We start from the raw sequence: 288,358 nt of genomic DNA on the forward strand, positions 1-288,358 counted from the left end.
AGAGGCTGGGGATTGAACCTACAACTTGGATACCTGCTCTTGATAAGGAATCAAACCTGGGACCCTTTGGTGTGCTGGCCAACACTCCAAGCACTGAGCACAATGGCCAGGGCAAAGCCAAATTCTTAATATTCTATTTATCATATTTACATTTGTTAAAATTCAACCCTGAGGAGCTGTGGATTAATAAGTTATAGCTATATATGTTTAATAACTATTAAGTTAATTAAATTTTTAAGTTAGAGTTTGCATTAAGTTAATTTAATTTTATAAACATTAGTAAACCTTAATAACTAGAGTTATTTTACAAAACTCAAGTTCCTGAGGGGTGTTTCTTTTGACTCTTTATCAAATAATTGATAAACACTGATCATTATAGACTGATAATATATTAGGTGAGCCCCGGGCTTATTTAAGTTCACTGTATTGGGAAATGACAGTCTTCATCTTCTCAACTGTTATTTAAAGAAAAATGTCAAAAATGTCATAAGTTGAATAAACTATTTACATAATGCTTGTTTTCTACTGTCTCCTCTCTTTGAAAGATGACAAAACTCGTGGGCTTGAAATTTAAAAAATCTGAACTCTAATCCCATAATCCCCTTTTAATAGATTACTGGGAAACAATAACTTGAGCTTTCTTTGCCTTCCTCTTTTTACCTATAAAATGGTGAGAGCCACATCTGAACTTCCTAACACAGAGACTCCTTTGTGATAAAACTATTATTTTAACTGTCAAATCAGTATTTGTAAGTGATTAAAGAAGGTATGGGCATGATTCATGAAGAATTTCCTGTTTCGCCCTGGCTGGTTTAGCTCAGTGGATAGAGCGTTGGCCTGCAGACTGAAAAGTCCCGGGTTTGATTCCAGTCAAGGGCCCATGCCTGGGTTGCGGGCTCGATCCCCAGTAGGGGGTGTCCAGGAGGCAGCCGATCAATGATTCTCTCTCATCATTGATGTTTCTATCTCTCTCCCCCTCTCCCTTTCTCTCTGAAACCAATAGAAATACATATTTTTTAAAAAAAGAATGTCCTATTTGTTTCTATGATAAAAAGGACAAGAAAATCTGGGATAGGGGTTCAATTTTTATCTACTACTATTAAGGATGAAGAGAATAATGGTATGTGTGTATGTCTTATTGGAAAAGAGTGGATAGATTCTATTTTTTATTCAATTACAGTTTACATTCAATATTATTTTGTATTAATTTCAGGTGTATAGCATAGTGGTTAGATAGTCATATACTTTATAATGTGTTTCCCCAATATTTCCAATACCCAACTCCCACCATACATAGTTATTACAATATTATTGACTATAATGCTGTACTTTATATCTCCATGACTACTTTGTAACTACCAATTTATATTTCTTAATTCCTTTACTTCTTTCACCCAGTCTCTAGTGCCCTCTTCCCCACAACCACAGTCTGCTCTCTGTATCTATGAGTCTGTTTCTGTTTTGTTTTTTTTAATTTATATTGTTCTTTAGATTTTACAAGTAAGTGAAAGCATATGGTATTTGTCTTTCTCTCACTGAATTATTTCACTTAGGATAATACGCTCTAGGTCAGTGAGAGCGAACCTTTTGAGCTCAGCATGTCAGCATTTTGAAAAACCCTGACTTAACTCTGGTGCCGTGTCACATATAGAAATTTTTTGATGTTTGCAACCACAGTAAAACAAAGACTTATATTTTTGATATTTATTTAATATATTTAAATGCCATTTAACAAAGAAAAATCAACCAAAAAATGTGTTTGCGTATCACCTCTGACACGCGTGTCATAGGTTCGCCATCACTGCCCTAGGTTCATCGTGCTGTTGCAATTGATGAGATTTCTTTTTCATTATTTTTTTATGGCTGAGTAATGCAGACTGTGCATTTTGGAACAAAATAGCCACATAGGACAATTTTAAAACAATGCAAAAATGTTCCAAAAACACTCTTTAGAACACGAAAGAGCTAACAATATAGTGAGCAATAACAATATAGTTAGCAATAACAATATAGTTAGCAATAACAATATAGTGAGCAATAACAATGTAGTGAGCTCTTTCATGTTCTGCTGATAAGTAGCAACAGACTGACAGCTGTCCCCTCAGTGGCAAAGGGAGTGAAAAGATTGTGGACTCTCTTATCCATGTGCTGAAACCAAACACTTTCTATCTGAAACAATTTCCTTTTAGAATATGACCCGACATACAGTCATTTTCAAACAAACCAAAAATGAAAGAATTCACTACTAGAAGACTGATACTAAAGAAAATACGACCTGGATACCAAAGGTAATACTAACAGATGACAAGTTAGTGATGCAAGAAAAAACAGAGATCACGGAAACTAATAAATATGTGAAAAAAGTAAGTTAAGATTGGCTTATCAACTAATAACAGATGTAACAATAACATTTCATGCCATTTAAAATATATAGTGTGGTACTGGCCCAGGGAAACAGATCAATAGGAGAGAGGACCCAGTAACAGAACCAGTGATGTATAAACGAACGCTTGGGATACAAAACATGGCTTTGTGTAGCAGTGCAACAATAAACACTCCTCCAACAATCGAGTATTCTTGTGGAAAAATTAAACTGAACCCTACTTCACACTATTGATATTCATAGAACTAAACGTAGAAGGGAAAACAATAAACAATAGAGCTTCTCAAAAGATAAAGGGAAATATCTTCATGATATTAGGGAAGAGAAATATTTCTCATACAGGACAAAAATTAAATAATAATAAGGAAAATATTTATAAGTTGGATTACATTAAAATTAAGAACTACTACTTACCAAAGGCATCATTTGGGGTGTGAAAAAGCAATGTTAACAGCATGTGTAATTGACAAACAGCTTGTATCTGTTAATTATATAGACTTAAAATAAATTGGAAAATCATTGGCATATATAGGCAATAAGTAAAGTTGTAGGCATTAACAAGATTATTAAAGAGCATAGGATGAAATATGAAAAGATGGCCTAGCATGAAGCCATAAGAAACTCCAACACCTAATTGTTTGTAGAAGAGGATGGTCTTCCAAGAAGATTGAAAATGACTGGGCAAAAGTTGGAGGGAAAACAGGAGAGTGTAGTGTAATGGAAGCCAGGATAGAGTTTTCAAGTATCACATACTAATGAGATAACAAATGAAACAACTGAACAGCATCCACTGGATTTAGAAAATGAAAGGCATCAAGGAGTTGTTTCAGCTAAGGGGAGGTTGGATAAGCATGGAGTTGAGGAATATCAGCGGTGAGGTGATGAAGGTAGTGAAGATGATAGTACAAATAACTACTTGAAAGAGTTGCATTGCTCCCTGGCCAGTGTGACTCAGCTGGAACAAAAGGTGGTGGGTTTGATTCCTGGTCAGGGAACATACTCAGGTTGAAGGTTTGATCCCTGGGTTTGGGCACAAATGGGAGGCAACCAATCAATATTTCTCTCTTTCTTTCTCCTTTCCTCTCTCTAAGGGTTGCATTGTAAAATGATTAAGAAGTATGTAGAGAAAACTGCAGAATTTAATCAGTGTTTACCTGTGATCAGTTCCTGTTTTAAATGGTAAGGATTCTATAATCAAACTAGAGGCCCGGTGCACAAAATTTGTTCACGGGGAGGGGGGTGGGGGGAGTGCATCCCTCAGCCCGGCCTGCGCCCATTTGCAGTCCAGGACCCCTTGGGGGATGTCCACCTGTTAACTTAGGACCACTCCCCAGGGGATCAGGCTTAAGCTTGCAGTCAGACATCCTTCTGGCAGCCAGGGAACCCTCGGGGGATTTCCGACTAAAGGCTTAGGCCCCCAAGGGATCAGGCCTAAACCGTTAGTTGGACATTCTTAGTGCTGCCACGGAGGTGGGAGAGGCTCCTGCCACCACCTCCGCACTGGCCAGTCATGAGCCAGCTTCTGGCTCAGTGGCACTACTCCTCGGTCTGACCTAAACCCTAGAGATTAGTACTTCATTTTACAACTTTTTCTCGGTTTATAGGCAGCAGCAAACGCCGACCACACAGTCGGGTGTGCAAGAAATGTTGCTTTCTTTATTGTTTAGTAACCAAACCTAACTTCAACTTCAGCCCCCATTCTGCCAAGTGAAAAAACAAAAAGAAAATATTATTTAACTTAGGTTTAACTCCCCTTTTCTGGAGTTGTACTTCCATGTCAGACAGTTTATATCTCAGGCAGAGGTGCCAAAGAACCGAGCAGGGTCAAGAACATCTGGACCTCAGTCTTCTGTCTGGGCTGGCCCTCACCTCAGAACTCAAGTCCGTGCTGATCCCTGGTATATTCTCCTCATCTGGGCCTTGAGGCCTCTTGAGTCCAATTTGCTTTCTCTCCCTCCCTCCCTGCCACCTTCTCTCTCTCACACGAAGAGCTATTGGGCTTTCTGGGGTGAGGTCCTCTGACACCTCCTCAGCCCCGTTTCACAGACACCATCTTGGTGCTTGGTCACGGCCACAAAGCTGTGTGGCTGCTCTCAGACTCCCCATCTCCTGCTGCCTTAGGGAGTGACTCAGTGGGAGGGGAGGGTCACAGTCCTTTTTACATGGCTGCCATCAAACACTCAGTGTTCCTTCCCTCTAGTTCTTCTCCTCACCCCAGTCCTGGCATGTCTATGTGCAGGGCAGGGGAGGGTGGGAGGCAGGCGTGTCTCTGACCCAGCACACAGGCTTCCAGACCCACTGCTCCCCCAGGAGGCCTTCCACGCTCTGGACCTCGACACCCAGAACCTGTCCCCTCTCAGCTGCAGGTCTTTGCCCACAGTGGTCAAGTCGGTTTAGAGCAGTGGTTCTCAACCTTGGCTGCACATTAGAATCACCTGGGAATCTTTTTAAAATCCTGATTTCTGGGCCGCATGCTCTGGAAATTCTGTTTCTTTGTTACTAATGTTGTGGCCCCACCCCATAACAAAGAAACAGAATTTCCAGAGGATGAGGCCCAGAAATCAGGATTTTAAAAAGATTCCCAGGTGATTCTAATGTGCAGCCAAGGTTGAGAACCACTGGTTTAGAGGCTTGAAGTCAAGAAGTGCCTCTTTGTTCTCTGCTTTCTGGAGGCGGTCAATGTGGAACATTCCTGCCTGGACTGGGGAGGGGTCTCTGGGTGTTAAGAATACCAGGAGGGGGAGCACAGACTCCTCCCAGAGCTCCGAGATGGGAAAGGCAGCACCCCCTCACCTCTAACCCCAGCCAGGATGTTTCTTCAGAAGCAGAAGCCTCATCTTGCGCAGGGGCCTGTGCTGGCTGCCTCAGTTTCTCAGAGACAACGAATTTAATGAATGTCTTTTCCCCACTGCAGTAGCTACTTCATTTGTTCATTCTCGCATTTTTCATTAGCTGCTAAATCGCCCCTGTGGCTGCAAACCTGTTGTGCCTGACTCAGCCAGTGGGGAGCTATGGGAGCTGTGCAGGGACGGGGTAGAGGCAGGGGGGCCTGGACTGCAGAGAGGGTCAGTGGTGACTGCCGGGCTGTCTCAGAGGATGTGGCTTAGGTTAGGTCCTGTCCTTTGGCGACTTTAGGAGGGGAGGCTGTGTCCTCCGCTCCCCACTTTGACTCAGGGGCGGAAGTTCTCCTTGCTCTCTGGCCTCATAACTCAGTGGATCATAGTGGGATGCAGCAGGCAGGCAGGCAGCTTCTGCGGCTGTACACAGGCTGAGCAGGCGGCTTCTGCAGATGTACACAGGCTGAGCAGGCGGCTTCTGCAGATGTACACAGGCTGAGCAGGCGGCTTCTGCAGATGTACACAGGCTGAGCAGGCGGCTTCTGCGGCTGTACACAGGCTGAGCAGGCGGCTTCTGCGGCTGTACACAGGCTGAGCAGGCGGCTTCTGCGGCTATACACGGGCACAGGCTTGCAACTCGGGACCAGATCGGGTCACGGGCGGCAGGCAGGCGGCTTCCGGGTCTGCACACAGGGCCTGCCTGCGGCCCTGGACCTGATAGGGTCACGGGGCAGCAGGCAGGTGGCTTCTGGGACTGATGCATGGGAGCCTGGATGGCGGCTGGAAATGTCGGCTCAGCTGTCCCGCCCTGCCTGCAGTATGCAAATTAGCCGCCATCTTGGATGGCAGTTAATTTGCATATGGCACTGATTAGCCAATGGGAAACGTGTCGGAGGTACGGTTAATTACCCTTTTTGTCTATTATTAGATAGGATGGTTTGTTAAGTGAGCAAAACTTGATGGGACAAACAATACATTGTTTTCTATTTTTTTTTATTCCTCTTGTAAAACACATTTTGAATCTACTTACCCTATTACTGACATCCCAGAAGGATTATACAACTCTGAAACCACTCTTAATTAAGAAATCTGATTCTACCTTACATTAAACTTCCATCTCATTCAAGTTGAAGTCTCCTCTCTTCCATCAATTTAGATCTGTTTTCCTGGGGACTTGCTCTGCTGAGGAAGTGATTGATCTGGTCTTCATTCATTTACTCCTCTCTCTGCTGAGGGTACTGCCAGGGGCAGAGCAGGGTTTGGGGGAAGGTAGGCAAAGCCTTACTTGATACGGCTATTTAATCGGCCCTAAGTGGACTTTCTCAGTGCCCTGATGTCGGCAAACACACAGGCTGACCTCTTGCTTCCTTTCTTCAGCTTCCATCTCCTGGAGGTACATCATAGAGCTTGTTAAGTAGGATCCCTTTGAGACAACTCAAACCTAGGTAACTACCTGGCATCTGAGTGCCTGTGGGGATCTTATGCATCTTGGCTTTACCAAATGGCCAATGTACAGGTTCAGAAATTAGCTCTCTTCGCTGCTGCCCAAGTTTCTTTACCAGCTCCACCCTTCAGGCTCCTGCAGGCAAGAAGCAGACCTGGATGTCGATGTTTCCAAGTTCACATACACTTCCAAATATTTGATAATCCATATCAAACCCTGCCCAGAATTTTCATAGCATTCAATTGAAAGATCAGGAGGGGTCCTTAAATGTCCTTTACTTTTACACTTCTTAAGAAACCTCCTTTTATGTTTCTAGTCTGTCATCTAAGTCAGTGGTTCTCAACCTTCCTAATGCCGCAACCCTTTAATACAGTTCCTCATGTTGTGGTGACCCCCAACCATAAAGTTATTTTCGTTGCTACTTCATAACTGTAATTTTGCTACTGTTATGAATCGTAATGTAAATATCTGATATGCAGGATGTATTCTCATTGTTACAAACTGAACATAATTAAAACATAGTGATTAATCACAAAAACAATATGTAATTATATATGTGTTTTCTGATGGTCTTAGGCAACCCCTGTGAAAGGGTCGTTCAACCCCCCAAAGGGGTCACGACCCACAGGTTGAGAAATGCTGATCTAAGTGGTTGTGGCTGTGTTCGTTTTATAATAGGTTCTTCATGGATGCAATGAGTCTTTTCCCCAGAATTCTGAGACTATTAGAAAAGTTGATTACATCATGTTATAAAACAGTCAAGAGAGGTTGAGTAGACAGCAGAGAGAACACAACAGATATCTGGAACTGCCAAGAATGTGCAGAGTGGAATGATTTGCCTGAGAGAGCCAGAGTCATTCTGTGCGGGATTAGACACAGATGTTTGGGTTTTTGCTTTATTTCTAATGTGGATTGCACTATGTTGGTATTGTGAGGCTTTTGAACATATAATCTGGGAAGTGATAGATTCAAATCTGTTCTTTCAAATGAAAATGAGTTTTGGGGTATGCAGAGAGAGAAGGAGAGAGAGAGAGGAGGAGGGAGCGGAAAAGAGAAAGAGAGAAGGTTATGGGAATAATTTAAAGGGAGTAGAGAGTGGAAGCGCTTAAGAAGGCAAAGCCAGTTGGGAATGAGAAAAGAAGGTGGATGCAAAAAAGATTATGGAGATACAAATAGCAGGTCCTAGTAACTGGTCAAATATGAAGAAAAAAATAGGCTCAGTTAAAGGCCATGGTAAATCTGAGTTAGTTCTGTGAATTGCTGAATGTTATGAATTAGAACTGGTTTGTCACATATGCTATGAATTTGGGTGCAAATATTACTTCTCTGCTTCACAGAATCTTTACTTTAAAATTTAAATCATTCCCTGGCAGGTTTGGCTCAGCTGATAGAGTGTCAGCCTGTGGACTGAAGGGTCCCAGGTTTGATTCCAGTCAAGGCACTCACCTCAGTTGCAGGCTAGATCCAGGCCCTGGTCAGGTGCATACAGGAGGCAACCAATCAATGTGTCTCTCTCACATAGATGTTTCTCTCTCTGTGTCTCTCCCCCTTCCTTCCACTCTCTCTAGAACTCAATGGAAAAATATCCTTGGGTGAGGATTAGCAATAACAAAAAAATTGAAATCATAATAACTTCCATATTAACTTGGAGAATCTAAGTCCACAAAAAAAAATGCTAATCTTTATCTCTTCTCATTTTTCTCCATGTGCAAAGGTAATTTTACTCCTGTCTTTTAGGTCCTGTTCAACATGTTTTTCAAACAAATAGACAAATAGTACTGAGCATGTGGTAGGCATGATTCCACCTGCTTTGAATATTGTATTGGCTCTTTCATTTTCACACTGACCCTATAAAACAATGATTACCTACTTTTTTTTTTTAAAAAATATATTTTATTGATTTTTTACAGAGAGGAAGGGAGAGAGATAGAGAGTCAGAAACATCGACGAGAGAGGAACATCGATCAGCTGCCTCCTGCACATCTCCCACTGGGGATATGCCCGCAACCCAGGTACATGCCCTTGACCGGAATTGAACCCGGGACCCCTCAGTCCGCAGGCCGACGCTCTATCCACTGAGCCAAACCGGTTTCGGCGATTACCTACTTTTTATAGGTGAAGAGATTGAGCCTCTAAGAGCCACCCAAGATCATGCAGCTAATGAGTAGCAGAGCGTGGATTTGAGTCTGAGTAGTTCATGCTGTTAATTACTCTACTATCTTTCTTCCCTACAGAAGCCACCTTGACTCCTTCAACTGCAGGAAGTTGCTCCATCCACTCTAGCTGGAATTGCTGTACTGCTTGATCTGGACTCCTAGGCTGATTATTTTTTGACCCCTTGAGTTAGAATTACCTATGTAAATATGATAACTAGATTCTATGAGGTAGTAAAGTCCTGTGAGGCAAGGACTACTTCTCATTCATCTTTGTGCCTCCAACCTAAAAGAGTAAAGCACTATAACATATTGAGAAATAGCACAAACCCTAGAATCAGCCAGACTTGAGCAGCCTGATTTGCTGTGTGACTTGAACCCAGTTCCTAAGATTCATATGCTTCAGTCTCCTTATCTACAAGATGGAGTAAAGATCTTTCTATTGTGTTTGTTATGTAGATTAAATAGGCAATGCATATAAAATTTTCAAAATAGTTCCTGATGTAGTCAGCACTCATGCAATATCTATTGTTTCTATTTTTGCTTCACATAAAAACCCTTAAAAGATCTTTGTTAAATTATTAATTCTCTTTTTGAGATTTTTGTGTGGATCTGGCTAGTAAAAAACACAGAAGAGATCTCACCTATTTAAAGTCACAGGAAAAATATCTTAAAATGTTATTTTAATCAAGTATTTCTACTTTCAGGTTTATTGACTAATCACCCACTCACGTTTTAACTTATAAGGAACAGCTGTCAATTATTACCCAATAGTTTATTTTTGTGCATATAAAAATGACATTCAGATAGAAAAGACATAGGGGCAGCTTTGTTTGAAAATTTACCCAGAATCTTACAATATTTCCATCTGTAAAATGAGTAATGAATCAAAACCCAAGATTAAGGCTAATCATATTTGTAATTTAGGAAATGAAAATACATAAATATAAAGCATAATTGTGCAAGCAAAATCAATTGGGACTGAGAACAAATGGGTTCATGAGCTGTTTATTATTCCAAATAGCAACAAGAAAAGCAGATGTTTTCTCAGAAATAGTAGCAGATAATTACTTTTCATTCAACCTTGATTTAAAGACATTATAGATTGTCCTCTTTAGGTTCTTATGTAAAAACAATTAATGGAGAATGTTATGACTCAATAAGGTATCAACGCAAGAAATCTCCAAACCTGTAGAGAGTTTTCATTAGTTTATTTGAGCCAAAACTCAGGACATATGTAGGGGGGCGAGATCTCAAATGCTCTGGAGAATAAGTTTTGCAGGGTTTTTTTATATATTTGAAATTAAGGAGGGAACATAAGGAGGATTACATGAAGGTGAGAGAAAGCAAGGCAGGAATCAGATTACAAAATAGTTAAGATTAAGTGCTCTCCTGAAGGTGGTCCACTTTAGAGGGAGCTGCCTGAAAGGGGGCATTTCCCAGTTGTGTTCACCTTGATGCACAGATACAATGAACGGGGCCTGTTTAAGGCAAAGAGACACCTTTTACTAAAGAAGTTACATGTCTGGGGAGTGACTGCTCACCATGATCTGCCCAGATAGGAATTTGTGATCAGATCAGCCTGGGAGGTTACTTCCCATAAAACCCCATTTTTGTCCATAAAGGCAAATCATATTTTATACTTGTATTTCTTTTCTCAGACTTTGGAAAGGTACAAAGAACATATGATTCCCATAAACTTCAAATCACACTCTCCTATTATATTTAATGTCTGGCTGGATGAGGCAATATTACATGAACTACAAATTGTTGCTATAATGGAAATGCAAACATTATATGTCTGTATTTCTTTAAGGGGCTTTCCAAAAGAAAAGCTATTATATTACACAGGATGGAAAACAGGGGCATTATTTTAAATGAATCTTCTTACCATTTTAAATGCCACCCATGCCATACATGCTTCTCTTTAGCCTTCACTTTCTACTAATCCTTCACTTTTATCGGAAGATTTTAAGAGGAAGATAGATAATACTGATATTCTTGCAAAGAATGAAATGCTGAAGGTGGAATAAAATTAGAAGTAGGAAATCATTCAGAAGGGTATTCTAATCACCCAGGTACAGCTTGATGAAGGCTTGAATTGGAATTCATTTCTGTTACCTAAAAGTAAACTTTTTATCCTTGTAATTTTTTAGTTCAAATTCTAGCAGTAAAGGTGTTTCCCATTAAACGGATTTACAATTTAATGAAGCTGTAAGCCATTTAAATCTAAAGCTTATAGGGAGAAAGTAGGTGATAGACTCTGAGTTACTAGAGTTGAAACATAAATTCATTTGATTTCACGAGTCCTGGAGCCTCTCTGTGATTACTCAGTTCAAGTGGAGAATCTTTGAGAACCTTAAAGCAATGAACGCTGAGAAAGAAGGAGCTAGCTTGACTGATTGGAAAAGGCAGACAGTAGAGCCCCAGAGCCAGGTGCTGCGGAAGCTGTATTAACACATCGTGTCACACAGCAGTGGGAACGCTCCTCAGGTGAACATCAGATGTTTCAGAAGAAGCAAGAGGGCCATTTCCTGAGGGATGAGGGCTGCCTGATGTCACAATTGGAGTCAGCCTAAAATAGCAGGCATGATTGTGAAGGAGGGTATAATGTCACAAGAAAGAAAAAAAAAAAAGCTGAATCACTGGCTGCCAAGGGCTGAGAGTAGGAGTGGTTTGTCGACTTGATTGTGGTGGGAGTGACAGGACCGTGTATGCATTTGTCAAAACTCATAGGACTTTTTACCTGAAAAGGATGAATTTTCCTGGAGGTAAATTATACCTTATTAAATGTGAATAAAAAATATTAAAAACAAACATGAATTAGATAGAAAGGTGAACATGCTAATAGAAGTTTTAAAATACCACATATGTCGCCCTAACCGGTTTGGCTCAGTGGATAGAGCGTCAGCCTGCAGACTGAAGGGTCCCAGGTTCGATTCTGGTCAAGGGCCTATACCTTGGTTGCGGGCACATCCCCAGTAGGGAGTGTGCAGGAGAGAGCTGATCGATGTTTCTCTCTCATCAATGTTTCTAACTCTCTATCCCTCTCCCTTCCTCTCTGTAAAAAATCAATAAAATATATTTTAAAAAATAAAATAAAATACCACATATATGAAAAATTTAATCCACAGCAATTTTAAATTACAGTATGTCATTAAAGAGACAACCAGAGTTTAAAAAGAGGAAGGAGATAGGAGCTTGCATACTAACCTGATTTATTTGATTGCAGGCTTAGTGATACTGTGTATTCTTTATAGGCGGAAATTTCACATAGTTCTGTGTCTTGAGTGTGGACCCTAAAGGTAGAGAGAGGCAGTGCCTGGTTTGCATTTCTAAGCTGGTATGTTACAGGTTGGGTTCTCCAGGAGCAAACAATGACACTGCATTCACTGGGCAATGTGTTATTTAGAGAAGAGAACAGGGAGTAAGCAAGATTGGGCAGGGAAACAAATGCAGCTGTGATGTGGACCCAACAAAGCCTTGGCCAGTTTGTCACACAGCTCCAAAAAGAAATCCGGTGATCCCATGGCGTCTATTGATTCTCCCCGAACCAGTCTTGACAGTAAACAGACAGGTACATCAACCCTAGGTCTGCCACAGTGTCCAGTGGTGGTGTAATGGCCAGGCCTTCCACCCTGCCCTGCTCAGTTACTAGGTGCAGGTGAAGCAGTGTGCTCTAGCAGAGGCCAACACCAAAGGAGGGGTACTAGAGGCTGTATGCTGACGACATTCTCTCCAGCAAGTTGTTCTTTGAAGGGTATCTGGGTGGTGCATCTTCAAAGCTTCACTCTTTGCTCTTCTGGCATCCACTTCTCCATATATGTCCAAGAAATAACTCCTGGTGCAGCAGAATTCTGGTGAGCCTTTCTTCCAGTGGAGACTCTTAGAAGTGGGAGGTTAGTGAGACGAATGACAGCTCCCGCCACAACAGTCATCCTTGGAGCCACCATTGATACTCATTTGTGATCTTCTCCTTCCCCCACTATACATTCTAGCTTTCCCTCACTCTCAGCTGTCTTCTACTGACATTAGTGACAAACCTGGTGGCATGAACCAGACTCTCATCACCAATGGGCCCAAGTCTCTTGGTTATCATGCCATTCTCAGCCTGAATTTGAGGTACCTCTTTATGTAACAGCTAGTGACCCAGTGCACGGATTCGTGCACATTGAAAGGAAATTAATTAGAAGGTGGCTGGCAGGGCAGAACTGGGCGAGATGGGTGAACACGCCCTGGAGCCAACCTCCTGAGGTCTCTCCTTGGCATCTGGGAAGTGAGAGGGGTCCCTTGGCAGGTGGGACCTGGTCTGTGGGGATTGGGCTGTAACTGGCTCTCCGACATCCTCCACGGGGTCCTGGAGTGCAAGAGGGCACTCTGCAAAGTTGCTGTCGTACAGGGTATGGAATGCAAATGCAATTGTGCAGTAAACCAGATTAGGGGCTGACAGTGCGCCAGCAACAACATAACCCACGGCCAAAGGTGGAATCACGTGGCCCCAGGAGGAATCCGGCTCCCTCCTCTCTGGTTTCAGAGTGCATCACCTGAGAACCCCCACTGCCAAGTCACTGCTGCTCAGCAGCTCCTCCATTGAGCATCTGCACCCTGGTGGTCAGTGCGCATCATAGCTACTGGTCATTCCACCATTCGGTCAATTTGCATTTTAGGGTTTTATTATATAGGATTGAGTAAGGGGGTATCAATAGCTGCTGATGTGAATTATCTGGAATTCCATATGTATTTTTTCCTGCTCTGACTGAGGTGGCAGCCCTATTTCCCTCTGATGACCAGTCAATTACTCCTGACAAGAAAGTGATTTCTCTTCTTTCCTGTTGGTTCCTGGGTATAAGGGACCCAAAAAGGCCAGGTAGCAGCCAGAGATTATGATTCAATGGGAACCTTGCTGTGCCCTGGAAAAAAGTGTGTCCTATGTGGGGGCTAGGACCTCTAATACTATACAGCTCAGTGTTGTGGGACAGAAGCACACATTCTACAGTTCTGCCTCATGACCACTCTGTTTATGGGCAGACGGCATGATCCTGCTCCAGAACCCCAGGGACCTTCCATGGGATTCCCTCACTGAAGATTGCCACAAACTCCATGTGTTATTTTTACTCCACCACTTTACCCCCAACACAGTGGAGAGTGTTGAATTGGGCTTCTCAAGAAGTCAAGGACCTTTCTTCAAAGATGTCAGCTTTTTAATCCTTCAGTCTGTGAGCCATCTTTATAGGTCAAACATAGGCTGCCTCCAAACCAGAAGAGGTAAACCAATGGCATGCTTCCTTTTTTATAGTAGGAGGTGCACAGTATCATAATTTACTTTAGACAGGATATCCTGGGGCATCATGGAAAATTAGATCATTATAAATTTTACAGAAGAGCAAGGCTTCTGAATATTGCTACGTTGATATCCCACCCCTTGGAGTGATGTATCTTGCCAAGAACTCTAGTCTGTTTTCCATCTCTTGCTTATTCTGCCTGCTAAATATAATGCTACCAACGTAATGGATCAATATGATGTTCTGTGGGATGTCCAGGTGGTCAAATCTCTTCCTAGTATATTATGAGAGAAAGCAGGAGAGTTAGTAGAGGAACAGAGAAAAACTCTAAATGTATATTGTCCATTCCGTGTGAATGTGAATTGTCTCATCATCTTTTCTGATTGGCATAGAAATATATGTTGTTGTTTTTTACCAAGGAAGTTTCTAAGGAGACCTCCATTAGGCCTTCTCCATTATAATAATTTTTACTTTAAAGACCAAAAATGAAATGTGGGAGTTGGTTCCAGTGTTTGAATCCTAGATGTTTGAATCCGCGATGGAAATGACCACAGAATGGGTCCACTGATACAGTGAACTCACTGTAAGCGGGGCCTTGGCTGTATTCCATTTAGTATCTGGAGCTCATTATGAAGAGGAGTAATGATACATACTTTGGGTCCTTAGGTGTCAATGTAGACTCATTCACTCTGCCCTTTAATCCTCATAATATCTGGATTTTTCCCTTTCCCAGTGAAATGGCTGTAGGTGCCTTTGGGGGAAAAAACCAGAGGTAATCATGTCATGGTGCTGTAGAATTGTTTCTCCTAGGAACTAGCCACCTCTAAAATAAAAGTGTTTGAGTTCTAAAAACTGGCAAACAGGCTCAGATCTAAAGCAAAGATTTGTGATATAAAAATTTATATTTTATAGTGTGACTGCTTCCCCTCCACTTCGTATGTCATGTGCTATTTTTTTTTTTTTTTTTTAGAGAGAGAGTGAGAGAGGGAGGAAAGGAGAGAGAGAAACATTAATTTGTTGTTCTACTTACTTATGCATTCATTGGTTGATTCTTGTATATGCCCTGACCAGGGATCAAACCCACAACCTTGATGTGTCAGGACAATGCTCCAACCAATCAAGTAACTGGCCAGGGCCTGCAGTATTCTATTAATCATCTTCATAACACTCTGTGGATGAGCCCCTCTAGGATGTCACACCAAGCTTATTAGTCATTTGCAATTATTACTATATCCTGATTTCTGGTAGTTAAGCACGCTTATCTAAATTATGTTGTTTTGAGGCCTGACCGGCCCCATTGTTATCAGTGAGCCTAGTTCTGTAACAGTCTTGCCTGAACTACAGAGGAGAGCAACTAAAGAAGATGCTAGTGATGTGAGTGCCCCTATGACCAGCACACTCCTTTGTCCTTGTCTAATGCTGTGCTATAAAGGCCTCCCTGTAGAAAATAATTGTCTGGGAAGTGTTTTGGTTGTACATAATATACACAGTACTGCATACCCACTTCCCTGAGCTTTTCAATGCTTTCCTTTACCATCTGCCATGGGAATTCTGGCATTCCAACTTTGCTCACTATAATGCTTAATTTTAAGTATCAATCTGGCTAGGCTGTAGGAGACAGTTGTTTGGCTGAACACCAGTCTAGATGTCTCTGTGAAGGTATTTTTTAAATCTCATAAACATTTAAGTCAGTAGATTCCTTAAAATAATAAATCCCAATTTCTCTACCCCAACGTGTATGTGTACATGTGTGCATGTGTGTGCATGTGCATACATGTGTACATGTGTATATATGTGTGTACTATTGAGCCACTTCTCGGGAGAACCTTGACTAACACACTCATTATGGGCTATTGCTTTATCTGTTTTTCTAGGAGCCATTCTCATAGTGAGTTCACACCATCTCTTGGGATAGTTGCCAGTGTATTAAATCCTGTATCATGAGCTTTTTTCCCAATCCACCATCTGTAGTGGAACTGCTGCCAAGGTGCAGATTTTTGTGAAAACCCTTGTGAGGAAGACCATCACTCTCGAGGCTGACCCCTTGGATGCAAGAGAAAATGTAAAGGCCAAGATCCAAGATAAGGAAGGAATTCCCCCTGATCAGCAAAGACTGATCTTTGCTGGCAAGCAACTGGAATATGGATGCTCTTTGTTTGACCATAACCTTCGAAAGGAGTCTACTCTTTATCTTGTGTTGAGACTACGTGGTAGTGCTAAGCAAGGGAAGGAGTCTTACACCACTCCCAAAAAGAGTGAGCATAAGGGAAAGAGGGTTAAGCTGGCTGCCCTAAAATACCATAAGGTGGATGAGATGGCACGGTCGCCTTTGCCGGGAGTGCCCTTAGATGAATGTGTGCTGGAGTTTTATGGGCAGCCACTCTGACAGACATTGTGGCAAATGTCTGACCTATTGCTTCAATAACAACAACAAATCCTGTATGATGAGAAAGCGCTGCTCTTTTAGGCATATGTTGTCCGTTTGGCTCAAACTCATAAAAATTCTCTGTATGTTTGGACTTTTCTTACATTGACACAGGTTATATCTGAGTTTATATATGCCTCTCTCGAGTTTGGCATTCCAGTCAAAGTCTTGGTAATATAACTAGTTTCCAATTGTGCCCTGTTATTATAAGGAGAACAGATTCTTATTGAAGTTATGCAAATAAGAATACTGCCATGAAAATGACAACACTCACTGTGAGTTTCTGAAGTCTGAAGAGATCAAGTAGGGAGAAACACAGAAGTCTCAATTTTGCTTACAAAGGTAAAATTTACCAAATAGCTAGCTTATATTTAAAAAAAAAAATCCTTATATCTGGAAAACAACTACAACAACAGCAAAAACCAACCAAATAAAAAAACCAAAAAGACCCACAACAGCAAAGAACCAGCAATATTTCAACCAAAAAGTCGTGAAAATTGTAACCATTCTTATCAGTTTAGCCCTGTGTAATTAAACCTGTTCTGCTTAAATCCGGTTTTTCTATTAGTTCACTTGACCTTGCCTGATAATTAAAGGCAATAGGGTCAGTGATCATTCCAAGAATTTTGCGAGGCTATCTGTCAAGGCTAATATAATCTGCTCAGTGAAGTGAGTGCTCCAGTCACTAGAGATTGTGAAGGGTAATACTCCAATTGGGAAACACATGTTCTATTTTTTTTTTGCCACTTTGAGGGCATCAGCCTTGTGGCAGGGGAAAGCTTAAACTCACCCAGAAAACATACATGCAACAAGAATATCGATAACCCAAAATAAGTGGCAATTGAATGAAGTCTAACTTAAATGTACTATAATGGATAAAAAAAATGCAAAAACTGAAAAAAGGTTTTTTTTCCAGAAAGTCTGAAAGCACTATGTGGCCATCTTAAGTTTCCCATAGCCGTTTGTTTAATGTATAGCCATTTTCTACCCATCTTAATTTCTTCGATTCAGGAGCAGACTGTAGCCATGTTACAGGAATATCAAGATGGCAAAGGTCTGGCAATGGAGGGTTTTGTTTGCAGAAACAGAATGGACTTTATCCTCTGAGATGACATGATATTGTATATAGTGAACCCTAAAGATTCCACCAAAAACTATTAGAACTGGTAAATAAATTCAGTAAAGTAGAAGGATAACATCCTAACCTGTAAAGAATTTTTGTGAGTTTATTTAAGCTAACCTATCGACAATTGGCAGGAAGCAGAATCTCAACCGACTGGGATAATGCTCCAGAGAATGGCGGGCTTTCATCTATTTTTATACATTGCAATCAAAGGAGGAGATATAGGTGGGTTACATGAAATCCACTGGTGATAGATTAGAGAGGCAGAGGCAGGAGAAAGCAAAGCAGGGAAACCTCCGGGATTGGATAAAGAGTAAAATGATAGACACATACTTCTTTTGCTCAGGTGGTTACAGGGTAGTTAACAGTCAACAATTGACATGATAACAATAACAATGATGGAATTTGTGGTATCTGTCCTGGTGCCCAGGGCATTTGATTGTGCCCTGAGGGGTCTGGAAAAGAGGCAAGAATGAAGGAGGCAGACATACTGGCTCTAATCCCCGTTACCTAGAAATAACATATGTCACTTCACCCTCAAGGTGAAACTGGACATCCAAGGGGTCCAGGTGGCCTATCCCTACTTGAGCCAATGAGGCAGAGACAGGGGTGAATTGTATGAGAGTTTATGTCAATAATGCTGGCAGTATAGGAAAGCAGGTCATCCAGGAAAATCTGCTCTGCAACCCCCCATAAACCAGCTGCTTATATTGGGTAGGACAAAGATTACATGGGGAAGTAAGGATTACTGGTATGGGGAAGTATGCTATGCAGGCCCGGGTGGGACTCCATTGTTTGGGCAAGGCGTTGTTAGTCTTTCCATGAATATAGGCAGTTCTTGAATGAGAATAGACCCCATTCCAAAGTTAACTCCCACATCCAAAGTTGACCTCCTGGCCCAAGATTGTCTCCCAGGTCTCCAGGGCATACAACTCCCAACCAGGTTAGAATGTCCTCTCTTTAACCAGAACAAGGCAATCATGGTTAACAGAGCATGATTAATGTTTCCCATAACCCTAGCTAGTCCCCAATATTCCACTTTGGCCCCTAATAAAGGTTCTTCTGGCTGGTTTAATAATCAAATAGACATGAGACAGATTAGCAAGAGAACATAACCAAATTTAATGCATACATATGTATGGGAACCCCAAACACATGAGAGTCAGAGACCCCCCACATGCATATGAGGTTCGGAGACACCAAGGGGGACTGAGGTATATAAGACATCCTGAGCTAGGGATGAGATAATGCACCTTCTGTACCTGGCCCATTGTCCTGGCTCTGTTCATGTCTGTCTAACTGCCTACAGCAGAAACTAAAATTCAAGTTTTGTCCTAGCTTACAGACTAGCTATGGCAAAAGTAAGGCAATGTGAATTTAGCCAAGTGACTTAACTTTGTCTTCAAATTTGTAAATGTGAGTAATCTACTGCAGTTATTGTATTAAATGAGGAAATCCATCTAAGTACTTAGGACAGTGCCTGACATTAAGCCCTTGTGTGGAGGAAGAAACAAGAAACGTTCCTCTAACCTCCAGGCTCTTCTGCCTGGTGTTATTATCAAACAGACTTGAGCCAGATTAGTGTAGATGAAGAGGGGTCACATGCTAACATTGTTACTGATTGGGGTTACCTGCTAGGACCTGAGTTCTCAGATTTTAAGAGAGAGAAATGGTCAGGCTGCTTTAGCTCACTGGGAAGTCAGAGAAAAGGGGGCCTTGGAGACAGGCTCTGGGGGTTAGCAAGGGATGAGCTGCAGCTGCCCATTTCTTCCCTGGGGTTCCTTAGAAGATGGGGGGGGGTACATGCTTGTGGGGGAAGGGTAGAAAGGGGGACCCAGGTATATAAGACATCCTGAAGTAGGGATGAGATAATACACCATGGGGGCTTCGAAGTGTCATGGCAGGCTGGTAAGAACAGAGGTTTAGTAAATAGAAATTTATTCTGCCCTCAAGGTAGGTTAAAAGAGGCTATCTCTAATAATCACTTTTGGGAAAGGCTCTAATTCATGTTCTTCCAGGTAGTTAATTTAGGGGCAGGAGTTACTCTTGAGCTTGTGGCTAAAATTGCCTTTAGCTCAAAACACTTTCTTTCTTTCTTTCTTTCTTTCTTTCTTTCTTTCTTTCTTTCTTTCTAAAAAATATATGTCTTTTTAAAAATTTTTATTTTAGAGAGGAAGGGAGAGAGAGAGAAACATCAGTAATGAGAATCATGGATCTGTTTCCTCCTGTATGTCCCCTAATGGGTATCAAGCCTGCAATCTAGGCATGTGCCCTAACGGGGAATCGAACTGTGACCTCCTGGTTCATAGGTTGATGCTCAACCAGTGAGTCACTACGGCTGGGCTCAAAACAGTTTCTATAGCAGAGGGACATGTTGGGGTGACTTGATCTGAACCTGCACACATTTAATAAATACGTGAAATTTTCTTTTTAACTATATTGCCATTTTGATTCTTTTTCTTTGGGGCTTCAAAGTTCTAATGATTTTAGCTAACTTATCTTGGCTTCTCATAAATGATGCCAAGTTCTAAAATCAACAAGAAAAGCTTCCGGGAAGTTATATTATTATTATCTAGGATTAACATAACATTTTATCTTTCATTTTTTAAAGGCCAGAATGGGAGGTGAGGTCAGTTAAATTGACAGAAAAACTGCAGTAGGAATCCTCAAATCTAAGCCTGCGTTTATCCTTCTGGACAGTTTCTTTTCCTCTTCAACCTTCAATATATTAAAGGAACTCAAGCTAAATGTTTATTTCCAGTCTGTCCTCTTTCCAATTTCCCCAAGAAACAGGGGAGGGGGGGGGGGGGGATGAAGGAAGAGGGCAGTGGGTATCATTATCCCTAGCACTGTTCACTGTTAAATAACTAAACCCTACTTCGAAGAATTAAATCATTTGAGAAGCTAAAAGGAATTATTTACAAGTGACTGTCTTTCATTTCTGATGTATTTTCAAGTTCTTGTGCTGTTTCTATACTCTTCCTCCCACGGTGTACATTTTATTTTTCCCCTTCGCGTGATTTGGTTGGGAAGCCTAATCTCCACCAAGGCCATCCCGGCCCTGTCCCTCCCCACCAACCCCCACACCTTCATTCTCAAATGACCCACCCGTCCCCCTCCCAGCTCACAAAGAGCATCTCCCAGTCGCCCTGCACTCTGCCAGGCTCTTCCGCTTTTGCAGGCTTTTCTGAGCTGTACGTTGCACAACCCCCGGGGTATCTACACAGAACCGCGGCACACCTGAGAGCGTGTCAGGGCCGATCTGCCAACAACTCTTTCCTCTCTCCGACTTTCGGCGTTCCCTCTCGGCCAAAACTAAAACCTGAAGTGGAGTGCCCCGAGCCCTGGAGAAAGTGCCTCCCGCGTTGACAATCGCTTGGAGCATGCTCAGTCCTCCCGGACTCACAGGGCGGCGGTTTGTCCCCTCCCGCGGCCGGGCGGGTTCCTGCCGAGAGGATGGCGCTGGCCCGGGTCCTCCACCCCTCCCTCCCCTGCCCGCCCCCTCCCGCCCCGCTCCCGCCCGGCCCGCTCCGGGGCACCCACGAGGGCGCTCCGCGGCCGCGCCTCCCCTCCCGCCTCCTCCTCCTCTTCCACCTCTGGCTGTGGCGGGCGAGGACACGTCAGGGGCCATAAATAAATAAATAATTGCAGTCCCCCGGGGACGGCGAGGCGAGCCGGCTGCGGCTCGGAGGGAGCGGAGAGCGGCGGTGCCCACCCGGTGCCAGCGCCAGGTAAAGTGCTCGCCTGCAGCCCGGGAGGAGGAGGAGGAGGAGGAGGAGGAGGAGAGGGGCGGGCGCCCGCGGGGAGGCGGGCGAGCGTGCGACTTCACCCGCCGCCCCGGGAGCCGCACGCGTGTGCAGAAACTTACGGCCCGCCGGTGACAAACACGCCAAACGCCGTTTGCCAGGGAGCCCTTCTAGAGGCAAAAACAAACAACCCCCAGAGCTGCCCCCCCTGCGCGGAGCTCGCGTCCCCCTGCGCGCGGACCGCGGCGCGGCAGCTGCGGGCTCGGGGCGCACGCGTGGAGGAGGGGCTCCGAGGGGTCCCGGGAAAGGGGCTCCCCGTGCGCCCGCGTGCTCACGGCCAGGAGTTGCCCACGTCTTGAGCTTTTGCACGGAGACTCTTCTGGAGCGGTGCTTCCCCCTCTTCTTGGCCCAGGAGTCTTCCGGGGCTGGTTCCCGTCCGGCGTGTCCCCAGCATCCCGCCCTTCTCATCAGCATCCCTCCCCGGGCACCGGGAGCCTCCGGGGGCGGCCTGATTGCTGCAGGGGGTCGGGGCGAGGATGGGGCTGGCTGTCACTGTGCGTAGGGACCGTCTTCTCTTTTAGCAGAAGGTCGGGGCTCGGAGAGGCTGGGAGGGGACGTAGTACCAGGGAGGCTGTCTTCCTTCTGTTTTAGGTCCCCAGGTCTCGGTGGGGTGGGAGGCGGATGGAAAGGTGTGAGCTGTGGAGGTATGAGCTCTGGCCGGGGGGGATTGTGACTTTCAGAGAGTCTGCTGCCCCGGCTCACCCTGGGTTTCCGAGTCTCCTGCGCCACGTTGGGGGCACCGGGCCAGGTGGCGCGGGAGGCTGGCGGCGGCTCAAGGGCGAACTGCAGACTTTCGGATGCTGCCCCGCAGCTGCTCTCCACACCCGCTTTTCTCCCTTACTTCCGCCAAAGGGATTGCAGACTGGTTTGGCAAGGGCGGTTGTGAGCTAGGGCCACTTTCCCGGTAGGACTAGCCAGGGCTTTTTGTGGTCTGCGCCAAGTGTATTAAAAAAAATCACACACACACACACACACACACACACACACACACACACACCTCGCACGCGAGAGGAATGAGGCGTGGTTTCCCTACAAGTGTCTGCCTACACTTTTGCAGAAGTAATACGGAGAGGGCTGGGTTGCGTGAGAGCGGGCTGGTGGAAGTAGGAAAGCTAATATTTCATCTCCTCGCTTCCTGGATCTAATGAGAGACGCACCAGAGGAATAAAATAGCGATCCATAATGAGAATGATATGAAAATGACTGGGCAAGAGGAAGCAGTGGGCGCTGGATGTCCACTCCTGGCATCCCGTGCTTTATGGCTCAACCCAAACAGCTCAAGAAGCCCTGCAGCTATGTGCTGTGCCACTGGAACCACAAGTACTCAAGTCTGCATTTGGGGGCGTGTGGCTGAAAAATCTGAGCTGGGTGGTGGCTGGCAGAGAGTAGATGAGGTCTGAGCAAGGTGACTCTTCTTTAACCTTGGTGCAGCAGCCCTAGCTCCACTTTCTGCTTCTGACATTGCATTTAAAGGCGTCTAAGGGAGCAGGTAATTGAATCCAATGATCTCAGTGAAAGGGAAACATTATTACCTGAAGCAACTTGGTGTTTTGTAAACTACTCATGAACTCAAAAACAGTTTTTTGCAAAATTCCAATCAACAGTTTGCAATTAGGTCCTGCTTCTTTTCCTCCAGGGAGTGTTTTAATAGTGGTAAGTAATCTGAAATTTTAACATTTCATTTCCCAATGTCCAAGTTAGCGCATCTTCCTGTAAATGCTGGATTTGTTTGTAGACATGCATTTCCTCTTTTATATTACCTGGCTTATGTTTTTTGGCCTTGAACCCTCCTGAAGGGAAGGACAGCAAAGTGATCTAAAGAAATATCCTTTATCCAGAGTTATATTTTTGGAGCATGGGTCTGAAATAAAAAGGAAGTAACCTACATTTGGTTTTAGTTCTATATTCCTTCATCCAACATTTTTTGATACATTCACATGGAAAAAGGTAACTAACTCTAGAGTTAGACCTAGATCTCAGGCTCAGTTCTGCATTTTGTAAGGTGGTAATTATGTAACAATCTCATCCTCAGGTTTTCTTATCCAGAAAATGGGACTGTGGGCACCAACCATGAAGTGCTATTGTGAGAAACAAAGTGTATGGAAAACACCTAACTAGAGACTGGCCATTTTAAAACCCCTAAAACCATTCCAGACACTAAACCAGTGATGGCGAACCTTTTGAGTTCGGTGTGTCAGCATTTTGAAAAACCCTAACTTAACTCTGGTGCCATGTCACATATAGAAATTTTTTGATATTTGCAACCATAGTAAAACAAAGATTTATATTTTTGATATTTATTTTTATATATTTAAATGCCATTTAACAAAGAAAAATCAACCAAAAAAATGAGTTCGCATGTCACCTCTGACATGTGTGTCATAGGTTCGCCATCACTGCACTAAACTGTAGTTACCAAGATGAATGAGATTGGAATTCTTCTCTCAAAAAAATTCACATCTAGTCATCCAGTGTATCTTCCCTCTACCCTCTTCGCTTTTAGCCAATTTCCTTCTCAGTGGAACAGACATTCATTCCAAATAACTTGAAAGGGACTTAGCAGTCTAAGGAATATTTGTAAGATCTTCTAATAGTCAAATTTGAGAAAGGTGTCTTGCCTTAGAAACCTGTATATTCAACCCCATTTTTTTGACAATTGAGAGTGACCTTGTATAAACAGATATGAAAGATTTTCTTCTTGCTACGTAGCTGGCAGGCTACATAGCCATCTCAGACAGTGGATAAAGAAAAATTGAATTTATTTAAGGAAAAGGGGGTAGGAGATGGGATATCCAAAGGAAGGGCTGCACAGCACCAAGCCAAGGGGACATTGGGTGGATGATGGCAGCACCCAGGAGCTGAAGTTTCGTCCTTATATGCAGTCACTGGTGGGAAGCTCTTATCATTAGTGGGTCTGGGGGTTGAGCTGGTCCTGAGGCAGCCACGGTGTCACTTGTCTGGCTTTGCTGCTTTTCTGGGCCTGGAGCTGAAAAACACCGGAGCCTTTAGGGAGGAAATGGTCAGGGGATCTAAACCACCTGACTAGCAATATGAAAGATCGGGGGTCCAAACCCCATGACCAGTGCTATGCTAGGGGAGGATAGGTTACCCTGGTAGTGAAGTTCTTGTTTTTCCAGTTTTGCCCCCTTTCTGCCCTGGTGAGTTTCTGTACCTGCCCCATTATCCTGCAGTACTTGTAGACTTGGATGAATTGTTCAAGTTTTTGAGGTCCCCAATGATGTCTTGAGGTTCCTTTGCCACCTCTCAGGAAAGCAACCTTTGTTTCTTACCTGGAAAAACTACCATGAACCACATGATTAAGCAAGGTGACAGGCTTTTTTCAAGAGACTCTTATTTGCTTCTTAAGGCTTTCTAGTGACATCCAGAGTCAGTATATCTCTTTTAGGCATGACATCCCAGTCAAAATCTTGGTTGATAAAACTACAATTGGAAACTGGTCTTGCTGAATTCATGCAAAGAAATGTATTGCCATGATTCACTCATTAAGAATTGCCAAATTCTGGAGGGATCAGGTAGGGAGAAAACTATAAAAGCTCTAGGGAAATAAAAACAAGCTTTCTTATATCTGGAAGACAGAATGATTTTCATATAATGAATCTTTTGTTTGTCCTGATTATTTGCCAGTATTTTATGTTTTCAGTCATTATATAGAGTCCTAAAAATTTTCACTTTGAAGAGAAGACCTGTTTAGAAAGCTATAATTTAGAGTAAATCAAAGTTCTTGTCATGAATATTTTCATACTTAACTAACATATTTGTAAATGCATCAGAACAATACAATGGTTTGTAAATGGCAAACGTAAATAACGTGATTATAGACTTGACCATAAAACAATTGACAAAGAATCTTGTTTTTCTGTAAGATATAACATTTCAAGATGACAAGTTTTTGGTAAATAATAATTATTAGGAAATGACATGAAAGAATAATAAAGTTTATATTTTGAAATTCAATGCAGAGTTTTAAAATATATATAAAGAACAAACAATATGCAAGATTTTAAAACGTTGCACATGGCTTATTGGAAGTGTGTATTGAGCACAGGAAACAATTCATAAACACCCAATGTGTGGATTACAAACATCTGGAATACTACTGCCAGATGCTTCCCACAGGGAACTATTATTCTAGGCTTATCACTGACAGGATACCTGTTACTCCTGAGAATTTCCTGTTTGAACTTGGCTCTGAATCTTTGCAAGTTCCTTCCTAGAGCAGATTGAAATTTCTAGAATATCCATTTTACTAAAAATATATGTATATTATTATTTGACAAAGCTTCCCATGTAATTTTTCAATCACATTAAATAGGCCTAATTAGTTTAAAAACTTAGGGGAGAGAATGAATTCTTGAGGTATGTCAGGGCCTGTTAGAAGAACTAAAAGTCATTTCTCTGTTAAAAAAATCTTTTGAGCCTTGCTGATGTGTCTCAGTGGTTGAGCGTTTGACCCAGGAACCAAGAGGTCACAGTTCTATTCCTGATCAGAGCACATGCCCAGGTTTCAGGCTTGATCCCCAGTAGGGGGCGTGCAGAAGGCAGCTGATAGATCAGTGGTTCTCAACCTTCCTAATGCCGCGACCCTTTAATACAGTTCCTCATGTTGTGGTGACCCCCAACCATAAAATTATTTTCGTTGCTACTTCATAACTGTAATTTTGCTACTGTTATGAATTGTAATGTAAATATCTGATATGCAGGATGTATTTAGGCGACCCCTGTGAAAGGGTCATTTGACCCCCAAAGGGTCACGACCCACAGGTTGAGAACCACTGTGATAGATGATGTGATAGATGATATTTCTCGTCAATGTTTCTAATTCTCTATCCCTCTTGCTTTAAAAATCAATCAACACACACACACACACACACACACACACACACGCCCCTTGCTAGGCACGTGTGTGTGTGTGTGTGTGTGTGTGTGTGTGTGTGTGTGTAATTTTTTCTTTTGGTTAATCCTCACCCAAGTATTGATTTTTAGGGAGAGTGGAAGAGAGAGGGAAAGACAGAGAAACATCAGTGTGAGAGAAACACATTTATTGGTTGCCTCGTGCACACGTCTGACCAGGGCCCAGGCTGGGGAGGAGCCTGCAACCAAGATCCATGCCCTTGACCAGAATCGAACCTGGGACTCTTTGGTCTGCAGGCCGATACTCTATCCATTGATCTAAACTGGCTAGGGCAATAAACATATTTTTTAAAAAAAAGGCTTTTGAAATTTTAAACTTTGAGAAGGTTGGCAAATATACTTAACCAAACGATTATATCATAAATCTTTTGTAAATCTAGGTAAAACAAATGTATATATGTTCTGGTCACTTGTCTGGCTCTGCTGCTTTTCTAGGCCTGGAGCTGAAATACACATGAGACCTAGATGTCATCTTTAGGGAGGAAAAGGTCAGGGGTCTAAACCACCTGACCAGACCTATGCTAGGGGAGGATCGTTGCCTTGGGGATGAGGTTCTTGTTTTCTCAGTTTTGCCCCTTCCTAGGAATCCACAGCTTTCTGATCTAGTGAGTGTCTGTACCTGGCCCCTTGTCCTTGCTCTGGGGGTCTAACAAGACTGAGCTTCAGTATCTTCCAGACTTTGGACAGACGAATCCATTCACTCTAAGAAACCAAGGAGAGTGTAGTAATTGCATGGTGTTGTACATTCTGTATATCATTAACTCCTTTTATCCCTTTAACCACCCAATGAAGTTGTTCTGTCAGTATCCATGTTCACAGAGGAGGAATTTAGCCACAGAGAGTTAAGTAGCTTGTTCAAATAGCACAGCTACTAAGTGGCTGAGCTGGGGCAAGCACTGGGCAGCCTGGTTTTAGTCACTAAGTATTACAGCTTCTGCCTTGGATGAAGCTGAATGAGGGTGCCTGGGTTCAAATTTCCATTGACCCACTGGTTGACTTAGTTTTATGCAACATGGAGTAATACTTGTATGGTTTTTTCTGAACAAAAAAGATAACAAATGTAAGTTGTCTTCTCCTTTACCTGACAAAGAGAATGGCATGCAATAATACTAGTTATGCTCCTGTATGGCCCTTTACCCGCCTCCTTCCCCTACAATCCACCTCACAGAAAACATTTGCTCCAGGTCTTGTTATTTTCAAGAAATCTGTGTTCCTCTGAACTGCCTTGAAACTTGATCTGGACTTCTCTGAGGCCAGTTAATATATTTTATCTGGAATCATAACATTCAGGTAGATGTTCTATCTCTCTTTCTGGGTGATGTGGTCCTTGAGAGTAGAGACCATGTGTGTTCCATCTGGGAGCCCCTGTGGGACAAAGGTCTCTGTGGCAGGACAGGACAGAGGGTTCTGAAGTCTGGCTCTGCCGCGTACTAGCTAGTGTAAGTTGCGGAATCCCTCTGGTTTCTTCAAGTGTAAGAAGGGGACCATAATTAATTTCATGTGTTGGTTGTATAGATTAAACATATGATGCCTGTGAAATGCTTAGCACCGTGCGGAGCATATACATAGGCATAACTCAATGCATGGTAGGTAGTTGGCCTTATGCCTGTTAGATTGTTACAGGGATCACTGGCTTATTCTTTTAAACAGATTTTTGGAAACCTTTTGGAATGCAAGTTTCCCATTAGATGGGGGTACAGTGTTGGATTGTATACTAAACCACTAAATGGACTTTCATTGTCTGAGAGGTCATCCTGGTTTGTACAGACTTTCTCAACAGTGTTTGGATCAAAGCTATTAGGAAATGTGTTAGGAAACAACCGCATACTAAGTCTTAGTAAGTAATAGAACTTTTTAAAAAACTTCTAGAGAAACATACATACAGAGAAAGCTTTATTTTCCCAATTGGTCCCTTAACTGGTGAACCACAGTGCCTAGTCTACTTGCTGCTTACAATCATAATATGAAAGAATAGCTTCCTATGGACCATTGTCTAGACTTTAGAGGAAGATGTAACCTTTACCACACATATTTAGCAGTTAGTAAATAAGAGAGGTTATGTGTGTTTAAGTATAAACTGTAATAATCAAGAACACTGGAAAAAATTAACCACAAGTTAAACAATTTGAACTTGACTATAATAAAACTAGTTCACCTTGAAGTGGACGAATGGGTGCTTGGTTGCTCCAGACATATTCATAAACATTCATAAATATCAGTGTCATTTATAAATATCAGTTTAATAAGTGATGCATATATTTTGGAAAATACTTTTCTTATCCTAATACCAAAACTGTCTTGCAAATGTTCTGATTAAAATTCACTGAATCCTAAATGAGTTAATAAAACTTTTACAGGGCACTTGAGTGACAGCTACAAGATGCTGTGTAAAGATATTTGTGTTAAAAGTTTTAAGCAGTTAGAATAGTCCCATAAAAGGTGTCTATGTGCTTCAGTTATCTGAACTGCTGATGTATTCTTGGTAATACTAGGCATTAAAACAGCAATTTTCAATTGAAAATATTTAGTGTGAGTGGTGAATGCAAGAAATTGTTTAAAGATCTGTATAAAATGTTGGTATTTTTAAGAAAACATTTTATTGCAAACATTGTCTGTTTCCTCACCTAATAACACAATGAAATGTATCTCAATCATCTATACCCCTACTCAGGTTCTGATTAGAGTTAGTATGTGGAATATTATTTATTTATTTATTTGCCCTACTAAGTAATTTTCTTGAAGACCTATTTCCTTTGGAACTAGATTAGATAGGAATAAACAGTAAAACTAAAAGACATACATTTTCTTGAAATGCTTCTAAGGGGTGAACTATATTAATGATATTTACCTTATTTTAAAATCACTGCTCCAAAATTTCAGCATCTGAAGTTCTATCAGTTCTTCTCAAATATGCCAAAAATACATCTAGTGATAAACAGCAGTGTGTGACAGTGTTCTCAACAGGTGACACTATTGGTGTTTGGAGCAGACATCTGTTCCTTGTGTGGGAATGCATGACTTTCATTGGACGACATTTAGTGTCTATGGCCTCTGTCCTCCTTATGCCCCCAGCTTCCCCTCAAGTCATTGTAATTACCTAAACTGCCTCCACATTTAAATATATCCCTTGGAAGACTAGTACTAACTATTGTCCAATAGGTTAAAAATTGAGAATGTTTAAGAAAATTATCCTTGAGATCAGAGTATCTTCAAATAAGAAATTGTTTTGCTTTTTCTTCAAAAGATAACAATAATAATAATAATAATAATAATAATCTCACCCGGCTGGTATGTCTCAATGGTTGTGCATCAACCTATGAACCAAGAGGTCATGGTTCGATCCTGATCAGGGCACATGCTAGGTTGCAGGCTCCATTCCCAGTGGGGGGCATGCAAGGGGCAGCAGATCAATGATTCTCTCTCCTTTTCCCTTCCTTTCTTAAATCAATAAAAATATATTAAAAGATAATAATCTCTTGTGAAACTACTTTGATTTGAAGTGATAAGATTTTTCTCATAAGATTTATGTAATTATTAACATTTAATAATCAGATTATCATGGATCTCCTAGGCTCCAAATCTTCATTTGCTTTAGTTTTTTAGTTTTTGTTAATTCTCACCTGAGGCCATGTTTTCCATTAATTTTTTCAGAGACAGTGGAAGGGAGGGTGGGAGGGATAAAGGTAAGGGGGTGAGGGCGAGAAAGTTATTAATGGGAGAGAGACACATCTATTGGTTGGTTGCCTCCTGCATGCACCCCTATGGGGGCCAGGGATTGAACCTGCAACCCAGGTATGTGCCCTTGACTGGGAATCGAATGCATGACCCTTCTGGTGCGTGGGCTGACACTTTAACCACTGAGCACACCAGCCAAGGCAATCTTTATTTGCTTTAAACTCTCCACAGCTTTTGGCAATATTGGCACCTGCTGCTCCTCAGCCTCCTATTGGCTTCCGTGCCCTCTGTGTTCTCCTCTTACTTCTCTGACTGCTCATTGGCAGCTGGTTTGGCTCTCCTTTTACCTCCTACTCACGGAAGTATGTGTTCCTCAGTTTATGTTTTGAGTTTTGCTTCTGTGTATAGTCTATCAATTGGCAAAACTCATCTTCTCTTCGCCTTGGCTTTCACCTCAGTAGGAGTAACTCCCATGTCATTATCTTCAGCCCTGACCTTCACGTAGTCTCCAGGCTGACCTTTCCAAATGTCTTGCTGGACCGCTCCCCTTACTGTGGCTAACACCACCGACACCTTGTGGGTTCTTCTGAACTTTCTGTGTCTTCCTTCTTTCTGCTGCTCCCTCTGCTTTTATTGGCCTTATTATTTTACAGTATTCTAGTCTGGGAGCTTTTGAGACCCTCTCTCCCCTGGCCTTGTGACTCAGTCGGTTGCTAAGACTTGACGTTTGCATATCCAAAGTGTCCTCTGTTCTGATGCTGCCACAGAGTCCGGCACCTTTGACATATTTCCCAGAGTCATGGGTAGTCTCGTAGCAGATCTTGTCATTTCTAGTCTCTCACTGCACAAGTTAATTCTTCCGTGCCACCAGATACTCCAACTGAAGTACTTCTCTCTTACCTACTTGTAAATAACACTTTGGCGACTCCCGTTACCTAGGTCTGAGGAGCAACATTTCAGTCCTTGTTACTCCAGAAAGCCTTTCAGGCTCATCTCCCACTGCCGTCGTAGTGAAGTCAAACTGAAGTGTCCCCTGTGCCTTTGGTCATGCTGTTCTTTCATCTTGAAATGCTCTAACTTCTTGCTATTCCCATATTTCACTTTAATCTCATCTTCAACCTGAGCTTAAACACCACCTTCAAATTTCATCTGAAGCCCCTGAATGGGATGAAGATTCTTTTCTAAAATTTCAGTAACGTTGCATTTGTAACCTCTTTTATTTGTTTCAGCCATTTTATCACAGTTGCAATTGTATAAGCCTTCAGTTTCTTCAAATACTACAAATTTCGGGATGTTAACAATAATAACGAATTCACCTTTACATATCATTTAGCATTTTGGTGGATTATGGCATTTCAAGGAACTTAGAGGATATCTGTTTTTACTTCTATATGTTGTTTCTTCAGTGTCTTCAATAAACAATAATCTGTTGTTTACTTTAAGTATGCACAATGAGGCAGCCTGTTTAACCCAGTTACAATTGTTACTCGATTCTATTGCTTCTATGTAGGGCCCTTACTCAGCTTTCTGGCCCTCACAAAATAAACCCCTTTTTGGGTTGATTGACAGCCTGTACATTTGTGGTGATAGGTCATATGTTTATGTTTTCTCTATTAATATAACATTCTATTTTTCTAAATGTTCTTTGCATGACCTGGTTAAGCTCTTTTTTTTTTTTTTTTTTTTTTTATTAAGGCAATTAAGTTTTTGGAGACGTTCAAGTTTAGGAAAGTCAAGAAGTGTACAGAATAGTTCAAGGATGAAAAGGATTATTTATTAATGTAAGTGTTTGAACTCTTGTTCGTAACTCAATTAGCCTTCAATACCACCTCTTTTCTGATGAAGTCAGAGGCGAGAAATAGAAGTGTATCAGGAGATCCATCTATGGAAGGACCCACTGTTATCTCATGGCTGAACATTTATCTCTGGTCCTCAGCATCATGAATGAATAAATGAATAGACTACTGAAAGGAAGGAAAGAAAGGAAACCCACTTTAAATTTTGGTTACAATTAAGAATTAGGTACTCACTAAAAGTATTTATCTTTGTAGATGAATGGCATAGGAGGTAAAACGACAAACATGCCGTGTGTATTTGTATGTGTATAATAAATGAGTTAAGCGACACTGGACCAAGAGATAACATTTGAGTGAAATTAGCTTGCCTTTATTGAACATTTCAATATGTGAAGCATCCTCTAACATGTTTATTTTACATGTTTTAACTAGTTTAATCTTCAAAACCTTTTGACCCTCATTTTACAGATAAGAGAATTAGGGCACAGCAGTTTAAGTATTTTACCCAAGGTTGCACATCTCATCAGTAGGGGGATCTGGATTAACCACAATGTATATTTTTAATATTAGTATTTTAAAATACTCACTGATGCTGTGGGTTTTAAGAGATTCCAGGGGGAAGAAGCTTGAGAAATGTTAAAAAAAAAAAAAAAAGACTAGTCAACTATAATGAGTTTCGATCTGTTAAAACGTAGAGTCAGCGGAATGATGAGGCTTCCTTATTGCTTAGACGCCGTGATCGGCAAACTGCGGCTCTCAAGCCACATGCGGCTCTTTGGCCCCTTGAGTGTGGCTCTTCCTAAGCCTTAGGAGTACCCTAATTAAGTTAATAACAATGTACCTACCTATATAGTTTAAGTTTAAAAAATCTGGCTCTCAAAAGAAATTTCAATCGTTATACTGTTGATATTTGGCTCTGTTGACTAATGAGTTTGCTGACTACCGGCTTAGAGGATGCATCTGGAACCAAACTGGGAAGCTCAGAGAAAGGAATGACCTTGTGACTCTTTGTAAACTCAGAGAAGCTGGAGAAACCAGTAGGGACTGAAGGAATGATAAATCCAGACTTGCAGCTACGGGGCTGACAATATCGGGACAGTTAGCTATTATCACCAGAAGCAGCTTCTCAGCTGGGCACTGTCTCAAGTGGCAGCTATTATCCTGATAGACAGCGACCCAGGCAGGCACTATCGCGAGAGACAGACACTGTTGACAGGCAGCTACTCTCCTGAGAGGCAGCCTCTATCGCGAGAGGATGACACTATTGCGAGAGGCACCCACTATCATGACAGGCAGCTAGCTGTGAAACGCAGCTACTATAGCGAGAGGCAGCTACAGGGGATGGATTATATCGCCACAGGCATCTGCATGGCCATATCCGTGGCAGGTAATAATAATAAGGGGGGAAAATACAATATGGTCTCAAATGGAAAAATAATTGGTTATATTCATTAAAGGGAGAATAAAGACTCAGCAAGTTGAGGCTGTCTGTTAGAGAAACCCGAGAATCAGTGTAGTAGATGCTTCAATGCAGGTAAGATGCGAATGGCAACTAGATCTTACTCTCATGTCTTAAATCAGTTTAAATCAGTAAATAATTAAGCATTGCTGTGATGAAGTACTCTGCATAGAGAGCTGAAAAAAATATATATATAAGACATCTTTCCTGACCCCTTGAGGAGACTGTAATTTCAGAGATGCACTGTTTAAAGGTACAACCCAGAATAGGATTAAATGTCAAAATAAATGGTAGAGAGCAGTGATCTTCTACAATAGAGGTTGACAAACTATAGCTCTTGGGCCATATTCAGTCAGCTGCCTGCTTTTCCAAATAAAGCTTTCCTGGAATACAGCCACCGGTTTGTTTCAATATATTCTGTGGCTGCTTTCTTGCTGCAGCGCAGAGTTGAGTAGTTGTAACTAAGCCTGCAAAGCCTAAAGTATTTACTGTCTGGCATTTAGGAGGATAATATTTGCTGACCCCAGCTCTAGGATTTCAGAAGAGGGAGACTGTAGTATGTGATGGAAGAATTGAACAAGGCTTTAATGAAAGAAGTAGATATGTTTTGGAGCTGAAAGATAGATAGTATTTAAAGTGAAAGGAGCAGATGGCCATTGTAAGTGCCACAAAACTCAAAAGCAAACACTAAGATAAATACTAAAGTCTGCTGAAGTATAAGAATCATATCACTGTGTATAATTCATATACTATTTTAACCGTTTGCCTATGAGTGTATTTTTTTTAAGTATGCATCTAGAGCAGTGATTCTTCACCTTGAGACATTTGAGTTCATTGGTGAACTGCTTCAAGAAAAGATTTTTGTTTTATCAATAATCTGTGATACTAAAATATTGTTCACATGGAAAATCACTATTCTGGAGTATTTATTCATTGGACAAAATTGATTATTTTCTGCTGAGGACAGAGAATATATTTTTTCCCCCCATGTTGTCTCTACCTTCATAAAGTGCATGCATACTGAACATACACTAATAATTTTTGCTAATAACCAGGAGGTGCAAAGTGATCCACTGCCTATGCCTTGCCTGGGGCCATCCGGCAGGAGCTACAGAGTGATCTACAGATGCCTGCTACTTTTGTTGGGCTTAGATGTGCCCAGGAGAGGCCAAGGTGTGAAGCAAGGCAGGCTGCTGCTAGTGCTGAGCTTGGGGCCTCTTACTGATAGGTATGGGGCATGCGGACACCAGCTGCTGCTTATTTGAGAGATTTTAGGAAAGTCTGAAGCCTGAGTCAGGACAGGCCATTCATATGGAAAAGCTGCTGCAAACAGCTTTGGTGGGGATGCAAATTGGATGAGGCTGGAATCTCAGGAAATCACCAGGATGGAGCGAACAGTGTGAGCCAAGCTGATGGAAACTCAGACATGGTGCCTGCGTCTGTGAAGTGGGGGGTCTCAGCCTAGGAACAATGACCTTTGCCAGCTCTTTTGTCTGGGAGGAAGCTATCCCCTGAGTTCTTGCCCAGTGCCAGGTAATCCAGGTCCTCCCAGTATGTCCCTGGATCACCCAAAGCCGCTGCTCCTGTGTTGAGGGGTCTGGTGTGGGGCTGGAACTCCTTGCTTCTAATGGGAGACCTCTGCAGCCTAGATATCCCTCCTAATTTCCTGGCTGGCATGTCTCCGTGGTTGAGCATTGACATATGAAGCAGGAAGTCATAGTTTGATTCCCATTCAGGGCACATACCCAGTTTCAGTCTTGATCCCCAGTGTGGGGGATGAAGAAGGCAGCCAATCAATGATTCTCATCATTGATGTTTCTCTCTCTTCCTCTCCCTCTCTGAAGTAAATAAAAATATATTAATTTATATAGTTGTAGGACTTCCAGTAAGCCAGCTTTCAGGCAGTTCTGAATTGTGGTTCTGTATTTTAGTTGTCATTTTAATGTGATTGTGAGAGGCGGTGAATACTAGCATTTACTTATGCTGCCATCTTGGTTTCCTCCTGTTTCTATTATTCATATAGTTCCCAGTTACTTATTGCATGGTATCTTCAATGTAGCAGTTAAGTGCTTGAATGCATTTACCTAAAGGCCTCTGTCAGAAGGAAAACAAAGAATCAATGCAAGTTAATATGAGTTTCTTTTTCTGAACTTAAAAAGCAGCAGGTACTGCAGAAATATTTGCATATCACTATTAGATATGACAGTATAGGAGATAAATGAGTAGATAGGAAAAGGTGAATGTTTCGAAGAAGCCTCAAGGAGTATAAGAAAATGTAAGTCCATCACTGTGGGCAATATTAGCATCTCTGTGGAGAGTAACCTGCTGCATGGAGAATATTAATTACACAAGGTAATGTCCTGCCACTGGAGGATTTACAGATCTAAAGCTCATCTAAAAATTTTTTTTTAATCTTTAATTTTTAAATAACGTGTTAATTTAAGGAAAAAAACGCTGCATGGAGGAGTCATGAAAATTTTAATTGTGTTTTAAATATTTTTATCAATAACATAGATTTGTGACTCTATCTCAATAAGGTACCTAAGTTCATTATCTATGGACCTATCATTAATTAAAAAAATATTTTAAATGCTTAGAAACCTAATTTTACTTTAGTATTTGTGATCAAAATTATTATGCATATTTGATCTAGAACTTCATTTAAGAGTGAGTATTCCATTCAACTTGTTTAGTCTATAAGCTATTTTAAATTATTTCATCTTTTATTGGGCCTCTTGCTTTACTAGCTTTGGCCTTGAAGCAATATTACTTGTTTTCTCTTTAGCTACGCACTCAGATATTGAGTTGCGGTCTATGAAATCTAAATTTGAACATGTAACTTTTTGGCATTCTCTTGGTGTCCTAAGGATTCTCACAAGGACTTACTCAGGTTTTTTGGAGTTCGAAAAGGGGAAAGAGAAATGGATATAGGGGTTTTATATGCATCACCTCCTGAAAGTCATTATCTGACAACCTCAACATCTCTGTAACATGAGGGAATATTATCAGTTATTATTACTACCTACTAATAGTATTTTATAGGAGAGAGTTGATGGGAAAAACAAGAAATTCTCCATTTAAAAATTATTAAAATTAAAATGATAGGGGGTAATATTAAAATTATGTTTTATTAAAATCATTGGGGGTTATAATAAAATTACGTAGGTTTTAAGTGTACAATTCTATAATACATCTTCTGTGTATTGCTGCATGTGTTTATTATCCAAGGTCAAGTCTACTTCCATTACTATGACCTTCTTTACCCTTTACTAAATGCTCCATTGTGAACTGAACACTTTTATAGACAGATTATTTGCACAGACCATCTATTTATTTATAAGGCGATGTATAATATATAAGTTGCAGTTTGCCAAAGCCAACGGTCTAAGGCCAATAATTCAAATAAAGCTAAGTTGTGCAAATTAGGTTTTCCTGTATTATTGGGCTTCTTTCACAAAAGTGGAAATAGAGAATCAAGTTGAAAACATACTAGGATTCTGACCAACAATCCTACTGAAGGTTATTAGTCCTGACCAACAATCCTACTGAAGGTTATTAGTCCTGAAATTAACAAACATAATATTGCCGGATTGTCTATTGGGGTGAGAAAAGTTTTTACGTGAATATTTTGGCTCCTGAAAAGGACCGTGTTTTGTAATGAAGTCATTAATGATTTAAAGGAAGTGGTTCTGATGTGCTCTTTATTTTATTAAAAGGCATCAGAATAATATAGGGTGGTTGAAGTGCCATGATTCTGTAACTTTATTTCATTAGAGAATTAAACTTTTTTTAAAAATCATACATTATTTTGCCTGTAGAGCCATCTCCTTTTTATATTCCTGAGAAGTTTCTGAAATTCCTAGAAATCTGAAAATAAAAACACACAACCACATCCTTTTTCAATTTTTCAGTATAATTTTGTTTCAAATATGCCGGTGATGACTAATAAAAACTTTTCTCTACTTTCGTTTGACACTGATTTTCACCTTTTTTCTTTTCTTTACAGTTGTTTGTAAGAGGAATTTCCTGATACGACTGAAAACAGGTATGTGGAGAGAAGCATGTGCCAAGATTGGCACACATTCAGGTGCTGAGGTGGCTGCCTCTGTGAAACAAGTACACGGTGTATCGCACAATTATGCCAATCATGGTGCCGCCAACGTTGCCAGGCATTCTTATCTTTGCTCTGTACTCCTGTTCTTGAGTGTCATGAATGGTGCTGCCATTGCTCCAGAAATCTGCCTTTGGTCTGTTTCTGAAACAGTATCCTAATCAACAGAAAGACTTGTTTTTTTCTGGACTTCGTCTTGGTCATCAGACTGGATTTATCCTGGGAACTCTACTAGTAAGTACCAGAGAGGCTAAAAAGATGGGTCTGTTGGAGCTGCTTGTTGCCTCATCTTGGGCCCTGGCCTGGTTCTTGCTCCATGACTTGACTCTGTTGAATCTTGGCATTGACTCTGGCCAGGACCTAGTGACTGTTCCCTGAAATGCCCTTCAGCTTTACTGGAAGGGGAAACTACAAATGATAGTCATGGGAACCTAACAGTTGCCAAAAGCCAGACTGACAAAGAAAAACATAAAGGGCAAGCAACAGCATGATGCCTGCAGTAACAGGCTGGTAGCTTTACCACCCTAGGCTTGTGACCTTTACACATAAATACATAGAGTAGGGATTTCATTGTACAGCATTTTGCTTGTTATTTAACAAAAGAATTGGAGGCACATATTAATGTATTTATTGAGGGTAGGGAGCACCCTATAGTGCCGAAATAACATCATTTTATAGAAATTCTCTTTTGCTCCATTTATCATTTACTTTGAACAGAACTAAAAAAGTAAACAACTACAGAAATCATTTGCCACGCAATTCAGATAGTCTAGTAGAACACTAAGAGTGTCTAAATTAGCATTTATCCTCTATAAGTAAGCTCTTAGTTTTTCCTATTTTAATATTTCTTTAAAACATATTTTTATTGATTTCAGAGGGGAAGGGAGCAGAAGAGAGAGAGAGAAACATCAATGATGAGAGAGAATCATTGATCAGCTGCCTCCTGCACACCCTTTCCTGGGAATCAAGCCCAACACCTGGGCATGTGCCGTGACCTGGTTCATAGGTGGACGCTCAACTGAGCCACACCAGCCGGGCTATTTTAGTTTTTTTTTTAATTAAAAAAATACTGAGTTAGATGTTTTTTACAATACCAAAAAAAAAAAATACCCAGTTTATTTTTAAGTTACATTATTTGTATTTTGTGTAAAAATAACCCTGTCATCTTCTTAAGACTGCTTGATTCTGCTCCTTAGTTATTCAATTAGTTCAAGTCAGCTGTTTGTAAGGGCAAAAATAATGTTCAATAGAATGAGAAAGGGGGACTAACTTTTATTATGGAGAAAAGTGTTGTCCATGGAAATTAGAAGAATTTTAGCATTTCCAGAATAAGCCCATTTTATGAGAAAAGCTAAAACACATGTATTTATTTCCACAGTTTTCCTAACATTAATTATTTAAAAGGTATCTCAAACTCATTTCTCCTGTTATACTTAATAACATATTTACTAGCATCATTACTCCATTAAAAGTCATATTCTGCTTAAGAACTTACTTCAAATGAGTGATATTTTATAGATTTTAATTGTTACATGTTGTGGCATAAATACAATCTTTGGAGAAGTGGCTGGCTAACTTTATTAAATAATTAATGAATATTTTTTTCTAATACATAATATTTTGAGTTAATATGTAGTGTGAGGATGAAATTGCTTCTCTCTTTTTAGCATTACTTTTAGGCCCATTTCTTCATAAAATATGTAATAAAAAAATTTAATCTGCATATATTATTGCTCTATTCTTCACATCTTTAGCCATGGGAATATATTACTTAAATTAGTGCACACTCTAAGATTTATAAAGGCAAAATGGTTTCTTCTAATTAAATATATGCACCCTCTCATTTATCATCATCTATAATAATAAAAACATAATATGCAAATTGACTGAACGGCTGAACAGCAGAACGACCTTCCGGACTACCTTCCAGACAAAGCCGCGGCTGCGAAGGCCTACTTTTGCACAAATTTCGTGCATTGGGCCTCTAGTTATTAATATACTCATAATATTCTACTTGGCTCTGGACAGGCACTAGTTTCCAATCTACAGTTATTCAGGCAATGCCTAAGTTCATAATTTTTCACACTTATTTGATTACACATGCCATTTTTGAACAGAATTTTATAACACTGGAATTTTATGAAGCACCATTTAGCAACCATAGTCTTTTTTTTTAATTTTTTTTATTTTATTGATTTTTTACAGAGAGGGAGAGAGATAGAGAGTTAGAAACATCGATGAGAGAGAAACATCAATCAGCTGCCTCATGCACACCTCCCACTGGGGATGTGCCCGCAACCCAGGTACATGCCCTTGACCAGAATCGAAGCTGGGACCCTTCAGTCCGCAGGCCGACGCTCTATCCACTGAGCCAAACCGGTTTTGGCAACAACCATAGTCTTGAGGAAAGAACTTTGTGTTTAAGACCAAATAGACTTTTGAAAGTATTATTTATAAAGCCCTCAATGTGCTTGAAGAGGAACTAAATTTGGATTTCATTTTCAGAGTTCTAAACATGTGACATATTCTCAGGTGTTTTATAATACACTAGAGGCCCGGTGCACAAAAATTTGTGCACTCGGGGGGGGAGGGGGGGTCCCTCAGCCTGGCCTGTGCCCTCTCGCAGTCTGGGACCCCTCGGGAGATAATGACCTGCTGGCTTAGGCCTGCTCCCGGGTGGCAGAGGGCAGGCCCAATCCCTAGGTGCAGCCCCTGGTCGGGCTCAGAGCAGGGCTGATTGGGGAGTTGGGGCGCTGCCCCCTGTCACACTCAAGGCAGGGTCGATGGGGAGGTTGTGGAGCAACCCCCTGTCACACACAGAGCAGGGCCCATCAGGGGGGTTGGGGCTCTGTACCCTGTCACGCACAGAGCAGGGCCATCAGGGGGTTGGGGTGCTGCCCTCTATCACCCACAGAGCAGGGCAGATCAGGGGGTTGGGGCGCCGCCACTCTCACACTCAGGGCAGGGCTGATGGGGAGGTTATGGCTCTACCCCGTCACACACAGAGCAGGGCCCGTGGGGGGGGGGAGCTCCCCCCTATCAGGCACAGAGCAGGGCGGATAGGGAGGTTGTGGCCCCACCCCCTGTCACACACAGAGCCGCAGGGCGATCAGGGGTTTGGGCGCTGCCCCCTGTCACGCTGATCCCGGTGCCGGGAGGCCTCACGGCTCCGCTGATCCTAGTGCTGGGAGGCATATTACCCTTTTACTATATAGGGTAGAGGCCTGGTGCACGGGTGGGGCCAGCTGGTTTGCCCTGAAGGGTGTCCTGGATCAGGGTGGGGTCCCCACTGGGGTGCCTGGCCAGCCTGGGTGAGGGGCTGAGGGCTGTTTTCAGGCTGGGGGTGACTGAACTCCCAAACGCTCCTTTTTTCCTTTTTTTTTTTTTTTTTTTTTTAATTCTGGGCCAGCTTTAGCTTGAGGCTTGGCTCCAGCTCTTAGGCCTCCGGCTGAAAGTAGGTTTCTGGCCTTTGCTTACAATGTTGCGAATCTGCTGGCTGAAGTTGGGCGTATTTGTTACAGAGTTTCTTAAACTGCCAGCTCAGAGGCAGCGGCAGGCGGGGAACGTTGGTTTCCTCCGTCACTGAGGCAACCAAGCCTCATGTTAGTTTCAAGCTGCCTGGCTGCCGGCCGCCATCTTGGCTGACAGTTAATTTGCATATCTCGCTGATTAGCCAATGAAAAGGGTATCGGTCGTACGCCAATTACCATGTTTCTCTTTTATTAGATAGGATATCAAAGTAGGTAGCCCTGTCCCCATTTTCATAATAAAATAACAAACATCAAGACCATATGGGGTAATAAAATTTTAATATTGATATCCTATCTAATAGAGGGAATATGCTAATTGACCCTCACACAGTCACAAAGATAATGGTGCCCAAAGCCAATAAGGAGGGAATATGCTAATTGACTGCCCAGCCCTCAAAGATGGCAGCCCCCACAGCCAATAAAGTGGGAATATACTAATTGAATGCCACACCCTCAAAGATGGCGGTGCCCACAGCCACAAGATGGCCGGCAGGGGAGGGCAGTTGTGGGCAATCAGGCCAGCAGGTCAGGGCAGTTAGGGGCAACCAGGCCTGCAGGGGAGGGCAGTTAGGGGCGACCAAGTTGGCAGGGGAGGGCAGTTAGGGGCAACCAGGCTGGGAGGGGAGGGCAGTTGGGGGCTATCTGGCTGGCAGGGGAGGGCAGTTGGGGGCAATCGGGCTGGCAGGGGAGCAGTTAGGTATCGATCAGGCTGGCAGGGGAGTGATTAGGGGGTGATCAGGCTGGCAGGCAGAAGTGGTTAGGGGAAATCTGGCAAGCAGGCAGGTGAGCTGTTGGGAGCCAGCAGTCCTGGATTGTGAGAGGGATGTCCGACTGCCTGTTTAGGGGATCAGGCCTAAATCAGCAGTCGGACATCTCCGAGGGGTCCCAGATTGGAGAGTGTGCAGGCTGGGCTGAGGGACATCCCCTCCCAGTGCACGAATTTCATGCATCGAGCTTCTAGTAATAATAATAAAAAACAAAATGATAAATGGGATTATTGAGGTGGGGACTTAATTGTTGAAACCTGGGGTCTGGCCTAAAAGACTCAAAACTATTTAAATCTGACTTCATTACTAGAGACTACATGAACACTTCCCAAGGGAGGTTACTATGGTTATTTTGTTAATTATCAATACTGTTTATGTGCTTCTCTGATAAGTGGATTACACAGATTTCCTTAAACACACAACTCAGCATCGCTCAATGACTTTTCTCACCACATTCTAAAGTTTTATTTTATATACCTCATGCTCAAGCATTTATTAAATTATATGGCTAACCAATATACATTTTAAAATATGGATGCTTAGTATTATTTTGCTAATTGTGTTTCCATAGAATCTCATTCCATTGTTCCTAGCATGACAGAGACCAATGAAATTAAAAATGTTGTATTCAATAATGGGGCTAAAAGATGAGTAAAAAGTCACCTGCATTCAAGAAGCACAGACAAGTTTCCTAAATTTTGACTGTTTGCCAGTCTACTGAAATAGTCACTGGACTTTTCCTTTCACACTTCCTACATCTTCCAAGGAAATGAAAATAAAGATATGCAAAGCTAATTCTTTTAAAGTAAAATATTCTCTTCCAATTCCAAAATGAATGACTATTAGCAGTCTTAATTGTTCAGTACGCACTCTTAAGATGGGTGTGTGGCCTTCATTCTTAATAGTGGCTTTGGTAATAATGTCCACATGGGTATTAAGGTCAAGCAATTCCCAAGAGAAATGCTTGTGACTTTTGATTGCTGATACCATCATCCCCAGAGTTCCTCACAACTCATTTTTTTCCCTTGATTTTGTCGGAATCACCTATCTACAGTGAATGTTTTACATAAGTGGTATCGTTGATAGGAGAATGGTGTTTTACTTGGGAGTTGGCTACACTTTCTATGTGAAATTTTATGCTAATATAATTTCCAGATTTTTCTATTCTTACATTTTCCCATTTACAACACTTGATTATAAAGAACTATTAACTTGGTCCATTTTATTTCTCATGTATCCTAAAAACTCTACATGTTAGATTTTTTTGAGTGACTTCTCACTTTGACATGAAGATTTTATCAAATACTTTTTGTTGAAATACACATTTAGCCTTTGCGAAATCTGATTTACGAGATATACCCTTTTTTATTTTCAGATTGGTAGGATTCAAACAAAGGAAAATTTAAGTTCTAGATTTGAAGGCTTAATATCATGGATTTTACACAATCTGTCCATACAAATTGAATCACACACTCAAAGGAACTTAGATGTTGTTTAGTCCAGTATTTCACCCAGTGTTAATCCTACTGAATCTATGAAAGTGATTATCCAGCTTAGTGAGAAGGTTTGCCTGCACACAGTGAACTCATCATCTACAGGCAGCTCATATTTTCTTAGTCAGCCTTATGAGTTAGTAAGGTTATTTTAGTACTAGTGGCCCGTTGCATGGAATTCTTGCACTGGGGGTGTTGACGGGTTCTTCGGCCTGGCCTGCACCCTTTTGCAGTCCGGAGATAGGGTCTCAGCCAGCAGTCGGACATCCCTCTCACAGTCCAGTACCCTTTACTCCTTACTGCTCGCCTGCTCGCTGCTCCTTACTGCTCGGCTCGCTCACGGAGGCAGGAGAGGCTCCCACCATCACTGCTGTGCTTGCCAGCCGTGAGCCCGGCTTCCTGTGGGAGTGCACTGACCACCAGGGGGAAGCTCTCTTGCGTTGAGCATCTGCCCCCTGGTGGTCAGTGCACATCATAGCGACCAGTCGTTCTGGTCATTGTACAGTAATGGTTGCTTAGGCTTTTATTATATAAACTAGGGGCCCGGTGCACGAAATTCGTGCACTGGGTGTGTGTGGGGAGGGGAGTGTCCCTCAGCCCAGCCTGCCCCCTCTCACATACTGGGAGCCCTCAGGCGTTGACCCCCATCACCCTCCAATCGCCTGATCGGCCCCTTGCCCAGGCCTGACGCCTCCACCAGAGGTGTCAGGCTTGGACAGGGGACCCCCATCTCCCCCTGATCACTGGCTCTGGCCCCTGCCCAGGCCTGAGGCCTCTGGCCCAGGAATCATGCCTGGGCAGGGACCCCCATCTCCCTCTGATCGCTTGCTCCACCCCCCACCCAAGCCTGATGCCTCTGACCCAGGCTTCAGGCCTGGGCAAGGGGACCATCATATCCCCCCAATCCCTGGCTCTGCCCCCCACCCAGGCCTGATGCCTCGGCCAGAGGAGTTGACCCTCATCACCCTCCGATCACCAATCACCAGATCGGCCCCTTGACCAGGCCTGAGGCCTCCGGCAGAGGTGTCAGGCCTGGGCAGGGGACCCCCAGCTCCCCGCGGTTGCAGGCTCCGCCCCTGCCCCTGCAGGATGCCTCTGGCCTAGGCGTCCGGCCCGGGCAGCGGGGACCCGCATCTGCAGCGGCCCCGCGATCGTGGGCTCCGCTTTAGGCCCAGGCAAGGGACCCCTAGCTCCCGGGACTGCCAGCTTCGACCGTGCCCAGCTCCCATCGCTGGCTCCACCCCTACTTCCTGCTATCACTGGCCAGGGCGGAAAAGGCACCTGATTCTCCGATCATGGCTGGGGGGCAGGGCAAAAGCGGCCCCAGGGCCGCCTTTGCCCTGCCCCCCAGCTCTTAGCTCCCCCCTGGGTTTCCAATCACTGTCAGTGGCAGGGGGCTTCTTCCTGCTTCCCCTTTCGCCTCCCTGCATTGTGCCTACATATGCAAATTAACCGCCATCTTGTTGGCAGTTAACTGCCAATCTTAGTTGGCAGTTAACTGCCAATCATAGTTGGCAGTTAATTTGCATATAGCCCTGATTAGCCAATGAAAAGGGTATCGTCGTACGCCAATTACCATTTTTCTCTTTTATTAGATAGGATTAGCCTGGGAAGGAAAGTGCCTATGAATTGTGTTCTTTACTTTTTTAAATGTGTGTTGTTGTTTTTTTAATTATTGGTTTTAGAAAGAGGAAGGGGCATGGAGAGGGAAAGGGAGAGAGAGAAAAACATTGATGAGAGAGAGAAACATTGATTGGTTGCCTTGATATACTCCTCTAAATGGGACCAAACCCACAAGCTGGGCATGTGCCCCTACTGGGAATCAAACTGAACCGGTGACCTTTAGGAGCATGCAACCACACTCAACGAACTTAGCCAAACTGGCCAGGGCTACATTTTTATTAAACTATGAATTAGCAACATTCATACCAGAAAGGCAGATCTTTGGCTCCCTGTGGACAGATTCTAAGGACTCTAGATCTCTAGTCACAGCTATAGTGAAGTAGCCTTGTACACATCACATGGTGGCTATTCAAGTTGTATGATATCATTAACTCTGAGCTGGTGGCTACGTTGGCATATGTGCAAGGGGAAGAAGCTACCATGCTGACAGAAGAATGGAACATATGCTCAAAACAAGCAATTATAATGATGTTATTATAAGGACTTGCATTTATTGAGTGCCTACTGTCTCAGACACTATCCTAAACACTTTACATGTGTTATCTTTTTTATTCCATACACATAAGATAGGTACCACTATTACTATTTACAGAAATAAGAACAAGGCTCTAAGACATTCAGTGACTCACCAAAGTTCACAAAGTTAGTAATTAATAGAGATAATGATTGAAACGAGACAACAGATGCCAAATTGTAACACTTAAATCATACTCTTAGCATCTGAACTGGTCAGGGCCCTACAGAACTGCCTGACAACACTTTAGCTCTGCAGCTGAGTTCTGTGTTGACAGGTTTGTACTGGTTTCTCCTCCCCAACTCCTTAAGGTATGCTGAGTGGATTTTGATTTCTTGCTACCTTAGATCTCTACCTATGAAAAAGCTTTGATTAATCGTGTTACATGTTGCCAACTTAGAGAACTCTGTGTTATAGATTAATTGTTGGGATTTTATGGGCAAAGCAAAACAGATAAACTTGGAAATTATCTACTGCCTCATATAAACCCTTTCCTCTGAAAAAGTACAATTGTTGAATTTATAATGAGTTGTGTTTATGAAATATTGCATATGAAGGCAGCACAATTTGGTTTGCATTAGAGTTAATATTAAGGATGCAGGTGTCAAACAAATGGCCCTGCCTATGGGTTTAGAACAGTTTTTGCCACATGATGTCACAAAATTATAACATTTCTCTTGGCATTTTTATTAGCCTGGCAAGTCGATGACTAAGGCCCTTCTAATAACCTCCTGTTCTTGGTTTGGTTTTGCAAAAAGAACGACATCTGTATTCTTAACCCTGCAACAGCACAATAGAATGAGAAAGGAATAGAAAATAGGAAATTGGAAGAAGAGGCACACATTTGTGAGGAAGAGAAAACAAGTGCACAATAAGGATATACCTCAGAAGGGAACCATATGGGATTGTTAATTAGGAACATAAAATTATGCATGAAAGTTCACCCCTCCACACTGGGAGAAATATTTATAGTTTTTATTATTTATAATATTACTTTTTAGAAAATTACCCTTCATACCAGAATCTGAGTTTATGACCTTTTGTCTGCTTTATTTAGCTGTGCAAAGTTGGCTCACTGATTGTACTTACAAATCCAGCCCAAATATAATGTGGTTTGGCAGGCCATTCTGAATAAAAGCAAAATATATACTTAAACAGTCTCTGCCTGGGATCCCAGGAAGTAGCAAGGCTAAGCTGGAATGGGGTTCCTCATACTGATAACTAGAAATATTAGCTTTTAGCAATGTTTCTCAACAACAAATCCGATTCAAGACTTGGTGCATGTTGACTGACCTATGGGTCTCCACTATTGTTCTAGCAAATCTAGACACCTTTTTTTCTTATAATGGGAGTTACATGCCTGCATTCATAAGCTTGAGTTTCCCAACCCCATTAGGGCTACCTTATGCTTGAGTCCACATGCTGGTTTTTTTTTTTTAAATTATTCATTTTAAAGAGAGAGGGAGAGGAGAGAGAGAGAGAGAGAGAGAGAGAGAGAGAGAGAGAGAGAGAAGAGAGACCATTTGTTGTTCTACACAATGCATTCATTGGTTGACTTTTATATGTGCCCTGACTGGGGTTTGAACCTGCAAACTTGGCATATCAGGGTAGTACTCTAACCAATTGAACTACCCATCCAGGGCCAAATGCTGATTATTGATTGTAGAAATTATATATATATATATATATATATATATATATATATATATATATATATATATTTCAGAGTGGAAGGAAGAGGCAGAGAGATAGAAAGATCCACGATGAGAGAGAATCATGGATTGGCTGCCTCCTGCAAGTTTCCCACTGGGGATCAAGCCCACAACCCTGGCATGTGCCCTTGACTGGAATCGAACCTGGGACCTTTCGGCTCGCAGGCTGATGCTCTATCCACTGAGCAAAACCGGCCAGGGCTGATTGTAGAAATCTGTGACTCTGCAATCCTCTGAGAACTGGGGCATTGCTATTTGCTTTACCATCACTTTTTGGGAGAGGAATTATTGAACCTCAGCCTAGGATCTGAATTTATGCTGCCCTAGAGTGGGTCATGTCTGTGGTGACTTCTAGCTTACCATGTACTCTCCATCCATTGGGCTAGGATCCTAATTTGTGGCATAGACTCTTCCTAATTATTGCTAGTGATTGTCATATGTTCTGTAATATTTGACCTGACACAGAGTAGTCCCTATTGTGTATTTCTTTCTGACAAATTGAGTCTACTTCTAGAACCATTGTCCTGTACTCACACTGCCCAAACTGTCACGTGCTTCTCTTTGGTATTTTATGATATTAATTTATAGTTTAAATTATTTTGAAGTTGTTTAATATCATTATTTTTTAAATAATGTGCCAAAGTAAAAGTCCTATCCTTCGGTTAAAACTAAGCGTAAGTTAGATCACTTGTTAATGTAGTGTGACTTTAGTCTTGTTTCAAATTGTAAGGTACATAAACAAGTTTGTTTTTTTTTAAATATAAAAACTTTTTTTTTTTTTTTTGTATGTGGAAACTTGGAAGGTGATTTGCTTTTATCCTGCCCATGCTTGTTTTGGGTAAAGAAGAGGGTGGTGTACAGAGTAATAACCACCATTTCAAGGGTGCAATTTGTCTGCTTTGAGGACACTATTCACTTCTGTCGTATTTTCACTATTTCTTATATGTTTATAACTTTATGTACTTTTCCCATTCCACCCTGCACTCACACACACCTCTGTGTTCTCTGATTCTTCATAAGTGAATATAAAATTAATGCCTTAGTCACCATTAGGTTCTACAAAAGTTTTCATAAATGCACTGTGTTTCCCAAGTACTCTATTTTGTGCTTGAAATAAGGTAAAGATAAATTGTTAGGCGAACTAGAAAACTATCTTTTAATGAAGGATAAGCTAACATTAGAAGTATCTATTTAATTACATGATCAAACATTATTATCAACCTACTTATATGTTGCTGGGTGGCTGTGTAAGCCCGTATAAATCTTCCTTTCAGGCTGAAAAATAGATTGTGTTTTCCCTCTTACTCTTAGTAATTTATAATAGAGCATAGATATTGATAAAAATCTATCAGACTATAATTATCTTTTTCTGTCATTAAATAGAATGAAATATCTGATACGTTTTTAGTCCATTTTTCTGTAAGATGGTTTATCTTTTTTTTAAAAAATATTTTATTGATTTTTTTACAGAGAGGAAGGGAGAGAGAGAGAGTTAGAAACATCGATGAGAGAGAAACATCGATCAGCTGCCTCCTGCACACCCCCCACTGGGGATATGCCCGCAACCCAGGTACATGCCCTTGACCGGAATCGAACCCGGGACCCTTCAGTCCGCAGGCCGACGCTCTATCCACTGAGCCAAACCGGTTTCGGCAAGATGGTTTATCTTTTTATTGGTTATATAGATTCTTTATATATCCGTATATTGTGAATACACATATTGTAAGTGCCATCCTTCAGATGAAGGCTTTTTTAAATTTTTTTTTCATTTTCTATATAGTATCTTTTGATAAATCGTTCTGAATTTTAATAGTTGAATTTATCAGTTATTTCCATTTTTTGTTTGTTTACTTTGTTATTTCTTGCTTAATACATCCTTCCCAACCCCTAGGTCATAAATATAGTATCAAATATCTCTTAGCACTGTCTAATATAGTAGGTATCAACACTGATGGAAATATTTCATATCGAGCACTGTCCAATATGATAGTCACTAGGCAGATGTTTCTATTGAGCACTTGAAATGTGAAGAGTGTGACCAAGGAGCTAAATTTTTAAATTTAATTTTAATTAACTTAAGTTTAAATTTAAATTGCCTCATGTGGTTATAGACTATTGGATTGAATAGCTCAGCGACAGCTTTGCTTCATTATGAACAGTGATACATTTGGTAATCATTTTCCTGCATGGTGTGAAGGGATAATCTGGTGTCATATTTTGCCTTATGGATGACCAGTTGGCTTAGAGCAACAGCTTTTCCCTACTGATTCATAGTGCCAGTTTTGAAATAAAAATAAGTTATGTGTGTGTCTGTGAGTGTCTATTGGCTTTCTCTGATCCTTGGCAAATTCATCTGTCCTGGCACCAGCACCTCTTACTGACAGTCACCCTAGCTTTATAAGCTCCTTGTCCCCACCCATTTTCCTCAGAGCTAATCACTTTTGGAATTTTTGTATTCGTTATTCATTTGCTTTATTGTTGGGGGGAGGGATTGTTTGGTTTCAATAATAAGTTTTATATGGGCAATGATATGTTATCATTTTTTTAATGTTTAGTTCTTGTAATCCTCATGGTCTCTCATTCTTTAATCACTTTTAATCCTTTCTATTTTAAGCATATTTAATCTATATTTTCTGGCTGATAATTTTGCTATCTGATGTCTTTATCGACCTGATTCTACTCTCTGTAGTTTCTGCTGGTTCCTGCTTCATATTGCCTTACAAATGAGCATTACTGTGTGGGAATTATGTGAAGCTTGGGCTAAACTGGATTAACTAGTTGAGAGAATTTGTATTTCCCTCTGCCAAGGCCTGGGACATTAGCCAACACTGTAAACTGTGTTCAGATGTTTGAACCATCTTGGTAGTATGAAATTTGGCTGCAAAACCATGTGAGAGATCAGTTGATCATGAGTCCTCAGGTGATGGTTTTTGTTTTCCTCCCTAGTGCCAAGTTTAGAGACAGACTGGATTCTTTACAATCACCAGCTGTGTGTGTATGTTTCTGGTACAGTGATGATACAGGTTTCTTGAGTCACAGGAGGGCATGTCACCTTTTAGACATTCCATCTCTGGCTGGCCTTGGGCTTTGTGATCTATTGCAAGCACCCTCTGGGCTCTGAGCCTTCAAGTCCAAGTCTACTGAGTTCACCAAATGTTCCAAGAGGACACCTGAATGAAGTACTCCTCTTAACCATGTGATTTCCCCTTTCAGTTAGTTTTATTATCTGGACATTCCTTTCTATCTACTTTTTTTTTTTTTTCTATCTGCTTTTTATATTTTATGTATAACTCTTAGTTGCTCCCAATGGAAGGGTTTTTATACTACCAAGGACAGACTTTCACAGATTAGCTAAAGTAATACATTCAGTAATTGGAAATACAGAGAATTTTCTTGGAGCCTCATTTCAGGAAGAATGGCAGATCTTTCTGGAGTGGTATTCCAGGGCTGGTTTTCCCCAGGGCCTACCAATGATCCATGTTGTTGCAGGGCTAAATGAATGACCTCACACTTCTAGTGTCCAATGCAGTCCAATGGACTCTGTCTCTGTATGCAGACTTCAAATTCTTGAGATAGAAAATAAACCCATCTTAACCTCAACTAAAGATGGTACTGAGGTGGTAGGCAATATTTAAGGTGTGCAGCTCAGGTTCTGCTGGACTGTCTGGAATTGAATTTGAGCTCCAAATCTTGTAATCTTGGGACACTTTCTCTAGAGTTCTGTGACTCGGCTTCTTCTACAAATGGGGATGATAATCATAGTACTACCTCATAGTTGTGATGAGCAATCAATAAATTATTATATGTGGAAAGTGAAAAGTAAGAGTAATGCTTTGGGTATAGCAACTACTCAATAAATAGTAGTTATTTTTTCCCCCTCACTTAATGTAACCCCAGATCTAATTGGCTGTGGCCAGGGTTTAGGATGATGTGATACAAGCATGTTTTCCTCAGTATGTTCAGTGAGATGCAAATTGAAAGAAAGGAAGGTAATAGCAAATATGACTAATATAAACTGGAGAAGTAGGAACAAAACAATACATCTGCATCAATTTGCTGAAACATTCAATATAATTTTCATATATATATATATATATATATATATATATATATATATATATATATATATATTATTGATTTTTCACAGAGAGGAAGGGAGAGAGATAGAGAGCCAGAAACATCGATGAGAGAGAAACATCGATCAGCTGCCTCCTGCACATCTCCCACTGGGGATGTGCCCGCAACCCAGGCACATGCCCCTGACCGGAATCGAACCTGGGACCCTTCAGTCCCCAGGCCAACGCTCTATCCACTGAGCCAAACCGGTCCCGGCCAATATAATTTTCTTTATATAAAAATATACTTGAATGATAGAATTTTTACCTAAAGACACAGATTTTAAAAAAATGTACATAGGCTGAGCTATATTATGTGTAACATTTCACAGCTGAAATATTTCCTATTTGAATTTATCATATACTTATTGACAGTCTATTGTGTGTGAAACATTGTATTATGTGGACATAGCATAAAGCAGGTAAAAGCAGAATATATTACTAGGTATAGTTACAAACTATAAAAGTAGAATCATGAGCATTTTACGGAAAAGAGTCTTATTTTAAACAATGCTAGAAAGACCTTAAACATTTCCAGGAATTATTTTCTCTGCATTCCTTTTAAGTGTCTGAAGTTTTATTTATTTACTTTTGGTTGTTTTTGTTTTGTATTTTTTTAAATATATTTTTTAATGATTTTAGAGAGAGAGAGGGAGAGAGAGATAGAAACATCAATGATAACAGAGAAACATTGATCGGCTGCCTCCAGCACACCCCCTACTGGGGATCGAGCCTGCAACCCAGGCATGTGCCCTTGACCAGAATAGAACCTGGGACCCTTCAGTCCATAGGCAGATGCTCTATCCACTGAGCCAAACCAGCTAGGGCTTTGTTTTGTATTTTTAAGGGAAGAACATGTGACTTTGAAGTGAGGTCAGTACTTAAGCCTAACCCCCACAAATCAGTACATCCAGTTCTGTACTGGCTTATTTCCAAGTCCTTTGTAACTTAAAAATGAGTAAATAAAAGTAACTGCGTAAATGTACCACTTTTTTATCCACTCATCCACTGATGGACATTTGGGCTGCTTCCAAATCTTGGCTATTGTAAACAACACTGCAATGAACACAGGAGTGCATATATTCTTTTCAAATTAGTGTTTTGGGTTTCTTCAGCTATATCCCAGAAATGGAATTGCTGGGTTCACCTCTTACACCATACACAAGAAAAAAAAAGTCAAAATGAATTAAAGACTTAGGTGTAAGACTCAAAATCATAAAAATCCTAGAAGAGAAAATAGGCAGTAGGATCTCAGACATTTCTCAAAGAAATATTTTTTTTCTGATATATCTCCTTAATGTAAGGGAAACAAAAGAAAAAAGAAACAAATGGGATTATATCAAACTAAAAGTTTTTGCACAGCAAAGGAAACCATCAACAAAATGCAAAGACAACCCACTGAATGGGAGAATATATACATCAAGGATATATCTGTCTGATAAGGGGTTAATATCTAAAAGTTATAAAGAACTTATAAAACTCAACACCAAAAAACAATACAATTAAACAATGGGCAAAGGACATGAATAGACACTTTTGCAAAGAGGACATACAGATGGCCAGTAGACACATGAAAAGATGCTCAACATCACTAATCATGAGAGAACTGCAAATTAAAACCACAATGAGCCCTGGTTAGGTAGCTCAGTTGGTTAGAGCATCATCCCGATATACCAAGTTTGCAGGTTCGATTCCCAGTCAGAGCACATATAAGAATCAACTAATGAATGCATAAATAAGAAAAATAACAAATTGATCTCTCCTTCCCCTGATCTCTCTTTGTCTCTCCCCCGCTTCCCTTCCCCTTCCTCCTTTCCTTCCTCTGTCTAAAATCAGTGGATTGATTAGAAAAACACACAAAAATAAAACCACAATGAGATATCACCTCACACCTGCTTGAATGGCTACCATCAATTAACAAACGAGTGTTGGTGAGGATGCGGAGAAAAGGGAACCCTTGTGCACTGTTGGTGGGGATGCAGGCTGGTGCAGTCACTGTGGAAAACAGTATGGAGTTACCTCAAGACATAAAAAAAGGAACTGCCTTTTGAACCAGTGATAAGAATTTTTTAAAAAATAATAAAGCTTTTCATTTGTATAGTCTTTTACAATGAACATAGTACTTGCATGGATTCATTTCATCAATTCAGTGAGGAAGACCATTGCAATGAACCTCTCCATTTTAACAGATGAACACAATGAGGCTCAGGGACTTTTGGTGACACTTACACTCACAAAAACACAGAGTAGAGTCAGACTCAAACAAGAGTCCCGAATTCAAGTTCTAGATTCTTCTCACTACTTGCCAGCAACCGATCCTATCACAGAAATGAATACACTTCTGTTAATCAATGCATTAGAATGCACTCTTGAATCAGAAGAACTCTAAAGTAAAAGCTTCTACTAATTTTTCCTTTGATTATGTTGCCTCTGCACTTTCAGGCTCACAGCGTGTGACATCTTGGTCAGATTGAGTAACCGGGAAATCAAGTTTTGTGTGCTGAAAACAATGAGGATACAGATTGTATAATCAGGACAGTTTTAATTTCTTTGCTACTGAGTAAAATCAATTGAAACTTTCCATCTGAATGTATATCGTGTAGGAGTTCATCGTGTACCAATATGACACTTTGTTCTTAAAACATTTACAAATATTACTTAATATAGCCTTTTTCCTGCTCTCAAGAACATGAAGAGAAGTTGTTAAAAGTACTCGACCTTTAGATTCAGAGTGTATAAATTAATTCATGTTATTACTTCAGTTTCACAGCTGAGTTGTCCAGTAAATAAAACTTCCCCTCATTAGAAATGAAGCCAGTCTTGCAGTTCCCTACAGGTCTCATATCACTTACACCAGGCTCTGTTTCGTACATTGACCTGGAACCCAGGAGAGTTTATGCACGATTGGTGAATTAAACCAGAAATAATTTCCTGTGGCATTATGTCACAACCTCAATGATGAAAAAAAAATCCATTAATTTCTGTTGCATTTAACTGGAAACATTTAAATGAATTCTTTCAGGAGTATATAAATTTGATGGACCACAGTTTTAAGATTTCTTGTGCTGTATAAAGTACATATCCATTTCTTATGTAAACTGTGTTAGCATGCAATTATCTGTATATGTATGTGTCTCTGCCAAACTGTTGATTTTTACTTATTTATCATTTTATGTCTGATGTTTGCCATTCATTTTGCTAGAGAGAAACCTTATCCTCCTGAGGAAGGATTTTTTTTTTTTTTTTTTTTTTACTTTTAAGTAATGACATATTTTGCCCAGGAAGTTTCAGAGGAAGTAAGATTAAATGTGAGGACTTTCTCTGAATAAATCCATCATCTTTAATCAGTTCCCATTCTTTTTCATGCACTTGATAATCTTCCTCCCTACTTTTGTCTGCTTCACAGACTTTCCTTTTTCTATCACCTAACACTATTTCTGAAACCTCTGTTGTTGTTTTCTTCCCTGACTCAATTTTTTCAGTGCCACATCTGTCTTAGAGTTTCAATTCAGTCCTTCCAAAGGAAAATGTTGGTTTTCCTGTCTACAACTCTTGCCCTAACTGATCTCTTTTGCTGCAGTCCTGCCTGGCAATGCCTACATGATATTCTTCCATTCACAGCCATGCCAATGTTAGAAACCATTAATGTCCACCCAGTCTTTCACACTGGAAACACCAGGGTCATTCCTGGCATATCTTACCTTCTAAATCCAAATTTTCATCAAACTCATAAGACTTAAGATATAACCTTGAATCCAACATCTTTTTTCCATTCCTGTTGCCATGCTTTAGTTAACATCTTTCATATCTCACACCTGAAGGGTCCCACAGCTTCTCTGTTCTTTTCGGTAATTCTCCATTTTGTTCTCACAGCAATTTTACTAAAAACCAAACTAGTTATATCCCTTCCATGCTTAAAAACCTACATTGACCTCCCTTTACTGTTGTAATCCTTAGCTTTGCTTTACTGTCAAGCACTATCTTACATATCCAGTCTTCATTTCTAATTATGCAGGGACTCAGGGCCATCATGTGCCAAGGTCCTGTCAAGAACTGTGTCTTTGAGTATTCTGTTCTTTATATTGAGATGACCTATCAAATCTTTCCCTCTAACTGCTTGTCTTTCATAACTCGGTTCATTGTCACTTTTGTATGAAATTATGTCAGAGTTCCATAACAAGCATTTACTGCTTTCGTAGCAACTGAATCTAAACCTGTTGCAGCTTTTAGTACATTTGACTATAATTATATGCTTATACATCTATCTCCCCTAGTATGTAGTGAAAGAAAAATATATCACACTCTTGGTGTATCTGTGCATGCGTGGGCCTCTGTGTGTGTGTATGTGTGTGCATGTTAGCTTAGGACCTACCATATGGTAGGTCCTCAATTATTGACTAAAAAATGAATCAATTAATTAATTAATGTCCCACCCAGCATTTAAATTAAATTTTCCCATGCTTAGATTAGAGATAGAAATAATCTCTTAACACTACATTGATTCTCATAACACTAGTCTCTATCTTCATATCTCTAAGTCTTCCTGGAGATTAATTTGTTTGTTAGTTGGTCTATCTATTTACCTACTGTATTTATCTATCTTAGTTCACCTGGGCTATTATAACAAAACTAGAGGCCCAGTGCATGAATTTGTGCACCAGTGGGTCCCTCGGTCTGGCCTGTGGGATCAGGCCAAAACCTACTCCCCGAAATCCACTGAGGGGTCCCGGATTGCAAGAGGGTGCAGGCCAGGCCGAGGGACTCACTGGTGCATGATCGAGGCCAGGGAAGGATGCAGGAGGTTGGCCAGCCAGGGAGGAACTGGAGGAGGGCTCCAGGGTGTGTCTGGTTCGTCTTGCTCAGTCCTCATTTATTGGCCAGACCCCAGCAGCAAGCTAACCTACTTGTCAGAGCTTCTGCCCCCTGGTGGTCAGTGCACGTCATAGCGAGTGGTTGAGTGGCCTTAGCATATCATCAACATATCATGCTTTGATTGGTTGAATGGCTGACCAGACGACTGGATGACTGGATACTTAGCATATTAAGCTTTTATATATAGGATACCACAAACTGGTGTCTCAAACAGCAGACATTTATTTCTCACAATTCTGGAGAGTGGGGATTTCAAGATCAAGGTGCTAACTAATTTGGTTTTGGGTTGAGAGCTTCTTCCTGGCTTGTACACAGCCACCTTCTTTCTGCATCCTCACAGGATGAGAAAGAGTGGACATGTGAGAGTGATAGAGCAAGAGACAAAGTTCTCTAGTCTCTTCTTAGAAGGGTGCTGATTCCTTCATGAGAACCCCATCTCCCTCATTTAAATCCAATTACCTCCACAGGCCCCGCCTCCTAAAATCACATTTCAGATTAGGGCTTCATGTGAATTTGGGGATAGACTAACCTGAGGTCCATAGCATTTTTCATCTAACTGTATCTATTTGTCTCCTTTTCTGCCAGAAACAATAGTAGAATAGTATTGATAGAACTAAGTTTTCTCAAATTATGTCAATTTTTTTATCCGAAAGCTATTTGCCTATTAAGATGATATGCTTTCTCATATTTGTTTAAAATAGTATATTATGGCCAGTATACATGTTATACATCAAAATACAAAAATGATCTACTCATCCTATTTAATAATAGACAAACATGGTAATTAACCATACCTCCGCTATGCTTCCCATTGGCTAATCAGGATGATATGCAAATTAACTGCCAACCAAGATGGTGGCCGGTAGCCACACAGCTGAAGCGAACATGAGACTTGCTTGCTCCAGTGATGGAGGAAGCCAAGGTTCCCCGCCTGACGTGGCTGGGCTCTGAGCTGCACTCTAAGCAACAATGTTGCAATTATAGAAGCTAAACAAACCCAGATACCTGCTTTAGCCAGCCGGCCTTGGAGCTGGAGCCACAACAAAGTTTCAATTACAGAAGGTAAATAAATCCCAGAATAAAAAAAAAAAAGAAAAAAAGGAGAGACTGGGAGCTTAAGTTGCAGGCTTGGCCCACCTGAAAATAGCCCTCAGCCCCTCATCCAGGCTGGCCAGGCACCCAAGTGGGGACCCCCACCCTGAAGGGGGTGCGGGCAGCCTGAAAACAGCCATCATCCCCTCATCCAGGCTGTCCAGGCACTCCAGTGGGGACCCCCACCGTGAAGGGGGTGCGGGCAGCTTGAAAACAACCATCAGCCCTTCATCCAGGCTGGCCAGGCACCCCAGTGGAGACCCTGACCCTGAGGGGGTGCGGGCAGTCTGAAAACAGCCATCAGCCCCTCATCCAGGCTGGCCAGGCACCCCAGTGGGGACCCCCACCCTAAAGGGGGTGTGACCAGCCTGCAAACACCCATCAGCCCCTCACCCAGGCTGGCCAGGCACCCAAGCGGGACTCCCACCCTGATTCGGGACACCCTTCAGGGCAAACCAACCAGCCCCCACCAGTGCACCAAGCCTCTATCCTATATAGTAAAAGGGTAATATGCAAACTGACCCTAACAGCAGAAAGACTGGGAATGACTGGTCACTAGGACACACACTGACCACCAGGGGGCAGACACTCAATGCAGGAGCTGCCACCTGGTGGTCAGTGCGCTTCCACATGGGGAAGCTCTCCTCAGCCACAAGCCAGGCTGATAGCTGCCAGTACAGCAGTGGTGGTGGGAGCCTCTCCTGCCTCCTCAGAGCGCTAAGAATGTCTGACTGCAGCTTAGGTCTGCTCCCCGCTGGCAAATGGACATCCCCCTATGGCTGCTGGGCTGCCAGAGGGATGTCTGATTGCCAGCTTAGACCCAATCCCCTGGGGAGCAGGCCTCAGCCAGCAGATGGTCATCCCCTGAGGGGTCCCAGACTGTGAGAAGGCACAGGCCGGGCTGAGGGACCTTCTCCCTCCCCCCCCCACCGCCCCGAGTGCACAAATTTTTGTGCACCGGGCCTCTAGTAAGTAATAAAATGAAAGGAAATAAAATTGTTTTTAGCAGCAACTTTTTAGTGGAATTGGGTGGCAATATTTATGTCATTGCTGTAAAAACCTTCTGCTATAGAGCCTTTACGAATGTGTGCCTGTGTGTCTTAAACTTCATATTTAGTTCATTCCCCAAATATGCTATGTGCCTTTCTGTATCCAAACTTTTGATCTCTCAATTTAGTATATTTTTTTGTAGTCTGTACCTATTGGTGTGTAGCTTGTCCTTCAAAGGCAGCTCAAATCCCATCCCTTTTAACAATGTCAGTCCTGATGACCTCAGCTAGCATAATATGTTGCTCCTTTGGAATTTTCATAGCACTCACTGATTGGATAATAATTTTGGAACTTATGTATTATTTTGCTTTCTAATTTTTTTATGTATTGCATGTAAACTTTTTTTGAAAAAGACAAACATGTTTACATCTTTTTATGCTATATAAGAGGCACTAAAGTGTCTTATACAAGTAGGCCAAAATCATCAGTTGGAACAAGGCACAGAGGAGTGAGAACTGGATTAGCATTGTGGGAACTGTGATACCTCCCAACTCTCCCTCCCTTCTCTTTGTGCACACTCTGTTTGTGTACACCACTGAAAATCCAGCACAGTGATGGCCTCCTATTTTGGTCCCTCTCTCTGGTGTGGTGCATTTCCTCTTTGGGAAGCTCGTAGTCCTTGATTGACCTTGAACATTATTATAGTTTAAAATCAAGTTGCATATATTAGTCCACTAGTGGGACATTCGAAAATATGAATATATTTTCTGCCTTTCATAGGTGACATATAATCTGGAACATTTTGTGGATAGTAGTAATTTGACAGCTGGATGATCATATTTGCAGAAGCACTGTATACCAGTGGGCTGAATATTGGCAACTTGCTAAACCTCATGAGGCCATTTCTTTTGCAAAAGGTGGGATTTTACAAGTGTTAAATGAAGCAGGGATTTTACAACTGTTGAATGAAGCAAACATGGAAATTACTTCCCTCATACTGGGTGCTTAGAATGAGTCAGCTCCTTTCTCCCAACTAATGGCTATGGGCCAAACAATTAAAACGATTCTTATTTGTCACAGAATCAAACAGCACCCCAAGAAAACCTAACACAGTAACTTTGTGACCTCAAGTTTTGAAAGTTATCATGGACTATATATGCATTTAATTTTCAGTAGAGTTATTTGTTGACAATAGCTGTTTCATAATAAACTTGTAAGATTATCAGTAGTATTTAATCTTTCCAGGTACTAGTTAAAGGTTAAGCAGGTTCTCTGATAAGAAGATTAAGTGATTAAAATCAGTAGTTTCATAGTGTCCGTAGGGGGAAAGACTTCAGTTTCCTTTTTCAAGTCACATATTAGAAACATAAGATATATTTGTTTCAAGGACAAATTAGCTGGAAAATTTGTATAAGGATTTTTTTTTCCTCTTTTAAAAGGAGTTGTATTATAGATGGATATTAATGACAGATTGTCTTAGTTTATTCTTGATTAAATTCAAAATTAGAAACGTTTCAGAATAGTTTTAAGGTCAAGGGTAAGATAGAGATTAATGGAAATGTGCTTTCAGGCTGTATCTATTTGGCTTCCTGAAACGTTTGACATACTACAAAGCTGTTTCTTCAACTGTTATTAGGAATTAGATTTATTTTTTTCTTTAGGCTCATAGCTTCTTGAATTTAGGCTCAAAGATATTTTGCTGTTAGAATAGGTCTTTTGGGGGAAAATACATTCAATTTTTTACTTTTATTTATAGCAAAATGTCAAGTTAGTTACCTGCGGAAGATAAACCACAAGAATTCTGGGATATCAGACTTGAAATAGATGAAACATCTGCCAGGAAAAAAAAAAAATTGGTACCAGGCCTAATAATGCAATGTTATATTTAGATTTAGATAGCCACCAGGAAATATTATGGTTCATGCTGTCTGTTATGTATTATTATGTACTAGAGGCCCAGTGCATGAAATTCATGCACTTGGGGGAGTCCCTCAGCTTGGCCTGTGCCCTCTCGCAGTCTGAGAGCCCTCAGGGGACATCCTTAGCGCTGCCGCAGAGGCAGGAGAGGCTCCCACTATCACCACTGTGCTTGCCAGCTGTGAGCACGGCTTCTGGCTGAATGGTGCTCCCCCTGTGGGAGTGCACTGACCACCAGGGGGTAGCTCCTGTGTTGAGCATCTGCCCCCTGGTGGTCAGTGCACATCATAGTGACTGGTTGTTCGCCGTTGGGCCAAAACTGGCTCTCTGACATCCCCCGAGGGGTCCCGGATTGTGAGAGGGCGCAAGCCAAGCCGAGGGCCCCCACCAGCGCATGATCGGGACTGAGGAGGGATGCGGGAAATTGACCAGCTGGGGAGGGACTGCAGGAGGTCTCCATGGCATGGCCGGACCCCAGCAGCAAGCTAACCTACTTACCAGAGCATCTGCCCCCTGGTGGTCAGTGAACGTCACAGCAACTGGTCGACTGCCAGTCCCCTGTTGGTCACTGCACATCATAGCGAGCAGTTGAGCATATCATTAACATATTACGCTTTGATTGGTTGAACGGACGACCAGATGACCAGACACTTAGCATATTGGGCTTTTATTATATAGGATACTTGCTTCACTGACCTATTGAAAACATATTGAATACTTTACATGTTCAAAGCACTGTTCTACATTCAGGTATTTGGGAAAGTAAGTATAAACAAAACCTGAGTCTTACTGGTGTGGCTCGCTTGAGCGTCCTCCCATGCACGGAGAGGTTGCCAGTTTCTTTTCTGGTCAGGGCACATACCCGGGTTGTGGGCTCGATCCCCAGTAGGGGACATGCAGGAGGTAGCCAATCAGTGTTTCTCTTCCTCTCCCTCTCCCTCTCTCTCTGAAATCAGTAAAGAAAACCTGGCCGATGGCCATGGGAAGCTAAATCAGTATTGTGTATTTGTGTGCATGTTTGTGTTGGCGAGTGGGGATGGGGTGAGTTAAATAAATAAATAAATAGATGGCGTGTGTAATAAGGACCATGAGAGAAAGAAAGAAGTCTGAGAAGGAAGGGGCCACATTTTGATGGTAAGATGTCAACTAGAAGATATCTTTGCATCTGGACCTTAAAGGGAGGTGAGATGCGTGAGTGACACCAGCAAAGGAAAAACTGGGGCCTGCGCACAGAGGCCAGGGAGGAGGGTCAGATTAATTTAACTCCACTGTCAGCTATGTATGTTCAATAGGAATAGAACAGGTTAAACCTAAATGCTAGAATGTGGTATTATTTCACCTTTAGGCACATTTAACATGCGTGTGATTTTAAATTTGTAACTTTAAGTGGAAAGGGTAGGAGTCAGAAGTTTCCAACCCAGCTTTTCTTTAGATTCTCTGAACTAGCCTGGGTTTCCCAACCTCAGCCTTATTGATATCTTGAACTGGATAATTACTTTTGTGGGCATGTTTAGCTGCATCCCTGGCCGCTAACCAGGATCAGGACTAGAGTGAGGCCAGGGAGGCAGCTAGGGCACAGTATTTTAAGGAGGCCCTCATTTTCAGGGTCATGGAAATTTTCATCTTGCATTGGCATTATCCCAAGGGTGAGTGAATGCCTTCTTAAATTATGAGCCCTAAGCCTTACCTTGATTAACCAGAGTCTAGGCACAGCCTATATTCACCAAAAGTTAGTAGCATCTTCCCAATTGTGACAACAAATGTATCTGTAAACAAATCCAAGTATCCCCTGAGGAACAACCTCCCCGCCCCCGCACCCCCAATGCCCCCGTAAGAACCACTACAGTGTAACTAGAATAACTCGGCATATTTATTTCTGAGGAGCAGCCCTCACTGTAACGTTTCTTTTTTACCCAGGTAGTCACTAAATATAGGTATACTTTGGGACCTATTTTGCGCTCACTCAAGGTAATAACTAAATACAACTATATTTTAGGCAACGTGTGAGCGGCTGAGACCTACTTGGGGAGTAAGAGTTTAAAGAGAGATCTGTGAAAAGAAACTGTTGTGATTAATGGGCTGATGGGCATTGGAAAGAGACAAGGGTTTGTATGAGAGTTCCCTAAAGGTGAGGAATCCATTCTGCTGTCAATAAGATACCTGACTTCTAGGTCTTGCTTGGTGGCATTGAAGAGTAATAATTCTGCTGTCAATCTTGGGGTGGAAATGACAAGATTTCAAAATGCATTTTCTTGGTCCTTGTATAAATGCTAAAAAAACTACAATGGTCTTGCACTTGATTTGCCTTTTACAAAATTAGACAGTCTTCTTGGTTAATACTTCATTGTACTATTCATATTTGCTGTTATCAATTCTACCCCTACCCTACTCTAGTCTATTTTCTTGGGCTTTGGGGAAGCCGTGGCACTTGGGGAACTACAGTTTGTACAGTGTGACTGCCACGAAGACTACGGTTACATCAGACCTTAGTGTACTACTGATGATATCAGCTAGTAGGAGATGAGAAAGCTACATTATCATATTGTAGATGTCCATTTTCATGGTAACAATTAAATAAGAATGATATGGTTACTTAATATTTAGCAATAGAGTTTAATCTCTAAAATTACAGGTGTCTCATATTCAACACTCCCCCCCACCCCCACCCCCGGCACTTAATACAAAGGCTGGTACATGGTGGTAATAATAACAAATTAAACAGTTAAGTTTCATAGCTCACTAACTTCTGGCAGGGAGTGTCTTATGTGTTTTATTTGCATTTATTGCTCAGTAACCCTTGCTGGTGGTTGATATTATTACCCTTATTTTATGCATATGCAAACTGTATTTAGTGAGGTTCATTAACTTGCTCACAGTCACATGGTTAGGGTCACTTGATTCCAGATCTGCCAACTCCAAAGTCTGTGTTCTTCAGGGCTGGCTGTAAATGGCCTTGTTGATTGTGCAGGGCACAACTGCAGCTGGTCTCATACACATGCGTGCTCTGAGCTTATACTGGTAGGTACACAATAAATATTAAGTAAATTCCAATGCTTTTAAGTGTTATTTACTTAAAAATTTTTTTGAATGTAATACAATGAGTAATGGAAATGTGGGCATCTCTCTCTCTCTCTCTCTCTCTCTCTCTCTCTCTCTTTCTCTCCCTCTCCTGCAAGGACATGTCTAGATGTAAATTCCATGGCAAAAAGGATGGCTTTCAACTAAAAGGTGTTCCTTGCCTATTGTGATTTTACATATTCTACTGCTGAGACACTTAGGAAATTGAAACTACCCTTTAGAACTACTCCTTCAGCTAGTGTTAATGAAAATTGTATAATGCCACCAGAGTTCTTTTTCTGAGGCCTGGGGCTAAAATATTCTCTCACCATTATTTATTATTGTCGTGGAGCCATTAGCTTTTGGCATTAGAAGCTATACTTATACTAAAGGTGTTGTAGCTGGATGTATGTGCTCCAAATTCTCATTACATGCTGCTGACCTCTCCTTATAAATCTCAGCTCAGAGTTATCAGCTTTCTACTTGTTGACCTTAATTGGAAAGTTCTCTGCTATATCCAGATACAAAATATACTATCAGAGCTTGAATTTCTGCCCCTTATTAACATTGCCTTTGTAACTTATTTCCTCAATTCTCTTTCCATTGGAGTCCGGCTGAAACAAATTCCTCAGTTTTATATACAAAGTGAGCTTATGGTAGAACACATTACAAACCATGCAATGCAATAAATAAGAGCCCAGTCTAACAGTACTTTTATCATTAGAAAATATTAAATGTCCTTTACTTCACAATTTAATTACTTGCACATCATTTTTTCACTTAATCATCTAGAAATAAATGCATGCATTTTTTGGCAGTTCGAACCTCATTTTACAGTTTGAAAATCCAAGTGTTAAGTATACACTAGTAAATTCCATGAAGGGCTTGCCAGGAGTGGTGTTCCAGTTTCCGGAAACCCACCTACGCTTCAGATGGATGCTAAAGACTCTTGCGGAGTCCAAAGGTGGCAGGGGGATGTTTGTGGACTGACTCATCTGTCCATCAGAAAAGTATTCGCCTGAGAAAATCCTTCAGATTTTCCATACGCTTACGCTTGTGGATTTCCCACTGCTTATCACCATACTCCCATTTAAGAGGTAGAAAGTCTCTATCCCAGGGGTGGGCAAACTTTTTGACTCGAGGGCCACAATGGGTTCTTAAACTGGACCGGAGGGCCGGAACAAAAGCATGGATGAGTGTTTGTGTGAACTAATATAAATTCAAAGTAAACATCATTACATAAAAGGGTACGGTCTTTTTTTTTTTTTTTTTTAGTTTTATTCATTTCAAACTGGCCGGAACTGGCCCGCGGGCCGTAGTTTGCCCACGGCTTCACTGTACTTTGAAACTCTTTACCACTCAAATATCCTTATTCTAGGTTATTTGCATATATTAATGATGACATACTAGAAATCAGCATTACTCAGTAAAATTCATCTTAAGTAAACACTTAGAAGTATTTTTATTTTCAGTACATATTAAATATAGTTACTTAACAAACGTCGATTAAATAGCTCTTTCTTTGAAATAATTGTGTAGGGTAAGCTGAATGTGAGTTTTGTTTCCCTTAGATTTATTTATTTGTTTATTTATTTATTTTAAAAATTGATTAAACGGTCTCCAAATAAATGAAGCTTAATAATTATAAGCTAAGGATGTAGGTTTAAATTAACATCTGTATAAGAATTATGATATTCACAAGAAATTAAACACAAACACTTCTTTTTCTCCTCAGATGAACTTACTTTTTGCCAGCATTAATAATGTCAAGAAACAATCGAAGAGAAAACATTTAATCTAGAAAATTTTCACCATTGAAATTTGAGATTAAATTATCCTCTTTTTTCTAGTATAGAACAAAAGTTTTTTCAGGCCTTTTCTGATTAAGTTACTCTACAGAATATTCAGGCTGTGTTTCTCTTTATTTGGTGACAAAAATATGTGTGCAAAAGAGTGATTTATTATTGGATATTGTTACTATATAAATCTAGGGGTGGTAAGCAAATTCAGCTGAGAGACATGTGAAAAGGTAAAATGAGGCATATTATGAATTTGAAGAGTTTATTTGAGCAAAAATCTATTTGAATTGGGCCATGCAAAACTAGAAGTGGGTAGGAGTGCTCCAGGATTGGTGCTTGGGTAAATCTTATAGAGAAAAGACAAGCCAAGTAAAGACATTATTGAATGGCTGTAGCTTAAAGCCTAGTTGACTGTTTGTGATCGGCTGTCCTTAGCTTGTTGATATAGTAACCTTGAGGCATTTACAGGTTTAGATTTTGTTTTGCTTAGGTAGGTCGCGGTGGCATTAGATCCTCGTTGGTCTAATGGCCTCCGTGTTTGGTGAATTTACCAGGTAGTATGTACATTGGATGATGATTATGCATTTGATTATATAAATTTAAGATCAGGGATTTCAGCTTTCACGCATCGCCAGACACGTTGTGTTAATCAATGTTACTCTCCCAGCATATAGACTTGACATGCTATTTTTCAGATAGTATGTAGACGAAGAGAAACTAATTCCTAATTCTGAATAACTTGGAAAATGTTGTTCCTATTTCCAATGTGGTTGTGTACCAGTAAGTACCATGGACTTTTTTTGCTCATTTCTTTATGGAAAATGGAGACCATATTGATTAAACACCGTCAGCTTCCACCTTTTGAGTATTGAAGTCACACCACTCAGTTGTAAATCTAGCCTTTTGTGGCATGGTAGAAGGTTGTTTTTATTTCAGCCTTAGATTGCCCTTAATAAAATGGCTCCTGCCTGGCTCTTTCTGTGTTGTACATTGGAAGACATAGAAAGAAATGTGTCACAAATAGTTACATTTTTTACTAAAAAGTACATAAATTTAGGATCCCACAAATTGTTAATCTCAATTCTGTAGTATCTTGAACACATGCCTAGGGCTCAAAGGACACTAACAGAATGCACCTTGGGACAATTGAATTCTCCCCCCATCCCCCGCAACTATTTTGAATATAATAATAATCTGATATTTTATGGTGACTAGCTATTTCATCTCTTTACCTCCTTGTGGCCTCTCTGCTCTTTTATAATTCTCTTTTTGTTTTCTCTTCCTCTTTTGTTCTTAACAGTTTCCTATAAATAAAAGCTGCTGTCATGGTCATTGCCTTTTTTTTTTTTTTTTTTTTTTACTGTGCCATTATTTTCTCATCTTGTGTTCCTTATTTTATATGAACTACATTCTAGACCAGGGGTCCTCAAACTACGGCCCGCGGGCCACATGCAAATACAAATATTGTATTTGTTCCCGTTTTGTTTTTTTTACTTCAAAATAAGATATGTGCAGTGTGCATAGGAATTTGTTCATAGTTTTTTTTTTAAACTATAGTCCGGCCCTCCAACGGTCTGAGGGACAGTGAACTGACCTGACCTCCTGTTTAAAAAGTTTGAGGACCCTTGTTCTAGACAGAGGAAGAATTTTAAAAATAAAGTTTTTAACAATACTGTCTTTTCTGTTGTATTCCAATGGCTTAGTCACATTGTTTCAGGAAAAAATATAATTAATAATGCTATGTGTCATGCAAATGTTAAGCTATCCAAAGGCAGTACAGTATATTATTTTATTCTTTTAGTAAAATAGGAGATATTCCTATTTTAGAAATTAAGGAACTTTGATTTCCAGAGGTTAACTTAATTTTCCAAGGTTCACAAAGCTTATTAGTGGTTGACCTAAGAAGAGACAGATCCTGACTCTTAGTTATTAAATATGCTACAAGTAATTATTAGATATCTTAGATTTAAACATTTCCTAAAGATATTCTCCAGCCCATTAAGTATAAAAACTAAGACCTCTTCCATGATAATCTTCCAGAAAAAAAATTTACATTTTTCTTAAAAAGTGTACTGGGATCTCTGATAGCTTTGTTTGGTTATAATTAACATAGGAAACATAATATGTAGTATTTAATGAATATCAAATTATAGGACCAGTATTGGTATTTTCATGTGCCCCGATGCGTTATTACGTATTCCTGTACCTTTTCTATTAATACCCGAGGCACATTATCCCTTGGTTGTTGGACATGACCTGAATTAGAATAGCTGATTCTTATTTCAGCATCAAATATGGATTTAATAGCTTGCAAGTCTATCCAGTTTTTATCATCAGGAACTATCAACTCCGTAATACATACATGAACAAACTTTATAACCCTGTGGGCTCTTGGGCTTTGACCTTGAAGCCTTACAAAAATACGTTGATTTTATTTTCTAAAGATTTTTAGCAATTCCAAGACTTGATTCAGGAGTTGAAAGCGAATTTTTCAAAATGCTCTCATAATTGCTACCATCCTTCTTTGGTTTTATTGTGCTCTATTCTGGGAATTAGTCTTTAGTTGCTCTGCCAATTTTTGTTTAGTACAGAACAGTGCATTGTTTTGCTCCTGTCTTATTCCTCCTCTTATTGTTGCTGGTGGAAGGGGGTTCTGGCGCTGTCACGAGGAAAGCATTTTGGAGGACCTACAAGAGAAGATGAGGTCTGGTGGCAAAATTCATTCAGGAAGCAAAATTAAAGAAGTTCCCCAATGCCCTATATCCGTCCCTCTCACCGTGGAAAAATCAGAGCCAGAAAGAGTCAATGTTCAGAGATTCGGTGCAGTGTTAAAACTTAGTTCAGTGGAGCATCTGGCTGACTTAGCTTGTGTTCCTGCTGCAATCCATTGCTTTGCCGCTGTTCCGAGGCTCCTGCTGGAGCCTGTGTGTAGGGTCTGCAGGGCCAGTGGTCATGCGGCTTCTAGGGCCATGCGGCGATGGAGAGAGAACATGAGTGGACAGGGCAAGTTCAGGTCTCAAGCCAGGGACAGAGAGCTTCTTTGTCCACCTGGAATTTTGTATTCTCTGGCTTGGGAGGAACCAGGAGCTCTTTCAAAATAGCCAATCAGCTTCCCAAACTGTTGCGGGCTTCTGATGGGGTCCATCCCTAGCCAATGATCTTTTTCCCCGGTTAGACTGACAGGCCTGTATGGTCCAGCACTTTTCCCTGCACCATTTTGACTTTATTGCTCATGTTCTTACCTCTCCCTGTGCTTTCCCTTCGCCCCCTACACAATCTGGTACCGGTTGTGGGGGAGGGGAAGGTGTTAATCCCCTTGGAGGGGCTATGCTGAGGTTTCTCGGGTTTGAAGTTGTAGCTTCCTGGTGAAGCAAACAGGCCTTTGCTTCCCTGCTGATTATGCTCAACAATGTCTGACTCTTCCTTTGCTTCCTTTCCCATCAATAATTAGCTAAGGAAGGGAACAGGTTAATGTTCTCACAGATATTACTGTGTATAAACAAGAAAGCAAACATAAAACTACAACACAAAACTCTTGTGATCGTGAGGGAATTGAAACCATTCTGTGTAACCACAATGATGTAGCGAAGAGCAATATCGCCAATAAAAAATGACAGTCATTTTCACTGCATCATCATGGGTTTACAATTACATTCCTACTTGAAGCAACTTTAACCGATGTTGACCTATTTCTCAGCCTTCTGCCTCCTTTAAATGTTTGTAAGGAAACCCGGGAATGTTGTTAGAAACAAAAAAGACGAGGAAATGTGTGATTTACCCTTTGTATTGCATCATTGATTTTTGAGGGGAGTTTCATGATTTCAACTTATATATTTTCTCTAAATTTTGGTGAATGTGCCTTTTGTCATTTGAAATGAAATCTTATGTTAACTTGAACTCCATACTCTGACAGAAAAAAAATATTTTATAATTTTACTTTTCCAAACATGTGATTGTTATTTTTGTTTTGTGAAATTAAGTGACTGAAATTCTGAAGGGAAAAAAAAAGTAGTGCTTTTCCTAAAATACCCTTGAATTCTATCTACCCAAATAACAGGCGGTTTCATACCACCCATGCCAACTGTTTGTAGTGTGTAGGATTTTTTTCAATGATTTTATTTTTCCTTTCTACCATTTGATTGACAGGCATAATGAAAGTCATTGGCAGCCCCTATCAGAAACAAGTGCTGCCATGTATTAAGAATTGAAAATACCTTTCATCTTGGTGGCCTAATAAAGAGACTGATGTTCTAAATGTCTTTTCCAAAAATGTAAAGAGAATATTTTGGTGCTTAAGCAAAGTTCCCTCAGGAACCTGTATATACAGGCATTTTGAGAGGAACTGCGTGTATGAAAAATGACTTATATGAGTAATTTGAGAAGGCTAAAAGGTTTCTAATTGAACAATATATGGAGTACAGCATTTTTATAGAATTTAGTGCTTCCATGGACATTTTAGAGAGAGTGGAAGGGAAAGGAAGAGAGAGAAAGAGAGTAACATTGATGAGAGAAAGAAACATCACTCAGTTGCCTCCTGCTCACCCCATATGGGGAGTCTGGGGCCGGGCCTGTAACCAGGGCATGTGTCCTGACCCGGAATTGAACCAGAAGCCTCTCAGTGCATGGAACTATGCTCAACCAACTGAGCCACACCAGCGAGGCAAAATGAATCTTGTATTAACGCTTTTAACCTGAACTTTTTTGTCTATAAATTGGAGATATGATAGCTGCCAGGATACCCTGTAGTGAGAACTATATGACATAGCACATACATAGTACTTACCTAGGTAAGTCTCTATCCTGCCCCCACAGAGGCCTTACTTAAAGACATTAGTTTAAGGAGCCATTTCCCCCTCCCTTTATTCCTATGCTCATTTTTCAAATATATTTTTATTGATTTCAGAGAAGAAGGGAGAGGGAGAGAGACAGAAGCATCAATGATGAGAGAGAATCATTCATCAGCTGCCTCCTGCACACCCCAAACTAGGGATCGAGCCCACAACCGGACATGTGTCCTTACCAGAAATCAAACTGAGAACTCCTGGTTCATAGATCGATGCTCAACCACTGAGCCATGTTGGCTGGGCTGCTTCTTTTCTAATTTACTTCATACAAATCAATTCTTTTAATTTGTATTTTAATTTAATTTGTATCTCCTGCCAGGGCAGAGATGTTGTGTATTAATTTGCTGCCAAATTCTCCTGAGTCTAGTCTTATACATAGTATTAATTAATTCATACATTCATTCAAAAGTAGTTCTTAGAACTTACTTTGCTTGAGATGTTGAAAGTGTGATGAACAAAAATGAAGTCCCTGTCCTCATGGAACACAAAACTAGTTTTTGCATTAATAAGTGAATATTTTTTGATGGGTCCAAATTTATTCTAAAATTGTGCAATAGTTTCTAGGGCTATTAATATATATGTGCCAGAATAGAAATAGAGTTAATCTTTGTTGTTGTTATGGTTTTTTTTTAAGTATGTTTTTATTGACTTTTTTTTAGAGAGAGAGAGAAAAAAAGAGGGTTAGAGAGATAGAAACATTGATGAAAGATAAATATCGATTGGCTGCCTCCTACATGTTCCCCACAAGAAATTGAGCCCACAATCCAGGCATGTGCCCTGATCGGGAATTGTTCCTGCAGCCTCTTGCTTCCTGGGTCGATGCTCAACTGCTGGACTGTTATGTTGTTTTTTCAAAATCTTGTCTTTATGACTTTTTTACTTTTAAACATTCAAGGGAGTCATTTTAGCATGGATATTTCTGATTTGGGGAGAGACACTGAAGTTACTAGGTATCACTTGATCTTACTTTTTCCATTTCTGAAAAGAGGGAGTCAATTCTCATGCTTTTCTACAACCTAGGGCTTAATGAACCATTATTGATTGTGTGTCAGCTGTGGTCTCTCCTTGATGTAATGAACAAGGCAGTTTTGAGCTTGTCTTTGGTGAGAAGATGCACAGTAAAGTTGATACTCCACCATTTTGGAATATCAATACTGGATCCATATGACCTGAAACACTGAATGAAATCTAGCAAAGCAGATGTTTCCTAATATTGTTTTTAATGGTGTTAAGAGAAAAGTATTTGAATTTACAGATTAAAAAAAATTGTATTGTCAATTCATTTTAATTTAAACAAAATCTTAAATAAAACCTTTCCTACACATTTGTATGCTGCAGACATACTTTGTGAATTGATGTAACAATAGTTTCAAAAATAAATTTTCACCAGTGGGAAATGGGGTAGAGGGAGGCAGAAGAGGGTGGGTGGGGGATAAATGGTGATGGAGGGAGACTTGACTTGGGATGGCAAGCACAGTACAATATACAGATGACATATTGTAGAATTGTACACCTGAAACCTATAATTTTATTAACAAATGTCACTCCAATAAATCCAATTAAAATAAATAAATAAGTAAATAGACTTGCTGTCTGTATGCATGCACGATCATTGGTTTCTGTGCTTCATATTGATCCTCGGACTTGGAATGACCTTCCTGTCCTTTTCATCCATTGATTCCTCCTGATCTTTAAGAAGCATCGCTTTTTCTAAAATTCTGTCACTGTCCTTTGCTTACCCCAGGCTGGTTAGATACTCTTTCTCTGTGTTTTCAAAAAGCCACACACTTAATTATTTTACTTACTTTACTACATTTTTCAAAATTATCTATTTCTAGGTTTGTATCCCCTAATTAGATTATGAGCTCTTTGATACTGGAGACCTCATTGTGATCATCGTTTTTAAAAAACATATTCTTTTGCACCTCCTTTATGAACTCACCTATTTTTTTTAAATGTTTTTATTGATTTTTACACAGAGAGAAACAGAGAGGGATATAGAGATAGAAACATCAATGAGAGAGGAACATCATCGATTGGCTGCCTCCTGCATGGCCCGTACTGGGGATCAAGTCCACAACCTGGGCATGTGCCTTGACTGGGAGTTGACCCAGCAACCTTTTGGTTCCTGGGTTGACTCTCAACTGCTGAGCCACATCAGCCAGGCTGTGATAATCTTTGTAACTCTATAACCTAACACAGTGTCTGGTCATAGATTGTCTTAGTTTGTTCAGGCGGCTGTAACAAAATACTAGAGCCTGGGAAGCTTATAAACAACAGAAATTTGTTTTTCACAGTTCTGGAGGCTGTGCCAGCAGAGTCAGATGAGGGTCTTCTTTTAAGTCACAGATTTCTCATGTGTCCTCATGTGGTGGAATAGGCAAGGTAGCTTTTTGGAACCTCTTTTATAAGCCACCAAGCCCATTCCTAAATACCACACCCTACTTCTTAATTCCATTATCTGAGACATTAGGTTTTCAACATCTGAATTTTTGGAACACAAACATTCAAACCAGAACATAAATGGTGCTCAGTGAATAAATGGATGAATGAATGATGTGGATTGAAATTGGACCTGATTCTTTGAAAGTACAATCGAGAGGGGAGACACATTTCAGAGACAACTACTCTTTCCATTTGATAGTGGTTGAAGTTATGGAATAGAAGGGTGAAAATGAAATGAAAGTTCATTGAGGAAGAGCATACAATGTAGGCCAGAGAATTGCACTAACCATGAATTAAGATTGTGGTTATGGAGACCAATTGAGACAGATTCAAGAATAGTTCTGAAGAATTTGAAAATCGTGTACAGAGTAAAGTGTTGAAAGTAATTAAAAGTAACGTGTTTAAACAGCTTATAATATTTGGGAAAACACGCACAAAGCTGTTAGAAAATTCATTTTAATGCCATAAATTATTGATGAGTTATTACTGTCCACGTATGCTCAAAATAGATGTTTTGTCAATTTTTAAAGACTGGGATAGTTTGAATTCGTATAATACACTTAAAAGCTATATAAAATATTGATACGTGAAGTTACCTACCACACTAAGGCCTTACTTCATGCTTTGGACTGAGCTGCATACTTTTGTATGCACTATCTTTAATACTTACCTCTGTTTACATTTTACAGACGAGAAAACAGTGTTAGAGAGTTTAATCCACCTTAAATACCAGATCTGGCATTCAATTTATTTCTTTTGATTTGCAAATCAATGCTTTGTTATTCTACACTATACTGTGTCTCAGTGAGTTTCTGAAATATGTTTACTTTTTCAGCATGAATGTAAAGTGACAAGCATAAATGTATATAAATTTAGTTGTAGCTCACATGGTCTTCCATTCATTCATGTGTCAAACATTTGTTGGCCTTCTAAGCTCTGTGCTAGGTATTGCATATACAACCATGCCCTTGTGAAATTTATAGACAGGCATTATAAATATAAGGAACTGTATAATAACAATTTTCATAAATGCTATGAAGGAAAATATAGTGCCTTTTATTAAGTACATTACAGAGCAGGGTCTACGTGTACTTTCTTTCCTGTGGGCAAGTGTAATTAGATTTGTAATATAGCTAACTGTAACCCAAGAAGATGCTTAAAATAGCTTTAGCTAAGTGGGACCACATCAGTGTAATTAAGCTGAACCTTTTGAAAACATTGGTCTTCCAGCAGCCTTTCCACAGAACAGAAGAAATTTTGGTGAACTGAGGAAAATTGTGGCCAAATTTTCAGCTTTTTGTTTTAGCTTTGGAAGCTGACTTTGAGACTATCTCAGCAATGATGTACATCCATTAAAAAAAATGCAATAAATATCCATAGAGATGATGATGACACTGCCCTTTAGAGAGCAGTCTCTCTCCTCTTGCAACTCTGAGCATGTGGGGTGGGTGATTTTGTACTGGAAATATTGAGTATTTGATAAGTTTGAATATTTGGGTGATATTTAGCATAAAATATAAATAGCAGCCAGACAGGAGAATGTATGTCATTAAGAACGTAATAAAGCTGGATGATCAAAATAAAACAACCAAAAAAATCTTAAGCCGAGGCCGGTTTGGCTCAGTGCATAGAGCGTCGGCCTGTGGACTGAAAGGTCCCAGGTTCGATTCCGGTCAAGGGCATGTACCAGGGTTGCGGGCGCATCCCCAGTGGGAGATGTGCAGGAGGCAGCTGATCGATGTTTCTCTCTCATCGATATTTCTAGCTCTCTATCTCTCTCTCCCTTCCTCTCTGTAAAAAATCAGTAAAATATATTTTAAAAAAAAATCTTAAAAAACAAACACGAAAAAACAAAGCAAAACGATGCAGAACTTTACTAGATGTTAATTACAATCTAGGTTCTGGCTTTATTGTAGTTCAAAGGTTATAAAATCCCAAATTTCAGTTTCAGAAGTTACCTCGGGCTTGTATTATAATGATATTATAAGTAACTGGTACAAAAGGAATTCATGAAAATTGCAGAAAAATAAATAATCTCTGTTTATTCTAGTTTGATTTTCCTGCCAGCAAATGTGTGTTAAAACTTGACTCATTTTCCCCCTCTCCCCTTTCAAAATTTCTTCATAAACAGATGGAAAACTGGTGATTTCCTGACAGTTGGGGATTTTTTTGTAATTATCTGAAAATCTGAAAGGCTTCAGATTCAATTTCTTTGCTTTCAGGGAGCAGTTGAAATGCTTTTCAATAAACATAAATGTATATGAAAGATAGAAGTTAATCAAGAAATCTGATATCATAATTGAGCCTCATCATCTATCAACTTGATATTGTGAGGCTTCCCTTTTATCTAACGCCTTTCCTGAACATCCTCACTGCATCAATACTTCTTTTTTTTAAAAAAAATATATATATTTTATTGATTTTTTACAGAGAGGAAGGGAGAGGAATAGAGAGTTATAATCATCAATGAGAGAGAAACACTGATCAGCTGCCTCCTGCACACACCCTACTGTGGATGTGCCCGCAACCAATTCCTTGACTGGAATCGAACCTGGGACCCTTTAGTACGCAGGCCGATGCTCTATCCACTGAGCCAAACTGGTCAGGGCTGCATCAATACTTCCTATCATCCTCGCCCTTATGTCTTCCTTGTGTATACTCTCACAAAGGAGGAACTCTTAAGATTAAGGAGGAACTCCTGAGGAATCAATAGGAGCTTGTCTAATAGAAAAATGAGAAGAGGATTTCTTGATAGGCATGGATACCTAGTAAAGCAGTAAAGACATGAAGGTATGAAATAACATGGAATGAGCTGGAAACAAATGAATTCAGTGTTGTTAGACTATATGTTGCAAGGGAAGAACTGACATTAGAGGAAAATGAAAGGGAAAGGGCCTGATGGCAACAGCACAAATGTCAAGGAGAAATTCTCACAAAGCGAGTGAGGGTCTATTTGGTGACTAGGAAGTTTATCTCCACTACTAGGGGAGGTGGAATTGAATGAAGGATTAATAGAGATATAGAAATGTGTACAGGTAACAACAAGACATTGGGAGACTTCATGTCTGTTCTGATGGCTTTTATTTTCTCTGTGAAGAAGATGTCAGGTTAACTACAGGTAATGAATGGAGGTTGTTAAGGAACTTGAGGAGAGGGGAACATGGTTATAATTGTAATGGAAAGGACAGGAAGATACCAGGAGATGTGAGAAAAGCTTCCTGGAGAGGCATTGAAGGTCATGCTGAAATTGGAATCTGTGAATGTGCAATGGCATCAATCTGTGCAGGTAATCCATTTTTTTCTGGTTCTACTCAGTACTATAATTGTAAGGTCCATTCTGAGTTTGGAAGTTTCAGACTTCTTGTTGAAGGAAGATAAAGGTATAACTTGAGAATGTTGGTTATTACAGGTGACATTAATGTTTACTAAGTACTTAGAATGTCTTAGGAACTTAGTATAGTAGGTACATTGTCACATTTATCCCCTTCTTTCTTATGAGGTATGTGTATTATTCTTAGTTTTAAAAATTGGGCCAGCAACCCTGACCAGTGTGGTTCAGTTGGTTGAGCATTGTCCAATGCACCAAAAAGTCCTTGGGCTCGATTTCCAGTCAGAACACATGCCTGGGTTGTAGGCTCAATCCCCACTAGGGGGGTTGCAGGAGGCAGCCGATCAAGGTTTCTCTCTCGCATTGATGTTTCTCCTTTCTCTCTCTCTCTCTCTCTCTCTCTCTCTCTCTCTCTCTCTCTCTCTCTCTCTCTCTCTCATCAATACAAACATTTAAAAAAATTGAGGATCCAGTTAAGTAATTTTTCAAGGTATTTTACCAAGAAGTACGTGGAAGAACTGGAATTTGAATAAAGATCCAATGTTGCAGCTGAGCAGGGAAAAACTGAGGTTAGAAAAGGGCTAAAAGTTTGGGAGAAGATGTGTCAAGGAAGTGAAAGGTTTCAAGGAAATTTCAGAATAGGATTGATAGAATAATAGTTTTAAGGTTGCAAAAAAGATAGAAAACTAATTGGGAATATCAATGTTTAAGAGTTCAATGATGGCACCTTTCAGAATAGTCATAAGGTTCAAGAAATGGGAGTTACTGAAACGAGAGTGGATTGGAGATCATGGATTCTCTGGCTAGCTTATTCATTGTAATGCATGGGTATTGATTATAAATGTTGATTATGGTTGGACTTTAGAGTGAAGAGAAATGTATTTTGAAGAAAAGACCTGAAAGCTGAGGAGTCTCAGTATTCAGGTGAGATAGCTTGGTGAAATGAACTTAAGAAAATATTCCCCCGCCCCCTGATGAGTTGAAGTAGTAATAAAACAAAAGCCACAGATCAGAAATGGACTATGCTGAGCCGCTGTTCTGGCCACGAAGGTATGGAATTTGCATTCATTCAAGAGGATTTTATTTAAGTCAGATCCTCAAAGAAGAAAGAATGCAGAGACAATAATTTTCAAGTTAGGAATAAGGAAGTTGTTTATTTAAAAAAAAAAAAAAAGTCAGGGAGGGGGTGGCTCCAAAGGATACAATGGAAAATGTTAGGAAGGACATCAGCAGTGATGTGGTAGGGTGGAAAATATGGTCTGAATGGAAAAAAACACATACTATGAGGATGATATTGAGAAAGACTGGTGATTAGAGGAAACAGTTTATTTAGGGCTTGACAGCAATAGAATCAAGAGGCATCAGTGGAATTAGTTGGCTTCAGATTTTAAATGGAGCTTTGATTTATAGGTGTTTTGCTGTTTTGATTCCAAATAATGACATGACCTGACTCAGCCACATTAATGTTTGAGCTAAGTGGGGCTGGCACTGTCCAAAGCTCTGTAGGTATTGGGTTGATACACATACTCGGTCATTCAATGTAAGATGTGCGTAAAATTAATGAGATTTATACCTCTGGTTTTGTGTCCTTGCTTGATAATATTTTCTTTAAAAATTCTAAACTTGATATTAGTACATATTGACAGACATCTTTTTCTAATGTTTCTCTTATTCAAAACATTGCACTGTAATGATTTAATATTTAGTATTCAGGATTTATATATCATCATCTTTTGATTACTAGGACAGATTCCTGCTAATGATATTTAAAAGCAACAAAATCTTACCTGAGTACTTTGATTACTACTGTAACACAAATTAAGAAATTTAAATTGGATCTGTAGATTTACCTGTCCCACAATATCTGAAAAGGAATGGTGGCTTATATGAAAAAAAAAAAATAAAGGGACTTATATGAAAATACAATATTTTGCAAGTGCTTTTTTAAAAAATATATTTTTATTGATTTTAGAGAGGAAGGGAAAGGGATAGAGATAGAAACATCAATGATAAGAGAGAATCATTGATCGGCTGCCTCCTGCAAGCCCCTTGCAGGAGGGGATCAAGCCCACAACCCAGGCATGTGCCCTTGACCAGAATGGAACTCAGGACCCTTCAGTCCACAGATGGACACTCTATCCACTCAGCCAAACCAGCTAGAGCTGCAAGTAAAAGTCCTTATAAAAGTCATCAAAGTTTAGCAATAGAAGTGTTTTAATACATCAGATAGTCCAACCACCCATTAGTTGCTAATGCAGGCATTCAGGGTCTTTTCATGAACAAGATGTCTTCTAACTGAATGGTCATTGTGGAAAGGGTCAGCAAAATCGAGGTTGAAATATTGTCTCCTGCCCTCAAAATTCTGTAACCCTGAGAACTTGGTTTCTCCAAGCTAAGAGTTTCCTGTTCTGTAAAATGGAGATGTTAGTATTATCAAAGGGTAACTAGGAGGATTGGAGCAGACTATTTAAGCTGTAGATATCTCTATCAGAGGTTCTATTTACATGGAACAAAAATCTCTCTCTGTGTAGTTTTCTAACCCATTTGCTGCATGAAACTACATTAGGACTGAAAATAATCTAAAAACTAACTTTCCCACTGAGTTCAATTTGTGATGTTTATACAACAACCTGGGCTTTGACAACTCGATAATAACAATAGTTTATTTTCCCAAAGATAACTAATGAATATCCAGGACATGCCAGGCAAGGCTATGCAGGAATTCCATCAAAATCAGTCATCAGAGGAGTTCCATCTATCTTAGGAATCTCCTGCTTTAGTGTCCCTGTTTGCTTAGATGTAGCCTGGGTGCACCCCCTGGGAAGCGTGGACTCTGTAAATCCAGCAATGGGCTTCCGAGCTCAGCAGTTTGGGCGCTTGGTCAATTACACTTCCTCCAGTCAGAGATCTTCAAGGCATATTCTTAAGAGCACCACATCCTATTTATCCACTCGAATCATATGTAAAAATAGTATTGCTAAAGGCTCCGGTGTACAATTTGCTTCATCGAATAAAACATAAATGTCAATTTGGCTGCAGGGGAGATGGTAGCTGACAGAAGCTGCTACCTTTTGGCTCCATTCTCATTTTCCCATATGAGTCCCCCTCACAGCTACCCCTATCCACATCATAGAGCTAGATAAACCATTTATGGTGACACATCACCAAGACAAGCTCACTAAGATATGCTTTCAAAATGTGTTTTGGTTTTGTCCCTCTTCATGGTTAATTTTCAATATGGTGCTAAGGAAATTGTATTTGTTTTTAACACCAGTTGATTTTCTCTCATTGAGACTCCCTCATTTAGAAGGGCAGACAATTTATATTTCCATAACAAAGATATGTAAGTAAAATTAGTGCATTCAATATTTTTGCTAAAGTTCTACAATCGAAACTATTTGACTTAGTGTTTTTTCAATTTATTTTCATTTTAAGATGGTGTAAGTCATTTCCTTATATTCCACTCATAATTTTATTGCACTTGTTTAGAAAGTTTAGGTTATAGTATTTATTAAGGAGTTCAGTAGAATTCCTTCAAGTTGGTCATGAAAATGGCTATATACGGTAGTTGTAAATAGCTTTAGAGACTGTGTCTCCTGTGACTTTCAAAGATCACCTTTGGTGGTTGTGTAAACTTAAAACAATGAATTTGTTTTTGGATATCTAAGAGTGGTGTGGTACTCTAGCCTGTCATTTAACAACAAAAGAAATTCTTCTGCTTGCCATATGCTCTCACATGCTTCAACCTTGGGTCGGTCAGCCACTGATCAGCTGATGTGATTTTACATGTTTGCCTTGATTATTTATAATTCACTTTAAGTTCTCTTGTAGTGTTTGCTATTTGTTTCCAAAACAAACATGTCTTCTGTGTTTGTGGGGAAAGAAAAGAAGGAGATTTAAAGGGAAATACCAGATGGGTTCTCAGTTATTTTTTTGACTTAATTGCTAATGCTAACTGCTATCATAAACTATGGAATTATGAATTAGGTGTTAATGAATATTTCATTCAAGAAACTTTTAAGCCCTAATGAACACTAAATATTTAAAAACATGGTTGGATGATGCTGTTAAGTTAAAGTGAATTTTTTTTTTCTCCTAAGAGAGTAGGATTATCTGCTGTTTTCTCCTGAAAATTTGAGTGTGGATTTACATAGTGTTAAATATTCCTTTTAACTTTACTTTGGTCTCTAAAAACAGTTCCTTAACTTAGGCAGATTTTTTTTCTACTTTGTCAAATATGTCATTAAAATGACCTACTTAGCTGTTATATAAATTTTTATTTTTATTCGTCTATAGGTAATAACCAACCATGTGTAAACATGAATAATAGAGGGGTGGGCAAAAGTAAGTTTACAGTCATTCATATGAAAAAAGACATGCAGGTTATGATTATTATAAAAGCTTTATTAACTCAAAAGAACGTTACAACTGTAACTTACCCTGTATATTTCTTCCTCTACATCATACATATTTAGCTCCTTTAATAAACACCTTTGTAAAAACATGTTTTATTTATTTCTTAATTTAAACTTGTTCATGTTAGAAAAGATCATGAACCCTGACTATTGCATTTTAGTTGCAACTAAAGTTCCCAAGTTAATAATTATGAGATGACTATGTACCAGACATAGAACTTTATATACCACAGAATATTAAAAAAGCAATATTGAAATAGCTGCTGGTTCTTTTTAAAAAGTATGGCCATTTAAATTACAAAATTAAAAATATCATATTTTTATACCTGGTAATTAGAGAAAATATTGGACATTAACTCAGCTTTCTGTAGGCTGGGAGATGCCTGTATTTTTGCTTCCTCTTTGTATTGATTTTCCATAATGGAATTTCTCTTAGCTTTTGGACTTTTCTAGAGATATAACCAAAGCTTTTAGTATTGGGTTTATATTAAGGGAATTATAAAGCAAGTTGTTGTTTTTTCAGTAATTAAAAGTCTTTGTAAAACATATATATGATTTAGAAATGTATTCAAAAGGGTCATATATACTAACTTTTGCAGAAGGTGAAGGTTGCTCAGAAGTTAAAAAGCCATGCCAAAATAAAAATAAAAAACATTTTATTTCTTTTTAATTACCTTTCATAAAAATATTTATTTAGTAGATATGATTATGTAACTGTAAAATTAGTCCTTATTTTTTACATATCAGTTCATAAATACATGCTTTTTTCCCAGCAAAATATATATCATTCTATATAATAAAAGAGAAACATGGTAATTAACCGTAACTTCGCTACCATTCCCATTGGCTAATCAGCAGGATATGCAAATTAACTGCCAACCAAGATGGAGCTCCCCAACCCCCTGATCGGCCCTGCTCTGTGTGTGACAGGGATGTGGCGCCGCAACCTCCCCATCGACCCTGCCTTGAGTGTGACAGGGGGCGGTGCCCCAACGCCCAATCGGCCCTACCCTGAGTGTGACTGGGGGTGGCATCGCAACCTCCCAATCCGCCCTGCTCTGTGCATGACAGGGGGTGGCGCCCCAACCTCCAATCAGCCCTGCTCTGAGCCTGACAAGGGGCTGCACCTAGGGATTGGGCCTGCCCTCTGCCACCCAGGAGCAGGCCTAAGTCAGCAGGTCATTATCTCCTGAGGGGTTCCAGACTGTGAGAGGGCACAAGTGGGGCTGAGGGACACCCCCATCCCCCATCAGTGCACAAATTTTTGTGCACCGGGCCTCTAGTGTATATATATATATCTCCTAGCTAATAAAAGAGAAACATGCAAATTGACCATACTCCCAAATGCTTCCCATTGGCTAATCAGCAGGATATGCAAATTAACTGCCAACCAAGATGGCGGCTGGCAGCCAGGCAGCTGAAGCGAACAGGAGGCTTGCTTGCTCCAGTGATGGAGGAAGCCAAGGTTCCCGGCCTGGGCAGCCCAGCCCTGAACTCCGGATGCAACAAAGATGCAATTATAGAAGCTAAACAAGCTCTAGGTACCTGCTTTCAGGCAGCGGGCTCAGAGCTTAGAGCGGCAGTGATGGTAACATAGTTTCAATTATAGAAGCTAAACAAAGCCAAGATATCTGCTTTCAGCAGCCGAGGCCTCAAGCTAGAGCTGGCCTCAGAGCTAAAGCTGGCTCTCAGCTCCAGTGACAGCCATAGAAAGTAAATAAATCCCAGAATAAAAAAAGAAAAAGAAAAAAAGGAGAGGCTGGGAGTTTCAGTCACCCGCCAGCCTGAAAATGGCCCTCAGCCCCTCATCCAGACTGGCCAGGCACCCCAGTGGGGACCCCCACCCTAAAGGGGGTGCGGGCAGCCTAAAAACATCCATCAGTCCATCATTCAGGCTGGCCAGGCACCCAAGCGGGACCCCCACCCTGATCCAGGACACCCTTCAGGGAAAACAAGCCGGCCCCAGGCCACTATCCTATACTACAGGCAGGGCGGGACAGCACGAGCTACCATCTGGGCCCCATGTGCAGCCCTGGGCCATAAGCCCCGCCCCGAGCCAGGACCCCTATGTGCCACCTGAGCCCCCAGCCAGGACCCCCGTGCTAAGCCCCGCCCCCAGTTGGGACCCTATAACTATTGGAGAGCAGGAAAGTGCCACTGGGCCCTGGGTTGCTGCGGTGATCCGGCCATCAGTAAGTAGAAAATTGCGGCCTGTAGGGAGCCCCAAGCTGCGCCTGATCCAGGAGCAGGAAAGCCCGGCCTGAGGGCAGCCCCCAGCTGGGCCTGCTCCTCGGTCGCCATGGGGATCCAGGAGCAGGAGAGCAAGCCTGGCCTGCGGGCAGCTCCAAGCTGGGCCCGCTCCCCGGTTGCCATGGATACCTAGAAGCGGGAAAGCCCAGCCTGTGGGCAGCCCCCTGCTGGGCCTGTTCCCCTGTCGCCATGGCGATCCTGGAGCAGGAAAGCCCGGCTTGCAAGCAGCACCCTCATCCTTGCTATGGCTCAAGAGAGAGTACAACATGCAGTGGAGGCCAGGGGCCTGAGAGATCAACACAGAGGGGCTCCTGCTCCAAGCCTCCATGGTGTGGCTGAGGGCAGGCCCCCAGCAGACACACACACACACACACACACACACACACACACACACACACTGCTTGTTCTGAGCATCCAGTGTGGCTGGGAGCAGACCCCCAGTGGGGACACAGACACACACACACACACACACACACACACACACACACACACACACGGGGTGCCTGCTCTGAGCCTCTGCTGCCAGACTGTGGCCATCAGTAGGACATCCACTGAGGGCTCCTGGACTGTGAGAGGGCCAGGCTGGGCTGAGAGAACCCCCACCCTCCAGTGCACGAATTTCATGCACCGGGCCTCTAGTGTGTGTGTGTGTGTGTGTGTGTGTGTGTGTGTGTGTGTGTGTATATATATATATATATATATATATATATATATATATATATATTAGGGGCCCGGTGCACAAAATTCGTGCACTGGGTGTGTGTGTGTGTGGGGGGGGGGGGAGTGTCCCTCAGCCCAGCCTGTCCCCTCTCACATACTGGGAGCCCTCAGGCGTTGACCCCCATCACCCTCCAATCGCAGGATCGGCCCTTCATTTCCCCCCATCACTGGTTCTGCCCCCAGCCCAGGCCTGATACCTCAGGCCCAGGCATAAGGCCTGGGCAGGGGACCCCCAGACCCCTCCGATTGATGGCTCTGCCCCTTGCCCAGGCCTGATGCCCCAGCCAGAAGCGTAGACCCCCATCACCCTCCGATTGCATGATCGGCCCCTTGCCCAGGCCTGACGCCTCCGCCAGAGGTGTCAAGCTTGGACAGGGGACTCCCTTCTCCCCCCGATCACTGGCTCTGACTCCCGCCCAGGCCTGAAGCCTCTGGCCCAGGAATCATGCCTGGGCAGGGGACCCCCATCTCCCTCTGATCGCTTGCTCCACCCCCCGCCCAAGCCTGATGCCTCTGACCCAGGCTTCAGGCCTGGGCAAGGGGACCATCATATACCCCCAATCCCCGGCTCCGCCCCCCAGCCCCCCACCCAGACCTGATGCCTCGGCCAGAGGAGTTGACCCTCATCACCCTCCGATCACCAATCACTGGATCGGCCCCTTGACCAGGCCTGAGGCCTCCAGCAGAGGTGTCAGGCCAGGGCAGAGGACCCCCAGCTCCCCGCGGTTGCAGGCTCCGCCCCTGCCCAGGCCTAACGCCTCTGGCCTAGGCGTCCGGCCCGGGCAGCGGGGACCCACAGCGGCAGCGGGGGGCACCGTGATCGCGCGGGCTCCGACCCTGCCCCTGCAGGACGCCTCTGGCTGAGGCGTCCGGCCCGGGCAGCGGGGACCCGCAGCTGCAGTGGCCCCGCGATCGTGGGCTTCGCTTTAGGCCCAGGCAAGGGACCCCTAGCTCCCGGGACTGCCAGCTTCGACGGTGCCCAGCTCCCATCGCTGGCTCCACCCCTACTTCCTGCTATCACTGGCCAGGGCAGAAAAGGCACCTGATTCTCCGATCATGGCTGGGGGGCAGGGAAAAGGCGGCCCCAGGGCCGCCTTTGCCCTGCCCCCCAGCTCTTAGCTCCCCCCTGGGTTTCTGATCACTGTCAGTGGCAGGGGGCTTCTTCCTGCTTTCCCTTTCGCCTCCCTGCATTGTGCCTACATATGCAAATTAACCGCCATCTTGTTGGCAGTTAACTGCCAATCTTAGTTGGCTGTTAATTTGCATATAGCCCTGATTAGCCAATAAAAAGGGTATCGCCGTACACCAATTACCATTTTTCTCTTTTATTAGTGTAGATATATATATATATATATATATATATATATATATATATATATATATATATATATACTAGTATAAGGAACATTTCCCCCACCTACCCCCAGTAACATGTTTCTTGGTGTTTGAATTTTTTTTATTTTTATTTTTTGTACACAGAGAATAGGGAATTTCAGAATTTTTACACACATTTTAGCAAACAAGTTTTGATCTATAGACTTCTTGGTGCAGTAATGCAATGGCAATCCCCTCTGGTGCCACAGGCCCATATTACTACAAGGAAGTGTAAACACTAATTTCTTAGGAGGTGAGGCCAGCCCCACAGGAACTTCTCTTACATCCCTCTGGTCTACCATAATTCATAAATATCTAGATTTCTTTCCCTTAAGTGAATCATTAGATGTTAAAAATGGAACAACAGAGTCACAAAGGGTCACATGCTTTTCAGCAGAAAGCATTCTCCCTCACTAGGCGACTACCACAGTGCAGACCTGACTGCCCGAAATTATGCTCAGGCGGTTAGTCAATATTGTCTGCATCTGGTTATGGAAAAGGCTCTCTTAAAAAAAAAAAAGAAATCCAAAGTGCACAGTGAGAATAAATCAAAGCTTTTTTGTTTGTTTGTTTCAGCATCAGTTTCATCTAAGCATCTTTCAAAGCGAGGACTGATGAGCTGCCTTGCCTTTGTCCTCCCTACCCTCCAAAACTAAAAAACATTAAATAAAATAAAAATAATAAAAATGTCAAGCAATTTAGACATTGATCAGCCTGGTAAACGAATTCTGCCAGCAAACAGAAGTCCTACTGTTGTAAAGAAAATTGGTAAGACAAAAAGTACATATTGTTAAAGTAAAAAAAAATTCAAACCTGCAAAGAATTTTTGTTAGTTTATTTGAGCCAAATTGTCGACAATTGCCAGGAAGCAATATCTCAACGGATTAGGTCAGTGCTCTGGAGAGTGGAGAGTTACATCTATATTTATGCATTGCAATCAAAGGAGGGACATAGATGGGCTACATGAAATCCATTGGTGATAGACTAGAGAGGCAGGAGAAAGCAAAGCAGGGAAACCTCTGGGATTGGATATAAAGTAAAATGATAGACACATACTTAGGTGGGTGCAGGAACAATTAACATGATAATGAAGGGATTTGTGGTATCTGTCCTGGCACCCAGGCACATTAGGTTGTGCCCCAAGGGGTCCGGAAAAAGGGTGGTTACAAGTTACCTAGACATTTCAAGGGTATGTTATCACAGATGCAAAAAGACAGGTAGGCTCAGTTAAGGTAAAGTTTGACCTTGTCGGTGGAGATACTAGCCTAGGATGTAACTACCCACCATAACTGCTTTTCGATAAAGTTTAATTTCAGACCATCCTTTGTAGTTACTTTGTAGGTCTCTGAGTTTGCAAGACCTCCATGCAGGCCTTCCCTGAGCTTGTCAGGTTAGCATGTGGCCCCTTTTGTCAACAATATGATGACCCAACTGCTGTGTTGTTGGGTAATTTATAAGGTTGATCTCTGACTTCATTGATGTAAAATTCTATTGGAAGTATTAGGGCAGCCATACAGAAAAGGATCATTCCAGTAAATGCTATCCATCGAGCATATTCTGTAGCTTCTCTTCGCCAGTTCGAAGCCACCAGCAAACAGTGTGGTGATAAAAAACAGTGCGGTGACCCACTTCTGGTGAAGCTGAGGTGGGATGCATATATGGTCTAGTTCAGTGATGGCGAACCTATGACACACGTGTCAGAGGTGACACATGAACTCATTTTTTTGGTTGATTTTTCTTTGTTAAATGGCACTTAAATATATAAAATAAATATCAAAAATGTAAGTCTTTGTTTTACTATGGTTGCAAATATCAAAAAATTTCTATATGTGACACGGCACCAGAGTTAAGTTAGGGTTTTTCAAAATGCTGACACGCCGAGCTCAAAAGGTTCACCATCACTGGTAGTTCATGGATTGTTTGACACTGTCGCACCAAGGCCCACAGTGAGTGCTCCCTCAGCCTCCCCGGTGTTGATCCAGTTGGGGTTGGTGATGCTGGTGATGGTGAAAATATCAGCAGCAAGAAAGAGACATCCTGATATGATGGTTGGTTTATCCATCTCCTTGCCTTACTCCCCGAAACACCCCATTCCCAGGCAGGCCATGGCCTCCCGCCCCATGAGCCCCCACAGGGGCCGAAGTCTCCACGCCACTCGCACCCTTCGCCCTCCCCTGAACCAGCCCAAACACAAGCTTTAAAAAAAATATATGTTTTTATCGATTTCAGAGAGAGAGGAAAGGAGAGGGAGAGAGAGATAGAGACATCAATGATGAGAGAGAATTGTGGGTTGGCTGCCTCCTGCACGCCCCCTACTGGGGATCAAGCTGGCAACCCAGGCATGTGCCCTAACGGAATTGAACCGTGACCTCCTAGTTCATAGGTTGATGCTCAACCACTGAGCAACACCTGCTGGGCAAGAAACAGATTCCTTTTAGGGTCTTTTTTTGTTTTTGTTTAAGAAAAGGTACACATGAAAGGAAATGAGAAAACTTTTGTTGCCCTATTTTTGCGCAGCAAAGTACTGTAAATTAAAATTGCATGAAAATGATTGTAAATGAAAATTAAGTCTGATATTCTAATATTCTAGAGTAAAATCAGGGAATTTCTAAACTCACATTTTTTAAAACATACAATTTTATTGATTTCAGAGAGGAAGGGAGAGAGAGAGAGACAAAAGCATCAATGATGAAAGAGAATCATCAATCGGCTGCCTTTTGCGCACCCCCCCACTGGAGATTGAACCCACAACCTGGGCATGTGCCCTGACTGGGAATCCAACCATGACCTCTTGGTTCATAGGGAAACACTCAACCACTGAGCCACGCCGGCCAGGAAAAACTCACATTTTTAAAATAAGTTTATAGTTAAGATAAAAAGGAAAGAAAAAAAAAAACCTTTTTATCTTATCATTCTCAAATATTAGTAACATTTTATCTCACATTAGATAAACTATGAAGGTTGTTTCTTAGGCATGGGTAAAGAATGTGATTACACAGGCAAATGTGGATTGTAGCAAATAATACCAATATATCGTCATCTCTGTAAATGAAATGAGCTCAGAATTGTATATTTCAGTGGTAGTCACTAAAGAAAGAAATAAAGTTAATTATAGTAAGATGTTATATCCTTAAAAATGTTAACTTAACTACTAGTATATAAAATTAGGCTGTATAAATAATACCAGTAATTTTTAAAAAATATTATTTTAAAATTGGTTCTAAATTCTAATTATTACTATAAGGAAGTTCTTGGCATGTGGATTAGCATGTTTTCATGTGCTATTTACTAAATGAGACAGTTCTGTGCACATCGTCTTCTTATTACAGTCTTGGAGCTTACACAGTAAGCAGATTGACTGCCAGTCCAAGTTCCATTCATTTGAGACTACAATGTTAAGGTTCTCTGGTCAAATCAGGTAACATTACAAGTGCCATTTAAATGACATTGCACCCTTAATAAATACTATCACCTAAAATTTCTAAACCAGTGCAATACAATTATGAGTGGAATCTAAGGAAATGACCTTGCAATTATCTTTGATTATATGTATGGGACCAGGGTAATCACCAGGGACTTGACAAATGAAGAAGTGAGAGCATGAAAAGGACTGAGCCTAATCTTGATGGTTTGAAAATGGAGGAACGCAGTCACAAGCCAAGGAATGCGGGTGACTTTCAGAACCTGGAAAAGTCAGGAAAAGCCAATTCTCCTCCAAAACTTTCGCTGATAGCTTGGCGTTAGCCCGGTGAGACTTTTGACCTCCAGAACTGTAAAATAGTAAATTTGTGTTGTTTTAAGCCACTCACTTTGTGGTAGTTGTTTATAGTAGCAATAGAAAACTAAAACAGCCTGGCAAGTTTGAGAGTAGAGTGGTTGATGCCAAGGTGATATTAGGTCAATCATGGAGCTATTTGCCTCTTTGATTTCTTAACTTTTGTCCGTTCTAAGTGTTTGATTGTTGAGGTTTCTCATAATACATCATATGGTTCCCTTGGATACATGGTTTAACTAAGGGAACTGATTTGTTCCTGCCTATTCCTTATGAGTTGAGGACGAAGACTATATATCCAGAATATCAACTTCAATCACAGACCTATTGATATGTGGTTAAAAAAGAGACACAAATAATCACATTCTGTGCTTTTAATTAAATGAAACTTGTTTTTCCGCAAATGCATATGGCATCTTAGCGTTGCTCTTTAGTCAATTCCTTCAACTGCTATTTTATAATCCCATTCCTCCCATACTTCACTAATTAGTATGTCATTTGCCTGGATACCAGTAAACATCACAGGAAGTTAAGAGGACTTTCTTCCAGGCAGACTTAAGTGTGTGGAGATCTTTGTAATTTATTTTACATGGATTGTGGATTTTATAGGTAGATGTCAATGCTGATTATCAAATGATTAGGCTTTTTTTAAAGTCTGAATGGGTCAGATATATACACTTTTGGCAGAGTATTAAACCTAGGACATTTTAAAATTATATTTCTTTTTCTCCATTCATATTATGGCCCAGAAAGAATGATTTGAGATTTCCTGTTATGAGCAAATCAGTCACATTTGCTAATGTGTCCATGGAAAATCTGGTTAATAAGTGTATTGGTTTCAGATACAGGGAAGCTTATCTATGATATTATCCTGATCATGGAATCCTAACAATCCTGAACAGCTTTATGATGTTATGGCAGATGCATTGAATAAGTGTCATGATTTTGTTTCTTACCTATAGAATATGTGAATGGTTGAGGTAGAGTTAAATTACATAATGTATTTCAGTATATGAGAACTCTAATAATACTTTATACCTCTTTTTTACTTTAATAATTCTGGCTTGTTAACTGTGCATGAATCTACCTTTCATCATGGAAGAGTGACTGTATGAGAAAAGAGAACCTGTCTTATTTATCCTGGCATCTCTCCTATTCAAAACATAATAACTTTTGTATGCTAGCTACTCACTAAATGTTGGTTAAATTGATTCATTAACATGGGGGGGGGATAGATTCAACTACTAATGGAGTTTCTAATTTGAACTTGTCTCCAAAACTTAAGTTTTCCTTTTGGATGAATAGAATCAGCCCTGGCAAAATTATCATGTAGTATAGACCCTCCTTTGTAGGAGGACACATTTGAAAAAGAAATGTCGGTACTAAGCTTGCTTAGTTTTTTTTCTTCCAAAGTCAACAATCAGATGTGGAACAGACTGAAGTGTCATTTTACAGAAGTGTCTCCATTAGGAAATATGAAGTCCGAAGGTGAGACGCCTGAAACTCAGAGGGGTTAGGGAATTTGTTCAAGGTAAGAAGAGTGCAGGTTTGCACACAAGCTTTCTCACACTAGATCAGATGCTTTCTTTTGAATCCTTCAGAATAGGGTGAAGAAGGATAGCAAGGAGTTACGTTACACCATAGGAGGCATAGCGTGTTCTCCATGGATCAAGGCTAGTAGGAGCCAGGGCCCTGATAAGAGGCCAGAGAAGCAAAACAGGTCCACGGGCTCTGTCTTTTGCTGAAGTGGACGCCAAGGAAGTCTGTTTACAGAGGAAAGCAGAGAGGGAAAAAAAAAATGGAACCATAGGAATTTTATCAAGTCCTAGGGCATGGCTCTGACTCCTATAAACTGCCTTTGCCATATGATCTTAGATTACTTTATTTTCCCCAGCTTTGTTGAGATACAGTTGACATATGGCATTGTGTAAGTTTAAGGTGTACACTGTGATGACTTGAAACAAGTGTATATTGTAAAATGTTTACCATGATACAGTCAATTAACATGTCCGTCACCTTACATAATTGCCATTTTATTGTTATGGTGAGAACATCAAAGCTCTACTCTCCTAGCAACTTTGAAGTAAACAGTTCAGTGTTAACTGTAGTCACCATGCTGTACACACACACACATACACACACACACACACAAATCCCTGGCACTTATTCATCGTATAATTGGAAGTTAGCACATCCCATTTCTTTCCCCACCCTTCAGCTTTTGGCCACCACCATTCTACTCTCTGTTTATAGATTTCATATATAAGTACAGTTTTTGCCTTTTTCTGCCTGATTCATTTCACTCAGCACAATATCCTCAAGGTCTATCCATGCTGTCTCAAAAGGTAGAATTCCTATTATTTTTATGTCTGAATTACTTACATATCATACATATGTCTTTATCTTCTGTTATAGATGTACATGTCTTTTTCCATTTATCCATCTATGGACACTTAGGTTGTTTCCATATCTTGCCCATTGTGAATAATGCTGTGATGAACACAGGAGTGCAGGTATCTCTTTAAGATAGTGATTTCATCTTTATCCGTATACCCAGAAGTGGGACTGCTGGATCACGCAGTAGTTCTGTTTTTAATTTTTTGAGGACTCTCCATACTGTATTCCACAGTGGCTGCACCAATTGGCATTCCCACGAATAGTGCACCAGGGTTCCCTTTTCGTCACATCCTCTCCACCATTTGTTATCTCTAGTCTTTTTGACAATAGCCATTCTACTTTTCTTATTTATAGTCCATGGTATCAGCATTTGAAAGTTTTATGCTTTCATTTAAAAGAAAATTTTATTTAAAATTTTTAAAGCTTTAATTTACTTTTACTAAAGATATAATGTTATTTTGAAGTGTGGGAGAATCTCATACCTGGTGAGTGACATGCGAATGGGCCAGTGGATGCAGTGTTGCCTTAAACTCCATATACTCAATTTTCTTAATGTCTAATGCCTTTGTAGTGTTTTTAAAACCAGGAGAGATAATGGCTTTTAGCTTACTAATGACAGTGAAAAGCCAAAGCACATCAAAACACCTATGTTAGTATTATTGCCTTTAACAATAGATAGAACTATACACTTGATCATATTATTTTATTTCATATCCCTTGGTGTGTGTTTGTGTGTGTGTGTGTGCATGTGTGTGCAATGCACACACCGATGTTTGTGGTGTTTGGGTGTTGGCAAGGGGAGGTGAAGAGTTATTGACCTGTTTTAACTAGAAGTGCGTAATGGTCTGAGCTTGTATTAACTGTACAATTTAGTCAAAGATATTGAGGCTTTATGCAAGTAGAGAGATTGGAGGTTGGGATAACAATTGGAAAGCTACCAAATTGATGGAAATTAAGTGGTGCCTGTAGGAAAAAGGAAAAGGAAATAGATGTGTTGCCTGAGGAGAGAGGGTTTTTCCACAGTATTGCAGGGAATGCATTCCCAGGCTACACATGCAGGAGGACTTGAGGTGTAGTGGCAAGATTTATTGGGGTTAAAACAAAAGACTGTTCCCAGGAACCCACGGTCTCATCCACAGGCAGGTGGCTCAGTGCCCTCTTGCTGCAGAAGAAGTCCAGCTTCTGGGCCTGTAGGCTTGCACTTGTCCACACCAAGCCCAGAAAGAGGCCCAGGGCCAAAACCTCAGCACCTGAGGCTCCGGGGGTCCAGCACAGTCTGTTCCTGTCCCGTGTGATCTGCCCTGTACTTTGGGCCCCCAGCAGCTGCTAAAGGGAGAGAGTGCCAAAGCCTCTGATCTTTGTTAACCTTTGTTTATAGTTACTTAGGCTTGGAGAGGAGTAAACTTTCTTTCAAACTATCCAGTCACTTTCCAGGATCTTCCAGGGTTTCGTGCCCTTATCCTATCTGATCTTTTCCCCAGAGTTTCCCAGGCTAGACTCCTCCTCTTTTGGCTTCTACTTTGCATGCCTCATCGTTTCGCCTCTTCATCTGGATTCTTCTGTGCGTGCACATGTTAGAACTTCTCCCTGACTCTTTATTCCTTCCCTTCAACCCCCCACCCTTGTAATCCTGGCTAATGGGCCAGTTGTTCTCCCCAGGAGATTGGAAAGCTGGTCTTCCCTGCCTGCTTGGGGATTAATGTCCCTTTGGTGGAGGATGTGGCTGTCCCTGGGGCGTCTCTGAAACTGTGGCTTCTAGACTTAATCAGGCTTAGTCCGTTTTGCTCCCCTCTCTTTTGTTAATAACTAACTAGTGACCTATGTGGAAGTAGAATCTACTAGAATTGACAACTTTGATTTAATGGTCGAGAGGGAGAGACAGTGTTGCTGACTCTGAGACTTTTGAGCTGAGTCACTGGCCAAATATTGGTGCATTTATTTAATAGAAAGCCGTGAGACCACAGTGCATGCTGAGGGCGACATCAGCGAGCTAAGTGAAATCACAGGTTCTGATCTAGAGAATATTTTTAAAGCCCTTTCTTTTTTTCTTTTTTTAAAAGCAAAGAGTCCTTTATTTCAAGCTAGCTCGAGCTCCCCATCCACCACACTCACTGACAAAGGCAAGCCAAGTGGCAGAGAGCGAGGCCTGATGGGACTGTGGGTTTTATAGGGGGGTGGAGTAAGGGCAGGAGAGGGGACTGTGGGCCCCGCCAATTGGCCAGGCGCGAGTCGGTGTCTCATTACACAGGATGTGGTCATAGTGATGGCGTGCACTTCCCTTGATTATCATTGGTTAGTCCAGAGAAATCCTGGGTGTGGCTAGCAGAAAGGCTTCCGGGAAGAAGCCTTGCCAAGCACATGGCTCTGCCCAAAAATGGAGGGCCCAGGGTAAGATGGAGGGCGTAGTCCTCGCCCTCTTAGGGCAAGCTGAGCCCGGGCTCCAGGGGCCAGTCCGGTTGCCAGGGGTCCAGCAGATCGGCCAGTTCCAGCCCAGATAGGAAGTCCATGTCCTCTGTCTCATCCCCGGGGGTGCCGGCGACCGTCTCCTCCATCTCGGGCGAGGGCAAGCGCCCCCCACCGCCGCCGCCACGCCCCCCCCCTCCCGTCCTCCAGCTCGGTCTCGTCGCCGCACGGCTGCTCGCAGCAGGGAGACCTGGAGGCCGCAGGCTCTTCCTCCACCACCGCTGCCGCGCGGGTCCGGTCCGGGGGCGGCGGGCGGGTGGCGGCCTGCGCCGGGCTCTCGTAAAGCCCTTTCTTTATGAACATGCTTCCTGTATTAGATGAACATGGCATGTTCTTGGTGGGGTGTTCTCCGTGTCCTCACCTATTGCTGGTTAAAGTGGGCCTCTTGCCATGAGCAAAGCTAGAGAACAAGAGGGAGAAAATTCCTTTGTCTGGAGATTATGTATTCCCCAATTTTTGCAGGCATTGGGTTCCACACTCTTAGCCAATGATCTTTGTTTCCAGGTTAGACTGATAGGCATGTATTTTTTCCTTCATTGCACTTTACTGCACATATGTGCCCACTTTTCTCTCCCTAGTGATTTGCAAAGAATGGACTAGTGGTTCCCTGGGGAGCATAAATTTGCAGCTTTCTGGTGAAGCTGCCCAGATGGCCACACTTATAATGTTTGGCCTTCCCTTTGTTCCTATTTTATTATTAATATTAATAACTAGCTAATTACCATGGTAACAGTAATATCTCCTATTGACTGGATAACAGTTAAAGAAAAGAAGGGTCTTAAATGTTCTATGTACTGAAATCACTTCTTTTTTTTTAAAATATATTTCTTTATTGATTTCAGAGAGGGAGAGGGAGAGAGAGATAGAAATATCAATGATGAGAGGGAATCATTGATCAGCTGCCTCCTGCACGCCCCCTACTGGGGACTGAGCCCGCAACCCAGGCATGTGCCCTTGGCCGGAATCGAACCTGGGACCCCTCAGTCCGCAGGCCGACGCTCTATCCACTGAACCAAACCGGCTAGGGCATGAAATCACTTCTAATAATTCTGTTCTATTAGTAGTGAGCCACTGTCAGCAGCAAAAAGGGGGGAACCTATTGAAATGATAGTAGACGTGTATATTCTGTGTTTAGGACCACCTTGCTCCTATTATATTTCCCTGTGGTCTTAAAGAAATTAATCCATGGAGACAAATTTAATTAAAGACTTTTTCCCCTTTTATGCTTATCAAGTTAAAAATTCCTTTTTGCATTATAATTCTGAAGGATAATTAAATCAGGGAATAAATTTGGACACTTTTCTCCTGTAGGTGCTGACCTTTAGCTCCATTATAACTCTAGAGTTCAGAACGTAATAGGATCACAGTCAGTTTTGCTAAATGAATGTTAAAATTATGGTACTTTTTCTCCAGAAAAAAGAATATGGGGATAATTTTTATCCAGATGAGTAAAGGAATCCATTAGAAGGTTCTCATGGTATTTGTGAGGAATCTAATTTTTGTGCCTTCTGACTAGTTTACTGCCTTTCCTCACCCAAAATATATGCCTCAGCTTTCTTCCTTGGGGAATTTCTTCCACTTTTAATTCAGATGAAGAATCTGGGCTTTCCATAGAACCTCACTTTTCACTCCTTAGTCATAATGCAAAAAAACATCAAAATCTCACAAGGGAAATGCGCAAATGCTGGATATAATTTGGGAATAATACTACAAACAAATTCATTGCCAAGAACATATTGTCTTGTTTGAAACTCAGAATTAAAAACCTGTTCCAAGAGCACACTTGCTCTTCATCACGGTCTCCCCCCGAGATTGTATTTCCTCTCTGTCCTGTACCTACATTATTGAAGAATTTTGGAAACTGGAATTAAAAAATCAAAGTTCACTCTAGCATACTTTTGGAATTACTCTTGAGAGTTTGTAACCTTGGCAAAGGTTAGCCACCTTCAGCTATTCTCTCCCCACGGCTCCTGGTGCAGTTGCCTTTTCCTTTTTCAAAGGTTTATGTAGCAAATAGCACAGTCTGCATTTACCTCTCACCCTGCAGAACTTGGTGATTTAACTCAGATAGCCTGATTTTCTTTAGTTGAACTCAGATGTACGTCTTGTAAACAAAATGAGTAAAATTGTTGAAGTTTTACTGTGATTACATAGGTGTTAAAAGTTGCATATTAAAGTCACTTAGTGATACTTGTTATCTTTTTCTACTTCAGCAAACACTAACTTTACATTAGGAAATTTTGAATTTTTGGTAGATTTGATAAAAACAAATACTTAAGATGTTAATAATTTAGTAGGAGAAATAACTTATGTGAAGAAAAATGAGTCCTACGTGTAAAAAAAACACACAAATATATAATTATAGCTCTTTAAACTTTTCTAACAGGCTCTATAAAGTTAACAGACCCCAGTTTCTATCACTTAGATAGTAATTTTTAAAGGATTTATTATTGTAAGTTATGCAAAATCATACAAAAGAAAAACAAAATACATATAAAAATTCTAATTTTTCTATATCTTATGTTGTCGTTACTTCCTTGATAGTATAATGTTATATATCAAACAGATATATCTTTGCAATTCTTTTTTAACTTTAGAAGTTTTTATAATAATACTAAGCAATAAATTTAATTATATATCAGGCCTTTTTAAATTTAGCATTCTTGTTATTAATAACATGTTTACTTCATAAAGTTAATCATTTGTTTGCATGAAATTGAGTCTTAGTGTTCATATTTGTGTTATATAAAAGTAGTTGATAAAGCAAACAACCTTATTGAAATTTTATTCCTTCACCTTTTAAAAAATATATATTTTTATTGATTTCAGAGGAAGGAAAAGGGCGAGGGAGACAGAAACATCAATTATGGGAGAGAATCATTGATCAGTTGGGTTACCTCCTGCATGCCCCTCACTGAGAATGGAGCCTGCAACCCAGGCATGTGCCCTAACCAGAATCGAACTGCTACTCCCTGGTTCATAGGTCAACGCTCAACCACTGAGCCATGTCAGCCAGGCATCCTTCACCTTTTTTGAAAAAGAAAGTCCTTTGAGGGGTCTGTAGAGTACAAAATGAAGTTATATTTAATAGATTAATCACCTATATTATTACTTCAAGTAACTTTACCCTAAATAAATGGATAGAATACTTACTAGCTATTAAGTACTTTGCTGTGTTAGGGACAAAGGTATTTGAAGAGTTCTCAGTAAAGATGTCTGTTTCTTATTGTCAGATGTACTACATAATTGTGCTATTCATAGTACAATTTGTTCAGTGTATTACAATCTTAGTGTGTGTTTAATTTTGAACTGCACAAAATTTCCTGATGCTTTTATTTTATTTTTTGAACTAATGTTTTTAATGGAAGAGGCAGAAAGATACCAGATCTTATTTTGTAAAAGTACTTGCTTTATTTGGTTAAATTATAGGAAATGTCCAGAGATTGTTTATTTTATTATTATAACCGTTATATACATTTAGAAATGCAGCCTATTAAAATCGCTGGGAAATACATTTTACAACAGGCTATTGTTAGTGCATAGGTCCAAGTAAAGGGATCTTTCACATGGAAAACAAAATCCCCAGCACCCACTGACCATGGAAAGCTTGGACTGCTGTTCAATGGAGAGGAAAATGGACGTTGGATCCAGACAAACTCGAAATGGAATCCAGAACCCAGTGCTTATTAGCTATATGACTCTATATAAGTAACCAAAACTCTGAACTTCACTATTTTCATACCGATTTATATATGTGCTTATCTTATATGGTTTAGACAATGATCATAGTTGTAAATTGTTTGGTAAAATACCTACCTAAAATATGAGACACACCCAATAAACAATTGCTCTTTCCTGGCCAGTGCGACTCAGTGTTTGAGCATCGACCTATGAACCGGGAGGTCCACAGTTGGATTCTGGTCAGGGCACATGCCCAGGTTGGGGGGCTCAATCCTCAGTGGGGGAGGTGCAGGAGGCAGCCAATCAATGAGTCTTTCTCATCATTGATGTTCCTCTCTCTCCCCCGCTCCCTTCCTCTCTGAAATCAATAGAAATATATTTAGAAACAAACAAACAAAACAATAGCTCTTTATTTCTCCAAAGGTTATTGTAATTTCTTCAAAAACAAAGAAGGCAACACTGACCCATCACTGTTAGGGAGGACTTTTGTGACAGAAGGCATGCATTCACAGAATGACTGGCAGAGTAATGAGTATAATGTAGGCAACAAAATGAAACTAACGGGCTCCCAAGGGATTCAGCACATGACATTGGCTTCTTTATTATTGTTCATAACTTTACTGAGTTATCTAGTCTCAGACTTGGTGAAGATTCCCTGGAACATTATGTATACAGTACTTTCACAATGTGTTTTGTGCATCATTTACATCAGTTGAAAATGTGGATGTATCAACATCAGAGAATCCAAATATTAAATTGAACAGTTCCAATGGCCAGACTTGGTCACCTTCTTTGACCTAGGATATAATTTAAGCCAAGTTAACTTTAACTGTGAAAAGTATGAACTAACTGTGAATGTCAAAATAAGTTCTTCAAGAAGAGAGAGAGTTACCTTTCCCCTATTTGAGAGAAGACAGAGGGAAGGGCACAGCAGAGTCTCTTGAGATTGTGTGCAAGGTTGCCTCTGGCTAAAAGTTAATGATCAGTTGCCTCTGAGCCCCGAGAAAAGTGTCAAACTCATGTTCTGTCTCTATTCAGGTAACTTTTAAATTATACAAATTGTGACATGTTAAACTATTCTGTAGATTATAGACATGTGTTGTTTTTTCCCCCGATCCATTTAATATAAAATGATTTCATGTTCTGAGCTTAATGAAAGAAGAGTGGAAAACTGTTTACTAGTATAATATTGGCTGATAGAAAAAGATTTTGCTCTTGAGTTGTATGAAACTGAAGCTAATGAAGGATCCTATACTTGTATCAGGAAAATAGAATTTTTAAATGTTTTTATGAAACCATTGTCATCCTTAAACTTCTTTGCTGACAGATGATTAATCATAATTACTTAAAAATAATACAGTACATTATATAGTCTTCCAAGTCTTCATTAGTGAGGAAATTTTTAAAGTTTGCCGAACATTGAAATTTTGAAAACAACACTGAATCTTTAATCACTAAAATTTCACTTTTATTGATATGTAAATATCAAAAGTAATCTTATTTTTCTTTTTCAAAGTCATAATGATTTATAAATATCTATGTGTACTTTGCTGAACAAATTGTAAAAATAAATTAGGCTTAATTATGGGGCTTAGGCAATAAGTTTCCAAAACATTTGTGATTGTATGATGGCAAAATATGAAGTTATTATTTAGTTGTAATTCAGGTGATGCATCTGTATAATTTAGATGTAATTAAAAGACATTGCTTACTAAATTTTACAGTTTTTAAGGCTAGTTTCTAACAATAAAAGTATCTGCTCTGTACCTTTACAGATTAATCATATTCTTAACTGAATTCTCGGCACAAAGAGGTACATTGCTTAAACCAATGAAGCAACAAATTAGGTGGATTTATATAGAGAGTTTCTTCTATTCTTTCTAAAGTGTTTGGACATTGTTATCTTTATTTAACAAGTATTCCAGGGCAAGAAAACTTATTTTGGTTGTATTCAGACTCAAGTGATAAAGACAAGCAAGCATCAAAAGCTAAACATTATTATGGTGCTACATATGCAATTTTCCATTTATATTTCTCTTGAACAGAAATGAAATGTCAGGCAATGATTGATGATTATACAATGGAAATGTGGAGTTAGTAGGCACATTGAAGAACAAATATTTAACAGTTGACAAAAATAGAGTTAGTGGTTTATTGGTCAATGATTCTGCTGTTTTTGAAAGGGGAATCATATTTTATTCCTGAATACATTTCTATTTGGAGGTATAGCTAAATAGCACTGGTATTTAAGGTATGGTTGTGGAATGATATTTTCCAGATTCACCCTTGGCATTGCTAAAATTTGTGTATCAATTTATTATAATTTATACAATCCAGTCCATGGGTCTGTTTATGTATTTCCTTATGTATATTTATGTTCGCAAGGTTAGAGAAAAGAGTACTGCCAGTTCTTTTATTTTAACTTTACTTTTATTGTTGACATTGTTACAATGTCCTCATCCCAACCCCTCTTTGCTCACATCCACCCAACCCCTGTCACCCCTTCCCTCTGGCCATCACCACACTGTTGTCTGTGTCTATGTATTATGCATATATGTTCTTTGACTAATCCCTTCACCTTCTTTCATCCAGCCTCCCCTTCTCTTTCCCCTCTGACCTCTGTCAGTCTGTTCCACATGTCTATGCCTCTGGTTCTATTTTGTAAGTCTTTCTCTGATTTGCTTATTTCACTTAACATAATAAGCCATTGCTGACGGGTTCGTAATATGGAAGTTAAATGTTCAGGTGGCTAAAGTTTCACTAATTTAGAAAATTTAAAATATGAGTGAAATAAAAATATATGGATAAATATGAAGCATCTTCATTTAAAGTGTGAAGCAATCTAAGTATAAAACAAGTATTTGACTTAAGATAATTAAAAACTAAGTTGGAAATTTTAACAATTAAGACTTTTTCTTTGAGTATGTATAGATTTCTTATCTTTTTTTAAGTAGACTCTTCAATTTGTCTTGATTATTAGATAGTTGTATTCAGAATCTGGCTTCTGCATATTTAATATATAGGAGCTATTGGCTGTGTCCAGTGGATATTCATCTACTTCTCACTTTTTTATTGAGAATATGCAAATCAGATTACCATCAAAAAGTTTGTCTTTGCTCATTTAGCCCATTATCCAATGTTTTCTATGAATTGTTTAAAAGTTCACCGAGACCCTTTGGCAGTTACCCACAGATATTAAAGACAGACAGGCACACACACACACACACACATACACACACACACTCCATCTAAAAATGAGAGAGATAGAGAGTGTCTATGTTTTCAATGTTGTAAAGGGAGTAGGTGTTGGGAAACTTACCTCAAAATGCCACCATTACAGTTAACGTGCTTTGCAAATCCTAGGTAAATCACACACCCTTGTAAGAGCCTCTGTCAGGTGGGCTATAAATGGGGTTATAACAGTAAGAGTACTGTTTCCTTCACTTGTTTAATATGAGAACCATGTGAATTCATATAAAACTACCTTGTAAACTATAAAAATTACAGAGCACTTCCTGGGGCTGCCATAACAAAGAACCACAAATGAGGTGGCTTAAAACAACAGAAATGTATTATCTCTTAGTTCTAGAGGCTAGAAGTTTGAAATCAAAGTGTCAGCTAGGCTGGCTTTCTTGGAAACTTCTAGGGAGAGGATCCTTCCTTTCCTTTTCTACCTTCTGGTAGCCCCAGGCTGTAGCAGCATCACGCCAATCTATGCCTTTGTCTCCATGTGGAATTCCCCCATGTTTCTGTCTTCACATAGCCATCTTCTTATAAAGACCTGTCATATCGGCTGAGGAGTCCACTCTACTCAGTATGACCTTACCTTGACTTATTATATTACCTATTTTCAAATAAGGTCACATCCAGAGGTATTGGGGTTAGGATTTAAACATATTTAACTTGAGGGACACAATTCAACCCATAACAGTCTTCCTTCTGACCCACCCCAAACTCAGGTCCTTCCCACGTAAAAATACGTTCACCCAATTCCAACATCTCCAAAATCTTAACCATTTCAGCATCAACTTCTAGCTAAATTAGTAGGGATGAGACTGGGGTTTGGCCCTTCCAGGGGAAAAATTCCTCTCCATCTGTGGACTTGTGAAGTCTAATAAACAAGTATCTGCTTTCATGATACAACAATGGGACAGATGAAATAGACATTCTCTACAAAAAGTAGAAATTGGAACTTCAGTCCCTTCTGTTAGGCAGAACATGAACTTCTGCCTCCTTGCCTGCTTCCTGTTCCAGATTCCAGCAGACTCATTGTTTCACCATATTTGGGTCAATGGAGATGTTTGTTGTTATTGCTTTTATTATTATTTTTTGGTTAGTTATTTAATTTGTTTTTTTGCTTTTCAGATTTTATTTTTTATCACTGTGTGCTTGCACCAGAGCAGTTATATCCAAATGCAAATTTACAGAATTATCTTGATCTGCTCACTGACTTTTGACTAAAGTTGGGTAGCAAATCATCAAAACTGAAGTGGCTGGCAGTTCTGTATTGTCTGTTGCAATAAGATAGATCTGCTTTGTATTCTAATTGGGTGGGTTGCAAAAGTGGCATTATTGAATGCTTACCTAGATGGAAGGCTGTGCCAGCTCTGTACCAATATTGTTCTGCAAGAGTACTTTATAGTATAAGGATTTTAATTCAGATTCAGTTTTAGATCTAGTCAATTATTTGAACCGAAGCTTTAACAAAGCCATGGAATTCTGCGCTATAAAGTATAAAAGATTTGCTTATGACTTGGGATATTTTGTTGGTGGAAAGTTTCCATTTCTATCACTTCTATTATAAAATAACTTACAAGGCACTTATAAAATTTAGACTTTTGAGCAGTATAATATGCATGTCAGGATGATTTTGCTACATAATATTTCACCTAGACTGAAGCTAATCTATTGGATAGAATTTTTAGCATTTTATATCTGGTGTAAAATATCTACTATAAATGATGAGTTAGTTTTGGCATAATTAACAGTGAGCTGTTCTTTCAGACAGTAATTGGCCAATAGATTCAGTTGTTACTTGAGGCTAGATATGAAATATACTAGAATGACCATGTTGTCAACATAGACAGAATAAGTTCTGATGATGAGAATCTTATGATGTTGAACAAAATTAAACCTAACTCGGCAAGGTGAGTTAATTAGAGACTAGACTAGTTGGCAGGGAAAATAGGCTTCTTTGTCCATTGGTAGTCCTTAGTATATTTACTTTTTTAGCAATAACATATTTTATATTAACATTTAATTAATATATTTTCTTTTTACTGTAGATTGAAATCACAAAAATAGTAAATAACTATTTCATGTAACCTAGGAGGGGATAGGCAACAATGAAAAAACATTGTATTTCTTACCCATAATACTGAATTTAATATTAGAAACATTTTATAAAGATGAAACTATGAGTTTCATTTTGTTTCTCAGTTTTTCCAAGTGACTTTAGTCTCTATAAGACTTTCCTGTGATATTTTCAGGGGCATCATTGGTTGTCTAACAGAAAGAGGGAATCAATTTTATTTGTTAGTTCTCCAAGTAGCTCAGCATCTCTTTACCAGGAACCTTCGCAAAATATATTGTCTCTCCCCGACTCCCCACTTGACTCAATCATGCTCATTATTCAAAACATAACCAAAATGTATTTATGATTTCTTCTGGCTGGTTTAATTATACTTATATATCCTAATACAATAGTTATCAACCAAGACCAGTTTTTCTCATCAAGAGTTTGGTGAGAAAATTATACCTTCAGGCCATAAGTCTTAGAATGGATTAGATTAACTTATCTCCTATACATTGAGTTGCCTAATATCTGTACAACACCATCGGGAGAACTGAGAATAATCATTCAAATCATTTTTTTGTGTTTGATGGTTCAAATAATTCCATGCATTCTCCTGTGTTTCTCTGTCTTCACATGGCCATATTCTTATAAAAACAGTATTATAATCTTTCTCTCCACCCCAGCCCTGGATTGGTTGTTGTTTCTCAAAGAATTTTATAGTCTGTGAAGTCATAGATTATATCTTGTTCCATAATTATACTCCTAATCTAGCACACTGAACTCCTTCCATGTAGTTGTGTGAGAAATATTTGTGAAATAACTGATACAATGAAGGAAGCTTCTTCTGGCAGAACTTTGATGGTAATTCATATCACAATATCCAATATGCGAGTCTAGGTAACATAAAAACTAGTGTTAATATTTGAAAGATCCAATCAGGTGGGGAGAGTGGGGCTAATCTATAGTTATAATTGTCTCAGAGAGTGATAGCACTGATCTTTGGGTCTCAGGTCATTCTCTTCATAACAGAGCTGGACTAGGTCAGCTAGGATGAAGATGGGACAAGGCATTTGCTGCTCATTATGCAGCAGGCTAGCTTGGATTCCAAGTTTATAAGGTAGTAATGACAAGGGTCCCAAGAATAGAAAGAGAGGAGGGGCTCAAATGTACAAATGGTTTTCAAGTATCTACTTGCTGTTGCATTGACCACAGTGTATGGACTGATTGTTTATGACCCACCCCAAATTGTGTGATGAAGTCCTAACCCTCAATGTAGTGGTATTTGGAGATGGAGCCTTTGAGAGGTAATTAGATTATGAGGGTAAGGGCTTGGTCTGATGGAATTATTGCCTTATAAGAAGAGACACTAGGGAGCTTGATTTCTCTCTGCATATATGCACCAAGGAAAGGCCTTGGGAATACTCAGTGAGATGGTGGCTTTCTGCAAGCCAAGAAGAAGATTCTTACTAGACCCCAACCATGCTGGTACCCTGATCTTGGACTTCCAACCTCTAAATGTACCTGAAAATATATTTTTCTGTTGTTTAAGTCACCCAGTCTATAGTATTTTGTTATAGTAGACCAACAGAGACTAAAGCACATAGCAAGTCACATGGCCAAACCCATAGTAAAAGTGAAAAGGAACTATTTAAAGAGGTGAATACAGGGAGGGGGATAATTTGTGGCCAATTTCCCAACCTACCATTATTGTGTTACTATATAGTCCTTGAATAAGTATGATGCATGATTTAATAAAAAATATGTAGGTTATAAATTAATGAATTAGTTTCTTTCAGTATAAAACATTAAAAAGGAAAGCTAACCCTTTAGAAAAAATGACCTGGAGTCAGATATTTTGATATTATTCATTGCTTACACATCATGCACTTAATTATTAAGTGTACTTCAGGACTATTATATGTTTTACTAGTTTTGCAGATGATCTCATATTTCCCAGTGAATATATTCATGAGACCAAATGACAATGCGGCAATGCAGGCTAAATATTAATTAAACCTACCTTCATGAAATCTGTTCAAAACTTAAAATCTCTATTATTTCATTGTCAATCGACCTTCAGGCAAATTTTCAAGAAATTTATGAGGGTGCCATCATGAATATGTGTTCCCAAGTGTCTCTTGGATAAAATATGACTCATGTCGTTCTTATTCTTAAAATGATTAAGCCTCAAACCTGAACTTGACAGCAGAGTCATTGTACAGATTGATGTTCTCAGTGACTCACATTTGACAGATTTTGCTTCTGATTTATTATGCTTCTAGGTATAAACAATTTACCTCACATTTTAGTATTTTTACTATGCTCTTTTACTAATTGGATGAAGAAAATTAATTTCTTTTATACTGATTTCATGTGCATTTAGAATAAACTAATTTTAAATTACTTTTACTTTATTAAAACATATCATTTTAATGTGTTTTTTAGTATGCTGACATAATTTTTCTCTTTTCTTTTTTATGTCAAGTAGCTTCTGATTTTTAAAAAATGTGTACTTAACAGAACACTAATACATACATATATATGTATATTTATTAATTATTGTTTTTTTATTACCATGTTCTAGTCAAGCACAGCAAATGTACTTGAAAAACAATAAAAGATAATTAGGTCCAGCCCCCACTAAATGAGCTTGTAATTTCTCAAAAATAAAAAATAAACTAAGAAATCCACTTTTCTCTTACTCCTCAGGAGTACTTGACTAATTATAATGTTTTAAAATATTTTTTAAAGAATTAAAGTACATCACATTAAAAAAGAAAACAAAATGCAATAAATGGAGTCAGGGACAATAATATAAAATTCCTTCCTACAGTATTTTCTTCTATTAAGTAGATAAGGGAAAATTACTATTTATTATATACTTTACCAAAATAGATTTGATAAATACAACCAATTTTAAGTAACATTTGAATAAGTTAGAAAGAAGATTCATATAATGCATATTCTGGAGCCTACCATTCAACTGAAGAATTCACTAGAAGCATCACTTAAAATGATTTCATTCCTCTTCTTTTTCATCCTCAACCTGCTCCTCAAAAAGGTGACCATTTTTTAAAACTTAGTATTAATTCATTGCTTTGTGTGGGTATGGGGGTATCTTTGTTTCCCAGTTTTATTGAGATATAACATTTTGTAAATTTATGACATAAAACATGATTTCATACATATATGAAATGATTGCCCCAATAAGAGTAGTTAACACCTTCATCACCTCATATAATTACAAATATTTTGGTGGTGAGAACAATTAAGATCTACTCTCTTAGAAACTTTAAGTATATAATAAAGTTTGGTTAACTATAGTAATCATGCTATATATTAGATCCCCAGAATGTATTTATCTTATTACTCAATGTGAGTACCCTTCATTCAACATCTCTCAAATCCCCCATCCCACAACCCCTGGCAAACACCACTCTACTCTTTGTTTCTATGAGTTTGATGTTTTTAAATTCCACATATAAGTGGGAGAGATAGGAAAAGACAGAGAGAAGCATCGATGTGAGAGAAACACATTGATTGGTTGCCTCCTCCAAGTGCCCCAACCAGGGCAGGGCCGGGGAGGAGCCTGCAACCAAGATATGTGCCCATGATTGGAATCAAACCTGGGACCCTTTGGTCCGCAGGCCGACACTCTATCTAATGAGACAAACTGGCTAGAGCATAATCATTATTTTTAATAATAAATCTTCCCTCCTACTCTGGGAGGGCTTATCTAGATTACTATAATGCATTTCACTATGTTGCTGATATATCCTCTAGCTCCCTTCAGTCATTTTCTTAACCCTATCTTTAGGAGTATTTTCTAAAATGCAGACTAACTAAATAATTCTCTTGCTCAAAAAGCAGAATAAAAATTAAAGAAAAAACAATAATTCTTTAATATGTCTCCAACTAAATATTTCTTGGAATCACATGAGATCAGAGAGAGAAAGAGATCAAATGGCTTTTTCCATTACTGTTTCTCACCATTGCTAATGCCATCAGTGGAAACAACAACAACAACATTGCCTATGGAAATAACAGTTCATGTCTCTTAACACCCCCAAAGTCACTGCTCCTCAGGGACCAAAGCTGAGGTGCAGGCAGTAATGGCAAAAATGTTCCCTGTCCAAATCTACACCAAATTTGATCTTCTGTCTCCTAAAACATCACTGCATACAGAGGCTCAAATTCTTTCAGGAAAAGTTTATTTAACTTCTGTATTTAAAATCTTTTTCCACTGGAATCCCCTTTCTGCTGTTGTTCCAGGATTTGAAACGTTGTCATTCTAGTAAGCAGGCCAGAAGGGATAGCAACTTGTTGCTATTTCAAATGTTTGTCACGCTGTCTGTCAGGCTAGGGTGATTGGTATGAGCAAACAAAAGCCAGAGAGCGCCATGCTCTCTTGTGGAGCATGAAGGATTGTAAAGGAAGCATTAGGACAAGGAAGTAAGTGAGAGCTTTTCATCCAGGGCTGAAGCAAAGACAGAACAAGCATGAGTGAATCGCGTGGAGCTGAACAGAACCCAGTCAGGCAGGAGAATCTCTGGTCTGAAATGCTCGGTAGATGCCAGGGTGTATGAGAAAAAGGCAAGTTGGAAACAAGGGAAACTAATGAAATGCTTAATTTGAAGATGATGCTTGGAATTATGGATGTCTTCTGCCCAGTTGGCAGCCAAAACTGAAAGAGAGCAGCCTTTAGGAGAAAGCTAAGGGGGAGGAAAAGGAATGCAATGTGCAATGGGGAAAGGTTTCTAGTAGTTGTGTTACTTCTAATTTGCTTTGGTACATGTATGGCATCAATTCCCAGAGGACTGTATTTGATTATTTATTCACGTATTTTTGTGGGAGCCACAGGCTTGACTAGTGCAGTGAGAAAAGGGGAAAGGGAACAGTAAGAGTTTCTTCTCTGTGTTTGTGATGAGAGTTCATTCTGGTGACCTTCCAGAGTGACAAGCAGGATCAGCCAATTGATTTATTTTCAACAGCTCATGTTGCTCCAATGTAGGTTGTATTTAAATTCGGGTTCATTTTTTTTTTTCCAGTCAGCATTAACTTCATGACCAGTGTTCAGTGAATATTACAGAACAATAACATCAAATTCTAAATACAGGGTTGGAAATTGTGAATTCTGTGGAACTTCACAGTGAGGCTTCCTTAGAGAGGATCTTCATAGTGAATCTTCAGAATGTCATAAACTGTCATGAAAGTGATCACTTTCAGCTCTACCTCCTATTTCAGCTAGGTTTCATTGATCTTTTATAAGAAATGACAGCACTTAACAGTCCCCACTGATATCAGTGTCATAAAATTTGTAAGTTTGACAAGAGGACTATCTTTTGGAATGTTTGTAAATGTTTATTCATTATTAATCATCTTATTTAAATTCTATTGAGCAATATATGATTGACATGATTCCTGTTTGGTAGTTTATAGTATAACTCGAGGCTCGGTGCATGAAAATTTGTAAACTGGGGCTGGGAGGGGGGCCCTCAGCCCAGCCTGCCCCCTCTCACAGTCCAGGAGCCCTCAGCCGCCCCCATCACCCCACCCTGCTGCTGCTGCCAGCCACCACAGCTGCTTGCCCTCGGCCCTTGCAGCCGCCATGGCTTTGTCCGGAAGGACATTTGGCTGTCTGGCCTAATTAGCATATTATGCTTTTATTATTATAATTTTTTTTTAATTTAAGGGTATATAAATGGGATAAATGGGAAACAAAGATGTACGGTGTGTGAATTGTACTATTAAATACTTCTTTAAAACATTTGAGTATATAATATGTGAAGTGCTGTTTTCATTCTATCTTTGAAAAATATCTTCATGGGATTTACTTGCAAAATCGAACCAATTATCCCACTTTTATGGGAATATATTTTATTTACTTTTTATTGAATTTATTGGGATGACATTGGTTTGCAAAATCATACAGGTGTCAAGTGTATAACTCAACAAAACATCATCTGCACACTGCATCAGGCACCCATTACCCCAAGCAAAGTCTCTTTCCGTTCCCATTTACCTCCCTTTGCCCACCTCCACCCACCCCCCTCTTTTCCTCTAGCTATCACCACGCTGTTGTCTGTGTCATATATATCTAATATAATAAAAGACAAACATGAAAATGGACTGTACTTTTGCTATGCCCTAAGCCACCCCCACAAGCCAGTCAGAGCAACTATATGCAAATTAACCCAACCAAGATGGTGGCCAGCAGCCACAGAGCTGGAGCGAGCAGGAAGCTTGGTTGCTCCAGTGATGAAGGAAGTCAAGCTTCCTGCCTTCCGAGGCTGGCTCTGAACTCCACTCAAGGCAACAAAGTTTCAATTATAGAAGATAAATAAACCCCAGATACCTGCTTTCAGCCAGCTATGGCCATGGAGCTGGAGTGAGCAGGAGGCTTGGGTTGTCCCTGGTGATGGAGGAAGCCAAGCTTCTCGCCCATCCTGGCCAGCTTTGAGCTACACTCAAGGCTACAAAAAGTTTCAATTATAGAAGGTAAATAAATCTCAGAATTAAAAAAAAAGAAAAAAAGGAGAAGCTGGGTGCTTCCATCACCGGGGGGCTTGGCCCAGACAGGCCAGGCAACCCAGTGGGGACCCCCAACCCTAAAGGGGGTGTGGACAGCCTGAAAACAGCCATCAGCCCCTCACCCAGGCTGGCCAAACCTCCATGGGGTGAGGGTCCCCACTGGGGGGGCTTGACCAGTCTGCAAACAACCATCAGCCCCTCACCCAGGCTGGCCAGGCACCCCAGCGGGACCCCCACCCTGATCCGGGACACCCTTCAGGGCAAACCAGCCGGACCCCACCCATGGACCAGGCCTCTATCCTATATAATAAAAGGGTAATATGCAAAGTGACCCTAACAGCAGAAAGACTGGGAATGACTGGTCACTAGGACACACACTGACTACCAGGGGGCAGATGCTCAATGCAGGAGCTGCCCCCTGGTGGTCAGTGTGCTCCCACAGGGGGAGCTCTGCTCAGCCACAAGCCAGGCTGATGGCTGCCAGTACAGTGGTGGTGGTGGGAGCTTCTCCCGCCTCCTGAGCAGCGCTAAGGGTGTCTGACTGCAGCTTAAGCCTGCTTCCCACTGGCAAGTGGACATCCCCCAAGGGCTCCCGGGCTGCCAGAGGGATGTCTGATTGCCATCTCAGGCCCAATCCCCCGGGGAGCGGGCCTAAGCCAGCAGGTGGTCATCCCCTGAGGGGTCCCAGACTGTGAGAGGGCACAGGCCAGGCTGAGGGACCCCCCGCCCCCGCCAAGTGCACAAATTTTTGTGCACTGGGCCTCTAGTATATATATAAAAGCCTAAGTGAGCGACCTGCCGACTGGCCAGTAGTTATGATGTGCAATGATCACCAGGGGTCAGACACTCAATGCACAGGCATGGAAACATGGAACAGACTGATGAATCTCAGAGAGAAGGAGGGAGGGGAGAGGATGGGAAGAGATTAATCAAAGATCTTAAATGCATACTAGAGGCCCGGTGCACGGATTTGTGCTCTGGTGGGGTCCCTTGGCCTGGCCTGCGGAGATCGGGCTGAAACCAGCTCTCTGACATCCCGCGAGGGGTCCTGGATTGTGAGAGGGTGCAGGCCAGGCTAAGGGTCCCCACCAGTGCACAAATCCGTGCACTGGACCTCTAGTATATACATTTTTTAGTTAATCCTTTCACCTTCTTTTACCTAGTCTCTCAACACCCCTTTCCTCTGACAACTGTCAGTCTATTCTATGTATCCATGCCTCTATTTCTAATTTGTTCTTCGATTTATTTTCTCATTAGATTCCACATATAAGTGAAATAATATGCTATTTTTCTTTGACTGATTTATTTCACTTAGCATAATAATCTCCAGGTCCAGCTAGTATTCCATTGTGTAAATGTGTATCACAGCATTTTTATCCACTCATCTACTGATAGGCACCTGAGCTGTTTCCAGATCTTGACTATTGTAAACACCCTGCAGTGAACATAGGGGTGCATATATTCTTTCAAATTGGTGTTTTGAGATTCTTAGGATATATTCCCAGAAGTGGAATCTCTGGGTCAAAAGGCAGTTTCAGTTTTAATTTTTTGTGGAAACTCCATACTGTTTTTCATAGTGGCTGCACCAGTCAGCATTCCCACCAACAGTGGGTGTAGGATTTTTTTTTTTTTCACATCCTTGCCAGCACTTGTTGTTAGTTGATTTATTGTTGGTAGCTATTAGGACAGGTGTGAGATGCTGTCTCATTGTGGTTTTAATTTGCACCTCTATGATAATTAATGATGTTGAGCATTTTTTTCATATGTCTATTGGCATCTGTAGTACCTCTTCAGAGACGTGTCTAGTCAGGTCCTTTGCCCATTTTTAACTGGGTTGTTTGTCTTTCTGGTGTTTATTTGTATAATTTCTTTATATATTTTGGAGATTAACCTCTCACCAGAAGTATCATTGGCAAATATGTTATCCTGGGAACATATTCTTTTACAGCACAAGACAATATACTTCAATATTTTAATCATGAGAAATGAAGAACTATTCAGATGTATACCATCTTCTGAGGATGTCATACAAGAACTTTTATGGAAACTAAATTGTGATTTGGGAATTGAATACAATTCTAAACACATTTAAGGAACTAATGCTTGACCTTTAGTAGCCTCTAGTATTTAATTAAGGACATGTCCCTGTCTGTTTACATACTGGAATTCCCTCACTTGTTTCTTTCAAATGAACTTTTCACATTCAGCCTATAGTTTTTAGAATCTTGAAAAACTTGCTCAGATACTGTCTATCTGTTCATTAGTTATTTTTGAATGGCAGTAGCATTTTCCCAGAGAAAGAGAGAAATATGTTTTTCACATGCTAAGTTTATAAATAGGACTATTTTGGTATCAGAGAATCAAATATGAGCTGAAAAGGAACATCAGGGAACACTTAATCTTACTCTATTTTTCTTTTTTCTTTCTTCTTCTTCTTTTTTTTTTTTTTTTTTACAAAAAAGCAAACTAAGAACCAGTGCGAAAGTCACTTGCTCAAAGGATTACAACACTTTATTATAATACTGTGACACTTATTGTGATATATGTATTTAAATTTTTCAGTGTTGTATCTCTGTACGTCACATAAAGCAACTTACAGGACATGAGTCATTCTAATCACTTGGCCATTGTACATTTCCAACAGTCACGATTCCTTTCTATTCAGGCTGGTAGCACGTTTTATAGTATGACCCTTTGAACAATATTTATTAAAGTATTTGGTCCTAGTTAGTGCAAATAGTAACTCCGTTCTGTGTGAGAAATGTCTCTCTCAATAGACTTAATTATAGAAAAGTTAAGTGCATTAGACCTTTGGGGACCACACCATTGATCATTTCTTCACCTACACTCCCACTATTGGGCAAACTGAAAGAATTTACTAGTGTCTGGCTTAAGCCTACAAAGAGGATACTACAGCTGAAGCCCATTAAAATGAACCACCCAGTGAATTTAGAGAAATGGTATTAGTCAGGATTCTAAAACTTGGAAGGAAAGGGCTGTGGAACTCTTAGGAACTTAATCAAGTTATTACTTGTGTCTTCTACTATACACAATGAGTGAAATTAATTTGGTGTTTTTATTTTTGTTCATAATCATTTGTCTCTACCCATGCTTCTCATGCTTCTATACCTGCTGACTTTGAGCTAAGCTATATGACAATAAAATGCAAGCCAATGACATACACGCCATGTCCAAGAGTAAGCTTTAAATGCGTTTGTATGTATTGACTCTATACCTGTAGTCCTTATGTTCCAATATGAGAACATGTCCCTTTAGTCTAGATCCCTAAAAATAAAAATCTGTTTGAAGGTCTGCTAAAACACCAGAGCCAACCAAAGATACAGCTGACCCATAGCCTCCAAATAGCATGAACATAAATAACTATCTATTGTTGTAAATCCTAAGATACTGGAGTTGTTTGAGAGAACAACAAAATATCAGATTGGACATGTAAAACAAAATCCTCCAATATATAGCATGGGCTTTAGTGATGGGCAGCTGGTGGTCAGGACCCTGCTAGAGGAGTTAAGAAGAATGATAACTTGTGTTAGGCAGCAGCAAAATATTTTAAAATACTTTAGCTATGTGCCGGGGTCCAACCCCAGCAGGTCCAGGGGTCCCCAAAGGTGTGGACGGAGTCGGCGAAGAAGGAATGACACAGAGACAGCGTTCAGTTGATCAACAGCCGAGCCAGGATCTCTAGCCTGGATCTCCAGCCAAGTTCTGGTCAGGATCTCCAGAGAGGTTCTGCTTAGGATCTCCAGCCAGGTTCTGTACAGGTTCTCCAGCTAGGTTCAGTCACCAGGTTCTAGTCAGGTTCTCTTGCCATATTTCTGTAGTCAGGTTCAGTCCAGGATCTTTTGCCATGTTCTCTCCAGCGAAGTTCTTCTGTCTGTAGGTTCTGTGTAGGTTCTGTCTTCTTGGCTCTCTTCTAAGTTCTGTGTTCTAAGTTCTGTGTTCTAAATTCTGTCTTGTTACATCTGTATTTATACCAGTTGATTCAATCCCATCAATCTCTATTCCAAAGGTTAGGGCATTTCTTATCTCCATTCCAGGGAGTAAAGATTATGTAGCTTAAGCATGATTGTTCGTAGTTAAAGTGATTAATTACCCGCCTGGCACTTAGTTGAGGGGTTTTATTCCCTCCCTAACTTCAGGGGAAAATCCCTACCTGAGGATTCAACCTTTCTCGGAGAGGTGACCTTGGTTAAAACACAGCGCCAAGAAGGTGAGCAAACATATTAAGAACCGTATGCCAGGTCCCTTGAAACAGCAAGGATGGACGGGCTGCCGGCAGCTATGATATCTTGAAAGCCAGAGAATGCACACCGTGCAGTTGGGGTTCTGGGACAAGAGATTTGGAGAAAAAAATGTTGGTAGCATGAGTTGGCTGTTATTAGCTACTAGAGGCCTGGTGCATGAATTCATGCACCAGTGGGGTCCCTCGGCCTGGCCTGCAGGATCGGGCTGAAACCGGCTCTCCGACATCCCCTGAGGGATCTAGGATTCTGAGAGGGTGCAGACCAGGCTGAGGGACCCCACCAGTGCACAATTGGTGCCAGGGAGGGATGCAGGAGGTTGGCCAGCCAGGGAGGGACCGTAGGAGGGCTCCAGGGCATCTCTGGTTCATCACGCTCAGTCACGATCAGCTAGACCCCAGCAGTAAGCTAACCTACCAGTCAGAGCATCTGCCCCCTGGTGGTCAGTGCACGTCATAGCTACTGGTTGACTGGTTGACTGTCTGCCCCCTGGTGGTCAGTGTATGTCATAGCGAGCAGTTGAGCAGCCTTAGCATATCATTAGTATATTATGCTTTGATTGGTTGAACCGATGACCAGATGACCAGACTCTTAGCATATAAGGCTTTTATTATATAGGATGTTTAATAGCTACTAGAAAATGGAATGAAACTTTTCATCTTTGCACACAGGGATGAAAAGAGAAAAGGGACAAGCCACATATTACAGAGCTTGCAGGGTTGAAGAATACATTTCCCCCCAATCTTTAGTCTGGTAAAACATCCTCAAGCATGGCCTTCTCTAAATTCACTGGCTGGTCCATTTTAATGGGCTTCAGCTGTAGTATCCTCTTTCTTTTTTAAAAAGAAATATTTTTATTGATTTTAGAGAGGAAAGGAGAGGGGGGGAGAGAGAAATAGAAACATCAGTGATTAGGGAATTGTTGACTGGTTGCCTCCTACACAATCCTTCCTAGGGATTGAGCCTGCAACTCAGCCATGTGCCCTGACCGGAAATCAAACAGATACCTCCTGGTTCATAGGTCTACACTCAACCACTGAGCCACATCTGCCTCTTTCTTATGAAAATACATGTGATTGCTTTTAGGGACCACCTGGATAATCCAGGATAAGCTCCTCTCTTCAATTCTTTAACCTAATCAGACCTTTTTGCCATTAGCCTTAGCCTGTGGGAGTTACTATAACAAAATTCTGTAGACTGGATGGCTTTCTGGAGGCTGGAAAGTCCAAGGTTAAATAGGTGCCAGCAGATTCAGTGCCTAGTGAGAACCAGCTTCGTGGTTCATACATGGCCATCTTCTTGTGTCTTCTCACAAGGCAGAAGGGACAAGGGAGCTCTCCTGGTGGCCTTCTTTTATAAGGGCACTAATCCTATCTAAGCCCATTCATGAGGGACCCACCTTCATCACCTAGGCGCCTTCCAAATTCCTCCTCACAGAGAAGATTAGGTTCTACCTCTGAATGGGGGTGGGGGGTGCACAAACATTTAGTCTATAGCATTCCACACCTGGTCTTCTATAGTTGAAATTCTTCTCTCATGAAAATACATTTATTCCATCCTAATAGCCCCAACAATAGTCTTGTTCCAGCATCAGCTTAAAATTCAAAAGTCCAAAATCTCATCTAAATGTCATGGAAATCCAGTATGGGTAAGACTTTAGGTATGAATCATCCTGAGGCAAATTCCTCTCCAGCTGTGAACTTGTAAATATTTCAAAGTATAATGGTGAGGCAGATATTGGCTATCTACTCTCATTCCAAAGGGAGAAATAGGAAAGAAGAAGGGGGTAACAGGTCCTAAGTAAGTCCCAAACCCAACATTAAACTTTAAGAGCAACCAACATTGTCATATGGTCAAATATAATCTTCTTTGACTGGATGTTCTGCCTTCTGGACTCACTGGGGCTATAGTCTCACCTCCACGACTCTAATGGGCTGGAGTCCACTGGTTCTTCAGGACTCCCCTGGGCCTGGCCTGGTTGGGGCTGTCTGCAGAGCCCCACCCCTGCAGCAGTCCTCTGCTTGGGCTCTGCCCCTGATGTCTACAGCTCTTCCTGGATGGGATCCTGAGCCTGCAGCTCTGCCTAGCATCTTTTGAAATCTAGGTGGAGACAGCCATGCCCCCAGGGCTCTTGCATTCTGCACACAGGCAGAGATGGTGGAAGAGTTTGTAAACCATGAAAGTTAGCAGCCTGTATCTTCCAGAGGGGTGACCACAATGACCCCATACTCGGGCCCACTGGAACTGCACCTGGGGCAGCCAGGGGGCTCAGTGCTGGAGTGCAGAGAGCAGAACCAATGAGTGAGGCAGCACATGCCAAAGTCCCACATGCTCAGACAGACCCTCCTTTGAAACCACTCTGCCCCTGGGGCCCTGGTACTCTGGGCCTGTGAGGGATGAACAGCTTTCAGGATTTCTGAATTGTCTTGGGGGTCATTTTTCCACTGTCTTATAGTAACTCTGGCTTCTGGAGAGATGTATGACTAATCTTGTGGAGTGGTGCTCCTTTAGTGTTTTTCTGTTTACCACACTTTCTCATCCTTTTCAGTATGGATGGTCTGAGAACTTTCCAAATATTTAAGTGCTGCTTCCTTTTTGATTAACAGCCTGCCTTCATTCATTTCTCTCTTCTGAACATTTTAAATAATGCACATTAAAAAATGTATCCTTAAAAATTGTTCTGCAATCCAAATATACAATAGATTGGAAAACATTAAAAAAAAAAAAAAGCCTTGGGCTGGGGGTAGGGGTAAGTTGGAGGGGATAAATTGGGGGGAGGGGAGAGGACATATGTAATACTTTTAACAGTAAAGATTAAAAAAGAAAAGCCAATGTAAAAAGACAGGTCAAACCAACTAATCAGTACAGGTTTTATATGGCTCGGACTTTACAGTTTTCTTGCTACATCATCAATGCCAGAAATCTGTTCCTTCAGCTGGCTCCATTGCTTGGGATTTAAGGAAATACCTTTTCTTCTGGTTTCATTTCACTTTCTGGATCCATTCAACATTCTTTAATATCAGTTAGGACTTTTCCTTTCAAGTCCTGAACGCTGACAGACCTCATTTTCCCAGCCTGAAACATTATCTCTACTGCTTAGAAGATGGCGGGCTCTTGAAGCTTCAGTAGTCTTTTGCTTCTTATTTTATTTTATTTATTTTTTTATTAAATTGATTGGGGCGACATTGGTCAACATGAACATATAGGTTTCAGATGTGGGTTCCGATGTTACAACAGCTGTCTATTGCACCATGTGCCCATCACCCAGAGTCAAATCTTCTCCTGTCACCTTATATTAGGACCGCCTTCTCCCCCCATCCCCTTCCTTCTGGCAACCACCACAATGCTGTTTGTGTTCATGAGTTTCAGTTTTATATCCCACATATGAGTGAAATCATAGCTTTTTAACTTTAGCTTTTTCTGACTGACTTATTTCACTTAGCATAATGTTCTCAAGGTGCATCCATGTTGTTGCAAACAGCACTGTTTCATCCTTTCTTATGGCTGAGTACTATTCCATTGTGTATGTGCCACATCTTCTCTATCCAGTTCTCTATTGTGGGTTGTGGGACACTTTGGTTGTTTCCATGCCTTGGCCACCGTGTGTAATGCTGAAACATAGGGATGTTCGCTCTCTCACTGCTCCATGCTCACCCTGCTGGGCTCCCCGCTCCCTCTGGCCCCACAGCCCTCTGTTCCTCCAGCCTGGCCAATAGAAGTGCCTGCTACTGCCATCTTTCTTCCTTCTCCCTGCAGGCCGAGCCCTGAGCTACAGGCTACAGAGCTGCATCTGCGGGCCAGCTGCACTTTTCTCTCTTCTCATTTTCCCGTTTAATTCCAGATCCTACCTTTACGTGTTTCATTGTGAGGGTCTCTCAGGTGTGGATCTGTGTTGAGCAGGGAAGGGATTTCTTTGTTGAATTATAGATGGTTAACTTGTTGAAATGTCCAGGAGAAAAGTTGAACCCTTATGCTGCCATTCCTCTGACATCACCAGCCTTTTGCTTCTTTATAGGTTTTTCTGAAGAAACGTGCTTTCTCCTCTTTAACTCTTTGTCAACTCCACTGTCAGAATCGCTTCCAGAAGAGCTTGAAGAAACAAGTTCCTTTGATTTGGGCAGTGCTCCACTCCTGCAGCCGACCATCCCTGTGCTCGCTCTCTCGCTCACTACGCTCTTCTGACTTTTTCCTCTAAGGAGCCAGGAGGAATCAAGGCCACTCTTTCAACATTTTGCTTAGAAATATCTTCAGCTAAATGTCCAATTTCATCACAGCTCCTACAGTAGAAGTTAGAAGATGATCCTAATTCAGCCAAGCTCTTTTCCACTTTATAACAAGGACATTCTATCCCCCATTGTCCAGTAACATTTTCCTCATTTCCATCTGAGACTTCATTAGAATGGCCTTTATGTTCTGTATTTCTACCATTTTCTATTTAAGATGACAGGTATTCTTTTAAGAAGATGTAGGCTCTCTCTATAGCTCTGTGCTTTTCTTTCTAGGCTCTCACCAGAATTGCTCTCAACAGTCATTTACAGGCAATAATCTTTTTCCAGTATGTACCTCAAAACTCCCTGTCACGCAGTTCCAAAGCCACTTTCACATTTGTAAGTATTTCAGGGAGCTCTCTGGGACCTCATTTATAAGGGTACTAATTCCGTTTACAAAGTCTTCACTCTAATGGCCTAATTGCCTTCCCAAAGCCCCATCTCCTAATGCCATTATATTGGAGATTAGATATTAACATGAGAATTTTGGGGGGACACAAATATTCAGTCTATAGGACCATGTAAAGCATATTATAGATCTGGGGGTTAGGACAGGATATGGACATCCTTTCGGCAGTCACTATTCAGCCCACTATAATTGTCTTTTCAAAATTCTAAAAGTATAGTATTAGGGGAACTGTTTAGTATGGGATATCAATGTCTAATTTTTCATAAATAATTCTGTGCTGGTTCATATTATTTTCCTATTATAAAAACAATTTTAGTTAGTTTGACCCTATTACAATGAACATTTTCAGAGTCCTTTTAACTGCAGCTATAATTTACATCTAAAAATAGGTTTTGTGTTACTGACATTTTGTGGGCCATGCACTATTGACACCTCTCTTGTCTAGTTGTCAAAGTGAATCAGTCAGTAGGGTTTAAAAGATGGACCACTTTAAAAAAACAACACCAAACAAACACAACTTTCCAGGACTAGATTCCAATTTTAATTCAGTTATGTGTTGGAAAAGAAAATATTTGGTTCAGCTTAATTCCTATTATAAAGTTGGGTGAGTTGTCACCTCAACTTAAACATTGTACATTAATTTGGCACTCCTATATCCTTTTATATAATAAAGAGGAAATAGAGAGCAAAGGAGCATATTAATTCCTTTGGATGAAAACAGGCCGTTTTAGAGGTAAGATGTAAAGAATAACTCGTGCTTTAGCTCTAAACCAGCGGTTCTCAACCTGTGGGTCGCAAACAATGAAAATGCATCCTGCATATCAGATATTTACATTACAATTCATAACAGTAGCAAAATTACAGTTATGAAGTAGCAATAAAAATAATTTTATGGTTGGTGTCACCACAACATGAGGAATTGTATTAAAGGGTCACGGCATTAGGAAGCTTGAGAACCACTGCAACTATCTAGAAAAATTTATTGTGAAGCCAATCGTCTCCTAACCACTACTGATTTAATTTGGGATTAGTTTGCTACGTACATTATTTCTGGACTGTATTTTGAAACATAAACTTCTGGATGCCACAGACCAGGGGTGGGGAATGTCCAACACGAGTGCATGCTCTATAAGGCCCACAAAATCATTTGGTCTGGCCCTGCCAAGTCGTTAGGGGGTGAGTTAATTAAATGTTTGACCAAGTTCAGCAGGCTAATTTTTAAGTTGATAATTTTGTATGGCCCACAACTGATGTTATAAATATCCAAGTGGCCCTTGGCAGAAAAAGGTTCCACACTCCTGGCATAGACTATTAAATTGATGTATCCTGATTTAGATTTGGTAAGTTGAAGAAATACTTATTCATAAAACATGTAAAGAAACATTCTGATATTCTGTACAACTGAATGAGAAAGACCCTTGAATATAATACTAGAGTATAACTATTGACCATTGCTGATATTTTCATTACTTTTTTCCCCCTTAATTCTCACCCAAGGATATGTTTTTATTAATTTTAGAGAGAAAAGAAGGAAAAGGGAGAGAAAGAAACATCAATGTGATAGAGAAACATTAAGTGGTTGCCTTCGGAATGCACTCTGACCAGGGATCAAACCCACAACCTGGGTATGTGCCCTGACTGAAAATCAACCTGCAACCTTTCAATGTATGGAATGCTGCTCCAAGCAACAAAACCACACCTGGCAGGGCTAGTTGCATTACTTCTTTATCCTAGATCTTCTTCATAAAGTAATCAACACAGATTGATTTCTAGAAGATAAGGCAAAGTTCTTGGGGGTTAGCATATCCTCCCACATAAGTTTTTGACAAACACTTTGTGGGGGTTCAGAACGAGCCACCCCAATATGTGCCTCTGTGGTGTGCAGATTACTTTGAGCTAAAGGCAAACCTAGTCACAGACTCAGGAGAAACTTCTGCCCCTCCTTTAACTACCTAGAAGGACTTGAATCAGGGGTCTCGCCCATAATACGACACTATCAGAGATAACTTTACGTATCTGTAGAGCAGGGCAGACTTCTATTTACTGAACATCTGCTCTTAGCATCCTGCAATGACCCTTTGAAGCCCCACGATGCATTCCCTCCCTAGCTCAGGGTGTCCCATATACCTCAATCGCCCTTTCTATCTTTGAACCTCTTGTGCATGTGGGGTCTCTGACTCTCTCATGTATGTGGATTCCCATACATATGTATGTATTAAATGGGCCAGAAGAATCTGGAGGGTAGGGGGAAGTATATTCCTCCCCCACAACTTGAAATAGTCAGATATTTTCAGTAGTCATCAAGTCACCTTCTTGTTAACAACAATGACATATTGTAGTCTGTATTTTCAAAAACATTATAAAAAGATAGGTATGAATAAGTTGGAACAATGATGAATTTCTAAAGATTTTGAAGGATAGTTGGGATTTTGTATTTGAATTCCAATGGACAAGGCAGGAGAGATTATGTGCAAGAATTGAACTTGGGACTTCATCATGGAGGCAAAACTGAAGGAGAACATTTATAAGCAGCCAGAACAGTCTCCAAGTTGGTGTGTTCAAGTGGAATCAGTAACAATGGGCCAGACAAAAAGACACTAGTCATGGTACCAATCTGATCACTTGCTGGACGTTACACTTTGGAAAAATCACTTCCCACCTCTGATTTTTTATATCTGCATCTATAAGTGTGATTAAAAAACACAAATTTCTCTTAGTTTTGGGGATTATGATAATTCAGTGAATCTTTAGAAAAATATGAAATTCTCTAAAGTAATTTTTTTCAATGCATTCTGTTATAACTAAAACCCATTATAAAACATGGGATATATGTAAATTGCAAATAAACCAAATTTGCTGATAACCACTGCCCAGATTCCAGCTATAGTATAATTTACACTCTTTTTTTAGAGGAGAATAAGCTTTATGCCTATTTGGACTGAAGGAAACTTTCCAGAATAGTTGCTTTCCCAAATTCAAGGACAGCCTCCTCACTTGCTTTAAGAATTGTTGGTCTTCTATTGTTTTTTTGTTCTTTGTGTTTTTCTTTGTGTGTGTGTGTTTTGTTTGTTTGTTTGTTTGTTGTTTTTTTGGTTTTTTGGTCAAACACACAAATTCTAAAATACTGTCTTTTATTTTTAAAACCAAAGGCCAATATATGCATTGTGTAACAATATCTGCATAAATGTGTATTAAAATATACTATATTAATCGATGTAGAGAAAGGAATGTAAAATCTTTTATTATTGCCATTCCTACCAGGGGGGAAAAGCTCTAGATATGGATTGGTCTAGACTAGGTAGGTTAAGGCGCTGTGAAAATTTTATAGAATTTAGAACGTGGACTTGTCAAGATTTCTGTTATTATGATCCTTGTGTGGGCCTTCATAAACCATAATGATAATTGGGCATAGACTGGAGGGACAGAGCCCAATTTTTAGGGATGTCTCATGCTTTCCTCTGAGGCTTTGCCCTGAACTCAAGCCAGCTTTCTCGGCCCGAGGGAACAGAGAGAAAATGTATTTCCTACCTGTGGATGTGCTGGTTCCTTGGGGTAGGATGGAGCTGCTATGCTGGAGCTACCTGGCTTAAAAAAGTCACCACGGCTCCCAAGGATGTGCACCTGTGCCCACTGCAGTGACCCAGACTTAGGAGGCCCATTTAGGTGAGCTCATCCTTCTCAGCACAAGTTAAAACTTTAATTTTGGCTTTATCTCTCAGATTTTATCCATGACTTTCTAATTTCCAGTCTTCATTCCCCTCCCTCAGTTTCTCACTGACTTGGCTACCAGAGCGCAGACTTTCTTCATTCTCTCATACCAACCTCATCTGACCTAACGGCTGGTCAGCTTTCACTCACCACTTCAGGTCAGGAGGCCCTGGATGCAAGGCAGGCAGCTGGTGATGTAATAGAAAGAGTGACTTTTTCTTAGTGTTAATCTAAGCAAGGGAATGTTTGGGCCAAACCAAATAAACTCTTAAGGACTAGCTGCTATACAGTCACCACCAGATTTAAGATGAAATAAAGATATTTGATGTATTAGGGAGGGTTAGCAGGTTCATCTGTTGCCAGGACTTGATTAGGAGGTTTGAATTCTAAATCAGGGGATTCCTAAAATACTTTTCTTTCTCATGACCTTGTCTGTCTCATTGTAAGACATGTGTATTATTGATAGTATTTCTAATAATTTTCTTTTAAAAATTTCTCCTTATTTTCATTGTCAATGGATATTTTCTTTTACTGAATTACACTCAATGACTGCCAATAAATTCCCTTCTCATATTGGTGGGTATGTAATCTATTGTTGCTTATTGTTTCAAAAACTAATTCTTCATTTTATATTTTTTGTCATGCACATACTTAATCATTTTGTTCATACTTTAGTTATCCTTTGAATGGATTGGCAAAGAAATATAAACCTAGATATATGTATATATGCATGCAAGGTGAGACAAAAGTGGTTTACAGTTGTTCATATGGGAAATAATACAAAATTAATAAATAATACATGAATAAACTTTGTGTTTTGCATACTCACAACTGCAAATCTACTGTTGCCCAATCCTGTATATTCAGTTTTGCTCATTATTAAACCTTAATTACAATGTACTGGAACGAGTTATAGCTAGTGGCTCCAGTGAGACTTGTAGAACTCTATTATATATGTAACCCGTGTTTTCTATTTCTTTAGATAATCTGGAGTCTGCTCTACCTCTCTTCCTCTGTATTGCCTTCAAATACCATACTTCGAGGAATAGTGACTGGACTTACCAATTCCACGTATAAACCAAAGAAGTCTGTTCAAGTGGGAATCTGTCAACAGGTAAAGTTATACTCCGTTTTCTTGATTATGCCCCAACAAATAAAAGCCATAAGTTGTGTAAAATATTATAGAATTGAGCAAGGGACAATAAATGAGGCCAATGAGTGTGTCTGATTTGGACCTTGACTATTAGTCATCTCAAGAGTTGTTAATAATGAACAGGTGACAAACTTGAAAGTATAATTTTTCAAGGGTTAATTGGTCTTCAGTTCACTTTGCAATGATTTAGTTAAGATATCATCAGATTTCAATTTATATGGAAGAAACAAAACAGGTAGGAGATAAGAAAGTGTTAAGAGGTATATAAATAGTTACTTGTAATTTGTAGTATGTGGTTACATAAAATTAAGGAAATATGCTATAAATAGAAAATAAAAGATTATATACTAAGATAAACTGCTAAATTGTGCAAAGAGGAAAAAACAGCTCAATCATATAATGGTTTCACTTTTTTCTTTTTTTAAAATATATTTTTATTGATTTCAGAGAGGAAATGAGAAGGAAAGAGATAGAAACATCAATGATGAGAGAGAATTATTGATTGGCTGCCTCCTACCCACCCCTCACTGGGAATCCAGCTGGCAACCCAGGCATGTGCTCTGACCAGGAATTGAACCGTGACCTCCTGGTTCGGGCAATGAGTTCACTTTTTCTGCGAGCATAGATTTCTATATGTAAAATAGAAATCTCAACATTAACCTAGCTCATTAGTAAAAGTTAATATTAATATTTATAACATAATTGAATATTAGTAAATTTCAGCATTATTCACTTGATATGGTTATCTAAAAATGTAGAATTAAAATTAGTTAGAAATGTTATTATGACTCTTGAAATGACTGAAAAATAAATCATCAAGTTGTATTTTTAAGTGTTTACTATAGCAGATGTAATAAAAGCTATGAGTTTAAACTCATGAATTAATAATGAAAGATTTTTTTTCCCTTTATACAGCAGGAAAATTGCAGAATAAGGTCTTTAAATTTCATAATTATTTGTATGCTCTGGTAATAAAATAAAGTAGATGCCCACATAAATGCCCTTTGGTATTTCCTTAGTATTCTCCCATGTTTTAAAAAAAAAAAGATATTTTCAAGCAATAAGAAGTTTGACTACTTTAAAATATACTAACAAACTTCACAAATATGTAAATTTATATTCTTCAGACAACTTTCAAAGGTCGATTGCTATTTCCAGCTCATTTAACCCACATGTGCAACATCTCTTTTTCTCTTTCTTTCTTAAGTATTAATACTTTTAAAAATATATTATTTCCAGTGCTCCTGTGCTATAAGCCGAAATTCAAATTACATATATAGATAATTTTTGTTATTGCCAAGAAAGCAAAAATTATTACAAAAGCAGACTGTAAATATACTGAAGACATTTAAATCTTTCATGTCATCAGCATGTATCAGTTAGTAGAACAGGGCAAATAAATGGTGATCAAATACTTAAAGTCCTAATCAGACTAATTACACAAGAAAAAAATATCAAAGGCATCCAAATCAGAGTGAAAGAAGTAAAATTGTCTCTGTTTACAGAAACCCAAAGATTTTGCCAAAAACTATTGGAACTCATCAGTGAATTCAGTAAAGTTGCATAATACAAACAAATATTGGTGTTAGGGAACAAAGTTGTTTGCAATTTAATATCAATTGTATAAAATTATGTGTGATCATCGTTTCCACAAGAGAGTGGGTTGTAAAGCAAACAATTATGTTCCTTGGCATAACCAAAAAGAGAGTGCCTTTCTTTTAATAAACAATAAAGTACTATCCATTTGACTAAGAGAATATCATTGCTACAAAACATATGTAAAATCTTTCATTAAGAAATTTTCGGCCGAAGCCGGTTTGGCTCAGTGGATGGAGCGTCGGCCTGCGGACTGGAGGGTCCCAGGTTCGATTCCCGTCAGGGGCATGTACCTGGGTTGCGGGCACATCCCCGGTGGGAGATGTGCAAGAGACAGCTGATCGGTGTTTCTCTCTCATCGACGTTTCTGGCTCTCTGTCTCTCTCCCTTCCTTTCTGTAAAAAATCAATAAAATATATATTTTTTAAAAAAGACATTTTCTAAACCTATAAGACTAGAAATTGTATGGTTTTAATGACCTAAGTTAACTTTAATGCAATTCCAAGTTGGAATTGCATTCTTATAGGTTTAGAAAACAGATTTGTGCTAAAGTATTTTTAAGTAACCTCAGTTATTTTTTTCAATAAATGGTTATATAAAAACTCAAACATTTTGTATTAAAAAATATTCTGTTTTAAGTGATGCTAGCTCCATTTTTCTTTATACTTAGAAATCAGATTGAGATTGCTTTTATTTTTTTTGGTTGGTACTTCAGTACAGACCTGAAATCTTAACTTATCTTCAAGTAATGTTTGCTTCCATAAACAAATTAAATGCTTTCAGGTCCTAGCACATAGCAGTCAAAGTTACATACCTCATTCCATTATTCAAGTTCCTTTTCTGAAAACTTTCTGAGTACAAGGGTATTAAAAATATTCATGAAAGATGATGTAATTGTAGCTCTAACTGGAAAATACTATTTATTTTAATGTCGATCAAGAGTGAAATATAAAAATGAAAATAGGGTTTAAATTTGTATTTCATTATTTGAATACAGGTTACCTGAATTGCAAAGAGAAGAGCAGAAATGCCACCACCTGCAGGTGGCCCACCACTACACCCACCTCCTGATGGAGGATGGGGCTGGGTAGTGGTTGCAGCGTCTTTTATCTCCATCGGATTCTCATACGCATTCCCCAAAGCCATCACAGTATTCTTCAAAGAAATTCAGCAAATATTCAGCACCAGCTACAGTGAAATAGCATGGATATCATCCATTATGCTGGCTGTAATGTATGCAGGAGGTAAGGTTCTTTTGAATAAACATAATTCTAGATTAAGAAAACAATTCGTCCACCCCACAATGTTGTACATGTGGCATTTTGGTATAGGAAAACCCTGTTTTCATATGAGCCACTTAAAATCAACTAAACTGGTAATTGGAACGAAATTTTTAATAATTTTAGTGAATCAGGATCATAAACTATTCACATCATTCTGAGTCTTACTAGAATAGTGGTTTGGATGAGGATTTCTTTGTACAAATGAAGATTTACTAAATTATGGACCTTCTAAGGGTCCATTTAATTTGGAATAAAGTCTATAGACTACAGTGTTAGTATCATCTCTTACGATTGCTACAGTTAGTAGAAATGTTTTCTCCTGAATGAGAAACTGTGAATGTTGTTGACAGTTGATAAGCCAAGGAAGTACTTCACCTTAAGCTGTGAAAATGGAGTGTGATTATGTACCTTTTGGGTCCATTCAGGTTTGCATGATTGAAATAATTCTTTATCTCTGTACTCATTAAATATGACACTTTAAAATTTAAATGGTTGCCTGACAATTATCTTGTTACATTTCATATTCAAATGAGGATTATTCATGAGGGATAATGAATAAATCAAAGTACCATGTCGTTTCTGAATGTTAAATAGTATATATGTATATATAGAAATGAATTAGTGCGTTTGTATGCCACCTATCTTCTTTAAATCAATTTCAACAGCAGAGCAGACTGTCTTATAGTTTTTTTTAAGTCATTTATTGAAATATTTATATTTGAGTTTTCATTTTTCAATGGCATATGTGACTTTAGAGACAGGTATAAACTCAGAATACACCGCTTAAAGTACTCATACAAGTCATCTAGTGGAATTTGTTTCTTTCCAAGTGAGGATAACATGGCTCATAGTGATCAAACTATATCATTAGTAAAAATATCCAATATTTATTAGTATTAAATTTCAGCTAAGACCTCTCTAAATGTTTGCTGTGTGTCATATGACCTAATCTTCTTAATAATCTATAAAATAAGTATTAACTTCTCTCCATTCTGTAGCTGAGGACATAGAGAGAAAACAAAATGTATTTCCAAGTCAAACAGCTCATTAGTGGCAGATAGAAATTGAGACCCTAAACATTTCATCACTGTGCTGTTCTGCCTTTCTCATGTCTCCCTCTTTACCTGAAGAAAATGACAGACCTAATTCAGGCCTTTGCCCACCAAAGTCATTTGTTTAGTGACATAATAATTATTCTTTAGTATATTGTCTATTGTACACCAGGTAAAAATTTGATCCCCCAGTAGTCCTGTGTGTGATTGTGTGTGTGTCTGTGTTTTCCACTTTTCTGTACGTTAGCAATTTTACATTAATTCAGTATATGTCTCCCGTACCCGTTTGGTTATGTTAAATTGGTGCATTTTCCCCCAGTAACAATAGGTATCTTTAAAATGCTATTTGGCTATGTCATTGAAAAATTCTGCTTCTAAAACACTTTCTGAGATCCTCCTTTGGAAGTGGCTTGAAGGCTTATGACTGCTATTTCTGATGACTGTAGAAGTAGTAGATATTGTGCTTCAGGTTTTCTTTTTCTATCCCAGAGGTCAGGGTTCTTTATAATGATTTGCTAGAGCAACACACAAAGTCATCTTGTCCTGAGCTCCACAATGTGCTAATGTTAAGATATGTTGCCCCCCCACACACACACTTTTTTAATACAACAGAAACAGATTCCTTTAGTGAATTAACATTTCTATTGAATTTAGAATTCAGGTCCTTTATATTCATAATTTCATGTTGAGTAGATTGTTGATGAACTCATAAGCAAGAAAAAAATTATATAAATTTTTAATTAAGTCAAGTCTTAATTGACTTTATTAGTTTTAAGCAAACAACCTCAAAGTCCCAGCACCTTGCGGCTATACTGGTTTATTTCGCTCAAGCAATGCATTATCAAGCAGTGTTTCACCCAGTGGCTATGCCATTGCGTAAGGCTTTGTAGTGTCTCTAAATCTGCTCCATCTGGACAGAGAATGAATGCCGGCAGCATGGAAGGTCAATGGGATATTTTAGGGGCCGGATCTGGAAGGAAAAAAGAAAGTAATTTCTTTGCTCATTCCACTGGTTAGAACTCTTACACCTCCCTACCTAGAGGCAGGGCTTGGGGTTGCTGGGAAATGCAGGCTTCCTGTAGCATCCAGTGAAGCTCAGACAGAGCTTGATATCCCAACGATCATTCTCCATTCAGTGAAAGTAGGATGTGTTTATTTTTTCTTTAATATTTGAAAGGTCTCTATTTATAGAGGCCTTTTAGAATGATGATTATAAAATAAATGCAAAGACCGTAAGGTGAAAAGGCATATAATTTCCTATAAAGCATGAATCTCTCTACCAAGTGACTAAAATATCCTATTCAACATAATGCTAATTGCATTAGCTTATGGAACATCTAAGATCTGACACACTCATTAGGGCTTAGCACTCAAGCTATTAATCACCACAGTGGGGTCACTGGGTAAGATGGAGTGTGGTCAGAGGCCTGGCCTATGATGTCAGGGCTGGAGTCTCTTGTAGTAATTAGTTGGCATCTGGGCTTTGGTAGCAAGGTATTATCTTCCCTTCTGATGTCAGTATTAAAAATGAAGCTAATAATATGTATGCAGGAAGGATGGGCAGGAATGCAAATTATGTTTATCCCTTACTTCATTCTTAGAGTAATGGCATTAAGTTACACAACCCATCTGCTTGTCCATATGGTCTCCTGAACTTCTAACGGATCTCAGCAATAGGTCAAACAGAGTGGTCACCCCATTAATAAAGCACTAAGTAGAGGTAGAGAACATATTAAAATTCAAACCTTCCACATTCTTTTAAATGGAAATGAGGATTTATTTTGTAAACAGTGATTACACAGGATTACCTTTTAGTGCAATCTTTAGCTTTGTTACTCTATCAAAAGATAATGTGAACGGGGTTAGCTACGTAATTACTGAATACAGATTTGGAGCTGCCAGTATCTGTGAGGACCGCATGTTGTTTTTCTGGGGATGTATTTGTTACGACTTGGAAGACTCAGCCATTTTGGAGAGGGGGGTTGGCCCTGTCTTCTTGGTAACTTTTCTGTTTTATGTGAGTGGTGAGCACCAGTTGTGCTAAAGCAAGGGTGATGGTTTCATGATGCACTGCTCTACACAGGAGACCGAGCGTTAGACCAGTGGGCTTATTTTACTGGAGGCCAAGAAGCAAAAAGTTTTAGGCATAGGAGGTTTGTGACCATAATATACAATGTGTATTTTCCTATTCTTTTTAAAGTCTAAAAAAAATGTATTATATTATTTTGCTTTATGCTTTAAATATTTTTCAGAATAAAGGAGACAAAGTAAGTCATATAGGGCTGTATCTTAGCTTCGATGATATGATAAAAAAATTTATTCCGTTCCTGTGCTTGAGGTACCAAAGCCTTTCATCTTAGCTTCACAAAAACTAGAGAGAACCGGGTACACATGGACAGTCCTGGGCAAGCAGGCGGGGTACTTCTTATGCCTAAGCCACAGTAGAATTTTTTTTTCATCCAGGAACATAGATATTGCTGAAGTTTTCCTAGGAAGTACAGTACAGTGTGGCAGGAACTGTTGTGCTCACCACTCATCCAGGGCCTCTGTGTATTTCGCAGCTTCTTTACATGTAGGTTGAAGCCAAGTGACTGGTTCTGACCAATCAGTTGTGAGTGGAGGGATATAGGCCCCCCAGGACACCTGGACAAGGCAGTTCCAGGTGTGCATCTCCTCTTCCCTCGTCCCTACTGCAGCAGCCTAATTTCATATGACATGGCTACAAGGGGAAGGTCCTGGGTCCACTTATACTTTGAATGAGTAAGAAACACTTTGTATTATGCTTCTGCGGTGTACTATGCAAAACAATCGAGGTCATACTGATCAATACAAGCACGAAGGGTTAGATTGTTGTGTAGCTACAATATACTAGTAAATTATGTAAATTATGAGGGGGGACTAGTACAGACTATGGGATGACCTTACCCATTTAACTTATGTCATGAGAAGGTTTGTAGGCGTGCTATTTCTTCAAATCTCTGTTAAAGAGGAAGCCTTCAGTATCTCAATGAATGCCATGGATGTTTCCTTCAGAAGAAGGAACCATTATACACTCCCTCAAACAGCATTTCTATTAGGATTGAGAATATGCAACAGGTGTTTTTTTTTCAAATAACTTTTCAAAGGACCTTATAAAAATAGAAATTTTATGATTTTATATACTGTGAGTGACTTAAGTCTCATGGGTTATATCAGAGAATTGGTAATCCGCCCTCCCCCCCCCCTTTTTTTTAAATCCTCACCCAAGGATATTTTTTTTAATTGATTTTAGAGATAGAGGAAAGGAAAGAGAGAAGGAGAGAAAAACAAACAAACAAAACATCTATATGAAAGAGAAACATCCATGGGTTGCCTCCCATATGCACCTGCAACCCAGGAATATGCCCTGACCAGGAATCGAACCCACAATGCTTCATTGCGCAGTATGATGCTCCAACCAAATAAGCCACACTGGCCAGAGCTGGAAATACCCTTTGAATGTGTACTTCTTTCTTTGTTTTAACAGTAGTGACTTTGGCTGAGTAATTACACTACTCCAGAGGAGTTTCTAAATGCTTAAACCAATGTCTGTTCTTGAGCAAGAATTTATTCATCTGGTTAGAATTACAAATGCAGATGTGGGGTTCATAGGTCTGACCTTAGGGCGAGACTTCTGGCTGTGGCAGAAACTCTAGCTTTGCCCAATTATTGCTCAAATATCTGTGATCATCAGAGGTGGGGATATAAAAGTAATCCAGTATTATAATTGGGGAGAAAGCCTTATATAATCCCACTCATTCATTTATTTACCCTACAGATAGGCATTGAGCATCTGCAGTGTGCCTGGTATTGGCTTGAGTCTGGGAAAGCCATATCAGGCCATCAGACACAGGCTGTGCTTTCATGATCTGAAATAGATATTTTCACCTTTATTTAATTACAGCTGTCATACAGACAAGTAAAGGAACACAATCATTGCCATGAAACTATGTAAAAATTGAATGTCTTATAGCTAAGTGATCAGAAAATGTTGCTCTGAACTAAACTTGAAGGATGAGAGCACAGCATTAATCAAAGGAAGGGAAATACTTCAGACTCACCTGATCTCTTCAGATGATGAGTAAAACATATCTGTAAATAAGACTCTGAGTGAAATCTGAGTAATGAACAAAGGGGAACAAAAGGAAAAACATTTTGTATGTGTAAGTGATTTGGAGTTTCTTTTAATTTTTCTAAACTTTCACCAGGAAACCCAATATTCATGATTTACATTGATATAGAAGCAGAAGAATCATCTATAGACCAAAATCATGAAAGTATCACTTTAGCCCTTTTAATTAAGAGAAGAGAAATCAGTAAGTTAAAAATATTTGAGATTTTTTCCTCAACTGGTGCAAACTGTTTTAATACCAGTGGGAAAATGAAATGGTATGTGCTGTGGAAATGACAGTTGTGAAATCCCTGAGGCACAAGTAACAGATGGTTGCTCATTGGACTTCTGGGCAAGAACTGGGCTATGGAAACTATTTTTGAAACATGTCTGTCTCAGTGTTGCAGATTTCTATGATCTCCCAAAGAGTGGACATGGACTAAAGATTGAGAAACTTTTAAAAGCCTCTGGATATTCTTTGATCCTTTTTGGGGGGACAAACTTTGTTTTTTTTCTCTATCAGAAACATGCAAAGGGTTGAATTTTGATAACTTTATTTAGAGTGTCCTTGAACACTTAGAGGTTGTCATTAACCTTCCAAATGTTTCTTGGGTCCTAGAAGTATTTCACGATTATTTTAAAGTACATGGGAAATATCTATGTTGAGTTAGTTTTGCCTTTTCAGAAAAAGAAAAACAAGTTTAATGAAGTGACTCAGATACAATAAACTAAACCTTTTCTCGTGGACATTGCTCCTGTCAAGAAATGATATTAAATATCTTTATGTTGTGGCCAAAATATTACTAGAGCTGTTCCTTAAATCAGACATGATAGGTCTTCGAAGCTGGATAAGCTTTCCAAGGGCAGCATAACCTCTGCTCCTTAAAGTTGGCTCCCATATCATTTCAAACACAACTGAACTAGAAGCTTGAGGCAATTCATGAGAGTTTGTGGAAGAAATTACGTGCCCTGGCAAAATAACCTGGACCATGTATACTATTAGCATTCCAAAATATGCTTGTGGGAGAAAAAAACAAAACCATTTTTATTCACTTTGTATTTTAAATTTATGTTTGTGATTTCTTCTTTTGTCTCTTTGACTAGTTTTATTCTCTTAGGTAAAATGAATGAAGCAGCCATTAATGTTTTATAGACATGTATATATAATGAATAATTATTATATATAGATTTTTTTAAAAAAAATTCTATCTACTTGTGAAGAAATAAACTTCACAAGTAGAAGTGTGAAAGTAGAAATGCTTTATCTTTAAAATACTTTCAGCATTCATGTTCCCCAGGGGAGTCAGTAATAGTGGCAGAAGAGTATCTCCCAAAGAATCTGAATTTCTGCATGGTTTCAGAAAATACTTTTTGTTGTGTTAGCTAAGTTGTGAATATTTATTTACCATAGGATGAGTTTAATAAGGCCCAAATTAAATTAGCTAACTGTTTTTACTTCAATGATACATAACATTCATGACCTTCCACCTGTACCTGTTTTTTGTTTTGTTTGTTGTATTTTTCCTAAGAGGTGTTCCTTTCACTTATTTCTTTGTAGTGCATAATCATTGGTTTTGAAGTGAAGATGAAAAACTGATTTTTTTAAAACTAAATTCCTAAACAAAAGAAGCCTCTCTCCCCTTCTAGAGGCACTGTCACCTAGTGGAATAGTGGCATAGGCGATGGAATTGGATTTGGCTGTGTTGAGATTGCGGTGTTGCCACTTACTAGCTGAGTCATTCATCATGTTACTTCATGCATCTCTGCTTCATTTATTATCAATAAAATGTCCACGCTCTTTTTCATATATATGTATATGTATATGTTTCTGCACTTTCTATAGGTTTGTTGTTTTTTTCATCTCAATAAGAAAGAACAGTGCAGTTATCTGGGCAAACATCCTTACCATCCACACCTGTGTATGTTATGTTCTATTAAGGTAATGTCCCACCATTGAGCTTATGTAAGCTGTTTTGAAACCTCAAAATTATCCAAAGACCTGGATAGCATCTCCAGTGTGGAAACTAGGAAAAATGGGATTAAAAGGGAAAGTATCATTTGATGCCTACTTTGCCATAGATTTCAACCTAAAAGGATTATAGATATAAAAAGATTCATCTGTTACTTAGATGACATTTTACCTATCTTTCTTCTAGAAATTGTCTAAATTAGATGTTTTAACTGTTAGTCCATGCTTTATGCTCTATCTTCTAGGTTTCTTTTTCCTCATTTTTTTGTTGTTTTTAATGCAATAGGCTGAGAAAAGCTACCTATAATAATAAAAGCGTAATATGCCTATTAGACGGACGAAACTGGGGCTGCAAGGGAAGCCCAGTTCCCGGGTTCCAGAGGGAAGCTGGTGCTGGCAGCCAGGGGAAGGAAGGCCTACTCTTGCACGAATTTTGTGCATTGGGTCTCTAGTCACATATGTGGAGAAATGAGTTGCAAAATCCATTGTAATTGCAAAGAAACCATTGGTTTATCTTTTAACTGTGAATGGCTGTGTACTTTTTAAGGAGATTCTAATACATTATGTGCACAAAATGAGCACCACATAGGATAACATGATTCAACCAGAGAAAATTCAAAACAGAGAAGTGAAATTGACCAGAAACATATTTTGTGAGTTTGTATTTGTTTTTGAAATCGAGAAAACCTCTACTATCAAGACAGACAAATTAGATTTTTTCTTTTTTTTTTTTTAATTAAATCTTTATTGTTCAGATTATTACATTTGTTCCTTTTTTTTTCCCCCCCCATAACTCCCCTCCTCCCAGTTCCCGCCCCACCCTCCGCCCTCACTCCCCACCCACTGTCCTCATCCATAGGTGCACAATTTTTGTCCAGTCTCTTCCCACATCTCCCACACCCCTTTCCCCCCCAAGAATAGTCAGTCCATTCCCTTTCTATGTCCCTGATTCTATTATAATCAACAGTTCATTCTGTTCATCAGATTATTTATTCACTTGATTCTTAGATTCACTTGTTGATAGATGCATATTTGTTGTTCATAATTTGTATCTTTACCTTTTTCTTCCTCTTCCTCTTCTTAAAGGATACCTTTCAGCATTTCATATAATCCTGGTTTGGTGGTGATGAACTCCTTTAGCTTTTCCTTATCTGTGAAGCTCTTTATCTGACCTTCAATTCTGAATGATAGCTTTGCTGGATAAAGTAATCTTGGTTGTAGGTTCTTGGTATTCATCACTTTGAATATTTCTTGCCACTCCCTTCTGGCCTGCAAAGTTTCTGTTGAGAAATCAGCTGACAGTCGTATGGGTATTCCCTTGTAGGTAACTGAGTTTCTTTCTCTTGCTGTTTTTAAGATTCTCTCTTTATCTTTTGCTCTTGGCATTTTAATTATGATGTGTCTTGGTGTGGTCCTCTTTGGATTCCTTTTGTTTGGGGTTCTCCGCGCTTCTTGGACCTGTAAGTCCATTTCTTTCACCAGGTGGGGGAAGTTTTCTGTCATTATTTCTTCAAATAGGTTTTCAATATCTTGCTCTCTCTCATCTTCTGGCACCCCTATAATTCTGATGTTGGTACGCTTGAAGCTGTCCCAGAGGCTCCTTACACTATCCTCGCATTTTTGGATTCTTTTTTCATTTTGCTTTTCCGGTTGGATGTTTTTTGCTTCCTCGCATTTCAAATCATTGACTTGATTCTTGCGCTCCTCTGGTCTGCTGTCAGGCGTCTGTATAATATTCGTTATTTCAGTCTGTGTGTGCTTAATTTCTAGTTGGTTCCCCAATATAAGATCGAGGGTCTTATTAGTTTTCGTGTAGATCTCATTAAGTTTATCGGCAGCTTCTAAACAGTTCTTGAGAGACCTTAAAAGTGTGGTTCTGAACTCTATTTCTTCCTTTGACAATTTTGTCCTGTTTCTTTGTCTCCGCATTTTGTTATGCTTCCTTGGTGCACCCCCTAGTGGTCTTTGTTCGCAGTCTTATAGATAAATCTTGATTGTTGTAGCTAATTCCAGGGAGGGTTTGACCTCCAGGCCAAGTGGCTATGAGAATCAGCTGTGTCAGCAGTGAGAGAACTTCTGTCCTCTAGGGAGGTGCTAATCTAGCCGTTGCCTGAGGCTATCCGGCAAATGCGTCTGTGCAGGGCTTGGGCGGGGCGGGTCGCACAGGATCAACAGGGTGGGCCGGAGAGAGCAGTTATGGCGGCTCTCAGTCCTGTCCCCAGGGGCTCTGCCTCTCTGAGTCCCAGCACCCGCTGCAAAGCTGGGAGAGAAAGCTGCACTCGCTCTGACCGAAGCCAGACAGTCCCGCTTCTCCCGTTTGAGTCTGGGTCCCTAAAGACTCGCCTGTATCTGGTGCTCAGAGTCTGCTACTCCCTCCGGATTGAAAACAACAACCGCGCCCTCCGCCGCCAGCCCGGTCCGCGCACTCCGCACCTCAGAATTTGACTTCAGCACTGCGCCTCCTCTGAGTGTCCGCATGCGTTTCTCTTTCCTCCTAGTTGTAGGACTTCCACTCAGCCAGCGTTCCTGTGGTTCTGGGTGATGTCCCTTCCGTTTTTTGGTTTCACTTTTGAAGTAGTTGTTCAAAGCAGCAAACTCCGGCGTTAACCTATGCCGCCATCTTGGTTCTCCCCTAGATTTTTTCTTTACAGAGTAGAAATACCAAGTCTAAGAAGAGATATAAAAAACAGTATGAAGTCCTGAAGGGTATGGATTATATGAATGGATGTGTTAACTAAATTCCACAATATTGGAATTCAGTGAGAGAGGAGCAAAAAAAGTAGGGCCCGAGAGAATTCTGAAAAGATAAATTTTATATTAGAATAATAATTCAATAGAATTTATGATCCCAATAAAAATGAATTTTACCAAATTTTAGCAGAATCGAATAAAGTTTTGATAAATTTATGAATGATAGATCTAGATATAAATAGAAACAACTGTATTTTATATTCCTTGTCAATCCATCCTTATTGGAGATGGTTGAATTATGAACTTACTAAGAGTAAGATAGCATGTTAATCTTTCAAGGAAATGTTGGAAACCTCTGTCTGATTTTAAAGCTCATGTTTCTGCTTACTTTATGCTTTAATTATATAAGAACTTCCTGCCACTATACCTTATTCTTTTCTCTCCTAATCTCCAGGTTGGGATAATGTGCAATAACCATATATTTCCTCAAATCCATTGTGGCATCATTGTCAAAGAGCACAGAATTGGAAGGACAATAGATTTGTCCTAGTTTAGAATTTCCTTGCATTATTGTTATTTATGTATTTACTAGAGGCCCAGTGCACAAAAATTTGTGCACTCGGGGGGTCCCTCAGCTCGGCCTATGCCCTCTTGCAGTCTGGGACCCTTCAGAGGATGTCCACCTGCTGGCTTAGGCCCGCTCCCTGGGGGATCAGGCCCGAGCTGGCAGTCAGACATCCCTCTGGCAGCCCGGCAGCCCACGGGGGATGTCCACTTGCCAGTGGGGAGCAGGCCTAAGCTGCAGTAGGACATCCTTAGTGCTACTGAGGAAGTAGGAGAGGCTCCCATCACCACTGCTGTACTGGCAGCCATCAGCCTGGCTTGTGTCCTTACCAATAACTTCAAACCCTTCATAATCTCAACTTTCTAATATCTTACTCTTCACTACCAACTCCTATCTTCCAGCCCATTTCCTTCAGTACCCCAGCTCTACTATCCCTCCAACTCCACTGGTACTATGCATCTACTAATACTGCCACACTTACCACTGCTCCTTTCATACCACCTTTAATTTACCCTCCCTACCTAGCCAAGTATCAGATTCAATAATTATTACTTCCTTGCATACAGTTTCACTCGCATACCTATCACTCAGTTCCTGTATCTCTTGATGAGACCAGGCTGGTTAAAGTTGGCTCTCCACCTGCTCGTTGCCTACATCTGCACAGCTGGATGGAACGGAAGGAAAATGTGCTGCAGGACTGACTGACTGGCCTTTTTAAATTCATGATCAGTAATCTCAAGGAGGCCCTTAAGCTGCCTGGTAACCATACTGTATTCTCTTGCCCCACCCCAGTCTCTCTCCCTTCCTATGAGATGATTATTTTTTAATGAATCCCCATTCACAGAATACACTATCATTTCCTCATTAATTCTTCATCCCAGGTGATAACTTTGATTCTTACTTCCTTTACAAGTCAAAGTAATCAGAACTGCCACATGCTTCTACTACCACATTTTCTCACCTGTTTACATCTGGGCTTATAGATTTTACTTTCTCAGCTATATTGTCTGTGCTCTAGCTAACTTTACTCACACTTTTTGTCTTACCGTTCACCTGTTGAAGGACTGTCCTCCAGATGAAATTTTTTCTTCTTCCACCTTCAACAGCAATAGTTTCCATTAAAACCCATAACACATAAACATAATATTATATCTTCCAACTTGGGAAAAACAAAAGACCAATGAGAAACATTCTCTAGACCCATATTTCCCGTCAGCCACAATTCCATTTCCTTCCTTTGAAGCAAAATTTCTTGAAAGTGTTGCTAGATTTATTATGGCTAATTTCTTCTGAATTTCTTTACCCCCACTACTCATCTGAAATGCTGTTTTTAAAACCTCTGTTATCAGATTAGTGGTCATTTCTCAGTCCTAATCATACTGAACTTTTCAGCAGCATTTGATACAGTAGTTCATCACTTTCTTTCATTAAACACTTTCTTAATTTTACTTGTAAAAGCCCACACTTTTGTTTTTCCTTTGATGCTATTAACCATGACATTTTAATATTTATTTTTCATGTTTCTTTATTTTCTTAAACTATCAACATTAGAGTGCTCTTGGATTTTTTTTTCTCTTTTCCAGATATATATTTGCTCCTTAGGTGACTCATACTTTCTCATGAATTGAGCTATAATTTATAAGTGGATCCCTCTCACATTTCTATCTCCATTTGTAACCTCCCTTAACTCTAGAGCTATGTATAAATCTCTTTTCAACATTTCCACTCAAATGCCTGATAGGCTTCTCTAACTTATCCTGTCTAAAATTGACCTCCTGATTTTCTCCCCCAAACCTGTTGATCAGGCCAGAAAAGGTTGCAGCCATCTTTGATTTCTCTTTTCTTATGTTAATCGCAATGAGCATATCTTCTACATAAATCCAACATCTAATCACTTCTCACAACCTCGCTGCCATTACCTGTTTAAGGGATTATTATTTATAGTCCAGATTAGGATTGTGGCCTATCGCTTTGTTTCCCTGTTTCTGGATATAGCTGCCAGTGAGATCCTTTTGTAACGTAGGTCCAATCTCGTCCCCTGTACAAACCTACCCAAGGTTTCCCATCTTACTCTGAATAGCTACTCTCCCCTATTACTTCCTGACTCTATTACTCTCCCTCTTGCTCACTCTGCCCTAGTTGCACTGTCCACCTACTAGAATATGCCAGCCATGTGTTCATCTCACAGATTTATACCTCTTCTTTCTTTTTAATATATTTTTATTGATTTCAGAGAGGAAGGGAGAGGGATAGAGAGATAGAAACATCAATGATGAGAGAGAATCATTGATTGGCTGCCTCCTGCATGACCCCTACTGGGGACCAAGCCCGCAACCCGGGCATGTGCCCTTGACTGGAATCGAGCCCAGGACCCTTCAGTCCGCAGGCCCACACTGTATCCACTGAGCCAAACCAGCCAGGGCTACCTCTTCTTTTCTTTACCTGGAGTAATATTCCCTTGAATTTGTAAGTGATTATCCCTGTGCCTTTACTCAAAATTCACCTTCCCAGAGAGGTCTTTCAGGGCTGGACTATCTAAAATGTTAACATCACCTCCACACAATTCTGTCTTCCTTTGCACTTTTCCGTGTGTTGCATTTATCGCTGTTGTTTAGTTTTTATTACAATGGTACTGTCTAATAGAGCTGTGATGATACAAATGCTCTGTAAATTTGATTGTCAATATATGTTATCTACTACTCACATGTGGCTATTAACACTTTAAATGTTTGTTAGTTTAAGAACGGAATTGATTTTTTATTGTATTTCATTTTAACTAATTTAAATGAAACAAACAAACAAACAACCCTCAGTTGGCTAATGGCTACCATATTAGATAGTGGAGATTTAGAAGATAAACTTACACCCCCTCACTGGAATGTAAGGGATGTTTTTCCTCCATTTTGTTTATTCTTTTATCCCTGCTGGATCGGTATGCTCTGGGGCATTATAGATGCTTAATATTTTTTGAAGGAATGAACAAATGTATTATTATCAAAATTATTGTAGTAATCATGAAATAAGCTGTGAAAGATGGGTTCTATTCCTAAATATGCTATCCTGTAGTGGTGTGAATTTTTAGGAGTCACTTCCTTTCTCAGAACCCAAGTTCCTCCATTTTTTTTTTCTTTTTCATTTTATAAATGTGTATAGAGCTCCTTCTATGTGCCAGGAATTATGTAGACATTGATGTACAAAGATGAAAAAAACATGGTCCTTGACAAGGAGTTTTGTCCACAGAGGAAAAAAGAGAAGTAAAAAATTATTAAATCTATGAGAGAATTTTAAAGACAATTTAGAATATGAACTGCTCTGAGAGAAGAGAAAAGAATAAAAGGCAGCCTTACTCGTCAAAGCAATAAATAGCTGGTGAAAGGGGAATGGCGAGCACTCCTGGAGGACAGAGTGGATTTGTAATGTTTAGAGTCAGCCTTTTAATGTGAGGGTAAAAGAGACCATACTTGAAACTCATTCTTCCCTATAACATAAAATGTGGCGGTCTGAGCGCAAGGCATTGTGTAATAATAACTTCATGTGCTATTATGAGGGCACAGTGCAAATATGCAAGAAATTCTCTTATGAATTCTGAAATCCTTCAGCTACTTTCTGTTACAAGGTTCTAAAACAATAGTCATTTTTAAATTGTTGTTCCTCTGTTTGCATTGCTTTTTAATTTCCATTGCCTTTCTTTTCATGTATGTCAGAATAGTTAGTGAAGATTTTACAAATCCTTCTTTTTTCAATCCTAAACAGACATTCAGGTTATAAAAACTGCCAATGAAAAATTTAAAGGTGAAAGTAAAAATATATGTTTATATGATGTCTGTCTCTCTATCATCTATCTATGGCTTTAATATTATAGATACTGCACCAACTCTTACCAGTGGTTCTCAACCTTGCTAATGCCGCGACCCTTTAATACAATTCCTCATGTTGTGGTGATCCCAACCATAAAATTATTTTCGTTGCTACTTCATAACTGTAATTTTGCTACCGTTATGAATCGTAATGTAAATATCTGATATGCAGGATGTATTTTCATTGTTTGCGACCCAGAGGTTGAGAACCACTATAAGCAGTCATACACACTTTCCAATAAAACTGTAGAGCAGAAAAGTCTGAAAGACCAGGGCAGTGCAGAGCGGCTTCTCATTGCTCCTCAGTGGAATTCAGCTTTTGTGTCGGTCTCTCATTCTAGTGCTGAGGATTAGGTGACAGTGGAAGAACGAATACTGTTAACGTGGGGAAGCAGGGTGCTGTTTCACCTTTCACACCAGCCAAAGAACATATCCAGTGTCTCCCTGAAACTTTAGCTTGTCGGCATAGTTCATTGTCAGTTTTCAGGTGCATACATCTTTAAGGAAAGAAGAAAATAAAGTCATTAAATAAGAATAATAAAATTAACATTAACAGTATGTTTAAACAACTACATCACAAATTTTTCTTCAGGTTAATCTTCAGGGTTTTGTAGCAATTATAGACAATTGCAAAGAATTGTAATGAAGTTTGCTAATCTGATGTATTACTTCCCAAGTAAATATATGTTGTTGTTGTTTTAAATTTTTAAATATAGTTTTATTGATTTCAGAGACAGAAGGAGAGGGAGAGAGAGAATCATTGATTGGCTGCCTGCCTCCTGCATGTCCCCACTGGGGATTGAGTCCCCACCCAGGCATATGCCCTGACCAGGAGTCAAACCGTTACCCTGTTCATAGATCAACATTCAACTAATGAGACACAGTAGCCAAGCTATGTTGTGTTATATGTGATAGAACATATGGTACACTTTCTGGAATTAGTTAGATGCTTATATCTGAAATGTTTGCCAACCTGCAAAACAGAATAGGACTAGAATTTAAGACATAAGTGTGACTGTAATTTCATTGTATAGAGGGTATTAACTAGTTTATGATGTCAAGAGAAAAGTATATTTTATTAAAAGTATATTTCAAGAGATGGTGGAGGTGTTTTTATATTTTAGGAATAATTTTTTAAAAAATAGAGATGTATCTGAAATTTCTACATTCAAGAATATAACAACAGTAAGTCCCATGTAAGTTGTTTACCTGTGAAATGGTGAAAATAGGAAATTTTGTTTATGCCACTAAATAGATATATTATGCAAAGTACAGTATGCTTCCTACTATATAATAAATCACTACAAAATGATAGCTTTGACATTCCAGTACCCAAGAATAATCGTATATCTCTACAAATATTGTAGAATAAATACTTTCCCTGAAGAGCATATCCATATTTAATCAATGATACAGGGAATCATTTTTGCTCATATTCATTCCTGAAGATCTGGAGTGTTGCTGATGAGTATTTAGTGCTATGTTATTGGTATAGTTTATCTTTCAACAGCTAGAATCCACTCCCAATTCCATATAAATGACATTCAAAGAAATATTCACGCTTTGAAACATAATGATCAGTTCTTATGTATTTACAAAGTGAAGGAAAGTATCCTTCACTCAATTGCTGCTTTACTTTATAGATAAAGCAAATTAAGAAAATTATGAGTTTTCCAAAAGCTACACAGAGAGTTGCAGTGATAAGATCGAGGGTGTCTGCTTCTGTCTCCTGGGTTTTTGTGGATTATTTCTCCTTGTTAGGCCAGACTTCATCTTTCCTATTTAAAATACTACATAACATTCTTCTATTAGCAGTAACTGCCCACAGTCAAATTATTTTCACCACAAAAATTATTTTATGGATTTGAAAGAATTTATCTACTGTTTAATTACATCTGACATATGTGAGATGTATTTTGAAAATTGCACTAAAGAAACGTAAGCTATTAGTGATTATTATTACTATCTTACTTGGTGAGTAGTAATGTTTTTACTTTCAACATGTTTAAGCCTCTCAAAAAGCATGAGCAGTTATTCCATCACCCTCCTTAGTACTGTTTAACCAAGCTACTCATTTTTGGTTCTCTTCATCATCTCTCATAAATCAGTCTCTTAGCCTTTTAGACATTTCACTTGTTTCTCCCATTTACTGCCTCCTACTGTGTTCTTATTATTGTAATTTATTTTTTCAGTGTTGACAATTTACTGGGCACTGTTCAAAACATAACATCTTTGTTTTTAGAGAGGTGGCTCAAATTGTCACACTGTGTTTAGCGTGGTCTCAGCAGACCATGGAAAGAATGTAGGGTAGCCCACTTCAATCAAGTCTGGGATATGAGGATGAGATCAAAGCTGAGTTAGTGGGTAGAGTTCAGAAGCATTTTTTACCACAATTTTGTCTTTCCCCTGACCGTGTTTAACGTTATCTCAGTTATGGTGAGGGATGAGTCCATGTGGCTAATCTGGGTTGTCTTGGGCCTGTGGATTTTCAGGATGCTCCCTTGCACTCCAGTGGCATTCACATAGAAAATAACAAGCAGCTTGAAACTCTTGGGAAAGGACGTTGGGATTTAAAGAATGGCTATTTTCAGTGGCCAAAGTGTGTGTTTTTTAATCAATATTTTAATCTGTTTTGAAAACAGAATACTGAAAATTTTTAGGTATAATATTGAAAATTTTTAGGTATAGATTATTAGACAATCTTATTACTATTCTCCCAGCCCTTGGATACCGAAATATAATTGGCCAATCTCATTGGCCAATCTAAAATATCATTGGCCAATTTCTGATGTACTAGATTTTAATGACTCTGTTCATAGTGAGCAAGTGAATAACTAACGTTGGGAATTAAAAGGTACGGAACTGGGCACCGGGAAATCTGACTTATAACGCTAGGTCCCCCATCTTTAGGCGATCAGGGTGCTGGCTGTGATGGTAGGTGTGCTCTGCTTCACCTTTCTGTCCAAAGATCTAGCACCTGCAATCCAACTCCTCCAAAGGCTCACCAATGAGTGATCATCTCTTAAATTTCTGAAAGAAATATAAGAACTTCGTGTGATACAATACGTGGAAATAAGATTGTCTGCAGCTTTATCCTTCATGGCCAATGCATAAGTGGATCAGAATAGAGATACACAAAGGTAGCTTAAATAATAAGAAAGGAACTCTAGGTTGTAATAGTAATCATACTAAATCAATCCATTTACTTCTCCAAATAAGAATTATATTCAAAAGGTCATGAGGCAAAGTTATCAGTATCTTTCCAAACCGTATCTACTGGTGAATGAACTTTCACCAAATGATATTGAGTATTATAATTCTGTTAGCAAGATCATTGAAAATGTGAAGTGGAAATAAATGTTGTACTGAGACAGCCCTGGCCAGTTTGGCTCATGGATAGAGAGTGGGCCTGCGGACTGAAGGGTTTCAGGTTTGATTCCATGCAAAGGCACGTACCTCAGTTGCAAGCTTGATCCCCAGCCCCAGTTCGGGTGTGTGTAGGAGACACCAGTGGATGTGTCTCTCTCACATTGATGTTTCTTTTTTTTAATATATATTTTATTGATTTTTTTACAAAGAGGAAGAAAGAGAGATAGAGAGTTAGAAACATCGATGAGAGAGAAACATCAATCAGCTGCCTCTTGCACACCCCCTACTGGGGATGTGCCCGCAACCAAGGTACATGCCCTTGACCGGAATCGAACCCAGGACCCTTGAGTCCTCAAGCTGACACTCTATCCACTGAGCTAAACTAGTCAAGGCTCACATTGATGTTTCTTTCTCTCTGTCTCCCCTTCTCTTCCACTCTCTCTTTAAAAAAATCAATGGAAAAAATATCCTGTGTGAGGATTAACCAAAAAAGAAAAAGAAAAATATTTTACTGACATGGAATAAAAATGCATATTCAGGTAGAGTGGAATGAGCATTTAGTCATGGGCAAGATGAGTTAGTCTTTGGGGGTGACTTTTCTGGTGTCACCACAGGCTGACTGCAGACAGGCGAGTACTGGAAGGAGTAGTATGTGAAATCTCAGACAGTGGGAAGGCTAGATTATTTGAAAATCATATATCAGTATTGAGACACTGTTAAGATGACATTTGAAGCTTTTTAAAGACACTAGTCAGTATGGTCCTATGATTTTTTTCTACAGCAATTTTTAAGTTTTTGTGTGTAGAAAAGGGGATATGCTTGAGGTCATCCTGGGCTACATATTTTCTAGATGAACATTACTGGTATGGAGGGAGGAGTAAAGGAATCAAGGATGCTTTCAAAGGAGTTGTAAGAATTACCATTTGAGCTCTACAAGGGAAAGAAATGTAGGAGAACTTGATATATGTTGCAGGTTGGAGGTGGAACAATAGCATCTATGGATTGGAAACCTTGATGAGAATGATATTATTAATAGCAAGAGTAAGAGCAAGTGAAATGAAAGGGCCAAGTTGGTGAGGGGGATATTTACATTTGAATGGACAGGAGGACTGACTGTAGTGCCATATTAGTTAATTCCAACTATCACCATTCTGTGCATCATGGGAATAGAATGCAACACAAAGAGAAAGAAAGGCAAAGATCAGGGGAAATAAAAAATAGTCAAGAAATGTAGAAGCCACATATATATTGATGTCCCTTAGAAAGATTATTGGCAGTGAAGTGGAGATAGACACTTAGCCCTGTGCCAGCCATGAAAGTGTGAGGGGCAGAGAGACCCAGGTGCCAGTAGATAGCAGTAAGAAGAAGGTTAGAGACAGTGCTATTACTTGATGGAAATGGCTTCAAAGAAGCACATCCTATATAATAAAAGCCTAATATGATAAGTGTCCCATCATGGGGTCAGCTGTTCAACCAATGAAAGCATAATATGCTAATGATATGCTAAGGCCACTCACTATGATGTGAACTGACCACCAGGGGGAAGATGCTCTGACTGGTAGGTGAGCTTGCTGCTGGGGTACAGCCTATCCAGACTGAGCAAGATGGGCCAGACATGCCCTGGAGCCCTCCTGTGGCCCCTCCCTGGCTGGCCAACTTCCTGCATCCCTCCCCAGCCCTGATTGTGCACCAGTGGGGTTCCTCAGCCTGGCCTGTGCCCTCTAGCAATCTGGGACCCCTGGGGGATGTCAGAGGGTCGGTTTTGGCCTGATCCTGCAGGCCAGGCTGAGGGACCCCCTGGTGCAAGAATTCGTGCACTGGGCCTCTAGTAGACTTATAAAAGAAAGAGCAATGGGGGAGAGGAAGTTTAGAGGTTGACAAAGAACAGGGAGAACACTTATGCCATTTTCTGTCTCTGAAGTACTTATGTGGGAGAGAAAATACTTAAAGAGTGCAAAGGAAGGTCATTTTGTAGTGGAATAGCCATGACACTCAAAAAAGCCAAAACAACAAACAAAAAAATTGGAGGTCCATAGTCTATAGCAGAAAAGTAGAAAATAGAGAGTGTTGGGTGATGGATTTAATTGACAACATGGATATGTAAGATCACTTTGGAGGTAGTTAGGATAAACAGGAATTTGAAACATAAGGAACTAGGCCAGATAAAGGAATATGGACACTCACACAGTTCTAGTTTTATGCTCCTAAATATTTCCTAATAGGTAAGTGTCCTACAAAGATATTTATCTGATATTGTGTTTCCAGTATGTCTACACTTTAATCATTTTGTCAATTAAAAATTACAAAATACTTTCCACCTCAGATTATCAGTGATGTCATTAAGTTGGGTGAAAGTCTTGTCACATATGTATCATCACTGCATACTCAACATATTCTCATTAATCATGCCAATGCATGGTTTCTCTGACTAGCTTATTTCCCTTAGCATAATCATCTCCAGGTCCCTCCATGCTGTCTCAGAGGGTAATAGATCCTTCTTTTTTACAGCTGCATAGTATTGCATTGTGTAAATGTACCATAGCTTTTTTCTCCACTCATCTGATGGCACTTGGGCTATTTCCAGATCTTAGCTATTGTAAATGTTGTAAATATTATAAATGTATGTTCAGCGCTTATGAAGAAACTACCCTTATCTTAAGACTTTTTCAGAAAATCTCAGTGACAAAAACAGTAGCATTTTATATTGGTGCGGTATTTTAAAGTTTATGATGTTCTTTAATATGTATTAACTCGTCTGAATTTTAAACAACTGTGAGTTTAGGGAAGGACATGATCATCATTTTGTAGATTGCAGAACTGAAGTTCAGAAAGGTCAAATGACTGGCAGAAGATCACAGGACTGTCTGCAGGAAAACGAGCCTTGTAGCCCCAAGCTCAGTGCTTTGAAGTGTTTGAGAGCAGGATAAGAGTCCCAGATACAAGTCCTATTAATTTTATCTCTGCTTTTTCAAATCCTTGAGTTAGTTGGCTATCTAAGCACTTTGATTTAAAATGAAAAGACCACATGCTAGTCTTTGCTCCAGTATTTGTTAGCCATGTGACCCTCCTGAGAGTCTGACTTCTTTATCTGCAGTGAGGTTATAATGCAGCTCTTGGCTGGGTCCACAGAGGTCATGTGACCCACACCCAAAAGGGAAAGTGCTTGGAAAATAAGTGAGTCCTGCTGTAACTATAAAGAACTACTATTTCACAATACTTTGGCATTTTGTCATGAGGATTGCACCCTCAGGTAAAGACAGAGGGTCAAACCTTAACTCCACCATTGATCCCAGGCAAGTCCTTGAACCAATGTGATAATCTGTTTTGGCCACTGTAAAGTAATGATTTTTGAGTGATCTTTATATCACTAAAATAGTGATATTTATATATTACAGATGTTAATGAGACATCAGATGGGATAAACAAAAGTGGCTACCTGAAAGAAGCTCTGTATATACTGGAAAGGTGCTATGCAAATATACATATATAGAGAGAAAAGCCTCATTAGTATGCAGTAAATTTAAAATTTTTTATATATTTTAGTCCTATGTCAAAAATCATAACGGTTCCTGAATCTTTATGTGTTCTAAAGATAATTAGCCAAAGCAGGTATATGAAAGGGTGCCATGTGACAAAAATTTGCTTATCTCCATACTTTTTTTTTTTTTTTGCCTTTCTCAGGAAGTTTCAACCTCTTTCTAATTTTATTTATTAATATTCTCAAATACTCAAGGTTCTTACTTTTCTGCTGCTTGGTAAGGGACTTCATAAAAGTTGAACTGACATTCCATACTGATGCCTCCCTTCATGTATAATTCATCAGCCCATTCACTCCATTAAAGTGACTGCATGCTTGAGCTAGATCCAGCTAGACTTCTAGCCCAGTCATCTCTAGCCTCCTTATGCTCCCTGCCAACACCAGTTTGCAAAAGAGAAGGGTGTTAGGTGAAGGGTTGATTTCTTTAACAGTTGACATAAGAGATCACTTTATAATGTCTTTGTTTAAAAAGTATGCAGTGTATTCCCACTGGTATGTGAAAACAAACCTCTGAAGTTGCCAATGCAAGGAAAATCCAAGATGGTGAACAAACATATTTAAATGGTAACTATACACCATCAGTATACAAATACTGTAAGTTACCTCAATTCAAACCAGACTTTTTGACTATAGAGAGGAATCCATAGGGTAATCTGGGAGATTCAGGTTAGAATCACAAACATTTCTAAATTTTTCTTAAGATTATAGTTGATGATGTGGATTTGGGGACTTCATAATGTTTAGTTTTATTTATGTAATTAGATATTTTTAAGTGTATGTTCTAAAGAAAAGTCATAAAAAGATGATATTAAGTTGTTTTATTGGGTTTGTAATCACATTTTTAAAAAAATCCTCCTGTATTGCTATAAATGTATGCATTCATGCATTACTTTCTAGTTTCTTAAAATTCAACTTCAAGTTTTCTTTTCTCTGACACCAGCAATAAAGCCCGGTGCATTTCCTGTATAATTAAATCATCTTGAAAAGTGTTTAAAATGTGATACAAAAACGAATGCAAAATTGTCTTTTATAGCTCATGAATACATTTTGAATGCTCCCTGGGCATTTAGGGTGGCAGGTAGCTGAGGTATAAATAGTATGGCGGTACAAGGTTCCTGAAAATCATTTTGATTTGAGGCATATTTAATTTCTAACTCAAAAACATAGCTTTTATATTGGAAGAAATGCTTTTTTGCTACTAGGAAACCTAAATAATATTCTCATCACAAGCATAACATGCTATATCCTTCCTGAAGTCAGTGTATTTCATTGGATCATTTTAATGTGCTCTGGCAGAAGACTATCAATATCACTCTTCAGTTGAAAGGTGGTTCCAGTAATGCCTGCTGTCTAAACATCATTTGTAATACAAATGGCAGGGGAGTCGGTGGCTTAATGGGTACTAATTTATTTTGAATTTATGATGCATTGCAGCCATTAGAAAGAACTGAGCTGCTTTTACCACAGTTCATGGGGAAAAAGAGTTCTGTTTGTGCTTGGTTTTATTTCGTGGTGTCAGATCAGAAAATATACCCATTTCAAAAGAAAAAAAAAAGGAAAAAGTCTGCACTAAAATGGAATTAGGTTAGAAGTCTGCCAGTGCTATGTAACAGTTCTCATACATCATGCTGTATGCCGCTGTGCCTGATCATAGGTAGCCATAAGGGTGGTTTTACATGGCCCTGTTGGTTTTGCATTATATTCAAGCATAAATTTAATGTGCAAATTTTTATCATTTTTTGAAACATTGTTTCTTAATATATATTTATCATGAAATATTTCAAAATAAATAAAATATAAATTTAATGTAATGGAGATTGCCATATATTTAAATGCACCCCAACATTAGAGTAAAATTAAACTCTGAAAAAACACTTATTGAGTATAAGTAGTACTCCATGATTGGTCCTATAGAAGAAAAGAGAAAACGTGCATTCTTTTGCCATCTACTTGAGGTAACAGGATTTTGGTAGGAATAAGTATACTAATGCATGATTTCACTAAGAATGCAAGGTAACAGCTGGTAATATTTATTCCCAGTAAACAGCAAGTGATGTATTCCCACATATGACAATAGATGGAGTCAGTGGTTGGAAATGTGAGAGGAAGGCTTGGAGGACAGACCATCAAGGATGTGGTGGAGTTTAAGCTGGTCTTAAAAGCAAAGCAAACTATGATCAGGAACAACATGCACATATAAGACGTGGTGGAGACAAAAGAATAAGAATTGCTAGAGGCTAGATGTTATATCAACTGGTCTACCTGGGAGATTTCATAAATACAGAATAATAGAAGGTAGAGCAGGCTTGAGTGAAGTGCTTTAAATGCACTCAGAAAACAAAACAAAATTCTGCACATGTTGAAAGTAATTTCAAACACAATATGCAAATTTGTAATTATAGTAGCCACTAAGGTCCATTGAAGGGTGGGGTTTTATAGTGAACTAATGCTTTCCTCCACCTGCAGGCTCAGGCGTCCCTTCAGGGCTGGATTGGTCCAGGAGGTTACAGATGGTCTCTCATTGCACTATAAACTGCTGCAGACACTGTAAGCATTTAGTTAAATAACCCCTCCCACCAAATAGCAGTCTGGGAAAACATCACTTTAGGACCCTAACAAAAGAACTTTTGACCAGCCTTATTAGACTCCCACTGCCTCGTACTGCCTGGCAATTAAAAGCATTTTGTTTCTTATCACTATTTAGCCTTTAGTGCTAAACATAAATCCCCCTGATCATCTATCCTCATGCCTACCTTTCTCCACATGCTGACCATGTTTCTTCAATGCTTTCTAGTCCCACACTGACGTCCCTCCAAATCCTTACCATTGAGCACCTGCAAATGCTTTGATTTTGGATATCTCATCCTCTGGTCTCTACAATCTCAGCCCCTTTCAATGAACAAGCCCTATGGCTCCTTTCCCTAAGCAAGTCCTGGTTTCTTCTCTGACTCCACTTTCTCTCAAGAGGAGACTACGTGTTGTCTCCCAATATTTTTTTTAAAATATATTTTATTGATTTTTCTTTACAGAGAGAAAGGGAGAAGGATAGAGAGTTCGAAACATCGATGAGAGAGAAACATCGATCAGCTGCCTCCTGCACACCTCCTACTGGAGATGTGCCCATAACCAAGGTACATGCCCTTGACCGGAATCGAACCTGGGACCTTTCAGTCCACAGGCTGACGCTCTATCCACTGAGCCAAACCAGTTAGGGCTCCCAGTATTTTAACAGTAGGTTACCAACAGCCTCCCCACCCACCCTGAGACTGGGTATACATTGCAAAATACATTGCAAGTCAGCATCAAATAGGATGCATAACTCAGTTTAACTCATCTGCCTAATTCTATCCACTAGCCTAACGTTGAAAAAGTTTTGGTCCATACCTAAAAGCTTGGAGAATAACAATGATGTTGCTTGTTACTCTATGAAATCATTGACAAATTAAAATAGAAGTGTTATAATAAATTAAAATGCTAATGTGTTGGCTGATTGCATTATGGAGAAAGAGGAATTTCACACCAGGTTATTGGCATTCTCAGCTGTGATTATTGCTTAGTAATGGACCTTTAAAAATAATCAATGCAATCTCTAAAAACCTTTTCCTCTTGTAATATCATTTAAATAATTTTATTATTAATAAAGGGTGATGTTCCATAATTGCTCTGGCTGGGATAAAAGTGACCTGACTTTTTGAGTAACTGGAAAAATTAAATGGGACTTTTCCTTTTTATTTCTAATATTATTGCTGTGGTACGAAGACACTGGACTCTTATTTGTCTAAATATATTTTTATTGATTTTACAGAGAGGAAGGGAGAGGGTCAGAGAGCTAGAAATATCAGTGAGAGAATCATTGATCAGCTGCCTCCCACATGCCCCCTACTGGGGACTGAGCCTCAAACCCGGGCTTGTGCCCTGAACTCGTGTCCCTGTTCCTGGTACGAAAGGATAATTGACTTTGGCTCTGGTTCTCTTTCTATCTTTGCCAACTCATGTACCAGCAGAACTCATGGAACAGTTTGTTGCTTCTTTAATGTTTTAATATCTTAGCTTGTGTCCTATAAGTCATTGCTCTAAACTAGGATACATACAAATAGCTAAGGGATTGCAAACACTAGTAATGCTTTGCCTCTACAGTATGAGATCATCATTTTTATATTTCAATTCATTATTTTTTATAAGATTTATATCAAATTAAACCTACAAAGAGCTCTATGCTTTGCATTTTCCTGGTGCTTTATCAGATACTAGAGGTCCGGTGCACGGATTTGTGCACAGGTGGGGTCCCAATTGGGGTGGGGGGCCGATTGGGGCTAGGCCAGCTGGAGGGCAGGGCTGTGGTGGTTGGCTGGCTGGCCCTTCCCCTGATCGGGGTGGAGGAGGGGCAACTGGGGGAGGGGCCGGACGGGGGAGTTATTAGTGTCAAAGATCTTTGCAGGGTGTATACACGTTTGCTATTGGCTTTCGGATGCGTTGAAGCTTCAAAGGTGCTTTAGTGTCAGGGACACTTGCAGCTTCCATTTCTGAGCCTCTCCCTAGACAGGTAATGCGGTTTAGCTCCCTGCTGACAAACCCTCTAAGGAGAGGCCGTGGTGTGACGTGGCTGCCCTCTTTGGTAGTAAGCAGTGGAGAGAGAACGCAGGAAGATGGTGGCTGTGCTGGGCACCTCTCCTGGACACCTGACTGCATGGGAGGGCGGGGGGGTGGCGATCGGGGCCAGGGAAGGTGGTGGTTGTGCTGGACACCTGACTGACGATGCAGACCGTGAGCAGTTTTCCTCCTGATCACTCGTCATTCAGGTTCCTGTCTATGAAGGCTGGAGAGCATTTACTTACTTAGAATCACTGAAGGTCACACTTCAGTGATTGGGATGGGGTGGGGTTGGGGTGATTGGGGCGGAGCCAGCAGGGGGGAGAGGCTGCGTGCAGTTGGCTGGCCGCCCTGCCTCTGATCAGGCCTGTTGGCCGCCACAGTGCACATCATAGCCACCGTCATTCTGATTGTTCTGGTCACTCTGCCATTTGGTCGCTTGGCTTTTATATATATTGCTTATGCTCGGGGGAAAATGTGTTTACAATAATCCCAGCCCAGATATCTGGTGTAAGCTGTTTCTGCTCAATACACCTACCATTGTTGATTGGGGAATTTTTAGGTTTTTATTTGAAGAATCACTTCAGCAGACTAAGAAGGTCACACCGTCACAGGATTGAAATCTTTCTGCCCAGGAATACATTTTAAAGTTATCTATCAAGTATAGAACTCTGAGATTTTCAAAGATAGCTCACCTTTTATTAATAAACTAGAGGACTGATGCATGAAATTTGTGCAAGAGTAGGCCTTCCTTCCCCCAGCTGCCAGCACCAGCTTCCCTCTGGCACCCGGGACCTGGGCTTCCCTCTGGCCTTCCGCCATCACCTGGGACCCAGGCTTCCCTTGCAGCCTTGGCTTCGTCCAGTCTAATTAGCATATTACACTTTTATTATTATAGAAATGTAATTGCTAAAAGTATATGTGTGAATAATTATGAAATACAACTATAAATTGGAACTGAGTAAGAAAGATTAGGTAAACTGAAAAATTAAAATTAGGATTTAAATATCACAAAATACTTAATATTCAATCTTCTTAATATTTTCTCAGTTGGTAGGTGACAAGGAAGTTTATGAGTTTGTTCACTGGAGGTTAAAGTATTTTTGCTTGATGTCTTCTGTGGTCTCCAAGTAAGTAACTTGGGAAGGTCATATGCTGAGTAATAGCAGAGTGGGAACATTTTAAATGGATTTTAAATTTTAAGAGATTTGGGAAATAATTAAGATAGCCATTTCATGTAATTTGAGTGGAAAAAGATAGCTAAGTCACTTGGAGATAGATACCCCAAAACAAGATAGGTAATCATGACTTTATAGTAATAACAATTTCTTATTGAACTTTAAGGAAGTAAATTTCAGCCAACATGAGATGACTACAGCAGTTCTAATGAATAACTGGTGAGTGGCATTGTCAGAAATCTGAGTAAGGCAGCTTGCTAAGGGGAACAGGACAAAGAATGCATTCAAGCTGCATGTGCAAAATGAGGTCAACAATAGGAAGACTTTTTGCTTTGAAAACTTCCCCCGAATTCATCAAATTGGAGGATTAAATTATTCCCAACAAGAGCACCACTTAGACCAGTGGTTCTCAGCCTTCCTAATGCCGAGACCCTTTAATACAGTTCCTCAAGTTGTGGTGACCCCAATTTCATTGTTACAAATTGAACATAATTAAAGCATAGTGATTAATCACAAAACAATATGCAATTATATATATGTTTTCCGATGGTCTTAGGCGACCCCTGTGAAAGGGTCATTCTACCCCCAAAGGGGTCGCCACCCACAGGTTGAGAACCGCTGACTTAGACTATTGTAAGACCTGATGTCAGATACCTGACTTGATTAGCCACACTTTGCAAAGATGATGCCAGTCAAGATGGATATCTTACCCTAAAAAAATAAAAAGCAATGGCTGAAAATCACTAGGAGGATTACTCTGAGTATGTCCTCATTCAGATTTTCCTTTCTGATCTTCTTATTTTCCACTGCAGGTTTAATTATTTGACTTTTCAAAGTTTTTAAATTTTATTTTATTGTGGTAAGCACACAACATGAGAGCTATTCTCTTAACTTTTTAACTGTACAATTTAGTGTTGTTAGCTACAGGTACAATGTTGGGCAGCAGATCTCTAAAATTTATTCATGTTGCTTAACTGAAACTTTATGCCTGTTGGTTAGTATTCTCATTTTTTCCCTCTTGCAAGCCCCTGCCAATTATCATTCCACTCTTTTATTAGTTGGACTATTTTAGATAACTCCTATAGGTGAAATTCATGTAGTATTTTTCCTTCTGTAACTGGTTTATTTCACTTGGCATAATATCAAGGTTCATCTCTGTTATCTCATATTGTGACATTTCCTTATTTTTGAAGTCTGAATAACATTTCACTGTATGTATATGCCACATTTGTTTTTAGCCATTCATCCTTCATCGGACACTGAGGTTTTTTCTACATCTTTGCTATTCTGAGGAATACTTAAATGTACATGAAAATACTAATATCTCTTTGGGATTCCGATTTTAATTTTTTTGAATAAATACTCAGAAATGGGATTGCTGGATCATATGGTAGTAGTTTAATTTTAACATTTTAGGAACCTCCAAACTATTCTCCATACTGGCTACACCATTTTACAATGCCACTAACAATGTGCAGGATTTTAATTTCTTCACATCCTTGCCAACACTTTTGTGGCCTTTTGATTCTTTGATAATTGCCATCTGACAGGTGTGAGGTGACATCTTATTGTGGTTTGGATTTTCATTTCCCTGATGATTAGTGATATTGAACACTGCCAGAACTTTCTCCTTGCTCATCGTTCTGGGTAAGTCCCAGGATCAATGGACTTACTTAGCTTTTGTCTAGATTTGAGAATAATGTGTAAACCATAGTCCGCTAATATGAGGTTTTTTTAAAATTAGTATTATTATTGATTTTTAGAGTGAGAGGAGGGGTGAGAGATGAAGAGAAACATCGATCAGCTGCCTCCTGCACACCCACACAGGGGATCGAACTCACAACCTGGGCATGTGCCCTGACCAGGCCTGGAACCAGTGACCTCTTGGTGCATGGGTCAATGCTCAACCACTGAGCCACATTAGCTGGACACCAATATGAGTTTTTTGTAGTATGTTTAGATCTTAAAAATTTAACACATTTGTCAACTGTGATAATTTCTATCGTTGTTGCACGTCCAAATACATATTTCTGTTTCTCTTTTTTAAAATAAGTCTGTACTTGCAGTTAACTGTTTCTTGGGCATCGAAGTATGAAAAATAAACACATCTTTATATGTCAGATTGCTTGAGGATAACATTATTTTAATGAGGTTTTTTTCTTCTTCCATTTTTGAGGCTTATTGCCATTTTTAAGGCTGGCAGCTTTTATATAACCCTATATAATAAAGAGGTAATATGCAAATTAACCCTCACACCCTCAGAAGATGGCTGCCTATGACCAGGTCAGCAGAGGGGTTAGTGAGGGACGACCAAACGACTGAACAAGCAGGCTGTGTGGGGTGACCGACCAGGCCGGCAGGGGGGTTAGTGAGGCATGACCAAAAGACTGAATAGCAGGCTGTGTGGGCTGATCAGGCCAGCAGGGGGGCCATGAGGAGCGACCAGGCTGGCAGGAGGGGAAGTGGGGGGTAACCAGGCCAGCGGGGGGGGGGCAGTTAGAGGCAACCAGGCTGTCAGGGGGAGCAGTTGGGGGTGATTAGGCTGGCGGGGGGCGCGGGGCAGTTGGGAAAGACCAGTCCAGCAGTGGGGAGCAGTTAGAGGCAACCAGGCCAGCACACAGAGGCAGCAAGGGGCAATCAGGCCAGCAGGGGGGCAGTTAGGGGTGACAAGGCAGGCAGGCAGGTGAGAGATTAGGAGTCACTGGTCCAGGATTGTGAGAGGGATGTCCGACTGCCGGTTTAGGCTGATCTTAGGGATCGGGCCTAAACCGGCAGTCAGACATCCCCCAAGGGGTCCTTGATTGGAGAGGGTGCAGGCTGATCTGAGGGGACTCCCCATGCACCTCTAATTTGATATAAAAGATATTCTTGGGCTAATCATGAATATATCATGACTCTACTGGATGGATTTTTTCCTATTTAAAGAATTTTGAGTTCTGTGTATTCTAAAAATAAATATATTTTAATCTATTGTGTAATAATTACTACCTATAAATATAGTGACAAGCATGTGACACAGAACACTTATTCTTTTTCAGAATCATAAAACTAAGTAAACATTCCATCATAGTTCTTATGCAAAGAAGTACCTGGTAGAGTACCTAGATTAAAATCTATCTATCTAGCCATCTACCTACTTACCTACCTACCAGTACATCTTTAAAGGTCCAGTTTTCATGGGAGACTATGTACTTAGAAACATTCAACAGCCATTAAAATACATCATACTTCATGTTTACCAGCATCTTTCTTAATACTTCTGGACCACAATTAGGGAATTATGAAATTATAAAATTCTATTTATGTTCCATTTTTTCTTTCCAAATCATTAGACTAAAAAAAAAATGTATTCAGTCCAGCTGGTGTGGTTCAGTGGTTGAGCACCTACCAATAAACCTGGAGGTCATGGTTTGATTCCCAGTCAGGGCACATGCCTGGGTTTCAGGCTTGATCTCCAGTGAGGGCCTTCAAGAAGCAGATGATCAATGATTCTCTCTCATCATTGATGTTTCTATCTCTCTATTCTCCCTTCCCCTCTGAAATAAAAACATAAAGTAAAAATAAAAAAGTAAAAGACCTGATAATTTAAAAATATATCCAGATTTCAAAAAAGGAATACAGTATTTTTTTAATAGATAGACATCTCTAGAGACTTGTGGGTTTAAGATACAACAGGAAATATTTTGTTAGATAAGTTTGGGATAAAAGTGAAGAAAACATTTTTATTCAGAATGCTTTGTTCTGCTTCTGAGTGATAGAACAATGCAGTGGTACATTTAGGGGTAAACTATACAAATATTGAAAACTGTCTTTTGAGCAGAATTATTTTAAGTCAGTTTTTATAAACTCTTTGTTTCTTCAATTGTGCATTTCTAATATTCGTGTGACATTAAACCCAGCCATTATGTTTCTCTAATGAGGGTTATTTGTTGATCACAAATAGATGGCCTGAGTTCTCAGTGGTCATTGAGAAACCAAAATTACATTTTGTTAGCTCCAAGAATATTTTCAATGCTGTGGATCACATTAGCTTAAAAATCAAAGGTTGGCTCTAACTGGTTTGGCTCAGTGGATAGAGCATTGGCCTGAGGACTGAAGGGTCCCAGGTTCGATTCTGGTCAAAGGCATGTACCTTTGTTGTGAGCACATTCCCAGTAGGGGGTGTGCAGGAGGCAGCTAATTGAGGTTTCCCTCTCATCAATGTTTCTAATTCTCTATCCCTCTCCCTTCCTCTCTGTAAAAAAATCAATAAAATCTATTAAAAAAAATCAATAAAATATATTTTTTTAAAAAAAAAATCAAAGGTTGTAGTCTCTAAGAAGTACACAAACAAGATTACTCGACTATTCCAGGAACAAAGCAATTCAGAGTTAGGCTTTGAGAAACTAAGTCTAAAATGAGACTTTTATTTGTGTTGCAGCAAAAAAATTACTGGCATTTCTAGGAATAGTTATAGATTTTATAGTCTCTGAAATATTGTAACATTTGGAGGAAACATTAAAAATATATAAAAGTGTCTTTTCAGATATTTTACTAAAAATATGACTTTTGAGGGACCCAGGCAGATGCAGTGCTCTGACGCCTAAACTGCTCGAGTTTCTCCGGAAACCTACATCAGGGTATAGTGAAAAGGCTTGAAGCAAGAGGCAGATTGGTCAGTGGCTTGTTGTCATTAGTTAAATATTTGGTAACACGGTACACATATTTTCCTGTTAAATATTAACCCAAATGTATTTTTAACTAGCTAGTCTCAATACTTCCAATATTTAATTCCATTTTCAAAAAAAGTCACATGTAGCTTGACAATGTGATCTTTACTGCAGAGATCACTGCAAAATGTGCTTGTGTTTAGAGGTAGAATATTTGAAACTTTTGATTCCCTGCAGCCTTCATTCAGTGCAGCTTACAGCCATTCCCAGAGACACAGAACTATTCACTGTTAAATAATCAGTAGATAGGATTTAGTTTTTTCTCAGTATCTCATAACAGGTTCCAAAGTCTTTGAATATTTGGAGGAATACATTTATTACTTTAACTCAACTTGATTGATATACAAATGTTCACTTTATTATTTGTAATGGAACATAAACTCGCAATGCATTTGTGATTCTTTCACTAGTAATTGATGTTATAAAGATGTAGAAAATAGTGATTTACCTTAAAAACTTTTTTTGTGTCTGAGTCTATTTATTCAATCCTTTTACTTCCTTTACATTTGTTTGGCTAACAAATTATTTTATGTTTTTTTAACTAATCATAATGATAACTAATCTTAAGGTAGCCCTAGTAAGAATTTCAGTTATAATCCTGTATAATAAAGAGGTAATATGCAAATTGCCCCTCACGCCGTAAATGCTGTCACAAGATGGCAGCACGCACAGCGGGAGTGGGGCCGGCTGCTGCTCCGTGCAGCTTCCCCAGAGTTCCCTCAGCCCCACCAGGGGGTGGGTCCTGGCTCTGCTCCACACGGCTTCCACTGGAGTGATCAGACCGGCAGGGGAGGGCAGTTGGGGGCGATCAGGCTGGCAGGGGAGCAGTTAGGGGGTGATCAGGCTGGCAGGCAAAAGCGGTTAGGGGCAATCAAGCAGGCAGGCAGACGAACGGTCACGAGGCAGCGGTCCCAGATTGTGAGAGGGATGTCCCCTGAAGGGTCCCAGATTGGAGAGGGTGCAGGCTGGGCTGAGGGACGCTGCCCCCCCCCGTGCCCCCCTCCCCCGCCCCAGTGCATGAATTTCATACACCAGGCCTCTAGTTAAGAGAATAAAAGTCAATGATCTGAACTACTCCAGCTGTTTAAAGGTATTTTTCTTTCCAACTAATGAGTTGTCCTAAGAGTGAGTAAAGAGAGTAGCTGAAAATAATCAATTTAAATTTGGAAACAATCTTTAATAAACATTAATTTTTATCAGTGCTCTCTTTACATTGTTCTCATCAGATTCTCCCTCAGAACAATGCATTCCTTGACTGTGGTTTGAAGTCATTGAACAAAAATTGCCATTACTTCTACTCCCCACACTACAATGTGTATGGCTTCTGAACACTTAAAAATAGGACCCCCAAGCCCCCATGTATAAAGCCTGCCTACCTTCCACAGCAATATGCATAAGACAGACAGAGGCTTCACTGAGAGCTTTGGGAGGCTTTATTAATCATTACAAAATATCTAGGAAAATTCTCTATACAGTTGTTTCTTTGGTGCTTTGGGGGGTTTTAACACCTCTGAGCAGTGGCTCCTGTGAAAACAGAGGTAGGGAAGAAGAACCTACATGATACTTGGATTTAGTACATATGGAAATTGTGGATTTAAATAATTGTATCCCTTAAAATACCAACAGCCATGTACCCTTTGGAAAGTTTCCATTACCTCCATCTGAGAACTAGTACAGCTCAATCTGAAAACCACTTATCTAGAGAAGTTTCAGTTGATTGAGTCACAACACTCTTCCCTCTGACTGCAATGCCTTCCCTCTTATCCACTGTCAAGTTTCCCTGACTCCAGGAGGGGACCTGAAGTGCTCCTTCCCTATCCCTGTCTTAAGATCTCCATAATAACAGTATCAGATTAGTTTCCTTCCATGTCTGAACCACCCTCATTTACTAAGCTCTGAGTTTCTTTAGTGTAACCCCCTCACCTCTCTGTAGGGTTTTTTAAAATCCCCAGCAATCAAGGAAGCACTTAAAATGTGTGGCATATAAAAATTACTGTCTATATATTTGTCAATTGAATAAATGAATTTCCAAAATGATTACCAAGGCATAGGATTGTCAACCTTTACAAAGAAAGCTTAAAAATTACTTAGTCTTGTGGTTTTAAACAATCGTTAAGTCAGCCAAGAGGAATGAACTTTTCTTTCACAGAAATAAAAACACTCACTTTTTCTGAGACCCTTTTTAGATGTGAGAATATGCCATGACTGCTTGTGCACGTATTATTGATTGGTTGAGAAGTGGAGATATTGAGAGATACACCCAAGGTTGTAGAATTATAACCATTTTTTTTGCCACCTTACTAAACCATGTGGCTACTTCCTCACTTATTTTCAATTCGAAATGAGAAACCAGTAATTTATTACGTAATCTCTGGTGGAGCATCCCCTTTATACTCTTTTTAATGGTGTGTTAAATGTCTACTTTTAAAAATATTAAATTTATTGGGGTAAATTGGTCAATGATGTCATCTAAATTTCAGCTGTAGAACTTTATAATACAACATCTGCATACTCTACTGTGTGCTCACCACCAGAAGTCTAGTCTCATTTTGTCACCTTGTAGTTGACTCCCTTCTCCCTCTATGTCCTCCCTCTAACCCCACTGTCCCCTGTGCTAAGCACCATTCTGTTGTCTGTATATATGAGTTTGTTCATTTGTAGAATTTAGTTTTATATCACACATATGAATGAAATCATATGGCTGTTGTTCTTTTCTGTCTGACTTTTTTTACTTAGTTTAATACTCCAAAGATCCATCCTTATTGTCACAATGGCAATATTTCATCTTCTTTATGGCTGAGTAGTAGTCCATTGTTAAACATCTAATTTTTGATGAGCAACTAATTAATAGAGTAAATTCTTATGAACTGGAGCAGGATAAACTATGTATGTTCCAGAATGCTGAGATTTACTCACATCTTCTTAAAGTTCTTTACTTCTCCAGCATTCTTTCCATCATGTATTTTTTGAAAAATGCTATAAATAAAAGTATAATAAATATGTCATGAATAATTACTGTTAATACTAAAATATCTATATATATAAAACCCTAAGCACGGTCGACCCTTTGACTGGCTGCTATGATGCACACTGACAACCAGGGGGCAGGTGCTCAATGCAGGAGCTTCCCCCTGGTGGTCAGTGTGCTCCCACAGTGGGAGCACATCTCAGCTGACCAATGGGTGCCAGATGCAGGGCTCAGCGGCAGCAGGTGCTGTGGGGCTGGGATGAGTAGGAGTGGCGCATCACCCTGCCAGGTTTGGGCTCCTCCCCAGCCACCTGCAGCTTCATGCACTACTACATCTTTCAAAACCGGCAGTCCGACATCCCCCGAGGGGTCCTGGATTGCAAGAGGGTGCAGGCCAGGCTGAGGGACCCGACTGGTGCACGAATCCGTGCACTGGGCCTCTAGTAACAATATAAAAATGGTAGAAAAGCTGATTTAGCACTTACCTAATATTGAATCTGCAGATTGCTTGTTTATTATAGAAAACTACTTTTTATAAGTAACATACATTGTTTTTAAAGAATATAAGCCTTTCAAGAGGTACCATAGCAATTAAGCTTAAAAATAATACCCCCAAAATTTAATTTTTAAAAATCAAAATGAAATATTGTCTCACATGTCTTAGAAGGTCTATTATTAAAAAAACAAGAGATAACAAATACTGGTGGGGATGAGAAGAAAAAGGAATCCTCATAGACTGTTGAGGGCGATCGTTGTAGCCATTATGGAAAACAATATGGAAGTTTCTCAAAAAATTTAAAATAGTAATGCCATATGATCAGCAATCTCACTGCTGGGTTTATATCCAAAGGAAATAAAATCAGCATCTCGAAGAGATATGTGCACTCACATGTTCATTGTATTATTCAGTGCCCAAGATCTGGAAACATTTAAGTGTCCATATGTGTGTGGGTGTGTGGGGTGTGTGTACACATATATATTATCCAGCCCTAAAAAGAAGAAAATCCTGTCATCTGTAACATGTATAACCCTGAAGATATTATGCTAAGTGAAATAAGCCTAACACAGAAAGACATATATTGCTTGATATCACTATATGTGGAATCTAAAAAAGCTGAACTCAGAACCAGGAAGTGGAACAGAGGTTGCAAGGGGCTGGGAAGAGTGGAAAACATGAGATGTTGGTCAAACTTTCTGTTGTAAAATGAATTCTGGAGACCTAATGTAACTGTATGTTAACTCTAGTTAGTAATAGTGTATTCCATACTTGAAATTTGCTAACAGAGTAAATCTCAAGTGCTCTCACCACACACAGACACACACACACACACATACACACACACACACACAGACGTACACAAAGATAACTGTGTAAGGTGATTAATATCTTAACTAGCTTGACTGTGGTAATCATTTCACAATGAATACATATATCAAAACATCTTGTTGTATACCTTAAAATATACAATTAAAAAATAAGCTCTGATAATGTAGGTGGGTTGGTTTCTTTTTGTTTTGTTTTGTGTGTTCTTTTTGTATTCAGAAGTTCTTTATTACTTGAAGTAAGCATAAAAATATTTACCTGAGTGGGACTCGCTGATTTTAATTGGTAAACCACTAAGACACTTCCTGTAATCTTGATTAAGTAAGGAGTAGGAATATTCTTTACTTTTCCATATATTTTTCTCCATAAAAATTTAATTTCCTGATATTTGAATCTCATACCTATTAAGTTTGTCAGGTGTTACATATTTGCCTGTCCTCTCCCTTCTCTGGGTTACTCTTCATGATTCTAGTTTTATTTCCCTCAATTGTATGTTAGCACTCTTCTCCAGAGAACCCATCTCTTCACCCAAAATCCCCACTGGCATTCTAATTAGTGATCATAAGCTTATTAAAAATAACTTCTTATTTTTGTCTATCAAATATACAATATATAATATAATTCCCAATTTCTTGGTTTTGGTTTGAACTCATATTTTCAGACATTTATAGTTATTCCTTCACTTTTTATATCATTTCTCGTATTCTTGCCAAGATTTTCAAAATCAAAATATACTGCAAATACTTTCATCTTTTCTTAAGTACTAGTGGCCTGATGCACGAAATTCCTGTACATTAAAAGGGAATTAATTAGAGGAAATATTTTAATATTGCTATTTGCCCTTTCTCTATAATAGAAGTGGGAAATATGTTCTCCCATTCAGTGGGTTTTCTTTTTATTTTGTTGACGTAAATCAAAGTACTTTTATAGAGAAGAGTTAAGATGAATGGTGATCATATACCATCTCTAAAATGATCTTTATCCTCACATATGTGTTGATTTTTTGTATCATTAAATTTTAGATAAGAAGAGAAAGAAACATAGTGGATTAAGCATCTTCTTAAACTTTTTCTATGATAAATACTGATATCATATTAATTAAGTCACTGTAGCATCATATGACAATTCTAAATCAACTTATAAAACAATTTAACTTAATTAAATGTAAGATAATCACTATCTACTATATGAAATAAATTAACTCTCCTATGCCTAAGTAGATTATAAATATGAATAATATTACACCTCTGCCCTCTAACAGTTTAAACTCTAGTGAATAATGCAAATATGCAAATAAGTATACCACAAGGTAGAATAATAGTACTATCTTGAGAGAGATAGGAACGAAGTAGTGTAGCAGTTAAAAGCTTAGAGGATTACATTAGACAGATAAGTTCATATATTATGGAAGTGTTATTTAAAACTAATTTTGAAGAGTAGATGGAGGGAAAAATATAAAATTTTATAGGACTTCATACAGTAGTCTATGTGCAGTAAGAGTTATGAGGGGAAAATATTCATGATCAGAAATGTATGTTAGCATCCTTTGGAAATGGTTATATTGTTTATCCATTGCCTAAGACAGATAGGAATCTTCAATTTACAAATTGTTAATGGTTAATGGAAATATATATATATTAAGATACATTTTTGAATCACATATTCTCATTTCAAAAATCCTATTGAGATTAAACTATTTCAATCTTGAACTGAGAATAACAAATTGGAAAAGTCTGAATCACTTTAAATGTTCCGTAGTTAGATCATACTGAGATAATTATTTGAAGCTAAGTAAACTTTCACGCTTTAGAGGAAAAGAAGGTATTTTGAAGATGTTAACTGCTACTTAGTGTGAGATAGTCTTAACAGATTTTATGGATTTGTAATAGAAATTGAATTTTTTCTATTATCAGATTAGCTGGGATATTTTAGACTGTAAGGAAAAATCCAGTGTCCGTTGGTAAGCTAATAAGGAAATTTTATGATGTCATATCACAAAGAAGTCTAAGCAAGGCAGCTCCTGGATTGGTTGATTCATTGGTTCTTTGATGTCATCAAGGACTAATCTACCTAATCTCCAAGCACCCTTCATGGCCCATCGATGACTATGGCACTTCCGGGCATCACATTGTCAAGAGAATATATTGAGGCATTTTATTGCTTTGTAAGACTGAGGAAATGCTTTCTTAGATGTCCCCAGGAGACTCTTCCTATATGCATTGTCACAAAATGCTTGTGTTCACACCAGGATTTGGCAATGGGAACAGTCCTATCATGATTCACTTATGATTCACTCACAAGTGTTAGGCCTGGGCTCTCACAGAAGAGGTCAGGTATAAATTAAAATCGGGATTCTGTTAAGAAGGAAGATGGCGTGGCTCTTGGGTAGGTAACCAACAGTTCTGCAATTACAGCCTTATTTTATTATCTTCTTAAGCATTATTGTAAATTTTGTGTAATGTAGTTTTAAATGTAAATTTTTATTTTAAAGAACGAGCATTATGTATGTAAACAATATTTAATCATTCTTCCCAGAAAAAAAAACAAAAAACAACTCACACATAGGCAGTTATAGCAGAGTGCTTGAGCAATCTTTAAAAGTCATTACTTTGCACCTCAGTTTCCTTATTTATAAAATGGGAATGAAAATAAAATGGGAATAAAGAAATACTACCAACTTTTAGAGAGGTAGTAGGATTAAATGTGATTTTATAATGTGAAGAGCTTAGAAGTGTCAAGTCCTCAATAAATGTTATTTTTATTCTTATGTAGCCACTGTATAGCCTTAAACAAGTGAGAATGTTTTTCCTGGTTGAGAATAATGTAACCTATAAACACCAAGGAAGTGCTTGGCATTTCTGTTCTTGGGCATAGAGAATGATTTGTATTAAAAGATTTTGATGTCAATTTGTCTGTCTCCCTTCCCCTCCAATACAAATAGCATGATTATCCCTTTTAAACAGTTGTGATGATGCCTAGTTGGAAAAAAACTGTGGTTGAATGAATATAGAAATGGAGAAGAGTTCATGTACAAAGAGGAAAAGAAAAAAAAACCACATAAAATAACTATCTTTTTGTTAAAATTCAAGAACTTGTCTTGCAACCAGGCCAATGGCAGACAGGCATTGAAATGTGCAAAAAAGAAAAATATGGAAGGAATGGAGAATGAGCTATAGATTTATAAGTGTATTTAAAAATAGCATTTAGTACCTCATTAAAGTTTTATAGCTTCATCTATTGGAATGGTGAGCAATCTCTCTGAGTAGTCGATATATCTGCAGAGACCTGGGTATTAGAAAAATGACCCATCTTCTATATAATAAAAGCCTAAGCGACCATTAAGGTGGAATGACCAGAACGACTGGTCGCTATGATACGTACTGATCACCAGGGGGCAGACACTCAATGCAGGAGCTGCCCCCTGATGGTCAATGTGCTTGCATAGGGGGAGTGCTGCTCAGCCAGAAGCCATGCTCACAGCTGGCAAGCACAGCAAAGGTGGCAGCAGCATCTCCTGCCTCCGCAGTAGCACTAAGGAGCAGTGAGCCAAGCTGTAAGGAGCCTGCCACTAAGGAGCAGTGAGCCGAGCGGTAAGGAGTGAGCAGGCTGGCAATAAGGAGCGAGGGATCCTGGATTGTGAGAGGGATGTCCCAGACTGCTAGAGGGTGCAGGCTGGGCTGAGGGGACCGCCCCCCCCCGCCCACCTCCAGTGCACAAATTTTGTGCACTGGGCCTCTAGTTTACATATAAAGGGGAGAACGTTCCCAAAAGAGGAAACAGCAAATGCAAAGCTGAGTTTGTGGACCATGTCACCCTCTGTCCCTGTTATACAGCAAGCAGACCTATCACGTTAATCAGTCCCTTTCTTGACTTCTGCAGCTACTCAAAGCACTCACTGGAAACATTTATATGCTTAAATGCTGAGTGAGTACACGATGAGTGTCTTCAGCCGACATTAAGATTCATCTTACAGATGAGTTCCAGTAAGTTAACCTGGGGCACTTATCATAGAGCAATGTGCTAACTGATGACGTACCTGGGTAACATTGATGTCTTCGTCTATTCAAAAAGCAAATGCAATGGCCGCTTTCTAGTTATCAGGGACACTTCCTTCATGTTTTTCACTGAATTGAAGTGAAAGAAAATCACCTGGAGAGAGAGACCACGTGGATTTTCAATCCCAACTTCAGTGCAGAAATCGACCTCAGGCAAACAAGTAGTTAATGAAGAAGAGCCCACACACACTCTGTCCAACTTAAAATATCACCAGTTTTCTAATTCAAAAAACACCTCTTTGAAAAATATTTCAACATTAAAATGTTTTTGTTAGTAACAAAAATACTATGGTAATAAACACAGATAAATTTCTGAAATTGCAAACAACTTTCTCCCAGTCTTGAACTAATGCTTTCTATCATTTGATTTGACAGGATACTACATATACAAATTGGAAATAAAGCAAATGAAAAATAAATTATAGCATTTTATCATTTCTCCTGTTAGTGTTTATACTGTGCATACAAAATTTTATATAGCTCAAATTCATAGTCAATTTCAATTCATGGTTTTAGAGTGATCAAATATATTTTATGAAATGTTCATTACATAACACACTTTCCAAATTTTCTCACAGCATTTATTATGTACTCATGTAACATACAGAAGAAGTAACAAGCGCTGTGAATGTACATCTACAGAGCAGAATAACAATATACAAAACAATAGACTAGTATACATACATACATATATATGTCATACCTTTAAAAATATTAACAAACCCCATCTGTTTATAAGTTCTATACCAAAATTCAAAATTAGCAGTAAGAGAGATCACACCCAGGTTTGATGATTTGTTTCCAGATTCACGAAACTCAAAAATGTCTTCCATGGCCATGATTTATTGCATGGGAAGGATGCAAAACAAAATCAGGGAGAAACAAGCACATCAGGCAAAGTACAGAGGAAACCAATTACAGACTTCCAAGAGTCTTCTCCCAACGGAATCACAAAGGATGAGTTTAATTCCTTCAGCAATTATTTTTGACATGTGTGAAGTGTTGCCCAACAAGGAAACTCAATTGAGACTCAGTGCTTAAGGTTTCGTTTGGATTACTGGTTACATAGGTATTCCTTGTCTGGCATATACCAAAATTCCAGACTCCCAGGAGGAAAGCATATATTCAAGATAAACTACATTGTTTGTTTGTTTGTTTATTTGTTTATTTATTAAAACTACACTGTTGATTGTTTGTAAAACAGTTTAGGCACAGTGAGCTACTCTTATCAGCTAGGGAATGATGGGGGTACTTCTGAAATCCAAGTTTGCAGATGCCAATTAAAGCCCAAACTTGCAATTGTGTCTTTCACTCCTTTCTTTCTTTCTTTCTTTTCTTTCTTTCTTTCTTTCTTTCTTTCTTTCTTTCTTTCTTTCTTTCTTTCTTTCTTCCTTCCTTCCTTCCTTCCTTCCTTCCTTCCTTCCTTCCTTCCTTCCTTCCTTCCTTCCTTCCTTCCTTCCTTCCTTCCTTCCTTCCTTCCTTCTTTCTTTCTTTCTTTCTTTCTTTCTTTCTTTCTTTCTTTCTTTCTTTCTTTCTTCCTTCCTTCCTTCCTTCCTTCCTTCCTTCCTTCCTTCCTTCCTTCCTTCCTTCCTTCCTTCCTTCCTTCCTTTCTTTCTTTCTTTCTTTCTTTCTTTCTTTCTTTCTTTCTTTTTAATGATTTCAGAGAGGAAGGGAGGGAGAGAGAGAGATAGAAACATCATGATGAGAGAGAATCATTGATCAGTTGCCTCCTGCATGCCCCCCACTGGGGATCAAGCCTGTAACCCAGTAGTGTGCCCTGACCAGGAATTAATTGTTATCTCCTGGTTCATAGGTCAATGCACAACCATTGAGCAACACCAGTTGGGCACAAATCAGGCCTTTTGAAGGATTGTATCTTAGCCTTGCTGTTGTTGACTCTTTTCTGCACAGTAGTTAATAGCACAGTTTTATAATCAGGTGCCTTTGGGCTCATACCCACATTCTATCATTGATTCTGATGTGATCTTGAACAAGTTATCTAAGCACTTTGCATGCCTCAGTTTTACCAACTGTTACATAACTTTAATTAGGCAATTATATCATCAAATTGCCACAAAAATCATGTAATAATTCACAATTATTAGCACACTAACTGCAAAAAGTAGTAACTCAATAAATATTGATGAATATTTGGCATGATGAATAATAGTATACAAGGCAACTACTTTCACAAAGCTTAGAATAGAATGTATGAACAAGATTCAAACAGATTAAATGAAGAATAAGTGTGTGTGTGTGTGTGTGTGTGTGTGTGTGTGTGTGTGTGTGTGTTTGTTACCAACTCTAAGTGCAACTGGAGTTCTAAGAGTGGGCAAACTCTATAATTTATAAGAACCCACAGAAACTTCTTTACCAGAATAAGTATCCTTTTGGTAAATATTATGGAGCCACACCAAGAAAAACAGAAGTAGCTGACAGAAGACAAGGAAGTAGTGGGAATACAGGTGACAGTATTAAGATCCTTACACTGTTCTCTGAGGAAACTCTCCTATACAACTTCATAGTTAACATGCATGTGGCCATTATACTTGACACTAAAAATTCTTCGATTGGAAAGCAGGATCAGAAGAAATTAGATACAGTCTGATATTTTTGTGAATTTTTTGCAAATAAGACATTATTATTCTTGCATGTCATTTTTTATAACTGCTTGATGAGCAAATAGAACAAAGATTTTTGATGAACAATAACTGCTATACTTAGATATGGGCTCAGATATAACTATCAGTAGGTACAGAGTTTTCTTTTTTGACATAACTAATGATTAAATATCATGATTACTTGAAAACACATGCTGAGTACAAACTTCCAGAATGATTGAATTAATAAATGAATGAATGAATGAGCTCAGTCTATAATTAGGCCTATGATTAATCAAAAGGGGACACCTGGGAAGCTAGCTCATGCTTAATAAAAATCACATGTGGTGAGAATCCGTTTTTGTTTTTAATTTTATATTTCTTATTAGTAACAATAACCTAAGCTGCTTGTAGGATAGAGAAATAATGGACAGTATCATTTTACATCTAATGTTAGATGCCTCCTCAAGCTAATATTAAGCATTAAAAATTCTTTACAGCCCTAACCGGTTTGGCTCAGTGGATAGAGCGTTGGTCTGCGGAGTGAAGGGTCCCAGGTTCAATTCCGGCCAAGGGCATGTACCTTGGTTGTAGGCACATCCCCAGTAGGGGGTGTGCAGGAGGCAGCTGATCGATGTTTCTCTCTCATTGATGTTTCTAACTCTCTATCCCTCGCCTCTCCTCTCTGTAAAAAGTCAACAAAAAATATTTTTAAAAAAGTTATTTACAAAATGAGTGTATTTTACTTTATATCATAATTTAAATTTTGACTCACAACTATTACAAAGTAGACATATTTTATAAGTATGAACAAGATTCAAACAAATGAAATGGAGAGTAAATAATTGTGTGTGTGTGTGTCTGTGTGTGTTTGTACCGGCTCTAAGTGCAACAGGAGTTCTAAGAGTGGGCAAACTCTGTAATTTGTAAGAACCCACAAAAGCTTCCTTGCAGAATAAGTATCCTTTTTGTAAGTATTATGGAGCTACACCAGGAAAAACAGAAGTAGCTGACAGAAGTAGCTTTCAGAAGACAAGGAAGTAGTGGCATATGGAACTTTGATTATTTCTAAATAATCACTTATGAAGTGTTTTTTTTGTTTTTTGTTTTGGCCAGGAAATAGATGGTTTATGTAAATATGTCCCATACAGGATATCATTTAACTAAAGTATATAGCTTAAAATAAAATTATTTGTTAAAATTATAACTCTTACTGCATTTTGACTAATCCCAATGTAGAAACTAAGCCACCTCAAAAAAAAAAAAAAATGCCAGCACCTCTGAATGTTTTCTTTAGTGACTTTCTTTAGTTAACACGGTGATGGAAAAGCTTTGATGTAGTTATCCCAACATTTAGATATAATTATTTCACATACATTGCAAATTTAGTTGTGATTCACAGCCTATGTTCCAATTTAAGTTTACACATTTGGGGCAAACACAATTATAAAATGTAGTAAATCAGTTAACTCATTTTTTAAATTATCTAGGCACCACATAGAAAATGGTATACATAATATCAGTGCTACTGAGAAGAGATCATTGTTATTAATCCAAATAATTGGTAAATGCCTTTGAATTTATTCTGATTGTCTAGTTTTTATCAAAGCACCCACTGCAGTTCTTAAAATAACTTCTTGATTATTTCTTTCTCTGGACTATAATGCATTGAGGATTAACTCATCCTTGGCATGTGAAAACTGGCTCAAGAAATACTGTATTAAACTATTTTGAGTTAAGTTGAATTAAATTGAGTTAGTTAAATTATTTTAAGAAAAGTAGTGTCCCTAGTTTCAGATGAAATATAATTTTAAGTGAAAAATGGAATGTCAAATCAAATCATTTACACATTGACAAGTTTTATAAACTAGTATGGATTTTCATTGGCTCTAAGCCTCAATTGTTAAATTGTATATTATTTTTAATATTTATTTATTGATTTTAGAGGGATTTGTTGTTCCACCCATTCATGCATTCATTGGTTGATACCCATATGTGCCCCGCTAGAGATCAAACCCACAGCCTTGGTATATCTGGCGAGGGCAGTTGTACCATTATTTTATAAAATACCATTAAAAAAATGATGTGCACTAAAATAAGATGCAGCACTTTATTAATATTTATAACTTTAATTTTATAGTTTCCAAAAGAGCTTTTAAAGACATACTTACATTAATTTAATCATTCTTGAATATTTTATGCATATACACACAAATACACACATATATCCAGAAAATGTACATTTAAAAAAATTGAGCAAGGCATTTCAAAACCTTCTTTCCGGGCAGTATTTGGCTCTCCTAAGTTAGTTTTTGAGTCCAAATCCTTGATGTTCATGTTTAACATAAGAGTTTGTTCTCCTTGTCCATGAGGGAGCAATCCATTCTGCAAGTTTGGGCTGGTACTTTCTTGGCCCTATCAGAATGTGTCAACAGAAAAATTTTCAGAAAACAATGAAGATTTCATATTCCATTTTAAGTGGTCCTTAAATGGTTTGATTAAAGTATGAGTTAATGTGAGTTATTCCTATTGCCCAACCAAGCCGCAGAAATAACATACTAGCACAGTTTAAGCATTCATGGGCCATGATACCTACATTACTACCTATGACTGCATCCTGATAAACAGGAATTGTTCAGAGATCATCAAGTGTAAGACATCCTTATTTCTAATACAATAAGATATGGAAACAACTGGTGTCTTAGAATCAAAGAAACAATATTAAAGAAAAAGCATAATGGGTTCTAATTTAAAAATTGAACTCTAAGAGCATGTGTGTGTGTGTGTGTGTGTGTGTGTGTGTGTGTGTGTGTGTGCAGTATTCTAAAAAACAAAATTCTACCACAAGTCATTTATATAATACGTAGATTTTTGTTACATAAATTTTCCTGCCTTTACTAAGATATTTAGACAATTTAGCTATATTTTGTCAAAAAGCTTTTTCATCAAAAGTTGAATGACCGTGATCATAAACTATATATCATGTAGTTCTCATGTGCTATTTTATGTGCTTTTACATGTATGATTAAAGATAACCAGTCAAACTGATTGGAATGTACTGAAGTCTTCATTATATGCTCTGTGTACTGCTGTTTTTCTTTGACCATTAAAATGTGCATTCTCAGCTTTCAAAATTAACAATGTTAAAAATGAGCAACCCAGCAACTGAATATTTCTTAATCTCATCTCTACTCAGGTCCCATAAGCAGTATTTTGGTGAATAAATATGGTAGCCGGCCAGTGGTGATGCTAGGAGGTTTGCTGTGCTGTGTGGGATTGGTCGCAGCCTCTTTTAGCACCAGCGTAATAGAGCTCTACGTCACTGTGGGATTCATTGGAGGTAAGTTTTAACATTCATGTTGTTCACAGAGCTCTCTAAAATACATGAACAATAGAACATTCGCATTGTTTTCTTTGAATTTTATTTTCTATCAGGTATGATCTTGAATATTTTCATCTAATACATTGAAATACTAGCTATGGAATGTCCAATCAAAATTATTTCAGGTAATGGGAGAAAATGGTTCATCAGATACAAAATGCTCTATCATATAAATGTCAAAAACAAAACAGCATTGGTCTGTTTTTATCATTTTACTCTTTACTCTTCAGCCAGTTAAGATGGCAGACAGAAGCTTTCTGGCATATAAATAGCTTCATTTAAAAAAATGTATTTTTCATTACTTATTAGTATTTACAATATCTGATATTTTACACAATAGGTTAAAAATGGTGGCAAAGAGTTATTTTTCTGGATGCACTGACTTAGCTTTAACAATAGAAGTACTGTATTCTGTTTATGGTGGAGCTCTGTATTGGTGCCTCTTTGTTTCCTTCCTAAAAAGATTCTGCTTTAAAGTTGTAGAAGGCACATTGGCCACTAAACACAAATATTTTCAAATAACATCCTAGCATGTGATTATAGTTGTTTCTCATGCAAAATGTCTCTGGACTTAAACTGACCTGAATATGTACATTTGGAAAATACAATGTTTATTAGCCTCAATAATAAGTTGAATCAAACAAATCTATACTTAGTGTTAAGAAAAATTAGACTTCAATATATAAAGAAATTGAATCTTTTTCTGATGCCCACAGATAACAAGGTAAACATATTTCTCTTTTGTGATTTTAGATCAGTCTAACCTTGCACTTACGTGTCATGTGGTGAAAAAAATTTGAAGTATTAAAGCCTACAACATAGTGATGTTAAATCCTTCTCTTTACTTCCTATCAACACCTCTCTCTCTCTTTTCTTGATATGGTACAACATCTTTTGTGAGTGGGAGAATCTTACTCTATCCAAAAAATTGCCAGAATGGAGAGAATGCCCTTTCCTTTGTGCTGAAATGCTATGCATTATATTTGACTATGGAAGTAAGGCTAAGTTTACAAGTAGATGTATTAGGGAAAAGGTGATCTGGGAATTACTGCACCACAAATAGCAATAGTATTATAAAGGTGGGGCGAAAATAGGTTTACAGTTATGAGTGTGTGAAACAGTTTATTCTTGTATTATTATTTATTAATTATTGTAATACAAATAATTGCAAACCTTACTTTTCCCCCACCCTGTATACTATTCTAACTTTAATTCCATTCCTTTGGGTCTTGGAGGCTTTGGTTCTGCTAGAGCCAATCACTAAGTACACCTATAAAAATTATCGTAAGTTATTGTCAGCCAATACTCTTTGGTATCTGAAATCAGACAAGTTTTTCAGAAACCTGACTCAGCCCACATTAGCTGTGTGATCCTGGGTAAATTAACCTCCTGATGCCCCATTCTCTTTGCCTTTAAAATGGGGGAAATGATAGCTCTATTATTTGGGAGGTCTTGGAATAATTAAATGAAAAAGTTAACATGGAGTACAGAGTGCCCAGCATTTTATTACTTTTAAATAAATATTAGTAAATAATAATCATCACAATGCCATTATATAATATCTTACAGTTCTAGAATTTAGTTGATTTGGGCAACCGTATCTTTGTTGTTGAGGGAATTAGAGCTGAAGAAGTCTAAATGTTTTGCCAAGTAGCACACATAGGTAAATAGTTGATGCAGATTTAGATTTTTTTATTTCAAATCTCGTGCTTGTTTTGCCATGCCAGAATAGGAAATAGATGGCCACTCTCTCTTAAGGAGAACTTGGATTACCATCTGAAAGTAAAATTCCAGGTGACAGAATGGGGACTGGGGGAGAGGAGATGGCATAGGATGAAGAAACTTAGCACACAATTTCAAAACACAATTTGGGCCCTGGCCAGGTAGCTCAGATGGTTAGAGTGTTCTCCCTGTGAGCCAAGGTTGTGGGTTCGATCTCCAGTCAGGTCACATGCAAGAATCAACCAATGTACGCATAAATAAGAGGAATAACAAATCCATATCTCTCTCTCTCTTTCTCTCTCTCTCTCTCTCTCTCTCTCTCTCTCTCTCTCTCTCTCTCTCTTATTATATGTGTGTGTGTGTGTGTGTGTGTGTTGGTAAAAGTTAAAAAGAAAAATACATTTGAAAACAATTCCTGAGTTTTAATTTTGGTTCTTCCACTTTCGAGCAACTGACTATAGGCTGGTCAGTTTTATTATTTGTATGTTGGGTCTCTTTACACTTATCCTGCATATCTCGCAGGTACGGCAGAGAGCAGCGGTAGAATCAGGGAGCATACTGCCCTGTTATTCCCCAAGCATGCTCTTCGTTCCTCCCAGTCAGCTTTTAGGCACCCTCCTCCTAATAGAAAACATTTGTATTAATTGTTTGCAATAAGTATTTGTACTCAGAACTGAGTGTCCCAGAATCTAAATACTTAACTACTTGGCAGTACTGTCTCAATTACATAGATTAGTAAATGCAGAATTCTTACTTCTATACCTCCTAAAATGATATGGAATAATATGTAGGTGAAGAGAGGCAGTTTATATCAATCAACTTTGTGTACTTTTTAAACAAACTTTTGCATTACTATTGCTAAATAGTACCTTGGCGAGCTATAAGAAAGAATTTTCAAAGGCGATATTTAGCACTGCCAAGAAGCTCCCTAGACAGCAGGGACTTGTGACTTATATAAACAATAACCTTTACTCCCTGAAATAAGACTATGTTTCACGCCCCCAAATTATTTGCTTTTTAGTTAACACGCACATGCATCTATATTCATGAAATGTGGAATGTGAGGATGGAGAGCATGGAACTAATGACATGAATTTATTATTCTTTTTTATTATTTGCATGGCTTTGAAGAAATATCTCTGGGGAGACCTAAGATTGCTTATAAGTGACAAAATTTTTAGTGTGTTCAACTGAAAAGAAACCATTCATGTTTTAAATGCAGTCTTTCCCAAAAGGAGATAAATCTATCATATATGTGTGTGTGTGTGTGTGTGTGTGTGTGTGTGTTTGTATATATGTATGTATATCTATATATGTATATATATTTATGTAAATATGAAAGGAGATGAAAATCTGTGGAACTAAGTGATTGTAATTATAAGAACTAATAATTTTGTCCTAGTTTCAACCTGTTCTCTGATTTTTGAAACATCAGTAAAAGTTTTTGGTTTTATTTTTGTGCTTTAAAATGTAAGGAATATGAAACCATCATACATACCAAGTGTCCAGTCATGAGAAACTTTTTATGTGCCATTCTCTTGATATTGATGATTAACAAAAATCCCCACCTGCCATTGCCTTTTGAGTCCTGCCTTACCCAACTGAATGTAAGTTTTGAAGAGTAATTTCTTTTGTGAGTGGCATAATGTGTTTGTGTTTTTCTTCCTTCTGTTTTGTTCTTTGCAGGTTTAGGTCTAGCCTTCAACCTGCAACCCGCCTTAACAATCATTGGCAAATACTTCTATAAGAAACGACCCATGGCGAATGGGCTCGCCATGGCAGGAAGTCCTGTTTTCTTAAGTACATTAGCTCCTTTCAATCAGTTCCTTTTTAATATGTTCGGCTGGAAAGGAAGCTTCATGATTTTGGGAGGCATATTGTTGAATGCCTGTGTGGCTGGGGCTCTCATGAGACCCGTTGAATCCAAACTAAGTACTAAGGCTCAAAATAAGATTGGCGAAACAGAGCTTGAGTCGGGTGTGAAAAAAAGCCACAAGAAGCAATCAGCCTGGGAAAAAATTAATAACTATTTAGATTTCTCCCTTTTCAAGCATAGGGGGTTTTTGATATACTTATCTGGAAATGTCATTATGTTTCTAGGATTTTTTGCCCCCGTTATATTCTTGGCTCCATATGCTAAAGACAAGGGGATTGATGAGTACTCTGCAGCCTTCCTGCTGTCCGTTATGGCTTTTGTTGACATGTTTGCGAGGCCTGCAGTAGGATTCATTGCAAACACCAAACTTGTTCGACCTCGAATCCAGTACTTCTTCAGTTTTGCAATTATGTTCACGGGAGTGTGTCATCTCTTGTGCCCATTGGCAGAGGACTACATAAGCCTGGTGTTTTATGCTATATTTTTTGGTCTTGGATTTGGGAGTGTTAGCAGTATCCTCTTTGAAAGTCTCATGGACCTTGTTGGTGCTCAAAGATTTTCCAGCGCCGTGGGACTCGTCACCATTGTGGAGTGCTGTCCAGTTCTCCTCGGCCCTCCTCTGGCTGGTAAGATTTCTCATCAAGGAAAGCAAAAAGCATCAAATCAATAGCTATTGACTGAGATGTTCTTTGTAATACATCACATGCTTTGTGATTTAAAAAATACGAATAGCCTGAAGGACTGAGGGTGTGTTCATTTTAGGGTTTATTATGTATTTTTGAACTTCATAATTAGTTGAATTTTGATCTAAATTTGTTTCAAACACTGGACCTATGAACTTAAGAATTTAAGTTAAACGGGTAATTAGTTGCATAATGTTTAGTTTTTTTTTTTTTACCCATATCAGTTGTTTTGGTGTTTTTAAAAATGTTTAATGAAAAAGTCACTTTTTAAATTTTATCATTGATGATAGATTTCTCTTCCATCTATATTAAAATTAGTCAAAAATTTAAAATAGCTCTTTCAAAAAGTCAGGATCTATTTTCTTATTGGTTATATTGATATGGAACTTGTTGCCAGTACATGCCTAAGGGAGGAATACTTTTATAATACCCACTGATAGAATATATATATATATATATATATATATATATATATATATATATATATATGTCAGTAAAAGTCATTTTAATCAGACACTTATAGTTCATATTTATACATTATAAAGACTATATTTTAATTTTTAGATCTAAAATATTTTTAATATGCTTACGAAAGCATTTGTGTAAATAACCCAGTAAGGACACTAAGATGCATGTGTAAGTTCACTTTGAAGTTTAGACTTTGCTTAATTATTGTTTATAATATATTAATGTTATAAATATTAAATGCTTTTTGTGGACCAGAATTTTTCAGTAACCACTATATATTATTTTGGTTAATACTAAACTTGTATTCACGTAGACTCCTAGCCTGCCCCCTGGTGGTCACAGTAAGTGCCGGGCTAAATGTAAAATTTCCAATGTATTTTAATCAGTTTACAAAAGGCTTCTTACATGACATTAAGGAATCATTCTGAAAGTAGGAAAATTTATCTTTAATTTACCAGCTTAAGACACTTTGACTTTTTACCTTTTGCTTTTTGACTTGGTTAGGAATGAGCTGTGTATGTGTGTACTTGCTGTCCACCACGCTTGTCTAGTAAATTGCACAGTTGTTTTGGGTGGTATATCCCTCAGTGTGCATGTACCATGGCACCAAAACAATTTTTAAAACCAGTTAAAACCAGTCAATGTATTTATCAGCCAATGGATCTGATTTTATAAGACAAGTACAATTGACCTATCTTTTCATACAGAAGCAGTTTTACCAAATGGGTTTTAGAAGCCTATTCATTAGCAATAAAATTCTTAGTATCAACAGAGAAAATTGTTATTTCAGTAGCCATGGTGGGATGATAAAAATAAAAAATAAATAAAAAAGGTCAACAGATGTAGTGGGTGGGCTTTCAGGATGAAAATGAAAGAATCTGGTTTGGCTGAAATTCTCCGTGGGCTGAGAACCTTTATTCACACTTACATCTATTTCTGCACCCTTAAATGCTTATTGTTTAATATTGCCAAACCATTGCACCTGTGATAGCTATGCCAGCAACTGACTTGTGGCTCCTTCATGAAGCTCTCACACTCTATCCATAATACTTCCACCTTTTTCGTCCTGTTTCTGCCTCCTGCCACCCCAGAGACACTCCATGACTTTGAGATGGGCTTCTTCTCTGCAGCATTTGGCATCTCCTAGAATGGTGTCTGGCACATTGTAGGCACTCAGTAAATACTTTTGAATGAATGGGTCTCGTAGTTACTTCTCACACAGTTGCTGCTGCTCCTACTACTCTTGCTCATAAAGCAGTAAAGGGTAGGGAGAGCATGATTTTTATTTTTATTTTTTGTCAGCCAAGACTTTCACTGCTGTACTCACGAAGAACTGAAGCTTTAGATCTAGAAATCATATATGGTTTCTTGATGATGATTAAAAAACTCCCAAAACATTTTGAAAGTAGGTTGATTTGGCAGCCCACAGTGATATTAACTCTGATAGGGCCATAGAACTGATGTTTATGTATTTTAAAGTGTGACAATCATTGTATAAAAAGAATATTTGACTTAAAGTCAGAATGGGAAAGTAAATTATGCAGTTTTTGTTATGCTTACGTATGTGTCATATGCATTCAAATGAGCCTATTCCACCATTTACCTAATTAAAACAGGGAACCTTGTTTAAATAGTTAATTTCAAAAATAACTAAATTTAACACTGCGCTACTGACTAGGTTTCAGTTAGAATGATAGAGATTCTGACTAAACAAATAGGTGTTTATCAGAATCACCTGGAATAAGCATATAAGAAACAACATGGGTTTGTGTACACTCAGGTTTGCTGGTAATAATTATCGTTAAGAATCGGGTGCCTGCAAAAAAAAAAAAAAACAAAAAAAAAACAAGAGGCAAATCTATGAACTGAAATATTTTTAACATTCAATAAAGTCTTCAGATTATATGGCACCAAGCTAGTTTTTTCATGTTTTCAATAATCAAATGGAATAAACATTGTCTTTCTTTTTTTAAAAAAAAACATTTTGTATTGATTTAAGAGAGGAAGGGAAAGGGAGAGAGAGAAAGAAACATCAATGATGAAAGAGAATCATTGATCAGCCACCTCCTGCACACCCCCTACTGGGGATCAAGCCTCAAATGGGAATCAAACCATGACCTCCTGGTTCATAGGTTGACGATCAACCACTGAGCCATGCGCGGCGGGCAACTCTGATTAGTTTGGCCTTAATAATTTAGATAAAGTAAAAACTGTAATTAGCCACAAAAGTGACATACCTCTTAACCATGAGAGTTGGTGAAGCCATTTTAAAGAACAGGTAAGAATAGGAAGTTCAGACAGTCTTTGATCAGACCAGAGTCGGCCCCTCCCTGGCTGTGTAACCATGCTCCAATTCTTCCCAGTGCTCCTGTGGGAATTGGCGAGATATTGCAAATAGTGTTTAGCCTAGTGCTGGGCATAGAGAAAGCATTTAGTAAACATCATGTCCTCTATGAACTTTATAAAAGCCTTTGGGTCTTTCCTAAAGAACGTAATGTTTCCCTCTTTTTTCAAAAGATAGGAAGCATGGGAAGGAGTGAAGCAATCTCAATGTGTCTGCTGTAAATAAATAGATAGATAAAGATATCTATTTCTACATGATAGATATTAAACATGTATGTATTTATGAATATGCACCCCAAAGCATATATACCTACTTTGTCTTAATTGTACATTTGTATTGAGGGTAATAATGCTCCATAAGTTTAATATACCAGTAATATAATGCTGCATGTGCACATACATGCCTTTATTTATAAGTATAAGTCATAAACTAATTTTTCATTAAATATTTAATATTAACTTAAATAAGAAATAGGTACCTACTGTGTCTATGGAAGAATTTATTAGAAAATTTTATTATTTATGGCTCTTTTATTATTTTACCCTAAAATATGTTTTTTGTTTTTGTTTGTTTTGTCTCTTAGGTAAATTGGTGGATGAAACTGGAGAGTATAAATATATGTATATAGCCTGCGGGGCTATTGTGTTCCTAGCAAGTGTGTGGCTGCTCATTGGTAATACTATAAACTATAGATTGCTTGCAAAGGAAAAGAAGTTGGAAAAAGCAAAGGAGGAAACGTATAACAAGCCTGAGTCCCGAGAATCTGAACCTTTGAACGCATCTAAACAATGTGATGCTGAAGTCAAAAGCACGAGGCCAGGGCGCAATCCCTCAGAAAGAGAAACTAATATATAGCAAGAATCACGCCTCTGATTTCAGTGTTTATGACTTTTTAAAAAATATGTGTTTGTATTGATTTTTTAGACAGAAAGGAAGGAAGAGGGGAAAGGAGATAGAAACATAGATGAGAGAGAAGCATTGATTGGCTGCCTCCTACCGAGGATCCAGCAGGCAACCCGGGCATAGGCCCTGACCAGGAATCGAACCAGCGACCTCTTGGTGCATGAGACAACGCTCATCCACTGAGCCACACCGGCCGGGCCAGTGTTTATGACTTTCTTATAAGAACTTTTTTTTTCCCTCCAAAATATTGGAAAGGAGTTTAGTTTAAATAAAACTTCATAATGAATGACGGAGATGAGATTTCCCTCAATGGCAGATTTTAAATGTTTCCTTTTTAAAAGTTATATTTTGAGATTATGCATATAAAGAATGCAAGGGTTTTATTTTCATACATGACTCTGGTTGTGGTAATTAAAATAATTTCCAAATCTTCCAGTGACTTCCAGTCTTGATTATAGAGATCTGAATTCCAAACCCCTGGTTTAAGTAGTTAGAAGGAATATGTTTAATCCTATAAAAAATACCCTCTCCACATTTCATTTTTTAAGATATTAAAGTGTGAAATGGAACTAAAGGCAAATGAATTTCCACTCACAGTATCTGGAGAATAAAAAACAAATAAGTTCAAAAAGAATATTATCACCATACTATTTTTTTTTCTTTTTACTTAAAAACTATCCGTGGAGAAAAAAGATGTGTGTTATATTTGCATACTACTGTACATGTGGATTTTAAAGATAAGAACATGGGTGGTGGAAATGAGGTGATCTTAATTTGAAAATACAACTAACTTTTTTAAACCGTAAGATTTGATTAATTTGATTAGCCCATGCACATGCTTTCTTTGAGGGGGCCATTAGTACCTGGTAGTAGAGAATAGCACCCTCAAATTAATTTTAGAATTTTTACCTAATATGTAAACTAAGTTAAAAGCCTAAATTACCCTCAAGCAATGGACTGCGTCCATTGATTTTAAAAGGGATTTTTAAAAAGATTTTTTTATTGGTTTTGAGAGAGAGAGAGAGAGAGAGAGAGAGAGAGAGAGAATGGATTATTGAACTTGCAACCTTCGGAGGAGGTATGATGCCCAACCAACTGAGTTGCACAGGGCAGGGCTAAAAAGGATTTTTGTTAGTAATCCAGAAAGTAAGAACCAGGGATTTTATTTTAACCAGAACTCATCTGAGCTATTTTCAGACTGAGACAGCAAGTAGAATCAACCCAAATCCTGGTGGATAGATTTACAGATAAGCCAAGTTGTAATTTTTCCCAACACGCAGTGGTGATCAATAGGTTACTGTTATGAATAATACATTTGAGAAAACTAAGAGTGCAGGGGTGCTTATAATGAGCCCTCTAAACTCTCATTTCCTCCCTTCCCCAAAAATGTAAAAGCAAAAACCAAAAATCAGAAATAGGCTTTTCACTCAGCCGCTGAAAATGCCTCCTATCATAGGGATGTCGGCGCTTGAAAATTCTGCCCTCCACTGACCGGGCTTCCTGCTGCCTCTGAACTTACCTGGTAACTATTAACTAAACCAGCAGACTGTTAAAAAAAACAGCTGCTAGGACTGGAGGCTGTGCGTGAGCTGGTACATGCACTTGTGAAGGGCAGGGATCGTGTGTAACAATAGCAAGAAGTTTGCAATCCTGCGGCCCAGATTAATTTCGCGGTTTCTCGTTTTCATGGCGATGTGAAAACATCTGGGAACCCGCAGCACTCCTGAATACAGTGGCACATGATAGTTTTCTGTACATTCAGAACTGTAAATACCATTTTGAGTTATAAAGCGCTTGTAAACAAGAAAGAAATTGTGCTTTACGACTAAAGGTATAAATATTTTGTCTACAGATCTGAAGTTTAAGTTAAGACCATGATTAGTAAAAAGCATTTAGTGCTTGATTATTGAAGTGATATCACTCTCAAGATGTCAAAAGAAATTTGCTGGGGTTTTTGTGTGTTTTATTAATTGCGGTAGAGACAGGTGCTATTCTTATTCCCTAAAAGATTGTACCTGTATATCAAGCTTTGGTGATAGCTTACATGAAGGATTTAATTTGTAAAATGTATGCACTGTTTAAGCATGCGGTTCACATTTAGGAAGCTATATAAAATTCCATATTTCATTTAACGTTCACTGTTTGCATAAAAAAGAGGTATTTGTATTTTTCAAATATTAAGTAAAACGATATGTGCCAATACCATCAGTAAATTAATCAGGGAAATGTGGCAGTATATGGCTGTGGGTTTTTATTATTATTTTTTTTTATTATTATTATTTCATTTTATCCAATCTTGAGTCTTGAATGAGCTATTTTCATATTATGAGTGCTTTTCTATGTAACTCTGATTCGTCATAAGCAATGCAATATCGTAAATTAGTCACTCTCCAGTCTTCAACATTTCCCAAAGTGTCTTGAATTCTCTGGAGACACACTTGTAAATGAATATAGATATTAGACTCAGGAGTAAGGAGAATAAATAGCAGAATAGTGATCATGGGTTTTAGGTCTAAGGCTATAGTCCTTTTTATCACCAGCTGGTAGAGACGTGCTGGTGGGGGGCATTCCAGTAGTTATCTCCACAAAAAAAGGTTTATTCACATACTGACAAATTTCTTGTCAAAAACCAATTCATATTTATTTTATTGCTCCTTGGTCATCTTCAATATGCTTTCATTTCTGGCACTGATTATATCAAATTGTTAAAAAAAAAAAAGAAAGAGAAGGGAAATTGTGCATTCAGAGTGCATGATATGATGTATACAGTCATGTCTGGCAGTGGCAATGCAGCAAGTTACAAATACGTACACATAGCAATGCCCATACATACATATTGAAAATTTAAATCAGAGTATACTGGAAAAAGTGGTATAAATTCTCATACAGGACGCAGAATTGTTCCAAGGCACTCTTCCTGCTCCCTTGAACTTGTTAAAATATTTATTGATTTAACAGAATCTTTCAAAGATTGAAAAGAGAATATTAACTTAGAACATTCATTATCATTTTGCCACATAATAATGGTCTTTCCTGGTCCTTTTTAGGTCTAATCAGCACACATTTAAGAGGCAGGGAGTCAGGCTCTGGTGTACTTCATGTTGGAAGACTTGATGTTTTCTCAGTGTAACTTCACATGACACGTAAGTTTCACTTCGTTAGTACAGAGTTCCAACCACCTTATCTACACACACACACACACACACACACACACACACACACACACTATTCCCAGACACTAGGAAATAACTAAAATCATTAGGTTTGATACACTTGAATGTGCACTTTAGAAATCTAGGTATTTTTTACTCATCCTTCTCTGGCTGCACATGACAACTGAGGATAAAGAAAAAAAGACCATAAGATATATTAATGGAAGTTGATGTTATAAAATATAGAAATAGCCTTAATCATTAGTTGGAACTTATTTCCTATCAAAAATACATTTTCAAAAAAAAAAAAAAAAACACACACCCAAAACCTCTCATTTGTATAAAATTTTAGGCTTAATTTAAAAAAAATTGTGACTGTTAGGTTCAATTTAATAGGAAGAAAGGATGCAAAGTGGGAAGGGATCTAGTCTTTATGTATTATGCATTTTGCCTACCTAATATTTTTTAATATTCAAGCCAAATCATAGGTAGAGGCTATTGGCCTGATATAATAGATGAGTGAAACAAAACCAAAAAAAAAAAAAAAAAAAAAAAAAAAAAAACAAAGAAATTCAGCAAATTACCAAAGATAAAAGGTAATGTGTGACAGAATCAGAACTAAAACTCAGGTTTATCTAAAAGCAGAAAGAGCCCCTAGGATGTTTACTACCTGCTGCCTCCTAATAGGAGGTGTAGAAGCTAGATGCAATACAGATACAACAAATTTAAACCTTATGCAGGGAAACCAATTAGGTTTAACTTCTATTCATATTATGATTTATATAGTGTTTGTTAGAGGCTGCATTTGCTATAACCTGATTACATAATTTCAAGTTGGCTGTTTTTCTAGTCAATGCACCTTACCCAAAATCATGGTAATGATTATGTAATATCCATAATTATTTTAATGTAACTTTTCATAAAAAGAATGACATAGTTGTATGATTCAAGCATAATATATTTTCCCTGAGGTTGAATTTAGAAGAACAAAGTTATTTTCTTTATGGATAAGTAATTCCCATATTGGTAGCTACTTATTATGACTCAAGAATTGAAAGTACTTATTATGAAACATTATTTTCAGAATTATGATTCTTATTTACAAGATTTTCCTAAATTACAAAAAAAAAAACACTTTAAAAAGTTTGTGATATATAAATAACTTGGTTCATCTATGCAATATGTATTTACTTGTGCTATTTTCTGCCATGGCCCCTATACCCTTAACTCATTTTTCAGGTTTTCCTGAACATCTGTATTGTCATTTTCCCCTGTTCCCTGTGACCTATAGACGGAACAAGGGCCATTGCTTTTTCCCTCATTCCAAACTTCTGGCGTGCATGGAGTATTGTTCTCCTTAGCTTTATTTCAGATGGTGCACTTCTAACGTCTTACATCCTTCACAGGGTCACCACGCTGCATCGGGTCTGATTTGTGGTTAGCAGCAGTGGCCACATTCCTGGGGCCAACAGTGTATACTTTTGGCAATTACCACTCATCTTTCAAATAAAGGAACTTGTGTGACTGTACATTCGATACATATATATATTTGAATGCGATTTTTTAAAATCTACAAAAATTGATCTTTTTGCCCTTGGCCCTTATTCTCCTGGATGTTTCTAATTTTCTTAAAGTGCCTGACAACTTGGAGAAACCAAGCTTACCTTCAAACATAGCACCATCACATCCATCCTGTAGGTCTTTTCGATGCAATGACATCGCCGATACAGCATACTGAGTCGATTCCTTACCACAGCAGTTCACAATACCAAAGAGCATCACAATGGTTGAGATAAAATAGAAATTAGTCTTTACTCATGTCACTTCTTTTTAGGGTTGGGATTCTACATGTCAATGTGCATGACCTCGTGCATGAGAAATCGACTTCAAAACCAACAGACCCAATTGTCAGTAATCTCGCATAATCAAAATCAGAAACTGAGCTCCAGAAAATATCTCTGTCGATCCTTAAAAATTGAATAATTCGCTGAGCTCATGCGATTTTGTTGTTGTGATAGTCTCTTCTTTGCTCGCAATAGTCTGTACACTGTAGGTTGTAACTCTACCTGGTTTATTTCACTCCTCTGTCCCTCATGCTTTTCTTTCACCTTCTTTGGCTTCTGTGCGATTCGTGAAAGAATTGCTAGGGTAGTATTGAAATTCATGACTGTAGGTCTCTGCCTTAAAAGGAAAATTAATGCTGCAAAAACAATTTTTGACTTTAGTGGAGCATAGGAGAATTTCTTTAGACCGTATTGCTTCTCCCATCCCAACCCCATGCTGCTTTACCTTGCCCTCTTCTTTCTTTCTTCTTTTTTATCATTATTTTTAAAAATCCTTTTCTTTTCTTTTTTTACAATGTGTAGGTCAAGTTCTTAGAATTTCATCTAATTGTGGACATTTTTAGCACAGGGTTTTTGTTTCTTTGGCGGGTTTAGTTTACTTCCTCTATTTGCCCACTCTCCATGTTTTTCAGTCTTCATAGGTGCTTGTTAGTAAGTTGCATAATATTCAGTACTTCAGCAGATGATTGATTATTCAGAGGTCATAAATTTACTGTCTTTCAGCAGATATTTTTCTTCACACAGTTTAACAAGATCTTTGCTCTTTTGTTTTAAATTTGAATATGGCAATATAAGCTAGGGAAACGCAGGCACTCAATATTCTGTTAAGTATAGATTAGTAAAGAGTTCTGGTCAGATGAATAAAAGAATTATGTGAATGTCTGAGTGAAGTTTTAGCACATTCGTCTAAGACTTTCATTCTAGATTTACTGTTGTTTTGCTCTCATATGTATCTAAAAAAAAAGGTTTTAAGTTTAACCCAGTTTATATAGCTTGTTCATTAAAGTACAGGACAAATTTTTAATAAACTATTTAATTGACTTTAGTTTTCTACCAATGCTATTCTAAGTAAAGTATAAATATTTCTGGATTTAGTGAGGAAGGACATGTGAACTGAACTGTTTATTTTCTAAGCATTATGTGTAATTTTGATTTGTATTGTATTTTTTGATATATTTATGTATCAAAGATATATTTAATTAATTTGTTTTGTCATCTCTTATCTTAAGTTAGGTTTGTTACAAATTCATACTTTTGCAGAATAATACCAGAACGGGTGAAGGGCTTTGGCTAAACATACATCTGCCCTCTGAGTGACTGGATAGCCATATCACTTGTCATGGTGAACTTTGTAGCATGTATACATACTTACCTGGAAATAGCCTAACCTTACTTGAATCCTTTATTTCCAAAATGAATATATTTCTCCTAATTGAATTATACTTTACAAAATTATGTTTGTAAATTTAATTTGAAGAACAGTTGATGATTCCCACAATAGATAATTTTGAGTAAATTGGACGTAATAACTGGGGGGGGGGGGTGGTGGTGAATGATTTTGTCCAATATGTATATGTTGTTACAGCGATATCTAAGTCATTAAAAAATACACACTAATGATTTGTTTAGAGAGTCTATGTGTCAGTATTCTATTGATTCCTTTTTTTGTCTTATGCTCATATTTTAGAAGCACTACTCACTTATTTGTTTCCTAAAAGTATAATAGCACAGCACAGAACACACAATATAAGTTTGTTGAATTATTAAGTCATAAGCAAGAAATTAATGCCATTGTATAATCTAGAGGAGAACACCCCAAAAATATTTTTAAAGATTTTTTATTGATTTCTAGAGAGAGAGGAAGGGAGAGAGAGAGAAAAAAACATGGATGTGAGAGCAACACATCAGTTAACTGCCTCTTGCATGTCCCTGATGGGATCGAACTGACAGCCCTTCAGTGCATGGGACAACACTCCACCAACTGAGCCACACTGCCCAGGACCCAAAAATATTATTTGACTTAAAAATATGAGAATGGATTAATAAAATAATTAGTATAGGATCTGTCTCAAAAATGCTTGTTGTTTTTTTTTTAAATGGTCGTTTCACCTACTTAAACAGTACTAAAATCTACAAGAGGTGTCTGGCAAAAGTAAAACTAGAGTTTCTTTTATCTTAGAGATCCCATCTACCTTTCTTCTCATTTTATCTAGATATATATTCTTCCTAGATTTTTCCTCTTTTAATTCCATTCCAAAACAGGAAAAAAAATGAAATCACTTCTAAATAACAGATCCCTGATGAAGGGGAAGAATAATTGCTATTAGGAATTCTTTCTGTAAAATCGTAAGAACAGTAATCTGTACTCTTAGTATTTATTGCTTAGTTCATCAAGGATATTTACCCTAAGAACATACTTTAATAAAAGTTTTGATAAACATATTGTCACAGTAAAATCTTTCCAGAACAGGGCCCTAAATGCATCTGCAGTCAGTGATGTGTTTGGTTAGATTCAGCTAAACTGATGTTCATATGTAAGTTTGCGTTGTCATTGTGACAGGGCAAGCCTCAGTACTGCAGTGAGTGCATTAGCTAAATATAAGGTTCCCTCTTTGGAATGAGGATAAAAATGAGATCAGGTATAAAAATTCGTATACTGTATTGAAGATGGGAGATCAGGATCTTTCTATTCAGTGGCTAAAGTTTACATTTGATTTGAAGCCTTTTATTTATAAGCACTTCCCTCCAAATGTTTTAAACTAGTGTGTCAATTTTTTCTAGAATAAATATGTTCCCATTTTTGAGGAATTTTAAAAAAACATTTTCTTGCCTACATGTATTATTTTAACAAATATATTGTTCTCATCCCATTATTACATTTGGTAAATATTAAAAGTAAGGGTTACTGGGATAAAAACTATACATAATAACATATTGCTTATATAGATATGACTTTCCTTGGCAATAGCCACACCTAGCCTACTTTTGCAAGAATTCTTTAGGATTTAGATTTAGGGGTTAATCTGTAGAATTTTTTTCAAAGTATAATTATATCTGAGGCTGTATTTTTATGATTTTTAAGTAAAAATACTTAAATGGATTTGCTTTGCTCTATAGGCATCTTAAACACCACTGAACAAATGATTGATCATACTATTGCAGTTACTATAATAGTGAAATAGATAGCTTTGCCTGAAACCTAAGATAATCCAATCAATTGTTTTCATATAATTTAAATTATGGTTATATATATTTCATTTTTTTCAAAAACTTTATAATAATTATAATTGAAAAATTAATATAATAAATGCCTTTCAAAGTTTAAAAATATAAGCTAGAACCTCTACTTTTTGCCTTCTTACAGATGAATGTACTTAAAGTGATTGTGACTTGATCTTGGAATATATATTCCTGTTATTTTTGTACATATAGTAGTTCTAAACTTGGCAAGAACTGGCATTTGCATACAATATATTTTGTCTAAACACAATGTAGATTTATTTAAATCAGAAGTATATTGTGTTGATCATTTTTAAATTATATTGTCTTTAACGTCCTTTATTTTTAAGTTAGCTTGTTTGAATAACAATCATTTACCACTTTGCTTTCATTTATACATGGTTCTATGGACATACTGTTTTAGAAAAATCTCTGTTGTTGTGTCTAGGTTTGACTACATAACTAATTTAAAACCAAATGTTGAATTCTTCGGGGGGGGGGGGGCGGTATATATTTTGCCAGCAGTTTTGAGTATATTTTCAAGTTTATCTCTTTCTTATTGGACTGTGAGCTCCTGTGCACAGGGACATTCTCTTAGTTGCAATAACAATTTTAGTGCCTAGCAAAGTGCCAGGCACAGAATAATTCCTTTATTGAGATAAATTGACTGTGCTAGATTGTTAATACTACAGTGTTCTATGGTGCAGGCTGGTGTATGTTAGAATTCTCTGGCTAATTTTCAAAGTAAGGTATAGAAAGCAAATAGTTATAGCATTTTATCTTTAAGCTGATAGTTTATTTTGAAGATTTCATTTTTGTCAGTAAACATTTTATGCAAATGTTGAATTATGCAGCAGCTAAATTCATGGTACACGTGAACTAGTTTTAGTTTCTTTACAAAATGAGAAAAGCTCCTTAGGCTTCCTGAAGATAAATGTTGACAATAGTTCTATTGACCAAAGGTGCTACTTATTTTGCAATATTTACCTTGATCATGAATGTTCCTATTTGCTGGGCTTTATTTCTTTTTTTCAGGGGGCAGGGGGAAGAGTACAAAAGATCAGAATGTAATTTCTTCCTGAATTATGCAATTTACCACTGTATATCTTTCCTTGTACTCTATTATTATTGTATTTAAATTATTATTTACTGCTTACTAATTTTTATTGCAGGGCTATGCTGTTTCTTAGAAAGTATATGCATTTGTATAACATGTAAGGAAAAACTGTATTGCTTATTAAATTAACATTAAGATAACAAATAAATGTTCACGTTAAATTTTTAAAATGAAATGTACACTGCCTTTTTTTTAAGGACCATTAAATAATATGCTAACCAAAAGTTAATTTCAACATCTGCTCAAACGTGAGGGCACCACCTTTTTCTGAATTCACATAATTGATTAATGTCCATGGAAGTCAGACATAGTCAAAATACAAGCCACTTCTAAGGGCTGAAAAAAATGCCCAGCATTTGCTTTTTTATGCGTATACAGTGTAATGGATTTACACAGAAATAACACACTCAGTTCAAAAAGAGAACATTATCTGCACCATAGGAGTTCTTCTCAAACCACTTCTCAGAGTATCTTCCCTCAACTTTTTTTAAAGAGACTTTATTGTTTAGAGAAATTTTAGTTTCACAGCAAAATTGAGTAGGTAATGCAGAGATTTCTCATATATGCCCTGCAGATGCAATGGACACACTGTTATCACCCAGAGTCCATAGTCCACATTAATGTTCACTCTTGGTCTTAGGCCTTCTATGGGTTTGGACAAATTTATAATGGCATATATCCACCCTGGAGAAAACAAATAAGAAAAATATAAACCACTTATTATGTCAGATACTAAGTGCTAAGGGAAGGATAATAAGGAGGTTGCTATTTTAGATAAGGTTGAAAAGAAGAGAAAGTAACATTTACATAAAAGCCTAAAGGAGGCAAAGGAACAAGACATGCAGATTCCTGAAGGAAGAATATTCCAAGCACAGGAAACAGTAAGTGTGAAAGCTCAGCCATGTCTGGCAAGTTCAAGAAATGGCAAGATGTCAGTCTAGCTGGGCTAAGTGAAGGGGGAAGTAGATGAGATCCGGGAAGGGATTAGGGAACAATTTTTAGAGCCTTAATGTCAAATAAAAGACTGATTTGTACACTGAGGAAAAGTAGCATTTTTGTACAATTCTTTTTCATCAAGATAGAAGACAAAAACAAGAAAGATAATGCAATTGTAGAAGCAACCTACAATCAAATCTATAGTGTTCTAGCTTCCTCATGTACATTACCACACCCCAACCGGCTTCTATGTTCTATTCTAAGTCTTTGTCTATTTTTAGTACCTAATCCCCAAATCTATTTTCTCTAATGACTAAATCTAATTCTCCAGTCCATTTCCCCCCGTGACTGTTTATCCATATTCTACCTAGATTTCAGGCATCCCCGCCACACTCCCAAATGTTCAATTGACTGTTTTGTAAAGGAAAAGGATCAAAGTTCTGAGCATGGTATTACAATTCTTATTATCTATCACCACTTACCCTTTCCAACTTATTTCTTAATAAATACTCTATAATTACTAAAATATAGTCGCGTGGATCTCTTTTTATTTTCATAAATTTGTCATTTATTTTTGTATCATGCTATTTTATAAGACTATAATGTATTTTCTCATTCCTACTTTTAAAGGTCTGGTAGATGTTTTTCAGCTATGGACTTTTGCCATAAGACCTAATGATTAATGAAACTTTAGGTAAAATGTAAGTTTGAATATATACATCTAATTCTATCCTAAATTCTGAAGAAAACTATCAATAGGCTAAGAAAAACATTCTACACTTGTGTTTGAAATAGGAAAAATTATGTAAATATGCCAGAAACTAAAATTTCTTCTAGATAAAGGGTAGAATGGCCATATACAAAATTCCATAGGATTATTTCTGATGTTTGCTCCTTATCAAATGTACCCAACTCCTCTTACAAGCTACTATCTTACTCATCCTTTAACATAGATAACAAGGTCAAATTTTCTCATAAACCATCTCCTGGCTAATAACCTCTCTGGTGTTAACCCTTGTCAAGTCACTATTTTAAGACTTTTTTGGCCAGTCTTATCGAGGTATACTTGACAAATTTGCATATAATTTAGGTGGACAATGTGATGTTTGATATACCTTGTAAAATGGTTATCACAATCAAGCTAATTAACATGTGCATCATTTCCCATAGTTATGATTTTTTGTAATAACATTTAAGATCACCTCTCGGCAAATTTTAGGTGTGCAATGCAGTATTGTTAACGATAGTCACATGCTGTACATTAGATCTCCAGAGTTTATTCATCCTTCATAATGTGATGTTTATAAACTTTCCCAACAATTATTTGTTTCCTCCACCACCCAGCCCCTGGTAACCACCATTCTATTCAATGCTTTTATGAGTTAGACTTTCTTAGATTCCACATATGAGTGAGATCATGTAGTATTTCTCTTTCTGTATTTGTCTTATTTTATTTAGCACTAGAAGCCTGATGCATGAAGATTCATGCAAGAACGGGCCTTCCTTCCCCTGGCTGCCGGCACCGCCTTCGCTCCAGCTGGAGCTGCCTTTCCGCCTTCGCTCAGGCCCAGAGCCTCCTTTCGGGAGCTGCCTTTCCATCTTCCCACACTGCCCAGAGTCCCAGAGTGGCAGGGGCAGTGAGGAATGCCTCCATTGTCACCATGACAACAATGCAAGCTTCCTGCCCCACCTCTGGCCACTCGGTGCTTGTGTATGCAAATTAGCCCGATAGCTTTGTTGGGTTAATTTGCATACTCACTCCTGATTGGCTGGTGGGTGTAGTGAAGTTATGGTCAATTTGCATCTTTCTCTTTTATTAGTGTAGATAATGCTTTCCAACTTTATCCATTTGTCCAAAGTGACAGAATTTCTTTTTTTTTTTAATCATGGCTGAATACTATTCCATTGTATATATACCACATTTTCTTTATCCATTCATCTGTTGATGGACACTTATGTTATTTCCATGTGTTGACTTTTGTAAATAATGCTGCAGTGAATATGGGAATACAGATATCTTTTTGAGATACTGATAACATTTCCTTTGGATCTATACACAGAAGTGGAATTGCTCATTCGTATGGTATGATAGTTCTGTTTGTAATTTTTTGAGAAATCTGCTTGTTGTTTTCCTAATCACTACACCAATTTACATTCCCACCAGCAGAATGCAAAGGTTCCCTTTTCTCTACATCCTCACCAACACTTACTTTTTAGTTTTTTTAATAATAGCCATTCTAACAGATATAATATTGATTTCCATTTCCAGGATATTAGGGATTGGTGAGTACCTTTTCATATATGTATAGCCCATTTGTATGTCTTTTAAAAATGTCTATTCAGATTCTTAGCTGATCTTTTAATTGGGTTAAGTTTTGTTTTTTATTGAGTTGTATGAGTTTCTTATATATTTTGAATATTAATCGCTTATTGAATATATAGTTTACAAATATTTTCTCCTATGCTTTAGATTGCCTTTTTTATTCTGTTGAATGTTTCCTTTGCAGTGCAGAAGTTTTTTACTTTAATGCAATCTCACTTGTCTAGTTTTGCTTTGATGCCTGTGCTTTTGGTGTCATAACCAAAAATAATCATTGCTCAAACCAATGCAAGACATTTTTCTATGTTTCTCCCAGGAGCTTTATGGATTCCAGTTTTATGTTTAAGTCTTTAATCTATTTTGAGTCCATTTTTGTTTTGTAGTGTGAGATGAGTCCAATTTCATTCTTCTACATATTGGCATCCAGCTTTCCCAGCACCATTTGTTGAACAGACCATTCTTCCCCCATTAAATGTTCTTTTCATCCTTGTCAAAGATCAGTTTATGTAGATGCTTGGAATTATTTCTCTACTTCAGTCTAAGACATAGAGCAGGGGTCCTCAAACTACGGCCCGCGGGCCACATGCAAATACAAATATTGTATTTGTTCTCGTTTTGTTTTGTTTTTTACTTCAAAATAAGATATGTGCAGTGTGCATAGGAATTTGTTCGTAGTTTTTTTTTAAACGATAGTCCGGCCTTCCAACGGTCTGAGGGACAGTGAACTGGCCCCCTGTTTGAAAAGTTTGAGGACCCCTGACATAGAGCATCTCTTTCTACCAGCTTCCTCATAAGCCCTGAGATTCTCTCTGGTTGTATGATTTTTTGGTCATTTGCTCACCTTTCAACAAATCCCAGAGTCTAAAGCACTTCAGGGCTTAGGCCAGGCTGAACCTTTAATGTGGTCTTGAGTAGAGCCCCTTCTGAATTTTGTTGCCTAAGTTTGGGTGGAGGCCGTTTCACCAAAGAGAATTTGAGATGCTGAACCAAAGAAGAGAGGATGCTGGGTAGGCAAAAACAAAAATGGCTACTATATATTGGAAAAAAAAATGGTGACTTCAAATTGCTCTGTTTCTACTAATTATGTATTTTTTCATTTCCAATTTGCTTTAAATGTGGTAACTGATGCCTTGTGAGGTTCAAACAAAAAACATTATCATTATCTTATCAACCTTCTTAACTTCTATTTAAATAGGCACTCTGCTAAAATGATGTTTGCTCATTATTTGAAGTTGAAACTTATTTAACCATTTCTTACTTTGAGGAATAATTGACTATATTCACTATCAAAGTAAAATGTCATATTATATTTCACTTTTTAAGCTTAATTATTAACAAGAAAATCTTTTTAGAGTAGTTGTCTACATTTTCTTCTCCATAGAATTTCCTTTATAAGTATTGTTTATACAACTTTTATTTTAAAATTAAGTCAATTTAAAACTTGGGGCTATCAGTCTTATATGCCGTTAAAACTTCGCATTCTAGAACATTAAAATTAAATTGAATATATAATATGATTCAAAGCATTTGAATATTATTTTTGGAAACACATAACCAAAATTTTATAGTTACATTAGGAAAACGGTGATCATATATATTTCTCTAAAGTGCTAATTATCCTCTCAGAATTTTTTACACAACACATTAAGTCAAGAACACTTTTAACAAAAGCAGTATGAGGAGAAAGAAGATATCTAGAGATGTCATTAACAGAACAAATTGTGATAGAAAAATGCAGCTATCTTCATGTTTACATATATAAAAAACATAAACTGTGAAATCTAAAAAAATAAAAGGTCAAACTCATAGAAACAGATAGTAGCAAAGTGTTTGCCAGGGGCTTGGGGTATGAGAAATAGGGAGAGGTTGGTAAACGGGTACAAACTCTCAGCTATAAGATGAATAGGGTCTGAGGATCTAATGTAAAAGTTGGTGACTATAGTTAACAGCACTGTATTGTATAATTAATTTGCTAAGAGACTGGAACTTAAATGTTCTCACACACAGGAAAAAAAATAAATATGCAAGGTGATGAATGTGTTAATTAACTAAATGGAAACAATTATTTCACAATGTATATGTATATCAAATCACCACAATATACACTTTAAATATCTTACTTTTTAAAAAACAATGTTATCGATTTTTAAGAGAGAGGAAGGAAGAGGAGAGAGAGAGAGAGAAATATCAATCAGCTGCCTTCTGCACACCCCCTACTGGGGATCAAGCCCACAACCCAGGCATGTGCCCTTACTCATGATCTCTTGGTTCTTAGGTCGACACTTAATCACTGAGCCACACTGGCCAGGCTGGATCAATCTCCTGAATTCAGTTTATGGATTGTGAGTCTCAAGTTGGGTCACATGGCTGCCACTGGGATCAGGGACCAGGTTCTGTTAACAGAAGGAGGGAAGAGAATTCCTGGGCAGATAAAGACCATGGGTACTACAATCACCAAAGAAAAACGGTTGGTTAGAATAATTTGAATAACTGCTTTAATTCTCTATTATTTTGCTTCCCTCTGAGACAGATTATAAAAAAATTATTTAAGTGCAAGCTTTGGAGGTAATAAGGTTGAGACATGAGGGGAGTGAACATGAAGAGAGGCATATTGGAATCTGTAAGAGCTAATATAATTTCAACAAAATGTTTTCAAAATTGTCAGTAACTTAATGTTTATTCAAATATCTAGCTATTTTGCAATTTCAGATCACATTAAATGAGAAATTAATATTTCTATGTTTATCAAAAGAGACTATGGGCTTGCAAAGATTTAGAAAATTGGTGTAATGGGACTTGTTTTGTTAACAAAACATAAACTCTGAAATTGATTCCAATGTTATGCTTGGAAACAAATTGGTTATAAATCAGCAAATGAACAAGGATTAATTTTCAACTCATTTGCCATCCTATATCTAGGGAATGTTTAGTAAATCCTTTGGATATTGCTCAATGAACTCTAATTTTTAATTGGACTTGAATTAACACCTTCAATCTCTTTCTTTTGTCCTAATTGCATCTTTAATACGACAGTTAGAAAGCACAATATTTGCAGCATTCACGTTAGAACTCTCAAATACTTTTTTCAGTGGAAGAGTATTCCTTGTCCTTTTCTGTGAAATTGCTAATTTTACCAATTTAATTTAATTATTATCTTTTGAAGACATATATAATGAAGGATTTAATGACTCCATCCATCTCCTGAAATATTTAATAAAATTGTGTGTGTGCTTCTTTGTGCACACATATATAGAGAGAGGGGATCCACAGTTTATATCAAAATTTCCAAGGCATTTGTGAGCCAAAAAATGTTTGAGAAGGGCCAGTAAAGAATGTGGGAAACAAAAAGTTATTGTTTATTTGAATAGAAATATAACAGCAATTTTGCTCCTATTTCACTCCACTGGGCACCTAGTAAATGCTTGAATGTGAATACTAGCAATAATCTCAAAGACAGGCCAAGTGCTTGCTGTGAGTTGGCCTCTGCTATATTCCTTACATTACATAATTTAGTACTTCTCCCCACCCTGTGAAATAGGTATACTCATCCCACATTAAAGTTGAAAATACTGTAACTTAGAAAAGTGAAGTACTTGCACAGGGTCACATAATAATGAATGAGACAGCTGGAATAGAAATCTATTTGTGGCTCTTAGCCCTATTATCATGCTAGAAATAGGACAAACACTCAAAATATGCATTGAGTTAAATTAAAATTTTGACTTGAGAATTGTGTGATAGGATAAGAATAGAATATATTTACCAGTCATTAAAATGCCCTTCAAGCTTGGCCTGTGTGGCTCAGTGGTTGAATATTAACCCATGAACCAGGAGATCATGGTTCGATTCCCAGTCAGGGCGCATGCCTGGTGTCAGCCAGCATGAGCACTACATAGCACTGCTGCTCTGAGTTGCTCTGAGTCCATCTATTCTTCTGAATTCTTCCCGACTATGCCAGAGTAGGCTCCTCCTTGAACCCTACTCACTACACTAACTGTTGGGTCCAAGCCCCTCTGTTTAGGGCTGGGCCTTCTTGGATGCTGGGTCTTTGATAGAGAAGCCATGAGAAGTTGTTGGTATATAAGAATGAGTTTTTATTACAGAAGCCATCAGAAAAAACAGTCCTTCACAGCAGTCTTATACAGACAGGCAGCCGGACATCGGCTGGTAAATACACATCTTTCCCACACAGTAGTAGCAGACTCTGTACCCAGTGAATATCTGAACAGCCAGACGCTGCCCTCCGGACTTACCACCTCACATTGTAGTGGTACCTGAGCTCTCTGTCCTAGTAGCTTCTCCAGCCTCTCTGGCTCAGCACCTTCTCTCTCCTTGCCCAGCACACTCACTGGTCTCTGTAGCCTCACATAGTAACTACCTCCTAGCCTCTCTTTCAGCACACTGGCTGGTTAACATGGTAGCTTTATCTGAGCTCTCTATGAGCTCTTGGCCTTTCATCATAGCAATACCAGCTCTCAGCACCATCTGAGCTCTCTAGCCTTTTCCCTCCTGCTGGATGGTCTCTGTAGCATTACGTCTCTGTATAGCACACTCCAGCACACTTCTTCACACTCCAGCAGACTAGCTGGTCAGTAACTTGTGTATTATTCCAGAGACAAAAAAGGTTTTATGCCAATAGCTACATCAATCATTTGGCCATAGAAGGGCACACATGCACAGTATACTGTGAGATTGTTGTGCATGTGTCCTTGCACCTGCTTATGGTATCTTAGCCTAGGCACAGAGTGGCCTTGGACATTCGGTGTATTCACAACAGGACCTCTATGCTTTAATTGGCCTTGACTATCAAACATCTCTGGCGTGGTTCCCACACCAGGGTTGCAGGCTCGATCCCCAGTGGGGAGCACTCAGGAGGCAGCCAATCAATGATTCTCTATCATAATTGATGTTTCTATCTCTCCATCTCCTTTCCTCTCTCTAAAATCAATAAAAAATATATTTTTAAAGGAAAAAAGAAAGAAGGAAGGGAGGAAGGAAGGAAGGAAGGAAGGAAGGAAGGAAGGAAGGAAGGAAGGAAGGAAGGAAGGAAGGAAGGAAGGAAAGAAGAAAATGTCCTTCAAGTAAATAAATTATTGTTCCTTCTATTTTAACTTCATCCCATATTCTTTTTTCTAACCACTTAAAAATGTGATATTGATTTTATTTAAAGTCACCTCATCATTTTGATTATTTAGACAAAATGTGTCCCCAAAGTGAGGCAGAATTCCTTAGAAATGCAGAAAATATTGAACTACCACATTCTTACTTCTGGGCACTCTACTTCTATTAATGTTGCATAAGGTCATATTAGCCTCATAGTCATACATATCACGTTGTTAATTATAATCAAGGAAACCTAACTCATTTTCATATAGGTTTCTATAAAACTACATCTTTCATCTCTATACTTGCCAGAGGTTGTTGGATACAATTATTGTATTTTACATTTATTTCTGTGACACATTTGAAATATTAGATTCCATTCAATTTAATACTTACCTATTAAATATTTGAGAAGTTGATTGCTATGTTCATGCTGTTCATATTCCTTCCTTTAAAAGAATTTATTTACCCTTACTATGGGATTTATAGGTTAATCCAAATCAGATAGAAATGCAACTTTGGGCCATAATCGGTTTGGCTCAGTGGATAGAGCATCGGCCTGTGGACTGAAAGGTCCCAGGTTCGATTCTGGTCAAGGGCATGTACCTGGGTTGCGGGCACTTGCCCAGTGGGGGATGTGCAGGAGGCAGCTGATCGATGTTTCTCTCTCATCGATGTTTCTAACTCTCTATCTCTCTCCCTTCCTCTCTGTAAAAAATCAATAAAATATATTAAAAAAAAAAAAAAGAAATGCAACTTTGGAAAGAAATCCTAATTATTATTATTTTTTTCATCTTATAACCACTAATAGTGAAATTAATAAGTAGTTATTTAGATAACACCTTCTCATTTGCCATTATAGGAGAGAGAATGATTAAACTTCACCTCGTAGAATTAGCCATAAAACAAGGGATTTTATTTCTTCTTCCTGAGGACCAAATAGAAGAAGGAGGAGGAAGAAAAGGAGAGGAAAAAGGATTACACTGTTGGAGAAAATCTTTATTACTCAAAACTTGCAGGATATATGTGCCTTGGGGCTGCTGAGGGGAGAAAGAGGGTTGTAGATGACATCACCTATGACTATTTCATTTAATCCCTGCTACACCCCCTGGGGAACACACACAATTGGGGATGATTAGACTTTGTCACATTCTAAAGCTGCTTGAGTAATTAGTTAAACCGCAGGAGTCATTGCTGGAGAGTAAGTGCAATAAAACGGTAGATCATTTTCTGTATGTCCCTAGAAAGAGAGTCACATCCCTTAGAAACCTCAAGAAGATTTCTGGAAATGTTTCTCGTGCCTTGCAATAATATGGTTGGGCACTAAAGCTTGTCTTATGAAAATCATCTCTCTGGCTTATTATAAGTTTACTAGAGGCCCGGTGCATGACATTCATGCCCGGGGGCAGGGAGGTCCCTCAGCCCAGGCTGCATCCTCTCCAATTTGGGACCCCTCGAGGGATGTCTGACTGCCTCTAGCAATCTGGGACCGCTGGCACCTAACCGTTCGCCTGCCTGTCTGTCTGATCACCCCTAACCCCTCTGCCTGCCTGCCTGCCCGCCTGATCACCCCAAACCACCTCTGCCTGCCTGCCTTATTGCCCCTAATTGCTCCCCTACCAGCCTGATCACCCCTAACCACTTCTGCCTCGCCCCACACTTGAGACCAAGGATTCCCTCCTCTGGCCGGTCACAGGCACGTGGGACCCAGGCTTCCCTCCCTCTGGCCAGCTGCAGGCACCCAAGACACGGGCCACTTCACCCAGGCTGGCCGTAGCCACAGGGGACTGTGGGTGGGTGGCTTCACCCAGGCTGGCTCACAGGACCATGGGGCATGCGGCTTGTCCTTTTCCTGGGCTGCTGGCACCCTGGACCACAGGGTGGGGGGCTTGTCCCTTTCCCGAGCCACAGCCTGACTGGTCCCCACTCCTCTCTCATGAGCTCATTTGTGCCTGGCTGGTTCCCATTCCTCTCTCCCCAGTGTTGAGTGTTTGAGCCTTTATGGTGTGAGGGTGTGAGGGTGTGAGGGTGTGATGACCATTTGCATATTAGTTCTTTATTATGTAGGATAAAATGTCTAACTAGAAATATCTTATCAACTTCAATCACCAAAATTCCCTGCAGGCAAGGGCCAGAGTGGAGATACTGAACCTGCTTGGACCCAGAGCCTCCTCTAGCCAAAGACACAAGAAACACAAGTAGGAAAAACAACTAGTTTAAGAATTACATTTTACCTGATCCATAGTTGCCAGCTGTCAAGGGGCAAGAGCCAGAGAGGAATAAAGTGGGAGGGGGTTCCTGCATCAATGTTTTAGGTGCTGCCTTCAAGCTTTACCAGGGAAAATAACTTTTTTAAATTTCACCCTTAATGATAAGATAGGATGTTGGAGAGACATAACCTTGGGACATAGAGAGTGAAGTATTGCCAGTATTAAAATGGGAGATTTAAAAAAATCCAGAAAATTAAGGATACATTTTACTAAACATCTCCTAAGTCTCCTAAATATCCTGTCCTAATTCTTATTTGAACTATGTTTATGGAACTTGGAAATGAAAAGGCAAATATTTGGGCATCATTTCATTTGGAGATGAAGATCACCTCTGATTTAAAATTAAATTGGAGAGAGCACTAACCATAGATGTGTCTATTTAATATTGGTATTTTAAATACATATTTACCTTTAAGTATAACTGGATATGGGAGGGGACAATTAAATACTGTATGGAATTGCACTTGTATAAAATATGTAGGAAGTCCATATGAGAGAACTCTTTTGGTAGGTTAGAAATGGTCATCTGGTTAATAAAATCATGGACTTTTAGCCCTGTGCCTTTGATAGATGCTAAAGGGATGTAATGTCAGACTTTCTTCATCTTATTTTTAGATGAGATAAATAAAAATATTTCACTCAGAGATGAAATAAGGGGACAGAGAGAAGTTACACAGCATGTCATATTTGCAAATCATGAAAAATAAAGAATTTAAATACCCAGCTTCCTCCCAGTACACAAAATCACCTCAGTTTTTCTGGTAGTTGCACATTAGAAAGGGGTAACAGAGAGATAATATAAAAACTGATCCTAATTAATAACTGTGGACGAAAAGAGGCCACACATTAAACCTGCCAAGCTCGGGGGAGGCCTGTGTGGCAGCCTTCTAACTCAGTAACTCAACTAACCACAAAGGATGGTCTGCAATTACTTTGAACTGAAAGCAGCTTATAGTTGTAGTCATGTCTTAGGTTAGAGTCCTCCCTGACAAAAGTCAATCTTTTCCTTAATTGAGCCTTCCTATTGTCTTTTTGCATCAAGGGTAACATATCTTTGGAATGTCAAAGTAATTTCCATTTTTCCAGGCCCCTCAAATCACAGGTAGAGCACCAGAGGGAGAACACACATCCCCTCATCGTTATTGTGATTGTGTTCATTGTTGACTGTTCACTCTCCTGCACCTGCCTCTTTAAAAGAAGTGTGCATCTATCATGTTGCTTTTTATCTAATCCCAGAGGTCCCTTCCCACCCCCACTTTACTTTCTCCAATCTCCCTAATCTACCACCAGTGGATTTCATGTAACCCACTTATATCTTCTCTTTTGAATGTAATGTATAAAATAAGATGCAAAACTGCCATTTTCTCAAAGCATTTTCTCAATTGCTTTTCAGCAATTGTCATCAGTTTGGTTCAAATAAACTCATAAAAATTCTCTACAGGTTTGAACGTTTCTTACATTGACACAACCTGTAATTGATAGAAATGGACTATTTGCTTTGATGTCTGAAGGAAAATGTTATATTCTTTAGTGATGAAAGAAGGTAGAAAGAAACTAGGCTGATAAAAAAAAAAGATACCACTGGAAAAATTTGAAAAGAAATATATTAAAGAAAAATTTCTACATCAATTAATTTTTTTTTCTTTTTAGATTTATGTGTATAGCTCTAACAAGTGCTATTTTTGTAACCAGACCAGAAGAAATTTGTCTGTAAGCCTTACCTTTTAACCTCTTCCTGTGGAGCCAAGCAATAATAAATTAATATTAAACATTAATTTCCTGTGGTGCTCTCCAGGTAATAATCTTTAAAATTATCATTTATTTCATCAGATAATGAAACATTTAAAAAAGTTTCTCTTTCAACTTTTGAAGCTTCAGTCTGTAATGTAAAACTGGTGATTAAAAATTTTTCATCCCTCAGATTTCTCCCCATAAACATTGGATTTATCCCAATTGGTTTTTATCAATCAGATACAAATGAAATGCTCAAGAATAAAAAGAAATATCTCTACCACATGAGTACACAAGAATTGGGTCTAATATGAGGCATAACCCATCCTAATATATAAAGAGCCAGGGTCCGTCACAACCTAAACATCCAGATGGATGCCCGAACACCAGGCTAGGGTCCCAGCGGGTGCAGCGGGAGTCAGTCCTGGGTCTCAGGCCACCCATGGGACAGCAGCAGGAGGGAGCTGTGGGAACAAAGCCATGTTGCCATCGGACTGGCCTCTTGGTCCCTCCCGCTGCCCGTAGGCTCTGGGGAACCACAGCCATGCTGCAATCTGGGAATCTTGGACTCTCCCCACTGGCCTGCAGGCCCGGGGAACCAGAGCCATGCTGCAATGGGATTGGACCCTACCCGAGGGATCCCGAATTGTGAGAGCATGAGGCTGAGCTAAGAGACCCCCCCCCGCACCCGAGTGCACGAATTTTTGTGCACTGGGCCTCTAGTTACTAATAATATTTTTTATTACATTTGAATGTATGTGTGTGTGTGGGGGGGGCATTTTCCTGTACCATCTTAGGTTCTATGGGGTTTGCAAATTAAATTGACAAAAGGTTAACTGGAGAAAACAAACAAAACATAGTTTACTTGCACATGCAGCACATACACAAAGGATAACTCAGTGATGAGTAACTCCAAGAGGTAGTTAAAGTTTGGGGCTTGTATACCATCTTAACAAAGGGTGATGAATTTCTGAAGCAACAAAACAAAGGAAAAGGCGTTTGGGCTCCTAGGGGCTATAAATTGTGGAAAAGTAAATGCAGGGTGGGGCAAAAGGAGGTTTATAGTTGTGAGTACTTGAAACACAGAGTTTATTCTTATATTATTATTTATTGTTTTATTACTTCCCATATGAAAAACTGAAACCTCCTTTGCCCCACCCTGCCTATGGGGGAAACAAATGAAAGAAGGGTTACTTTAGTAAGGTTTGCTTGTGCAGACCTATCTTGGTGCCAACTTGGCTGTTTTCCTCCTCCTGGTATGGGCAAAGGAAGGAGAAACCCTTCACAAAGGAAAATTTATGTTCTGGTTTTAGTCAGATAGCAGAGGGACAAAGAGCTTTTCCTAGAATTGCTGCTTCTTAATTGCCTTCAGTTCAAAATAATTTTTATGCAAAAGTTGCATATTTTGGGATAGCATATTCCAATTATTAGCTTACCTGTTTTCCATATCTAAGAACTCTGTCTATAATATAGCATATTAGTTATTATAAAACTATCTGATAGTTTAATTAATAACTATAATAAATTCTATGCAACTAGAGTTAATGTTTGAATATAAAGAAAATAATTATACTTTCTTAGAATAGACTTGTTTGCAAAAGAGGATTAATAAATGCTATAGAGCACCAAATCTAGGAAGTACTGCAAAAAACTGTATATAATTAAAGCTGATCCTCCACAATTACACTTGAAATATCTGCTAATGATACAAAGGACAACTCAGAAGCCTCTAGAATGGATTCCAGTTATAAGGCTGGAGCAGGTGGTTTCTAGCATCATATTCTGTGCCATGGCATTTGACCCAACAACACTGAAGCTATGAAGTGATGAATCATGACTTTGAGGCTAAGCAGACAATTAAGAACCCAATAATGCAACTCAGCCTGGAACACATGTAAAAGGGTTTGGTTGAACTTTGGAGATGACTTATTTAGACCACATTTATCGGCCTTTCTCTTTGGATGATAGAAGTAAGCAGAATGGGACAGAATGTATAGAAAGAGTAAAAGAGATAATAATATATGTCTACATTTACCTACATCTATATGGAAAAGAGACAGGTGTTTGCATTTTTTGTATCACCACTGGCTCATGGCCATCCCAGCACACATATGGTCTCCTTATTGCTACACCTTTGCATTGATGTCTACTTCATCTTACAACCAATAACCATTAAAAAAAAAAAAAAAGGAGAGTGTTCTTCTAAACTTCAGGTCCCAACAATCTAGCTCCCATTATCTAGACCACATAGCCTTCTTCTTCAATAAAACAAACCAGTTGGTCATATTATATAACAATAATATGAGAATTATAATACTTTATAACATTTTTAAGTTCTTCATTCTTTTATTCTCTTATAACCACTTTGAGGTAAACAGTGTGTGCATAATTCCTTCACTCATTTGCTTACTAAGTCCCTAGTATGTGTCAGGCACTGTTTGAGGGTAACACATATCTATCATACATGGTTCCTACCTTCAAGGAGTTAATGTTCTAGTTGGGAAGTTACACAATAGGTCATCATGTTAGGATGACACTTAAAGAGTTGCCCTTTGCTTCTCCACAAACTACATTCCTTTGAGAGGAGGTATCTGCTCTTTTTTGGGTCTTTACAATACAAAGTCAGAGAGAAAGAGGAGGCATAAAAGAGGAGTGCTTCTTTAAACACAACAATGCACAAAGACTGAACCACGGGTCCCCCATTTCAAGTAGGATATACAAATAACAGTAACAGGCAGTGGTATTGCAGAGATATAGATAAGGAGTATGAATTTCCAGAGAAAATAATATTGCAGCTTTGAGGTATGAGGAGGTTTGTGGTAGAATACAGAAAAATGATGTAGGAAAGTGAGAATGTGAAAGCTTGATATGTAAAATAGCATTTGGCCAGTTTTTGAACAATGTGTGGCAAAGCGTTGACACAGTACTGGTGTGCTCCAAATAGTTATAATACTTGGGTCTAGAATCAAGGGGTAGGTGTAGAATTAGGCCTCTTGCCATTACTCCCAGAGACCCACTTTGAAATATGTCTTTCCCATCCCTACAAATTTAGTCTCTGCTACATTAGAAGTCCTTATTTCCCAGGAGAGAAACACTTCCACCACTGGGTATCATAACATTTGTACTGAAACCGAAGCTATGACAGCTGCATGTTCATTTGGAGCATCATGTGTCCAAATGACCATGCAGACTATCCCACAAAGAAAACAGTTCCCATGCTGGTGAGGGGGAAAGTTAACTGATTAATAGCTAGGTTTACTGCTACAGGAGTATGTCTGGAACTCAGAGATATTGAAACTTCTCCTGGAGCTTCCATGCCTAACAAGAGTGAAAGGAATAGCTGATCTTCCACAGCTTGACAAAAGCAAAAACAGCCTCATGCTCAGACTGCTCAGGAATAAAGATCTAAATCAGCTCACCTAGAATATGAAGACTTAATAGAGCATTTCTCAGCAACCAAGCATTGATAAAAAAAAAAAAAAAAAAGGCAACAAAGTCTTAGACTCCTCGGGGGAAGATTTCCATCATCCGACTCGACAAATACCTAGACCAGCTATCGTGCTAGACAGAGGCAAGGGCAACCTAGAATGGGTGGTAGAGGATGGAGGTAACGAACATTACTTAGGCCCTTAGGAAAAACTGCAGCAGTAGCCCTAATTACCGAGTCTTATTAAGAGAATGCGGTTGGTCACCACATTGGAGAGTAATTGAATTACATGTAAGTCTGAGTGGTGTAGAGATGGGTTGGAGCAGGTGCTCTGGCTGGCCTGAAACATCCTCTTCCCTCCTTCCCACTTGCAGCTGCAGTGGTGGTAGACACTTTTGTGTGTGCTGACAGCACCCGCTCAAGGATGCGCTGCCCATTTGCTGCATTCCTGACTCATTTTCACTGAAGATGCAGAAGCCCGCTCAGCTCACATGCAGGCATTGCCCAGCAGTTCAGGGGGCTCAGTCTTTGAAGGGTTGACATCAAAGACATAAATACCTTCGCCTCCCTTGTATGGACACTGGCGACACTCTATGTCAGCGGTTCTCAACCTGTAGGTCGCGACCCCTTTGGGGGCCGAACGACCCTTTCCCAGGGGTCGCCTAAGACCATCGGAAAACACATATATAATTACATATTGGTTTTGTGATTAATCACTATGCTTTAATTATGTTCAATTTGTAACAATGAAATTGGGGGTCACTACAACATGAGGAACTGTATTAAAGGGTCGCGGCATTAGGAAGGTTGAGAACCACTGCTCTATGTATTTATCAGAGGACCTGGCTGAGTTGAGCCCCTGTTGCCTACAGGTGTGCTCTCAAGAATATGCCTCTTATTGGCTTTTTAATTTTTTTTTTTTACTTCATGTCACATTTTTCCTGTTCCCCCCAGCTTTCTGGAATGGACTTCCAAATAAAATACCTGTACCAAAATTTGCATCTTGTGTTATGTTTATGGGAGAACTCAAACTAATAATGATGTAACCATGGAAAAATAAGAATCTGTATGTATAGTGGATTACACATAACAATGAACTCAGGTGTCTAGAAAGCCAAAAATAGGACAAAGAATAGAAAAGTACAATTATGTAGCAGTAATAAAAGAGTTACATTACATAGTTGGATAGTGAGAAATTTTAGTGTTGGGGGAACGGTCCACCTGTCACTTGTGTTAAGATGCTTATTATTAACTGTCCTATATTATTGTGCTTCACGTACCAAATTAAAATGGATTGAAAACAACTGTATGAGTCACTTATCTCCTCATGTTGTTTTTTTAAATATAGCATTTATTGTTTGTTTTCCTATGCATAAAGTGCTATATATTTACCTTAGAAATTTTGGATATTACAAAAATATATAGAAATACTACTTGTAAGCCTACCATCCAAGAATTTCTATCAGGTAGTATAAAACAAGTTTAAGGTTGTATGATATATATATTTAAATCCTGTAAATATAAATCTATGACTGTATTTATGCCATGTATCTAGAAAGTAAAAAGTCCACATTTCAGATTCTGTGAATACAATGCTCAAATAAACTAGTCCCCTAAATTTTTACTCCTTGTCCAATGTCTCTTCAAAACCTACCAACTGTCATAAACTTGATAATAATATTTCAGCACATGAATATGCCATAGTTTGTTGACCTACTCTTAGACACTTGGGGATTTAAAAAAATTTAATAAATAATAATTACTAAATGGGAAAATCTATGAGACTAATAGGTGAAAAGTTAGAAACACTTTTTGTTGTTAACAATAATGGTGATTGCTTTTCTGAAGACTAAATCAATCACCTTTTTACCTGCTAGCAGTCAATGAGCCCTGTGCCCCTCATCAACACTAGGCTTTGTTTTATTTTTATTAATCAGTGATAGTCCTGGATCATCATGGGAGTCAAGTTAAGAAGATATTGCAGTCAAGTAATTTTAATAGTGAACTACTGGACCTTCACAAGTGCCTTATGGTAAGAGCGAACCTGAACACCTGATGAGACCATCGCATAATAGTACTATATAGATTTGGACTAATCAATAGGGTATACATCTGATTCATAATTACTGACCCACTTGTGCATTCATATTTTTGGTTTTACAACACAAATCTATTTTTAAAATGTGACCCTTAGAGGTATTATATTTAATAACAACTGAAACTATAACTTAGAAATAGCCAGATTACTCTCAATGCTGTTTAGCCCACTAAGTCAAACCCCAGTCTTCCCTCATGAGTAATGCTGTCCTCATTAATTTGTTTTCTGCCAGATGGGTTGCTAATTTAAAATCCCTGAAGTGATAGGTGTTTTATTATAGTCAACCCACTTGGCAGGGAAAAGTAAGACTGCAGCCTTTCACACCTTCGCTGAAGTTAATGAGTTCATATCAAGTTTATGAAACTCATTTTGCTTATTCAGACTTGCAGAATTGGATCCAGGGAGGACGAACATGGACTTTAAGTTCCAGGAATACTTTGATGAAGTCCACCCAGAAAAAGTTATATAATCAAGAGAAAAAAATAAAATGTTCTTTTCCATTAACATTATCAATATCCTTAGTCAAGGCTTTATTAATTTACAACCAGTCCTTTGCCAAAAGTTGTTAGTTGGTTTTCTGCTTTTAATCTTTTGCTTCTCCAAACCACTCTTCATCTGATATCACAGCAATATCTGCCCAAATGTCTTCAATATTATGCAACAGACAATTATTTAAAGTCCAATGTCCTTGTCCTGTCATTCAAGTCATGAATGCAATAAACTTACCTTTCTCGCATTCTTCTGTGCAAAACCCTCACTTTTGCCAAGACAGTCATGTTCATTTTGGTCAGTCCAATCCCTTTGGTCTCACGTTATCTACTTCTATTTTATTTATCATCCAAAGCCCAGTTCAAGTCCACCTCTTCTATTAAGCCTCCTTTATCTCTTCCTTTAGGAGTTACCTACACCTTTTCTGAGCTCTTACAGAACTTGTTTTCTGTACTGCCCATGAGTAACAACTTACATATTGTCTTTTATTGCTGTTAGTTATATTTATACATGATCACTGCAGATTACAAGTTATGGAAATGCAGGAAACTTGGCTTAAAAATTGTTTACATTCTTTTTTTTAATATATTTTATTGATTTTTTACAGAGAGGGAGGAAGAGGGATAGAGAGTTAGAAACATCGATGAGAGAGAAACATGGATCAGCTGCCTCCTGCACACCCCCTACTGGGGATGTGCCCACAACCAAGGTACATGCCCTTGACTGGAATCGAACTCAGGACCCTTGAGTCCGCAGGCCGACGCTCTATCCACTGAGCCAAACCGGTTACGGTTACATTCTTTTTTTAATTTTTTTTTTTTGAGAGGACATTTGTTAAAGCTGGGGACAATGAAACAAGGAAGGGGTTAGGACAGAGGAAGCAACAGGAGAGAGCCCAGGTAAGGTTGCTTTGGCTCCCTGGAAAGTCAGAGAAAAGGGCAACTTGGGGACAGGTTCAGGGGGTTGGCCTGGGCTGAGCTGCTGCTGCCCATTGCTCCCCTGGTTTCAAGCCTCATGGGGACCCTTAGAATTGAGAATAGGCAGCTTGTGGGAGAAGAAGAGAGGGAAGAGAAAGGCCTGGCAGTGCCCCTGGGAGGGAGAGCACACCTACATTCTTTACTGTATTTAGGAGAGAACCGTGCTAAAAGTGGGTGACAAATGATTATTTATTTATTAACTCCAAATGTATTTTCTAGGTAATGCTAATGAAAATGTAATGACTCGTAATTATACAGTACAATGATTTTCTTACCAAGAAACATTTCACTAAAAATTAAATAATGTACTTTCCTGTTAGCACTGCTAAGGTGCACAAATTCATTTTCTAACCCTCTCCCCCTATGTTCACTGCAGCGTTATTTACTATAGCCAAGGTTTGGAAGCAGCTCAAGTGTCCAACAGTAGATGAGTGAATAAAAGAAGCTGCAGTACATTTACACAATGGAATACTTCTCGGCCATAAAAAAGATGGAAATCTTTGCAACAGCATGGGTGGACCTGGGGAGTATTATGCTAAGTGATAAGCCAGACAGAGAAAGACAAATATCATATGATTCACTTATATGTGGAATCTAATGAACAAAATAAACTAACATACAAAATAGAAACAGACTCATAGATACAGAGAACAGACTGACAGTTGCCAGAAGGCTGGAAGGTGAAGGAATTAAGCAAAGAAAAAAAAACCAACTCATTGACTCATAACATTGACACAGACAACAGGGGGAGGTAAGAGAGGGTAAAGAGGGGATACTAGTAAATGGTGAGGCAAGGAGACTTGACTTCAGGTGATGAACACACAGTACAATATACAGATGATGTTAACCTATATAATTTTATTAACCAACTAGGGGCCCAATGCATGAATTCATGCACCTTGAAAGGAGCTGTGGGCCACGCTCCCTCCTGGCCCCACCCGCCATGGCCCCTGGCCCCCTGTCTGCCAGCAGCTCCGCTCCTGCTATTGCCACTCCCACGCGCTAACAGTGCCAGCCATGCTCTCACCCACTGACTATAAGGAGCTATTGAGGCCAGCACAAGCAGCAGGTGCAAGTGGGACTGGTGCCATCAGTGGGTGTGAGCAGCGGCTGCTGCCCCAATCACCCCTCAGGAGCAGGGGGAAGTGGAGAAGCTCTCAGGAGTGATCGAGCCTGGCAGCTGCTGCTCACACCCACTGACGGCTCTGAGCGATTGGGACCAGCACTGGACGCCAGCAGTGGTTGTGAGCAGGGCCAGCACTGGCAGAAGGTGTGAGCGCCGGGCGGGACCACAGTACACAGGACCAAAAAATTTTCAATAACCACCAGAGACTCACTCTGATGACAGCAACCAGTACCCTACATTGGTCTGGCGACCCCACTCACCAGCTCCAGCATCCTATCGCAGCCAATGCCTGCCATGTTCTGCACTCTGCTGCCTGCTGCCCACGCCCACCATGTTCCATATGCCCCCTGGTGGTCAATGCACGTCATAGCGACCGGTTGTTAGGTTGTTCCACCATTGGGTCTGTTTGCATATTAGCCTTTTATTACATAGGATGTCACCCCAATAAATTCAATAAAAAGAAAAAAAGAAAAAAGAAGAACTTGCTCACACATGTTATTTAGTGCTTTCCTATGAATGGCAAATTATTCTCAGAAATTGGGAAAAATTGTCTTTGGAAAGATTGATACATTTTATCTTAAATGTATGATCAGACTGCAGTTTACAAAGTTCTTCCATTTTTCTCCAAGTCAAGTTCTTAAGCTGAGGAGATGCAAAGAAAGGAGGTCGGGGGATAGTTAATGTTTGGTTTTCTGCTGTGGCTCCTCTGGCTTTCAAGACTTGAGATCCACAAATATCTTTCCTCACTCTCAGCACCAAGTGGCCATGGGCACATTTCAAGAGTTCCTTTTGAAACATAGTTTTTCAAACGATTATGTTTTATTTTAAAGTTAAGATTCATCATTTGAAGTCAAAACATTTTCTGAAGAACACTTGTTCAACTAGTTCATGTGATAAAAATATGTGTGCTAAGCAGACAGGCTCCTGCAGTCATTATTCATCTTCAAAGTGCTCAGCAACATCTACAATTTACCTTTCAACTTAAATACTCTGTTCAGAATTCCTCTGCTAAACCACCAGGTTTTTGTATGCAACCAGAGAGTTATGGGCAATCTTCCAGGTTTTACAGGGTTTTTAAAGCATTCATCACTGAACTATTGTTGGTTAATAAAATTGGTCATTTTATACCATCATCCACAATTTTTTAAATTTCTATTTCTAAGAATTTTTGCACAACAACATCTGCCTGTGAAGGAAGCAATGTGTTGTGACATTTTTTATAAGAGGTGAAATGTTTCATGAAGCCAATCATTGAAAGGGCCCTATCACTACAGATACCAAACTTCTTCAAATACAAAACTTTTCTTTAAAAACTTTATCTTATTTTTCCTTTTTTATGCAGTTCTTTGTATCACCAGAAAGGGACGGGGCCCAGAGCAAGTCTGTGTTGGGCCAGCCTGTAGTGTGTGGGTTCTTAACTTCATGCAGAAAGGATGTCACAACATGAGTCCAGGTGATTTTGAGAGCACATTTATTAAAGCTGGAGACAGTGAAACAAGGAAAGGGTTATGATAGAAGAAGCAACAGGAGAGAGCCTAGGCAGTGCTCTGTTTTTGGATCCCTAAAAATGTTATAGGAAAGAAGTGAGCCACACTGGGCTTCATGGACTCACTGAGAAATAAAAGTCACAGTGACAAAAGTGAGTCAAGGTGGGGCTGCAGTTAGCTCACTGAAAAGTTAAGGAAATGAGAGCCTTGGAGATAGGTTCAGCAGGTTAGCTGGGATGAGCTGTCACTACCTGCTGATCCCTTGGTTGCAAGTCTCACTGGGACCCTTATAGTTTAAGAGAAAGAGAGTGGAGATACACACCCTGAGAAAGAAAGGGGGAAGAAAGGAGTGGGCATGCTCCAGAAGGAGTTGGCTTCCTTTATCTTGCTGGGTTTTATCTGTTTTCTAAAGGCAGGAATTTTAGGGGAGGTCACAGAGAAGGATCTCAATAGAATATCCATCAGCTTTCTAGGTATGTCCTTTCAGGGTCTTGGTTTCCACTGACTGGTCAGTGCTAGGGGAGGTGTCATTAGGCATTGCATTTAATCCTGATAGCCATGGTGTCACTCTGTCTGGTTTTGTTGCTTTTCTGAACCTGTAGCTGAAACATAACTGAGGCCTAAATATCATTTCTAGTTTGACCAAATCTCTGTATCTGTGGTCAACAGACTCAAGGCTTTGTTCCTGAGATTATTTGATGTGGGTCAGGACTTCACTGTCCTGAGGGCCCAATGCTTAAGGGAGTGGTCATGGAAGGGCTTTTATGGGAGTCATCTGAGGCTACTCTTTGGCCCCTTTTTCCTTCTCTAAAGGGGTCTAAAACCACATGATAGAGATATACCCAGGGAGGAAAAGTCAAGGGTAGGTCCAAACCACATGACCAGTGATATGAAAAGTCAGGGGGTCTAAACCATACGACCAGGGATATTAGGAAAAGAAAGGTCACCTTGGGTCAAGGTCCTTGTTTCCCCAGTTTTGCCTATTGCTAGGCACTTGAGGCTTTCTGCTCTGGTGACATCTTTTACCTTGCCTGTTGTCCTTGCTCTGCTCATACCCATCTAACTGCCTGCCACATTTGCAGCAGAAAAGTGTTCTTGAATTTCAACATCATTTACAAATCCTACAAATGCTATGGCATGACATTTATTGGTGAAATCTGTTGACTCATCAACCTCTAGGGAGAAGCTGTTGTTTTTCAGTTTATTACATCCAACCTCTTCAGCATCATGTGACATACCATCAATACATCAACCTATTTACTATTTGAAAGTGGGACCTTTTCATTTGATCATACTGCATCATAGTATTTTGCTCACACAAATTTTACATGCAGCAGTATTAGTCTTTTTCTGGGCAATAAGTTTTGCTGCTACTAAGTTAATTGCTTCCCAGGCTTTCAAAACTAGGGATTTTATTCTGGTTGTTTTGGGATTCTAATACTTGTTGAAAATATTCAGCACCATTACTGACCAAAAAGCTATGAATTTGATGGAACCACTGGTGTATTTGAAAGGTGTTTTCCATAACAATGCACAATGAAATAGGAAGACTTGAATTACAACCCAATAAATACCTTCATAAGTAAAAACAGGTGATTTTGTGTGTCCTGTTCTTCCATTGCAGTGAAAAGACATAAGATTTTAATTCTTCATCATTAACTCCATCAAATATTTCCCAGAGGGACAAGCGTAGAATCCTCTTCTTCTACCTCACAGCTTATCTTCAAAATTTGTCTCATTAGACCTCAGATGTAATTATAATATGTGTGTAATATGTAACATGTAGCAAATTAAATGTAAAACAAAAGGCCAAAATAACTAAATTTACAAATTGCAACAACAACAAAAAAGAACACAACAAAATCTTCAAAATACAATTTAATTCTATCTTATACCATCCAAATTTTATAATATTTGAGTTAACAATAAGGAAGTAAAGGAAGATCAGGGAGGGAGAGTAGCTGAATCATAACACCTATCAATTCCTTCTTTACAATAAAAATTTCTGTCAGGTCTCTGCTCCCACAAACTCTCTCTTAATTGCATGCACCTGGGCTAAAATAAAATATATCGGTGCTATGTAGGTCTTTGCTACATTGATAAACATGAGGAATGAAAGAAGACAAGAATCTCATTAAAAACACATACAAAAAAAAAAAAACAAACAAACACCCCACCACCTATTCCACACGTTGTTTAAGGAGAGATTACTCTAGCACTGGATGTAAATTTCTCTGTTGTGCTAGCAAATGTTTCTTAGTTTCCATTGCTTTCAGTAAAATGGACATGAAATGTACAAAAAGCTCTATTGGAACTATTCAAGAATTTACACTGGAAGATGGAAAAGTAGATTCTGCTATTGGCTCTTTCACTATCTCTAGACTTTAGTTCTCTCATCCATAAATCTAGTAGGTTAAATAATGAGAGTAATTCAAGCTCTGAGATTATATAATTTTGCTCCTTTGTCTCAACAGGATGCATAAATGCATTAAAGGGAGCAAATTTCTTCCTTTATCATAAGCTCAGATTTTGTAAAACATTGCGCCGAATGCTTACTTTAGAGAATTTCACCCCATCTGTTTGCTCTTTGTAAATAAGGAGGCATGACCTTTTGAACTGTGGTATGCAATATGAAAAAAATGAATGCTTTGAAGTAGCATAGAGGGAAAAGGATAAAGGTAAACTGTCACAGAAAATTAAGAAGAATAAATGTGGTCATTGAAGGGTTAGCATAGTGGTCCACGGGCAAGTTAAATAGTCATTTCAGGTGGTAATTTAAGAAAAACTGAATTTATTTAAGGAAAAGGGAATGGGAGATGGGATATAGGGGACATTGGGCCAATGATGGCAGCACCCAAGATCTGGAGTTTCATCCTTATATGCATCATTGGCAGGAAACTTCTGTCATCAGTGGGTTTGGGGGCTGAGCTGGTGAGCCTGGAATAAGGATGGAACGCAGGTGTGCCATCAGGTGTCCTTAGGACAGTTTCCATTCCTTGTATGGTCTGACTCCTGGCGGCTAGCACATTTTTCCTGGTCTTTTGTTCTCCTGTGGCGGGAAGCTAACAAATGGCGGTTAAGGATTGTATTGCCCTGCAGCCCTAACAGTCATAAAATACTTGACATCACTGCTTCCCGCCTAAGGTTTTTCCTTAGGTTTCAGATTCTGCATTTTCACGTCCTGGAAAGGATGTGGGGAAAATATCATTTGAAGTGTGCCTTTCACATAGGTGCTCAGTCTGTTTATCTAGGACAGTCATATCTTGGCTCAACCCTCTTGCAATACCTCAGACTGCACGACTGAATATTCACCATCTGTTACACTCCCCCACACTTTATTGTTGATTGGGAGCCAAAACAATCCTGCCTTCCTTTCTTCACACATCAGAAAGTAAAGTATTGGCACTCAGCTGTTTAATAACGTCATTATAAAGAATGTTATGTATGAAAGGTGATTAAAAAATAAACTCATGGCACATGAAGAGACTTTTAAAGGCTGTGCTACATGGTAAAAACAAACAACTAGAAGAGATTTTTAAAGGCTGTGCTACATGGTAAATACAAACAACTACCTCTTACTTTCGAATCCCTCCCAGACATAGTAGCCAAAAAAGCAGAAGCTTCAATGTTAAACTTCATGTAATAAACTTACTTTTCGAGCACCAGTTCACTCAGATTTGCCCTTTAAAAACAATGAATTATTTATAGTCATTGACATGAATCAAAGCTGGAATGTCAGCTCATATATCCCTCTCTAGCTCTAAAACTGGTATATAGCTTTTAAAATTAAGAATTTAATCGTTGAACTTGGATGATATTCTGACAATTTCCTGTACAGCAGTCAAGCAATAATAAATGTCATATCTTGTGTGTTTTTATATTAATTCATTAATTGGTGAGTGGAACCTCCATTCAAAGCCATATAATAAAATTCACACCAGTAATTGTCATAATATAAACTCAGTATTAGAAGGCTAATAAGTAAGAGGGCTCAAACTTATAAGATAGTAATAACGAAGAAAAATCAAATTGTCAGACATGTGGGGTTTGAATCCCACCTCCATCTTTTGCTTGCTGAACAATTACTCATAGTCCCTCATCTTCAATTTCCTCTTTGTAGAAAGGTGGTTGCCTCTCAGTGGGTTGTCTGTGGATGGAATCACAAAGGTATCTGAAGAAATGAGCACCCGCCTTGTACAGAGACTGTGCTTCTATGGAAGTCGCTGTTTTCTACAGCTCCAGACCATGGAGCTCTGTAGAGTTGGGTCAGTATCCCGCTAACTGTTGTGTTCCCATTGGATGATGCTATGTCTGGCACATGGTGGATATGCTCCTGTTCTGTTTTTCAACACACTTTTCTATTCTTTGTCCCACCAACATAATATACTCTAAAAAATAAAAGCTCATGTTGCTATTATGCTTTCTTCAACTTTTTTTTCCTTCAATGAGGCTCATTTTTCTAAGAATATGGAGAAACAAAGAAACATATTAGAAAGAGGCTAATATGTATTTTTCTAATCAGGGACAGTCTAGAAAATGTAGCCCAGCAGTTGGTCTCTAGCAGCTTCTGTATTCACTTCCTAGCAAAACTGAACATAAGAAACAATACTCAAAATAAAAAATAAAAAAGCGCCCAACTGGCATGGCTCAGTGGTTGAACATCAACCATGAATCAGGAGGTCACGGTTTGATTCTCAGTCAGGGCACATGCCCAGGTTGCGGTCTAGATCCCCAGTGGGAGCGTGCAGGAGGCAGCTGATCGATGATTCTCTCTCATCACTGATGTTTTTATCTCTCTCTCCCACTCCCTTCCTCTCTGAAATCAATAAAAATATTTTTTAAAAAAGAAACACTACTCACAGTTGTGTGCTAGTAAGGACAAGAAGCAACCTCATTTCTCCCACCTGCACAGCTTTAATACTTGTTCTTTTTAATGTTTCCTTGATTGTGAACTGTGGACATTCAAGGTAACACTTGGCTATGGCCCTGCAAGATATACTTGGCAGCAGCATCCACACCACCTCTGATACCCAGGAGATGGATGTCAGTCTGAGTGGCGAAGGGACCAAAATATTGCCACTCTGAAGCTGCTTTTTGGGATATTGATTTTAAACTGGTTATTAAGAAACAAGACTCAGAAAGAACTTTGGACCTTCCCTTCTTTTCTTCCCAAGAGAATCGGACAGAAAAACCTGCTTCACAAGAAAATCTTAGGATGTTCACTTTAGCCTAAGTTGACTTAAATTGAAAGGGCGAGTCATCTCGGGGCCTGACCACGCTGCTGGCGGCCTCGGGCACTGACTCCCCAGCCCACGGCGGGAGCCCGGCGCAGGCTGCCACCCGCCCGCCGCCCCCGGACCGGACCCACGCGGCAGCAGCAGCGGCGGCGGGGCGGGGCGCGTGCCCTCGCCCGAGGAGATGGAGGAGGAGGCGATCGCCGACGCCCCCGGGAATGAGACGGAGGACGTGGACTTCCTGCCTGGGCTGGAACTGGTCGATCTACTGGACCCCCAGCAACCGGACTGGCCCCTGGAGCCCGGGCTCAGCTCGCCCTGGAGGGGGGCTAGGACTGCGCCCTCCATCTTGCCCTGGGTCCTCCATTTTTGGGGCGGCCGCCATGTGCTCAGGAGAGTGCCTTCTTCCCGGAAGCCCAGGCCCCTGCTGGCCACGCCCAGGATTTCTTTAAACTAACCAATGACAATCAAGGGACGTGCGCGCCATAGAGATGACCCGACTCGCGCCTGGCCAATCGGCGGGGCCCACAGTCCCCTCTCCTGCCCTCACTCCACCCCCCTTTAAAACCCCCTGTCCCATCAGGCCTCTCTCTCTCTCTCTCTCTCTCTCGGCCACTGGAGCTTACCGTTGCATCAGTGAGTGTGGCAGGGGAGCCAAACCCGGGTTTGAAATAGATGACTCTTTGCTTTTGCATCGGACTGACTGGCTCCCTGGGGGTCTTGGGAACTTTGAAATCTGGGCACAACAAAATATAGTTCACAAAAAAGCTTCAGGCATGCTCCTAGTAGCTACATACCCACTGTGTGCCTTTGTTTCTGAGTTTCCAACACGAAGTTGCCTGCCGTGTGTGTTCTGTGCTCTCTCAGCTACCTGTAACTCACCCATTCTCATTTGTGGGCCTTCTGTCCCAACAGCCAGGACGATTTGAGGGACAGCGTGAAGCTGGGGGGTCTATCCAAGGAGGAACAGCACCAGAACCCTTCAATGACAGGATCCTTTGTTATTCTCCTATCAAACATACTCCCGCTTCTCACTTTCCTCTGACATTTTTTTTTCCAGCTCTTGATCCTCCACCTTGGACAACATGCCTTATTTTTTTAGAACTCATTGTCCTTGTGTGCAGCAGTCTCATAACCTCTTTTTTTTGTTGTTCATCATCAGATCTCAAAATTTCAGTATCCATGAATACCTCTCTGGTTCTAATTTATTGCTGCGACAGATCCTCTGTTTCTTTCCCTAGAAATAATGTCCACTCGGTTTTTTGCCCTGTCTAGGTTTCTGTTGCTAAGCCCACCCAGAAATTCAGGCTTCCCCAGCTTGATAAATGTCATCTCTTACCAAGAAATTCTGAAATTAGAAAAGGCACTTCTCACTTTCATATTAGATGGTAGTACTAGAATTACCTTCCTAATGAGAATTGCTTAAGTTTGATTTGTGACTAACATTGTGCACATGTTCTCTTTTTCTTCAACATTATACTAGTATAATCCTTCATCCATTTCCAACTTTCAATTTAATAATCTCTCTCTTCTCACTTTCACATACACACACATGCACAAATCTATTTTAAGAACTTCTCAGGCAAGTAACTATATATTTGCACTATTTATTTTATCTCATTCTTGGGTTTGCAAATAATAAGTATACCATTTTAATTTTTTATATTTAAACTAGAGGCCCAGTGCACAAATTCGTGCATGGGTGGGGTCCCTCAGGGTGCCCTGTAGAGATTGGGCCCCAGCTCGCACCACCAGCCTCGCAGCCCTGCAGCCCTGCCAGGCACCTCACCATGGCCTGGCACCACCTCCTCACCTGCTCCACCATCTCACTTATGGAGCAATCAATCGGGGCCAGGCCCCCCGCCCTGTGCCCTCTGCCGGGCTCCCTCAGTGCCTGGGAGCCGGGCGGCAGCCCCACCCTCTACCGCCCCCACCTCTGGTCACCATCTGTGGGGCAATCAGCAGGACAATAGGGCCCCTACTCGCACCTGCCTTGGCCTGGTGCCGCCCACTCACCTGCTCCACCATCTCACTGTGGTCCTGTTCTTGTTGGGGCCTACTGGGGCCGGCAGTGCCTCCACTGCAACCCACTGCCAATGCCACATCGCTGACACCTGCCATGTTCTGTGCCACCCCCTGGTGGTCAGCGCACATCATAGTGAACGGTCGAACTCTCAGTCAAACTCCTGGTTGAACAATTTGCATATTAGGCTTTTATTATATAGGATGTGTACATTGCCTTGACATGTCTCTATCTCCCTGCTTTGAATAAAAGGTAGAGAATTAACATTCTTCCAATTTAAATGGATTCTTATAGCCTGTTCATATCCCAAGTATTCTTAGTCCACAGTTGAAAAGCTTTATTTGGTTGTGTAACTCTCTTTTATACTCTTTGAAACTAGGGGAGAATATCTCCACCATGTTCAATTGGGTTGCCCTCTATAACTAATCACTGTACTGGCTCAGTGAGTTTTCTCTTTAAGCATTTCCCACTAAGCCCCCGATTTTTATAATAAAGATTCTAATTTGGTTTTCCAGTTCACTGTCTCACTGACTAAATATACTTATGCAGGAAGCTGCTTTTAATGCAGCCTCTTGCTTAAGTCTGAAGTTTTTCTCCTCTTTTCATAGAGGCTTAATATGCTGACTTCATTCCCATAATTTGCTTTCATAAACAGGCCACCATATAAAGGTCAATAGTGAGAGTCTAACATCTTGAAATTGAGCACATGATTATTATTTAATGTGTCTCTTTTTCTCTCATTCATGTATGAAATAATCCTAGTTTGGAGATAGGATACAAGAATATTTTGTTTTACCATATGGAACAAATAGTTTGCTAAGATCTTGGGGCCTGAATATTTTTACTCTCAGAATCAATTATAGATGGCCAGAGAATCTCTTACAACCTCTTATAGATGCTTTCTATAAAAAAAAACACAACAGTATTTTAAAATAAAAAAAAATTAAAAGCTGGGCAGAAATTCCAAATAACCCATTATTTGGCCTGCCTGTCTTTAGAATAAGCACATAACATTGAAGTCAGTAAAGCAGGCTGTCCAGCACCATTGTGCCATTATGTTTGAGTCCTGATGCAGAGGGACCATTGCTGAGAATTAAAGAGCAGTCTGTTTTCAGTGACCATTGTTGACTTCCTTGCTCTGTTGTGGACTTTCAATGACAATGTTAGCTAGAAGGCAAACTCCAGTTCACTGGGCCTTGCCGGAAGCCCTGTTTAGTTCCTTCAACCAGTCCGTTAAACAGGTATCTGCTTAATGGCTTTAGGCCACTATTGCTCTCAGATTTAAGCCAAATACAAGGACTTTGGGAGTGCAGGACCTCTGCCAATTGTCAAGGAGATTTTATATTACTCAGGTATTGTTATTTTTTTAAGATTTTTAAATTGATTTTTAGAGAAAAAGGAAGGGAAGGAGAGAGAGAGAGAGAGAGAGAGAGAGAGAGAGAGAGAGAGAGAGAGAAACACCAACATAAGAGCCAAACATCTATTGGCCACCTCCTGTGCACCCCCTACTGGGGATTGAGCCTACAACCTAAGCATGTGCCTGGTAGGAATCGAACCAGCAATCTATCTATGTCCAACCAACTGAGGTATACCACCTAGGGCTATATTATTCAGTTTTGATGAAAACACATTTTAATGATCAGTGGAAAAGCAAAGGCTCTTTAACACGAGAAGTTAGAGTTATATAAGTAAAGTTATCTCATTTCAAATTTGCTTGTACACCTTCTTTGGTTTGATTTTCTCTGAAAAGATCAATAGATTTTAATAAAAATAAAATGATTAACAAATGGGCTAAAATTGTCTCAAGTAAACCTTACTACTATTGTTTCTCAAAATAATCTTTGTCCTTTAGCATGCATGATTTTTTCTCTCTCTCCCATACTCTTTCATCTGCCTGAGTTATCCCTGTATTCACACCCCTTATTCCTTCTCCCTGCCAATCTCCCCGAATCCTTCCCTCCTTAACACTTATTACAGGCTACAAACATCCCAAATGAAGCTGATTTGGATACTCTCCAGTCACTAAAGTTGGGTATTGCATGCACAAGTGATTAAATACAGTAATAGCAATAATAGCTAACACTGCAAATGTACTATTCTAATAAGTATTTTGCCTTATTCACTCATTTATTCCTCATAATAATCCATTAAGTAGTTACTATTGTTTTCCCCATTTTACAAATTTGTAAAATGGGGCACAGAATAAGTAAGTGCCTCCAAGTCCATGCAAGCATGTGGTGGCAGCGCTAGGATTTGAAGCCAGCCAGTCTAGCACCAGAATTCTTGCTTATAAGCACACCTAGCCAGCAATTGAGTAGTAATGGTGTCTATCCCATAGAAGGCCAGCTCTCTTTCTATTTTCTTTCCTCTTTTTGAAACTTTAAAGACAATATTATCATTCAACTAACTCGAACAATAAATATTTTGAGTGCTTCTTATATAGCAACTAGAGGTCCGGTGCATGACATTCATGCACTGGGGGGTTGGGGAGTTCCTCAGCCTAACCTGAACCCTCTCACAGTCCAGGACCCCTCAGGGGATGTCCGCCTGCAAGCAGGAAGCGGGCCTAAGCCAGCATGCGGACATCCCCCTAGTGGTCCTTAGCGCTGCCGCGGAGGTGGAAGAGGCTCCTGCCATCCCATCGCTGCTGTGCTCGCCAGCCGTGATCCTGGCTTCTGGCTGAGCAGCGCTCCCCCAGTGGGAGCACACTGACCACCAGGGGACAGCTCCTGCATTGAGCATCTGCCTCCTGGTGGTCAGTGTGCCGTTTGGTCGATTTGCATATTAGCCTTTTATTATATAGGATCACATTTCTCCAAACTGGGATAACATGATGACTAAGGAAAAACATATGAATATCACTTATTATGTCATTATTAAAGAATCCTGCCAGAGCAGATCTGCCTTGGGCCAACTTGAAGTGTGTGAGTTCTTGACTTGGTGCAGGAAAAATTTCACAGATCAGGTCCTGGTGATTTTGAGAAAGTATGTTTATTAAAGCTGGGGACAGTGAAACAAAAGAAGGGCTTAGCATAGAAGAAGCAACAGGAAAAAGCCTAGGCAGTGCTCTGCTTTGGCTCCCTAGACATGCTATAGGAAAGAAGTGAGCCATGCTGGTCTTCATGAATTCACTGAGAAGTAAAGGTCATAGTGACAAAAGTGAGCCGAGGTGGGGCTGATGTTAGCTCACTAAAAAGTCTAGGATAGAAGAAGCAAAAGGGGACCTTGGAGACAGGTTCACAGGGTTAGCCCGGATGAGCTGCCACTGTTCATTGCTCCCCTGGTTGCATGTCTTATGGGGAGCCTTCGAGTTTAGGAGAGAAAAGCAAAAATGCATGCCTGAGAGGGAAGAAAGGTGTGGGTGCCCTCCAGAGAGGGCCCACCATGGTCTTTTTCTTGAGTGGTCTTATCTGTTTTGTAATGGAGAGAATTTTAGGGGAGAATATCAATATAATATTCATCAGCTTTATCCTTGGGTATAGTTGGCACATATGGAACTGATTGGATTTCTGTTATCAATCTCCAAGAGTAAGGTGATTTAAGCTATTCACCCTCTGATTGGGGAGAAGTATAAACCATTAATGTCCTTGGTTAAGGAAGATAGGATTTTGATATTTACTAGATAATTGTAAACTGATTGGCTATTTAACTACCTATCTCAGTGTCCCTATTCCATTTGTCCTGGATTACTAACTTGTCTCAATTAGATCATGCTTGTACTCTTTTTGTTCTCATGAATTGCACTTGTAGGATAATTGTCTATTTCTTTCTTAGCATTTTACCCACAGCCCAGACCTTGCAGTCAAAATACAAGCTGTGTGAAAAATGGGCAAGATATTTAAATTCTCAGTTTCTATATGAGCCATTTGGGGATGATGGGTCCTACCTCTTAAGGTTGTGAGGATCATCAATGAATTAATTAATGTAAAACACTTGGAGCCATGTCCAACATCTATTAAGTATTACATTGTTCTATTATCGCTTACCCTCCTACTCACCCTATCCCACCCCAAGTGCTTTGTATATATGCTTCTCTCAGCTATTATATGTTGATTAGGTGGACATAAAAAAGAGGAACTACTACCCCTAGTCTGCTAAAGATAATGCTATTCTTCGAAAGCTCTTTCTGCTTGACTAATTTGCTTTGATTTTTTATTTCCTTTACATGTAATGCTGGACACAGTTTTTACATATGCGAAGCTGCCTTTGACCTCTGTACACGATCAGTAAAAAGTAAGTTTTCATCATTAGTCTACTAATGAATAAAGGGTTCAGTCATTGCTGGAGAGACTTGAATTTAAAAGAGAAAATGGTTATTTTTTTTCCCATTGTAATGAACCTATTTCTATGAGAATGAGCCATTATGTCTTTGGTATTAAGTCTGTGGTTTTGAATAGTTTCTTTAATTTTATCCCCTTTCTTTCCTTTAAAAAAAACCATTACCGGTCTCTTTTTCATTAGTCATTCTGTTTGAGAAAGGATACTCTTTTCCTAATGTCAGAAACAACGTTTCTGACTCCTGTGTTTTTTTGTTGTTGTTGTTGTTAGCAAGATCACATCGTCCTTGCCACAGAATTTGGTGGGAATATATTTAAACTTGACTTAAATTAATTAATTATACAAATTCCCCCAAGTTGAAAGAACTTACTATAAAAATTTTGAAAGGAGTTTTTAGGGGTAAAATAGGCAGGTTTAGGGAGTTTTAGGAATTAGGGGGTCTGTGGGAAGGAAGGCATGGTTGGTTGGGGGCTTGAAGCTGCCAAAAGGAGAGAAAGAGGAAACAAACTTTCACAGAGGATAGAGAAATGCTGACAAATGGGAGAAAGAGGAAAACAGATTTTCACAGGAGAGAGAGAATTCTACCACTGAAGAGGGAGCGAAAGAAGTGGGTACCACATGGGTTTTGAGCTTTGAAGTTGATATTCTACCAATTGGAAGGCAGCATCAAGAAACAAAGAACTGAAGCTTTTAAAAAATATATTTATTGATTTTTACAGAGAGAAAGGAAGAGGGATAGAGAGTTAGAAACATTGATCAGCTGCCACCTGCATGCCCCCTCTGGGGATGTGCCCACAACCAAGGTACATGCCCTTGACACCTTGACCGGAATTGAAGCTGGGACCTTTCAGTCTGAAGGTCAACGCTCTATCCACTGAGCCAAACCTATTAGGGCAGAACTGAAGCTTTTATAAACCTTAGAAAAAGATGCTTAGTGGGTCACCCTCTTGGGACCCCCTCCCTATGTGGGAGTCCCTACTTGTTTCCAATAAATTTCCACCCTTTTCCTCTACCACCTCTTGTCTGTGGCTTCATTCTTTGAATCCACCTGGACAAGAACCTGGAAGGGAAAAAACACCCTTGCATCCTGCTCAGGAAAATCCATTCAACTCAATTCTATCCACATCTCCTCTAGGAATGCTCATTGAAAGGCAAGCTCTCGAGGGGTTCTTCTGCACTTGTGTATAATGCTATTAAGTCTTCTCTGACTGTGATGGTTTTACATTGGGCTTGAAAGCAAAATATGAATCAGCTTATAAATGTGAGAAATTTCAGGAAAGCATTCATAATCGACCAGAAAACAAATTTTCCGGCAGATTATGCCATGAATATATTTATTTAGTCAAACATTTATTGAACATCTCCTAGGCATCATGCCAGGCATTGTGCGAGGTGCAGAGATCAACGATGGCAACATACATCTTCTGCTCTAAAAGAATTCTCAGGAAAGTTGGGGGAAGGAGACTTGCAAATCTTTTTTTTAAAGTGGTAGTGACAGAGATATGCACAAGATACTATGGAAACACCTAATCAGCCTTGTGGTAAGACAAGGTCAGGAAGACTTCTTGGAGGAAGAAATATCAAAGCTAAGTCTTATAAGATGGCAAAGATCTAGCTAGGTAGGATATATCATGCACAAAGACATTACAGTGAGAGCTAATATAGCATGTCTATAGAATTGCAAGTACGTCCATGTTTCTTGCATATAAAATATGAAAAGTGGAATGAGGTGAGGCTGGATAAGCAGGGGAGGGGTAAATTATTGTTAACAGTGGAAGTGGGGGGTCCTCTTCCCCATCTGTTGCTAGTGGGGGGTGGACTTCTTGTGATATTCTGAGAAAAATAATTTTCTGAGACTGGAATGGGAGAACGAGTGATTTTTATTTCCGTGGACTTACATCCCTGAGTTTCCAAGGTCTAGTCACCCGTGTCCAGCCAGAAGGAAGTATAGCTTGGCTTCAATAGGGCTAGAATCAAGGTCAGTGTTCAGAGGTTCAGTTCCATGTTGGGACAGGCTAGCTTAGTGTGTGTTCCCCACTGCAGTCCATTAGTCCATTGCATGTGAGGTCTGCAGGGCCACATGGCTATGGTGGAAACACAGACAAATGCAAGGAAGCAGGAATGAGAGTCCCCCACAAGCCAAAAGCAGTAAGAGAAAGAATTCCTTTGTTTAGGGGATTATGTTGAGATGGCAAGCCCCCTCCCTGCATGCACCACCATAACCACGACTCAGCTTCTGTCATCTCGCTTGCTTCTTTTGCTTCTGCCCCAGCCAGGCCCGCTGCCAGTCAAGCTTCTGCCTCAGGTTGCTGCCGTCATCATCGTCGTCATCGGAAGACACTGAGAATCCAGTTGGAATGCGGCTTGGAAGTCATGTCTGTTGGGGGCGGGGCGGCGCCAGAGGCCTGGGCCCCAGAGGGTCAGCACAGGGGCCCTGCTCAGCTCCTAGGCCGCCCCAGGCCCCGGCCTTGGCACTGGGCCCTGCCAAGGCTTGCACTGCACGCCAGGGACCTGACTACAGGTTCCAAGCAGCTGTGGGCGCAATGCAGCGGGGAGAAACACTGGGCAACTGGGGGAGAGCGGGTGGCGCGCGCAGGTAGAAGCGGGAGAGGCAGCCGCCCACCCTGCGCCTCTAGAGGGGCTCGGCCTCCGAGGAGAGTCCAAGCTCTGCTTGGTTGCAGCGCCCACCCCTCCTCCCCAAACTGCAACGGATACCTGGCAGCTTAGCATGTAATGCAGAAAGAATGTCTAGAATGTGTATGTTTGCCATATATGGGAGACAAAGAACCTAGGGCAGTGATTCTCAACTTTGGCTGCACATTAGAACAACATTAGTAACAAAGAAACAGGATTTCCGGACGATGAGGCCCAGAAATCAGGATTTTAAAAAGATTCCCAGGTGATTCTAATGTGCAGCCAAGGTTGAGAACCACTGACCTAGGGATATATAAGGCAACCCCCACTGCGTTTAGGGCTCAACCTTTGGAGGGGACTCTGCTGGGCCAGCACCGGTGCAAATAAACAGTCCTCCGAACCTCTAGTGTGTTTGGGTTGTTGCTTTCCGCAGACCTGATTTCTGCCAAAATAATGTATTCCCAAATTTTGGAGGGCTTGCAGTCACCATGCCCATTCTGGCCAATAATCTCTGTTCCCAGGTGTGACTGATAGGCACCTTCCCTAGTCACCCCAACTTCACTGTGCATGTGTCTATGTCCCCTTTGTTGGCTCCCTTCCCCCAGTGATATGTGGGAATGGGCCCATGGTTCCCTGGGGAGTGTGAAATTGCAGCTTCCAGGTGTTGCTGTCCAAATGGCCATGCTTATAATGTCTGGCCTCTCTTTTGTTCCTTTCCTGTTATTGATAACTAGCGAATTATAACAGTATCAATATGGTGGCTTGTTTTCTGTTTTGTTGTTGTTGTTTTGTCCTGTTAAGGAGGCTTAGTTTTAGCCTCAGGGCTATGTGGAGCTAGTTTATATGTTTTAAACCTTGGGATGATGTGGTCAAATTTGCATTTAGATAGATTATTTCATAAATTTTGTGGAGACTGGATTTGAGAAACCTAAGATCGGATGTATAAAATCCTACAGAAAACTGTCGTGGTAAGAGATAGTAAGAGTTAGAAATCAGGCTGTGTAGTGAAGGTGAGGAGAAAAAAAAATCCTTCCACCCTTCTAAATTCTTCTGGCTGACCTAACAGTAAAATTGACAGACATGAGTTGGATTAACAGGAGAAAATAACCAGATTTATTAGTTATGCATATAAAGGGGTTACCTACGAATAATGGGACCACGGACAAATTGGTCAATTGAGGCTCATTGCCCTTCTGAACTAAAGAGAGGGAGACAGGCATCTACAAATTCTTGCTGGGCCGTCCAGAAACAATGGGACACAGAGGGGGGTCCAAGGAACTGACTTTCTAGATTATATTGTGATGCTAAGTGATGCTCCCTTCCTTTAAGCAGGTTTTTCTGTCTGAATTCCTCAGGTAGGTAAGAGGGACTCAAAAGGCTTTCTTGAGTCTTTTGTTTCTTAACCAGCTTAAAATAATTACTATCCCCAAAGGCATATTTTGTGAGGGCAAAACTCTGCTTCCCCTTAGTACTAAGCTGGTAGGGGGAAAATTTGAATGGCATTTAGTATGTGAAATCAGCAAAACTCAATGCCTGTATGGATTTGGGGTATGATAAGTCAAGGATGAATCAAAGTTATTAGCAAAGGTTATATAAATAATAAAAAGGAAATAAAATATTTTAAATTAATTTCTTTTTAAAAATTTATTGATTGATTTTAGAGAGGAAGAAAGTGTGTGGTGTGTGTGTGTGTGTGAGAGAGAGAGAGAGAGAGAGAGAGAGAGAGAGAGAGACATCAATTTGTTTTTCCACTTATTTATGCATTCATTGCTTGATTCTTGCATGTGCCCTGACTCAAAATTGAATAAGCAACCTTGGCATATTGGTGCGATGCTCTAACCAACTGAGCTACCTGGCCAGGGCTAAATTAATTTATTTTAAGTTAATTATTCAGAGCATATTTTGAAACCAACAAAACACATAGGTCATAATAAGCAGATCACAATAGCAAAAGAGTTTTTTTGTATCTTGGCTCTAAAATTGTAAAAACAGACAAAATGAATACTTCTACACTAATAAAAGAGAAACATGCAAATTGGTGTCACTCCGCTACACCCACAAGCCACGCCCACCAGCCAATCAGGAGCGAGTATGCAAGTTAACCCAACCAAGATGGCGGTGGCACAGAGCTGGAGCGAGCAGGAGACTAGGGTTGCCCCCAGCAAAGGAGGAAGCCAAGCTTCCCACATGCCCAGGCCAGCTCTGGCCTCTGCTCAAGGCTACAAAGTTTCAATTATAGGAGATAAATAAATCCCAGATACCTGCTTCTGTCAGCTCAAGGAGGTGCCAAAAAAAAAAAAAAAAAAAAAGGAGGGGCTGGAAGCTTGGGTCACTGGGAGCCATGGCCAGGCTGCAAACAGCCATCAGCCCCTCACCCAAGCTGCCCAGGCACCCCAGTGGGGACCCCCACCCTGAAGGGGGTGTGGCCAGGCTGCAAACAACCCTCAGACCCTCACCGAGGCTGGCCACACCCTCATGGGATGAGGGTCCCCTCTGGGGGGCTTAGCCAGCCTGCAAACAGCCATCAGCCCCTCACCCAGGCTGGCCAGGCACCCCAGGGGGGACCCCAACACTGAAGGGGGTATGGCCAGCTTGAAAACAGCCCTCAGCCCCTTACCCAGGCTGGTCACACACCCCCAGCAGGAACCCTTACCCCATGGGGGTGTGGCTGGCCTGCAAACCACCACAGACCCCACGTCCAGGCCACCCCATGCCCTAAGGCCATGGTCAGCAAACTGAGGCTCATGAGCCACATGTGGTTCTTTGGCCCCTTGAGTGTGGCTCTTCCTAAGCCTTAGGAGTACCCTAATTAAGTTAATAACAATGTACCTACCTATATAGCTTAAGTTTAAAAAATGTGGCTCTCAAAAGAAATTTCAATTGTATTGTTGCATTGTTGATATTTGGCTCTGTTGACTAATGAGTTTGCCAACCACTGCCCTAAGGGAACCCCCACCCTGATCCGGGACACCCTTCAGGGCAAACCAGCTGGCCCCCACTCATTATTATACTAATAAAAGGGTAATATGCTAATTAGACTGGGAGACCTTCCAGGAGACCTTCTGGACGTTCTTCTGGACAAAGCCATGGTGGTGGGGCCAAGGCAGAGGTGGTTAGAGGCCAAGAGGGGAGGGCAGTTGTGGGTTATCAAGCTGGTGGTGGGCGGGGCGATTGGGGGTAAGCAGACCAGCAGAGGGGCCATTTGGGGACAAGCAGGCCATCAATGGGGGTCAGTTGGAGGTTATCAGGACAGTGAGGGGGGCAGTTTGGCATGAGCAGGCCAGCAGAGGGACAGTCGGGGTCAAGCAGGCCAGTGGGGAGGGAAAGTGAGGGTGAGCAGGCCAGCATGGGGTGCATTTGGGGGCAGGCAAGTCAGTGGTAGGGGGCAGTTGAGGGCGAGCAGGCCGGCAGGCAAAGTGGTTAGGGGCAATCAGGCAGGCAGGCAGGCAGGTGAGCGGTTAGGAGCCAACAGTGTTATGGGTTCACTCAGCGAGATAGGCCACCGACTCAGAATTCAAATTTAAGAGCCTTTATTAAGCTGGCCAGCTGACTACAGTTACAGCACCCTGCCGAAGCAAAGGCTGAACTGCAGCCCCGATTTCCATGGCCAGTGACTACAGTTACAGCACCCTGCCGAAGCAGAGGCTGAACTGCAGTGCTGACTGCAAGAGTTACATTTTATTATTAAATTCTGTGGAGGCCCAGAGAAAAATGTGTCTTTCAAATTCTGGGCCCCCCAATATGGAGGAAACTCTCTTTATTTATACTTTTTCCAGTCCTTTGTCTCCCAAATTTGGAATGAGACTTCCGGGCCTTCTGAGAAAGAAGGCCTGTGTGCTGGGAAGGGGCCATGAGACCATATCTCAAGGCCTGGCCTGATGTCAGTACCTTCCTATCTATGTGTTTTAGAAACAGACAGCACAGCATGACCCATCTGGCCAAAGCGCCAGATATGCAGCCCAGCACAGCAGTCCCTGATTGCGAGAGGGATGTCCGACTGCCAGTTTAGGCCCAATCCCTGTAAACTGGCAGTAGGACATCCTTCGAGGGATCCCAGATTGGAGAGGGTGCAGACTGGGCTGAGGAATACCCCCTCCCCCGTGCACGAATTTCATGCACCAGGCCACTAGTAGTATATAAAAAACTGAAATTTTAGAAAAATCAGTCATCTTATGCAAATAGATGTAAATGTATCCTTGGAAAATTGAAACTAAGATATGAATTAGGTAGATTTATCCTGCCAACTGTTGCCTTAATGCCATGTTGGCAATGAAGCCAGACTGTCTAGTCTTGGCTTTATATTTCTGCTGCATTGACAAATCATAGAAAATTAAATAGCACACAGTTTTGATTCAATTTCATGATAGTTGCAGAAATCTAGACTGAGGGTCTATTTACTATTGTTGGTGTTCACAGTTTCTGCTGATGCCCAAAGTCTGGCTATATTAGATACTATTTTAGTTGGGTTGAGGGTTCCAACTTTGCCTTCTTTTCCTCTGATGAAAGAAAATTAATAGCCTCTATTTTTAATGTAGACACAGTAAATCATGAGTTCCTTTATCAACACTAATAAAAGAGAAAAATGGTAATTGGCGTACGAGCTACCCTTTTCATTGGCTAATCAGGGCTATATGCAAATTAACTGCCAACTAAGATTGGCAGTTAACTGTCAACAAGATGGCGGTTAATTTGCATATGTAGGCACAATGCAGGGAGGTGAAAGGGAAAGCAGGAAGAAGCCCCCTGCCACTGACAGTGATCAGAAACCCAGGGGGGAGCTAAGAGCTGGGGGACAGGGCAAAGGCGGCCCTGGGGCCACCTTTGCCCTGCCCCCCAGCCATGATCAGAGAATCAGGTGCCTTTTCTGCCCTGGCCAGTGAGAGCAGGAAGTAGGGGTGGAGCCAGCGATGGGAGCTGGGCACGGTCGAAGCTGGCAGTCCCAGGAGCTAGGGGTCCCTTGCCTGGGCCTAAAGCGAAGCCCACGATCATGGGGCCTCTGCAGCTGCAGGTCCCCGCTGCCCGGGCCAGACGCCTAGGCCAGAGGCGTCAGGCCTGGGCAAGGGGCCGATCCTGCGATTGGAGGGTGATGGGGGTCAACGCCTGAGGGCTCCCAGTATGTGAGAGGGGACAGGCTGGGCTGAGGGACACTCCCCCCCACACACACACCCAGTGCACGAATTTCGTGCACCGGGCCCCTAGTTTCCTATAAAAATTATGGTAGTAATGCCATTATACAGATATGTAAAAGGAAGCCAGAAGTGTCATAGAGAAAGGAGTAAAGGAAAGGGAATTGAACTGGAGTCCTTCCAGAGTGAGTATAAATGTTCTTACAACACTGCCTCTAAGAACCTGAGTGTTCTAATATTTAGGCAAAGAGAATAGAGAGATCAATTATCTCTGATCAGTCTTCATTTATTGTAATTTACCACTCAACTTTGTTTTTTTTTATTAATAAATCTTTATTGTTCAGATTATTAAAGTTGTTCCTCTTTTTTCTACCCATAGCTCCCCTCCACCTGGTTCCTAACCCATCCCATGCCTTTACCCCCCCCCCACTGTCCTTATCCATAGATGTATGATTTTTGTATCGTCCCTCACCTCCCACACCCTCTTCCCCCTGAGAATTGTCAGTACACTCCCTTTCTATGCCCCTCATTCTATTATATTCACCAGTTTATTTTGTTCATCAGATTTTTTATTCACTTGATTTTTAGATTCACTTGTTAATAGATATGTATTTGTTGTCATTTTGTTGTTCATAATTTTTATCTTTACCTTTTACTTCTTCTTCTCCTTCTTAAAGAATACCCTTCAGCATTTCATATAATACTGGTTTGGTGGTGATGAACTCCTTTAGCTTTTTCTTATCTGTGAAACTCTTTATCTGACCTTCAATTCTAAATGATAGCTTTGCTGGGTAGAGTAAACTTGGTTATAGGTTCTTGCTATTCATCACTTTGAATATTTCTTGCCACTCCCTTCTGGCCTGCATAGTTTCTGTTGAGAAATCAGCTGACAGTTTTATGGGTACTCTCTTGTAGGTAACTAACTGTTTTTCTCTTGCTGCTTTTAAGATTCTCTTTTTGTCTTTCACCCTTGGCATTTTAATTATGATGTGTCTTGGTGTGGTCCTCTTTGGAATCCTCTTGTTTGGGGTTCTCTGTGCTTCCTGGACTTGTAAGTCTATTCCTTTCACCAGGTAGGAGAAGTTTTCTGTCATTATTTCTTTTTTAAAAAATAAATCTTTATTGTTCAGATTATTACAGTTGTTCCCCTTTTTCCCTGCATAGCTCCCCTCCACCCAGTTCCCCCCCACCACCCTCCGTCCTTACCCCCCTGCCCCCGTCCTCATCCATAGGTGTACACTTTTTGTTGCCGGGTCATACACATGGAAATGTAGCTATTTCCATCCGTGACGTGTTCCTGTGTTCGGCCTCACAGGGAGTGTCTCAGCCTCCCAGGGGCTGTCTCAGCCTCACAGGGGCCGTCTCAGCCTCGCAGGGGCCGTCGCAGCCTCGCAGGGGCGCTGCATCCCACGTTAGGGATGAAGGTGCAAGAGAGAAGCTCCTCTCGCCATCTCTTCTGCTGCTCCCTTGTGTATTGCCGATGCTGGAAGTTTCTGAGAGCAGTCTGTAAGTGCTGGACATCATACTTTAACTGGTCAACGTGAAGGTTGGCATTCTGTCTTTTGTTGGGTGGCTCCTTGCTGGACAAAATCTCCAGGCATTCTTGCTGGCTGAATATCTGGTATGCTTGCTTGGATTTCGTTTTCTACTAAGTGCACAGACTGCTTGTCTGCCATCTCCCGGCGTCCCATGTGAGACTGGATCTGATGAACCTGTTTGTGCATTTGCTGGTACAGCAGTTCCATGTTGCCGGCCCAGCTGGGTCTGGTTCCAGCTTCCTCTGAACCTGATTCTGCTTCTTGAGTGTGTCCCTTATGGGTGTGAGGAGTTGAAATCTTCAGTTTGTTGGGTTAAGCTGCAAAAGCACAGGTGGTTCCTTTTGTGCCACTGGCACAGCTTGGGCAGGGATGTAAATTGAGTAGGGCAGGGTCTCAGGGAATCACTAGGGCAGACCAAACAGCAATAGCGTCTCCGAGACTCCTCACCACTCCGCGACTCTGCATCTCCCCATCCTTGAGTGCCGGCGAGCAGCTCCTCAAGAAAGCCACCCTCACATTCCTATCCTGATGCCAGACAGTCCAGTTTCTCCCTGTATGAGCCTGGGTCCCCGGAGTCTCGCCCGGAACTGGAGTTCAGAGCAATTGGGAGTTTGTATCTCTCTCCTGATTGAAAAAGACAACAGTGCATCCAGTTGCCAGCCTGTTTCCATGTGCTACTCCATACCTTCGCAATTTTGCACCTCCACACCTCCTACCAGATTCAATGCGCTTTTCTATTTCCTTCTAGTTGTGGAATTTCCACTCAGGCAGCCTTCCCGTGGTTCTGGATGATATCCGTTTTGTCTTTTAGTTCTAGTTCTGATGTGGTTATGCGAGGCAGCAAGTACAAGTGTGTACCTATGCCACCATCTTGGTTCCTCCTCCTTCAAATAAATACACTGTTTGAGTAAGGGGAAAATGGTGAAGGGGCTAAAATGTATTCAGTGCTTGCCATGTGCCTCACACATGAATTGAGAGGGGGAAGTAGCAGAGGTTTGAAGTGTGGACTTGGGTTTGACTCCAGGTACTCCATGTGGTACCATGCAATCATTTAAACTCTTGGAGCTGCAGCCTCATTTTCATAAAATTGAGTTTTGTAAAAACTAACTGCAATGTTCCAAAAATATTGCATAAAATAGCTATCTTCTAATATTATTTCTTTAACCATTTGCCTAGGCTATTTCATACATACAAGTCTACAAAACAATTCTATGAGGTAATTAAATTTTTCTTTATTTAAAGATTGCAATAACAGACTGAGCAAGTAAACAAAATGTCAACATTATATTATTAGAATAAAGCAAAAACAAAATTAAATTTCAAATTAATTCCAAAAGATACACTTTTTTCTACTATAATATGAATTAGAATATTTTTATTAAAAAATAGATCATATATATTGTTTACTTGAACCCAGCACTTTGCTTAGTATTTTATGTATATATTTTTAATTTAATTCTTAAAACAATTTTTTGAGGTAAGTAGGATTTTCATCCCTTTTTAATAAATGAGTTAACTGATTTTTAGAGAAGTTAATAAATCTTCCCAAGGTCACACATTAAGAAAACAGTGGGCAATTCAGCACTCTAAACACACTATGAAATAGATGCATGCTTTAAAATAGATAACCTTCTGTGATTAATCTATTTTGTCAATTCATGTTTAAGACCTGCAAATACTCTAAAGAATTATCAAATTAAATTTGAAAACCGCTGCACAAGTGTCTGTGGCCATATATACTTGAGTCAGCCCAGAGATTACTTGCATGCATCACAAACTGGTTCCAGGCCATTAAAGCAGTGAAAGAAATTTATGGAAAAAAATACTGAGTAATTTACAGTTTCGCCGAGAAGGCTAAAGACATGGAAAATCATCAGTGACAGAGCAGACAGAGCAACATCTGCAGTCAAAGACCACAAAACCAGCTCAGGAGGGACGTTGCTGCTGTGAGCACTGAGCCCTGCCCCGCATAGGTAGGGCCTCAGCCACCTCCTGCACAGCACACAGGTGCCCATTGCAGCGCCCTTCCCCTGAACCCCAGGAAAACGTGAGCGGCTTCTAAGTTGCCATTGCTGGCCTCCAAATTGATTCTCCATGAGCTTCTGGCCAGCTTTCAGAGAGACTGGCTGGGCAAACATCAGGTAATTTCAAATTTTATTGTTTGAAGTGATCTCTACCTCCCTCCATCCTCAAACAAAGGAAAATAGTTAAGATTCTGAGAAGCAGCCCTGCCCCCCAGTCCCAAATAAGTATACTACACTGCAAAAACAAAAGTGATCAGGAAATTCAACTTCTTTATTTTAAATTTGTGCTCATAGCCATTTTCTAATAAAAGGTGTGGCAAAGGTGGGTTTATAGATGTTCATATGGAATATAATAGCATAATTAATAAATTACAATATGGGAATAAACTCTGTGTTTCATGTATTCACAACTGTAAGACTATTTTTGTCCCAGCCTGTCTATCCACCTGTGTCTTGAGTTTTTTTAAAAGCCTGAGTTAATAATAAATGTACAAAAATCTTCTATAGCATGCATTTTTAATTGACCTCATGTACATTATGCTTTGTTTTTCTTTTTACATAAGCTGAGAATTTTGAAAAACCTGGTGACTCAATAACCACTAATCCTAAACTTCTGATGAGTAATATTTATAAGGCAATTATGTTATTTTTTAAGTCAGCCAAGTGACTCATGAAATTCTAAGAGTTTAAGAACAAACAAATCATTAAAAGTTGGTCATCTTATCCCAACACCATCATCTTTCAAATAAGCAGGAAAAAATCCCAGAAACTATTCTTTTCTAACACCTATAATTAGATAAGGACAAAATAAAAGATTTATTTATCTTTGAATGTAACTTTATACCTATCACAGTAAGTGCTTCGTGAATTAAATTGACTTGAGCCAAGTTTTCATGACTCTCCATCCTTCCAATCATGGATGGTATAATCTTTTGGGTCCTTTCTCAATATTTATACTCTTATCATCCAGCAACATAAACTAAAGTTGCATAATTAAAGTCCATACTGAGAGCATGGGATCAGTTAAACCAGTCACATGAGTTATAAAGCTATTGAACTTACATACATAGAGAACACTTGATTATCATTTCCATATCATATTACACTTTTGGACTATTTAGATGAACATTGTTTCCTTGAAGACAGAAACAAAGAGCGGGGCTACCAATCTACAGCATCCTACTACACAAACAAATGTGTGTGTATTCATTTGAATATTTTACTAATCACAACCATTGCTATAAACTATAAACCTTCCAGGTAGGTCACAGAATGTTGAAAGATGCAATTTTAGGCCTGAAGGTTAGCATTAAACTTCCTTGGAAAAACGAAACATCTTAAAAAAAAAAGAAAAAGAACATACCTGTGGGGAAGAAGTTTAGGCAAACTGGCATCTTATCCGAGGGACAGTTAGTTATTGAAGAACCAAATTGCCTTCCTCTGAAGTACTCTCACTTATAAGGGACTAAGGTATAACAACAAAATTCCTTTAAATTCTAATTTTAAAGCATGATCCTTGATATTACTTGTTCCATAAACAATATATATTGATTAGTGAAACTTGTCGTTATATATTGCATTGTGTCTATTAAGGTTATTGTAATCATCCCTAGTCCTCAGTAATAATTCCAATAGTTTAGCTTTATAGAGACAAAAAGTTATTATAGTTATTCTAAAAACTAGTGGCCCGGTGCATGAAATTCATGCACATTAAAATGGAATTAATTAGAGGAAATATTTTAATATTGTTATTTGCCCTTTCTCTATAATAGAAGTGTCAGAGATGAAAGAAAATTGGCAAAATGTATATGAAAATCTCCCTCCTGTCAGAGTCTGGGGTGCACTGTGGGACCTAGAGTCAAGTCCTCACCCACCACCTGCACATGTTTTGTAAACAAGAGACCCAGACTCAGCCAGCCCCACCCCCATTGGGTGAGATGCAGACCTGGCCAGCCCCACCTCCTTCAAGCCCCTCCAGGTGGGGGGTGCAGCCTCAGGTCTCCTGGCCCAGTGCCGGGTGGGGGGCCCCCCATTAATCCCTGCCAGGTGGGGGGCATGGCCTGAGGTCCCCCGTCAAGCCCCGTGGGGCGGGAGGCGCAGCCTGAGGTCCCTCGCCCCAGCCAGGCACCATGCAGCCTCAGGTCCCTGCTGTTTGGTCGTGATGTTACAGCCTCCTGGCTAATTTGCATATTCCTCTATTATTATGATGATCTGTCTTGTCCATAGATTCTCTAGAAGCTGTATCATTCCACTCAAAAGCCTTCAGCTTAGTGTATGCCACTGGTTAGCTATGATAATTCCTGTTTTTATCAGGAGGCAGCTCACTAGGATCAGATTCTTTGTTCTCTGTTCTTAACTTATGATGACTTTTGTAATCTACATATTGATTCAGCCTTCTTCAGGTTCTAATACAAATACTGTCCATAGGCATGAAGAAGCTCAATGCTCCTGAGCCAACATTAGCTTAGTTTTGCTTTTAGTCCTAGATAACTTTACTGTTTCTTTCTTAATGCCCACATTTTTCACTTAATCATTCTCCAAAAACTGAGAATGCATTATGTGCTAAACTGGAGAAAGCAAATTGATGATATGCATGTTGCTATTTCTACAACCAGTGCGTAAGACAGACATCATTAATCAATCACGCCACTTTTGCGAGCATGATTATGTCCACACACTGTCCTAGATAGCAACTGCCTGGGAGCTGGACTGCAAGTTGAGAGCTATTTCAGATCTCTGTGCTGGATATGACAAGTGATAAATGAAAAAAACACTCTGACCACACAGAATAGTGGGGAAGACAGAACAACAAGCCATTAGATACAATGCAGTACCTAATATATTATAGATTTGAGCATACACATGACAACACATAAGAAAGTCAGACTTGGGAAGGACTATGAGAGAGTAACAGTCTCTGCCCAGAGGAGGTAAGCCTGAATTTAGACCAGGTGGGAATTGACCGGGTGAAGGGCACTCCATCAAGGCAGAGGCGGTAAAATGTGTGAAGCTAATTAGACCTGAGAGGCCGTGGCTCCTTTGGAAAACACCAGCACACTTACCCGTGGCTGGTGACAAGTAGTGGTGAGGGATTTGTCAGAGTCAAGGCAGAGCCAGCTCCCGGAAGCCATGGAAAGTGTTTGGTTTCATTCTAAAGGCAATGGGAAGCCACTGATGGATGTAAGGCAAGGGATCCCTACTGTAAAAAGATCACTTTCACAGCAGTGCGAAGAACAGAGTGGAAGAAGGTAAAGCAGGAAAACCTGCTGAGAGGCTGAGGCATTAACTGAGAGGAATGATGAGTGCAGTGATCACACAGAGGATTTTTAAAGAAGTTCTAATTAATAGAACTCAGTGACTCATCATTAGCAATGGTATGAAGAAATAGAAAATAAAAAAATCAAAGGTGAATGCCAAGTACATACCCTGTAGCCTTATTTCTGTCCCTGAATTTCAGTGTTCTTTGTTCTCCAAGAGTGTGAATTCTCATTATTATTATACCAGTTACTCTCTGCGCCCTTAGGGTTTTCCCAGCTATTAGAAACTTGTCATCTGAAATTCCCTCACCACTTTAAGAGTCTCCCCTGATCTTGATCTTAGTTTGGACCTACGGCTAACAATACACATGACCTGGTTGCCCTTCTGGTTGCCCTTCTGCTAGTTAGCTCGGTCTTTCAGCTAGTGTTAAATTTCTCTATAGGCACATTTTTTAAATTCAAGAGATTTCAGAGACTCAACTCTGGTTCTATTATGGTGTCACCATCCCTCCTCCCGTCTGCCTTACATGGTATGTGTGTGAAGACTCCCCATTCTGACCAAGTTTGAAACATTAGTCATCCAGTTTGCACCTCTTCTTGCAGCCTTTGAAAGGAACACTTTTATTAAAAAATGGGAAGTCACTGTTCTTTACAATTTTTATTTTATTAGAGGGTAAGGATAAGAATGAGATAAAAGAGGGAAGCAACTCCGGAGCACATTTTCAGGAACTGTGTTTCACTTTTGTAAGTATAGTCTGCAGAACCATAAAGCTATTATAGAGAATAATGGAGAACGGTTACCATCATCTCCTGCAGGCAAGTACCTGGAGGGCAAACACAAAACCTGTGGTTTCCACAAAGGAGAATGTATCTTCTTGTGCCATGTAGGCTCTCCCTGGATTATTAACTGTAGCTGCAGATAATTTATTTAAAACACGGCAGTGCACTTACCAACTATAAGAAAGCAAATACAGTTTGTTGTATAACTCACTGCAGGCTTTCCAGACAGGTCATTCCTAATCCTTCCTTTTTCATGTTACCAGCACACTGTGCAGAAGCCAGAATTTTCTAGTGCTCTGATTGCACTAACTCGGTACATTTTTTGGAAACACTGGAGCAGTTTAAGAGTACTATTTTTGATTGTAAGAAACTACTATGAACAACTATGTGCCTAAAAGCTGGAAAGTATGGATGAAATGGACAAATTCCTAGAAAAATAAAATTTTCCAAACCTGAATAGGCCAATAACAACTGATGAAATATAAGCAGTAATCAAAAACTCCTACCAAACAAAAGTCCTGGTTTAGACAGCTTCACAAGGGAGTTTTACAAAACATTCAAAGAAGAACTGACACCTATCCTCCTCAAACTTATTCCAAAAAACTCCAAGGGGAAGAAACACTTCCAAACTTTTTTTATGAGGCCAGCATTATCCTAATTCCAAAACCAGTTAAAGTCACTACAAAGAAAGAGAAGTGCAGGTTAATATCCCTGATGAACATAAATGCTAAAATCCTCAACAAAATATTAGAAAATCAGATCTAGTCATATATTAAAAAGATCATACTACATGACAAAGTGGGATTTATTCTAGGGATGCAAGGCTGGTACAATATTCGCAAACCAATAAATGTGATGCATCACATAAACAAATTGAAAGATAAAAACCACATGATCATATCAGTAGATGCAGAAAAAGCATTTGACAAAAATCCAACACTCTTTTTTGATAAAAACTCTCAGCAAAGTGGGAATAGAGGGAGCATATCTCAACATGATAAAGGCCATATATGACAAACCTACAGCAAACATCATACTCAATGGGCAAATGTACAGGAACAAGACAGCAATGTCTGCTTTCACTACTCTTATTCAATCCAATACTAGAAGTATTTGCCACAGCAAATACAGAAAAACAAAACATAAAAGGCAGTCAAATTGGAAAGGAGGAAGTAAAACTCTCATTATTCACAGATGGCATAATATTGTACATAGAAAACTCTAAAGACTCCACCAGAAAACTACTAGATTTAACAAACAAATTGGGCAATGTAGCAGGATACAAAATTAACACCCCAAAATCAATGGCATGTTTATACTTGTACACCAATAATGAATTCTCAGAAAAGGAAACTAAAAAAAAGAATCCCATTTACAAATGCAACAAAGAAATTAAGATTCCTAGGAGTAAACTTAACCAAGGAGGTAAAAGACTTGTACTCTAACCTATAAGACATTGAAAAAAGATAAAGGATGATATAAAAAAGTCAAAGAATATACCATGTTCATGGGTTGGTAGAACAACAACAGTAAAAAATCCATACTACCCAAAGCAATCTATAGATTCAATGTAATCTCTATTTAAATAGCAATGGCATATTTCACAGATCTAGATAAAATATTCCAAAAATTTATATGAGGCCAAAAAAGATCTCAAATAGCCATAGCAATCTTGAGAAAGAACAAAGTAGGAGGGGATCACAATACCAGATATCAAACTATACTACAAAACTACTGTACTCAAGACAGCCTGGTACTGACCTAAGAACAGGCATATAGATCAATGGAACAGAACAAAGCACCCAGAAATCGACCCAAGCCATTATGTTCAATTAATATTTGACAAAGAAGGCAAGAGCATACAATGGAGTAAAGATAGTCTCTTCAATAAATGATGCTGGAAAAATTGGGCAGATACATGCAAAACGATGAAACTAGATCACCAACTTATACCATGCACAAGAATAAACTCAAAATGGGTGAAAACTTAAATGTAAGTCATGAAACCATAAAAATTCTAGAATAAACCATAAGCAGCAAAATCTCAGATGTCTCTTGTAGCAATATGTTTGCAGATACATCTAGGGCAAGGGAAACAAAAGAGAAAATAAACAAATGGGACTACAACAAAATAAACAGCTTTTGCACAGCAAAAGAAAACATCAGCCCTGGCCCATCTTGCTCAATGGTGAGAGTAATGGCCTGCCCACCAAAGGGTTGTAGGTTCAATTTCTGGTCAAGGGCATGTACCTGGATTGCAGGTTCCATCCCAGGTCCAAATTGGGACGTGTGTGGGAGGCAACAGTTGATGTTTCTTTCTCACACCTATGTCTCTCTCTCTCTCTCTCCCTCTCTCCCTTCCACTCTCTCTAAAAATCAATAAAAATAATATCATTGCTCTAGCTGGTTTTGCTCAGTGGATAGAACGTCTGTCTGCAGACTGAAGGGTCCCAGGTTTGATTCCAGTCAAGGGCACATGCTTGGGTTGCAGGTTTGATCCCCAGTGCGGGGGTGTGTGTAGGAGGCAGCTAATCAATGATTCTCTCTCTTATCATTGATGTTTCTATCTCTCTCTCCCCTCTCCCTTATTCTTTGAAATCAATAAAAATATGTTTTAAAAAAAGAATATCCTTCAGTGAGGATTAACATTATATACATACTAGTAGCCCTGCACACGAATCCGTGTACCAGTAGCTCACCAATAGCTTGCTGATGTCCTCCAGTAGCTCTCCACCTGTTTCCCCCCACTCCCGTCCCCCTGCCCCACCTCATAGCTTGCTACCCTGCCCCCTCCTGTAGCTCTCTGCCCACTGCCCTTCCCTCCTGTAGCTCCCTCTGCCTCCCCACCCCCCTCATAGCTTGCTGCCCTGCCTACTCCCATAGCTGTCCACAGCCTGCTTGTAGCTCACTGCCCCACCCTCCTGCTGATCTGTGATCCAGTCATTACACAGTTGGTCATTACACTTCATGGTGTAACAACCATTTGCATATTATATCTTTATTATATAGGACATGGAAAAAAAAAAGAAAAATAAACCATTGATAAAATGAAAATGGAGCCCACTGTATGGGAGAACATATTTGCCAATGATACATCTAATAATGGGTTAATACCCAAAATATATAAGGAACTCACACAACTTAACAAAAGGAAGACAAACAATCCAGTTTAAAAATGGGCAAAGGGCCAAAATAGACACTTCTGTAAAGTGGACATACAGATAGCCAAGATACATGAAAAAATACTCAAAGTCACTAATCATCAACAATGAAATGCAAATTAAATTACATGCAAATTAGAGATGCAAATTAAAACAATGAAATATCATCTCACACCTGTCAGAATGGCTGCCATCAACAAAGCAACAAATGCCATGTGCTGGTGAGGATGTGGAGAAAAGGGAACCCACATACACTGCTGATGGGAATGTAGACTGATGCAACCATTATGGAAAACAGTGTGGAGTTTCCTTAAAAAATTAAATATGGAATTGCCATTTGACCCAGTGATCCAATTTCTAGGAATATATCCTAAGAAATCTGAAACATCAATCAGAAAGAATATATGCACCCCTATGCTCATAGAAGTGCAACTTATAATAGCTAAGATCTGGAAACAGCCCAAGTGCCCATCAGCAGATGAGTGGATAAAAAAGCTGTGGTACATTTACACCAATGAATACTATGTAGCAGTAAAAAAGAAGAATCTCTTATCCTTTGAGACAGCATGGAGGAACCTGGAGAGTATTATGCTAAATGAAATAAGTCAGCCAGAGAAAAACAAGTATCAAATGATCTCACTCATATGTGGAATCTAATGAACAAAATAAACTGTTGAACAAAATAGATCCATAGACATAGATGCATGAAACAGACTGTAGAATCTCAGAGGGAAGGCAGGTATGGGTGGGTGGATGGGAAGAAATCAAAGGACCTTTGTACACAGAGGGCAAGGAGAGACCGAAGAAAGAGTTGGGCCACTCCAGATTGGTAAGTGGCAGATTTTCTAGGCAAGGGAACTTACATATGAGACTTGTCTTAGCTGTAAGATGTCAGAATCTTAAAGTTTATGTAGAGGCTTTTAACAGGGTTCAATCACATAGATCATCCAGATGGTCTCAATACCACCTTAATCTCACAAAGCTGTGTCCTCAAAACATCTGCCACTGTGGGAACAGTGGGTGGAACATGCATTCCAAGGATAGATGGAGGTAAGGAGCCTCCAATTGCCTGGGTCCAGCTTGTGGGTCAACTAGTAGTCATGTCCTCTCATGAGCTCATACAATATGACATTGGCTTGCAGGTGCTGAGGAAGTATGACAGCATCCAGGCCATCAGAGAGGAACAAAATATGGACCATTTCTCAGCAACACACCTAAAGGAGCCTCAAAGTTATCTTTTGGAAAACAATGTTCTGTATCAAATAGGGCACTGGACTTGAGTCAACAGAAAAAAAAGTTGATTCTTCTTTCAAAGTCCAACTCCACATAGTATTCTGACACCTGGGTGATTAAGATAGTGCTTCTAAGCTGAAGGGATTAAGAATTACAACTTGCAAATTACAAAATAGTCACAGCATGGAGAATATAGCCAATAATCCTATATAATAAAAGCCTAAATATGCTGTGTCCAGTCATCCTTTCAACCAATCAAAGCGTAATATGCTAATGAATGCTAAGGCTGCTCAACTGCTCGCTATGACATGCACTGACAGCCAGGGGGCAGATGTTCTGACCAGTAGGTTAGCTTGCTGCTGGGGTCCAGCTGATCGGGACTGAGCGAGACAGGCCGGACATGCCCTGGAGCCCTCCCATGGTCCTCCCTGGCTGGCCAACCTCCCACATCCCTCCCCGGCCCCAGTCATGCACCAGTGGGATCCCTCGGACTGGCCTGTGCCCTCTCACAATCCAGGACCCCTCAAGGGATGTCAAAGAGCTGGTGTTGGCCCAATCCTAAAGGCCAGGCCAAGGGACCCCACTGGTGTATGAATTCATGCAACGGGCCTTTAGTTTATATATATAAAAGGCTAAGTGTCCACCTGACCAGTAGCTATGATGTGCACTGACCACCAGGAGGCAGACGTTCAATGCAGGAGTTGTCATGATGTGCACTGGCCATCCTATATAATAAAAGCCCAGCGATCAAACAGTGGAATGACCAGAATGACCAGTCTCTATGATGCGCACTGACCACCAGGGGGCAGGTGCTCAACCCCTTGGTGGTCAGTGCACTCCCACAGTGGGAGCGCCCCTCAGCTGACTGGGATGAGCAGCTGCTCCCACAGTGGGCTGATCCCTGCAGGCCACGCCCCCCTCCAGTGCACAAATCCCATGCACCGAGCCTCTAATTTAAAAATAACTGGCTCCATGGAGCTGGCACCAACAAACCAACACTTGGCTTCCCCTAAGTGGGACACAGGCCCCACCATCACCCCGGAGTGACACCCCACCAAATCTCAGCAAACACTGCCAAGACCCCATAGTGCAAAATGTGGCCCACAGCCCCGCCCGGAAAAATGCCCAGCTTCCTCTCCCTAGCAACTAACCTCCTTGGAGTTTCTTCAGTCCAGGAATCCCACTTGCTTTATAGCCAGGTGCAAACATTTTACAGTTTAACCAAATGTCTGTGAAGTGTTTTCACCTGCCTCATCTCATTTGATCCTAACAGAAATCCTGGAGTACTAGGTAGATAGGAGACTTGGCAGAATCTTATTTTCTTTTCATAAGCCAGAAAATGGAGATTTAGAAAGTTTAGAAGCTTGACCCAACTGAAAAAAAGTAAGAAATGGTGGAACTTGAAAATAACCTCAGGTTTTCTCACTGCACAGGATATAGTCAAACACTGCTACAGTTAAATATTGTACCCTTTGTTCTCTCTGCGTGATCTACAATAATAATCTGCTTCGTGTTGATGTTTACTGCTGTGTTGCTGAAAATTACCTCAAAGAGAAGTTGGGGTGTTCCACTGAGCTGGAAAAGTTTAGCTAAATCAGAAAGCAGGCCTAATTAAGCCAGTTAGTCAACTTAGTAAGCCAAGTTTACTCGTGCATGCACAATAAATGTAAAGCTCTCGCTGGTGCCAATTGTACCCATGTGTTTTGTTCTGTCATTGTTGATCATGAATTTAGTTGACACTTCTATTATAGAGAAAGGGCGAATAGTGATATTAAAAATATTTCTTCTAATTAATTGCCTTTCAATGTGCACGAATCCATGCACTGGGACACTAGTATTGTAATAACTATGTATGGTGCCAATTAGACACTGGAAATATTGGGGGTGAGGGGGTGGAGCACTTTGTCAAGTCCATGATTATCCAATCACTTTGCTATACACCTGAAATTAATACAAAATAATATTGAAAATAAACTGTAATTGAAAAATGGAAACAAAAAAAAGAAGCTACTTCTCGTCAATAAGATAGTGAATAGCCTCAAGTCAAGTGTAGCTTTTGAGGGCTATTTGAAATGCTGGCCTCCTCTATGGTATTAGAAAGCTGCATTAAATAGTATTGCTTCTGTAGAAATACCTGTAGACAGTACAAAGGCAGCAAAGTGAAAAAGGAGAATTATGTTTCATTCGGGGCATCTGGGAAAATCTGGCTGGGGGAAGGGGGCCTGATACTAAGGCCCTCAGCAGGCAAGTCATTTTCCTTAATCAAAGATAAGTGCCAGAGGCTTGCTTGGAGTACCAAGATGCTTTGTTCTAAATCTGTATCTACCATGCAGCCTTTCGATTACAATTTAGCTTCCCATGTACTTTCCCATCAGGCAGAGAATATAACTCACCCATGAGCATTTGAGGAAATATAACTGTTTTATTTGTAATGCCCCAATGTTTGAAGTTTCTTTATTTCCTTTTTTTTATTTTTAGACAGGCTTTATTGAGACATAATTCACATACCAGGCAATTCAACCATTTAAAATGTATAATTCAATGTTGTTGTTGTTGGGTATAATCAAAGTTGCTAAACCATTATCAAAATCAAATTTAGATATTTTTTTTACTACTTTTATCACCCCCAAAAGAAAGCTCATAGCCATTAGCAGTATATCTTGATTTTTTAGGATTTTTTTTTTCAGTTTCATAGAGATATAATTGGCATATAGCACTGTATATGTTTAAAGTGTGCAATGTAAGGATTTGATACACATGTATATTACAAAATGCTCACCATAAAAAGTTAGCTAACACATTCTTTGCCTCACATGATTGCCATTTTTTTATTATTATAATAATATTTAAGACCCACTTTCATAGTAACTTTCAAGTATACAATAATGTTAACTATAATCACTATACTGTACATTGGATCCCAGAAGTTATTCATCTTATAACTGAAAGTTTGTACCCTTTGACTAACACCTCCCCATTTCTCCATTTCATCAGTTGATACATAAAAAGGTTCTTTCCATTTTTTGGCTATTATGAGTAATGATTCTGTGAATATTTATATAAAAGTTTTGGTGTAAAAATTTTTTCAATTCTTTGGAGTATATACCTAGGAATGGAATTTCTGGGACATATGTTAAGTCTAGGTTTAACATTTTGTCCTCAAACTGTTTTCCAAAATGACTTCACCATTTTACATTCCCAGTAGCAATGTGTGAGGGTTCTAATTTCTCTACATCTCTGCCAACACTTGGTAAGTGTGTTTTTTCATTTTTATCATTAAGTGTCTGTCTTTTCTATCATGGGCATCCTAATAGTTATATGGGTATTTTTTACTTTCTTGATATTAATTGATCCCAGATTTTTAAGGCAGAGTAGAAGAGTGTTAATTTTCTTAGGAAAAAAATGCACTTTTTATTAATTTTAGAGAGTAAGGGAGAGGGAAAGAGAGATAGAAACATCAATGAGGAGAGAGAAGCATTGATCGGCTGCCTCCTGCACGCCTCCTATTGGAGATCAAGCCCGCAGCCCGGGCATGTGCCCTGACTGGGAATCGAACTGCGACCTCCTAGTTCATGTTCCTTTGAGCCACATCAGACAGGCGAAGAGTGTTCATTTTCAGTGTTCAGAATGTTTCAGCCTGTTCATTTTCAATAAATTGATTCACAAAAGTTGACTAAGCATTTAATTTTGCAAAGATCTTTGATTTGGAAAGCAAAGACAAATAAGACATTATTTTTTAAGGCATTTAGAGTCTTTCAGGGAAGAAGGAAAATACAGGTATATACTTACAAATAATGTAGTCCTGGAGATTTTGATTAATTATTATTGAAATACTGAGTATGAGATGTACAGCACAGCTTGGGAAGGTCAAGTAAGAGCTTTCTGTAGCAGTTGATGAAAAAACGGAGTCTTCAGGTAAATCAGATAATTTAGAGGAAGATAGCGATTTTGACTATGAACAAAAACATGGGAGAATTACAAGCTATTTGATGTTGTTGGATTATATCATAAAAGTCTGGGAATGGTTGAAAAATATGATTTTAGAGAAGCCAGATACCATCAGACTATTGGACACTTATAGAGCTTGAATTATGTCCTGTTGTTTATAGAATGAAATCCCCCAAATTAAACAATCATGTAGCTTAAATCTAAATACAAATGCATACATACATCTATAATAATAAAAGTGTAATATGCTAATTAGATCAGATATCCTTCAGACAACCTTCCAAACAACGCCGGGGCTGCAAGAGAAGACTGGGTCCCGGCTGCCAGAGGGAAGCCGGTGCCAGCAGCCGGGGGAAGGAAGGCCTACTCTTGTATGAATTTTGTGCATCGGGCCTCTAGTATAAATATAAACTTGAAAAACTGCAACAGATAACTGACATAAATTCAACAAAAATATTAAGCTTTAAGTGCAATAGTGTTCTGTAGTGGTTAAAGCATCAGCCCTGCACACCAAAGGGTTATGGGTTGAATTCCTGGTCAAGGGCAAGTCCCTGGGTTGCAGGTTCCATCTCAGCCTGGTCCAGCCACATGTGGGAGGCAACCAATCGAATGTGTTTCTCTCACATCAATGTTTCTCTCTGTCTCTTTCTCTGTCTCTCTTTCCCTCTCTCCCTCCCTCCTATTCTCTCTAAAAATTAATGGGAAAAATATCCTCAGGTGAGGATTAATAGCAACTACAACAACAATATATATAATCTATCCTATCTAATAAAAGAGAAACATGGTAATTAGCGTATGACCGCTACCCTTCCCATTGGCTAATCAGCGAGATATGCAAATTAACTGCCAGCCAAGATGGCGGCAGGCAGCCAGGCAGCTTGAAACTAACATGAGGCTTGCTTGCTTCAGTGATGGAGGACTCCAATGTTCCCCACCTGCCTTGCCGGCCTCTGAGCCTGCAGTTTGAAACATTGTAATAAATATAGAAGCTAAACAAAACCCCAGAAACCTGCTTTCAGTGAGCCAGGATCTCAGAGCTGGAGTTATACATTGTTTTGATTATAGAACCGAAACAAACCAGATACCTGTTTTCAGCAACTGAGGCCTCAGAGCTGGAGCCAGAGCTAAAGCTGGCCCAGAATAAAAAAAAAAAAAAAAGGAAAAAAGGAGCAGTTGGGAGCTTCAGTCACCTGCGAGCCTGAAAACAGGCCTCAGCCCCTCACCCAGACTAGCCAGGCACCCCAGTGGGGACCCCCACCCTGAAGGGTGTGTGACCAGCTGCAAACAGCCATTATCCCCTCACCCAGGCTGGCCAGGCACCCCAGTGGGGACTCCCACCCTGGTCCAGGACACCTTTCAGGGCAAACCAGCCGGCCCCCACCCATGCACCAGGCCTCTATCCTATATAGTAAAAGGGTAATATGCCTCCCAGCACCAGGATCAGTGGAGCTGAGAGGCCTCCCGGCACTGGGATCAGTGTGACAGGGAGCAGCGCCCAAACCCCCTGATCGCCTTGTGGCTCTGTGTGTGACAGGGGGTGGGGCCACAACCTTCCTATCTGCCCTGCTCTGTTTGTGACAGGGCAAGGCGCCCCAACCTCCTGATCAGCCCTGCTCTGTGCCTGATACGGGGGAGCTCCCCAACCCCCTGATCGCCCTGTGGCTCTGTGTGTGACAGGGTGCGGCGCCCCACCCCCCACCCCCACCGCCACAGGCCCTGCTCTGTGTGTGACAGGGTAGAGCCATAATCTCCCCATCGGCCCTGCCCTGAGTGTGAGAGTGGCGGCGCCCCAACCCCCTGATTGGCCCTGCTCTGTGGGTGATAGAGGGCGGCACCCCAACCCCCCTCCCCCCACAGGCCCTGCTCTGTGTGTGATGGGGTAGAGCCATAACCTCCCAATCGGCCTTGCTCTGTGGGTGATAGAGGGTGGTGCCCCAACCCCCCTGATGGGCCCTGTTCTGTCTGTGACAGGGGGCAGCGCCCCAACCCCCTGATTGGCCCTGCTCTGTGCATGACAGGGAGTGGTGCCGCAACCTCCCCATTGACCCTGCCTTGAGTGTGACAGGGGGCGGTACCCCAACCCCCCAATTGGCCTTACCCTGAGCATGACTGAGGGTGGCATTGCAACCTCCCAATCCGCCCTGCTCTGTGAATGACAGGGGGAGGCGCCCCAACTCCCCAATCAGCCCTGCTCTGAGCCCGACCAGGGGCTGCACCTAGGGATTGGGTCTGCCATCTGCCACCTGGGAGCGGGCCTAAGCCAGCAGGGCGTTATCTCCCAAGGGGTCCAAGACTGCAAGAGGGCACAGGCCAGGCTGAGAGACCCCCCTCCCCCCCGAGTGCACAAATTTTTGTGCACCTGGCCTCTAGTATATATATATAAAAGGCTAATATGCAAAGTGTCCCCTTGGGAGTTTGACCGGGAGACCAGGAGTTCGATCACTCACTATGACGTGTGCTGACCACCAGCGGGCGGCATGGAATATGGCAGGTGACCAGTGGTGGCGGTGGGGCACTGAGGGAGTGAGGGAAGGAAAAGGCAGGGAGGCCGGGGGTGGGGCAGGGAACCTGATGGGCCCTGATCACAGGCCAGGCCTAGGGACCCTACTGGTGCACAAATTTCTTGTACTAGGTCTCTAATATATATATATATATATATATATATATATATATATATATATATATACACACACACATATATATGTATATACACATACATATATATACATACATACATATATACATATATTCATATATATATATATATATATTAGAGGCCTGTTGCACGAAGGCATTTGTGCAATAGGCCTTCCCTTCCCTTGGCTGCTGGCACCAGTTTTCCTATGGCACCCGGGACCCAGGCCTTCGCTCTGGCTGGGCTCTGGCCAGAGCCCCTCCCCCCCCCGCCCCCCCCAGCCGTCAGGCTTCACTGCTCTGCTGGTCCTGGGGCATGAGGCCTCGTGGCTCCGCCCATCCCGGGGCTGTGAGGCTTCCCAGCTCCGCTGATCCCAGGGCCATGAGGCCCCCCTGGCTCCACCCATCCCGGGGCCGTGAGGCCTCGCGGCTCTGCTGATCCCGGGTTGTGAGGACTCACTACTCGGCATCTTCGGGTACGTTTGGCTTCGCTCCACCGCTTGGAGCCTAGTATGCAAATTAACCACCATCTATGTTGGTGGTTAATTTGCATATCACCCTGATTAGCCAATGGGAAGTGTAATGAAGGTATGGTCAATTACCGTTTTGTCTTTTATTAGATAGGAGATATCTATATCTATATCTATCTATATCTATATCTATATCTATATCTATATGTACATATATATATTTATATAACTCAATTTGAAAATGATTTTAGCTAATCTATTCTGCCATATGTGACTGTAATAAATTTATTCATCTTTACTCTCTTTAAAATTTTAGCATTTTTTTGCTTATGTCCCTTAAAATGTAAGGCCAGAGTCTTCCCTGCCGGGAGCTGGTCCATGCTTGCTGTTTCAAGGGACCTGGCATATATGGCATACTTTTCTTAATATGTTTGCTCACCTTCTTGGCGCTGTGTTTTAACCAAGGTCACCTCTCCGAGAAAGGTTGAATCCCCAGGTAGGGATTTTCCCCTGAAGTTAGGGAGGGAATAAAACCCCTCAACTAAGTGCCAGGTGGGTAATTAATCCCTTTAACTACGAACAATCATGCTTAAACTACATAATCTTTTCTCCCTGGAATGGAGATAAGAAACGCCCTAACCGTTGTAATAGAGATTGATAGGATTGAATCAACTGGTATAAATACAGTTGTAACAAGACAGAAGCACACAGAACTTCAGACACAGAACTGAGAACACAGGGCTTGGAAGACAGGACCAAGAGAGACAGAGCCTAGGCACAGAACCTACACAGAACGTTCTCTAGGGACAGAAGAACTTCGCTGGCGAGAGCATGCCGGAGGATCCTGGACAGGGACTGGCCTCGGAGCCTGGAGGCAGAGCCTGGCGAGAGAGCATGGCAGGGGATCCTGGACTGAACCTGACTAGAACCTGGTGGCTGAACCTGACTGGAGAACCTGAGAAGAACCGCTCTGGAGATCGAGACCAGAACTTGGCTGGAGATCCTGGCTAGGCTGCTGATCAACTGAACACTGTCTCCGTGTCCTTCCTTCTTCGCCGACTCCGTCCACACCTTTGGGGACCCCTGGACCTGCTGGGGTTGGACCCCGGCACTTCCCAATAATGTTCATGATTATTTTCCTGCTTGATTTGAGAGAGCATATAGTACTGTAATAATTTTGTCATCTGTCAGAAATATGATACTAGATAAAATAATCTTTGGAGCAACATGACTAGAGAGTAAAGAAGATTCAAATAGATTTATTCTTTAAAAAAAAATTTTATTGATTTCAGAGAGGAAGGGAGAGGGAGAGAGAGACATAAACATCAATTATGAGGAGAATCATTGATCAGCTCCCTCCTGCGCTTCCCATACTGGGGATGGAGCCCAAAAACCCAGGTATGTGCCCTGACTTGGAATTTAACTGTGACCTCTGGTTCACAGGTCAATGCTCAACCATTGAGCAACATTGGCCAGGCCAAAGAGATTACTTCTTTTTTTAAAAAAATATATTTCTATTTATTTCAGAGAGTAAGGGAGAGGGAGAGATAGAAACATCAATGATAAGAGAGAACCATTGATTGGCTGCCTCCGGCATGCCCTCCAGTAGGAATAGAGCCCACAGTCAGGGCATGTGCCCTGATCTCCTGGTTCACAGGTTGACACTCAACCATTGAGCCATGCTGGTTGAGCTAGAGAGATTAATTCTTATTCGAAATGATGTTTGCCTGAGAAATGTCAGCAAGATGGCAGAGTAGGAAGCTCTAGCCCTTCCTTCCCCCTACAAACAAACTGAGTTAGCAGCAATGCAGGGAACAATATGCATGAATTTATTTTTGAGCTCTCTATTTTATTCCATTGGTCTATGAGTCTTTTTATTATGTTGGTACTATACAGTTCTAAGTATTATAACTTTGCAATAGAGTTTGAAATCAGAAAGTGTCATGCCTCCAGCTTTGCTCTTCTTTCTCAAGACATCTTTGGCTATTTGGAGTCTTTCATAGTTCCATATGAATTTAAGGATTTAGAAAAGTTTCTTTAAAGCAATTTGTATCATTTTTTCAATGCCTCTCCATCATGTTCAAGATATTATTCATTCTCCTTAATTTATCACTCAGTTCCTTGTGATCTGACATCTGCTTCTCCCTAGTTTCAATGACTGGCTTGGTTTTAACCCTTCATGCTTCAAACTATAATGTACCTTCAAAACCTTTGGTGGCTTCTTATTATTTAACAAAATATCAGTTCCTCTAATAATTTTAGGCGTAAAATTTAATGTAAATGTGCTGGATACATATTTTGTATCAAGTTCATGACCATGTTCCATTGAAATCCTTACTTTATTGACTGCCTCTTCCATTGGATTCCTTGAGGAGAGTTTTAAGTTGTCATCCTGTGCCCTCCTAAGACCTAGCACAATTCTTAATACATTGTCAGGTTCAGGCAATGTGCATGACCCATGCATAAATATAAACAAATGAATGACTTCTCAATTTGTTTCTAAAATAGTTAGAGAGACTAGGGAATGGTGACTGGCCTGTGTTATGGTGGTACCGAGTGGGTTTGGCATGACGGTACTAGCTGGTAGTGGGAACTTACAACTAGTGCCAAGGGAAGGAGCACTGGGCTTTATTATCAGCTCACGCTGCCCAGATTGGCAGAACAGGAAGAGGTTGTAGCGGGGCTTAAAAGTGTCGATAGTTGGACCTCAGAAATGGAGTCAGACTCTTCAGTATAAAACTGAATATTTACTCTTGAAACTGGATTTCTTGGTTGAGAAAGACCATAATTTTCCTCATGCCAATAATATACTTCCTAATTTTTTCTTCCTGATGCACACATAGATCCCATTGTACCATATGATGGTTGAAAATGGTTGGTAAATACTGTTCAGAAAAATTCCCTAAAATATTTTTACACTTGTTTCATGTAAATTAATGTGCAGAATTATTTTTAAGACAATAAATATGATTTGATAACTTGTAAAAGTAAAATCGGTGAGATAAACGGGTAAAAGTCACTATTTGCATATTTGCCTCCCTATCTGGTGGTTCTGATTTAATATTATGTTCAAGAACACTATATGTTTGTTTTTATTTAAGATTGTTTGGCTTTTTAAATTTTATTTTAAGGAGGGAAGGGGATTTACTAGCCTTTCCTGGCCTTTGTTTTCCTCAGCTAGAACTCCAGTTCCTTGCCTTCTAGCACATAGCCATTTGCTGTGCCACACTGGCCTGGGGCCTGGCCTTGAAGAGATGCATACAAGAAGTTTGCCCTGCTGGAATTGCGCCTCTAGGAGATGGCTGATTTTGGCATTCTTTTTCCTTTCATAATATTTCTTCTGAATTTTCTTTAATCGTTTTTTGTTTAAAGTCTCTTTGTTCTTCATCAGAAGTCAGCTAGACCCTGTACTTTCAGCCCAGTGGTACCGAGTGCTGTCACTGAGCACGATGTAGTTCTCTACTAGGGTCTTGGTGCGGACCAGTTCATTGTTGGATGCTTTGTAGACAACATTAAAAATTCTTGTTTTGCACATAAAACACTAGAAACCCCAGGAGAAGTTGCCCACATCCAGCCTCAAGGCTCGGTGCTTCTTGTTGCCTCCACATATGCAGACTATGTGTATGTGTCGGGGGCCAATCTTAGGGTTGGCAGCAGGGCATCCCCGCTCATATTTTCCCTTTTTGTGGTAGGACTTTCTCTTGCCCCTGGTCTTGCTGTGCTTGTGCCAGTTGTCCTAAGAGATGCCCAGGACTAGGTGCCCACTGGAAAGAGCTGTCTGGCTTCTTCTGTAAATGTTACCATTAGCATATGGCATGAGAATGATACATTTCCATAATAGAGAACATTTGTGAATAACAAAGATGATGCAGTTAATACATATTTAACTAGGTGAAAAGCTTTAAAACTTTTTACCTCTTAATTAGAATTAGTCACAGTTAAGATTTTTGGTGGCATGTAATTGAACTATTTATGACAAAAAATAAGGTTGTGATAAAATCCCTGCTAAATCCTAATATTTATAGTAAAATAAAACAAATAAAGAGTATAATCAGGCAGATTCTTCTTTTAGAGATTTCAAATATTTTGCATAATTGCACTCTTTGAAATCATCTAAATGTGTGTTCAGTGACCTCTTTTAAAAAGTAAGTGGGAATTTGGAAATAATTCTTTGGACAGAAATTGAATCCCCCCCCCCCCCCCCCCCCCCCCCCCGCAACTCGATCCCGATGAACTCATCTGAGAGCAGTACTGTTGCTGTAGCCAATGAAAGTGATGAACTGGGATACATTTAATGGATCGCAAAGTTAAATGAGAAAGGCCCTCTATGGCTGTAAGACTTGCCATGGGTCACCTTATTCAGTAATTTTCGACCCTTTTCATCTCATGGCACACATAAACTAATTACTAAAATTCTGAGGTACATCAAAAAATATATTTGTTGCCTATCTGACAAAAAATAGATATAATTTTGATTTATTCACACAGGACAGCTATTGTTGTGTTGGCTGTTGTCACGTTTTCTAAATTTGACAATCTAAAGAGGTCAGTGAGCCTGACTAAGTAGTCAGGCATTGCATGTTTTAAAAATTCTTGAGGCATCCTCGTTGAAAATCGCTGCCTTATTCTTCACTTAAGAAGTAGATGTTGGAGGATTAACTCACATAACTCTAGCCATTTTAGAGAATAAAATCAGGTCTTAGTTATAACTGCCTTTTTCTCATAATAGATGGCTTAAAAATTATCTGCCCAAATTGGGAATACTCCTAAACTGTCCTTAATCACAGGCCTGATTTGTTACACTTTTCTTGTAAAGAAATTTCAAAAGACTAGTAGAAAACAATACAAAGATAACTTGTGTTGAATTGAATAGGGAAACTGTTTCCCGTACAAGTGGGACTATTATATAGGTATAGATAGAGTATCGACTTTTGATTTGTTGTTGTTGTTTGCAGGAGAGACACCTGATTTACAAATTGTTAAATACTGAAGAATCTTCCTAATCTTGAGTGACGATAGTCTTGTTTGTCCAGTTGCCCCTCGGCTTTACTGCCCTAAATACTCTTCCTCACCATTTCCTTTCTCCTTCCGTCTTTATCTCTTTTTCTCTACTAGGTCCCACTCTGGTTTCCGGTTCTATTTTCTTTGTTATCTGCTGGGCTCATACTACTTTGCCAGCGACAATGCGTTTCCCAGAATGGCAGGGACTGCTTATTTCAGGGAGAGGAACTGTGCCCCGTGGGGCTGTTCTGGTCAGATAAGCAGCCAGCGGTTGATTGGACGGGACGAGCTTGGCTGTGGGCTCTCCTGGACCACACTGAGCAGCAGGAGCAGAGCCATCAGATGACTGACGGAGCAGGGAGCCCCAGCCAAGGCTGATCATAGGGAATGTTTAGGGGTGGGATAAACACTTCAGAGAGTCTAAACCTAAATATGTTTTGCTTGAGTTGGTCATCTGGTCACAGGTTTCTCTCTTTGGCTGCTAATCAGCCTATTCCTAATGGGATTGAATGGCAGCTAAACAAGTGCTACCTCATGTACCTGGATTTTGAAAACATGCATTTTCCTCAGCAGCTCCTCATGAAATACCCCCTGTATTAGCCGCAAGCCTCCCGGGGGCTCTAGGGCTGTTCTTTATTTAAAAATGGCTCGGAATTTGATTTATTTTCAACATTTCATAGTCAATAGGACTTTTCATAATAATAAGTTAAATACCAGTGGTGCATTTTGTGTAGGTACACAACAGGCATTTTAATTAAGGAATTATTTGTGTAGCTCTTTGCCAACAAAGATGATGCTTCTGACCCTGCAGCTGTGTGCAGTTGTGGCCAAATCTGCTCATCAGTGACCTGCTGGTCACATAACCCTTTGCATACATAAGTTAGCATGCCAACTGAGGCCAGTGCCTCTTTTCTCGCTGCTTTTCAGTAATGTTCTTTCACGGTCCCCCTGAGGATTAAGCTACTGCCATATGCAGACAAGGCCTATGACAGGGGTGGGCAACCCCTGGCACGCGTGCCAAACATGGCATGGCCACTAACTTTTGCTGGCACGCGAAACCCTCTCTTATAATCTTCCATTTACAATTTTTTTTCTTAATATAGACTTTTTTATTTTTCAGATAAATTCAGTGTAGGTGCATCTTAGATAAATAAATAATTTTACATAACAAGTTATCTTAAAGACCACAGACTTGGATTGATGAGAGAGGGGAAGAGCAATTTCTATGCCTCTGCCTTAACTCTCTCTGCCTTCCTAGATCCGACCAGTGTTTTGGTTTCATCCACATACGCTTGTGAATCTTTGTTCTCAGTGATGAATTTTGTTAAGTCTCATAATAGGAGTAGCCTGACGGATGAAAGTAGTAGCTCCTGCATATCTCTGAAGGTCACGAAATATAAACCTGATGTAAAATCTCTGTCATCAGTGATGCAGCAGCAAAAGTCCCACTGATAATATCAAACGGAGTCAAAAAGTTTTCTGTCGGGCTATCAGTGTACATGTATACATTAAAAAATAAATGTATTTTTCATCATCATATACTGTGTTTTTGTCGCTCTAATGAATTTTATTATTTCTTCAAGGTTCTTCATATACGTACACCTTAAGAGATATCAAGTAGGCATAACATGTTCTCAAAAAATTAGGGTTGGCACGCAGAAGAATTTTGAGTCAGAGATTTTGCTGGCTTTGGCATGCACTCACAAAAAATTTGCCCACCCCTGGCCTATGAAAAGGTACTGGGAGGATTTGCTGAGAAGAGACTACGTTACCATGCAGATCGTTGCAATGATTTAGATAGACCAATAGTTCCCATTTTGAGAGTGCCTGAGAATCACCTGGAGGGTTTTTTAAAATATAGATTGTTGAGCCCCACCCACAGCGTTTCTGATTCAACTGGTCTGCAGTGGGAGGCCAAGAATTTGCCCTTCTAACTCATTTACAGATGATATTGAGACTGCTGGTCCAGGACCCCACTTTGAGAGTGCTGGGAATAGATGAGCGGATTAGCCTACAGATGCCTCAGCCCCTACAGGAATTCCTCATGCATGGTCTGTTGTACATGTGGTTGTAGCAGTCATTAGCACTCAGAATCTTGCCATTGCTCATCAGCCCTCCAGAGCCTCATTTCATAACTAGAGGGCATGCATCAGGCTGATTTGAAAAGTTCGTAATCTATCCTCATTCTCCCATTTTGGGGGCATTGTGGGAATGTTTCACACTGATTCCTTTTCTTCAGACAGTGTGCTGTGTATGACTTTTCTCTTGCAGAAAAATAGCTATGTCCTGTGAAAATGGACTAGGTTATATAAGAATTAGGGTTAGGATCTTTTGGGTGCTGAGCTGGGCACACAGACAGGACTAATCAAAGTGTTTGAGTAAGTGGAAACCGTGTGCCTATTACCTCAGTCCTGCTCATTGAGAAGGTTAGTTGACAGTAGAGATTCTGAGTGGGTTTGGTGCTTAACGCTGCTGTTGTTTGACTGTTGGCCAGTGTGTAAAAACAATATATTGTTTTTCTTAATCTTTTTTTATTAATCTCCCAGTCGAGCTTTGAAAAGGTCTAATATAGTCACTTCCTTCACTTTGAAGCTGTTGATGAGGATTTTTGCAGCAGATGTGATCTGTCTAGGAATGTTGGTATTTAACAATTTTGAGTTGTACCCTAGGCCCTTGTCATTTCATTAGAATAATTAATTACTGGCTACATGTTATTCACAGAATACTACTGTCACAACACCTGAATGGATAAAATGTATCCCTAGAAGGATTTGGTTGGGGGGGCGGGGGGAGGAGGGGATAACTTAGAAGTGTCAAAAGTAACTAGACTGAATCAAGATGGTGGCATAGGTAAACACCTGTACGTGCTGCCTCCCACAACCACATCAAAATTACAACTAAAATACAGAACAACTATTATTAAGAATCACTGGAAAGCTGGCTAAGTGGAAGTACTACATCTATAGAGGTAAAGAAGAAAGCACACTGAGACTGGTAGGAGGTGTGGGGCGCAGAATGGGCTGGTCCAGCATCCGGGTGTGCTGCTTTTTCATTTGGGAGGGAGAGCGCCACTGCAGAAGCTGCCTCAGAGGAGTGAGGGGTCCCAGCCCCACACCAGACCCCCAGCCCAGGGTCCCAAAGCTGGGGAAATAAGTTCCTACAGGCTGTAAGAACTATGGGATATAAAAACCAGTGCAGAGAAACCAAGATGGCGGCATAGGTAAACACCGGAAATTGCTGCCTCCCACAACAACTTCAAAAGTACAACGAAAAGACACAACAGACATCATCCAGAACCACAGGAAGGCTGGCTGAGTGGAAATTCTACAACTAGAAGAAAAGAGAAAAGCACACTGAGACTCAGAGGAGGTGTGGAAGTAAAGTGCAGAAGTACGAAGGCTCAAGCATGCGAAAAGGGGCTGGTACCTGAGGACGCGGCTTTCTTTTTGAATCGGGAGGGAGTCACAAGCTCCCAACTGCTCTGAACTCCAGTTCCGGAAAGTCTCTGGGGACTCAGGACTCATATGGGAGAAACTGGACTGTCTGGCAGTGGGCAGAACTTGGAACTTGAGGGCAGCTTTCCCTCAGAGGTGCTTGCAGCGATTACTGGGACACGGAGATACAGGGCCCCTTAAGGCAGGGCTGAGCAGCCATAGCTGCTTGCTCTACCCTGTTAATTCCCTGAGACCCCACTCCACCCAAGCTGCAACAGAGGCTTTTGCATGTGAATGCCCTGGCCCTTTGCAATCTGAAAATTACCTAACAAACTGCAGCTGGCAAGACAGACCCAAAACTTCCAAGAGAAAGCCCAGGGCAACACAGCAGCTTGCATTGCTTCACAGCTGGGCCTCATCTGGGCACCTCCAAACCCCCAAAAAAGAAGGAGAATCTGCAGATCTCTTCATAGCTCCTGCTGGGTAGCCTCAGGCAGAGGCTAAATTAGCACCGCCTTAGAGATCCAAGAGCCAGTGTACCCAGTGGTCAGAGTGGGACCATCCAGATTACAACTCCTCATATCCATAAGGGACACACTCAGGGGGCAGACTCAGTGAGCACCAAAGCCCCACTGAAGTAAGTCTTGCCCCAGAAGGATGTCTTCAGCACAGAAGTTCTCCCACTGCAGACACAGCTGATTCTCACAGCCAATTGGCCTGGAGGTCAATTCCTCCCAGCAAAACCTACAACAATCAAGGCTTAACTACAACAAGACTATGCACAAAGCCCACAAGGGGGTGTACCAAGAGTGTCCACCTCAGGTAATTGGGGAGACTGAGCCACTGGGCCCTATAGGACATCTAGCACAGAATGCCACTCTATCAACACAGGGAAGCAGCCAAAATGCAGAGACAAAGAAACAGGACACAAATGACAGAAATGGAGGAAAGCAAACTATTGGATATAGAGTTCAAAACCACACTTTTAAAGTTTTTTCAAGAACTTTCTAGAAAAAAACGACAAATTTAGTAAGACCCTCAAAAAGATGGGTGATACCGCCAATAAATGTAGTGAGATCCTCAAGAAATCTAGTGAGACCATCGAGGGTATGAAAAAGTACCAATTAGAAATTAAGCATACACTGACTGAAATAAAGGATATTATGCAGAGTTCCAACAGCAGACCAGAGGATCGCAAGAATCAAGCCAAAGATTTGAAATACAAAGAAGCAAAAAACACCCAACCGGAAAAGCAAAATGAAAAAAGAATCAGAAAATACGAAGATAGAGTAAGGAGCTTCTGAGACAGCTTCAAGCGCACCAACATCCGAGTTATAGGGGTGCCAGAAGATGAGAGAGAGCAAGATATTGAAAACCTATTTGAAGAAATAATGACAGAAAACTTCCCATACCTGGTGAAAGAAATAGACTTACAAATTTAGGAAGTACAGAGATCCCCAAACAAGAGAAATCCAAAGAGGACCACACCAAGACACATCATAATTAAAATGCCAAGGGTAAAAGACAAAGAGAGAATCTCAAAAGCAGCAAGAGAAAAATAGTTAGTTACCTACAAGGGAGTACCCATACAACTGTCAGCTGATTTCTCAACAGAAACTATGCAGGCCAGAAGGGAGTGGCAAGAAATATTCAAAGTGATGAATAGCAAGCATAAGCAGGACTTCTGGAGGGCAGCCTCCACTCCTGGGAGCCTCTCTGTCTCCTGGATCTTGTTTGTTGGCTCTTTACTCCTGGGGGGCCTCTCTGTCTCCTGGATCTTGTTTGTTTGCCCTTAACTCCTGAAGACAACTCTGGCTCCTGGATCTTTGTCATTGGTCCTCCTTCCCTGGGAGGTTCTCTGGTTCCTTGGTCTTGGGCATTGGCCCTGGACTCCTAAAGATAACTCTGTCTCCTACATCTTGGGTGTTCTTCCTCTACTCCTATGGGCCTCTCTTAATTCTGGATCTCAGGGGTTGACTCTTTGCTCCAGGGGTACCTCTGGCTACTGTATTTTGGGCTTTGGGTCCTCCACTCCTGTGGATGTCTCTGGCTCTGGGTTTTGGACATCAGATCTTGGGCTGACATCCCTGTTTCAGAACTGGATGTGTTCTGTGTTTTGGGTCCCGGTATCAGGCAGTCCTGGTGTAGAAGTAGCAGCTTTCGGTTGATGTCCTAGTATTCCCAAGTGAGGGGTCGCAGGACAGGGTAGAGAGGGATTCACCAGGACCCAGGACCTTGGTATCAGGCGTGGTACCTGGAACTCCTCTTCAGAATCCCAGACCTCACACACACAGTGTGAAAGATTCTGCTCCATGGATTCAGCCACTGAGAGGAAAAAGTTTTCCAGCGACTCCTTCCCTGTGCCTTTATACTCTCCTGGGTTCTTCGGGTCCAATCAGAGCATATTAAGGCTGGGTGGTGAGTTCTTCTGAAGGTGCCAATTTATTAAGAAGGGGAGACGTGATAGTATTAAGGGAAATCCAATCATCATGGGTGTGGTTATCTGAAGCGGAATTTTTAAAAAAATTGGATTAAAGTTTATTTGTTTGTTTTAAAAGAAAACAGTTTGTAGGAACAATGAAGTGGATGATAGATGAAGTAGATAAGGAAAACTGGGGAGGAGTGGGTTTGGGTGGATATAGGGAAAAATCAATAGTTCTCTTTGGTCTATGTTGCTTGGAGATATTTATGAGCCATACCAGTGTAGATGTGAAGAATGAAGTTTTATATACAAGTGTATATCTCAGAAAAGAAGGTGAAATTGAAGGTTGGCAGCAGAATCTGAATGATCCAGAAGACACGCTATGGGTTTCTAGATCCAGTCTTCCTTGGCTATAACTCTTCCTCAGAAACCTCTCCTCTCCTTGATGTACTCAGCCAGCACCTTGGAGAGAAAATCTGAGAGAAAGAGCATTTTAACTAATGAAATTGACAAATTACCTAAAGGGGCTGTTTACAGGTTTTTCATTAGACAAAGGTGAATACATTGGTGAAAAGTTATATTTTAATTTTAGTTGGTTTTTTTTTCTTTCATTTTCACCTTCTTTATTCCCAAATAATGCCCCACCTGCCCCCAATGGTAATGTGTATGGAGCACATATCTTGTGTCAGCCTTCGTGCTGTGTTCTTCACATGGATTGTTTTATTTGATCCTCCCAACAACCCTATGAAGTGGGCAAGTTTATTTTCAACATTTTACAGGTAGGAGGGAGAATTTATAACATTTGATAAGCAGTGGAACCAGAGTATGCACCAAGGCAATCTGCCTCCAGACATCACTCTGTTTAAAAATTAAATTAGCAAATAATTGTATTTGCTAAAGGCCAGAATGAATAAAATAACAAAAATATGTTAATAAAATGATCAAATCAGATAAAATTCAGACAAGCATTTACTAATAAATGACATACATCAACATGATGATGGTTGCTTGGTAAATGCTACTTTTGCATAAATGTGCAAAATCAACATCATGTGTTTAACTTTAATTTTATATCTTGTGTAATAAACTGGTAGAAATTCATGAGTAAGATTAATTAATTAGAAATGAATGATGTAAAAAATCATCCTTTCACATTATTGCAAGACAAGTGAATTCAGTTTGGCTGTTTAGGTTATTTTGATAAATAGTAATAGCCCCTACAAATATAGCTGGCTGGAGCTTTTGATTTCTTCCCCAAAACTGTATTACCTGGAAGTTTACAAGCAAATTTTCTCAGGCTGAGTTCTGCCATATACTTACCTCTTATTACTCTAGTACATACATACATACATACATACATACATACATACATACATACGTGAATTACATTATATACACACACACACACACACACACACACAAACTGTTGTTAAGCATGGTGATGTTTCAGCTCTCTGTTCTTTTTAGGCTGTCATATATTTTTTAGAGGTCACTACAAAACAATAATGCAATAAATACTGACTGCAGGATTTGCTAAAGTCTGGCAGCAGAATACTCACTTAGAAAATGTTTACAGATTTTATTAAAGAGTGACTCTGAAGAGGTTAGACTTCTGAGTTCATCCAGTTGTCATATCCTGTTCATGAAGACATTGGCTCACCTGTATTTTTCTATCCATTTATCTTTAACATTACTTTTATCAATCATTAAAAATTATTTCTAGAATTGCTTATGCTCATTAATAAGCCTTCTAGTACAAATGTAAATATCAATGTTTAAAATCTGTTCATAATTTCTTATAGAATATTAGAGGCTCAATGCACAAAATTTGTGCAAGTGTAGGCCTTCCTTCCCCCGGCTGCCGACACCAGCTTTCCTCTGGCACCCAGAACCCAGGCTTCCCTCACAGCCCCGGCTTCATCCAGAAGGATGTCCGGAAGGATATCTGGTCTAATTAGCATATTATGCTTTTACTATGATAGATAGAAAGTTGAATAGCATTTTCCCAAATGCTAACAATCTCATTTAGCACGTGAAATCCTGATTAGAATACTTCACATGTTAACAACAGTGTCAAAGAATAGATGCAAGCAAATATATATATATTATACTCTTCCACTCAAAATATATTGCGGAAAATTATAGATAATAAACACTCATCAAAGTAATAGCCAAGGTTGTTACTTGATCAGATACTTTTTGTTACATTCTAATAAATAGCAGGCTGTATTTTTCTTTTTTATTCTTACTCTCTCTGGTCAATGTAAAAGGTCTGATTAACCCTAGCTGGTTTGGCTCAGTGGATAGAGTGCCGGCCTATGGACTGGAGGGTCCTGGGTCGATTCAGGTCAAGGGCACATGCTCAGGTTGCGGGCTCAATCCCCAGTGGGGGGTGTGCAGGAGGCAGCCAATCGATGATTCTCTCTCATCACTGATGTTTCCATCTCTATCTCCCTCTCCCTTTCTCTCTGAAATCAATAAAAATATTTTTTTAAAAAGGCCTGATTATATGAAGACAGACCACAAAGTCAAGATGGCTTTTCATTTTCTCATTCTATACTTCCCCCTCCTCTTTCTCTCTAACCTTTTGACAAGACTCCATCCAGAAAGAAGAAGTTAGAGCTGATAAATAAAAAATGCATTGGGGAGTATGAATAAGCAAATCCTGAGGACAAGAAGGAAAAGCTACATGAGCTTTCATAACAGATCACTCTGAACTATATATAAATGTGTAATCTCCTCCCCGCCCCAGTTTTTTTATCTTAGAGTGAGTGTTATGAAAACATTCTTTAAGCCTCCCTCATTTTCCTTTTGCTTTTACTGGTGAACATTTTGCTATTGATATAGACATTTGTAAACCACAGCCAAATTCCCTCTTCCCCACTTCCTTCTCTTTTGCCATAGTGTCCATACCCAGAGTTTGCAAAACTGAAAAGTTTGAGGACACAATCCCCAAGATGTCCATGTATGCCTAAGACTTCTGATACCAACTCCAAGGAGTTGGATTGAAACTACAAAATTAGAGGAAAGAGTCTACACAACACCACCCTCACTTCTGACACCAATTATAATTTTGGAGGGTTCCCCAAATCACCCTCAGATTTGGTAGACAGACTCACAGAACTCATTGAAAGCTATTATACTGATAGTTATGGTTTATTTCAGGGAAAGGATACAAGTTAAAAGCAGCCAAAAGAAGAGGCACACAGGGCAGAGTCTGAGAGGATCCCAAACGAAGCTCCCACTGTTGTTAGGATGCGTTACCCTCTCAGCTTCAATGTGTGACAGCACACAGCGGGGATTGCCCACCAGGGAAGTTCACCCACACTTGAGTGTCCAGAGTATTTATTGGGGCTTCATTATGTAGGCATAGAGTTGACTAATGCCCATTATGATTAAACTCAGTCTCTGACTCTTCCTTTCAGAGTTCAGGCTGAAATGATGTGGTCCATGGGGCCCATCATGAGTAACTTAGTTACTGTAAATTATCAGAGGTGGCCTGACAAGCCCATCATTAATAAGAAAGGCATTCATTCAGGAGATTCCAAGGGTTTAGAGGTTACCTCCCCAGAATCTGGTATAAGGCCAGATCTCTCTTTGGGCAAGGCCAAATTTTGTGTACACAGACTGACACATAGTAGGCATTCCACAAGTGCTCTCTCTTCTTGGAAGGCTCTTTCCATGATTAGCTTCTTCTTCTTCTTTTTTTTTAAAATCTACCTAGGATTTTTTTTAATCTTTTCACAAAAATCACTACTGATCACACCCTTACAGGGTAATTACTGTTTCTTAGCATCTGCATATAGCCTTTATAATTTTTCCATGTGAGATTATTTTATTGTAATTATGGTTTAATTAATTTTAAGAATTTGTCTTCTCTACCAGAATATAATCCAGAGGGCTAAAATCACATGTATCTCTATAGTGTCTTAACACATAGTAGGAATACAAAAATCTGTTTAATAAGTGACTTACTTAGTTGAGTATAAACACTGTGACAGCAAGAAGTGTCTAACACCTTTGAAAAGAATTGATCTCCAGAATCTTGCAGACTGCCTGTCATGTACATAGCTCACAATTAGTGTGTGTTTAATGACTGAAAATGAATTAAAGGGCTCTGTATTTCATATTCAGGCTTAGAGATATTAAGGTATTAGAATTTTATGAGGTTATTAGTTGTATTTAATTTATATATTTTCTGATAAGTATATTCTTCTGATTAAAATTTTTCAATATCCTCATGTATTCAGACAAAAATTTACCAATGACTTTAGTGTATGAGGATTTATATCCTTATGTTTTCTGTATCACTTATCAGATATATGAACTTGGAAGTCACCTATACTCTCTGAACATCAGTTTATTTTATTTAAAAATATTAATAATAACACTTGCTCAGTATGAATACAACTAGTGCAATAATAAACATCAAGCAAAATTTTGAAAGAGTAATTTTTTCATTCTCATTCCAACTAAGCTATTTTCTCTCTATGCCTCATGCCTTAAGTGGGGACTATTTCTCTTGTTGCCTAAAGACTGGTCAAATCAAGAGCACAATTTAGTTTTAAAAGACTAGCACAGATGTAACCATATTTGATGTGAGTACCAACACTCTCCCTCCCAAGCTGAGAGGAGGTTTGCTAATGGATTACAGCGCTCTCCCTGGCTTAGCCAAAGGCAAAGTAAAGATTGGTGCTCAAGCACAAGGACTCTGGCATTAAGCTACCTGGTTTCAAATTACTATTATGCTAAGGACACAGAGCTTGAGAGCCCATAATAGTAGGAATAATACTACTGCTAATAATCTTATTTGGGAAAATATGTTTCTCAGTTGAAATAATTTGTAAACTTGGCCAAAAAATTTATAAATAATTTGTAAACTTGGCCAAAAAATTTAACCTCTTCATTTAACCAGTTCCTTGTTGATGAGACTACATACATCGATTTATACACATACACACACAGCCCTACATATATCTATGGACGGGATGTTTTGTGTCCCCCACAAATTCATATGCTCAAATCCTAATTCTCATTGTGATGATATTTGGAGGTGGGGCTTGTGGGAGGTAATTTAGTCATGAAGGTGGAGGCTTCATGACTGGGATTAGCGCCTTTATAAGAAGAGGCATGGTGAGATGGTCTCCTTCTCTCCATGTAAAGGCACAGTGAGAAGGCAGATATTTGTGAACCAGCGAGAAGGCAGATATTTGTGAATCAGGAGGAGGGCCCTCACCAACAACTTTACCATGTTGGCACTCCAGTCTCAGACTCCAGGCCCCTAGAACTGTGAGAAATAAATGTTAGTTGTTGAAATCAGCCAGTTTATAGTATTCTGTTATAGCAGAGGCCGGATACAGGTGTGTGTATGTGTATGTGTGTATATATATGTATATATATGGAGAGAGACAGAGAGATACACAGAGAGATGTCCCTCACTTACTGTGATTCAACTTGAATTTCCGACTTTATGATGGTTGTGAAAGTCACATTCACTTAAAGTCTGCACTCTTTCTACCTTAGAGAGCTTCTCAGAATACTTTTCAGTTCCTGACTGCAGTCATTAAAACATGTTAACATATAATTAAGTTTTTTCCTTTCAGAATGACACAAATGGAAAGAACCATAATGTTGGTGCTTTCCAAAGAAAGTCGGCCACAGGAATTTATCCAATCTCAAGATTTATTCCCCACAGACAGGGCAAACATTCCTGGGCTATGGGTGACAGTGAGTTTAGCCAATTATATTTTATTCATCAATTTGACTCCTTGGAAACATGATTTTATTGTAACCCATTATGAAAATTATACGAACTGGATCATAGAATTGGTAAGGATTAGGTTGAGCTACAATAAATCAAGCTAAAGTCAGTGAAAAATAACATAGAAAGGGCAAATTTGGTCTACAGCCACATAGTGTGTGTTTGAATAATGCATCATTGTTGTTGTTGATTTTTGTGCTTTTTTAAATATATTTTATTGATTTTTTACAGAGAGGAAGGGAGAGAGATAGAGAGTTAGAAACATCGATTAGCTGCCTCCTGCACACCCCCTACTGGGGATGTGCCTGCAACCAAGGTACATGTCCTTGACTGGAATCGAACCTGGGACCCTTCAGTCCGCAGGCCGACACTCTATCCACTGAGCCAAACCAGCTCAGGCTGTTGTTGTTGTTTTTTTTTAATGCACTAGCACATGGTGTTGAAACATTTGGGAAGAGAAAGGCAAAATTGTTTTTAAGTGAAGATAATATTGTGAAACAAACTGGCTGCAGGGCACCAAGAGTTTTAAATTCCCAATTACTCTTGTACTTGCATGGAAATACTTAGATATTTCAGAGTTGAAATGTATAATTCATGACAAAGTATTCTGCACACCAGCCTTTCACACATTGCTAGGGTTTAGGGATATATTCACATATTTAAGGAAGTTTTCTTATGTGGCAGGCAATGCTCTAGGAACTGGAACTAACCTGTTAAACAAACAGACATGGATCCACTCTTGTAGAGGAATAGGCAGAGAGTAGTTTATATATTTGTATATAATATAGATGTGTATATAGAAACTCTGAAATATTTATATTTGTGATACACACACACACACACACACACACACACACATACACTCTTCCAGTTTGCATCTTACCTGTTTTATCCTTAACACTACTTCTGTGCATGCCCTTGGGTCCAGCAAGATGCACATTTTAGCAACTTAAGCCCCTCTATGGCGACTAGAACAGGTAAAGAGAGGCTACACTAAGTTTAAATAAAAACATTTACACCAAGGCCACACTCTTGATAGGCCCAAACGAGTTACCGCTGGCTCCATAATCTTGCCATTCACTCTCCCATTTCAAATTATGGTCAGCTATATTACGCAATTTAACTTAAGAGAAAGTTGCATATCCCAATTAATTCTTTGTATACACTATAATAGTCAATAAAATTAATCCCCTCCCATTATTAAATCAATTCAATGTTGTTACAAATAACTTAAAGCTCCCTAGAGTAGAACTTTCCAAGTGAACCTTTTCTATTTATTTTTTCTCCTACAAATAATCATAAAAATGCCATTAATGAAGCCTAAACAAAATGAATAAAAAATAGAATCCCTCTGCTGTTGATGGTGTGGCTCAGCTGGTTGGAGCCTCATCCTGTACACCAAAAGGTAGCAGTCCCATTCCCAGTCAGGGCACATACCCAGGTTGCAGGTTTGATCCATGGTCAGGGTATGTGCGGTAAGCAATCAATTGATGTTTCTCACATCAGTCTCTCTCTCTCTCTCTCTCTCTCTCTCTCTCTCTCTCTCTCTCTCTCCTCTCTCCCTCTCTTTCTCTCTCTCTTTCATCAATAAAAAACATACCCTCCAACTCTTTTCATAGTAAATTTGAAGTCATCAAATCCTCTTTCTAATTTCTTCTTTGTCACATTGAACACAACCAGAAAGGCTTTATTCTAGGAGTATCCTTAGCTATTTTCCCCGGATCCAAAACAGCCTGTTTAAAATCTTCTCTGCAGCTTGGGCCATTATAGTTTTCTCATCCATGCCTCAATATAAATTCACTGAAAATGCATGAGTTGCCCATTCATTAGCCTCTTCTATCAAACATCTCCATTTTTTTGTTAACAGAAACTGTACTGTTATTCAAATCATGCAATTTACAACACAAACAGATAGGGTAGCTCTTGATTTAATAGTATTCAGAGGTTTCCTTTTACTAATTTCTTGGATCCTGATCCCATTTGGGGAAAGGAATTAGCATTTTCTATCTTGATTATTTTCAAAACACCTCTCTGATTTTTCCCCACTATTATTCTTTGGTTTTTGTTCTTGCCCTAGTAGCAAAGGCAAAGCAAAGCAAAACAAAAGAAAACAAAAGATTAATAAAACCCTTTCTTTTCTAGATCTATTTTTCAAAAGTTATTATTTTAGATATTACTCCATTTTCTTCCATGTACTCCTAACCTTCTCTTAAGAATATGTCTCTATCCCCTCTAGTTTGCGTTTTAAAACTTCCAGTGCACTAACTGATCTCTGAACAGTTCATTGCTTATTTTAAATATTGGGTAATAGCTCAACCTCCTGATGTTCCTCCACAATCTCTGGCCCAATCTGGTTTCTCCTTCCAGGGTACATATGAATTCGATGATACTTGTAGCCTTTATAAATGTGATCAATTGATTTAGATTTTCTTCTTCAATCCAGAAAAATGAACCACTCTCACATAACGAGGGCCAACCTTCCTCTGTTGCTGCTCAGTGACAAACTCTACTCCTCTCCTGTAGGGGGGGACACACTGTGGCTATTTGATTCCACAACCACAATGGAATGCTTGCTGAGTACCTCTGGTATTGAGGGAGGGAAAAAGAAGGGGAACAAATTGAGGAGGTAACAAAGGTCAATGAAGTGTTAACCTTTTACTTTTCTTTCCCTCTTCTCTTCCTCACCACCCAATTCCAAAGATGAGGGCTTGTGATAAAAGGGCCAGGCTAAGACCTTACGATGGATGACCACCTGGGGCTGCTGGTTTTGAGCAGAGGCATCCTAGGTTATGTTAAAAGGCCCAAACTAAGTGCATTCAATATTTAATCAGGCACAGTGGCCAATAAAACATACCAACCAATAATATCCTTACCTTCCTCAACAGTCATGGAACAAATGGGAAAATAAATAAGGAAGAGAGTATTTCCTTTTTCTAAACTTAATAGTGCATTTTCATCTTTACTCACTCTATAATAATGGGATGTGGAACACATACAAACATATATGCAAAAAAATAAATTAGAAATATATATTAGGCCTGGCCAATGTGGTGCAATGGTTGAGCACCAATCTATGAACCAGGAGGTCACGGTTCAATTCCTGGTCAGGGTACATGCCCCAGTTGGGGGCATGCAGGAGGCAGCAGATCAATGATTCTCTCTCATCATTGATGTTTCTATCTCTCCCTCGCCCTTACTCTCTGAAATCAATAAAAGTGTATTAAAAAATAAATAGATCAGTGTTTTTCTATTGATCAATGTTTTTCTAATAAACAATGTTAGATCAATGTTTCTCTAAGTGAAACAAATGGGATTCTATATTGGAATTACCTAGAGTACTTACTAAAAATATTCTGATCTTCTCACAAAACATACTAAATCTGAATTTCTTTTTGTAGGGGTCTCCAAAGCCACAATTTTAAAAACAGATATTCCAATGATCCTTATGAATTTTATAATTCAAAAACGATTGCTTTTATATAGGTAGTCATTTGATATTAAGAGGGTTGTGTGTGTGTGTTTGCTTGGGTGTGTGTGTGTGTGTGTGTGTGTGTGTGTGAAATATGTGGTTCCATAAATCATATTCAGTACCAATATTTTCCTCCAAGCTGTGAATTCAGAAAAATACTTTTTTTCTATGGGTTAACAAATATTGAACACACAAAAAAAATACACATGTATGTATGCACAAGGGTTTGTGGTCAAATATGTTTAGCAAACTCTGTACATGCGTCTTTTGGAGATTCCCAGTTCTCATTAGTGTATTAAAGGCTCTGAGAGCCTATAAAGATCTGATATTTCTCAAATCTTTCAGCAACTGCTTGTTTGATTGTTTATTATTTTTTATTTTTGTCAAAATGACAACTTCCCAGGGACAGTTTGGGAAACACTGTCCTACTCAAATATCATGAAGGGTCTTAATTGTAAAATACTGTGAAGATATGTCTCTTCGTTGACTTCAGGTACTTCTGCACAATTGATGCTAGTTTGGAAGGAAGTTTTGTTTTGTTTTTTCTATCTAGCTGTAAGTATAGAAACATGGTCTCTGTGTTGAATAAACATAAATTTATACCTGCAGACATTTATATGAACGTAACTTTTACGCTTTCAGTAGATATTAAAATATGTTGTTTCAATTATGCAATCTAATAATAAGCTTAATACCTTGATATCCAGAGAGCAACTGACTGGAACACTTTTGTTCTGTACTCTAAAATTTTTACTTTTGGTGTTTGAGAATAGACTCCTTTAACAGCCACTTCAGTGTGAGAAAATATACAGCTTTAACCTACATTGAGAATTTAAAAATAGCAATGCTAGCGAATAGATTTAAATATATGTATCACCAGATATATATTTCAGACAAACTCTTCCCTCCTTTCTTTCTTAAAAACCATGGGAAAGACTGTTACAGGACATTTTATGTCCTAGTTTTAATTTTTAAGGACCATTTACTTTATTTTTTCCCACATGCCAAAAAAAATTATATATTTATGTGGATTTGGTCATGAGTTTCTCCTTCCACATCAATTTCTCCTTTTACTTATAATTTAGCTGTCTACTGACATTCTGTAACTTGTTCTTACAGGTGCGAAGGCGGTGAGTAGTTCCCCACTGAGATGGGGCAAAGTGGAGAGAAGTAGATTTCTCCCGCGATTCTGAGCATAATGAGCATCATGTGGGAAACTCAGTGCTGGGATGACTCTCACCTGTAGAGGCTAGCTCCCAGAGTCCTTATATTCTGAGGACGGTAGAGAAGTCGCCCAGCTACCTAGTGAGACATGTTGTAGGGTACTGTACCTTTGGTGGTGATTGGTGACAAGGGCCATACTCATTCAGGTGGAACACACATGCACATACATTGCCACTTCCATCCGTTCCTCAGTCCAGAGCAGGAAGCAAAAAGTGTGCTACTGTGGACATTCTAACGGGAGGAAAAGAGAGACATTGTCTCTGTGGTCGGCAGTAATGTGCTGCTCTAGTATGAGTCTAGAAAACATTGTTTTGGGGCGTGGTGGGCAGCAGTCAGCATTCTTAGAGACCCTGTGCTAAGACGGGAGAGGCCTCAAAGGAGCCTCAGCCTTCTCTGAGGTCATGCATCTGGATTTTATGCCTTCACAGATGTGACCAGCTAGTCCACTTTACCAGCACTTCATCCCACCCATCAATAACGCCACTCAAAATCCAAATTCACACTTGCAGCATCAGAACAAAATAGCTTATATTTTAAGGTGTATAGATGCTTTAATTATTTCACAAGAAATTGATGACTAAGTAAGGAGAGTCCTAAAACAATAGGCATCCAGGCACAGGGGAATACTCCAGGCATTTTCTTTAGTTTCAACAACCACTCTGTCCCTCTTCTGGGTACCACTTTTGCTCATTTGTTTGTAAATATTACAATTCTCCAGTCTCTCTGAACATCAAACTGACTGTCCTTCACATACCTCACACCTTTCCTCAACTTCCAGAGGAGTATGGGGTAAACAAGAGAGGACAAGACTTAGAAAAGTTGGTCTTGATTAAATATAGTAACTGGAAACCATGCTACTTTTTCTTATCACCATTACTTAGATAAGAATTTTTAATATTAAGCATAGAATCAGATACAACTTCTTATCTATGTAATTAAATGTGACATTAACATTTGAGATAAACATAAAGTCACTTTTTTCTTACCATTTTTTTAATGAAGAGATGGCTGATATAAATATGAGCCTCATATTTATTTTATCAAATAGATTTCTTTGAGTATCAAGTAGATTTTTAAAAAAATCTGAGATGGAGCAGAGAACTTAACATTTTCTGTTGTGGAAAACTATCCTTTATAGTAGAATCTATAGTTTTTCTGTTCCCACTTTTATTGTTTCTTGGTATTATTAAGTATTTCTGTGCAATGAATTCTGTAATAATTACATGAATTCTATGCAGTGAGATTCAGAAGAAGTATGTAACAGCTTGCTTAGAGTTGTAAGAAAGTCAACTACTATGCAAAATGGGGATTAGAAGCCAAGCTTTCTGATATCTTTGTACAAGGTATTTACCATACTACCCAACAGGCCACCTTTTGATGTCTCTTTCAAAATGTGAGGCATGTCATTAATGGAAAAAAGTAAAAGAAAGAAGATCGATACCTGAGAGGAGAAATGTAGCAGCATGATAAATGAAGACTTTAATGAATAACAGATTAAAAAGTAGTTAGGTAATATTGTCTTTCTAAAGCTGTGTAACCAACAACCCCCAGATCCTAGTTGCCCCCAACAAGTTAATATCTCTCACAGTGGGCTGATTGGGTTCGTATCCTTCATTTAGTTGCAGGAAGGTTGCTGCTGCAGCAAGTGTTATCTGGAAGGACCACTTAGGATGGATATCCAAGATGGATGCTTTACTCACAAGGCTGGTCCTCAGCTGATGGGAGAACAGACTGGATGTCTTTTGCTTTCTGTATGGCTTCTCCACCTGACACGCTTGGACCTCCTCACACCACAGCAGCCGCACTGTAGCTGAGCTACTTACATGGCTCTGGCTTCTCCAATGCAAGTGTTCTAATGTACCGAGGTTGAAGCCTTGGTTCCTTACCATCTAGCCTTGGGAGTTACACGTCCTCGCTCCTGCCATATTCTATTGATTAGAAGAAGCTCACAGGAAGGTGGAGTTCATGGGAAGGGCCATCTTCGGAGACAGGCTATCACAGTTAGAAACAGTGCTTCTCTTGCAGGGATCTCTCACATCTTTTTCCCTAAAGTATATGTTACGTAAAATATATCCACGTATCCCAGAAGACACTGAAGCTCAGGTGGGAGAAAAGTCTTTCTGCTGACAACAATAAAAATCAGTAATTGTATCTTACTACTTTTAGACAATCAAGATGTCCCAATATTTTAACAAGTAATCTAAACAGAAATCTAAAAATACAAAGTAGTGTAGGGAAATTGTGCCTCATCTGAAACAATATATAGGAATTAACTTGATAGAATTGAGACACATCTTCCAAAATGTATGTAAGACAAGAATTTTTAAATTTCATATTTAAAAAAATGATAGTATGTGAAACTAGGTAAAAATGTTTTGGTTTCTTATTATATTTCTTTTTCTGTTATTTCATTGGGAAAATTGTGATGGGAGTTTGCAATGACATATTTCACCATGTACTTAATAAGAATGTTTTCATTTGAAATATTTTTCATTTTTGTCAGGTAGAGATGATATGGTAGTAATATTGTTATTAAACTGAAGTATTAAAAGCAAAACTAGAGATAGCCCATCTCAAGTTTCCCAAAGATAACCCTAGAACATGTACATAATGGCAGAAAATATTCAAAAATTATCTGTTAGCTCTCAGTTATTTCTGCTTTGTGAATTCTTTAGCAAGGGTCCATGTTACCACTATGAGGAGACTACATGCTCCATTGTTGTGAAATGTGTAGTGCATAAATGGAGACGAGGGTCTGTGGGCACAGCAGCTACATTTGACTGATAGGCTTGCAATGGGAGAACTCCCATCTGAAAAGTCGGTGTACTTGGAGAGAAAGAATGCTTTATTTCGCAATATAACATTGAAATATGTCAAGCACATGAACTGAGACTCGCTGGGCTGATATGCGTTCTGAGAATATAAGAAACAAATTGCTAAGGCTCAGGAACATGCCCATTCTATGAATAGAGATTGACTTTGCTGCCAAGGGAAGCCACTTGCTTGGGTTTTAGGTGACACATTCCCACTCTTTACTTTACCAAGAAAAAGGTTTGGAAAGCAAACTACTTGAAACGTTTTCCCAGAGGTTTCCAAGGAAAATAAAACCTATCAAGCATCACATTTATTTTAGACATAGTTTCTCTCTGCCTCAGGAAATTCAGCTCTAATGTCATTGGAAGCACCTGTCATCTTCCTTCACCTTTTACTGTCAGGCTATCTGTGCCTTTAAGGGAGGTCACCTTTCTTTGGCATTCTGCTTCATTGTAAGTTTGGAAGCTAAATTTCTTCTTCTAAAAGAGCTGTATGTGAAATTGGAGGCTTCTTCTTTTGCCCCCATTGGCTCCACCCAACATTTCCCATTGCATGGTCAAACTGCTACTCTCAATCATATATTTATCCAAGAAAATATTTCCATATTATGTGATATAAGCATTTCCTTTTTAAATATTGTACATTTACATTTTATTAAACTATTATTTCTTAAATTCTCACTCTGAGGAAGAAACCAGGGTAAAGGAGTCAAGGAGCTAGACTTGCCCTTGCTGCCCCTGAGTGAGGTTAGGTTGGGGGAAAACAATGCCAGGAAGAAGGCAAAAGGGTTTCTGCATAAACAGAACAGAACTGAGGTCCGGTAATGCTCTGTTAAAACAACACTGGTGGGGTTTCCCCATGACATATATGGAGACAGCTTCCCACTATCTCTGAGAATTTGAGCCCAACTCCTCTAAGAAAAAATAAATGCATTGTTTTTGTAATTTTTGTATCCTCTCCCCCGCCCCCCGTCCCCCCCCCAGATGTTTCCTACCTGGCTTAGGAGAAAATGACCTTTTTGGATTCAGTAAGCAAGGTTGAGAGCCTGGCCAGTATGTTTTTGTTTTACTATTCTAGAAACATTTCCTAGAGCCTCTCAAGGTTAATCAAGTACACTGGCGGCTTCTATGGGGTTGCAAAATCTAATTATTATTCCTTGTGGTTACCATGGCAGCTTCCTCAACCCCATGTTTAGAACTCCTTCTGAGAGGGTGAGCAAGTTCCACAGCTATGTGCATGTGGAGAGAGTCCCTCTGCCTCTTGTCAGATTCTGAAGGGTAAGAGGAGGAGAGGAAAGAGCCCCTTTGGTTTCAATGACTGCTGAGATCTGAGCTTTCTTTTATTCTAACAATGTTTTGTTGATTACGCAAAAGTCAATGGTTTAATATGCACATTATGTTCAATAGAGTGTCAAGATGAAGTAGAAAAGATTTTATTTGGAAGGGGTGAGGGATAAGGGGAAAATTATTACCACCTTGCTTTGCCTTGAGAGCAGGGATAGATATTCACATTGATCATATATCTTCAGAGAAGAATGAGTAGGACGTCACCTTTATATTTATATCTATAATAATAAAAGTGTAATATGCTAATTAGACTGAGCAGCTGAACAACCTTCTGGACATCATTCTGGATATCCTTCCGGAAGAAGCCATGGTGGCAGGGGCCGAGGCAGAGGTGGTTAGGGGCAATCAGGCAGGCAGGCCAGTGGTTAGGAGCCAGCGGTCCTGGATTGCAAGGGGGTTGTCTGACTGCTGGTTTAGGCCCAATCCCACAGGGGTCCCAGATTGTGAGAGGGTGCAGGCTGGGCTGAACCTCCCCACCCCCATGCTTGAATTTTGTGCACCAGGCCTCTAGTTTATAGATAAAGGGGTAAAGGAGATAGTTTGATAGTAACCATTTATACTCTGACTAGTTTAGCAAATGTAGGCCAATGAGACTCTAACAATACAATAATTCCAAAAGAAGATAGAGACCAGGCTAGTGACCTAGTAGTTTTAAAGAAAGGATCAAATAAGGGCCTAATCTCCAAAATTTATAGGGAACTCATACAACTTAACAAAAGGAAGATAAACAATCCAATCAAAAAATGGGCAAAGGACCTAAATAGACACCTTTCAAAAGAGGACATCCAGAAAGCCAAGAGACATATGAAAACATGCTCAAAGTCACTAATCATCCGAGAGATGCAAATCAAAACAGCAATGAGGTACCATCTCACACCTGTCAGACTGGCTATCATCAACAAATCAACAAACGACAAGTGCTGGAGAGGATGTGGAGAAAAAGGAACACTTGTGCACTGCTGGTGGGAATGCAGACTGGTGCAGCCACTATGGAAGACAGTATGGAGTTTCCTTAAAAAACTGAAAATGGAACTCCCATTTGACCCTGTGATCCCACTTCTAGGAATATATCCCAAGAAACCAGAAACACCAATCAGAAAGGATATATGCACCCCTATGTTCATAGCAGCACAATTCACCATAGCTAAGATCTGGAAACAGCCTAAGTGCCCATCAGTAGATGAATGGATTAGAAAACTGTGGTACATCTACACGATGGAATACTATGCTGCTGTAAAAAGGAAGGAACTCTTACCATTTGCAACGTCATGGATGGAACTGGAGAGCATTATGCTAAGTGAAATAAGCCAGTCAATAAAGGAAAAATACCACATGATCTCACTCATTCATGGACAATAGAGACCATTCTAAACTTTTGAACAATAATAGATACAGAGGCAGAGCTGCCTCAAACAGATTGTCAAACTGCAGCGGGAAGGCCGGGGAGGGTTGGGGGACAGGAGGTAGGGGGGTAAGAGATCAACTAAAGGACTTGTATGCATGCATATAAGCATAACCAATGGACATAAGACACTGGGTGATAGGGGAGGCTAGGGGACTGTCTAGGGCGGGGGGATAAAATGGATACATATGTAATACCCTTTGTAATACTTTAAGCAATAAAAAAAAATAAATAAATAAAAATAAAGAAAGGATCAAAGGTTTTGTTGGTAAGAATTGCTTGTGTAACAGGGTGAGGCTGATGCTTTGACCACCATGGAATCTTTACATTTTTAGGAAAAATGACTAAGACTGGGGGACACAACTAAAAACCAACTTATAACTTTTGTGCCCCATGAAAGAAACAGAGGCCTGGACCACTAAGTTCAACTTGCTACGATTATTTTAGCTAAGAGTAGAATTATGTAAGAATGTGACTGAACAGCAGCCATTCTAGGATGTGGGATTATGTTTCCCAGAAGATGCATTGAATTTTCTGGAGTGAAGGTGTGAACATTACTGGTTGCTTACCCCAAAGCCATTCCTCAACCCTTTATACCTTGCAGCCTTCCTAGCTTATAGTCTGTAAAGCCAGGTCTCTTTCACTGCAGAGGTGGATATATAATCTAGCCGTCAACATCGATGTGTGAGGGGAAATTTCATAAGGGGAGTTTCTGGAAAAGATCATTTCTAGTTGTTCCTCTTCCCAGCCTTATGTGTGTACATGATGATTTCCGAAAGTTAGGCAGTCATTTTATTTCTGGGAAAGAGGAGGAGGTAGCATGCATGTGGATGTTACCCGCACCTTATAAATAATTCAGAATGGAAAGAAAGCATGACCTTTACTAAGCCCACCGAGTACTCTCCTGCCTCCAGACTTCAGTTTTACTGAATAAGAAATGCCCTCCTGGTTTAAATAGCTGCTATTTGGATGTTAATACTTGTAGTCAAAATCATTTCTTACTGATAAAGTATGTGTCTTTTCAAGGCATTGGGTAAAAGGCAAAATACATGTGACCATAAAGTTATCACAAGTGTGGGAACTGGGTTTTTAATTTCCTGTATCCTCTCAAAACTCTTTCACTCAAATGTTTATTTGGTTAACAGATTAATTATCAGAAGTAGACAGAGTTAGCGTTCTGAACACAGCCTTATAAATGAGGAAAGGGGAACACAGAGGTAAAGGGACTTTATCTAAAGCAACAAAGCCTGTGATAGCAGACCTGAGGCCTGAACTAAGTTCTTTGATTCTTTGTCTAAGAACCTCTGCTCAGTTATGTTGCAAGTTAAAAAAAAAAAAAAAAAGGCTTTGTATCACAGAAACTGGATGACAAATGATGCTGATTTTTCTGTTATGATTCAAACTAGGGGCCAGCAATACACTAAAGAAAGCATTTCCACCTAGGCTTTCTCCATGTTCTTTATAGAAGGGAATTCATGCAATTACCCCAGAGAACTACTCTGCTACAACAACCACCTAGATTCTGGCTGCGGTAAATGTGTTTACTGAGTTAGAAATCTCAAACTAAATAGTTTCTAAAAGGAACTAGAGAATGTTGTAGCAGAACCATTATAGCTCTAGTTTTCCTGTTTCTTTCAATTCAGACCCCACCACAGAGTCACACTCCCTTCTGGGAATGCATGGTTTGCAGAGAGCAAGTCTATCCAGTTTATAGCTACTTGGCAGAAATGCAACAAATTGAAAAGTTTGCACATCAATCCTATAAACCCTTAAATGGACTAATAACTTTTTTAGAAGTCTGTTCATTTCTATAGAGAAGAGTCAAGTATGTTTTCTTCAAATGGCCTTAAAAATAACAAAAATTTAATATGTATCTATCAATAATCACTTTAAATGTGAATGGCTTAAATGCTACAATCAAAAAACATAGGGTAGAGTTCCAAATGGCAGTGGAGTAAAGTGGAAGCTACACTGATATGCTCCCAGGACCAAACTGGAATTACAACTGAAATACAGAAACATCGTCTGAATAATCAACTGGAGACGAGCTGGAGAGAACCCTGATAACCAAGGATGAAAAGTGGAGACTGCATAGAGTCTGGTAGGAAATGCGGGGGTGTGAAAGGGCTGGCTGGGCTGGCATAGATAGCAGCTGAAAGTTCAGAGAGATCTCAGCTGCGGGGGGGTGGGGGGATCCCCACTGGGAATTCTGAGGTCTAAACCCCAAACTGAGTTACCCAGTCCAGATCACCAGAACTGAGAAAAGTGCCCATAAAACATCTGGTTGTGAAAAACAGCAGTGTTGCTGTTTGCCAAAGAAAAATGGATGGAAATGCAGGTACCCTCTTAAAGGGCTAACACACAAAATTTCTTGTGCAGCAAACTGAATTTAGCAATACATTAAAAAGATCATACACCATGATCAAGTGGGATTTATTCCTGGGATGCAAGATCATATACCATGATCAAATGGGATTTATTCCTGGGATGCAAGGATTTATTACAGAGATGTCTGCTTTCACAACTCTTATTCAACACAGTCCTGGAAGTCCTAGCCACAGCAATTAGACAACAAGATGAAAATAAAAGGCATCCAAATTGGAAAGAAAGAAGTAAAACTGTACAATATCTGCAAATGGGTAAATGTGATATGCCACATAAACAAAATGAAGGAAAAAACCACATGATCATATCAATTGATGCAGACAAAGCATTTTAAAAAATCCAGCACCAATTTATGATAAAAATTCTAAGCAAAGTGGGAAGAGAGGTAACATTTGTCAACATAATAAATGCCATATATGACAAACCCACAGCCAACATCATACTCAATGGGCAAAAACTAAAAACATTTCCCTTAAGATCAGGAACAAGACAGGATGTCTGCTTTCACGACTCTTATTCAACACAGTACTGGAAATTCTAACCACAGCAATCAGACAAGAAGATAATAATAAAAGGCATCTGAATTGGAAAGGAAGAAATAAAACTGTCATTATTCACAGATGATATGATACTGTATATAGAGAGCCCCAAAGATTCCATGAAAAAACTACTAGAACTGATAAATGAATTTAGTAAAGTAGCAAGATACCAAATTAGTATTCAGAAATTGGTGGTATTTTTATATACCAAAAATGAACTATCAGAAAGGGGAACTAAGAAAACATTCTCATTTACAATTGCATTTAAAAAGTAGCTGGGAATAAATATAATAGAGGTGAAAAAAAGACCTGTACTAAGAAAATTATAAGACACTGAAGAGAGAAATTGAGGAAGATACAAATAAATGGAAGCATCTACCATGCTCAGGAATAGAAAGAATTAACATCCCTGGAATGCCCATTGGACCCAAAGCAATCTATAAGTTCAACATGATTCCTATTAAAATACAAATGGTGTGTTTCACAGAACTAGAACAAATATTCCAAATAATTACATGGGACCACAGAAGACCCTGAATAGTTTCAGCATTCTTTTTTTTTTTTAATGTATTTTTATTGATTTCAGAGAGGAAAGGAGGGGGCGAGAGAGATATAAACATCAGTGATGAAAGAGAATCATTGATCGGCTGCCTCCTGCACGCCCCCTACTGGGGATTGAGCCCGCAACCCAGGAATGTGCCCTTGACTGGAATCGAACCTGGGACCCTTCAATCCGTAAGCCAATGCTCTATCCACTGAGCCAAACCAGCTAGGGCAGTCTCAGCATTCTTGAGAAAGAAGAACAAAGTTGGAGGAATCATGCTACCTGACATCAAACTATGGTACAAGAACATAGTAATCAAAAGAGCATGGTACTGGCATAAAACAAGCATATAGATCAATGTAACAAAACGGAGAGCCCAGAAATAAACCCATGTCTTCATGGTCAATTAATATTTGACAAAGGAGGAAAAAAAACACACCATGGTGTAAAGATAGTCTATTCAATAAATAGTGTGGGAAAATTGGACCGATACAAGCAAGAAAATGAAACTAGACCACTGCCTTACACCATACATAAGAATAAACTCAAAATGAGATATAAATGTAAGACTAAACCATAAAAATCCCAGAAGGAAACATTGGCAGTAAAATTGAAGACATTTCTGGTAGCAATAATTTTTTCTGATATATGTCCTTGGGCAAGGGAAACAAAGGAAAACATAAACAAATGGGATGACATTAAACTAAAAATTTTTGCACAGCAAAGGAAACCATCAACAAAATGAAAAGAAAAACCATCGAATGGGAAAACACATTTGCCAATGATACATGTATTCCATAAAAGATTAGTCTCCAAAATTTAGAAAGAATTTATAAAACTCAACACTAAAAAAACAAAAAAAGAATCCAATATTTAAAAGGGCAAAGGACCTGAATAGACACTTCTCCAAAGAGGAAATACAGATGGCCAATAGACATATGAGTCACTAATCATCAGAGAAATGCAAATTAAAACCACAATGAGATATCACCTGTCAGAATAGCCATCCTATATAATAAAAGCCTAATATGCAAATCGACTGAATGTCAGAATGACCGGTGGAATGACCGGTCACTATAATGTGCACTGACCACCAGGGGGCAGACACTCAACACAGGAGCTTCCCCCAGCCCACAGACCCCAGGCCAGCCAAGGCAGGTGCCAGCAGGGCCCCCCTGATAGCCCCACTGGTCACCCCACAGATCAGCCCAGATCACTGGCCAGGCCTAGGGACCCCACCCATGCATGAATTTTGTGCACCGGGCCTCTAGTCATTAATAAATCAACAAACAAGTGCTGGCGAGGATTCAGTGAAAAATAAACCCTTGTGTACTGTTGGTGGGAATTCAGATTGGTGTAGCCACTGTGGAAAGCAGTATGGAGGTCCCTCAAAAAATCAAAAATGGAACTGCCTTATTACCCAGTTATTCCACTTCTGCAAATACATCTGAAGAAACTGAAACACTGATTTGAAGGAATATATGCACATTGCAGTGTTATTTACAATAGTTAATATTTAAGAAGCAACTTTAGTGCCCATCAGTGGATTACAAAAAAATAAATACAAGCTGTGGTATACAATGGAATAGTACTCAGCCATAAAAAAGGAAATCTTATCATTAGCAACAACATGGATGGACCTGGAAGGTATTATGCTGAGTGAAATAAGCCAGTCTGAAAAAGACAAATAACATATATTTTCACTTATATGTAGAATCTAATGAATAAAACAAACAAACAAACAAGATAAAACAGATTCATAAATACACAAAACAGACTGACAGCTGTTAGAGGAAGGGAGTTGGGGGTTTTAAGCAAAGGTGAGGGATTAAGCAAAAACAAAAACTCATAGACACAGACAACAGTATGGTGATTACCAAAGGAAAAGGGGTGTGGATAGTGGTAGAAGAGGGTAAAGGGGTGATAAACGGTGATGGAAGGAGACGACTTTGGGTAGTAGCACACAATATACTATATAGATGATGTATTATAGACTTGTACCCCTAAAACCTATATAATTTTATTAATCAATGCCCTCCAATAAAGTCAATGAAATAAAAATAAATAAATAAATAATAACAAAACTTAAATGCTTTTCTTTTATCCTGTAATTTGTTTTATTTTGTGATTATCTTACCTAATAATAGACAAACATGTAAATTTACTGTACTTTCGCTATGCCTTAAGCCACGCCCACCAGCCAATCAGAGCGACTATATGCAAATTAACCCAACCAAGATGGCGGCCAGCAGCCACAGAGCTGGAGCAAGCAGGAGGCTACACTCAGAGCAACAAAGTTTCAATTATAGAAGGTAAATAAACCCCAGATACCTGCGTTCAGCAGGCTGTAGCCATGGAACTGGAGTGAGCAGGAGGCTCGCTTGCCCCTGCGATAGAAGAAGCCAAGCTTCCCAGCGGCTGCTGCCTCCTCTCAAGGCAACAAAGTTTCAATTATAGAAGGTAAATAAACCCCAGACACTTGCTTTCAGCAGACGTGGCCACGGAGCTGGAGCGAGCAGGAGGTTTGCCTGCTCCTGTGATGGAGGAAGCCAGCCTGCCTCTGGCTCTGAGCTCCACTCAAAAGCAAAAACGTTTCAATTATAGAAGGTAAATAAACCCCAGATACCTGCTTTCAGCCGGCTGTGGACACAGAGCTGGAGCGAGCAGGAGGCTTGCTTGCCCCTTCAAGAGAAGATGCCAAGCTTCCCACGGCTGCTGCCTCTTCTCAAGGCAACAAAGTTTCAATTATATAAGGTAAATAAACCTCAGATACCTGCTTCCAGTTGCCATGGCCATGGAGCTAGAGAGAATTAAAAAAAAAGCACAAAAAAAGGAAAGGCTGAGAACTTCAGTCACCACGGGTCTTGGTCAGTCTGAAAACAGCCATCAGCCCCTCACCCAGGCTGGCCAGGCAACCCAGCGGGGACTCCCATCCTGAAGGGGGTTTGGGCAGACTGAAAACAGCCATCAGCCCCTCACCCAGGCTGGCCAGGCACCCCAGTGGGGACCCCCACCTTAAAGGGGGTTTGGAAAGCCTGAAAACAGCCATCAGTCCCTCACCCAGGCTGGCCAGGCACCCCAGCAGGACCCCCACCCTGATCCAGGACACCCTTCAGGGAAAACCAGTTGGCCCCCACCCGTGCACCAGGCCTTTATTCTATATAATAAAAGGGTAATATGCAAATTGACCCTAATAGCAGAACGACTGGGGATGACTGGTCACTATGACACACACTGACCACCAGGGGGCAGATGCTCAATGCAGGAACTGCCCCCTCGTGGTCAGTGCGCTCCCACAGGGGGAGCTCTGCTCAGCCACAAGCCAGGCTGATGGCTGCCAGTACAGTGGTGGTGGTGGTGGTGGGAGCCTCTCCCGCCTCCTCAGCAGCACTAAGGATGTCCGACTGCAGCTTAAGCCTGTTCCCCGCTGGCAAGTGGACATCCCCTGAGGGCTGCCGGGCTGCCAGAGGGATGTCTGACTGCCAGCTTGGGCCCGATCCCCCAGGGAGCGGACCTAAGCCAGCAGGTGGACATCCTCCGAGGGGTCCCAGACTGCGAGAGGGCACAGGCCGGACTGAGGGAACCCCCCGCCCCTCGAGTGCACAAATTTTTGTGCACTGGGCCTCTAGTCTTTTTATAAAGCAGAAAAAGGTATTAAATGTGCTTTTGAAATGAATGTTATTACATTCAACGAAATAACCCACAACTATAAATATCCCATGTTTTACCTCACAAATGCATCAGTAATGTTAAGGATAGAACCAGAGGCATCAAAACTTCTGAAATAAATAGACCCCTACTATGACTTATACTTGGCAGGTGCGTATTTATTGAGAAATTTATCATTTCAGATAATCTGGAAAAAAAAAGTATTCTTAGATCATACTTGGTGTTCCTATAGGTTGATTTTGGGGGGGGGGGGTCTGGATTAGGGCAATATTTTTAGTATATCAAAAACTATTTGATATGTTATTTTTGCAACACAGTTTACCACATACAAGCCATGAGATTCATGATACAATATACATTGGGATGTTATAGGGGCAATTTCATGTTTTTGTTTTTATTTTATTTTTTTATTTTTCAGAGCATAGCTTTTTTTCTGAGTAGAAATATCAGAGAGGCTAAAAATGATTTTTTTCTAATAGATATCATTATAATTTGTGGTTTTAGAACATGGTACAGCTTAATCAGTATAGTTCAAACACAATAGTCTGAACCATGACCAGTTGCAACCTTCATTATCCAGTGATTCCCAAAGAAATGAGATAATGTAGAGAAAATGCTGGAACATAGGAATGAGCAAGACCAATCATTGGGAATAAAGTTATGAATTAAGAGAGAAAAGGGAAAGGCTTAGGAATATAAGTAAAATTTTAAAAAAATGGAAAGAAAACCTAGCAATAAGCAAAAATCATATTTTTTGCATTGTGTGCTAATTAGCCACATGATGATTAATTTATTTCCAGTGACAATCTATCCTTGCACTTCTGTTGTATATCCCTGTTAGTTCAATATATCTTTTAATATTTTTAACTCTTTATGTCATTTATTGCTGAATTGCTTGATTCATTCATTCTTTATTTATTCAACCAGTTATTTGTTAACTGGTTATTGCATTATTATTTTTTAAATATATTTCTTTATTGATTTCAGAGAGGAAGGGAGAAGGAGAGAGAGATAGAAACATCAATGATGAGAGAGAATTATTGATTGGCTGCCTCCTGCACACCCCCTATTGGGGATCGAGCCCACAACCCAGGCATGTGCCCTTGGCCAGAATCGAACCTGGGACCCATCGGTCCACAGGCTGACGTTCTATCCACTGAGCCAAGCCGGCCAGGGCTTATTGCATTATTTTAATAGAATTAAGTTAAGCCTTAGAAATACAGATAGACACAAGTCACTTTCCTTATGGCCTGATTGGGAGGAGAGGGGACACACCGAATATCGGATAAAGAATTAGAAATACCTTTAGAGGTATTCTGATACAGTATATGCAAGACACAAAGAGAGAATGTTAATGCCCAGTATCTGGACACTTCTCATCACCTCCACTGCTACCTCCTTGGACAGATCCACGCCCTCTTGGCTAGATTGTTGAAGGAACCTCCTCACTAGTGTCACTGCATCTACCTTTGTCCTGCTGCAGTCCCTTCTCAGGAGAGCAGTCAGATTAATCCTTCTGAAACATAAGCCAGCTCTTATCACCCCTGTGCTCATTGAGGGCTCCTGCTTTCACTCATAGTAAAAGCAATGGTCCTTGAAATGGTTTGTGAGTCCCCATAGGCTGGGGTCCCATCTCCTGTTTATCTCCTCCTACTCTCCTCCTTGCTGACTGCATCCATCTACCCTGTACGGCCTTTGCTCTAACAGCTCCCTCGTTAGAAAGGTCATCTCCTCCACTTTCTCTTTCTCATTTCAGAAATCTTCTCAAACCCCACTCTCTCAATGAGGCTACACTCAGAACCCAGTTTAATATAGCAAACTTCCCCTTTCTACACATATGCTGCTCTATTTTTTAATTTTCCCCACTTAACATACTGCATGATTTATTTACTTATTCTGATTGATAATGGTTTTTTGTTTGTATTTCTCCCCCACAGTGGAAGCTGCATAGAGCAGGGACTCTATTTTGTTCACAAGAATATTCCAGCCATGGAGAAGATATAATAGGCATGCAGTAAAATGTCTTTGGATGAAAAGTAAGAGGTTTATTCTGCCTGAGGGACAGGGCGGGAGGAGATTAAGAAAAGTTAGCCTGAGCAAAATATCAGACATATGTCGTAGTAATATCTTTACCAATACAACTCCTAGGGCAAAGGAAACTAAGCAGAAAATAAATAAATGGACTACATCAAAATAAAAGACTTCTGCACAGCAAAAAGAAACCATCAACAAAACAAGAAAGCCCACTTCATGGGAGAACATATTTGCCAATGTTATATCCAATAAGGGTCTAATCTCCAAAATTTATAGGGAATTAATACATCTTAACAAAAGGAAAATAAACAAGTCAATAAAAAAATGGGAAAAAGACTTAAATAAACACTTTTTGAAAGTGGACATACAGAAGGCCGAGCGAGAGACATATGAAATATGCTCAAAGTCTCTAATCATCTGAGAGATGCAAATCAAAACAACAATGAGATACCACCTCACACCTGTCAGAATGGCTATCATCAACAAATCAACAAATGACAAGTGCTGGCGAGGATGTGGAGAAAAAGGAACACTCGTGCACTGCTGGTGGGAATGCAGACTGGGGCAGCCACTGTGGAGAACAGTATGAAGTTTCCTCCAAAAAACTAAAAATAGAACTCCCATTTGATCCAGTGATCCCACTTCTAGGACTATATTCCAAGAAACTAGAAACACCAATCAGAAAGGATATATGCACCCTTATGTTCATGGCAGCACAATTTACAATAGCCAAGATTTGGAAACAACCTAAGTGCCCATCAGCAGATGAGTGGATTAAAAAACAGTAGTACATCTACACGATGGAATACTATGCTGCTGTAAAAAAGGAAGAACTCTTACCATTTGCAACAGCATGGATGGACCTGGAGAGCATTATGCTAAGCGAAATAAGCCAGTCAGAGAAAGAAAAATTTTGCATGATCTCACTCATTTGTGGAATATAATGAACAACATAAACTGATGAACAAAAATAGATCCAGAGACAGAGAAGCATCGAACAGTTCGTCAATCTTCAGAGGGAAGACAGAGGAGGGTGGGGGGTAAGAGAGCAACCAAAGGACTTGTATGCGTGCATATAAGCATAACCAATGGACGCAGATACTCGGGGTGTGGGGGCATGTGCTGAGGGGTGGGGGTGGCCAATGGGGAAAAAAGGAGACATGTGTAATACTATATGTAATATTTTAAACAATAAAGAAAAGATAGTCCACTTTAATGACTCATAGTATTTAGACTCGTACTATCAGTAACTATCTGATAGTCATTCGCAAGGAAAAAAAAAAAAACTACCAGGCAGAGAAAGGTGTCTGAGCACAGTAGAGGCTGGAGGTAAGTATATGGAGCTGTGCACATCTGCCTATTGTCCTAGGTCAGTGATCAGAAAACTATGGCTTTTTGGCCAAGTTCAGACGACACTCCTTTTTTTGTAAATAAAGTTTTATTGGAACACAGCTATGCCCATTTGTTTAGGCATTACCTATGGCTACTTTCCCACCATAGCAGACAAATTGAGTGGTTTCAACAGAGGATAAATGGCCCACAAAAGCATTATCTGACTTTTTAAGAAAAAATTTGCTGACCCCTGTCCTGGGAAATAAGGAATAAGGTGAAGGCTTTAGGCTGGAAAACACCATGCTCAGAATCATGATATGGAAAAATCATTTTCTAGGCAACTCAGTTTTCCTTGTTAATCTTTTTCTCAGACTATTTCATTGGTTTCCTTTTTTTTGCATATATCTGTGTAGATGTGTATATTTTTGTTTTTATGAATTCTAAAGAAAATTTCACCTTGCACAATATATTTGATCTCTGTTTTATCTTTTTTCTTCTTCTTCTTCTTTTTTTTATTAAATCTTTATTGTTCAGATTATTACATTTGTTCCTCTTTCCCCCCCCCCATAACTCCCCTCCTTCCAGTTCCCACCCCACCCTCCGCCCTCACTCCCCACCCACTGTCCTCATCCATAGGTGCACGATTTTTGTCCAGTCTCTTCCCACATCTCCCACACCCCTTTCCCCCCCGAGAATAGTCAGTCCATTCCCTTTCTATGTCCCTGATTCTATTATAATCAACAGTTCATTCTGTTCATCAGATTATTTATTCACTTGATTCTTAGATTCACTTGTCGATAGATGCATATTTGTTGTTCATAATTTGTATCTTTACCTTTTTCTTCTTCTTCCTCTTCTTAAAGGATACCTTTCAGCATTTCATATAATACTGGTTTGGTGGTGATGAACTCCTTTAGCTTTTCCTTATCTGTGAAGCTCTTTATCTGGCCTTCACTTCTGAATGATAGCTTTGCTGGATAAAGTAATCTTGGTTGTAGGTTCTTGGTATTCATCACTTTGAATATTTCTTGCCACTACCTTCTGGCCTGCAAAGTTTCTGTTGAGAAATCAGCTGACAGTCGTATGGGTATTCCCTTGTAGGTAACTGACTGTCTTTCTCTTGCTGCTTTTAAGAGTCTCTCTTTGTCTTTTGCTCTTGGCATTTTAATTATGATGTGTCTTGGTGTGGTCCTCTTTGGATTCCTTTTATTTGGGGTTCTCTGCGCTTCCTGGACTTGTAAGTCTATTTCTTTCACCAGGTAGGGGAAGTTTTCTGTCATTATTTTTTCAAATAGGTTTTTAATATCTTGCTCTCTTTCATCTTCTGGCACCCCTATAATTCTGATGTTGGTACTCTTGAAGCTGTCCCAGAGGCTCCTTACACTATCTTCATATTTTCGGATTCTTTTTTCATTTTCCTTTTCTGGTTGGATGTTTTTTGCTTCTTCGCATTTCAAATCTTTGACTTGATTCTTGCGCTCCTCTGGTCTGCTGTTGGGAGTCTGTATAGTATTCTTTACTTCAGTCAGAGTATGCTTAATTTCTAGTTGGCTCTTTATCATAACATCGAGGGTCTCATTAGATTTCTTGTATATCTCATTAAGTTTATCGGCGGCTTCTAGACAGTTCTTGAGAGACCTTAAAAGTGTGGTTCTGAACTCTATATCTTCCATTGACAATTTTGTCCTGTTTCTTTGTCTTCGCATTTTTTTATGCTTTCTTGGTGCACCCCCTAGTGGTCTTTGTGCGAAGTCTTGTTGTGGTAAGCCTTGATTGTTGTAGTTAATACTGGGGGGATTTGACCTCCAGGCCAACTGGCTGTGAGAGTCAGCTGTGCCTGCAGTGGGAAAACTTCTGTCCTCTGGGGAGGTGCTAATCTAGCCTTTGCCTGAGGCTATCTGGCAAATGGCTCTGTGCAAGGCTTGGGCAGGGCGGGTCGTACTGGATCAAACAGGGCGGGTGGGAGTGAGCAGTTATAGCTGCTCTCAGTCCCGTCCCAAGAGGCTCTGCCTCTCAGAGTCCCAGCAACCGCTGCAAACCTCGGAGAGAAAGCTGCCCTCGCGTTCCGACCGATGCCAGACAGTCCCGCTTCTCCCGTTTGAGTCTGGGTCCCTAGAGACTCGCCCAGAACTGGAGCTCAGGGCCTGAGCCTCCCTCACGATTGAAAACAACAACCGCGCCCTCAGCCACCAGCCCGCTCCGCGCGCACCTCTGC

The 288,358-nt window shown here is 39.7% G+C and overlaps 1 protein-coding gene and 2 pseudogenes across 5 annotated transcripts; 1 reads left to right on the forward strand and 2 right to left on the reverse strand.

Annotated features, from left to right (window-relative positions):
* The first annotated feature begins 21,171 nt into the window (after positions 1-21,171).
* SLC16A7 (solute carrier family 16 member 7) lies at positions 21,172-183,400 on the forward strand. 5 transcript variants are annotated; one of them, XM_059683441.1, is made up of 8 exons: positions 21,173-21,378; positions 37,322-37,360; positions 84,920-85,111; positions 122,110-122,241; positions 124,874-125,120; positions 170,950-171,093; positions 174,544-175,359; positions 178,812-183,400. In XM_059683441.1, the coding sequence occupies exons 5-8, from the start codon at positions 124,904-124,906 to the stop codon at positions 179,081-179,083; spliced, it is 1,449 nt and encodes a 482-aa protein (XP_059539424.1). In that variant the 5' UTR covers positions 21,173-21,378; positions 37,322-37,360; positions 84,920-85,111; positions 122,110-122,241; positions 124,874-124,903; the 3' UTR covers positions 179,084-183,400. The 5 variants fall into 5 exon arrangements, with proteins under 5 accessions (XP_059539423.1, XP_059539424.1, XP_059539422.1 ...); XM_059683440.1 differs by lacking the exon at positions 84,920-85,111 and having other exon boundaries at positions 21,172-21,378; positions 122,110-122,246; XM_059683439.1 differs by lacking the exon at positions 84,920-85,111.
* Positions 115,630-116,887, reverse strand: LOC132226568 (activated RNA polymerase II transcriptional coactivator p15-like; annotated as a pseudogene).
* A 68,544-nt stretch (positions 183,401-251,944) lies between the features above and the next one.
* LOC132226569 (small ribosomal subunit protein eS8-like) lies at positions 251,945-252,584 on the reverse strand (annotated as a pseudogene).
* Between the last annotated feature and the right edge of the window lie 35,774 nt (positions 252,585-288,358).

Source organism: Myotis daubentonii, chromosome 2, assembly GCF_963259705.1.
Source record: "Myotis daubentonii chromosome 2, mMyoDau2.1, whole genome shotgun sequence".
In the NCBI taxonomy this organism is placed as follows: Eukaryota; Metazoa; Chordata; class Mammalia; order Chiroptera; family Vespertilionidae; genus Myotis; species Myotis daubentonii.

Bases quoted from the DNA above. Each gene is read 5' to 3' on its own strand.
- SLC16A7 (XM_059683440.1), top strand. From the start codon at position 124,904: ATGCCACCACCTGCAGGTGGCCCACCACTACACCCACCTCCTGATGGA. The intron at 171,094-174,543 runs GTAAGTTTTAAC...TGTTCTTTGCAG, and splicing joins CACTGTGGGATTCATTGGAG to GTTTAGGTCTAGCCTTCAAC. The intron at 175,360-178,811 runs GTAAGATTTCTC...TTTGTCTCTTAG, and splicing joins CCTCGGCCCTCCTCTGGCTG to GTAAATTGGTGGATGAAACT.